At 42.9% G+C, this 288,358-nt stretch overlaps 1 protein-coding gene across 1 annotated transcript; it reads right to left on the reverse strand.

The window, feature by feature from the left end:
• Positions 1 to 61,399: 61,399 nt before the first annotated feature.
• LOC124619999 lies at positions 61,400 to 214,999 on the reverse strand. The gene is made up of 5 exons (XM_047146664.1): positions 214,973 to 214,999; positions 212,186 to 212,331; positions 83,429 to 83,539; positions 67,460 to 67,583; positions 61,400 to 61,432 (listed from the first exon to the last, which is right to left on the reverse strand). Exons 1-5 carry the CDS (start codon positions 214,997 to 214,999, stop codon positions 61,400 to 61,402), a joined length of 441 nt encoding a protein of 146 aa, XP_047002620.1.
• Between the last annotated feature and the right edge of the window lie 73,359 nt (positions 215,000 to 288,358).

A 288,358-nucleotide genomic window follows, 5' to 3' on the forward strand; every position in this document is an offset into this window, starting at 1 on the left:
AATAACGTTTCTGATTTGTCGAAATTACAATCTGGGAACAATAGAAATAACGAGAGTGGTGTAACAATAGTTTTATTGATTGTTTTACTATTGAAAACTAATAAGCTTATTGTTTGTTAGTGCAGAACAAATAAATAAAATTGCGTTTCACGTGCGATTCTTGTTACCAGAGGCAAGGAGTTACCGTATTGGAAAAAACGAATTGAAGAACCGATCCGTATTTGTAGCTACCATCAAATGTAGTCAGTGTATGAAGAGGCTCCTTTACCTGGGTGGAATGTTATCTGCAACAAGGAACGGCGCAGGAAGAACCACATGGGCTAACCCTCAGACAAGTGAGTGAAAAGTCTGCTAAGGGAAAACGAGGTCAGAAAATTTCTAGAATTTCTTATCTGGAAGACTTAATTTTCATGCCATTCTGTTCCTCTAAGGTCACTGGCTATGTTTCATAATGTGTGCACATGTAAAAGCATAAATGCCTTTAGTATCCTGTTCTGTGTGAACGAAAGTGGTGGGGCTCATGGCCCAAGTGACACCACCGTCCTCCACTGGGATTCGCGCCTGGACAGATGTTGGATCAATGGCTGACACCACAGCTAGGAGAGGCCAGTGTATATCCGTCCACACACTGGACGAGTTAGCTAACGTTGACATGCACTTGTGACGTCACTTCCTGTTTTTTGCGTTGAGGAGCCATTGGCTCGCGTGAAACACAAAATAATTTCTGTTACATTTCTGCAACGAGCTATGAGTATTTGAACCAATAACAGGCAAGTGCGCTCTTTAAGTCCCAATTTGTCGCTTTCAGCTGAAGCCCATATTTCGTTGGTTTCATAACTTACAACCTTGAAATACTTGCTACTAGCTTGGGTACCCAGATTCACTCAGGGAGTTGATGCGAGACTTTTGGTAGCTGGAATGAAAGGATAACCTTTAAAGTATAAGAGGTAAATTTTTTTTATTGAAAACATATTCTGACTTTTTGCAATACTTGTTTATAAACAGCTTTTTCTATTTTGTCATCCCAGGTGCATATGTACAGTTTTTTTCGCATTTCCTACTGGAGACCAAACTACATACAATTGACCATAAGAGAAGCAGGAGACTTCTGAGATTGATGCTGCAGTGTTTTAAAGTTTGTTCTTCCTATTTATTAATTGTAAAACTGTAGGCTAATTTGATAGGATATTTCAGTCTCTTAAATTGGAATAGTAGTTCAGTAAGAGATCAGTGGTATTCCGGGGATAAATAAAATTGTGTATTTTTACTTTCGAGTCAAAAGTTCGGCTTTGATTACGTTATTCGACAACTGTTCGACGATCGTCAATGGCCCATTACATAGTTTTGGTGAGCTGAGCATTCTTAGTAGTATGATATCTAATTTTATGTCGAAGGCATTGTAATGGCATTCCTGGTACTTGCAAAGAGTTTAGAAATTCTGTAGAGAAGTCTACACTTTCCTCAATGTCTACCATCGTGTAGATAGATTCGTATATTCTCACTTCACCGGAAATTTGCTTTTGAATATTAAAGTAGATTTCGTCAACAGTATTACTTTTAGCTGCCGAAAATGTCCTTTTAAATTGCGAGTCCGGATTGATATAGTTGTGAATAATGTTTGGATAAATTTGCTCGATGAATTCGTTTTCCGCATTGCCTGTTGCAGAAATCACTGTTGAATTTAATGAGGCCTGTCGTCTGGTCAATAGGATGTGTGCCTTCGCGTGTTTGTACAAGCTGTTAAGCAATATGTGTTGTTTTTCTACAGTTCAACTCTCATATTTTTTGTTAGTCACAGTACTTGTATTGTGGGCAGAGATGAGATTTTTTAAACATGCATTGATCTAGTCTGCTGATGTTAACTTGGGGATAACAGGAAGTGTTTGTCGAAAATCTCCTGTGAGTGTGAGTAGAGCTCCACCCATCACTTTAGAGTTTCCTTGCAAGTCTTGTAATGTTCTGTCCATGGCTTCAAGTGATTTTTTGTATATCATTGTGCATTCGTCCCAGAAGATAATTGTAGCTTGCTTTAGAAGTGCACCCTGCCCAGATGCTCTTGACATTATAGCCACCAGGAATTTTTCTTCGGCTATATTCAGCGGCAGTTTTAGGGCGGAATGGGCAGTTCGTCCTCCTTCCACAATTGCGGCTGCAATGCCGGAAGATGCAAGTGTAAGTGTGATGTATTGTTTAGCAGTATTCTCGCAAGCAATAAATTCACTACAAACGTTTTCCCAGTGCTACCTGGTGCGTCCAAGTAAATAATTCCTCCAATGTTGATGTCAATCCGGTCCATGATAACGTTGCGAATTTCTTTTTGGCTGTCTTTGAGGAGTGTTTTGTTGTGAGCAGTGTAGTAAAGTAGTTCGTTGATGTTGTCGCTCTTTTCCTTTATAATTCATTCCGCTGCTTGTGTCCCAAGTTGTACGAAGATCTGGTTGTATATTGCTAAACATTTTTCTTCTAGGCCAATGAATGTATCATTGAAGATGTCGTCGTTGTTGAATCTATGGTCAGTTCAGGATGAACTTGTCGGATCTGGTATATTATGTAACCCCTCATACTCTATTTGAAGGAGTCCAATAGCTGTTTTGGATTCGATGGATTACTCCCTGTTAAAATTATGGCGAATGAGTCTCTCATTTGTTCAGCTGAGGATGTGAGTGTTGATTCCCAGTGGCTGTCGATTTACAGTAGCCCTAAGCGATGGAATGCTTCTCTGTACATCCGGCATAGGTAACCGTCAACAGTCTTGAGATATGTGAAATTTATTGGTTCCCGCGTTTCGTGTAGCAATGACCGGAGATAGAAACATTCGCCATTGTTCGAATGTATAGTGTATACTCGGCCTGTTGCGCCATTTTTCATGATTCCTGAAGGATCGGCTAACGTCGACGTGTAGTAATGTCTTTGCGAAGTTGTCCGTTTGGCACACGTGGTAAAAAGCTCTTAATGTTATGTTCTGAGGTGGTTCTCTTGCAAATTCTGCTGGCCGTGTCTTTTGTCAAGTAAACTATCTGTCCATATCCACATGTACTGCCAGATGTTGCACAGCTAGTTCGCGGTCGTGAATGGGAAACCCGAAAATCTGCCACGCTGTTTCGTTACTGTTGATGTATCTTCCCATCTGATACATGAGGATCTCGTCGTTTCTGTTTTGTTGTTCACTGTCTTTGGTTATTTGAAATGCTGCCATGTCATTGCCTTCACTCACATAGTTACAAACATACGTAATGTTTTTCACTGAACTGCAGTATTCTACAATTTTTTGTGCTTGGAACATTTTAGAAGGGAGTGTGTTATATGGCTTACCTACTGATTATCTATTTCCAGTCAGTCGCTGCCTCGTATTCGTATTTTGCTATGAAGCCTCTGTTTTTGGGTGATCGTCTCCTGTATTTGGGATACCTATCATCTCTGGTTTGTGTGTAGTCCAAGTAAGGATTTTCGGGACTTTCTTTTGTACTTATTCCATCACTCATACATGGCGCAATGGGGTTTAATGGCCCGTATGGTCCATGAGGTTTGATTTCACTAATATATCGTACAGTTCTAGATATTTTTGTGGATTGAGAGAGTGAGCTTAGAAGATTTTTTCGATATCCGTGGGATAAATTATGTCATGTAGCCCTATGAGATTGTGTGAGTTAGGCAATCGACGTTTTTGCTATTCGATTGTGCGCATCCAGCACCTAATGGTTCCTGAGATGTGCTGTTTTGTTACGACTTCAAAAATTGTCATTCGTTTTTGTCGGAAAACTCGAGCGATTATGTCATGTCGATGCATGGGTGCTTGTCCGTATCTTAGTTATTCTTTGATTTCTGGCCACGAGGAGTTGCATGTGAATGATGTCAAATCGTCCATATTTTCTTTAGTAGGTCATGGCATCTTGAGTATATTCGTGCACATGTCTCGGACTTCCTATGTATGATGAGGATAAGATTACCAGTGTTCCAATGTCATCAATGTTTTCGTTAGTTGTGACTGCATCTCGAAGGTGGATGTATTCTTCCGTGTGTAGTTTCTTCTGATTCAGTCTTATGGAAATCTTACGTTCAACTTCTATTTTTGTTTACGTATCTACCAGGAACTGGAATAAACGACGAATGCTGTAAAGCTTTACGTCCACTTCTATTTTTGCTTACGTATCTACCAGGAATTGGAATAAACGACGAGTGTTGAGAATGTGATTGTATATTTCATTGTCTCTGATCACAAAGCGGTAACCACAGAACTCCTCGGAAGTGACTTTTATGTTTGTTTCTACGCCTGTTTCAGGTTGGATTTGTTTTTGGCCCGAATTATAACTTTACAATCATCAGAAATCATTCCGTTAGTGCTATTTTGAATATTTGGCACAGCTGTTAGCTTCCGTGTAAGATCCTCTGTACATCTCGAACTACTTCTCGTCTCAATCCACTGTTATTTTTGCATTGTTGGTCAATTTCTGTTTCTTCATTTCCGCCGAGATATACTTGCAGAAATTAGTGTTCTTCATCGGTTAGTTGTAGTAATGATCCCATGTTGTCATACATTGTCATTGGATGGAAGAAGCGTAATCAATTTCGTGTCTATCAGTACTGATCGAAGTGACACCGAAAGAGGACATTTGGAAGCAGGCGTTCCACGATTTTAAATTTTGAGGAAAGTGTTTTGATTCGGAGTATCACAGGTCATGTATCCTAAAAATTCCTGCGAATGTGCTTCCAGTGGCAGAAACCGATTATATCCATTCATGCAACAGAATTCTGGTGTCTCTCTACTGAAATTTTCGCCTTGCAAAATTGTCAGATGTTATCCATTTTTCCGATTATGACTTCTTTGCGTTTTCTATCCTATTTTGCCGCGTCGTAGTGGTATGCTCCATATGTAAGTCTGTAATGTTTATTTGTCCTCGTCCGCGCCTCTCAAAGGATGTTATTTTTGTGGCTGACTTGATTTCTCAGTCTCTTATTATAAGATTGGGTAGGATTTCTTTGCTCTCAATCCATTCATTTCGTTGTTCTTGGGTTTCTCAGCTCCGAACGGTGCTCATTCTCGTTCGTTGGGAACTTAAACGTGCTTCGCGCTATTCGTCTGTATTGTTTTTCGCTGGTCTTTCAGTTTTCGCTGTTTGCTTCAGAACTGGCTGGCTCTCCTCCTGCATTTTGTTTGGGTGTTTTCTAAAATATAAACCAAATCAATTTTTTATAAACAAATAAACTACGTACACTTTAAATAATTTTCACGCTTTGTCTTAGATTTCCATTCAGTCACTGTATCACTAGGACTACTGACACATCACTGTTTGTTTTTATTCACTCACTGCACTACTTCTTTGGTTCCTCCCATTCTCACTGATAAGAAACTGACGTTCGAACCAGAGACGGGTCCTGCTATATATACCACTACCAAATAATAGAACTACCGGAACGCACCAAAAGCGATTTCGTATTGTCCACAATGTTCCAGAACATTCCATAGAATTCGTTTGTTCTCGAATGTGCCATAATAATCTGGGATGTTCAGGATGTTTCCGAACACTCTGGAATCTAACCGAATGTTCCGGTCTACTCCAGAACATTTCAGAACATCTTGAATTATTTTCGAACTTTCCGAAATATTCTGGTATGTTGTGAGATGCTCTAGAATACTCTCGAATGTTCTGTAATGTTCCCGAATACTCTCTAATGTTCAGGAATGTTCTAGAAATCTCTAGAGGGCGAACATTTCCGTCTTTCAGGTAAAAACGCGGACCTTTTCCAAGGATGGGGGAGAGAGGGCTATCACATCATGTAAGTCCCTTGATCGCACCAGGAGTTCTCACTTTTAGCCGCACGCACGTTGTAAACTTACTTTTGTAATATACAGGGTGAGTCACCTAACGTTACCGCTGGATATATTTAGTAAACCACATCAAATACTGACGAACCGATTCTACAGACCAAACGTGAGGAGAGGGTCTAGTGTAATTGTTTAATACAAACCATACAACAATGCACGGAAGTACGTTTTTTAACATAAACCTACCTTTTTTAAAATGGAACCACGTTAGTTTCGCTAGCACATCTGAACATATAAACAAATACCTAATCAGTGCCGTTTGTTTCATTGCAAAATGTTAATTACATCCGAAGATATTGTAACCTAAAGTTGACGCTTGAGTACCACTCCTCCGCTGTTCGATCGTGTGTATCGGACAGCACTGCAACATACATCGCGTTTCTACAGAATGATCTGCCAATGTTGCTCGAAAATGTCACACTGGAAACGCGTCGACGTATGTGGTATCAGCATGATGGTGCACCTGCACATCACGCAATTAACACTAGGCTGACCCTTGACAAGATGTTCAACGGGCGTTTCATAGGACGTGGAGGACGCACAAATTGGCCAGCCCGTTCTCCTGATCTTACACCTCTGGACTTCTTTCTGTGGGGCACGTTAGAGGAGAATGTGTACCGTGATGTGCCTACTACCCCAGAGGATATGAAACAACCTATTGTGGCAGCCTGTGACGACATTACACCAGATGTACTGCGGTGTGTACGACATTCATTACGCCAGAGATTGCAATTGTGTGCAGCTAATGATGGCCACCACATTGAACATCTATTGGCCTGACATGTCGGGACACGCTCTATTCCACTCCGTCATTGAAAACGGAAACCACGTGTGTACGTGTACCTCACCCCTCATGCTAATGTACATGTGCGTCAGTGAAAAAGACCAATAAAAAGGTGTTAGCATGTGGACGTAATGTGCTGTTCCAGTCTCTTCTTTACCTAAGGTCCATCACCGTTCTCTTTTGATCCCTACGTAATTAGGTGCTCTCCGATACACACGCTCGAACAGCGGAGGAGTGGTACTCAAGCGTCATCTTTAGGTTACATTATCTCCGGATGTAATTAACATTTTACAATGCAACAAACGGCACTGATTACGTATTTGTTTATATGTTCAGATGTGCTAACAAAACTAACGGGGTTCCATTTAAAAAAACGTAGGTTTATGTTAAAAAGCATACTTCAGTGCACCATTTTATGGTTTGTATTAACCAATTACAGTAGCCCCTCTCCTCACGTTCGGTCTGTGGAATCGATTCGTCAGTATTTGATGTGGCTTACGAAATATATCCAGCGGTAACGTTAGGTGACTCACCCTGTATATTGAATTCTAAGCACCAGCACATTCAGGATCTCTAGAAACACGGCTTTACTGGCACGACTTGTTGTAGTAAAATTACGGAAGAGTCAAATATGGGTATTAAAAAAATTTTCATATTTAGTGTTTCCCTGTCATAATTCACGTGATAAGAATGTATCAGGTGGCTATAATTGAAGAGCAGCTACTCACGGCTGTCCAGCGTGCGCTGTAATTATCCTATGGCAGCGAAACTTAGCAGATATGCTTATTCGTTAATGTGTAATCGATTTACACTAGGGAAAATAAATTCCAGTAGTGCCCACCAGATGGAAATCTGGCGCTGTGACTGGAGGAAACACGTATAGGGATGTTTTCATGTGTAATGGATTAGGAACCGGACGTGGGCAGAAAGGACAAACAAGTGAGAAGGACGTACTGTTGATTTTACTGTCGACTGCCGCTTGCACACAGTTTGCTCACGTTAGGTATATGTACACGGTAGGAAATGTACATTTTAACTGAGCTAACGTAGGAATTTTACGCGCGTCCATTTCCGTAAACAATCTGTGTGGTTAGAGAGCCAGATACAGCCGACAGTTACGGTTGGTGAGTGCTACATTCGCAAATCACGTTAACCTGCATGACCCATGTGACACTGGCGCTGTCTCTCGTGAGGCTGGATTTCCTGTCTGCGACCACGTCAACTATAGCTGCCTCGCTCCGTGTGAGAACGGTTTAAGGTGTTGTGTGTCACCGGCCTGTGCTTAGTGAGTACCGAGCACGAACACGTAGACGTAGAGTAAAGCAATGCCCTCTGCAACGACCGACCACAACGTTGTCCGCACATTTGCGAGCTAGGACTATGAGGTCCTTCCTTAGTACGTAGGGAGTTCTTATTTTTAATTTTAACTCTACTTTATCTGTCACTACAGTCTGCCTGCTTAGCTGACTGGTAACGTGCTTGCCTCCCACACAGCGGGCCCGGGTTCTATTCCCCGCCAGGTTGGAGATATTCTCCGGTCGTGGACTGGATGTTGTGTTGTCCTCATCATCATTTCATCCTCATCACCGGCATGTGAGTCGCCCGATGTGGTGTCGACTGATATGAGACTCGCACTCGGTAGGCGAACTTCCGCAGATTGGTCCTTCCGGCCAGCATTGACATACGATCATTTCATTTAATTTCTATCTATATACTGTATTTACTAAGATGGTATCTGTTCTTTCGGACCATGTCCGAAAGAACAGATACCATCGGTGACCAAGGAAATTACAATGAAATGAACACCCTTAGCTGCTTACAGGCGTTGACATACGTCAACGGGGACAGATGAAAATATGTGCCCCTACCGGGACTCGAACCCGAGATCTCCTGCTTACATGGCAGACACTCTATCCACTTTTTTTTTTAATCTCATTTTGTTCGTTTTAGTTCGTTGTATCTGATCGGGGCGGACGTCGCAAGACACCCGTTTCAGTTCATCGTTGATCCATTAACTCAGTTTTTTTATTACAGAGGGCAGCGAACCCCCAGAACGATCACGCTGAGTTACGTGCCGGCACCCATCTGAGCCACCGAGGAAACAGAGGATAGCGCGACTGCAGGGAGTTATCTCTGGCACGCCTCGCGAAACCCACATTGTCAGCGTGTTGTCCCGCACTACATTCGTAGTGCCCCCGCCCATTACACTCATTACTCGCGGCGCGTTGCCGATTCTCGTAAGAGTTATGTCCGAAAGAAGAGATACCATCTTAGTAAATATATAGTTAAGGCTCACCGGCCACTTCACCATCTTCTTCTTCTGTGCGAATGCACGAAGAGTGCCCGAACTCTTACGGGAATCGGCTACGCGGCGCGAGTAATGAGTATAGTGGGCGGGGGCACTACGAATGTAGGGCAGGACAATACGTTGAGAATGTGGGTTTCGCGGGAGGCGTGCCAGAGATAAATCCCTGCAGTCACTCTTTCCTCTTTGTCCTCGGTGGCTCAGATGGACTTGCCGGCACGGTAACTCAGCGTGTTCGCTCAGGGGGTTCGTTGCCCTCTGTAATAAAAACACTGAGCCAATGGATCAACGACGAACTGAAAAGGATGTTCTGCGACGTCCGCCACGAGCAGATACAACGAACAAAAACGAACAAAATGAGATTAAAAAACGAAAAAGGTGGATAGAGCGTCTGCCATGTAAGCAGGAGATCCCGGGATCGAGACCCGGTCGGGGCACACATTTTCATCTGTCCCCGTTGACGTATGTCAACGCCTGTAAGCAGCTAATGGTGTTCATTTCATTGTAATTTCTATCTCTATAGTGCCGCAACGAAAGATACATTCAGGCGCTGTGGCGGAACATGTGATTCCCTTAAAAAGATTCCAACATTTGCTCGAACGCTCACACATATGACACAGTCATAAGACTGGTTTTCGAGAGAACGTCGGTTTAATGTCGGACCAGACAGCCTGATTAACGTCCTCCGTGATTTCGCTGTTCCCGTTATGGCTAATATCGGAGCTCCAAAGTAGTTAAATTGCTTCACTTCTCTATTACAAGTGTGACAAGTGTGACGTTAAATACGTCTATAGCCTCTTCTCTCCTCAGTACTGTCGTCTCTCTTCGCTTTACAAATCAGTATTCTGTTACCACAGAGTCATTCAACAGATCAAGTGTTTCTTCTTCGCTTTAACGGCAGCGTCTTGAGCGAAGCTTCTAGTTGATATAAATTTCAATCCAACTGTTGAAATTTGCAGTTACTCATTTTCATAATGTTTCTACTGTACATTATTTATTTCATTGCTCCTCGATATACATGTTGAACAGTAGAGTTTAAAATATTCATGTGTGTCTTACGCACTTACACTCGTTTCGGTCCAAATCTCTCTTCGTCTTCCATTAATTTTGGTCTCTCTAGGTTCATGAATATATTTTTCATTATCCGTCTTTCCATTTACCATATAATTTTCTTGTCTGAGTATTTCAAACAAATTACCCACTATACTTTGTCGAAGCTCTTTTACGTCGGTAAATCTTACGAAGGTATCTTGGTTTTATTATTATTTACGTCTATTTATTTATATTAGTTCTTGCTTCCATTATCAAGCACAACGCCTGAATAGCCCCATGAATGCTTTTATCTTTCGTAAAGGTGAGCTGATAGTCATCTAGCGAATTTTCAGTTTTCTTCTTCGCTCTTCTGCAGGAATTATCCTCGGAAGCAATTTCGATGGATTATCCTTCAAACAGAAAATGCGATAGCCCCTGATGTCTTCTCTTGCAGCCATCGGTATATTGTGTATGATACCCTTCAGGATATTCTGTGGAGTTTCTCCAGATTCTACACAGTAATTAGAAAATCATTTAGTTGTCACCTACCAAATTTTTTTACGCATAGCTGAAGAGCATTACCTTGTTTGACCTTATTGAGAAATCCTGTTGGCACACTTTCACTCCTTTCCTCGGAAAATTCATCTCCCCACCTACATGCAGTTCTAGCTTACTCAGCGTTGTTAAATAAAATCACGCAGTACTCAAATTTTAGTTGTAAAAATGGAACTGGAAAGGATAAAGGACTCTAAAATAAAGCTAAGCTATTTGAATACAGCAAAAATTTGACCGATATACGTGAAATAAGAGGCTCGGTAAAAAACGAATGCTTCCGATGTTTTTTATTTGTCAAGAATTTCAAATGAGACTACGTAGGTTGAACACATGTATGCTTCACATAGTCTCCGGCTAATCTTTGGTTACGAATTTATATCACCACAATGAGTACCACAATATGCAGTTCAGTTGAGGAGAAGTGGACGTCCCTACAAATAGCAATTACAGTAGTTGGACAGACAAATATATGTACAAGTAAGAGAATGGCGAACAAAGATTGGGAGATTGCAGAAAGAAAGGAGTATAGAAGTTTTCAGGAAAAGACAACAATGCAGTAACATAAATCACGTATAATGTAAGTAGGCTGTTTAGGTTTTTTTATTGGTAACGCCACCCCTGTATGAAAATCACTGGCTGTGCTGTGTGCAGTCTGTGGCTGCTTTGCATTGTTGTAATACTCGCCATTGTAGTGTTAGGCAGCTGGCTGTGAACAGCGCGTAGCGTTGCGCAGTTGGAGGTGAGCCGCCAGCAGTGGTGGATGTGGGGAGAGAGATGGCGGAGTTTTGAAATTTGTCATGAACTGCTATATTTATATATGATGATATCAAGGTAAATACATTGTTTGTTCTCTATTAATATCTTTCATTTGCTAACTATCCCTATCAGTAGTTAGTGCCTTCCGTAGTTAGAATCTTTTATTTAGCTGGCAGTAGTGGCGCTCGCTGTATTGCAGTAGCTTGAGCAGCGAAGATTTTTGTGAGGTAAGTGATTTGTGAAAGGTATAGTTTAATGTTAGTCAGGGCCATTCTTTTGTAGGGAATTTTGAAAGTCAGATTGCGTTGCGCTAAAAATATTGTGTGTCAGGTTAAGCACAGTCCCGTGTATAATTGTTCAAAGGGGACGTTTCAATAAGTCAAAGCAATTATTTCAGGGAAGCCACGGCGAAATACCTGCAGGAGAAATAGGATTAAAGCGTAAAAGAAATGGTGAAAGGTTGATTCACCATACAGTAAACTGAAAATAACCGTGAATTAAAGTAGAGGCGCCAACGCTAAGACAGCAAGAGGAAGGCCACTATAAAACGCAGATGAGAGAGCGGATAGGTGGAAAAGATAAGTACACTGAAGGCCTCTACGAGGAGATGAACTGTTTGAGGGAGTGACGGAAGAACAAATGGGAGTCGACCTGGAACACGTAGTGGATACAATGTTGAACAAACATTTGGAAGAACTGCGATTAAGTAGTGGGAGAAAGAGACAAAACTATTGCGGGAAGCAATAAGTACATATTTCTTCAAAATTGTTTGCAAAATCTTTGAGTGTAGAGATGTACCACCTGAATTTTGGAGAAATATCTTCCAGAGACTCCCAAAGATCGAAGGATGATAATTGCGATCATTATCGCATAGTCAGTTAAAGGGCTCATGCATCCAAGCTGCTGACGCGGATAACATACAATGATTGGAAAAGAGCATTCAGTATGTCTTAGATGACGATTAGTTTGGGTTTATTGAATGTAGATGCACCAGAAAAGCTGTTCTGACATTCCACTTGAGAATGGAAGCACGATTCAAGAAACACTAATGCATGTTCGTTAGATCTATTGACCTTGAAAAAGCGTTCGACATCATAAAATCGTACATGATGTTATAAATTCTCGGGAAAGATGACTGTAAGCTATAATGAAAGATTGCTAATATACAATATGCAACGTAACCAAGGAGAATATAGGTACGGAAGGTCCCATTTATACACGGAAGAATCTATGAGGGAAATGAAAGGAAGATTCAGGACTGGAATTGAAACTGTAGAAAAGGACGTCAATGGTATGATTTTCTGCAACTTTGCTGTCTTCAGTGAAAGTCAGAAGAATTGAAGGATGGAATGAACAGTCTAACGGGCACACACTATGAGCTGAGAGTAAACTAAAGAAACAAAAGTAATGAGGAGTTGGAGAAATGTGCTCAGCGATAAACCCAGAATTGAAAACAATAAAGTAGACGAAGTGAACAATCGTGCTGCCTTGGAAGCAAAATAGCACATGGTGAAAAAGCGAGGAGGGCAGAAACAGCTGACTAGCATAGTCAAAGAGGATATTCTAATACTATCAGATATCGGCCTCAATTTGAGACACGAGTTTCTGAGAATGTTTGGCACACATCGTTGGATGTAAGTGAATCATGGCCTGCGGGAAAACAGGGAAAGGAGGAAATCGAAGCCTTAGAGAAGTGGCTACTGAAAATTGGACTGAAACGATGACGTTCACTGTAGGGGAAGACCGAGAATGGAATATATGCAACAAATATCTGAGGTTCATTGAGTGCAGGTCTAGCTCTGAGGTGATGACATTGGCACTGGATGGGAATTCGTAGCAAAGCGAATCAATCTTAACTCATGAGGCTACTTTTCTGTGACGAGTACAAAGAGGACAGATCTCTGGGACCACTGTGTTTCAACCGATGTGCTAATCATTGAAATTTTTGATATTAATTATATAAAATTTGTTTTTAAAATTATTGAAGTGCCGTTTGATTACTTTTTGTTGAATTTATTGCACTTAATATAGCAAACGGTATTTTAATTTTATCGCACGAAATCACATACTTCTGCGCTGTTTCTTAAATAGTACATATAAACGAACTGTTGGAGAACGGAATTTTACGTTCCGAAAAATTATACACACATAAAACAAATTTCCAGTGTTTAAAATTGCATATAAAAATTTCCCTATAAAATTTACATTCATTTCTGGGATCTACATTTTTATCATCACACAAAGCACATGGTTTGAGTTTAATTAACACTTTAAATAGTTTATTGGAGAAACAGAAAAGTCCACATCACAGGTGTCCTAAAGCTCTTCCTCTAATTGATACTGAAATGTCCCCTTAGAAAATTTATTGAAATACTGTGCTGATAAATCTCTTACATTATTTGATTTTCAAACAGCTGAGCAAAACTGAACGTACTCAGACATTTCGCTCTTTACCTTTTCTGATCAACACTAAACTGACACACAATGTTTTTAGCGCAACGCAATCTGACTTTCAATAATCCCTACAAAAGAATGGCCCTGACTAACATTAAACTATACCTTTCACGAATCACTTACCTCACAAAAAACTTCATTACTCGAACTACTGCAATAGAGCGAGCGCCACTACTGCCAGCTAAATAAAAGATTCAAACTACTGAAGGCAGTAACTACCGATAGGCATAGTTATCCAATGAAAGATTTTGATAGAGAACAAAGAATGTATTTACCTTAATAGTGTTCAAAGGTCATAATATATATAGCAGTTTATGACATCCATTCTTACAAATGTACTGTTTCTGATGGACACACGTCCAGATCATCCGCTCTACAAAATCCGCCATCTCACTTCCCCACATCTACCACTGCTGGCGGGTCACCTCCTACTGCGCAACGCTACGCGCTGTTCACATCCAACTGCCCACTACAATAGCAAATTCCAACAATGCCACCCAGCCACAGACTGCACACAGCACAGCCAGTGATTTTCATACAGAGCGCTACGTGGCGTTACCAATAAAAAAATCTAAACAGCCTACTTACATAGCCCCCATGCTCCCCACAAAAAATTTTACAAATTGTTTTGGGCACTGGCCAATACATATTTGTTAAAATTTATTCACAATTACAATAACAAAGTAATCAAATGCACACACGTATTGATACAATGTTGGTCAAAAGCAAAAATTTTCTCACAGCCCATAAAGACAGTCCTGATCATTCATCACAGTATTAATTACAATTTTATGCACAAAGTCTGAGCAGTAAAAGGAAATGCACACGGAAGTAGTGGATTGTAAAAGGAAATGCACACGGAAGTAATGGATTTCTATGCAGTCTTGAAGAAGTGGGGTTGTCCTTCCAACGGAAAGACAGTGCTGACTCTTGACATGCAGACAGGTAATGGGCCACAACAGAACAAACCCACAGCAGAGTTTGTCGAATATTTGAAGAATATTGGTAGGTAGGTCATCACAGAGTAGACCCACTGTAGTCCTGGTAGAGGTTAGGGTATTGTTGGGCCACCAGAGGTGCAGACCCAGAGCAATCCTTGTAGAAATAATGGTATTGGTGTGCCATCAAAGATGCAGACCCGCTGTAGTACTTGTAGAGGCGGCCAGCAGCCATCTGTTGCGACTGTACAGGTGCACAATCACCATCGAAGAGACTTGCGGAGAATATAGCATGTCCATAAACCACCACCTGTGCATGCACAAAGTTTTTGGAATTGTCCTTAGGACCAGCAATGCTGTTAACCAGTCCCTTGCTGAATTATCAACACCCATGCAAACACTAACGGTCCAAACTTCGCACATACTGTGCAAACATTATGACCAACAAAAACGTAAACGTCGTAGCTTTCTGCAATAATTTCAAACCCTAAAAAATATTCTCTGCTCATTTCAGCAGTGTCATCTAACTAAAACGTACTTTATAAATCATGATCTCATACAAATACATCATTCAAAGCTCTCATGGAATCACAATGGTTCTGAAAAAATATGAAGATTTCACAAAATACAGTTTCATAAGTGTGAACTTATCCAACTGTGTAATTGCGTAAACATCTGTCACTGACGTAGTAAAAAAAAAAAAAAAAAAAATGTTTGTTTCTCTGTTAAATAATCAGATAGCTGTGTAATTCTGTGTTAGAGAAATATGGTACCGATGTGTAAAGTTGTATAAGCAAATACCATATTACCTAGGGCTCCTTGTGCTTGCCAAACACATGGTACACAAATTAAGATGGTTCAAATGGCTCTGAGCACTATGGGACTTAACTGCTGAAGTCATCAGTCCCCTAGAACTTAGAACTACTTAAACCTAACTAACCTAAGGACATCACACACATCCATGCCTGAGGCAGGATTCGAACCTGCGGCCGTATCGGTCGCGCGGTTCCAGACTGTAGCGCCTAGAACCGCTCGGCCATTCCGGCCGGCCACAAAGTAAGAGTGCACCCCCATGAGGATTAATGTAATTATACCCCCAGGTGTTACAGATTACAGCAATGGAATGAAATGTATCATGGAAAACTTTCTTTGTAATTCAAAAATCTTTAAAAATAAATTATTTAAGTACAAAATTAATCACTCAGATGCGTGTCCTGTAGCGCTAAATGCGTGTCTTGCCGTAAAATAATTCAGTGGAAGTGTCGTAGTTATCGTCCTCTGTAAGCAAAGCTCTGCTGAAGTCAATGTACTCACCTCATCATAAACAAAAGTGAAATGCTTTGCGTATAGGTATTTTCGTTATCATGCTTATTGCCATGATGAAGAAAGTGCTGTACTGTAACGTATTGTTGTGCTAGGGGAAAGGCTGTCTCATTGTAGCTATACCACAAAAGTTACTTCTACAACATGTTTTACTTTCCAGAAGAATTCAGAAAATCTGTGCAGATATACAACAGATGCAGCACAAAAGCAATAATATAAATTGTGTCACTCATTAGTAGCATCGTGATATAATTGTGTAGCTGTCAAATAAACTAACCACTGTGTCATCTGGTATCTCTCAGAAAGAACTTTAAATCCATAATGTATTTTCAAGTAAACCAAAATGTTGCAGTAAAATCTCATTAGCAGTACCTGTATATGTTCTAAGTATGTAAGCCTTATAGTCGTTATGTAATCGTGCAACTAACAAGCAAGAATTTACACACACAATAACACTGTGTCCTCTGTTCACTATCACAATGCAGTGGTAATTACTGTCTAAATATGTTCCCTAAGTTCTAGACTTGGTAGTTAACTTCAAAACATTGTTTGCATGATAACAGTTTCTAAGTACGACAACGTGTAATAGCGTGAAGTGAAAAATTTTATGGCAAAGACTAAGTTAAAAAGCAGATTACCGACAATAAATAGTTTTACATGTGAAATGTGGTGCAATCCTTTACTGTTCATAGTACTCAGAGTTTCAACTTAAACGCAATTATCATGCGGTATACGTCGGTAAAAAATACTCAAATTTTTCTCAAGGTTAGCGTCTATGTTATTTTTCTCTGAGCCATCCGGCGCACGTGGCTGCCTACGGTGCGAGTCATTGTCTGCTATCTCTTTGTTGGCGCACGTCGTTATTAGGATTTGGAGACCTAACTTCTACAAATTCTCCTTGTCGAGAGGTCCCTGACCTGTTTGAATCCCGCCAGTTCTGATGCAATTCAGGTCTGTCGTTACGATTATATCGTCTGTCGTCATGTCGGTAGTGTACATAGTTTCCTTTTTGTCGGTCATGTGGTGGGGAATTTCTCCCGGAATCCTAACTGCGCGGTGGACCGTTGCGTCTGGAGTTATTCTGTCTCCCTTGATAATAATTGTTTTGGCTCCCATATTGTCTGTTTCTGTGGTTATCTCGGTCACATTCATTACAACGGAAATGCGATCCTTCTCTGTAACTATTACTGTGCCAGTGGTTGTCATACGGGTGGTGTCTGTTTTGGTCACGATTTACGTTGTAAGAATAGCCTTGTCGTGTCCAGTTATAATTTCTGTCATCGCGGAACTGTGAAGGATGTGAGCAGAAATTGTTGTGCTCTTGTTTCAACGTTCCACGATTATCAGTGTCAATTTCCAATTCTTGTAACAGTCCCTGAAAAGCTTCAATGTCGTCTTTGCGACGTCCTGCCAAAATAATATGTCGTAAATCTTCAGGCAATTTGATTAAGCAAATGCGGATGAGTTCTGAGGGGCTGTAAGGGTGTGACAGGTACTGATTCTTGTGCAACATGTCTTCAAAATATTTCACAAGACTGGAAAATTCAGATTGTTCGAAATATTTCACCATTATGATGCTATGTTTTACTCAGTCTCGTGTGGCTTCAGACCAATACTGAGAGGAAGGTATGGTAAAGTTCTCCTTCACTGTGGCAATCGTGAATGACCGATTGCATTCTTACAGCTGGTTCATTCTCTAAGTAGCCACACATATATTCTAATCTGTGCTCTAATGACCAGTTGGGAGGAAAACAATGAAAGAATTGTGGATGAATGTCGTTGCCGGAATCCTTAGATGTTTTGAATTTACGTGTAGTAATAAACAGCTTATAGTCAAAATCATCATGTCGGCGAGTGGCATGTCGGTCATTGTTACGTCGTTTCGGCGGTTCCGTCTCAAAATTCGGTGTACCTTGCCAATTTCTTTCATAATTTCCGAAGTGCCCTGTGTTATTATTTGGTGGCTGTTCCGTGTTTCTATGTCCCTCTTCCGGTATCGGAGCGCGAGTGCCCTCTGAAATATGTAATTCTTGTATTACCTGTGTCAACTGATCTTGTACTTCCCGGATTTCTCTTTGGTGTTGCGTATTAATTTGATTCTGATTTTGTTTCAATTTTCTAATTTGTTCGTACTCTTCTGTGTCAGTGAACGCTACAGGTCTTGTGTCATTTAGATCATCATCCACCTTTGTAGATAAGTTAGTGAACTGATCCGAAAGTTCGGCTACTTTCTCTGTTAGTGAACTTATTTCCTCAGTGTGTTTTTCCGAACCATGTTTCAGAGTGTCCATTTGTGTTGAAATCGTATCTACTGTGTCCTTTAAGTTTTCCTGAGCTTTTGCAAGTTGCGTAACCGAGTCGGTAGATGCAACCGAGTCAATCTTAGTTTCCAAGGTCTCATGATTTTCATGAACAATAGTTTGCAGTTCTTTTATGGCTGCTTCGTGATTCTGTAGTGTACTTTCATGCCGCGAAAAAATAGGTTGGAAATGCTCACAAATTTGTGTTTTTACATCATTACAGACTTTTTGACATTTCGATTCGATTTTATGTAACTCAGTAGTTAAATCTTCAAGTGTTTGTTCAAGCGTGGTGTCTAACCTTTTAAGATTTTCTTCCATTGTGTCTAACTTTTGAAAATTTTGTTCTATTGTGTCTAACTTTTGAAGATTTTGTTCCTTTGTGTCTAACGTTCGATGATTTTGTTCCATTGTGTCTAACTTTTGAAGCTTTTGCTGTGTTTGTCCCATTTGTTGTATTAATTGTAATAACAATGCACTGGTTTCTGAAACATGTTCTTCAGTGCTTTTCGGCAGTGAATTTGCACCGGCAACATTCACATTTTGACAAGCAGAAAATGTGTCTTCACTTGATTTGAGAAAACAGTGAGGACCCAAAACCAGAATCTACAGTATTTGCGAAATTGTGTCCTGTCATTTCGATTCATGAGGCGAGCTGTTGCCGACCGATCGATAGATAATGCTTCCCTGTTCACTAATTCTTTCACTGTCTACGCCATTACTTGCCGCCTGCTCCATTTCCCTATGCACAATTACCAAATTACCACTTTGAATGTCTGTGTATTCATTACACAGTGGTGCTGATAAGCTACGCTCGTCGTTACTATTATTTCTCAATTAACTTTGGAGCCTAGTGTTACGTTTTTCACACCCCATTATTGTCACAATATTTCACACGATAACACAGAAAAGCACAATTTGAAGAGTAAAATAAGAAAACACCTTAACATAGCACTGAAAATAATTCCTATTTAATAGCAAGCGCAGTTGCGAAATACTTGGTGCAAATCTACATGCATGCCACAACTGTTTTACTGTACAACAATGAAAAATTACAATCACAAATGAAATTCTCTCTATAATTACGCGCTAGCAATAAACAATAACTACACTAATTACACAAAATACAACAAAAGAATCAGAAGATTCCAGTGAGGTATCCCCTCAGAAAAATTATGGACTTACTGCGCTGATAAATCGCTTACACTATTTGATTTTGAAACAGCTGAGCAAAACTGAACGTACTCAGACATTTCGCTCTTTACCTATTCTGATCAACACTAAACTGACAAACAATATTTTTAGCGCAACGCAATCTGACTTTCAATATTCAATACAAAAGAATGGCCCTGACTATCATTAACCTATACCTTTCACGAATCACTTACCTCACAAAAAACATCATTACTCGAACTACTGCAAAACAGCGAGCGCCACTACTGCCATCTAAATAAAAGATTCAAACTACTAAAGGCACTAACTACCGGTCGGCATAGCTAGCAATTGAAAGATTTTGATAGAGAACAAAGAATGTATTTACCTTAATAGTGTTCAAAAGTCATAATATATATAGCAGTTCATGACATCCATTCTTACAAATATACTGTTTCTGATGGACACACGTCCAGATCATTCGCTTTCAAAAATCCGCGATCTCACTTCCCCACATCCATCACTGCTGGCCGCTCACCTCCAACTGCGCAACTCTACGCGCTGTTCACATCTAACTGCCCACTACAATAGCAAATTCCAACAATGCCACCCAGCCACAGACTGCACACAGCACAGCCAGTGATTTTCATACAGAGCGCTACGTCGCGTTACCAATAAGCCTACTTACTATACTTCGCTAGCAGAACTGTAATCACTGGCTTTTTTCTAAATCATCGCTTTTTTCGACTATTTCTTGATCTACATCATTGACTTCATCAAACATCCACAGACCAACAACTTCTTTAAAGAGAGGATCGTTAAAAGTCACAAATCTCTGCAAGCACAGTTTGCACTATAGTTAAGAAAGCAGGTACGTAATTTACAAGACTCTGTCTAGTAGCCCCAGCTACTGTCGATACCATTTGCCTTCAACAAACACAGAAGGGGATGATGCCACCGACAGCAAAACATTGCAGTGTTTGCGAGTTAAGAAGGGTAGAGGGGATATAGGAGCATTCCGCCAGAACCGGCTCTGGAGTGCGAGTTCTAAATTTTTCTCGTGATATGAGTGACAGCACCTCTTGAGTTAACGGTCAAAGAAGTCAGGGAAAAGACACCCCCTTCCCATCGAAGAAAAGGAATGATCAGAGCGACTGCATAACGTGAAGCACCATAGAACGTCACCCCACTATAACAAACACTTTGTTACGTCCCCAAAAATGTTGCAAGTTTAATGAACATTATACATTCAGCTGCAAGTCTAGGTATCCGGCTTCTTTCACTTTTACACTACAGTTTTCTCCTACTTCGATTTTCGTATGAATAACGCGGGCAATAGCTGTTACGAAATAATTGATGTCAGAAAACTTCGTTCATGTCCTTCTCTTTCACCAGTTCCTATCACTCACTTTACCCCGGTTCTTTTATGTGGTTCACTTTTTGTCTCCCCCTTCTGTCTGTGTCTTTTCCCTACACACACACACACACACAGAGAGAGAGAGAGAGAGAGAGAGAGAGAGAGAGAGAGAGAGAGAGGTTGTCACGTAGCAAGCAGTTCGTGTAGGGATCGCAGACGGCCACACGATCAGGATGTTGGTCGGTTGCGCGCACCGTCTCATCGCGCATGAGTGCTCCGCTCGCGGCTAGCTGCCTGAATGACGTCGGAGCAGTGGAGCGTGCACTGCTGCCTGATTGGTCGCGGCAGGAGGACGTCACATCCAGCCGCCAGAAGCTGTGCGTGAAGAGGGAACCTGACGGGGAGCACAGTGTACGAATATACGATATTGCTGTGCCTGTGTCGTTCTGATCACGATTCCAAAGGTACAGGCACTGTGGCGACTACAGCCGTTATACATACATTAAATGTATTCGCAATTTCGGATAAGGACAACAATCAGCTGTAAAATGGAACGACGGAAATGATCATTTGTCCCGGACCAGGACAAATTTTCACTGTCGTCATTCCATTCTACAACTGATGGTTGTCCTTATCCTAAACTTTGAATACATTTAATGAGCATCTGCTTATCGTTGACACCAAACGAGCCGAGTATGACGAAGAGACAAGACAACAAATGTTCAGATGAACTGGTTGAATCTTTATCAGTTTAACACATCCCGATTAACACTGAGATGACAAACGTTATGCCAGCCGCGGTGGCCGAGCGGTTGTAGGCGCTTCAGTCCGGAACCGTGCGACTGCTGCGGTCGCAGGTTCGAATCCTGCATCGGGCGTGGATGTGTGTTATGTCCTCAGGTTTGTTAGGTTTAAGTAGTTCTAGGTTCTAGGGGACTGCTGACCTAAGATGTTAACTCCCATAGTGCTCAGAGTAATTTGAACCATTTTGAACCATTTGAACAAAAGTTATGCGATATCGATAAGCATATATAAACAGGTGGCTGTAGCATCGCCTATGCAAAGTATGTAAGAGCAGCGCATTGGCGGAGCTGTTATCTTTACATAGGTGATTCGTCTGAAAAGGTTTCCGGCGTTATTATGGCCACACGGCATGAATTAAGACTTTGAACTCGGAGTAGTAGCTGGAATTAGACACATAGGACATTCCATTTCGCAAATCGTTGGGGAATTCAGTGTTCCGCGATCCAGTGTCAAGAGGTTGCCAAGAACACCAAACTTCAGGCATTACCTCTCACCAAGGACAACGCCGTGGCCAACGGCCTTCACTTATCCATCGAGAACAACGGCTTTTGCGTAGTATTATCAGTGCTGATAAATAAGCTACATAGTGTGGGATGTACAGTGAACGTAACCTTAGGAGAGTGCGGCCAAAGACGAGTGACTCGAATGCCTTAGCTAACAGCATGACATCGACTGCAGGCCTCTCACGGGCCCGTGATGATACCTTTTGGATCCTTAACGACTTGAGAAACATGGCCCGGTCATATGAGTCCCCAGTTTAGTTGCTGATGGTACAGTTCGAGTATGGCGCAGTCCCAACAAGCCTTAGACCCAGATTGTCAACAAGGCACTGTGCAAGATCATGGGGTCTCCATATTGGAGTGGGCTGTGTTTACTTCGAATGGACTGGGTCCTCTGGTAAAACTCAACCAATCATTGACTAGAAAGAATTATTTATGGCTACTTGGAGACCATATGCAACCATTCACGGATTTCATGTTGCTAAACAAAGATCATTTTTTTAACGACAATGCATCATATCAGCGAACCACAATCTACATCTACATCTACATCTACATCCATACTCCGCAAGCCACCTGACGGTGTGTGGCGGAGGGTACCTTGAGTAACTCTATCGGTTCTCCCTTCTATTCCAGTCTCGTATTGTTCGTGGAAAGAAGGATTGTCGGTATGCCTCTGTGTGGGCTCTAATCTCTCTGATTTTATCCTCATGGTCTCTTCGCGAGATATACGTAGGAGGGAGCAATATATTGCTTGACTCTTCGGTGAAGGTATGTTCTCGAAACTTTGACAAAAGCCCTTACCGAGCTACTGAGCGTCTCTCCTGCAGAGTCTTCCACTGGAGTTTATCTATCATCTCCGTAACGCTTTCGCGATTACTAAATGATCCTGTAACGAAGCGCGCTGCTCTCCGTTGGATCTTCTCTACATCTTCTATCAACCCTACCTGGTACGGATCCCACACTGCTGAGCAGTATTCAAGCAGTGGGCGAACAAGCGTACTGTAACCTACTTCCTTTGTTTTCGGATTGCATTTCCTTAGGATTCTTCCAATGAATCTCAGTCTGGCATCTGCTTTACCGACGATCAACAGTATATGATCATTCCATTTTAAATTACTCCTAATGCGTACTCCCAGATAATTTATGGTATTAACTGCTTCCAGTTGCTGACCTGCTATTTTGTAGCTAAATGATAAAGGATCTATCTTTCTGTGTATTCGCAGCACATTACACTTGTCTACATTGAGATTCAATTGCCAATCCCTGCACCATGCGTCAATTCGCTGCAGATCCTCCTGCATTTCAGTACAATTTTCCATTGTTACAACCTCTCGATATACCACAGCATCATCCGCAAAAAGCCTCAGTGAAATTCCGATGTCATCTTCGAGGTCATTTATGTATATTGTGAATAGCAACGATCCTATGACACTCCCCTGCGGCACACCTGAAATCACTCTTACTTCGGAATTCTCTCCATTGAGAACGACATGCTGCGTTCTGTTATCTAGGAACTCCTCAATCCAATCATACAATTGGTCTGATAGTCCATATGCTCTTACTTTGTTCATTAAACGACTGTGGGGAACTGTATCGAACGCCTTGCGGAAGTCAAGAAACGCGGCATCTACCTGTGAACCCGTATCTATGGCCCTCTGAGTCTCGTTCGCATTGGTTTGAAGAACTTTCTGGAAAATTCGAGCTAGTGATTGGGCCATGCAGTCGCCCAGTATGAATCGCATCGAACATTTGTGGGACATAATTGAGGGGTCAGCTCTTGCACAAAATCCTGTACCGGCAACACTTTCACTATTACGGGCTTTTCTACAGGCGGCATTACTCCATATTTCCTTCGGGGTCTTCCAAGGTTTGTTGAGTCCATGCCACGTCGAGTTGCTGCAGTATGCGTGGCACGAGGATATCAGACACGGAATTAGGATACTCTCCAGTCTCTGTCTTCTTCTAAGTTTTTACCCTCTACAGCTCCCACCAGCACCACAGAATTACTTCCCGGACGTCTTAACTGTTGCCTTGTCATTCTTGTCATTGTTTTCCACTATTCCTTCCCTCTTAGACTCTGCGTAGGACTTCCCCATTCCTTACCTTATCAGTCCACCTGATTTTCAACATTCGTCTGTAGCACCTCATCTATAATGTTTTGATTATTTTCGGTTCCGTGTTTCCCACAGTCCATGTTTCACTACCATGCAATGCAGTGTTCCACGTTCATTCTCAGAAATTTCTTCCTCTAATTATGGCCTATATTTGATACTTTCTTATTCCCCAGGAAAACCGTTCTTGCCAGTGCTAGTCTGCTATTGATGTCCTACTTGCTCCGTCCATCGTTGGATATTTTGCTGCCTAAGTAGGAGATTCTTGAACAACTTGGCGACTATCACTACTGATGCTAAGTTTCTCATTATTCTCACTTTTGCTTCTTGTCATTACCTTCGTCTTTCTTCGATTTACTCTCAATCCATATTCAGTACTCATCAGATTGTTCATTCCATTCAGCAGATCATGTAATTTTTCTTCACGTTCACTGGGAGTAGCAATGTCATCACCGAATCGTACCATTGGTATCCTTTCACTTCAATTGTAATCCCACTCTTGAACCATTCTTTGCTTCTTCTATGTATGGATTGAACAGTAGTGGCGAAGTACTACATACCCTTACCATTTTTAATCCTTGCACTTCGTTCTAGATATTCCTTTCTTATTATTCCCTCTTGACTCTTGCACACGTTGTATATTACCCAACTCTCCCTATAGCTTACTTCTATTTTCCTCAAAATTCCATATATCTTGCAGCATTTAACATTGTCGAGCGCTTTTTCTAAATCGACAAATCCTGTGGGCGTGTCTTGATTTTTCTTTAGTTGCTTCCGTCATCAACTGCAACATCAGAATTGATTCTGTGGTGCCTTTACCTTTCCTAAAGCCAAACTGATCGTCATCTAACACATCCTCAGTATTCTTAACATTCCTCTATGTAGTATTCTGGTCAGCTACTTGCATGCATGAGCCGTTAAGTTGATTGAAGAATAGTTCTCACACTTTTCAGCTCTTACAGGCTTCCGAATTGTGTACGATATGCGAAAGTCAGATAGTACATCATCAGACTCATAAATTCTACACACCGACATGAAGAGTCCTTTTGTGATTGAATGTTATCTATTACTTTTGCCTTACTGATCTTAAGTCTTCCGAAGCTCTTAAATTCTGATTCTATTACTGGGTCTCCTATCTCTTCTCAATCGACTTTTGTTTCTTCTAAGATCACATCACGCAAATCGTCCCCTCACAGCGTGTCCCCGTGGACTCTTTCTACGTATCTGCTCTCTTCTCTGAATTTAATAGTGGAAGTTGCATTGCTCACTTAATTTTGACTTCCTTTCTTTCAATTTCACTTGGAAGAATTCTATGGAAATGCACTCCGAAAACAAAGGAAGTAGGTTGCAGTACAGTTGTTCGCCCACTGCTTAAATGCTGCTCACCATTGTGGGATCCGTACCAGAAAGGGTTGATAGAAGAGTGAGAAGATCCAACGGAGAGCAGCGCGGTTCGTTACAGGATCATTTAGTACTGATAGATAAACTCCAGTGGAAGACTCTAGAAGATTAGCTCGGTACGGGCTTTTGTTGAAGTTTCGAGAACATACCTTCACCGAGGAGTCAAGCAGTATATTGCTCCCTCCTACGTATATCTCGCGAAGAGAAAAAAAAATGGTTCAAATGGCTCTGAGCACTATGGGACTTAATATCTGTGGTAATCAGTCCCCTAGAACTTAGAACTACTTAAACATAACTAACCTAAGGACATCACACACATCCACGCCCGAGGCAGTATTCGAACCTGCGACCGTAGCAGTCGCTCGGTTCCGGATAGGCGCCTAGAACCGCCCGGCCACCGCGGCCGGCTCGCGAAGAGACAATGAGGATAAAATCAGAGAGATCAGAGCCCACACATAGGCATACCGACAATCTTTCTTTCCACGAACAATACGAGACTGGAGTAGAAGGGAGAACCGATGAGGTACTCCAAGTACCCTCCGCCACACACCGTCAGGTGGCTTGCGGAGTATGGATGTAGATGTAGATGTTGAAGTTTGTTGTGTATTGCCTATATCAGGAGTCATTATTTTTCGTTTTCTGCACATTTTTCATACATCTTCCATTACTTTGAACGTTATCCCTGCGGTGACATTGCAATCTTTTCTCATAATCAATTCCCCCTAGTAATCCCCATCCGGAGATCCGAGTGGCGGACTATTCCGGAATCTTTTGCCAATGGAAAATGGAAATGAGCGTTTGGCGTCATTGGCCGGGAGGCCCCTCGCGGGGCAGGTCCGGCCGCCATATCGCAGGTCTTATTACATTCGGCGCCACATTGGGCGACCTGCATGCCGGATGGGGATGAAATGATGATGAACACAACACAACACCCAGTCCCTGAGCGGAGAAAATCTCCGACCCAGCCGGGAATCGAACCCGGGCCCAGAGGACGGCAATCCGTCACGCTGACCACTCAGCTACTGGGGCGGACTTTTGCCAATGAGAGATCATAATGACATTTTTTTTAAGTACAGGCCGTGTTTCCCGCCGATACACATTATGTGTCTTTAATGCAGTGGTTTCCATTGCCTTCTGCATCCTGATGCCGTCGACCACTGCTTATTCGTCCGCCATTTCTGGTAGTGTCAAACCTCAACAGTAAGAGAATGCGATGAACCTCTGCCCGCTCCTCCACTCTCTTTAACAAGGTCGTTGGCAGAATGAGGGTGATTTCTTATGCTGGAAGTCTTCGGCCGCCATTACCTCAGTGTATATCAATACTGAAATAATATCGCATAATCTTTCAGCTGTACAATCTAGGTATCAGTATCTCTTCTTTGGATGTTTCCCCTGATTACCCTACAGCAATCTTCAAGGTTATCAAACGAAATATCGGAGAAAAAATATTGGTATAAACATAGTACGCCCGAAAGATGATGGGATATTACGTCTGAATACTGAAAGAATTTTAGAGTTATGAGAGATTTTTTTACGTGCGTCAGAAAGGAAGTCACTGTCACAGGCAAATAGATTTTTATCATCTTCTGCAGAGATAGTTACATAATAATGGAGAAAGACATCATCTAATAAGTCTGTTGCATCTATATCTACGTCTGTATTCCACGAACCACCTTCAGGCAGAGGGTACATTTAACCACTGCGACTTACGTCTTGTTCCGAAGCAAATGCGAATGCTATGCGATAGGAACCTTTGAATGAGTTCGAATTAATCTGATGTTAAGTCGTGATCATATCCGGAATTACATGTCAGTCACATGTTTGTTGCCTCTTCCTGTGACGTAGGCTTTCAGAAAACCAACCATAAAACCCTCCGCAGCCGGCTACGCCTCTCCTCCTGCGCCTGATCGCTATGTTCTATGAAATTCCCGGCGTTTTCCCACACATTCTGTGACGAAAAGTGCTATTCGTGGGTGATTGTTGATCATCTCCTGTATCATATTTCTCGGTAAGAGCCCCTCATTAACGAACACTATCCAAGAACCAATAGAATTTCTGATTGCCTGTCGCTCTAGCATTGTGGACGCGGACACATTTCGCAGTCGCGACAGCAGAGATGGCAGCATACATATCACCTGGTGGGGAACGTAGGTCTGCGACATGAATTTAATATCCGGCCCGGCGACTGCATCGGTAGTTCGCAGCGTTTCCTCTGCAAGACCCACAGATCACATCCACTGCATATCAACAATACTATCAGCGAAACCGACGCAGAAAATTTCACTACAGTGGAACATTCCTCAGACCTTACCCACATTGCACTGGCCAACGAGCACTCGGCGACTCATTCACGGCAGAATAAGTCCAGTTCCACCCCCAGACGGAGGGACAGAACTGGTGACAAATTAGATGCTCTAACAACTGCGGTACATCGCTATAGTGAATATTTCAGGCGGATTCAATGCGCTTCAGAGAAATGGAGTCCTCCAGCAAGAAGGTAAGCACGCAGAGGTCGTGGCATTTTTCCAACGTGATAAGGGGCCATGATCCTTCAAGGATAACCACCCCACGTGTTTCCTTACCAATTATTTGAGCGGCTGTACCTAAGAGAATGCAATGACACATCCAGAATGAGCAGGTTCTGCTCGAAGAACAGTTCGGATTCCGTTACCCATTCGACGAGTATCAACGGAAGCAAGTTGCAGAAAACACCGCCCCAAGTGAATTCTGCCATTCGTGGAACACAAACAGCGCATTTGGAGTGGTACTGCTATCAGGAAGCTTCTACTGATGATTAATGGTGCCTCCTAGGATGATCATCATATGCGAATATGGTGGAAACTTGGGGAGCGGTGTCCCGTTTTGAAAATGCGCGCCCGCATCTCGTGGTCGTGCGGTAGCGTTCTCGCTTCCCACGCCCGGGTTCCCGGGTTCGATTCCCGGCGGGGTCAGGGATTTTCTCTGCCTCGTGATGGCTGGGTGTTGCGTGCTGTCCTTAGGTTAGTTAGGTTTAAGTAGTTCTAAGTTCTAGGGGACTGATGACCATAGATGTTAAGTCCCATAGTGCTCAGAGCCATTTTTTTGAAAATGCGCAGAAGGGCATAGTGAGATATGGTGTGGAGTGCCATCGGGTATGACTTAATGTGACTGTTAGCAATCACTGAAGGAATTTTCTTATTTTGAGAATGCCCAGATCCATCTGTTTTATTTGTAAAAATCCATTCAACAACCAATATCGCGTAAAGCATTTCTTTATTTAAGACAACTGATTTCAACAGTCTTTGTGTCATCTTAGGTGCTAATATATCCATTTTATGCTAAACCTCACATACAAGACGTCAAATGAGTAAAACTCAGCACATAATAAAAGGTTTGCTATCGCTAAAGCATTTAAATATTTTTATAAAGTGCCTTATGCCAAAGGCTATCGGTATGAACATATTTCTCGCAGACGCTTCTTACCTCATACAAACACGGTGCACAATAGCACATCTGTTTACATACGCTGAAGGAATGTGACACTGAAACGGTACGTCAATGTCATCCTGCCGTCTCACGTGTTATCTTCCAAGTGACAGTACGTAGTGCCATTTTGCTACAGGACCATGCTTGTCCACATACGTCACACATCTGTCTGAACTTTCTGCGTGATGAGGAGGTACGCCCACGGCCAGCAAGTTCCCCACATCTGTCCCTGATAGAACATCCTTGTCACCAGCTCCGACGTCAACTCCGTCCCAGTGCCATATCCAGAATATCGAACACCAGTTACAATGGTTGTTAAGTATTATTACTGCCTTCCCAACCGAATCAATGAGTGCATCCAGGCCGGAGGGGATACAACATCATACTGATATGTGGGCTCACTTTGCCAAAATCTTTCTAAGTTTAACTTGATATTGTAATTACTGAAATAGCATCGCCTGCCGAGTCAACCGGTAACGTTTCGTTTCTTCCTCCACTTTTGGTTGCTTCACGTTTCTTTCAGGCAGTATATACTGCAGTGCTCTTATCTGTTACAGAACATTTTTGTATTCCCTTTTTTCGTTGAACAACTGAAGTATTTCTTCCGTTACTCAAGGTTTCCTCGAAATTGTACATTTATTTATCTGTGTAAGTTTTATTACTTACAGTTTTTGGGACATTCATTCTTATTTAGCTAAACTGCCTCCTGTTGAATTTGTTGTCGCAGTATCTACAGCCTTAGAGGACTTCAGTCGTACATAATGTTTCTTCAATACTCATTAGGTCACCTATCCTCATATTCTTCTTGACAATTCTCTTAAACATCAGGCTGTTCTTATTCGTTTTCAAAATGGGATCTGAGCCCGTATCTGCTCCTGGGGGCACCTTACAGTCCAATACCGTACTTCGAAATTTCTGTCTAAGTATGATCTAACCCAGCTACAGTCTTTCCATGCCTCCAGACTCTTAGGAAGTAAACGTCCTCCTCTTGTTATGCTTGAACAGTTTCTTTTCTGTTAGTACTTGAAATTTATTGGAGAACTGAAGAAGACATTCGCCTTGCACATCTCTACTTCGTAACCTATATTCTGTCGTTCATCTATTTCTGACCCCAGTACAGCGTTCAAGCTCTCCACTAAATCTGACATCAATCATATGTTGTATGGAACTCACGTTGTGCGAGGTTTTCGTAGTATGTAACTCAGTTGCTACCGCAAAAAAGCCGGCCGGAGTGGCCGAGCGGTTCTAGGCGCTACAGTCTGGAACCGCAAGAGCGCTACGGTCGTAGGTTCGAATCCTGCCTCGGGCATGGATGTGTGTGATGTCCTTAGGTTAGTTAGGTTTAAGTAGTTCTAAGTTCAAGGGGACTGATGACCTCAGCAGTAAAGTCCCATAGTGCTCAGAGCCATATGAACCATTTGAAACGCAAAAGAATCTGTGACTGAAGTCGGTTCAAATGGCTCTGAGCACCATGGGACTTTACATTTAAGGTCATCAGTCCCCTAGAACTTAGAACTACTTAAACCTAACTAACCTAAGGGTATCTCACACATCCATGCCCGGGGCAGGATTCGAACCTGCGACCGTAGCGGTCGCATGGTTCCAGAGCGAAGCGCCTAGAAGCGCTCGGCTACACCGGACGGCACTTAAGTCGGTAAACTTAACTAAGGCATTAGGCTTTTATTATACTGTATATCAGCAGTGGCTCAACTGTTTCTCCAAGTAAGTTCTTCTCCTGACAAAATAACTATTTACATAAATTATTGTCCTTCCGTGAACAAAGCTGTTAGTCCGAAAAAGAGATATTGGTTAAAGTTTAAGTATAGTGACAAGCAGTAGTTAGTATATCCCGTCGTTCGAACGATACTTACGCGGGGCGATTGTAATTCGCACTAAACGTTTTTGAATTATCAGAACATTAATCTGGATTGATTAGTTATCGAAAAATATAACTTATGATACTATGGAAAGATGTAAGCAAGTTATATCCGATTTTTCGCATTTCTATCATGAACGTCTTAGATAATCCATGTAACAAAAATTTATTTGAGCATCCTCATGTCGGTTTGGGTGTACTGTTTTAGTTACTCGTAGTTACAATTCCAGCCTTCTAGTCACTATCAACTGGAAATTAAGTTCGTCAGCAAATATAAAAGGTAAACAAATGTCTTTATGTGAATACAAACATACAAACTTGTTGTTTTCAATTGCATAAAGGCCTTTTTTTATTTTTTTTTTACACGTAAGGTGCACTTTATTGCCACTACAGAATTGCCCAAAGGCCTAAATGGGAGTTGCTAATAAATGAAATACTGCGCTCAAGGCAGATAACATGATACCGTAAACAAAGTCCTGGTTTATTGAATGCCCGAAAGATACGCAGATATTTGTTTCCTTATTTACTTCAGAAGCACGCGGAAACCTCTTTGCAAATTAATCTGTCATTAAGTCTGAATTCTATTTATTTTACATTGACTGACACTTATATGCACGCAGAACCATATCGAGGGTGTGGCGAGATAGGACCCCGCCACATGTGCAGACACAGAGAGGCCGCGAAATCCGAAGAAAAGAAACGGAGTTTAAAAATGAACTAGCAGAGGTACATCGGTCCTCCTAGCCCTTGTGTCCCTGTCTTCTGCCAACGATAAGAACCTTCTTCCTCGGTCGTTGTCAGTAAAAGTATGCTGTAGTCATAATGTCTTCCTACAGTGCGATTTCGTCCACGCAGCATGGTGAAGAAAGTACTACTACCGATCAGACGTCCATTGGCAACGTGGATAAAATTTGGCAACTCAGCGCTTGTTTCACGCAGCTGCCGCCTACACAGTTTGCTCGTGTTCAACAACTGAGCTCTTGCTACCACTTCGATACAGTATTAGAGGACCTCAAACGTTGGTGAAGTAGATATGCTGTGAGACTGAAGAAATGCGATTTCGTTTTAGCTGCAAAGTTTTAAAGTATTTAGCAGAATATTAAGTGCAATGGGAAAAAGATCTTACACTCTTCAAAACATCTGAAGCTGATTTCCTGTCACGACCTCCTTAAAAGAAGGCCTGTGTCTTACCTCGAAGAAGGTGCTGTTGATTTTGGTGCCAAATATAGCAGGAGATACTGATACATCATAGCTACTTGAAGTAAGAGCCGGTTTTAAGTTTTAGGTGATAGAGTACAGTAAAACAATTGAAACGGATTCTCATGTAGATACTCTGAAGGGTTTTCAAAGAATGCGTTAAGAGACTCTTATTCAAATCGAAATAACTTTGCCAGAGACTGCAGTATCTTAGTTGAAAGCAGACTTTTAACTCAAACTTGAGCCCAATGCTCAATGATTTTTCTGCACTTAAAACAAAGAAATGCAGAGGAATTTTATAGCAGAAGCACAGTTCTTGGAAGGGATATTGTCTCAACTCTTCATTAGGCCCCTTTTGTACACTTTAGTAAGTAACGTTTAACACCATCCATAATTTATAAATAATGAATAAAATATGTTATTATTATTAGTATATTAATAATAATAATTATTATTATTTATGTATGAGCCCTGTTGGAAAACACAGTGTTGTGAGATTCGTTTTCCCATTCTTCCATACAGCTCTCACTCTGATCCATATGCTATTTTTGTTTCTCCACCTCACTTGGATCTGGCTTTTTCGGAACCTCATTTTTCTCAACAGTTTATCTTTTGACTGAACATATTCTTGTGTGCTACTTCCATTGCTTCTGTCTGGTTTTTCTCAAGATCCTCGTTATATTATTAATTTTTCCAATGTGTGCCATAACCTTGTGTTTAAACCTTGTTGTTGGCAGTCTTGGAACACGTCTACAAAATTAAAAAGCTCTATTTCCGATGTCTGTGGCCAACTTTGACAATTTCTCTCTCTCTTTACGGGATTAATCTTTCTTTAGGTTCTCCGTTTTGCACAGGCTAAGGTTTTTCCTTACAGTTCGTGATTCTTTGTTCGGGCTCGCTTACAGAGCTTCACTGTACTGTCTGATCTTGGCTGTGCACTTTTAGGTCGTAGAAATTATGCGTTCCCCTGCACGCTCTATTGAGCTTTTGTAATAGAGCTCACAGTGCTTCCTTCACTAGCCTCGTTTGTTCTATGATCTCACCGACATACTTGAAGTACTATTTGACCCTTGACGTTTTTGATTTCGCGTATTCCGTGTGTAATTTCTGAATGTAATGTTTAGCATACGTCCACAGATGCTTTCTTCTCTTTCTTTCCTTCCTTCAAAGAGACATGCAGGTCATCCTTTCCATTGCATTAGTTGGGGAATTCAGTCTTATTGCTGTGATTTCACTGTGCACTAGTGTCGCTAAACTGTCTGCAAAAGCTAAGCAATAGACATTTTCATCTGTGTTCGTCCTAGCAGAGCAGGTTACCCAGAGATTTGGAGCTTTTAATTCTTTTCCGTAATCCATAAGGACTTTATCTAACATGAGACAGAAATATGTTGTAACAGTCTGTCTCCTTGGCGAACATCTGTTTTAGTTCCAAACGGTTCTGATATTTTGCACCCTTAAAAGTTATCTACGTGAGTCTTTGGCAAATGAGGCTTAATGTATTTCGGTCTAGTCCCTACCAATCTAGGATATCAAAAGCGACTATCCGTCAGTCAATTCATGTCTTCTCGAGGTCGACGAAACTGTAAATGACTGAGCTGTTTCATCTTGCCTTATTATTTCAATATTGTTTTCGGGTTGAAGATTTCCTCCTCTCACGACCACCTGAGTAGAATACTCAGTAGGTAGTCACCGACCTTATATTCACGCTGTGCTTAATTTTCTGTGAAGCTAACATGGCGAGAATACGTTGCATGTGACTTGAAGGAGGAGTATCACTTGTTAGTTATTTACGGCTGTGCGGTAACTTTTCTTATGGAGAGGATGGATGAGAGTCGTGAACTATTCTTCTGGAATTATTACTCTGTTTGCCTAATACCCGTTTTGATTTGTGAAAGCATCTCAACAATGCTTCGTTACCTCTGCAAAGATGCTATCTGTCTCAGATGTCCGGTTACGTTTGAACCTAAGGATAGATATTTAAGGATTTCATCTTTGATGGGTTGTTGAGCTTCTGTGTGTGCGTGTGCAGGTGTCTCCCTGGGAAATCTTGTAGGTAGTTATGGGGAGTTTTGTAGCACAATGAAGTATAGGAATAGCTCCAAGCAGTTGTCGTGATTTGTCAGAGCGGATTTACCGTCCCGCTCTCTGAAACCTAGCTTCTGTTGCGTATATCCACGGATTTTCTCACTGACGTCCTGTAAACGTCAGGCGTGTTTTGTACCCCAAGGTTATTTTCAATAAATTATTATTGTTCTCTCATGAATCTACTCTTTGTCTGCATGATTAATAGTTCCGTCTGCTTTCCGATCTCCGAGAGGTGTTGTTCACTCTCAGTGATTTTTTTTTTTTTTTACCGTTATGTTTATGGAAGCCACTCTTTCGAAGTGTCTTCACATTTTTAGTCCCACTAGGTTTGTTTCATATTCGTCTTCTGCGATTTAGTTTATCGGCTTTCTACGTAGAGAACGAGGAAGATATTAACGTTCAACATCGTCGAGATCATTAGAGACGGAGCACAAGCTCGGATTAGGGAAGGATGGAGAAGCAAAGCAGCCCTGTCCTTTCGAGGGAATCATCCCAGTATTTGCCTTAAGCGATTTACGGAAATCATGGAAAATCTGCTTTCTATATAGTCCCCTGTGTAGTATGTAACTGTTCCGAGGTGCCTGTCTCTTCTTTATCCCATTCCTCTTTATAATTAATTCCTTTGATATTTTTTGTGTCAAATTTCTGAAGGTGTGTGGACCTGCAGCGCCCTCTTTTTGGGTATATTTAACTTCGATGCGGACAAGACAGTGATCTTAGTCGAAGCGTTCACCTATGAAAATTTGTACATCGTGAATTTCTTTCTGAGAATGATATGTGATAGCAGTGTGATGGATTTGATACTCATGAAGCAGTACAATGAGTAATTTCGAGTCTTTTCCTATCGCAAATTTTTCTCCAGGAATGTCGACGCTGCTTTAAATTTCTGTTCATGACAAAACGCAATGAACCTGTCTCCATTCCTAGTGAATTTATGTGCTGGGACATTGCTAATGGTTTGTTAGTATACTTTATTCCGCCAAGTTGTGCTATGGTATCGCCTAGTAAGAATTATATATCGAGTCTTTATTAAGCATCATAGTAAAACCAGTGAACAGTAGCTCCACAAACAACACAATACCGTTTTACTTTAATTTATTTTAAAAAGTTTGTAGTAGTTGCCATTTATTTACTACAATCGTAACTTCAATCGGTTATGTGCATTATTGTATACAAATATAGTTTGATGGAATAAATGAAAACAACTGAAGTTATGTAGAAACATGCAGAAATGTAGTTCTAGGGGGCTGGGAGGGGGGCATAGATATGGCAGTTCCGCCAAGGGAGCATAGCTGGCTCAGGACGGCTCTGTATGCACGTTGCGTGCTGTACGTACATAATACGTAGCCAGCAAGTGCTGGCACTTAAATAAATACTGTGTTGCCTTTACTTAAAGTCCAATAACAATATAAATTGTCTTAGGACTACTCATTAATGCACATCAATCTTTAATCAGCGTACGTCCCTAAACCTAAATGTGATAAGCTGTTTATCGGAACTTGTAGCCTCAGAGCTTAATATCTTGTAGTGTTACGAAAGTTCGTAAGACATAGGAGAAAAAGTACGAGTGTGGAAATAGAATCTTGTTAAACAGCAAATGTCTAACTACTTCACTGTCGAATGAGATCTGATTGCTGTATGAGTGTTGACTTAGAATGTTGTTAAACAGCAAGTGCGTAACTACTTTAATGTCGAATTAAATCTGATTGCTAATGACATTCTTCCAAATATCAATATTTCCTTACTTAAGAAGCTTTTTCGTATGTAATATTTAAGAAATACAGACCTGAAAAGTAATGTACATTAAAATACATCGCTTTTAATCATTTTTCTCAGTGGTCTAACACAACTACACATAATGTCTTAAATGCAAAAATGTTGTCTCTCAACATCTTCCAATGAAATAAACATTTTTATTCTGTTTACTATGTATAGGAAATCACGCAATAAAAGAGCGAAACTTGTAAAATGTGTGAGATAAACTGTTAGGAATATCCATGTGAACGGCGTATCGGCTGTAAGAAACTAAATAATGACACATTATCGTATTTTTGGTGAAATATTTAAGCGGAGCGAAAACAAGACTCCATACAACATGCGATAATGGATGTTTGTTCGAACATTCATAGCCAAATCAAGACTCGGAAAAGTGCAAACAGGGTGACGTCTGGTTCTGCAAATAATGGTATAACTGTTCGAAAGTAATCAGGTTACTTACGAAAACTTTGACTCCACATGCATGCGTCACAACACACTCACCCATAGCGCACAGTCGATTCCATCATCACACGTCTGATTCGAAATGATTGTGATTAATTAGTTTCCTGAAACCAGCGTTGCAAAATGGATTTTCACTTGTTATTTGCCCGCAACAGCCGAGATCCTGCTAGGAAACTCCCGTTTCAGTACGTAAATTACGAGTAAGTCCGTTAGGGACAAAATTCTTTCTCCTTACTCTGCACACAATATGTCTAAAGTGAGACATAGCTTCGTGCTTTCTCGGCGTTTTCTTTTTCCTTATCTCAGTTACACACACCAACCATATTAAAGGTTTTTAGGTGTACAAAAGTCTTAATTACTTTGATGTCTGGTAAACGCAGAGAGACGCAGTTGAAACAGGCTTGAGATACTCGTTACGTCGACAGAATTTCCGGCGTTGCGCGCCTGGTTGCCTACATTAGCGGAGTGCTGTTCCATGCGCAACGAACTGCAGCGTTGACGTCCTCTTCAGTAGCTGCCCGCGCTACTGGGTGCTGGCAGACATTGTCAAGGGAGAGTCGCTGCAATGTCTCACACTCCAGTTCCGGCACACGTGTCGCAGCTGCGGTATTCGTTAGTGCTTCACCACTCTATCATCAGACAACGCTTCCGACCACAGAAACTCGTACTACCGACAGAGTGCTGTTTTCGGACTATTTTGCTTTACGTCTACCTTTGTCTGGTACTGACGAATCTGCGCTACGCAAACAAAGGCCTTTTACTGAACGCACAACCCAGTGCGGAAATTGAATGGTGGGTCCCTTTATGTGGAGTTCCAAACCAGATGTCGTTGAAAGGTGCAAGTGAAACTAGAGTGCTGCACCAAGCATACTACAACAGTGGTATAACTTTGTTTTAGACCTCCTGTCGATTCTCTTCAAGTGATGCAATACCTGCAGTTATTACCTCGAGGACAGAGTAACTGGGTAGCTAATTTCTTTGTATCCACTACCCTCTCAATGTTCTTGTTTTGAGATGTTGTCGACGTACTTTCATTTTAGCAGAAACTAGCGTGTCATTGACATATATCTCAACATAAGAACTAAAGTAATCCACTGAACTTACGATATATAACGCCCGCCACTAACAGTATGAAACTAAACCAAAATGCATTACTCTGTCCCATATGGTGGTTTCTAAATTTTATGAATACTTATTGGCCGATTAGATATATATCAGAAGAATGGAATGAAGCCCTGACATAATCAACAAACAGTGAAGTTGTTAAGTCACCATGATAAAGTACAAAGTATTGTAATTCCTGTTACGAAATACACGCCTAATTCAAATAAAAGCTTAACTGCTGGTTTCGATATACAAGTTTCTGATTCCCGGAAACAATAAACGTGTTTAATTTACTCATTTGCAAAGCATTTGTCGACCACAGGATGGCATTAGCCACCGTATTTTAAGGAGTATTAGAAAACAAGAATCTCTTCAAACACTAACTAAGAAGTCATGTAAGGGTATTCACTTCCCCACAACGTTCCAATGTGTACGATTACACGGATACAAGGTCTAGGCTAAAACATAAAACGGTACTTTTATTGTTGACTGTGTAAATTTTACAACTCTACAGTTTGCTGAAAACCACATTATAATAGGCAATGCTCCCACAGACAACGGAATATACACTTTCCGGGTTGATGCTCACGTAGTATGACAATTTCCACAAGAAATATGGAAGTGGTAGAATTTGAAATATTAGAACGAGCAAAAAAAAAATTTAGTAATTGAAAAATAATCGATTATGTGAATGAATTGAAACATCGTACAGCATCTGCTGATAATGAAATAAAGCTCCAACGTGTTAAGCATTTTCGTGGTTCGATGCAAAGAACAGTGAAACGTAGCATTGTAAGCTAAGTTTTTACTGGAACCACCGTTTTTCTACGACTGCGAATGACAGGCCCTACATTCTGACCGAACGAGACCAGCTTTATTGTCCAAAATGAGGTTTCTCCGATATGTAGCAGGATATTCGCTCCTATATCACAAGAAACTATTGGCGTTACACAAGAATAAGATGTGGCCTAATAAATAATAAAGAACAAACAGGACGAATTATGTGCAACGTTTGTAAGAAATAGAACCACTGAATCGCTTTGTAAAAACGTCTCGCTCAAAAACGAAATATTAGCTACCATTTAAAGAACATGGTGTGAATAGCTATGATATGGAACAGGCCAGTAGCTCTAAGCCATGAAGCTGATGATGATGATGCTTTAATAAAAGATCGTAAAGGGGAAAAGTGGCCCCACATTGCAGAGTTCAGATTTCAAGCTGATCTCAAAAGTTGAGATTAGGAGAGATAAATTACAATGTGTGAGCTGGTTGTAGCAAAGCAGCCATATATTCTTCCAGAAGGCAATCACACAATCATCCGCCAATATTCCTGTATCGATATCAGTTGAGACTCAAGACTTTCTGAATCTACGTTAAATCAAAAACATTCGCTTATTTCCTCACTTTCTGATACATGTTTTCAGTGTGCGATTATAGTTTACCATTCCTGTAGCATGAGATTTATATGTCTGCGACCCTATGTAAACTGAATATTGTGCGTTTTTTCCCACGCCTAGGGAAAGGACGTCCCCTAAGGACAAGAAAAAGTTTTATTAGAGCTGCCCACACATTTTCTAACGTCGGCGGACCTGTCTGCAATGATCAATGTGTGAGTTACTGCCACATGAAGAGTTCGAATGGTAAGCATCCACGTCCTCACATCCAACCTCGGCGAGGCGTCAGACAAAGAAGACTACTCAAGGCCACAATGGAGTAACAGCTCCTTTAATTTTGCCTGGTGGTGGGGCGGGGGGGGGGGGGGGGTAGCGACTACATGTTCAGCCACTCAATGAACATTTGTATTACGCAACTACATTCAGGAGCCTTTGTTTCTTTCAACAATACATTTCCCATCCAGGTGAAGTGCTCTGAGATGTATTCATAGAAAACGCGAACTAATGATTGGTTTTTTAAATTCTGGTGGGACCCTGAAAGCCGTTTACCTTTATGTAATCTGTTCGCAATGTGATCATTGTTTGCTTCAGTGGTCTAGCGCTCAGAAATCATAAAAACTGTTGACAGGGCAGGAGAGTACTACGAAACATGTCATCCAAAGTCGGCCCAGCTACACAGTTTATAAACGGTAACTCTCCACAACGTATTGCAGTAGGCGAAGTCGATACGAAGAGTATGATTTAAAATACGTACTTGCAATCTATCAAGAGGGGAAACAACCACAAATTGGCTTGCAAAAGCCACATAACCTGCAGCACATGAGGTTCACCTGAGATCTCGTCCTTGCATACGTAGAGGTAAAATTCGTTTCTGGATGTTTGTATAAATGTTACCTAATAGCTTTGTTATTTTTAACGACGTACAACCTGAAAATTAAATCTTTTCTTTATCTGACCTTCTTAACGCGAGACAACGGTGCTTGTAAGGTTTAAGTATAGACCGAATTCGAAACGTATTTTGAAACGTGCAGGTGTTCTCCGTATGCTGGGCCATTTAAGGCCAATATTGCCAGGATATTGCAGAAGAACATTGCTGACGCAGTGGCGAGTATGAACGCAGATCTTTGCTCTGTTTCTCGATGGGCACAGAACCTAGGTCTGAAACTAAACCCCAAGAAATCCCAGGTCATACTTATATCTCATCCAAAGTTAATCAGCCGGTACTTTCGCGAAACAGTCCCTCAAATACTCCTCAATGGTACCCAACTACCATACCAAAAAACAGTAAAAGACCTTGGAATGATCTTGGACGAACACCTAAACTGGGAAGAACAAACAGTCACAGCTTGCCGGAAATCGCTCTCCTCCCTACATGCAATTCAAAAATGTAGAAAAATATTTCCAAACCATGTTAAACAACAATTAGTTTAAACACTAGTCTTGCCTAATCTTTACTACTGTGATGTAGTTCAACATGGCACAAATTGTGAAAATTCGAGATGCTTCGAGTTAGTGATGAATGCTTGCGTTAAATACGTATGCAATATACGGTTGTATGATCATATCAGTCCTTCATACTCCCAGCTAGGTTGGATACGCTCACATAAGGCACGCGACCTCCACACGATGTACTTACTTCATCGATTTCTTAGCCACTGGTGCCCCCAATACTTATATTCTCACATTAAACACCTATCATCATTCCACAACCGCAAAACCAGATCGGATACGTCTAGCATCTTGGCTGTACCTTTACATACCACAAAATCTTTCTCCGTGTCGTTCTCCATCTGAGCCATACGACTATGGAAAGCGCTCCCCTGTGATCTGCGTCTTACCCAGAACCACTCAACATTCAAGAGGGAACTCAAGACTTACATATTAGGGACGGTATAGCCACCATTGTTGTGCCCCTCTCATCTCTTTCACTCTCCTCTCCATCATAGCTTCGAATTTTACCATTCTATTTCTCTTCCTCTTACCTATCTACCTCTTCTATATCTCTTTCACCCTATTCTATCGTCTTATGTCTCTGCTCGATGAGAATAACTCACAAGCTGCAAGAATATAACGAGAAAATTCCCAACTAGCAATAGGACTGACATTCATAATTGAAAAATGTGTTTACTTTCATATACATAGTCATTACTATTATTATTATTCTTGGTTGTTATAATTATTTTTTCATTGTTATAATTATCATTGTACTACTTATATAATCTCTATTTCTTTTCCTTTAACACTAATACTGTATAGCATGCTATATGTCCTTAATGTTCTGTAGAAACTGAAATCTGTTCAATCTGAGTTGTGCCTGGTTAGGTGTAAGAGAGGGTCTGAAGGCCCTAATCTTGCCAGGTAAAATAAATGCGTAAATAAATAAACAAATAAAACCTTTCTCCGCTAATCGGCTGAAATAAAAAAATATGCTTCGCTCGATGAAAGACAAAGTAGGTTTATCGGCACTTGGAGTGTACAGCATTAGTTCCGTAATGTGGCAAGAAATATATTGGTTAGAACCAGCTGCGAGTTCCGAAACGCCGCTCAGAATATATGAGAAGCATTAGCCAGAAGGACAAATTTGCAGTGGCAGAGCATATCTCCAGTGAAGATCAGATAGTGGTGTTGTGCCGCATGAACGATTGTCAAACATTCAGTGGAAATATGGGTCCATGATGATCTTGTCAGCTGGGATAGAGGTTCCAACTGAGCACCGCATCGGATGTAGCGCTAACAAGAAAACCTAAAGAGCACACTGGTGTTAAAGCGGCGATAGCTGTGGATGGAATAGACAGGAAATATCACGAAGCGACGCCAGGAGTCCCCAACACACCGAGAGTCTCCATCCCTCTCAACACATTCCATGATTCCTCCCCACCACCGGCCGCGAAATCCCACCAGAGGTGTGCGATTGGCCCAGCCGTTGCAGATGAGACAGAGGAGCCTGTGGTCCAGCGTATGACATATATCCGACACCTCGCCTGAAAAAGAAAACTATGGAAACGTTGACGCATATTTAGTTTTTATACCGTGTTCAAAGGTGTTTTCTTCGTGTTATCCTCACAAGAAGCGTTGTCTCACAAGTTTTAACGATAGAATTTATCATGATAATGAGAGGGGATTCTAAAATTCTGACGTGCTGTGCAGGAGCTGTAGATTAAGTAGCTTCTGTAGGCTAATTTGAATCATCTCCCGGCTTGATAACCATAAGACTCTGCAGCAAATGGGTTGCCGCCTCATACACCGCCGTGGTATATTATAAATGGTTATCATTTACACCCTTTATGGCCGCTACATAATTGACGCCCAACATGGTACTAGCGCAATATAATATCACGACATAATTTAACGGTCAGTGTGGAGTCCAGCAAATTAATTGCTACAACATGATCATCACACACAGACACGAACACACACACACACACACACGAACACACACACACACACACACACACACACGAAAACACAGACACACAAACACACACACACACACACACACACACACACACACACACACACACACACACACACACACACACACACAAACACACACACACATAAAGCCTGTTCATTTTTCTACATAGTAAGCGATAATACGATGTACATGGCCTATCGTGATAATTCAGTAACATTTAATAACAAACTGAACCTCAAGAGAATCGTCAGAAAGAAACAATAAAGAAAGAAATGGGTTACGGGACTTATAATTAACGATGATGTGCGTTTGAATTTCTCTCAACATGGGATTTATATATCAACATGGGATTAATCTTTTATAAAATTTATGGCGTACGTTTATTTATTACAAGTAGGACAAATAAATGACAGTTAAACCTGAACTGATGGCAGTACAGCTTTGCAACAAACAGTTAGTAATCCCCTGGGTGGCTGCCAGTTAACAAAGTCTGGCTTTCTCATTGATGTATTTAGTCTGCCTCAAAATATGCATAACGCAACCTGAAATAATCTAACACTGGATAGACTTCGATGGATTTATTCTACACGGAAGTTACAAGCTGGAACAGCAATGCAATATCCGTTTCCTTGATGTGTGGTGCTGACTCAGGTGAAGGTGATGATTTAAGCGTCTGCAGATCTGCAATGTGCGGCGCTTGTAATTCGCTATTCTAGGCACGAAATATGCAAAGAAGTGGCAGGCAATCTGTTACATGGATCGCAATTACTCTCTGATGGAGCCCTGAAATCTCGGCGGATTTCAGCATGAGACGCTCCTGTTCGCCGGACATTTTCGCCAGTCATACCATGGCCCACTTTGACTCACTTATGCAGCAGTGCACTAAAGTCTATCAAACTCCAAGGCTGCAGACCTGTCTCGAATACAACTGCCCTCGGCACTGCAAGTTGTCCGAGATGACTAAGGTCTAAACGGTCGGTACAGCTAAGTCCTCCCTACAGGCTCCCCAGTCAAGAGCAGTGCCAGTGCGAAGTCACACTCAAGATGAGTGTCCCAAGTGCAACCCACTCATATCAAAAGTCAAGACCAGAATCTACTCCAGACTGGAGTATGAATCTGAAGCCACAGCGTTTTCCTCTCCTCACTTTCCATCAAACTTCTGTTAACTCCACAAAAGCATACCCACAACTGGCCCTACCGGGGTTTCATGCGAACCATAAGACTCCCGAGCTCCATGTCTCATCTATTACACATCTGATCTACTCCTCGGCCAATCCTAATCAAAGTTAAAATATTCGTCTTATCTCAGGAGAAGCAGATAATCCCTGACTCGCTAATTACTGCACAGATAGGAGACGTGCTCCACACTTGTTTCTTCCCACCGCCATACTAGCGTGATTTGAGTTTCCATGTTGCTGTAAAGTGAAAGACATATTTGTCATGGACACGATTATCTCCAGGCCTGTGCATTACCTCGTGGCCGGCCATGTGCTCTGTATAAAGAAAGAGAAGTCCCTTTCCGTGTCAACATAGATCATTCCAGAGCCGCAATTAATGCTGCTCCTTCTGCAGTTGTTTGAGGACCTGAGGCTTCTCAAAAAACTCAGGAATCAGAGGGAAAAGAACACCTTATAGCTCCCTCGATTGTGTCCAATCCATAGTGAACATGGAAACTCGCGAATTTGTGTGGCCGCCATTCCTCTTCACAAAGGGCGTTTATGGTACTGTCGTAACATGTTGGTCGGGCAATAATATTTCTCTCACACTCCTGCCGCTGCTAAAATAAGAGTCGCCAGACAGGTAGATCCAAGTACGCAGTTTTACTGCCTCATTGGCCGAACGCTTTGTCAGCACACCAGAGCGAGAAACTCTTGAGCCCAGTATTCTGTCACCGGCAGGTGATTTGAAAAGTTCCTTTCCCTAATAGCTGCACGCGGCTTTCGAGCCTGAAAAATCTACTGCAACATTTACTGTTAATTGACCATATTGTCCGCCTGTTCTCAACTCCAGAAATTTCAAAGGAGAGCCGCCTTAAAGATCTCGCATGCATTGACACTGTACATGCTCCCGTCAATGCCTGCTCATGCTGAAAACTTCCTGTCGACTCACAAAAAGGATTTCCTGGGTGTCAAATAAACATTAATTTGTAATCTTGAATATGGAGAATAGTAAGGGTGTCGCTCATCCTCTCTCAATACTAGCAATCTCTCTACTTTCAAGGTATTTGCTGTGATTAACCAGTAATAGACACTTCGCTCTTCGAATGGGAACAGGTAGCAGAAATTCTCTCCCACTAAGAGTTTGGCTTCAAGTTTCTATCAATGATAACAGCTGTACATAGGCACTCCTGAGTTTTCGTCTCCACTACAAAATTAAGCTGGGTGAGATAATCCTGGTCTTCCTTACAAAAGTTTTGGATCAATTCCTGTTGGCCTCTAGGTCCAACAGATTCCGCGTGATCTGCGTCTCACGTTTATTCATCCCCTTGCAGATCCTCATCTTTTTAGAAAGCGTTTACTTCACTGTCTCATAGTACCGGTTTACAAATTTCAGAGTACAGTCTACTGTCTCCTGCTGTGGCTGACACAGGGACACGGTGGTCATCCGAAAGAGTGGCTGTCGCCCAAAGCATACCTATCAACGACTCTGCCTTTTAATAATATGTTTCAAAACCCTTTTGCTATCCTACCCCTGCGGACATTGCATTCTCACAGACAGGCAACAGGTTTCGCTCATGGAAAAATTACACATATATTTCACCACCACACAGAAATGAAGTACTTATTCAATTCACTGTCACTGGAGTTTGTTTCAATCCCTTGCACACTTCCATGCTACGCTTGTAATTTGAAAAGAGTTGGTAGTCTAATATAAATACTGTTCCATATAGATATATATGTAAACCTCTAAGCCATTCCAGAATGTTACACACATTTAGTGAAAGGATGCCTTCTTTTAATTTGGTTAATCATGGTAAAATCTGGTGACCAAAAAACAAGAAATCAATTAATTTTTCCAGTATCCCCACCTCATCATTCGTCGTATTTTAGCATATAAGGTGGACTCAGTATCCCTCGATTTACATTTTTGGCACCCAGTTTGATGTCCATGCCATTCTAGTTACTACAGGAGGAATATACGCTATGTATTCTAAGTGCCTCGACACAGACACTTTCCGAGTATTTTGGTGTAAGGGGTCCATGGTCTGGCAGCTCGTTACAGAGTTATTGTACTTCGCTTGGTTTTTTTTTCCTCTTACCTTTGTATGTCTAGTGCAGTGAAAATAATGCACAACAGCGCAAATGAAGCCGCTATCTCTGCTTCTTTGGCGTTTTTGATCAGTTCTGAAGCTGCAAATGCACGTAGTGCACAGAAACAGTAAGGAGTATGCAATGGAGTGCAGTCTCAGGGCTGATTACAAACGCCAAACAGGTGGCATTAAGAGCTGTCCACTGCAGTGGACAAATGTACCCCAGTGTTAACTCATTGCGTTGAAGTTCGACCTAAGGAATGCACGTTCTGTCTAGGGTATTGTTTTCTGGCAGTGTTTGTTGTTCATTGACAGCGATACAGAAAAGTACTATAGAAAGGTTTACTGATGAAAAGTAGCCCAATATGAACCTCATGTAGGGGTTCACAGAATCCCGTGGAACGGAGGCTCTCCCCTTAGTGAGGCTAAAAACGTCAGCTGTATATAGTATTGGAGCTTAAATACACTGATCAGCAACAACATTATCACTGCCGACCTCCTATTAATATAAACCCGTCCACGCGGTAGCAGCGTCACATGGCGAGGAACGAGCACCCCTGAGACACTCGCTCGGTCCACGTATTATCAGTTAGCGCACAGTCCGTGTCTACAAAGGGGAAGTTGCGCGATCTATCTGAGTTTCATAAGGTGAGATTGTCATGGCCCGCAGGCTCAGCACGAGCATTTCTGAAACTGCACGAGTAGTCAGGTGTTCGAGGAGTGCTGTGGTGAGTGTCGTAAACACGTGGAGAAATCAAGGTTAAGGGACTCCGGAAAGGCTCAAAATCGTGAAAAGTTCAATTTTTACTTTTTTGCGTTTTCTGAATCTGCAGACTATTACCTTTTAATAGATATATAATTTATTCAATTCCGAAGACTACAACTATTTTTACATTTTTTTTTAAATGTGTTCTACATGGGGCGTGACCCACTGTTGCGCTGTTAAACTGCTGTCAAATGGTGTTATTATTAACGTCCGTGTTCATCAGGTACATTTTAGTGATGTGAGATAAAGTATGTGTTGTGGCTAACCTGTGATGGTTCAATATATATCGCTGGTGTGATTGTCGATTGTTTCATGTTTATTTACTCTGTCGTTATCTCGAAAATATTCGTAATTAATTCTGTTTCTTGAGTCTCTGTTTTGTTGAAGTATAATAATGAGTAAAAGTAAAGTTATTAGAAATCCTCTGAAGGCTTTTAAGAAAAGGAGAAATGTTGGAAAGCCAAAAGTATGTGTTATTACTGTAAACAATAAAGACGATAACCAAGTGAGTGAACCTAATCTCTCAAGTACACCTGCCCATAGCAGTCAAAGTGGGAAAGAAAATACTTCACAGAAGAAGCTTGGTTCAATGAGTGAAAACTATGAATGTTTTATGGGCGAATCGGATGTGAATGAAATATTTGATATGTCGGTTCTCTAAGGAATTTTTTCAAACTGTGTAAGATGTATTCATTGTAGTGAAGTTGGTCTAGAACTCTCCATAACAAAGCACGTAGGACTTGCTAGTGAAATACAACTGAAATGTGATAAGTGTTCATACATGACCACCTTTTGGAACAGTGTTGCAGTAACTGCAACTGAAGAAAATGGTAGCAAAATCTACGAACACAACAACGAGCGATGCTTGCTCTAGACAAGGAACGCCTTCGGGCTGCAGACAGGGCTGTAAAGAGTCTAGAAATACAAGCAAGAGTAAACAGGAGGAGGAACAAAAGGAAGCTGGAGGAGGAGTTTGCAGAGGATGAAGATAATCCACCCTATGAACCTGGAATGCACTAAATAGTTAATCCAATCTTTGTAGCTCGATTCCCAAAACTTTTATTTTCTCATACTAATTACATGTTTTCTAAGGATCTTCCAAACATATTTGTTTCAAACTTTCAGTAAATGTTACCCAGTACCTTCTGCATAATTAAACACAGCCTTTTTCTAAAAAACTGTATATTTTTGAATATATAAATAAAAAATTGCAAAAAAATGTTGTGAATTTTCATTACAATTGAAAAAAATCATCTTTAATAACTGAACTAAAATTTTGTAAAATCCCTGTGTTAAGTTGTAGCCCATATTCCAATAAATAATCTGTAAAAAGTTCAGCTTCCTACCTCAAATACTTTGTGAGGAAAGGTGTAATTTATAAGCGTTATTTTAACATTGCAAGTATAGGGCGTTCCGGAGCCCCTTAAAGTACTTCCAGACATCGTGCGGTTGGGCGGCAGCCACTCATTACAGATGTCGGTCGTCGTAGGCTCGGCGGACTGGTAAAATCGGACAGGCAGCGAACTGTGCCACAACTAACATCTGACTTGATTGCTGGTCAGAGTAAAAGTGCTTCTGAACGCACAGTGCACCAAACACTCCTAACGATGGGCGTCCACAGCTGACGACCCATGCATGTGCCAATATTAACATCAGGAATCGGTAATTACGACTGAAATGGGTACGTGACCATAGGCACTGGACTTGGTGCAGTGGCAGAGTATTGTATGGTTTGATGAATCCTGATACCTTCTTCATCAAGCCGATGGGACGGCGTGAATCCTTTGTCTTCCAAGGGAACAGCTCCTTGACACCTGCACTGCGGGAGAGATACGAACTGGCAGCGGGTCCATTACTCTCTGGGGAACATTCACGTGGGTATCCATGGGGCAAGTCGGGCTCGTACAAGGCACCATGACGGCCGAGAAGTATCGTACGCGGTTGCAGACTATGTACACCCTTTCTTGACGATTGTGTTTCCCGACCGCTGTAGCATTTCCAACAAGATAATGGGCCATGTCACAAAACCTGGAGAGTGTTGAAGAGGTTCGAAGAACACAGTGGCCTGTTGCAACTGATGTTCTGGCCGCCCGAGTCCCCAGATCTGATGCTAATCGATCTGTGATGTGACTGAACGTGGCGTCTGAGTTCATCGAACCCCTCCTCTCAATTTACGGGAATTAGGTGATTTGCGTGTGCAGATGTGATTCTAACTCCCATAGACGACTTGACAGAGCCTCACTGCTTCCTTGCCGCGATGCGTCGCCGCTGTTATGGTGCCAACGGTGTACATATCAGCTGTTGGGTAGGTGGGCGTATCGTTCTGGCGGAGCAATGTTTGTGGCACTATTTTTCACTGTTTGTAAATATTTTCTCAAAATGGTAACAACTGAACAACATAATTACCTTACTACTTCGCAAAGAGAGGATAGATACATGGGTCCCTTATACCAGAATAGTCATCAACCACTGCTGAACAACTTCTGAAAGTGTGTCCCTGTAGGTCTGGTTCATATTTGCATTTTTTTTTGGCTTTTTATTTATGAATTTAGTCAGCTATCGACCAATAAAACTTATGACTTATGGTGTCTCTTTTTCTTACTTTCTTCCCAGTACTTCTTCATTTTCCCTTCAACTGCTCGTCTCCGATCCCCTGTCCACACTCTCTGGTCGGTGTTTGCTTTATCTTGTTCATAGGTTGCGCTTTCTAACAGTAACGTGAAGCGATTCCTGTCACGCATTGTTTTATTTTAACACGTGTTTTGTTTGAATTTTCGTCACTGCTTCTACCCATCCTACAGTTTTCTTCAGTTTATTTACACAATTAAGAGATTTCTTTGTTATCCGCGTTTCTTCCATTCTTTTTAAATGTATATACACTTTTAGTCGTCTCTTTCTCATTATGTGTTGCTTGTGTACTAATAATTGGTTACAATGTCTGATCTTCACTTGAACGGATATTAATTTCTTATTTTATTAGTTTTGTATTAATTTCTATATAAATTATAACTTCTACATTCTTTCTTTATTTGTGGTGTTATACAGTCCGTTGGCTTGGATCCATTGTGTTTGTGAACTACATACTCGTTTCTTTCATTAGACAATTTTAGCGCAGTCTTTTTTGCGATCTCGTGTAACAGATCAAGCATAACACTGGCGTGTGTTTGGTTTTCAGTTATCAAAGTTATAACATCTGTAAAGGCCAAATATTTTACTTCAAAATTATACCTTTTAATCTCTGTTTCCAAATGTGTTTTCCAATGTTGTTACTCTTTTACCTAAAACCAGGTTAAAGAGAATCGGGGACAGTCCGTCTCCTTGTGGAACTCCTGCTTTGATTTTGGACTTTAAGAAATTTCATCTTGGAACTTAATCCTTGGTGTCATACCCGTGAGCGTTTGTTCAACAACTGTTCAGGTATTTTCGTCTGTTCCTCATTCGTAAGGTATCAGAAATAGTATAAATTATCTGAAGTTGTATCTATCAGTCGAATGAGTCGTAAGCCTTCGTGAACTCTACAAAAGTATCTACTGTGTTATTATTTTGTATAACATTCAGTCTCAAAATGGTTTTTAAATTAAGAATCTACTCTGCACATGATCTACGTTTCCTAAATCCTGCTCGGTACTCTTCTACACTCCTGGAAATTGAAGTAAGAACACCGTGAATTCATTGTCCCAGGAAGGGGAAACTTTATTGACACATTCCTGGGGTCAGATACATCACATGATCACACTGACAGAACCACAGGCACATAGACACAGGCAACAGAGCATGCACAATGTCGGCACTAGTACAGTGTATATCCACCTTTCGCAGCAATGCAGGCTGCTATTCTCCCATGGAGACGATCGTAGAGATGCTGGATGTAGCCCTGTGGAACGGCTTGCCATGCCATTTCCACCTGGCGCCTCAGTTGGACCAGCGTACGTGCTGGACGTGCAGACCGCGTGAGACGACGCTTCATCCAGTCCCAAACATGCTTAATGGGGGACAGATCCGGAGATCTTGCTGGCCAGGGTAGTTGACTTACACCTTCTAGAGCACGTTGGGTGGCACGGGATACATGCGGACGTGCACTGTCCTGTTGGAACAGCAAGTTCCCTTGCCGGTCTAGGAATGGTAGAACGATGGGTTCGATGACGGTTTGGATGTACCGTGCACTATTCAGTGTCCCCTCGACGATCACCAGTGGTGTACGGCCAGTGTAGGAGATCGCTCCCCACACCATGATGCCGGGTGTTGGCCGTGTGTGCCTCGGTCGTATGCAGTCCTGATTGTGGCGCTCACCTGCACGGCGCCAAACACGCATACGACCATCATTGGCACCAAGGCAGAAGCGACTCTCATCGCTGAAGACGACACGTCTCCATTCGTCCCTCCATTTACACCTGTCGCGACACCACTGGAGGCGGGCTGCACGATGTTGGGGCGTGAGCGGAAGACGGCCTAACGGTGTGCGGGACCGTAGCCCAGCTTCATGGAGACGGTTGCGAGTGGTCCTCGCCGATACCCCAGGAGCAACAGTGTCCCTAATTTGCTGGGAAGTGGCGGTGCGGTCCCCTACGGCACTGCGTAGGATCCTACGGTCTTGGCGTGCATCCGTGCGTCGCTGCGGTCCGGTCCCAGGTCGACGGGCACGTGCACCTTCCGCCGACCACTGGCGACAACATCGATGTACTGTGGAGACCTCACGCCCCACGTGTTGAGCAATTCGGCGGTACGTCCACCCGGCCTCCCGCATGCCCACTATACGCCCTCGCTCAAAGTCCGTCAACTGCACATACGGTTCACGTCCACGCTGTCGCGGCATGCTACCAGTGTTAAAGACTGCGATGGAGCTCCGTATGCCACGGCAAACTGGCTGACACTGACGGCGGCGGTGCACAAATGCTGCGCAGCTAGCGCCATTCGACGGCCAACACCGCGGTTCCTGGTGTGTCCGCTGTGCCGTGCTTGTGATCATTGCTTGTACAGCTCTCTCGCAGTGTCCGGAGCAAGTATGGTGGGTCTGACACACCGGTGTCAAAGTGTTCTTTTTTTCCATTTCCAGGAGTGTATATTAGATCGTATTTGTTTCTCTATTCTACTGAGAAGTTTTTTGTACAATATTTACTGGTAACAATGAGATACCCCTGTAGTGGTTGAGATCTGCTTAAACTCCTTTTTTGGGGAGTCGATGGATCAGTCATCGTTTCTAGTCTCTGGGTATGATTACTTTGTCCAAATGTCTTTAATTACCTTGTGAATTTTCTGCCAAGCGGATAAGCCCCATGCTTGCCACATTTGTGCTAGTATCCCAGCTTATCCTGTGGCCATGTTATTCGTCAGCGACTTGATAATCTTCTCAGTTTCTTCTACTGTAAGCGGTTCTGATGGTGGAGTTTCATGTTGTCGTTCTTGAAATTGCAATTTGTTGATAGTGTCTTCAGAATTTAGTAGATTTTCAAAGTATTCAGCTAAAAGTTGGCAGTTCTCGTTACTGCTTAAAACCATGTTTCCATTGTTATCTTTAAATATATACTTTGTGACTGGAATCCTGTTAAAACCCCTATGAAAGGCTCATAGAAGCCCTAGTGTTGTTCCTTTTAAAGTCTGAATCTATTGCTTCTAGTCTGTCTTTGTCGTATTTTTTCTTCATTGATTCGATGATTTTTTCCTTTTTTCTCTTTCTTTCTTAAGCTTTTCCCAATAATCAAGTTTCTTACCACTGTTCGTTTTTTTCCCATGTCTTCAGTCGAGTGTCAATTTGTTCATCACATAAGTCGTTTCACCATCTGTTTCTTCGTATTTTTCCAGATTGTCCCATTTTTTAACTGACTCTATCATTCTTTCTCTAATTTCTTCCAAATCTCTCACTTTTCGTGTGTATATCACAGAATTTATCCCGATTTTGTATGATAAATTTTGAGTTTGCTCTTGGAAATCTTTTAGGATTCGGTTTAGGTCTAATCGGTTGAAACTTGGTCTTTATTTCTGTTAGATAATGGTCTGAGTCTATGTCTAGGCCCTATCTCACTCTGACATCCAAGATTCTCATTGTGGTTACTAGTATTTAATGTCACGCTATAGATTTGTCATTCACCATTAACCTTGATTCGGATTAGGAGATATCCAAGTTTTTTTCTGTCTGCAAATTTCCGCCGGCCGGGTTGGCCGAGCAGTTCTACGCGCTACAGTCTCAAACCGCGCTACCGCTACGGTCGCAGGTTCGAATCCTTCCTCAGGCATGGATGTGTGTGTCGTCTTTAGGTTAGTTAGGTTTAAGTAGTTCCTAGTTCTAGCGCACTGATGACCTCAGAAGTTAAGTCCCTTAGTGTTCAGAGCCATTTGAACCATTTTTGCTAATTTCCTGAAAAATATTGTCATTAATTTAAGGTTAAGTAGTTTATAAAGGTGTATGAGCACTTCCGCATTTCTATTTGTTCCTTCATGTGCTGGATAGTGTACTCATTTAAATTTTCTTTCTTTAGTCCCCTCTAAAATATTGATTTGTTCTTTTTGTAGTCTGGATGTTTTTTAATTTAGCATTTCCCAAAAATCTTCCACTTTTTCAACGTTCGATCTGTTGTGTTGGTTGATAGGTGCATGTGCATTTATAATCATGTAACATATATCGCCCGATTTAAAAGTGAAATATGAAATTCGTTGTGGCAGGGACATAAAATTAGCTATTGATTCAGTAAGTTGCTGTTTGACCATAAATGCTGTCCCTAACTTAGTCATATTATTGGAATTTCTAATGGCTGGTTTTCCAATGTAAATTCGGTATACACCTGACTCAATAGCATTATCATCCATTTCCTTGCTTCTTGAAGTACTAATATAAGAATGTTGCGTTTATTATGGATGCAAGTTAGTTAGTTTAGTTTACCAACATTCATAAGCTTATTAGTTTTGAATGCATTACGGGAACAGCAGTGATCAATGTCTTGTAAATAATTACTATTAAAAGCAGTCTTGATCACGATTTATTTAACAAGGTGACCGGTTTCGACCACTACTGTGGTCATCTTCAGACCTACAAGATGTATACAAAGCACTAATTAGAGGGCTACATGCATTAATGAAAATACATAGAGTTATACGGCTATAAAGCTATAAAACGTTGAATTACCATTGAGTAGGAACCCCTTTCTGTTGGAGAATCACAACTGGAGAAACCAGTGCACGTCTTACTTTATATAATGGAGGCTCCACCCACTTCTGACTGCATGATGTCATTATTAACCAATGAGTTATAAGTCGAATTACAATTTAAAATTTCTTAGTTAAAAGAACATTGTCAAGAATTAGAAATAAATATACACTAAACTTAGCTTATTAAACATCTATTGTCAATTAAAAAGCGTTAAAAATATTTAAATATGTAGGAAAATGAGCTTCGGTTTGGCAGTACGTGGGTTGCCCTCTCGTGGCCTGTCAGTGAACCATTTGGAACCACTGGTTGCTATGGTGAAGTTAGACGCCGTTGCAAAGATGAAGGAGCAAGCTTTTTCCACTGAAGTTGTTGTAGAGTCGATAGTTGAACTAGTGGTTGTCATGGTGAGGACAAACGCCGATGCAAAGATGTGGCAGCAGGCTTCTTTCCAACGAAGTTGTTGCGAAGTGAAATGGAAAAGACTGTGGCGTCAGACGATGTATTATTGAGCAGCAACTTATCTTTATTGAAACGAAAAGAGTAAGCTACAATCATCTGTAGCTGATATATATACTACATGCTGCACAAATACGCTATGAAGTAGTTGACCGTATATATGAAATATTATCTATGAAGTTAGTATGTAGATTACAAGTGCAATTTCTTCTTTTTTTTTTTAATAAGGCATTGCTATTCCTCTAGTTACATACCAGTCATATAAGCAAATAAAATGGAAAGAATTTAAAATTTAAAATTATTAAATTATGAGCCATTGTCAATAATAAAATAAAACGATGTGAATTAGTAGTCTAAAAGCATAAAAGCAATAATTCTGAAACAGATAGTCAATCATAAAATAATGTTTGGTGAAATACAATTACAATGTAAAGATAAAATATTTACTAAAAGTCTTAATAATTTGAAAGACCTTTTTTTAAAACAAATACAGAAGAGTAGACATTCTAAAGCAGATCATCGAAAAGCTCAAAGAAATGTTTGTCTTTGAACTGAAGTTGTTCGTTTAAAACAGATAATGGATTACTTTTGTGAAGTGTAAAAATTTCAATTTCTTCTAAGGTATTTAGCGGTGGTCCTTTGGCACAATATGTAATATTTTCAAATTGCTAGAAATGCAACCCTCAGAATGATTGTATTCATCAAGATGTTGACCGAATATTGATTTGATACGTGCAGCACCAGTAGTATGTTCTCTGAAACGTGTCAAAAAGTTTCGGCCAGTTTGGCCAATATACTGTTTCTCACAGTCATTACATATTATTTTATAAACACCTGACTTTTGGTATCTATTTGAGTCTCCAGTTGTGTGTTTCAGTTTCATCTGTAGGGGGTTATTAGTTTTAAATGCTATTGCCACGCTTGTGTTCTTAAATAATTCATTTATTTTATCTGAGATAGGTCCCATGTATGTCATTTGTGTAAATCTCTTCTTGGAATTTATAATGGCATCATTCTTTTCTTGCAATTTTTTATATAACAGATCAACCTGATAGGAATTATAATTGTTAGCAACTGCTATCTGTATCAATTTCCTTTTGGATTGCATCATGTTGGAGAGGTAATTTCAGTATCCTATGTATCATAGTTTTAAAAAATGCCATTTTGTATCTTAATGGATGGCATGATGTAGCATTTATTATTACGTCGGTTGATGTGGGTTTTCTATAAATAGAAATATTATGTCTTCCATTCTGTTTTGTAATTGTGAGGTCAAGGAAATTAATACTATTTTTACTTTCATGTTCTACTGTAAATACAAGTTTTGGATGTAAATTATTTAAGTTGTTAGCGAAAGCGTCAATTTCTTCCTTAGAGCCGTTATATAATAGCAGTGTTCCGTCAACATATCTTTTGTAGTATATAATTTTATTTGTTATTTCTGGATTATTTTTCAAAAATTGGATTTCAACATAGTTGACGAAGATATCTGCTACAGTGCTAGCCAGGGAATTTCCCATTGCAAGTCCATCTTCTTGTATGTATGTTTTATTATTAAATGAAAAATAATTAAAATCTAGAGTAATTCTTAACAGTTCGATGAATTCTACTATTTCTTTGGGGCTCATGATTTTGTGATGCGTTAAGTTATCATTAATAATAGAGATAGTCTCTTGAATAGGTATATTCGTGTAAAGATTTGTGATGTCCAACGATGCAAACCTTGCGTTTTTTGGAATATCCACATCATAAATTAACTTAGTTAATTCGAAACTGTTTTTAATACTATAATTTTCTTCATAAACATAAGATGACCACAGTAGTGGTCGAAACCGGTCACCTTGTTAAATAAATCGTGATCAAGACTGTTTTTAATAGTAATTATTCATAAGTGTGTTGATGTTCAGAGTGCCCAGTAGGTGTCTTTCTTGGGTCCTGTCTTTGAAGAAGTTCTAGGAAGCTCCGACTCTCCCTTACATAATGTTCTAGGGCTATGGTTGATAGATGGCTCTGTATGTGTCAGAATACGTAAATGAAAACACTTGTCATGCACACGATCCTCTGACGTTGGTATAAAGATGCCGGGTTCACGGTTTTCCCTCCTCCCTCTCCCGTGCTCCCCTTCTGTGTCTCGGCACTCCCTCCTGTCTTGTCTTCCTTATTCATCTCCAGCCCTGCCCGTTTCCTGCATCTGGGTGCGCCCCTTCTCCCCTCTTTTCCCTCGTCTCTGACCTCCAGTCGCTCGGCAGATCCCTACAAGTGTTTCTTTTCTTTTTTCTTTGTGAGTGTTCCGTTGTTTCCAGTGTGTTTTTAAGTGTCTCGCTCTGTGAGATTTTTGTTCTGGGTCCACCTTCTGACTTGTGTTTGATTGACTCCTGTGATTTTAAGTGCGCAACGAATTGCCAGCAGTGTTCTTTTAACTTTGTCGCCTTTTTAACTCTCCCCCTGTGCGTGTCCCCGTATTAGTGTGATGGACTGTGCAGCTGCTAGCAATACAGAAAAAAAGCCTTTTCTTCCTTTGGCGTCTGCATCGTTCGCCATGACTGTCTCAATGCACGATCGCGCTCTGCTTGAAAAGCTGTATTACAAGAATGATGACTGTGCACAAGTAGCTCTGCAGAAGTTCCGGGCACTGAAAGGAATGAAAAAAAAAATGCATTAGTCCGATGACTGCTGTGGGTATGGAGAAAATGATTTAGAAATTCGAGAAGACGGTCTCTTTTGGTATGGAACCTGGTAGAGGGAGTAAATGAATTGATTCGACGTCAGTGGAAGCAGTGGCCAGAGCACTGCAGGAGGAGATGAGTGGTGGTGTGCAATCGTGTAGTGCACGGAGAATTGCCCGAACATTGGGCGTAACAGTGAGCATGGTGGGTTAAATGCTAAAAAAAAAAATCTTATTTTGCTATCTACTCAAAATTACCCACGTGCACGATTGCTTCCCGTTGAGTTGCCAGCAAGGGAGGCCTAGGCGTTCGAATTTCTTGCTCTCATGGATATGGACAATGATTGGCCGTGGAAGATTTTGTGGACAGATGAAGCCCACTTCCATCTGACAGGATACGTCAATACACAGAACTGTCGAATATGAGCAACGGAAAATCCACACGCTAACCAATCAGTACCTCTTCATCCTGAGAGGGTCACTGTGTGGTGAAGGTTTATGGTATCGTTTATCATAGGGTCACATTTTTTCGAAGAGACAGGTGCTTCCCGTCCTGTTATCTCTATCGTCACTGGTAAGCGTTCTGACTGTCTTTTGAGCAACCACGTCATTCCAGCTCTCCAACAGCGTGGATAGGAACATTTTTATGCAAGATGGTGCACCTCCGCACATTGCAAATCCAGTTAAGCAGGTGCTGAAGCGCCATTTCGGAAATGTTAGAATTATCAGCCGCCATTTCCCTACAGCCTGGCCCTCCCGATAAGCTGATCTTAATCCGCGTGGCTTCAGGCTGTGGGGCTCCCTGAAAGATGTTGTGTTCAGTGTTCCGATTGCAGACTTAACTGGATTGAAGGCATGCATTGGGCAACGCAATCTGAACGTGATCCCGGAAACACTACGACCAGTTGTGAAACATACAGTTTATCAATTTAAAGTTGTTTCAGAAAACAGTGGACAGCATATTGGATATGTTTTGTGCCAGTCACAGGGAAATTCATAATCCCATTTTATTTTGGTTCATGGTTTTTATGCTGTTTTTGGCCTCAGGAGAAATTAGATGTGAGTGATGCTTTTATGCGTTGTTTGGCCTCAGGACAGTTAAAAATCGATTTTTCGCATCCAATGCGAAATGACCTTTTCGTGGCGGATGGCGTAAGTAACTAACAGTAGCACACCTGCACACACTTGCACACTGGGTAGTACAGTCAGTTTAACGTCAAACGTACACCTCAGGCATTGCTGTATGATTCATATATCATTTTCAGTCGTCCACTGTTAAATTATGATGCCTACAGCGCCATCTATTGCTGCATTTTGTAACTATTTAGTTTTCTTCTGCCATACGTTTTCCCCCTTCTCCAATAATATTCCGTTGCAATTTGACGTCATTCTGACCAGCGGTGTTATTTCGAAAGCGGTTTGAATGTTAAACTTCAATTATAACCACAGCGTATAACCTGCAAGATAAATAAAACGACGTACAACGAAGGAGCAAATTGATCACCAATTGATAGGCATAGAGTTATCGCAAAAAATGTAAAATTGTAAGGTGTGGCTGGCGATGGATGAATCTGTGTCACTGCAGCTCAATTTCGAGGCACATTCGGTACCAAGGCATACAGTCTTTGAGGATCTCATTTCGCTTACTCAGGTGGACAGAAACTATGCCTCGTGGACAGGCGAGTGAACAATATATGCACATAGCAACTGAAAGGACATGTAGTGCGGCTCAGAGATGCTCGCTAAAGCAAGCCGTGAATCTATCGGCATTTTAGTAGTTTCAGTTTCACAATTCGTCAATTTTTGGAGGAATGGTTAAGCAGCTGCGAAAACAGCATCAAGAAGGAGGCGGTCGACCTTGAGATACGAGAGAGTGTGTGTACCGACCAACCGTGAGAGAGGCACTCATAGTCCCAGATTCATCACTGTCATCGATCCGACATGCAGCTGGTGCCTCAGTGACCATAAGGACCAATAATAGTCGGCTCACAGAAAGGGGAATCAGGTCCTGGTGCCCCTAGCATCGAGTATCACTGACATCTGTGTACCAACAAGACCGTTTGCAATGGTATCCGGCATTCGAACGAGTCCCGAGGGCCAAGAGACTTGGCAGGAGACATTCAGGACAGCGGTGGGATTCCAATTTGACTGTCGGCTGCCACACGATCCGACAATCAGGAGTCGTGTTCTAGGGTGCCATTTCAGTTCATGGTAGAATCTCTTGTGGTTGTCATCCGTGGCCCCTTACAGCACAGCAGTACGTCGACGGTGTTCCACGCACCTTTCTGTTGTTCTTCAGGGCAAGCCATAAAGGGCTTGTATTTCGGCAATATAATGCTCGCCGAAACACGGCGATAGTCTCTACTCCTTGTCTTCGTTGCATATCTATTCCCAGCTTAAAACGGTTGAGCATTATGGTCAGGGCCCTCCATCCATCTCGGGAATTTGACGATTCAAATTGGCAATTGGGCGTAATTCCGCTCGATGTCCCTCCGGAGGACATCAAACAACAGTGTCAATAAATACGAAGCCGAAAAACTGCTTTCAAAAGGTCAAGATGTGGATCGACGGGTTGTTGGTAATTATGTCTGTCCCTAGATGTACATCACACCTACCGAATTCCGTCCTAATCGGATAATTGCTTCTTTTTTTTTTTTTTAAAAAAAAAAAAGAGAGGGGGAGAGAGGAAATACTTGATAATTGAACTGAGTCACCTTAGTTTCGCAGAAGGAATAGAATGTAAAATAAGAAAACACTATGTGCACTCACATTAAATCAATGAAACGAAAGAATCTATTCGGCAAATGTTAGTCTTTAAACGGCGAATGGGTTCATTGAGCATAGCACTTATAACATTTTTATCTAGAGAGACATCGAAGAAACATGAACCTGAATCGGACCAGCGCACAGTTTGTAACTGTTTTATTTTATTACTGTTTGTTTGTGTGCTGGTAGCTATTTCCAGACTGCTCAGCAGCGTGAACATACGCAGCTCTCTCATTTACTCCTCACTGAGTGCTCCAATGGCAAAGACTCTTCTACTGGCAACACCAAAGATCACATTCCTTGTACTTAGAACTTTTGCGGCGTAACATATCGACTGTTGGAGCCCCTGTTCGAAAAAACGGCAGTAAACTGATATTGAGTGTGACGCACATGAGTAGGATCGCTGTATTCTAACTTTTGTAAAGATTTGAAGCAAAGCGCTGAAAGTCTCTGTCATGCGCCACGTTTGTATCCACCGCCGAGTATTCATTTTCTTACACTATGTTCACTTAGCAGTGTATTGCGGTCTGCTAGTATTCTTCGGCCTTACAATTCGCACGTTTTGGTCGCTGTTCTTGAATCGCTACCAGGTAAAACTTAAACTCGTTTTACAATCTGCTGAATGTCGCGAAAGGAACCTTTGCACTACAAAATAGTTGTTCTAGTATTTCCATAGCTAAACTGGTTAGCCCTACAACCCGGCAGCAAATGGTTCACCACTCTGCGTTTAGAGAAAAAATTGTTTCCTAAATCTGAATCTGTTTTAGAATTATCAGAGCTATAACCGTTGTTTGGAAACCCTATAAACAGGAGAACAAATATTTTAAATTAGAAATGTCCTGCATGGCTTATCCCGAAATTGTGACTGTTACACCGTGCGTTCCGGCAGAAAGTTCCTGGTCTGTAATTTCGCTTATGCCTCAACATTCCCCGATTTTTCACTTCACTTCCTGCAAAGCCAGAATGCTTTATGAGCTTTCGATTTTCGGTTGCCCCGTTACTCACAATTAATACTGAATAATGTTGCTAAAATTTATTATTGCTGTCAGCAACAGGAATGGATTAAGTAATGGATTCAGATTACAGTAGTATATAACGATTAAGCTTCCAGAAGGTATAACGATAGTGGCAACTAAAAACTTTAAGTCGTTCAGAGGCCAGAGTGGTTCCAAAGAAATTCAGGTCCGCGATAGTGTTTATTACGCAATACTTCTCTTTCTTGCGTTAACAGCTGCCATTGTCTGAACGTACCTCAAAGAACTCAGGTCACCGAAGAACTTCAGTATTGAATTTGAAGATAATTCAAAAACTTGGAAATTTGCCCTAAGATATATGAAGTGTTTCTGTTTGATGGTGGTATCAGCTCTTCAAGCTATTCACTAGAATCGATTTCAGAATTTAGAAATAACCATGGAGATGAGTACACCGAGGTGTATACAATTGAGATGTCATCTCAAGTAGTGGAACTGCACATATTTAAGTGGAGCTTAACAAACAACGTTAAGTGGGTTCCGGAAATAGAGCTTTTAGGAAAGCGTGCAAACATTTCATATGTTAAAATTTTCAGTCAAGAATAACAATTTTGATTAAGATATGAATGGATGTGAGTTATTAGGAAATATGAGTCTATTTCACTATAATAAGCTGATGCTTGTAGCCGCTATAAACTGTCTGGAGTTGTAAGAATTGTTTAGTTGGTATGTAATATACCTCTCTACATTTACCAGTTAGTGAGGAATAAAGGCTTTAGAGGTTATAAATGAGATGGAAATCACAAAAAACATAATTGCAAAACTTAACAAAGCATGAAATCTTACATGCTGTTAGAAGTGGTGAAGCAAATAAACGAAAGGAATGCAATGGAAGCGTACCGACTATTTGCGACAATACGAAGACAATGATTAATAAGTTTGTGGAGTTAACACTTGCTAGTTTCATTCCGTTCTTATTATAGTAGAAAATCATCAACGCTAAATGTTCTGTCTTGCTTTTACGATTCATTAGTCTTCTAGACACTCGATATTTACGAAGCCCTACAACACCCAATTATTTCTTAATCAAGTATTTTATTAATCGACAAAGTGAACTCCTTACAGCTATTTGAACACCGATGGCAGGTGAACATATTCATCCAAATGAATAATTTATGAAGCCGATCTTGGTGTTTGTGACTGAGAGTTATCACTTACGGTAGCGTTGCTGTAGTGACTAACCATTCCACATGTGAACAAACCTGTTTGGTGTCAAAAAGCAGGAATCATAAATAATAGATGCACGGACAAAAAGTGTAATACATAAAACAGGAAATCACCAGTACATATTTCTTTAATACACCTTTGACTTAAAACACAAGAACTGACTTACAATAAGTGATTTTGAGGTGCAGCAACAGAACTTCAGGGTAATTTTAAAAACACTCTCGCTCTGAACCTCCAGTACGAGGATGAAGACTACATTTGATATTACACTGGTGTACAAAACATGAGGAGAGTAACTTTCACATGATGTGACCCTGCCAAGAAACGAAGCTTGACGGAACTTCTGCCGTACACAGAAAGAACAGTTACAGTACAGCATTATACAGCATAGCGTAGTATAGCACAGAAGGTAAGTGTGAGAAATACACAGTGAGACCCATAGAAATAACACTTATTTTCTTAGACAGCGATTACAATGAAGTTGTCGCGGTTTATCATGGTCCTCTGAAAATTGCAAAAGGTGAGATATGGTTCTTAATAGGGTGTGGGATCAGGATGGATAGCAATGCATCCTCTACAATGTGCTCCCAAGCTTGCCACCAGAATAATAAGGATTTCTTTTTATAGGGCGTTCCGTTCCTGCACCAAAGCGATTGACTAATGCCGGTTGACGTAGTGAAATATGTCTGCCCACTGCATCCCTCACATGCTCGAGGGATTTAGGCCTGGGGAACGGGCAGCCCCGTTGAATTGTGCTGGAGCTCCTTAAAGTACAGACTACATACTTCTTCTTAATTGTAGGGTCACATCTTCTAGTAGGTCTTTGAGAGTTTCTGAATAAGTCTCTGGAGACAGCACCTGTAAGACAATCTATGATCCTACCAGTCACCTAAAATTGAAACCAACACATTACTCTTAAACTGATGGTTACGTATAGCCTGTATTGTACTGCGATTGACCCATATATGTTGGTTATGGATATTTGTTACTCCATACCTTCCAAACGTTGCCTCACCTGTGAACAAAACTGAAGAGAGAAACAACGGATTGGCAAGTTGTGCAACAACGCATTGGCAAAAGTTATCCCGTGGTGCATGATATGCAGGCTAAGGCTCTGTTCACATTGAAGATAATACTGATACATGAGTTGCTCGTAAAGTATCCTTCATGCTGAACTTGGAGATGTACCACACTAGAGTGCCACTTGTCTTGCCCTGACACTTCTTTTTCGACGCCCCGTAGAAAGTGCTCATCCTGGCGAGGTCTACAAGCAACACGCGGTCTTCCTGGATTAATACTGATGCGAAAATTTGGATTGTAGTGGAATGGGGCTCAGGAGAATAATAACATAAAATAAATTTTACTCAAGAAAAAGAATGTTGAAATCAACTTCGTCCTAGCAAATTGATTGGGGTCGATTGTAATTTACAATAATAGCTGAGAATGGCTGGCCTCGGTCGACAATTAGCAATTAATTACTTTCTGACGTTAATCACAGGACAACCACTAGAACACATTTCTGTTATATAATTAAGACTACCTGCGTTAGCTCTCATTTAAGTGTACGTCTACGACCACTCCCATCAACAACTATTTACAGAAGCAGAGCTACAGTCAGCCATCTAGGGGTCTACCTAAACAAATTTCTTAATATAATGTTCTGTACAATACGAGATAAAACAGATCACTCTAATATGTAACACAATAAGGTAATTTTCGATACAATGACGTGAATAAAATCAGTCATAATAAAACGATCACTTGCTGTACAATCAATACATTTAAAGGAAGAGTGTTCGTTAGTAATTCGTGCGAATCTTTAGTTTTATTCCCATCTTGATAACATTTTGCACACTTCACCTTCAAGACCAAAAATAATATCACTGTCCACATAAGATTTCGTGATCTGATTGAAAAATGTCTGTATGTAATATATAAAGGGGAGAGGCTGTTGCCAAAAATCTTTGTTGAGAAAATCTACACACTTGCATGAAACAACGAAGGAAATTAATGAAAAATTAAATGCCCAACAAGCGAAATATATCGTGGTAAAGTAACTGTATTTCTAACGGCGAGAATAAATTACAGCAACAATACCCATCTTGAATATAGTGTCATGGGACGACACTAGATCGGGGTACGAGCGAATGCTCGAGAATTAGACATAAACATGATAACAGACACGTAGTTGTTTATTAGTTGCCGGTGTTACATGTGACGCATACCCTAGGAACGTAGAAGATGCTGTGGCTCGTATTTCACAATTATATTTATTATTAAAATCCACAGTCCAATACAAACGCTAAGACAACTTGTGGATATAGTACAAACCAAAGTCACTACATCCTGAGCTGGTTAACAGATTGAACAGAACCCGCGATTTCCGGAACTGTGACGTAAACTTCTCGAACTGTTCGTTTCGTGCTCAAGCACAATCCTATTTTTTGTAGAAGACCGATGGAGCGATCTGTTTTACTTGCTAAAAGCATTCAACGTCCTAGACCGCATAAGTATTTATTTGTTTAAGACAACCGGTTTCTACAGATTTTGTCTGTTATTTTCGGTCTTAAAATATCTTTTTGCTATTAAAAATGTTCATTTCACGTTGGACCTCAACCCAAATGTTGATCTTTATCCACATGACAGCTTGGCATGAGGTCCAACATAAAATGAACACGTTTCGTAAGAAAAAGTTTATTTTAAGACCTGGAGATGACATCAACGTCTGTCGAAGCCTGTTGTCTTGAATTAAGAAATATTTATATGATCTAGGCTACTGAACGTTTTTACCTACCTGAAATAATGAGAACTGGGCTGAAACTATATTAGACGATTTTTTTCTAAAACCCAATGAAATACTTATAGCAAAATGTAACAACAGATGACACACCTTATCATCTTTTGGTACAGGGAAACTAAAGCCTGCAAAAATTTTCTTCAAGAAATGAATTTTGAACGTTAACAGAAACAATCAGTTACTGTCGAATTGTAACAGAAGCATCGAAATTTTTTATCGAAGTTCTGTTTATCGAAAACTGGTAACAAAATACAATACAATTTCCACTAGAAGCGAAAGTTTGAATGTCGTTTACATCGCCATCTCTTATGTGACTGTGCTAATTTTAGTACTTTAAAGTTCTATCTTGTTCTATCTAGAACTAGAAGACAATAAGTTTACTTAAGGTAGATATCAGTTCATACCTAATGAAGCGCCGCCAAGGAAAAGGAAGTTTATTTGTCAGAAAAGCGCTGCAGCTAAGAGACAAAATGCCATCCGGGCGTCGAAAACAACCGAACAACGGAGCTTCTTCTACACCGTGAGCGTTCGAGAACTTCTACAACTACAGCAAGGGAAACTTTGGAGCGAACAGAGCTTCGTCTACAGCAGATTCCCATGCAACTTCATTCGCTATCAGTATCAACAAGGCACAGGCCATTCACTTTGTGTGGCAGATATGAAATATCCCGGGCAACGCCGGGCACTGCAGCTAGTGGCACGTATAAATCATTCAAGCTCACAGCGTACAAATAACGAAATCAATATTGCTCTCACAAAGAGGGAACATCAGCACGCCCAACGTGTCACCACATACTACTGTTACCATTGCATTTTGCCAAGGACCGACCACGCCTGATATTAATGATCAAACGATACTCACATGCACACCCTCTAGTCTCCACTGTACACAATGTGACACCACTCGACCAATCTAAAGAGTGACTGTATTTTAATCGGGAAGCCCCGGACAGCGTCTGCACTGCAATCGGTGTCCTCTCGCCAGGCAAAAGATACCAACAGTCCCAGTGTGTTTTATGCGTCCGAAAATGAGCTTATTCTCCACGGTCATCATTAGCCTCGTGGATAGCTCCTCGTATACAAGCTTGGAGAAAGCTTCTCGCCCTTGGTTCTGAACGAGTTCACCGCATATTCCACCACCCTCTGCGCGAGCGAACACCAGACTGCCTGGACGGCCTTGCCCATGGCACGCTACGTTATCACGAACCGCCGCTGCCCTCCAGAAGACAATTCCGGGTTGCTGTCTCTTGCCCTCGATGGAAAGAAGGCCATTTCGTGCCAACGCTAGCAACCCAAAGTCCAACTACTCTGTCTCGCTCACCCACTGGTCAACCCAAGGCCCCTATAAGCCCAAGACCTTTGCACCAGTCTCGCGCTGCAGCTTCAAGTCTCATAGCGGCACAAATTCACGGCACAAACAGAAAGAACGAAAGAAGTTGCACTGAACTTTGGCACAACATGTGAAACTGTCAGGAAAGTTTTTCTTTAGGACTTTGGAAAGTAGTTCATTTGCAAGTCACAATGGCCTTCATGGCAGCTACATCGTGAAAACATTGACCATACAGTGAATTTCTCCAGTTCGTCGTTTTGTCAAGCTTCATGTTGTCGACACTAAGCCCTGTCACCCTTCATCATTTTTTTCAGACAAGATCAGTCAAGTCTCCGGGCACGTGTGCCCAAATCGTTGTTTTCGTTCGGGAGACCAGGTGTGTTGGACAAACTTCGCACACAATTTTTCTCAAAATTTAGAGATGTTGTTTCATTGCGAGTTGCGACTTGATAACATTGACACATTACGGGCGCACGTCCTCTATTTAACACTGCCTGGTTATAACTGGCTAGTCGAATTCGTACCTGTTGTTTACAGTTGTTAATTCAAGCTACCTCTGTAGTTACTGCACCGACGTTGCTTATACACTGGGAATGAGGTCAGTCTCGGAACTCTGTTGTCGGAAGGTGTCAATCTGACGAGGTAGTTCCCTATGTTTGTATTATTCTGAGGAGTACAAAAGTAAGTAATTTTATTTGAAAAGAGAGTAGTTTACGTTGTTACAAGCACCCAAGACAAATGTAAATTATTATTTTCCAAGCAGTAGTACGCTTTCGACCTGCGTATACTTCAGAATTATGGACAGTGAATAAGATGAAACGACAACTAATCATATTGTGTAGCTATTTTTAGTTTAGCAGCGAAATTCTGTGATCGGTTTAAACCGTGAACGATGTACAGAGACAGTTGCAGTATTCTCAACAATACTAATGAGCACTCGGAAGTGGCTTGCAACAAAGTTGTTCGTTGGGTATCTTAGCTAAATTACCGTTGATACTGTACTGCACTGAAGACGTTGAGACGAATGTATAAATGAGTGAAACACCAAATGTATTCAGTAATTGAAAGGAAAAAGTTTTAATTGACTTACAGTAATCACTGTTGACAACGCAGATAATTATGAGACTGTATCCAAGCGTTGTCTCTCAAATTCTTCTGCCAACGTGTTTGGTGAAGATGCTGGACGTCTCTCTCCACGATGTAGATCACACGCAGTGCAGGGTTATTTCATTACCATTCGCATTAGCAACCTATCTTTGTGAGCACACGGCTGTCCAGCTTTCAATTACGAGATGCTGTGAATGCCATTAGCCTATGGAGTCGGTCTGGTTCGAAAACTGTTGTAATGTAGCGTTTATTATTTACATTACCAACCTCTCTTAGTATTTCACAACTGTGAAAACAGCACTATTGTTAACATTGCACTGTTATAACTGCTGCTGGCTGTATGGTGTCCGTTATTTTGTGTTTTTATCTTATATTGAGATATGATTGTACGTCGAACTCTTTTTATTGTTCTATTGTGGAAAATGCAGTTATGTAAACATGGAACTTCTGTAACTCCTGTTGGCTGCATGGCCTTTGCTGCCCCACAACAATATATATATATATATATATATATATATATATATATATATATATATATGGGGGGCAGCAAAGGCCCTTCATCAGGAGATTGGGGCTCACTCGGGGCTGCACTACGTACGGGTAGAACGTACACCTGGAGGGTACTCACATCCACGTACTCCTGTTTGGCGCCATAGGAGACGTGCTTACGGCCCAGGTCCTGCAGCAGTGTCAGCAGCTTCTCTTCAGGTTCGTACAGTCGCGCCACAGCCTTCTGCACGAACGCCATCACCCTGGAGTAAGAAACACGTGTCTCTGTTAGTCACTACCGAAATTTCTATAACGAAAAATAAATAAGAGCTGCCGAGGGTAAACATTATGTCAGATTTACATCTTAAAGTTTTATTTTCAGGAAAAGAAAAGAATATTTCCTGAGGAACGATATCATGCTTAATACATTGTTTTCAAATTTCATGAGTTATGAGCTGTCCAAATGTATTATTCTGGATACGAGAAACATACACCAATAAGCCTAAACATTGCGATCACTTATTATTTGTTTATAATTTCTGCTACCAGTCACTTTTATTTCAAAAATGTTCAAATGTATGTGAAATCTTATGGGACTTAACTTCTAATGTCATCAGTCCCTAAGCTTACACACTACTTAACCTAAATTATCCGAAGGACAAACACACACACCCATGCCCGAGGAAGGACTCGAACCTCCATCGGGACCAGCCTCACAGTCCATGACTGCAGCGCCTGAGACAGCTCGGCTAGTAACGCGCGGCTTCACTTTTATTTGTTTATGTGTAATCTAAGGTAATACAACGCGTTTAAAACATGTTCTGTTCATCATCAGGGATTTACACATACATACATAGATACAGAGAAATGTTATTTAAAACTAAATTATTTTAAACTAAATTAACCTAGAACTTTTTGTCCATTGTTCGTTACAGTAGTGGCTGGTCTGGCATTTGAGTGAGAGGATGGTTGGGGGGGGGGGGGGTAGTGGATGGTCATAATTCGATGTCAATGATGTCTTCAGCAGGTTTTTGTTGTTGTTGGTTATGTATGACATCACAGCCTGTACAGGATGCAGATAGATTAGCACCAGTTGTGTGTTGCGGAAATCGTGTGCAAGGCTTTTATATGACAGTTGATCACTTACGATTTTATCCCCTTGTAGCTTCACTTGCATCACTGGTGTAATGGCGGAACTGTTGAGTAACATTAAACTATTGATCTTTGTATTTTGTCACTGTATAAATGCACGATGATGAACAGAAGATGTTCGAACCGTGTTGTATTATGTTAGATTAAGCACTAAATAATTAAAAGTAACTGGTAGCAGAAATTACAAAAAAATAATTATCCCACACAGTCATGGTTCACAAACGTAACCATTATGCCCGAAAATAATTATGACCACTGCCCACCGTAACGTTGGATGTCGCCTGGTGGCGTTGCGGACACGTGACACGGATGGGGGATCACCCTAACAAAATTATGGCTGCAAATGGGGAAATTCATTGAGATACGTGCTTTAACACAGGTCAGATTATTATTACGCAGAGCGTGTGAATGAATATCTCGAAAATGGCAAAGTTGGTAGAATGTTCACGTGGTAGTGTCTTGAGAATCTGCGGAAAATGGTAGAAGGACAGGGAGCTTCTAATAGGCTCTAAGCCGGCCGGAGTAGCCGAGCGGTTCTAGGCGCTACAGTGCGGAACCGCGCGACCGCTACAATCACAGGTTCCAATCCTGTCTCGGACATGGACGTGTGTGATGTCCTTAAGTTAGTTAGGTTTAAGTAGTTCTAAGTTCTAGGGGACTGATGACTTCAGAAGTTATGTCCCATAGTGCTCAGAGCCACTTGAACTACTTTTAATAGGCTCTAAATAGCTGGACGTTGCAGTTCACAGGACGAGGGTCGGGGGCTTGTCTGCTTTGTAAAACAGGATGGATGTGAAGTGTGTCAACTACGCCGAAAAAGCACAATAATGGTGACTGCACAAGTGTTTCGGAGCACACCGTTCATCGAATATTGTTGAACATGAAGCTCATACAGTAATGTGTCGTTAGTGGATACTGCGTGGTACAATAAGTTTTCTCATATATGAAACTGCTTGGTGTGCAGAGGTCATGTACACTGCAGCGCCAAGGAAACTGGTATACGCATGCGTATTCAAATAAAGAGACATGTAAACAGGCAGAATACGGCGCTGCGGTCAGCAACGCCTAAATAAGAAAACAAGTTTCTGAGGCAGTTGTTAGATCTGTTACTGTTACTACAATGGGAGGTTATCAAGAAATAAGTGAGTTTGAACGTGGTGTTATAGTTGACGCCCGAGCGATTGAACACAGCATCTCCGACGTAGCGATGAAGTAGATATTTTCCTGTACCAACATTTCACGAGTGTACCGTGAATATCAGGAATCCTCTAAAACATCAAATCTGTGACAATGCTGCGGCGGGAAAGGGATCTTGCAAGAAAGGGACCAACGACGACAGATGAGAATCGTTCAACGTGACAAAAGTGCAGTGCTTCCGAAAACTGCTCCATATTTCATTGTTAGGCCTCCAACAAGTGTCAGCGTGCGAACCATTCAACGAAACAGCATTTATATGGGCTTTCGGAGCCGAAGGCTCACTCGTGAACCCTTAGTGAGTGCAAAACACAAAGCTTCCGGTCTCATCTGGGACTGTCAACACCGCCATGTGACTGTTCATGACTGCCATTATGTTGCCTGGTCTGACGAGTTCCGTATCTATTTGTATTTGTATCGAGCGAATCTATTTGTAACGAGTGGATGGACGTATACGGTTATGGAAATATCCTCATGCATGTCAGCAGGGAACAGTTTAAGGTGGTGGAGACCCTGTAATGGTGTGGAGCGTGTGCAGTTGGAATAATACGCGACCCCTCATATGCCTAGATACGTCACGTACATTGCCATCCTCTCTGATCACTTGTATCTATCCATGTCAATTGTGCATTCCAACAGACTTGGGGAATGCCGGCCGGAGTGGCAGAGCGGTTAAAGGCGCTACAGTCTGGAACCGCACGACCGCTACGGTCGCAGGTTCGAATCCTGCCTCGGGCATGGATGTGTGTGATGTCCTTAGGTTAGTTAGGTTTAAGTAGTTCTAAGTTATAGGGGACTTATGACCACAGCAGTTGAGTCCCATAGTCCTCAGAGCCATTTGAACCATTTAGACTTGGGAAATTCCAGCAGCACAACGTGACATCCCATACGTCCAGAATTGCTACAGAGTGGCTCCAGGAACACTCTTTTGAGCTTAGACCCTTCATCTGGCCACAAACTCCCCAGAAATGAACATTATTGAGCACTTATGGGATACATTGCAACCTGCTGTTCAGAAGAAATCTCCATCCCCTTGTACTCTTACGGATTTATGGGGAGCCCTGGAGGATTCATGGTGTCAGTTCCCTCCAGCACTACTTCAGATATTCTTCGAGTCCATGCCACTTCATGTTGCGGCACTTCTGCGTGCTCACGGAGACCGTACACAATATTAGGCATTTGTACCACTCTCTTTGACTCTTCAGTACAGCTCTATGAAACAGTCCATGCGTATAAAGAACTAATGCAGCACACTGCGTAACAAAATTAAGGGCTCACTTTTTGAAACTCCTTAATTGTCTCCCATGCCGACTAATAAGTTGAAAACTTGGCTCAAAGGTGCCTACAACCTTCCTCCGTGACGGCGCAAAAGTGTCAGTCCCGGAGACTTCAGTCTCGGGCCCAGTGACGCTTCAAACAGTGGGATGTTGCCACATGGGGAAAAGAAGGCCACAGCTGAGAATTTGATATTCGGGTAGCGTTAGAATGGATATCTTATGTCACACTGGCACCATATTTCGCCAAATTTCTCTTCAAGGCCAGCGTGGATTTGTCACTCGGTGGAAAGGTCGTCACACCGTCTTTTAACCACATTTCTCCTTTTTCTTTGGCGCTCTGCTGTGGAGGTCAGATCTGCGACGCCCAGCGTTGAAATCGCGGGGTTTTCTTACGAGTGGCCGACGAAAATATTTCAGGCACACATACACACACACACAAACACACACGCTCATTTCGCTCGGAAACGATAGTTCGCAGTGCGATGGGCAAGAAGACGACACTGACAAACTTTGACACTGTGACACCTCCTGGGAGGTTCAATCCTTATGTAAAGACATCGTGTGATAGTATATAGAGTGAACGTGGTCCCACCCCTTAGAGTGCAGTGCGATCGCAGTTTTTCTTTGGTGTTCATGGTGAACCACTAAGGGCCGTTAAAAACCATTCCACGAAATTTTAATATGATCAGAAGTAGCTCCTCTTTCACGTCCTGCTGTTGCATGATGACAGAGGAATGGAGCACTGGCGCATTCATCGAAACAACGGGAAATTTCGTCGAAAGGTTGTGAACAAATGCGGTTGATAACAAACGATGTCCTTTCAGGATTGAAATGTCAGAGAGGTGTCAGCAGCCTCAAAGAGTGTCTGGAACATCTTTCTGTAGCTCGTTGGAAACTGTCACTTTCAACTGGGCAATATGCGGGAATCAACGTCCCGAAGAAAGGGATAGTTTCATCGATGCCCTTTATGCCATCCTCTGAGGCCTTTTTGTGTCGATTCTGAATGGTGATGTGTCTGAAATGCATATTCGACCATCCATACGTAAGCCCTTGATTTCAACGCTAGGCACCATGGTTCTGATCTGCATTGTAGAGACGTCAAAAGAAGGAGGGGAATGTGGAGAAGAGGGGCTGTGGCAACCTCCCCGTCGTTTGACACGTACACTACGATGCAACTGGGTAGAGCTGCTGTGTCATTTGGTGACAACGTGTCGTCATTAACCCATCTTACACGTAACTTGAACTTCTGACCTCTGGCCTCTTTTTTCGCATGTGTCGACATCTTGTTGTTTGAAGCGTTCTCGAGCCGGACGTTGAGATCGAACGGACCCGCGTTGTTGGTTCAGAGGACGTTTCTAGGCACCTCTGAGCCAATTTGAAACTTATGCATCGGCATGGGAGACAGACACAGTGATCCTTTAAATCTGTTATGAAGTGTGTATTGTAGGAGGCAACTGGAAGAAATACACAATAACTACAATGAAGTCCCTGCGATTCATGATGGATCGCTGGATATTTAAAACGGCTGGAGATCGTTATTAATGAATACATTTTAATACATGCCTGCACTTATCACGACATGATGGTACGTCGAGCACGGTCGAACGTCATACTTTTGGTTGTCCAGCTGTTATGCTATGGAGAGATGTCACGCTGCATGGTCGTAATGACCCCAAAACCTTTGACTCACTGGTGTGTGGCAGTGTACTCCATCCCCATGTGTGTCCTATCGGGTGTGCACTCGGGTCTGTCTTCAATTTTATGGACGACAATGCTCGACCGTAACGAACATGGCAGCTGGTGGAGCTCTTGGAACTAGAGGGTATTCGGTGAATGAGGTGGTCTGACAGTTCCCCCTACAAATTCCAACGATCACGTGTGGTGTGCGTTGGGGAGTCGCACTGCAGCACGTCCACGTGCACCGGCGAACGTCCAGCAGTTGTTAACAATGCTAGTGGAGGGACGGAGGGCCTTACGGCAAGAACTCCTTACCAACCTCGTACGTATCACTGGAGCTCGTTGCAGAGCATAGGTGGTGATCACACGCTCTGTCAAGAACGATCCAAAGCCTTTTTTTTAATGTTGAAAGGAGCATCATGAATCGTGGTTACATCAATGTAATTATTGTGTTTGAATAAATTTCTCTTCGTCGCATTGCATACTTCTTTAAGTTACGATCTGTTTTATACTGTACTGTACTGTACTGTGGTAAGTCTTTCTACGTATGGTCAAAGTTTCATCCACCTATAGTAAAAAAATGATCGTATGGCACTGCTGGCCGGGAGGCCTCATCCGGGGAAGTTCGACCGACAAATTCGAGTCTTATTTCAGTCGACGCCACATCGGACGAATCGCGTGCCGGCGGTGAGAATCAAATGATGATGAGGACAACACGACAACCAGTCCACGAGCGGAGAAAATCTCCAAGCCGGCCAGTAATTGAACACGGGCCCGTTGCAAGGGAGGCAAGCATGTTACCATCCAGCTAAGCAGGCGGACGCGACCTATGGTACTTGGTAGTAACATCATTTGAAAGTTCGATTCGTCCTCCAGATTCGCACACCTGTGTATGCAATCAGCACCATCATCAGCAAGAGCAATATCTGTTATCAACGCTGGATATTGTCCCATTTTGGGACTCCACGAACAGTTGAAGGACGATATGGTTTTCCTCATTCGCGTCTTCGTTGCGGTTGTATGCATCAACCCATTGCAGCCATATTGTAATATGCGGATATCATTTAGTTTGTTATATTTGGACATAATGTGCCATTTCTTCTACACGCCGTTGTTTCTTATACTTTCACTTTTAAATCTCATCCTCAAAAGTCCGGAGATCGTTATTAACGAGAACGTGAAAATCATATCACTATGCATTTATACTGCCCTTATCAGTTCCGGGAAGAGACCATCACTCATTTTCGTAAACGATATATGGTTTTGATTTGACTTAATACTGTATGATTTTCGTACCTCAGTAGGTAAAGATGATCACGCTGTTGCCTTTCTTTCCGACTGTTAAAAACCCCGTTTCTCAGAAATGGGTAGACGTATTAAGTTGAAATATATGACACCCACCTAAGCCTACGGTTCCTTGACGGTTTAAAAAATTAAGCCGTACAAGTCAATTCAGCCAAAAGATGCGACCATTTATGACAAATATTTTGATACTCACCAACTCAATCATCAAAACGTGTAAGTTTTCCCGTTGACCTGGAATGATGACATTAGTCAAGGAGCTAAGTTTCACAGTAAAACTAAAGGAAACATCCGAAAATTGTTAGGTTGTAATTGTCTCACAAGAAAAAATTGTTTCTTAGCATTTGTTATTCAACTGTCTCTCCCTCTGTCTGTGACGACTCCTTTATCTCAGGAAGGGATAACAGTATCATGTAGAAATTTGTGATACAGCCTAAGCTCTATAGTCCCTTGGCGTTGTAAAACTTAGAAACTTCTGTCAGTGCAACCAAAAGGTACAGAAATTTATATGACATACTTTGATACTCTCAGACTTACTTATCAAGACCCTAATGGTACTTCCCTTTGACCTAGAATCATGAATTTCGACAAAATCCAGCCGCGCGGGATTAGCCGAACGGTCTCAAGCACTGCAGTCATGGACTGTGTGGCTGGTCCCGGCGGAGGTTCGAGTCCTCCCTCGGGCATGGGTGTGTGTGTTCGTCCTTAGTTTAATTTAGGTGCAGTAGTTTGTAAGCTTAGGGACTGATGACATTAGCAGTTAAGTCCCATAAGATTTCCCACACATTTTTTGACAAAATCCAATGTTTCACAGTACAAGTGGAGTAAAAAATCCTAAAGGTGTTAAACTGATATTAAATCACATAAAAATATCTTTTTGCCGTCAAGACTTACACTGCATTCGACATCCCTCAAAAGCCTAACAGAAAAGTATTAGTGCAGGGAAACATAAAACGGAAGTTGTAATCGCTTAGGAGTAACTAAATAAAAAATATTTTATCAACTCTCTTTATGCATATGTAAACTGAAGTCCCTTGCTCACTTCTGTTTGTATGTCTCAGGAACTACCACAGGGATTTTGATGCGCTCTTGGAATTCCTGGGACCGATCTCTTGCCAGCATCGATATCGATGACAGGCAAAATTCGTCGAGATTTATCTATACAAATAATTAAGTTAGTACGGAACCCTCAGTGCGAGTCATACTCACGAGTCCTACTCGTGCTTCGCCAATTTTAAATATAGCATTTGAGTTATTTTGCTTTGTTTATCTCTATGTCTATTTAGTTCGCTAATTGCGAAACGTTTGTATCAAAATTTACAGTGTTCGCCACAGCTAATATTGAAAACTAAGACCAAATTAGACGCACGACAGTAGATTCAAAATGTTCTAGGAGACTTGGGTCCACAAACGATCTGTGGGTGACAGAACTGCGGATTTTGGGTAAGCGCCCACAGTGACTTCTGTATGAAATATTGTGCATATCAGTGGAAATATATCTGAAATATGGTTAACTCTCTGACTGAGATCAAATTTCTCCCATGGCATGTGACTGAGAATTGGGCAGCGGCACATTTTGCTGCTGATGTACTCGTAATAAGGTATCTAACGCGCCAATAAAGCCATTTCTTAATGGACTGAGCAGAGCCTGCATTTCGACGTCCATGATAATGAGACATGAATCCTGGAGAATATGGAGTCTGGTGTCGTCCCTAAAGTGTACATCTCTCTCGTGGATATGGTGGAAGACATGGAGCCGCCAATTGCACATTCTTCTCAAACCTTACTAGGTGATCCACACAAATTTTAAGGCATTCGCCACTGACTGCAGTGACGAGTGCATGACTCGTCCTTAAAGAAGTCCACGGAAACAATGAATAATAATTGAATAATGATCTACGTTAGAAGGAATTGAAGATACACGTAATCACTGAGCAGTAGAGCAGGTACGATTACGAAAAGAGGGCCACACAGATTAAAAATATCATGTTGAGTTTCGTGTGTTTTCGATTGCTGCCAACTTAAACTACCAGTCAGCTCTGGCTCATTCGAAGTTTGCGAAATATTGCGTTGTGTGAGTCAATTGAAAAATAAATAATGTACCGTGTGTGTTTAAACATGAATGGCCTTATAATCCGCTTTTGCGAGCCCTTGTTACTTCCATGCCCTATTTATACGATAGCTGCTGAGCGGCACGAGGTGAGCGCATCCGTGGATTGCCAATACTGACCAACGAAACAATAAACATTCACTCTCTGACGACCCATCTGGAATCGTAGGATATGCCTTTCTTTGTGCGTCACTCGTATTCTGTTGAGCCAAACCGTTTTCGTTCCATAGATGCGTGAACAGGAAAAAGACTGTATGTCGACACTAGTATCGATTACTGCACGAGAACCTATCGAAATATGTCGGCCAGAGAAATGGAACTGTTGGTAGTACTTCGCGAGATAAATATTTATAACAGTGACCTCTGACGAAATATACTCGACACTTAGGCTTTCAGTAAGGGATACGGGTGGATTAAAAATGTTTTCTGTAATACGGAAGATCCCAGGAAATACGAGAGCGTTGGTCACTCTGCTCGTAACCACATATTCACAGTTATCTCGCAAACAGCACGTTTGCAGACTCACGTTTGGTGAAACTTTTGTTCTTCCATTATAGTATGTTTTCATCGGTGTCAGTTTACAGTAATAATTGTGAGACATTCTATACACAGGGTGAACTAGAACTCCAGTGACAAATTGTATGAGGTTAATCAAGGATGCCTTTTGAACCTTATATAACGAACTCACGGTCTCCATCGGGTCGTTACAGAGCTACTGTATTTCGTTTGGTCTCCTTTCCCAAATAGTTTTATGTCTGAATGCATTGGAAAGAGTGCACATTAGTGCAAATGTCGACAATATGTAATGTGTGTCACGGTAACTGCTTCTGACAACAGTTATGCCTTCGTTATACTCAATTTTAAAAACCGTACTGAAGTACAGTTTGGACGACACTGTACTGGTCGCTGTGGTCCTGTTCCATTGCCATCTCAAGCATCAGACAATGCAACGATGGACTTCTTCTGGGGGTATGTGGAGAGCCTAGTTTACGAGACTTCAGTAGATACTCTCATGGACCTGGTTGCTAGGATTGTTGCACCCGCGGAAGATGTGCGCCAGCCTCCTGGAATTCTTGAGCATTTAAGACAGTAGAGCGTCGCCGTACACTTTGCCGTGACCTGTTACATGTTGTGCTGTAGACTGACAGAACAGATTTCTTACACCGTGATAAAAGGGCCCGTGTCCCGCCTTAGGCTTGTTTCATTACTTTGGGCCTTGCCTTGTAAGTTTTGGGTATGGCACATTAAAAGTTTCTTCACTGTTGTGGAGGTATTTTCTGATAAGTACGGGTGACTTCCGTAACGAACGTGTCGCTGTACACCATGAGTCCCTTATACCAAAACAATCAGAAGGTATCACCGAACAATTTCTGAAAGTTTCACAAAATTCATAACACAAAGCTGTATTCGTTTCTTTTATTGTGCTACCGGGTTCGGTAACAAACCATCATCTGAAAGCTTGTCGGTGGAGCTCTGGTTCACCCTGTACAATGTCTCTTACCTGTTCTGCTAATATTTATTGGTGACTAAATGTTTACTCTTTAAAAGCTTGTTAGCAGTTAGAACCTATATCTTTCTTGGAGGCTGAGCAGTTTTCCTCTTGCAAGATACAGGTATTTTGATACGAAATTTCCTACACTCGTTTCTCGTGTCCGAAGGATAATAGAAACGTTATGACATTTTTCTCTTAATGCTATATCCGAAATTAAAGCTATTAAAAGCTGGATAGTTACAATTGGGTATCACCAAACACCACTGTGATCAAAGAACAACAACATTTTAGAAAAATGTGATATGAAAGAATTTAATTATCATGTCTAATTTTTCGCAAAGGTAGGAATGAATGTCTTTAGATATCCAAACGGATCACCCAGAGTAGAATTTCAGGAAAATAGCGAAAACTGTGTTTGGTGATCTGCCATCACAGGCCCACATTGTGTACATATAGAGGAAAGTCAAGTGGAAGTTTCTTCAATCGTCTCTCGGTCTGTCAACTCGCGGTTGTCGATTGCGAAGGCAAATACTGTGACTGACGCACTAGAGCCGGGCTGTGCGAGATACTAAATACAGACACAGATTTTATCCCTCTTTTTTAGCGGATAGCAGACTGATGCGGAAAACGCTATAGTTTCCCTGCTGCGGAAGCATTGCACCAACATTGAGGGCGACGTTAAGAAATTAGTAGTACTAAATATCAAATCCGCAAATGACTGTTTGGCGTCACAGTGACATATTTTCGTCGGAATTACCATTTTTTATTTGTGAATACAATTCAGTTTAAAATAATATGCAGGTTCTATTTGCTTCCCTACTGAAAGTACTTGGTATGAATTTTCGGCTAGCTTTCTCTCGTCCCTTTGTACTGTTTATTTCGTATGTACTTTCATGCATTTCCGATTAATTTTAAATTAAATATCAAGATATTCATCAAGTCAGAACATTAAGTACTGTAAAAGCCTTAGCCGGAACTTTCACGCTGGTATAGAAGGCGTTGCTGTTCGTAGAGTGCTGTACATTTGTATATTATGAACAATCCCGTGACTGGTAAGCTAATGTATCCGGCGTAGTGTCATAAACTAGGCTGAAAAAACGCTCCTAGCACGTGTGGCCAATTATTACGTTGTTTTCCAGTTTAATGGCGTTCTACGTGGGAGTAAGAACAGCAAAACAACGCTTCACTATGAAGCGACTGCACGAGAATTTCTACTGCAGTGAGTGGTGTACTCGTACAATGTCCATCGGAATGTAAGCACATAGCATTTTCTGCGACTTTAGTGCATAATATGTTGATAAAATCTACAAAAAAAAAAAGTTTCCTCCATCGTTTACGACCTTTCGACGCAACTGCAAAGAGCAAAAAAGTGAAGCACGAAAAGAACCACAGCTCAGTTTCACATTATGTCATTCCGTAGTATACTTTTTGCTAAATACGTTGATCCATAATAGTCTCTCAATTCCTAATAACGGTTATTCATGAGACATTCTGTACAAATAACGCTGAACGCAAAATATTTTCCAAAATTTATATAAGAAAATTCTTTAATGATCATTATGTATCCCACCCTCAAAGGATTGGACTAAAACAGATCATAATCAATACAAAATGAAGCAGTGGAAGAATTTTTTTCACTAGGAATAAAATTACTAAGAAAACGTCATGCTAGAAGGGAAAGAACCGGTATGGGAGGAAAGCTGTAGCACAATAAATGTTAGGAAAAGCAATACTGATTTTCGGGATTGCGGTTTGAATATATTTAGATGTAGTGAGGTCACAGAAAGTCAGAACATTATCACAGAAAGACCATAATGTGAGTTCGTTATTGATATGAAATCGCGAACTTCATTAGTACCAGGATCTGTAATTACAATTCATATAATTTATAGTTCAACAGGAGACTGTTGGCACAGAGTACGATACTGATATTTACAAAAAGCCGTACACTCCCGCGCAACGCTAATATACAGGCAACTGGAATCACAAAGTTGTCGCAATAACAAGCTGTTCCAATATGATATCCTACTGCACGTCTGCTACGTATTGTATCTCCATGTTACGTGGTGGCGATACAGTTCGTTTGTGGTTGGCATTTTGGCAATGATCCGCCATTTCATTTATTTATCTCCACTTGTAAATAACGAGTAGACAATCACGTTAGTTACAGTCCCGATGGTAGAACACTATTCATGATATCAGCAACAGCATCTGGCAGCAGTCTCTGACTTGATGAAGCACATATTGATTAACCGTCAATGCTGACTATTCATATGGCACAAGCGGTGGTACAAAGACGGTATCAGCTCAGTACGTGCTAATTCTATGTTTCATCGTGCTCACAGCACTTTACCAAGGGTCATGGACATGAAACATTACAGGTAGTTTCGAAGAGTAGTAGAAAGTATCATCATTTTGTTTGATTTAAAACATCACACAGTATCAAGTAATAACTAACCATTTGGCGATCTAAATGAGTATGGACATGAGTGTTCAAAAAGGAGAACGCGTTTATGTGTCTAGATGTATTTCAAACGCACTGAAATTTGCAATATACTTCTTCTTTTCTCTAATAAAATGTTATTGAACTTTACAAACAAATAACATGCAATCGTTATAAAATCCATATTTCATTTGTACAATGAGAATTGTTTCGACATTAGTTGTGCTTCAGTAAGACTACAATGCCAGCGAAGATATTTTTGATGGACGAGTGATGTCACACATCTATAGAACTGGTCCATTCACTGTCTGAGAGATGTTTTTTCTTATTTCATTTATTGGGATCATGAGTCGTGTGTCAACCTTTTCACCGGGAGTAGCACTTAATATCTGTCTTACCTTACTATTTTAGATCTCCGCGTCTCCATCGAATAACATGAAATTGTTCCTTGGGATTAAAACTCAAAATGAAAGGATATCAATGATAAGTTTCGCCAATGACGTTTCTATCCTCAGTGAAGAGGAATTACAGAAACTATTGAATAGAATGAACAATCAAATGAGTGCAAAATATTAGTTGAGAGTAAACTGAAGAAACACAGAAATAATAAGGAAGGGGAAAGGAGAATAGACGTAGGCGAAGAGAAATGATTCATGATGGACGGAACAAGGAGAACATAAAAATCAGATCAGCGCTAGCAAAAAGGTTGTTTCTGGCCAAGAGAAGTCTATGTAGGACTTAATCTGAGGAATAGTTCTATGATAAAGTACTTTTGCAGCACAGTATTATATAGTAGTGGAATACTGACTGTGGGAAATCCGGAACAGAAGAGAATAGAGGCATTTGAGATGTGATGCTACTGAAGTATGTTGAAAATTATGTAGACTGCTAATATATCGTACGGGGGGGGGGGGGGGGGGGGGTTCTCCGCAGAATCTGGGAGGAATGAAATACATGGGAAACGCTGACAATAAGAAGGGACGGGATAACAGAAGTATGTTAAGACGTCAGGGAATAACTTCCATGTACTGTAGAGGTTAAGAACTGTAGAGTGAGTGTGAGATTCGAATACATCCAACAAATATTTCAGAACGTAGGCTGAAATTGCAATTTGCAAGTTTGTCACAGGAGAGAGACAACTATACATTACTGAAGTCTCACAACGTTGGAGAAAGACGTGTTGTGTTACTGTCCAGTCTCAAAAAAAAAAAAAAAAAAAAAAAAAAAAAAAAAAAAAAAAAAAAAAAAAAAAAAAACAAGAACGAAATACTGCTTTGGACAGTTTTAAAGTTGTAGAAAACAGTGCATTTCGAAGTAAACTAGAACAATTAGAAATTGGGAAGTGTAAACAATGGGAACAGTTTTCTACTTGTTAACATGTTTAAACAGCTCCATATATTTTCAAGATATCTAAATTGAGAATGAGATTTTCACTCTGTAGCGGAGTGTGCGCTGATATGAAACTTCCTGCCAGATTAAAATTGCGTTCCAGACCGAGACTTGAACTCGGGACCTTTGCCTTTCGCAGGCAAGTGCTCTATCAACTGGGCTACCCAAGCACGACTCACGATCCGTCCTCACAGCTTTACTTCTGCCAGTACCTCGTCTCCCACCTTCCAAACTTTACAGAAGCTCTCCTGCGAACCATGCAGAACTAGCACTCCTGAAAGAAAGGATATTGCGGAGACATGGCTTAGCCACAGCCTGGGGGATGTTTCCAGAATGAGATTTTCACTCTGCAGCGGAGTGTGCGCTGCCAGGAAGTTTCATATCAGCGCACACTCCGCTGCAGAGTGAAAATATCATTCTGGAAACATCCCCCAGGCTGTTCCTAAGCCATGTCTCCGCAGTATCCTTTCTTTCAGGAGTGGTAGTTCTGCATGGTTCGCAGGAGAGCTTCTGTAAAGTTTGGAAGGTGGGAGACGAGGTACTGGCAGAAGTAAAGCTGTGAGGACGGGTCGTGAGTCGTGCTTGGGTAGCTCAGTTGGTAGAGCACTTGCCCGCGAAAGACAAAGGTCCCGAGTTCGAGTCTCGGTCCGGCACACAGTTTTAATCTGGCAGGAAGTTTCATATCAGCGCACACTCCGCTGCAGAGTGATAATCTCATTCTGGAAACATCCCCCAGGCTGTGGTTAAGCCATGTCTCCGCAATATCCTTTCTTTCAGGAGTGCTAGTTCTGCATGTTTCGCAGGAGAGCTTCTGTAAAATTTGGAAGGTGGGAGACGAGGTACTGGCAGAAGTAAAGCTGTGAGGACGGGTCGTGAGTCGTGCTTGGGTAGCTCAGTTGGTAGAGCACTTGCCCGCGAAAGGCAAAGGTCCCGAGTTCGAGTCTCGGTCCGGCACACAGTTTTAATCTGCCAGGAAGTTTCATATTAGCGCACACTTTGCTGCAGAGTGAAAATCTCACTCTGGAAACATCCCCCAGGTTGTGGCTAAGCCATGTCTCCGCAATATCCTTTCTTTCAGGAGTGCTAGTTCTGCATGGTTCGCAGGAGAGCTTCTGTAAAGTTTGGAAGGTGGGAGACGAGGTACTGGCAAAAGTAAAGCTGTGAGGACGGGTCGTGAGTCGTGCTTGGGTAGCTCAGTTGGTAGAGCACTTGCCCGCGATAGGCTAAGGTCCCTAGTTCGAGTCTCGGTCCGGCACACAGTTTTAATCTGCCAGGAAGTTTCAAATCTAAATTGGTTTTTAAGATGGCCGCACAAGACTTACGCATTAGTATAAGGTGGAACAAATTTTTCTCCATCTATGATCACAAAACGTTTGGTCCTTCGATGGAAGTAAAAGAAAGATTGTACACACTTTTAAGTTTACTGTTTTATTCGCGTGTGTGTCGCAGCTTGTACTAATATGTATAAGTTTGTACAAGTTGAAGCTTACTGTTGCTGTTAACTGCAGTTCCACGGATGTCCACACATTCCTTTACAACGTGTTCCTATCAGTAATAAAGTGCTAGTTCAGGAAATTATTTACTATCATAGGGACAACAGACTCAGTTTGTTTTCCCTTAAATCATTAAACCACACTGCAATATATTTTCGTAGCTTTCTAGTCCTTAACTTATTGATTTCCTCTTCATCCACGAATTGCCTTCCTGAATGCTGCCAAATATAGCGAAAAAACACAAGTTTTCTAGCTCAGTTGGGAAAACTTCGTTTACTTAGTATTTTTAAAACTTTTGACAGTTTGTTTCCTGATCCTGTTACTTTAGTCATTTCAGAATTCTTGGCAACCCCTGCACATTCCCGTTATAGAAATAAGTCTTATTCCCTTCAACTGAATATGACACTGGGACCAAAACATTTCGCAGAGCATTCCGAGAGCAGAGTACACAAGACATAATTAATAATACAATTAAATCTATTGATTATTTTGTATACAGTTGGTGTCTGTAATGTTGTTTGATTCATAGGTCAATGACACGTATGGGTTTCGATTTTGCAAGTGATAATGTAAACATACCTTAGCGCGTGAGCCCTTAGTTGCTTGCTGTGCTTCAGATCCTCTATGGCGATTCCGTTGAAAGGCATGAAGACCTGTTGCACATCTGGATGTGTCTCGAACAAGCTGTAAGAGAAAATTGAAAATTTATGTAGCCATCCAGAAAGTGAGATTTATTTCCTTCGGACCAGCGAAAAGTAATTCCAATTCATTTACAGCTGAGATATTACACGAAGAAATTAAATATCCAATTACCAAAAATTATGACGTGTAAACAGAACTTGTCAAACAATCAATTTGAACTGCAATGTTTTTTCCTAAGCGTGAATAGTGTATGCACATGTATTCGTCTATTCTGAGAACCATTCCACATTTGGGCAAATTGAGGAAAAAAAAAACATCGATCGACAGATGGAAAGTAAGGATATCTTAGAGAAACTTTGGTCGTGGATAACTCCCTACCGACAATTATATAAAGTAATTTTTTTTAATAATTCGAGAGGAAAACGACAGTGTTCCCGTATTGATCGAAATGAAGTTTAATTGCTGCGTTTGGACAGTCTGTAAATTAATACTGTGGTTGCTCGTTGGGTGGAAATTCTAAGGAAATTCCGACACAGAGTGAAACGCATGTACCACTTGGTGACCGATCTGTAAAATGCTTTCGGCAGTCTCCAGCGCCTTCAAGTATTATCTACCCAGTTGGTCTTTCAGCACGTCTACCATCAGCCGACCCACCCCTCCAATTGATGCCACATACAAGGTGACGTCACGCTGTGAATTAACCAGACTTTTCGGGGATTATTCGTATGTAACCCATAACAGGGACATATATACAGATAACAGTAGGTTGACGAAAAACTTAATTCGACTTAAGAAAATTTCGTTCACGCTGTATTGCTCGGATTTCGGTTGTGACTATATTTGTGCTTTAATATAGTATTCGGCTGGGATGGCTACAGTAGTCTTATTTACTGAAATGTTCCGTAGAAATTCATCCTGTGAGAGTAAATGTTAAAAGTAAAGCATAATATTGGTAGAGTTTTAGTTACTTTCGTTACTGACCAGTACTGATGGTAAAGCAATAACTCTCATCTTCGTGTTACTTTCTCTTTTGTGCCTACAGATCCACATTCGCCGCATATGAAAGTGATGCTGTTACATAAAGTTCCTAAGCGAGATCATAGAATCAAAACAAACTTTACTATGTCTAATCTAAATCTTATCCGAGAAACCACGAAGAAGTAGACTTTTACCCAGTAGCGTAGCGATGAAAGGGGTTCGCTTTCCCAATGTTTTTCATTAGTTTGCATCCACGTCAAAACATTTCCTCAATATTGGATGACGCCACATGCGAAAGTTTTCAAAAAACAATCGTATGGTTTTCTGGGCAAAAGCTTCTGCTACGGCATACACTTAAATCGTGTCTACAGTATCCTGCAAACAGATGTGTTCTATCTTCAGCAACCATCCACGAATTGCAGGGGTAGGCGGAAGAATGTGCTAATTCACAAGAGATTTGTTTGACATATTACGTAATCGGTTCAGTTCAAAGATGGGAAATTAAGTTCAGTTAGAGCAAACATTTTATAAATCATACAGTGTCCTCCAGTGGTAAATTTGGAACAATGATTTGTTAGCGTGTTGTGCAATCGAAACCACAACAGAAAATGTGATCAACCTCATTATTTCTAAATTTAGGATTAGCACATTCTTCCGTTTGCCCCGTATATAGTGAACGGAAGGAAGCGGAACGGACACTTCACAGCCGACTATGTATAGTCTTCCCAGAGACCAATACCAGTTTTGATGCAGCACGCAGATTTTTCAATTTTTTTGTCATATGTATTTTATAGACACAAACTTACGACCGAAACATTTTCTTCCTTTTCTTACTTTAACTGACTTAGAAGTGGCTTCTCTTTGATCGGCTGTACACTTTGTGGAATAAAATCGTATGATTACATCAATTCTCAAAATCACGTAATTCATGCAAAATTTGTCAATGACATTTATTATTTAAGAGAGGTAGTTTGCATACAAGAGGGCTAGTTTACTCAATCTCAAAACTTTGTCAGTGCTAATAACCACTTTTAGATAAAATTTAACTTGGGACTACCCCTCCCTACAACCACTTCTCCTCGCCCCGCTACCGTTCCTGTCACATTCAACCTCTCACCGCCTCCCCTTTCCCACTCACTTTCCCCCTCTCCAACGCTCTGCTTCTTCGCTCAACATCTCCCCGCTACTCATCCCTTACCGACCACTCCCCATCCAAGCTTCCTAAGCTATGTCCATTATTTTTTTCCTTGGAAACAGGCTGATCATAAATTTCTTGTACTAAATTTTCTGCACATATTCGGCCCTCCCAACAGCAGCTAAGTATTTCAATGCCATAAAACCGAAACAGTTGACCACATTTCACAACTCCATCCTGAGTGATACCCCTCTATTCGAAATAAGCAAATCAAGGAGCTTCTAATCCTCATATTTTACTGCTATAAAAGCAAAACAGCCCGTTAGATGGTAAGGAGGGGTGGGACGTAGGTTCTTTCTCATCCACTGGTGTTTGCACTTGGGAAAGATATGAAGTCCGCAAATGTATGAATACTTTTCCAGGAACTGTCCACCATGCACTTTGGAGCAGTTATGTAGTTCACTTGTCTGAGTACAGCATAGTTTTTAAACGTGCTTTCTCTTACAAAAGAAGACATTACAAAGAAGGATAACTCTTGCTTTAAAGAACATATTATAACTGCTTTATACTTAGACAGTAATACCGTGAGCTAAATTTCTGTTACGTGACAGGTTAGTAAGAAAATGATAGAAGAAGGCTTCCTAAGTTCGGACAGCCGGCAATACCCAATCATCCGGAAGTACCAACATCCCCCAGCCAGAAAGCGTAAATATTTCATTAACTTCACTCAGTCAGGAAGACAGCAACATCAACACTCTTGAACGAGACAGAGCGGGAATAGCAGAAAGTAGAAGAGGACGGACCGAATTGCCTTCATAAAGTTATAGGAGAGATACTAGGTTGGACGCAACTTCGTCTAGCAGGGGTTTGACTAAGCAGTAACGTTAGTGTAAGAACTCGGTTAAGGTAATGTAGCGGAATTGGAGATCACCGACGACCCTAGAACAGCAAAATCGATTCGGTCATTACGAATAACCCCCACTAGCCTATAAGATCCGATCAGTGGAATCGATGCCGTTCATATCGTTCGCACTCGATCCCCTGGTTCTGGTACGGTAACGCCTTGTCTATGCAATATTTCTTGTATTGGTCTTACATCTGCTATCTTACGAGAAGATCGGCAATCTGTAGCCACTGGCGAAAAAAAAAAAAAGCCGAGCAATCAGTATTAAAGTCAGCACAGTTGCCAGCACTGATGGCTAGTGCAGGGATCTACCTACACATCTCCACTCCAGGGTAGAAGCTCCTGTAAGGCGTGAGCGTCGCTCGAATTTGACAGACTACCTTAATGGCGGGCCAGGTTCAGCACGACATCATCGCATGTGACACCATGGTCCGCCTGTTGGGACAGCGAGGGTTTGAGCACTCACAGAAACGCTATGTGAATTAAATACACACGTCTCGGTCACCTCCATCTCCAATTAGGGCTACCTACGAGGCGTGCCTACCTGACCAACGGACGTCACACCACCGCACCACTCCTCAAATCCTATTTGATGCAGGGCCCCAGTAACCTTGAGTCTGCTGTTACATTCAGCGCATTCGTCTCCGGATTACGTAGTCACCAGCCGTCGCAGAGGACACGGGAACAACTTGTACTCTAAGTAATAAATGGTCTAATCTTGAATTTTGTTTTGCGACACAGGTCTTCGTCTGCATCGTGAAAAAATGGTAGTGGTTCCCAACACAACAGTGGGCGACCCCTGCGTGTCTCATTAACGTACCTATGAAGATGAACAAGTTTTGCAAATATTTTGTTTCTTAACGATGAGACGTGTGCCCAGATATTTGAGAAAACACAGTAAATACACTCAAATCAAGTAATAAATAAATAAAATAAAAAATAAACGATGCGTCATGAAGGAAATCGAGAGAACTACGTCTACATCCATACTCCGCAAGCCACCTGACGCTGTGTGATTCAAATGGTTCAAATGGCTCTGAGCACTATGGGACTCAATTTGTGAGGTCATCAGTCCCCTAGAACTTAGAACTACTCAAACCTAACTAAACTAAGGACATCACACACATCCATGCGCGAGGCAGGATTCGAACCTGCGACCGTAGTGGTCTCGCAGTTCCAGACTGTAGCGCCTAGAACCGCACCGCCACTCCGGCCGGCTTACGGTGTGTGGCTAGTGGGGGTTGAGTATTAATATCGTCGAGGAGAGACTCTGCTCTATGGCGTCATTCGTAATGACCGAATCGGTTTTGCTCTTCTAGAGTCGTGGATGCTCTCCAGTTCCGCTACATTTCCTTAACGAATGTCTTACACGGACGTTACTGCTTAGTCAAATCCCTGCTAGGCGATGTTGCGTCCAACCTAGTACCTCTTCTATAACGTTATGAAGGCAGTTCGGTCAGATGTGGTGTGGTGTACACGTACAGACAAACAAGTAACAATTTCAGAAAAATTTGATGATTTGTTCAAGAGGAGGAGCTTTACAAACTAAGCAAGGCCGAAACGCGTCGGTCTACCTCTGGCGCTTACGCAAGTAGTTATTCGGCTTCGAATTGATTGATAGATTTATTCGATGTTCTCCTGATGGTTATTGTGCCAAACACTGTGCAACTGGCGGGTTACATCGTCAAAATCCCAAGCTCGGTGGAGGGACAGGCCATTAAACTCCAAACTTTGTCAACTGGGGAGAGTTCCAGCGACATTGATGGTCAAAGTAAGGTTTTGCAAGTACGAAAAAAGGCAGTAGAAAGCGGGCGTAATGTTACTGAAATGTAAACGCAGGGCTGGCTTCACACGAAGGGCAAGGAAACAGGTAGTGGAAAATAGTCGACTTACTGCTGTGTTGTAAAGGTGCCGCGGATGAAATCCCACGGTAACCTACTTTGAAAAGATGTGGCGCCCCGGACCATGACTACAGGTTGTCTAGCAGCATAGCGCGTAACAATCAGGTTGGTACCCCTCCGATGCCTAAGGTGTTCTGAATTGTCTTCAGTTATTCGTTTTGGACTCAGAAAACCAGCGAAGTTGTGTCTGGAGACGTCCCCGACAGCAATGGGATAACAATCATACTGCCCGACAACCAGGAGTGGTGGCCTGGGGTGACATTCCGTTTCATAGCAGGACCTCTCTCGTTGTAATACGCGGCACTCGTACAGCACGGAGATACGTCGTCGGTATTCTACGCCACGTTGTGTGGCCTTCATGGGTAGCCATCCTGGGATTACGTATCAGGAAGATTATGTCGGCCCACAAACGGCGAGAGTTTCTACTGCATGTCTCTGTGCTTTCCAAGCCCCAACTGCTCCATCAGTGCTGCCGAATCTCTCCTCAATTGAGAAATTGTGTAGCAGTAAGGGCAGAGCTCTCCAAACAGCTCGGGATTTTGACTATCGCATTATTTGAACAGAATTGGGTACGATTTCCCCCAGGAGACTTCCATCAATCAATGCCAAGCGAGATAATTGGATTCGTCAGGGTGGACCAACGCGTTACTGAATTGCTAGTTTCGTGGAGCTCCTTCTCTTGAATGAATCATCGAAATTTTCAGAAATTGTAATCTTTTTTTTTTTTTTTTTTTTTTTTTTTTTGGTTGTACATGTAGGTAACATCAACCAATTCTCGTCCCATGCTGATTATTCTTTCGTGATGTGTCATTCTTATTCTTTTTTCTCTTTGTCTGTGTCTTAGTGTGTATACCTGTCAGCGCCTACAGTGTTCAGTTCCCTGAGCATTAGTGGATAGTTATAGGGAGAAAATTGATGTGAAGGTCATTAGTTTGAAGTCCTCTTGTTTACGGACGCATGCGAGGAGGAGGTTTGGAAGGGACAACATGTATGTAGCATCAGGAGGACTGTGCTATGCATGTATGCCTAGCCAGCAACGTCTTAGACGAGACTTTTTGAAATTTTCAAACATGCACATGGCTTACTTTTCATATTACTGAACTGTGGGCTGTAAGTGTTTCAGATTGCTGCAATAACGGGACAGGTATGTACTAGTGGACTCCCACGAACAGTTAGAAAGGGGACGGCCTGCAATGTTGAAGAAGGAAACGTGTAAATGTGTGGTTTATTCTACTGTAATCTATGTGGTAGTTTCTCAGTGGTGAACTTCCTGGGATAATGCAGTAACCCTGTGTAGCCGATTACTACCACATGGATCCAGATATAACGCAAGGTTTTGTTGAGGTTTGAAACAAAATGCAGATTTGTGAATATCTAGTATTAAACCATGACTTCCGAGTGCAAGAAGACTACCGATGACACAAGAATATTATTGTGAACAACGAAAAAACAGTTAGATAGATAATATTAAATAATGAGCTCAAATTGTAAGATAAAGTTTAGAGAATGAATACATGGTCCAAATAGGTTTCAAATTGTTTATTAGCTGTGGAATCAACCAGTTTCAACCATGAGTCATTTTCACGCTCCTGTAATAGATTAATAAAACGGTGACATTCGTTTATACGTTAACTGCCTACAAGCTCTCGTGTATACTTCAAAACCCAGATTGCTTGCATATTTTAAGCTTCACGCTTCATTTCACTGTTTACTACATAGCTGGTAAATGTGGACAGATTTAATGATATTTCTGTGCGTATGTGATATATAAACAATACAATAGCGTACGTGTTGACAAGCATTAGCCGACACATACAGAAAGCTGTCATATCGTCGTATAGGCGTAGCTGTTATGATGTGACCAAAGAAGTTTAGAATCCCATCTATGGAAGCTTGGTAACATTAACTAAGCTACTGGCGCAATATTCATTGGCATATCATGTTCTTTGTTATCTCATTATCACCTTGTTAAAAGTAGAATATCGACACCCACAATACATACTTCATGCAACATGTAGTATTAAAGTTACAGTAGAAAGTACGGAGATTATGTCGGTCTCTAAAAAACGCGTGCTAGTCAGCAGTCAGACTACAAAATAAATTATTAGTAAGGGACAAGCAACTTATATATATATATATATATGTATATATATATATATATATATATATATTCCAAGCGCAGTTTCACTATATAGAATGTTAAAATAAAAATTGAAATCAAGGATGAATTACACCATGACACTACAGTATAGATGTTGGAAACTACATGTGTTATTTGAAGGTGAAGGGACCCATCCTGGATTGCCTGTGTGGCCCATCTAAATTACTATACAATCTGAAGCGATACAGAAAGAATAGCTAAATTTTTGAGGAAAACAAACTGATTTGGAGCTCAAAATTTTTAAGTCTTCTAGTACTAGCGGAATCGGAGCTCACATACCACGTATTATGCTATACTTCCGATTGTAGCGTTCACTGTGACGTTAAAAAATTATAAGTATGCCGATCTTCCTGGTGTACAACTTGATACGATCTAAAAATAGTAGCTATACTTACGATGAAAACAGCCTTATTCACAGTCCATACGTTTTACGTCTTACAGTACTAGCAGATTCAGAGGTCATACGTCATGTAACACGTTACACAGAATTAAGGTACTCTATATTCCAATTTTATACATCAAATAACAAGACCTGGCGTGAACTTTGATGCAGGTAACCATTTCATCGACTCTATAAATTGCCATGATATGTGCCTATAAGAAACTTCTATGACTTCTTTGGCCAAAGTAGTTGGTTTTACCAGAGTGGAAGCTACAATTTGCATCTACATAATGGATGGTGTTTTGAACCTGTAAGGGAGTGCCTAAGAGTATGAAACGCCAAGAAACTTATTTACCTGTAAACTATTTGCAATTTGTTAACACAGACACCATGAGGACTACATGTTTTACATTAAAGCAGAGGAAAATTATTTTTCTCAGCTGAGGTCAGTCTCCTCCACAGTACAGTCGAATATACACTCCTGGATATTGAAATAAGAACACCGTGAATTCATTGTCCCAGGAAGGGGAAACTTTATTGACACATTCCTGGGGTCAGATACATCACATGATCACACTGACAGAACCACAGGCACATAGACACAGGCAACAGAGCATGCACAATGTCTTCACTAGTACAGTGTATATCCACCTTTCGCAGCAATGCAGGCTGCTATTGCCCATGGAGACGATCGTAGAGATGCTGGATGTAGTCCTGTGGAACGGCTTGCCATGCCATTTCCACCTGGCGCCTCAGTTGGACCAGCGTTCTAGCTGGACGTGCAGACAGCGTGAGACGACGCTTCATCCAGTCCCAAACATGCTCAATGGGGGACAGATCCGGAGATCTTGCTGGCCAGGGTAGTTGACTTACACCTGCTAGAGCACGTTGGGTGGCACGGGATACATGCGGACGTGCATTGTGCTGTTGGAACAGCAAGTTCCCTTGCCGGTCTACGAACGGTAGAACGATGGGTTCGATGACGGTTTGGATGTACCGTGCACTACTTAGTGTCCCCTCGACGATCACCAGTGGTGTACGGCCAGTGTAGGAGATCGCTCCCCACACCATGATGCCGGGTGTTGGCCCTGTGTGCCTCGGTCGTATGCAGTCTTGATTGTGGCGCTCACCTGCACGGCGCCAAACACGCATACGACCATCATTGGCACCAAGGCAGAAGCGACTCTCATCGCTGAAGACGACACGTCTCCATTCGTCCCTCCATTCACGCCTGTCGCGACACCACTGGAGGCGGGCTGCACGATGTTGGGGCGTGAGCGGAAGACGGCCTAACGGTGTGCGGGACCGTAGCCCAGCTTCATGGAGACGGTTGCGAATGGTCCTCGCCGATACCCCAGGAGCAACAGTGTCCCTAATTTGCTGGGAAGTGGCGGTGCGGTCCCCTACGGCACTGCGTAGGATCCTACGGTCTTGGCGTGCATCCGTGCGTCGCTGCGGTCCGGTCCCAGGTCGACGGGCACATGCACCTTCCGCCGACCACTGGCGACACCATCGATGTACTGTGGAGACCTCACGCCCCACGTGTTGAGCAATTCGGCGGTACGTCCACCCGGCCTCCCGCATGCCCACTATACGCCCTCGCTCAAAGTCCGTCAACTGCACATACGGTTCACGTCCACGCTGTCGCGGCATGCTACCAGTGTTAAAGACTGCGATGGAGCTCCGTATGCCACGGCAAACTGGCTGACACTGACGGCGGCGGTGCACAAATGCTGCGCAGCTAGCGCCATTCGACGGCCAACACCGTGGTTCCTGGTGTGTCCGCTGTGCCGTGCGTGTGATCATTGCTTGTACAGCCCTCTCGCAGTGTCCGGAGCAAGTATGGTGGGTCTGACACACCAGTGTCAATGTGTTCTTTTTTCCATTTCCAGGAGTGTAGTAGCAAAGCCCCACAGAAAACGTTAGTTCCTTTTCCAAAAATAATGAACAAATTCCTGACACTGTAATTTCTCCTACTAATTTTACCCGTAATCAGGCGATAGATTACGGTAATGCGGTCGCCGCTGATCTGCACATGGCTGATATGCACAATTCAAAACTTGATTGTTTAACGAATGAGGTCAGTGTCTTACCTACTGTTCACACTATTAATCGGACTGCCAACAGTATGTCAGTGGAAACAATAGTGGGTAGCACTGAGACAGTTCTAAGAAACCCATCATATTTTATGAACGGTAATGATGCGGGTAATGCAACAAACGAGACGTTCATGGTTGTAGATGATGTCTCCACGCCACAAAAGAGACGATACAAGTGACACCCGACGTATCACTTGAAAAGAATACGGAAGCGACGCTTGAAAATCTCATGGGAATGACGGTTAACCTCAATAATGAGTTACGACAAGAATTACGAGAAATACAAGTTGACACCACGAATCAGTTTCGACAGGAAATATGAGAAATACAGAGCGATACCACCACTCACTTCAACGAACGGTTTAATAAAAATTATGAATCATTTTTCATCATACGTTACGAGCTTAAATCGTCACAGAAACGACTGATAACCGTTTCAAAAAGGTAGATACAGACATTAAGGACAGTGAAAACGTTTTTGCGATAAAATTGAAGATATAGCCAGGCAATGCGAAGACAGTACCAAACCTTTAAGAGATGACATTAATGCTTTCAGATATCTATGTTATGAAACATATAAAAAGCTGTCTCACGAAATCCGATCAGTTAATGACAGAATAGATGAACAAGACACCCGACTGGGTGCACGTCTTAAGGCTCACACTGAGACCTCAGAAAAGCAATACAAAGAGTTTATCCGTAAACACACATAGGAAAAGAATCAGTTGTTACAGTCATTGGCAGTACAAACACAGGAAGTAGAACAGCAGTTGTTCACTAGTCATACAACCCATTCTGACGCTGGTATAAACTGTGTTGCACAAGAGGTTAATAGAGTAAAAAAATCACAGAACCAAATACAGACAGATGTAACTGATTTAAATACCACTGTTAACACACGAATATGAGCTATCGGAAATATTAGTAACACTTGAAAATCATACGACACAGCTACCATTCCGGTCTCTGAATCTCAAGAATATCATTACATGCAGCAAACGTTAAACCAGCCTGGTGCACATAGGAAAGTTATCAGTTTGCATCAGGAAGTGGACAATGTCAAAAAAATTTCTCATTGTAATTAGTTTCAAACTAACGTGCAAGAGCAACAGTCACCTATTTTTCAACCTCACAATAATATGAGCACACTACAAAGAGTGTGTGACTTCGATACAAGCCATTCATCTCAAAATCAGTTCTTTTACGTCGCTGAACCCTCTCAGAATCTGCAACACGAATGATTCGATTATAAACATTTCCTATCTCTAAAGAAATTAAAGGTATTTAGTGCTAAGCCCAAAGATCTGCACCCCCCTTGATTGGGAGCACCAATTTTCATTTTCGCTGCCACCAAACTGGCTTCAATTTATCTGCAGCTTTTCAGAGGGTGAATTTTCGATGCGTATGAGACCTATAGCAAGGCAATGCCAATCCGTCGAAGAGTTCCAAAATGCATTTCTGTCTGCGTATTGGTCGGAAACGACTTCTCATTATGAGTTTCCCTTCTCACCGCACAACAAAAGGAAACCATTTCAGCTTTCAGGGACCTATTGCAATTATTACAAATTCAGCAAACGGATTACTCATTTGTCAATAAAAACCTTATTAACAGCATTCAAGGTAACAACTCATTCGGTTACACCGAGCAATCCCGCCCATCCCATAACAAGAGAAATAAATTATTTGGTTCCGATGACGTTTTTCATGAACATTTTAATAAGAGACAATATTTTGACAACCTGTATTTCAGCAGCAGCAACTATATTACAGTTTCGACGCCAACAATCACAGTTTCCAGCCGCAATTCTTGCCGCAGCCGTAGCAGTCCGGAAATATCCCACAACAACCCAGCCCAAGGTCCATGTGCCACCGCCCAGCTTTGCCAGTACAGCCAAGTCCAATAATTTTACGCAACCGCAAGGAAAAGACTTCTCTCACAGTCATCTCAAAACGATCAAGAGCAAAGAAATTTTCGCCACAAGCATGAAGGGAATAATCAACCATTTAGAGATAATTATGGCAACAGCAACTTTCAGCATAATGAGCCCCACCAGTCTCAGTTCATTCTTAATCAAGATAATGTTCGTTTCCATCCACAGCGGCATTCTGCAGACCAAAACAAGCGTACAGTACAAATAACTGAACCAACACAGCAACCTTCTGCCACCAATTAGCCCACAAGTAACGCATAACTAGAAACTACCGACGCTGTTCAATCGGAAAACGTGCAGTGCAATTCTTCTACTCATAATACCGTTCAGCAAAACGTTGTAACCTTCGACGACATTAGGGACACATCATTACAAGAGAGACGCCAAACTCAAAAGAATATTTCTCATCCCATAACTGAAATGAAAATAGGTTTTTATTTCTTTTCAGCAGTGATCGACTCTGGTTCGCTAGTAACTGTGATAAATGAAACAGCACGTTTTATGCTAATTCCTCGATCGTTCCGCTGTTAACAACCGACATCATTCTAGGTGTCGATTTCTTTGTCGAACATGATGCTGTTATCAACTTTAAGAAGTCATTGCTTATACTGAAATCCGAGGCGCAACAACTATCTGTCACTTTTCAGAGTACTTTGTCAGCTGAGAAGCAAGACATTAACAGAGTAGGTGTCATTTCAGCATCTAAGAATACTAATTTGCTTACAATATTCTTTACAGACACCTACTTCCATAGTAACAATATCCCGGAGGCAGTAGATTATGACATTATGCAGACGATCAACAGTAAGGTGAATGAATGTAAGACTGACGAAGAGCGCCAACACTTGCAGTACACACTTTTACAGCAATCTGAAGTGTTTAACAATGTACCTGCAACCATGTCCCATTTTGTTTACGAATTTCAAGTAAAACCGCATGAAACATTCTAGGTAAAACATTATTCCTTTCCGTTCATCTATTGAGATCAAGAAAAGCAACAACTTCAGGCTATGTTAGACCAAGGTACCATTAAACCAGCCATTAATCAATATATTAACCCATTTCACTTTGTTAAGAAAGATGCCTCACTTCATCTTGTGTTGGATCCACCTCAGATCAATGAAATCATCATTACCGAAACCGATCGTCAGCAAACGCTGGAAGAGCTCTTGTAAAAATTTCTCGTAATCTCACTCTATTTTACTTGGACCTAAAACTGGATTCTGGCAAATTAAACTGCATCCTAATTGCGGAAAATACACTGCTTTCCTTTGTTTCGGTAACGGCTACCAATTTTGTAAATTGCCTTTTGGTTTAACAGTTAGCTCCGTCCAGCCGTGCGATCAATACTATTCTTCCAAATGAATTAAATGACAGAATCACCATTTTCGTTGGCGAAACTCTAATTGCAGAACCTTCTTGGTCGGAACATAATTCTGAGCTTCGCATGCTATTGCAAACTTTTCTTACAGAAGGTGTTACCGTGAACCTCAGTAAATCTCATTTTGGCAACACTTCCATTAAATTTCTAGGTCACATAATTTCGCCCAACAGCACTACGCCCGATCTCGACAAACTACAAGCCATCTGTGACATTACAATTCCGTCAGAACATACTTCGCAGCTTCCTCGGTTTGATCAATTTTTTTTGTCGTTTCATACACCAATTTGCACTACATACCCCTAGATTGTGTCATCTTATTGGTTAAACTGATATCTGGTTGTGGGACGACCAAGCACAGTCCTAGATCCTTAGTCTAAAAAAGGCTTTACTGAACACTCCACTTTTTTCACATCCTGGCCCGACAGAGAATTTTGCGATTGCTACAGACAGTTCCAAGACTGCTCTTGAGGCCCTTGTATTTCAGGAAATAGAGGAAAATGGTACAACTGTTAAGAAGAACATCGCGTTTGCTGGTCGCATCCCCACATCGTCTGAAGGAAATTATTCTATCACGGAACTCGAAACATTAAGTGTTCTTAGGACCTTCACTAAATTTTGTCACTTTCTGTACGGCAGACACAAAACAGTATACACAGATCACAGACCTATTCAATTTCGTTTATTAGCTAAATTCACAAATGACCGACTTAGTCGTTGGAAACTTTATTTGCAGGAATTAAATTTTACGATTTTCCACATCCCAGGAACCCAGAATACAGTAGCAAGTGCGCTTTATCGCTCACTGGGCAATAACCGGCTACAAATCGTCGCTAATTTCTGTCAAACTAATTTCAACCTTCTTTGCATTAAACAAGTAGCTTTTGAAAATTTTATTTAAGCATCGTTAAAAGATATCGCCAGAGGGCAGAGCAAAGACGACGTCTGGAAAGAGATCAAACTTCTCTGGCGTGACACGACACAGACAACAATCAGAAATGACTACACTGTGCACAATGATATTCTGTTTCGCCGCGCTCACTCTGACAGCGGTAATTGGACTCTCTGCATACCTGAAGAACTTGTCAGTAAATTAATCTGGGATACACACTAGAGATACGCCCCTTATGGTGCTCTCATATGCTTTTTGATACTACGACAGAACTGTTATTTCACAAACATGGAAAAGCCTATTCGACGAGTCTTAGCAACTTGCAAAAGTTGTCAGAAACCTAAATCCTCTACAATATCTCACACTGCCCCTCTGCAACCCTGAAATTAAGACATATGACAGCTGTAGATCTATTTGGACCTATTTCTAGACTTACTAGAGGCTTCTGTTACATAATCGTTTCCGAACAACTGACTTCGGAATTTGTATCTTTCACTCCGTTACGAAAAGTCACTGCTACAACTACTTCTAACGCTTTTACTAAACATTTTTTCCCTCATGTTGCACATATTCATAAGGTAATCTCCGACAATGGACAGCAATATGAAAACGCACACTGAAAGCTAGAAATATTACTCCCATTTCTATTTCTAGATACCATGCTTCTTCCAACCCGTAAGCGAGCATCACGAAAGAAATAGAAAAACTTTGTCGCATCTACTGTCCCAAAAAACATATTGATTGGGACAAGCACATTTAAGATTTTCAGGACGTCATCAGTTCAATACCAAATGGCTTCACCATGCTTTCACCGCATCTTGTGTTGAAAACTATAGACCCACCAAATAAAATTCGTGAAATCGTTTCTTTTCCTACTACAAGAAGATTACGTCACCATAAAATAATAGACATTGCACTTAAGAATATAAAGCGGGCAGCAGAAGGCCGCAAATGTCAACAAAAGTAGGTGAGTAACCTCTAGGAAATTCACATAGGAAAGATAGTGTTGGTACGTACGCACTACCTATCCAACACAGGAAAACTGCGTCGCAGTAAATTTGAAATTTTATATTCAGGTCATTTTGGATACATAATATTACCCAACCCAGTGTTGTTCACATTGAATCTTTACAAACGAGGAAATCGCGAGTCAGCTGTCACATCAGCAAAGTCAAGCTCTTCATAGAGAAAAATTTTGCTTCGGTTAATTTCACGTAGGTATATAGAATTTTTGATGATAACATGCCACAAATCTTATTTTCTCCCTTTTCAGCTTTGTACACTTTTATTTTGATATTTTTCAGAAACTACGCTAATTCTCAAGTTTTTTACAGATTGGCGTATCTATATTGGCAGCTTGTATGTATGGTTATTCTGATTTACATATGAGTGTCCTTGATGTGACACAACACAGGGGCTGTGACAAGGGGGGGAGGGGTTGAGGGCTATAGCCCCCCCCCCTTCCATGGAATATCATATTAAACTGGATAAAATAAATTCAGAAATCAGCGATAATATTACTCGAACAGATTCAATCATTTTTTATAATTATATAGCAATATAGGTTGCAATGTATTGCAAACACATTTGAACAGAAGAAAAAGAGCGGCAAATAGCTTACCACCTAAACCAATAAATATGATTTAACTTAAAATAGGAGTCTTATTATTTATTAATACACACATTTTATCCTGAACTCCAAAACAGTTACCAAAAACTACTTTAAGCAACACCAAATTTTATTACCAGTTTGTCGGTGGGGCACCCCATCTTTCCTTTTGTTAAGATATATTCCATTCCGCCCAACCCCCCCCCCCCCCCTCCCGCCCCACATTACCTCACTCCTTGACGACTTCTAGAATCGCCCCTGTACCTGCTGGATTTCCCATGCCTACACAAATTCTATTGGTACCTTGTGTCTACGCTTCCTTGATTATTCAGCATATTATGAGGTGGCGATATGCCCGGAAGAGAGAATCTTGCAAGTCGATTCTCACCATGAGCTAAGGCCGAGCACCTTTTTCTGTTTTCATATGGGTGATCACGAAAACAACAATTGAAAGATACAACGTTTATTTTGACGTGTGTCCAGCAGATCACATCCCTTGGGTGGTCTGAACGCTGCAAGCTGTATTTCAATGATTTGTTTTCATTATAAGAATTTGTGTCCTTTTGTATATTGACTCTATGTATCTTATGTGCATTTTGTCTTTACTGATACCGTGTAATGTGCTACTTTTGTGACACTATGCTGAAATTTACACTATTGTCTAATGAATTGTCATTGTATTTTTTTTTAGTTTCGTCACTCTTTGTACTTTATAATGTTCCCATGTATTATTTATGCTGAGTATTGTGCTCTAATTTGCGCTATATATCTCTTGTACTTGATGATGTCACTAGTTTACATTCTTTCACCTATGAAGATTTAATAAATCAATGTACCCTATAACACATGTCCACAACATGAACTCATCCTTTTTGTATATTTTGCAAAACCAGTGTACCAAAATCTCATTTTTTTTCAAACGAGACATCAAGCTCATAAACAGAAGCACATGAAAGGGCAGAAAATGCAATACATACACACTGGCCATTAAAATTGCTACACCAAGAAGAGATGCCGATGATAAACAGGTATTCATTGGACAAATATATTATACTAGAACTTACTTGTGATTACATTTTCACGCAATTTGGGTGCACCGATCCTGAGAAATCAGTACCGAGAACAACCACCTCTGGCCATGATAACGGCCTTGATACTCCTGGGCATTGAGGCAAACAGAGCTTTGATGGCGGGTACAGGTACAGCTGCCCATGCAGCTTCAATACGATAGCACAGTTCATCAAGAGTAGTGACTGGCGTATTGTGACGAGCCAGCTGCTCGGCCACCATTGACCAGACGCTTTCAATTGGTGAGAGATCTGGAGAATGTGCTGGCCCGGGCCACAGTCGAACTTTTTCTGTATCCAGAAAAGCCAGTACAGGACCTGCAACATGCGGTCGTGGATTATCCTGCTGAAATGTAGGGTTTCGCAGGGATCGAATGAAGGGTAGAGCCACGTGTCGTAACACATCTGAAATATAACGTCCACTGTTCAAAGTGCCGTCAATGCGCCAGCATGGCGATGACGAATACACGCTTCCAATGTGCGTTCATCGCGACGTTGCCAAACACGGATGCGACCTTCAGGATGCTGTAAACAGAACCTGGATTCATCCGAAAAAATGACGTTTTGCCATTCGTGCACCCTGGTTCGTCGTTGAGTACACCATCACAGGCGCTCCTGTCTGTGATGCTGTGTCAAGGGTAACTGCAGCCATGGTCTCCGAGCTGATAGTCCATGCTGCTGCAAACGTCATCGAACTGTTCGTGCAGATGGTTGTTGTCTTGCAAACGTCCCAATCTGTTGACTCAGGGATCGAGTCGTAGTGTTTTTGGGAGAAACTGTCACAGAAGTTTTACACCCAATAACATTTTTTCCAACGTTCCTTTAAGATTGATTATGATAATGCCCTCTTATGTTAGCATGCCTGACTGCCTTTTTTTTTTCAGGTTAATAATCATATTTCCAGGTTCCACAATTTATGCATTTCACCCTCATCTTTTTATATCTATCTCTTGATTTCTGGCAATATGTTACATTTATCTAGTCACTAAGATATATTGGTGTTAGTACTCCTGCATTGATGCTTGCATATACTATAATCAATTTTTTTTTCTTTACTTTGGCCATAGCAGTTCTTGGCTCAACACGAATGATGATTAACTGTTAATCATTTTTTTTTTTACATTTTAAGTGCACTGCCGTTGTCAATCATTCCCTTATCCTTTCTTGTATATATGTGCATTGTTAGAGATATGGATCATTTAATAGATAGTTTTATGAGGCCCAGAGTGTGCTACACAACATATAAATATTGTGTCTTTGCCCATACAATGCCATACTTTGATTTTATGGCGCTATTTGTCTAATATGTACTCGTACAGGCAATAAAGAGTCGTACTTTTATATAATACTGCCATTTATGCACTTTGTTCTTGTAAAAGCCATCTCGCGTTATGTTTTCTCATTATGAATTATTCTTACGACTCTGAGTGATATATAAAACTATACGTAAATGATACATTGTGATACTTTCTCAGCCACCTTGAGCAAGAAAAAAGGTTCTCTTTCACATCTGCTATTAAGATCAGCATTTATTTCATGTAAAACCAGACCACTGTGTGCCTCAAAGAACATTTTGTCACCTTTTAATTATTAAGGTCAGCAATTATTTATTTGTAAAACTTGGCCACAAATATGATGCCCGTAACATTATGTAGCTTCTAAGATCAGCATTATGTATGTAGAAATACCTCTTGTCGCCTCTGATTGACTTTTTTCAATTCAGTTGTTTTAGTTATTTAGATCTGCGTGTATTCTAAGTACAAGGCCACCTGGAGCCATTCAGTTCATGAATGTATTTCTACATTCCTTATGTAATTACAGCACAATATTGCGTATACAAGGCAACTGAGAGCCGCGGTATTATGTTATGAACCAGTGATGTTCTGTGTAATGTTAGTTTATTCTATGTCTAATTGGCAACCTGATGCCACAGTTATTGATGTTATCTCATTCAGAGTTCACTTTCCCTTTTGCCTATTCACTCTGATAGAAAGCATTGTTGCTTCATACATTTCATTAGGATACTGTACTTATTCCGTTCAGAAAGATTACTCGATGTTGACATAGGTAGACATGGTCATGTTCAACTACCTTACCTTTGCTACTTATTTTGTACCTTCCACTGTCCAGTCTCCTTCCTCTGTTCATGGTATTGGAGCTATTTACTACTGCTATTCACACTTCAATATAAGCGACTATATATTATTTGGATGTCATAAGAATCTCTACTATGAAGGGCAGTGACGATGATGGTCATCGCGTTACTGATCTTATGGTAGTCGCCAACTACCGTTATTGGCCATCTGCTGCTGGGTACCTCTTATACTTCTGCACATGACTGAAGAAAATAGTACAGAGTTTAGATGTCTTGGGTTACTGAATGCAATCCCAATGGATAACTACACTCCTGGAAATTGAAATAAGAACACCGTGAATTCATTGTCCCAGGAAGGGGAAACTTTATTGACACATTTCTGGGGTCAGATACATCACATGATCACACTGACAGAACCACAGGCACATAGACACAGGCAACAGAGCATGCACAATGTCGGCACTAGTACAGTGTATATCCACCTTTCGCAGCAATGCAAGCTGCTATTCTCCCATGGAGACGATCGTAGAGATGCTGGATGTAGTCCTGTGGAACGGCTTGCCATGCCATTTCCACCTGGCGCCTCAGTTGGACCAGCGTTCGTGCTGGACGTGCAGACCGCGTGAGACGACGCTTCATCCAGTCCCGAACATGCTAAATGGGGGACAGATCCGGAGATCTTGCTGGCCAGGGTAGTTGACTTACACCTTCTAGAGCACGTTGGGTGGCCCGGGATACATGCGGACGTGCATTGTCCTGTTGGAACAGCAAGTTCCCTTGCCGGTCTAGGAATGGTAGAACGATGGGTTCGATGACGGTTTGGATGTACCGTGCACTATTCAGTTGCCCCTCGACGATCACCAGTGGTGTACGGCCAGTGTAGGAGATCGCTCCCCACACCATGATGCCGGGTGTTGGCCCTGTGTGCCTCGGTCGTATGCAGTCCTGATTGTGGCGCTCACCTGCACGGCGCCAAACACGCATACGACCATCATTGGCACCAAGGCAGAAGCGACTCTCATCGCTGAAGACGACACGTCTCCATTCGTCCCTCCATTCACGCCTGTCGCGACACCACTGGAGGCGGGCTGCACGATGTTGGGGCGTGAGCGGAAGACGGCCTAACGGTGTGCGGGACCGTAGCCCAGCTTCATGGAGACGGTTGCGAATGGTCCTCGCCGATACCCCAGGAGCAACAGTGTCCCTAATTTGCTGGGAAGTGGCGGTGCGGTCCCATACGGCACTGCGTAGGATCCTACGGTCTTGGCGTGCATCCGTGCGTCGCTGCGGTCCGGTCCCAGGTCGACGGGCACGTACACCTTCCGCCGATCACTGGCGACAACATCGATGTACTGTGGAGACCTCACGCCCCACGTGTTGAGCAATTCGGCGGTACGTCCACCCGGCCTCCCGCATGCCCACTATACGCCCTCGCTCGAAGTCCGTCAACTGCACATACGGTTCACGTCCACGCTGTCGCGGCATGCTACCAGTGTTAAAGACTGCGATGGAGCTCCGTATGCCTCGGCAAACTGGCTGACACTGACGGCGGCGGTGCACAAATGCTGCGCAACTAGCGCCATTCGACGGCCAACACCGTGGTTCCTGGTGTGTCCGCTGTGCCGTGCGTATGATCATTGCTTGTACAGCCCTCTCGCAGTGTCCGGAGCAAGTATGGTGGGTCTGACACACCGGTGTCAAAGTGTTCTTTTTTCCATTTCCAGGAGTGTATTAGTTGCTGAACCTACACAAAACAAGAACATATGGACTTTATGTAGTCACTTCAACATGCTCCTAGGCTTCAGCCATGACTCTTCCTTTCCCTTGTCCAATCCTATACCATTATCTTGACAATTAGGATTGTTTACTGATTCTGCTTTACATGATTTATTTGCCAGCAACCTTGTTTATGATATAATCTACTCATATTATAACCAGATTATGATTTATACTAGAGCACCTGAGCACTATCAATTCTTTTGAGTTTAAAGATGTTCTAGAGTTAGATAAATTTACCCCACAATTGTTGGTTGGTTATTTGGTTTGGGGAAGGAGACCAGACAGCGTGGTCATCGGTCTCATCGGATTAGGGAAGGATGGGGAAGGAAGTCGGCCGTGCCCTTTCAGAGGAACCATCCCGGCATTTGCCTGGAGTGATTTAGGGAAATCACGGAAAACCTAAATCAGGATGGCCGGACGCGGGATCCCACAATTGTTGTATAAGGTACTCTCAAATATGTGCAAAATTTCTTAAACCCTGCTGGAGGGTTAAGAAAGGAGTATACTGGTTCACACCTGTATGTGGCACCAGAATAAGATTAGAATGTTAATAAATAAAAATGAAACTAGTGTACTATAAGCAATGATTGTCTTTGATAGGCTCGATAATTTGGATCAGTGACTGTGCGTAACCACAGAGAAAAAGATACTGTACTGTGTTGTTGAAGTAAGAGAGCGCTGACGCTCAGTTGTATGTAGCTGTCTGTGAGGGAAGGACCATGGGGTAGGCAGCTTATGTGGTGCGCAGTGTGAAGCCACAAAGATTTAGATTAATGTATGTATGTTAATATTATTGAACCTGGAAGCAGAATTTTTCGCGCAAATAAGGTAAATGTTAAAATAATAATGATTCCTGTTTTTACCAGCGCGTTACTATGGATAAAAGTTGGCTGATAACTTGTAATTGTTGAGTCAACCCAGAATGTATGTAAACGGTTTTGATGAAAAGTCTAGTTAAATTTTTCAATTTTGTAGTGTTTTTAACATTTGTTAACAGAGCTATGTGTAATTTACTGATATCCATTTATGTTGGATTAATGAAGTTAGATAATACTTGCTGTTTGGATCTCATTTTTTTTAATCATTTGTGAATAATGGTAGTTCAATTGTCAGACGTTTTTGAAAAGACAGACTTAAGTTGCAATATAATTTTGCTAAAAATGTGGGTGTTAGTACTTCACCACAATCGGTACCGTCTTGCAGTCTAGCTCATTTATTTTTTAAAGGAAGTCGTATTTTCTTAAACGTTCTCGTTTATCAGTCAAAAGATTTTCAAGTGCATTTCAAGCATTATGGCCAGCATTGCATACTGCTGAGCCTGAATTTTTTTTTATTTTTTTTTTGGTCATCAGTCTACTGACTGGTTTGATGCGGCCCGCCGCGAATTCCTTTCCTGTTCTAACCTCTTTATCTCAGAGTAGCACTTGCAACCTACGTCTTCAATTATTTGCTTGACGTACTCCAATCTCTGTCTCCCTCTACAGTTTTTGCCCTCTACAGCTCCCTCTAGTACCATGGAAGTCATTCCCTCATGTCTTAGCATATGTCCTATCATCCTGTCCCTTCTCCTTATCAGTGTTTTCCACATATTCCTTTCCTTTCGGATTCTGCGTAGAGCCTCCTCATTCCTTACCTTATCAGTCCACGTAATTTTCAAAATTCGTCTATAGCACCACATCTCAAATGCTTCGATTCTCTTCTCTTCCGGTTTTTCCACAGTCCCCGTTTCACTACCATACAATGCTGTACTCCAGACATACATCCACAGAAATTTCTTCCTCAAATTAAGACCGGTATTTGATATTAGTAGGCTTCTAATGGCCAGAAATGCCTTTTTTGCCATAGCGAGTCTGCTTTTGATGTCCTCCTTGCTCCGTCCGTCATTGGTTATTATACTGCCTAGGTAGCAGAATTCCTTAATTTCATTGACTTCGTGACCACCAATCCTGATGTTAAGTTTCTCGCTGTTCTCATTTCTACTACTTCTCATTACCTTCGTCTTTCGACGATTTGCTCTCAAACCATACTGCGTACTCATTAGACTGTTCATTCCATTCAGCAGATCATTTAATTCTTCTTCACTTTCACTCAGGATAGCAATGTCATCAGCGAATCGTATCATTGATATCCTTTCACCTTGTATTTTAATTCCACTCCTCAACCTTTCTTTTATTTCCATCATTGCTTCCTCGATGTACAGATTGAAGAGTAGAGGCGAAAGGGTACAGCCTTGTCTTACACTCTTCTTAATACGAGCACTTCGTTCATGATCGTCCACTCTTATTATTCACTCTTGGTTGTTGTACATACTGTATATGACCCGTCTCTCCCTATAGCTTACCCCTACTTTTTTCAGAATCTCGAACAGCTTGCACCATTTTATATTATCGAACGCTTTTTCCAGGTCGACAAATCCTATGAAAGTGTCTTGATTTTTCTTTAGCCTTGCTTCCATTATTAGCCGTAACGTCAGAATTGCCTCTCTCGTCCCTTAACTTTTCCTAAAGCCAAACCGATCGTCACCTAGCGTATTCTCAATTTTCTTTTCCGTTCTTCTGTATATTATTCTTGTAAGCAGCTTCGATGCATGAGCTGTTAAGCTGATTGTGCGATAATTCTCGCAATTGTCAGCTTTTGCCGTCTTCGGAATTGTGTGGATGATGCTTTTCCGAAAGTCAGATGGTATATCGCCAGACTCATATACTCTACACACCAACGTGAACAGTCGTTTTGATGCCACTTCCCCCAATGATTTTAGAAATTCTGATGGAATGTTATCTATTCCTTCTGCCGTATATGACCGTAAGTCCTCCAAAGCTCTTATAAATTCCGATTCTAATACTGGATCCCAAATCTCATCTAAATCGACTCCTGTTTCTTCTTCTATCACATCAGACAAATCTTCACCCTCAATGTATTCTTTCCACCTATCTGCTCTCTCCTCTGCATTTAACAATGTAATTCCCGTTGCACTCTTAATGTTACCACCGTTGCTTTTAATGTCACCAAAGGTTGTTTTGACTTTCCTGTATGCTGAGTCTGTCCTTCCGACAATCATATCGCTTTCCATGTCTTCACATTTTTCCTGCAGCCATTTCACCTTAGCTTCCCTGCACATCCTATTTATGTCATTCCTCAGCGACTTCTGTTTCTGTATTCCTGATTTTCCCGGAACATGTTTGTACTTCCTCCTTTCATCAATGAACTGAAGTATTTCTTCTGTTACCCATGGTTTCTTCGCAGCTACCTTCTTCGTACCTATGTTTTCCTTCCCAACTTCTGTGATGGCCCTTTTTAGATATGTCCATTCCTCTTCAACTGTACTGCCTACTGCGCTATTCCTTATTGCTGTATCTATAACGTTAGAGAACTTCATTATTGCTGTATCTATAACGTTAGAGAACTTCAAACGTATCTCGTCATTCCTTAGTACTTCCGTATCCCACTTCTTTGCGTATTGATTCTTCCTGACTAATGTCTTGAACTTCAGCCTACTCTTCATGACTACTATATTGTGATCTGAGTCTATATCTCCTCCTGGGTACGCCTTACAATCCAGTATCTGATTTCGGAATCTCTGTCTGACCATGATGTCATCTAATTGAATTCTTCCCGTATCTCCCGGCCTTTTCCAAGAATACCTCTTCCTCTTGTGATTCTTGAACAGGATATTCGCTATTACTAGCTGAAACTTGTTACAGAACTCAATTAGTCTTTCTCCCCTTTCATTCTTTGTCCCAAGCCCATATTCTCCTGTAACCTTTTCTTCTACTCCTTCCCCTACAACTGCATTCCAGTCGCCCGAGACTACTAGATTTTTGTCCCCCTTTACATACTGCATTACCCTTTCAACATCCTCATACACTTTCTCTATCTGTTCATCTTCAGCTTGCGACGTAGCATGTATACCTGAACTATCGTTGTCGGTGTTGGTCTGCTGTCGATTCTGATTATAACAAGCCAGTCACTGAACTGTTCACAGTAACACACCCTCTGCCCTACCTTCCTATTCATAACGAATCCTACACCTGTTATACCATTTTCTGCTGCTGTTGATATTACCCGATACTCATCTGACCAGAAATCCTTGTCTTCCTTCCACTTCACTTCACTGACGCCTACTATATTTAGATTGAGCCTTTGCATTTCCCTTTTCAGATTTTCTAGTTTCCCTACCACGTTCAAGCTTCTGACATTCCACGCCCCGACTCGTAGAACGTTACCCTTTCGTAGATTATTCAATCTTTTTCTCATGGTAACCTCCCCCTTGGTAGTCCCCTCCCGGAGATCCAAATGGGGGACTATTCCGGAATCTTTTGCCAATGGAGAGATCATCATGACACTTCTTCAATTACCGGCCACATGTCCTGTGGATACACGTTACGTGTCTTTAATGCAGTGGTTTCCATTACCTTCTGCATCCTCATGTCGTTGATCATTGCTGATTTTTCCGCCTTTAGGGGCAATTTCCCACCCCTAGGACAAGAGAGTGCCCTGAACCTCTGTCCACTTCTCCGCCCTCTTTGACAAGGCCGTTGGCAGAATGAGACTGACTTCTTATGCCGGAAGTCTTCGGCCGCCAATGCTGATTATTTATCAAAATTTAGGCAGTGGCGGGGATCGAACCCGGGACCGAAGACGTTTTGATTATGAATCAAAGACGCTACCCCTGTATTCAGCATGTACATATTTTTTATGAGAGATCAGAATATATCGTATTACTTTGTTGCTGCGGTTAGAGGTAAGACAATTTAATTTATTTGTAATGTGAACAGGCCTTGCGACTCAGTGCTTAAGGGGCTGAATGTATTTTGCAGTCACTATATTTCTCTATTGGTATTGGGAGTTGCATTACCCAATCGACTCGTAAAGTTTTGCTAACAATAAGGCAGAGTACACAAACCATTTGTTCTTATAACACCCAACACGACAATTCGAGTTCAGTACTCATTCCACAGCCACAATTCATCTAACGTAATCGTAAAAATATGTTTTAGATAATAAAGAACTTTTCACTCATCTCTACTACTGTGCTGGCGAAAACAGAATCCATAATTATTGAACATCTTTACCTTATTCGCCGGAAGACTTCTGCTTCCAGGTTCTACAATATTGACATACCTACATTAATCTAACTCAGCACACTACAGAAACTGCCTACTCCATCGTCTTTCCCTCACACACAGCTACCTACAACTGTGCGCCCAGCGCTCTCTTACTCCAAAAATGCAGTACAGTATCTTTGGCTCTGCGGTCGCGCACAGTCAGCGATCCACACTATCGAGCCTATCAGTGACATACAATGTTTCTAGTATACTAGCTTCATTTTAATTTATTGGTATTCTTACCTTATTTGGCGCCATATACAAGAGTGCTCCAGTACACTCCTTTAAAATGTTTATATCATTTTTGTGGCAACTGAGCAGTGATTGAGAGACCTAAAAATGTGTAACATAACGTGCTTAAAACTTCTCTGTCTGGGCTGTTTCCAAGAAAGGACTTTGGTTACGATGCTGCTGAGAAATGTGGAAAGCTGTCTCGTTTTTATGGCTGTGAAATGCTGAGCTGTTGGCGGGTTGACTGGGGAGGGAGAGGGTGCTGGTGAGGGTGCGTGTGGGAGGGGAAAGGGAGCGATGAATGGAGAGAGGAAGGGGGGAGCGAATGGGGGGGGGGGGGGGAGGGCGGTGGCCGGGCTTAGTCTGGAAGGGTGTGGGGAGGGGAAATTCTAGGTCTAATTCTATCAAGAAACTGCTTTACATTCTTATCTTTATTCCCTTTATATCTAAATTAGTTACCTTGGGACACACAATGTTCCTTACATAAAACAAAAAATTAGACTAGCCTATTATGTTTTCTGACATTGTGTAAATAAGTTTTCATAACTCATTAAATATGCTTCATGTTAGTTCAGCGAATTCCATAACCGAATATGCGGGAAGCAGAAACCACTATTTATTCCAAAAGACTTGCAAGTAATATCGGACGGTATGACGCGTTAGCTTCATTTGAATGTGGTATTTGAATAGTTTTATTAGGGCAGCTACAATTATTGTACAAAAAAAAAAAGAAATGGAAAGAGAAGAACGAAACTAATTGCTGCAGTGAGCACTCGATAGTTGACTAGCACACCGTGTGAATTAGTGCCCTCAGTTCCGCAGGCTAGCGAGTCAAATAAATTGAGTGTTAATTGTAATGCCTTTGGCAACATACATAGACTTATTTTGTTTGTATTCCAACCAGAAATGGGACGAGAGCAAAATTTAACAAGGACAGCAGAGCATGAAAACTAATAAACTGTGATATAGAAGCTGAAAACCTTATCTTCCTTTTTACTGGATTGAGCGTCCATAAAGACTGTAGAGGAAAAGTATAGTAGCATCCAGATGGTTGAGACAGGAAATGCGAAATACGCAGTGTAAGAGAATATATTGCGGGATATATGAGGTTAAGGTATTCCAGGCTAGTGGAAGAATCACATTGATCACATTTCGAGTCAGCCGCAGTGGTCGAGCGGTTCTAGGCGCTGCAATCCGGAACCGCACGACTGCTAGGGTCGCAGGTTCGAATCCTATATCGGGCATATTTGTTTGTGATGTCCTTAGGTTAATTAGGTTTAAGTAGTTTTACGTTCTAGGGGACTGATGACCTCAGATATTTGGTCGTCTATAACATCAAGGGGGCAGGGAGGCCAGGTTTATTGCGTATGCTTTAACTTCCAGAGAAATTCAGTACAATCCCGCACTGTCACCCACTGAACTACGTCATACAGTACCGAGGAAATATTGGGGTTGGATTAGTGGTTTCCTAGCAACAAAAACATAGTATGTCCTTGTGAAAGGAGATTGACGCTCAGAATTAAAAGTAGCTCGCACGTGCTATAGGACCTTTACATTCACAGTATAGATAATTGATAACATCGAAAGCTCCAAAAGGGAGTTCGTATGGCGTGCTGGTGTGCTTATAGAAGTCACAGTACAAAACTGTAGTGAAATGCAGGAAAGGCTGCAGGGGACCAACACTTGGTACAAGGATTCTTTTAGGCTGCACATAAACATGTGTAGCATATTACTAATAAACAGGAGAAGATTCCCGTAATTGTTTCATTACAAGATCGCCAAAAGCTCAGCACATAAAGCTGAATGTAGGAAAAAGATTCGTTGAGAGAATTCTCACGAAGTGTAGTCAGTTCATGATGGACGTAGCTCTCAAAACACTCTTGTTGCTGATGCACACTGATTAACACAACATTATAACCACCCACTTAATAGACAGTATGTCCGTATTTGACACGGATAACGGTGGCGTCACATCATGGAATGGCAGCAGTGAGGCCTTGGTAGGCCGCTGGAAGGAGTTGGCACTACATACGCGTACACAAGTCACCTTTAAATTCCGGAGAGGAGGTGCAACGGTCATTCACATATTCATATCCCAGATGTGCTAGCTCGGGCTCAGATTTGAAAGCTGGGGGGGGGGGGGGGGCTGGACCGGGACATCAATTGATAGGAATTCGTCCGAACTCCTGGCTTTATGGCACAGAGCATTGTCTTGCTGAAAAATGCCATTTCCGTCGGGAAATGTGATCGTCATGAAGGGGTGTACTTAGTCTGAAACCGGTGTACAATACTCCTTGATCGTCATGGTGCCTTACACGTGCTCCACTGGCCCATGGATGACCACATGAATGTTCCCCTTAGTATAATGGAGACTACTCCAGTTTGTCTCCGACACGCAGTACAGGTGTCAAGAAGCTGCTCGCCTAGAAGACGACGGATTGGCGCCCTCTCATTGGCATGATGAAGAAAGTACCGGGCCTCATCAGAGCACTCAAAGCTCTGCACTGCGCTAACGTCCAGTACCGATAGTCATGTGCCTATTTCTGTCTTAGTTGCTGGTGTAGTGTTGCTAATATTGGCCTCTACCCAGCATTAAAGTCTTGTGTTAGCTAAGTTACAGCCAGCCATCTGTCTGCCCAGCCTGCAACGTCCGAAATCTGTAATGAAGGGTGGCCGCATAACCCCATCACGCTTGGATGTGGTTGCACCTCGGTTCTCCACGTGATGAAAACACTCACCACAGCACTTCTTGATTACCAGACAAGTCGTGCAATCTCTGAAATGCTCGTGTCCAGCCTCCAGGCCACCACAAACTTCCCCATTGTACACATGAACAGCACGTTCGCTGATGCTACACGCTCCGTTCATGTCTAACAATGATTTGTCTGAACAAATTTGTATGGATTGTAGTTCAGTGGCAATAATGTTGTCGGCGATCAGCGTGTGTTTATGCTGCTCTGTCTCTACAGATAAGGGGTCAGAGAGGCCAGCTGCCATATGGGGAACCCGGATTCGAAGCCCGATATCGCCAGGGATTAGTCATTCGTGGGAGGATTGATACAGGGTGTTCTCAGGCTCGTGAGGCCAGCTGACGACTACTCGATTGAATTTTAGTGGTTTCTCGCTCAAGAAACCCGACAAAGACTGGGAAAGGGATGTACTGATCAAATGCTCTTCAATTCCTCATCGGAAGACGCCATTAGCGGAGGACGACACGGCTGTCGGTGTAGCCCGATATGTGCGTCAGGGCCATGACACGGACCTTACCTTAAATACTTACCTCTGTCTGATGCTGTTATCATGTTAGACCGGCAGCTGAAACAATAAAAATCTAGTAAAGAGTGATACGTTTCCACTCGGTGTGGTTTCGTAGCTCGAAGACGTTACTGAGAGATCATCCAACTCCAGTTGCAGAATCTACAAAGGTGGCGTTGTGCATCACGGTGTTGTTTGTTATTTAAGGTCAGCCGGTGTTGCCGAGCGGTTCTAGGTGCTTCAGTCCGGAACCGCGCTACCGCTAAGGTCGTAGGTTCGAATCCTGCCTCGGGCATGGATGTGTGTGACGTCAGTAGGTTTGTTAAGTTTATGTAGTTCTAAGTTCTAGGGGACTGATGATCTCAGAAGTTAAGTCCCATAGTGCTCAGAGCCATTTGAATCAATTTTCACTCATGACCTCAGATGTTAAGTCCCATAGTGCTCAGAGCCGTTTGAACCATTTTTGTTATTTAAGTTACGAAAGCGTACGGGCCTAGGTGGGTCAGCCTATCTATTGCTAGCCCCTACACGTGTCCCATGAAAAAAACCGTGAAGTTGATGTTAGAGGGATCTGTGGTGATCCAGAGAAAAGCTAACAGTCGTCCTTCCCGCGAATCATTCACGCCTGGGAAAGGGAAGTTCGGATGCTACAGCCAGTCTCGCTGAACTATGTACTTGCTTCCATTAACGGCGTCGCTACATACGCGAGATAGGCTGCAAGAACACCGTATTGGGCTAGAAACTCGCTCTCCTTCGCCATGTCACGTCATTCGACGTGATCCCACGTCTCAAGTGCTATTCAGGTATTCATTCTACTTGCTACAACATAAGTGCTACCTGCCGTGTTATTGACGAATTCCTTCCTTTTTTTTTCCTTTCGTGTTTCCCGCGATTTCTGATGGCAGAACAACGTACATGTTCCCAACTAGTAACTATTATCGATTCGCTAAAAGAACTCCCTGACAGCCAGCGGCTATATTTCCAGTGCTACTACGCGCCTGTTTACCGTTGCGCCGTGTCGGTCGATATCCCAGCTGACAATTTTACGTCTGCTGTAATGCCGTACCACTGTAGCGCAAAAAAACACTAATAACATCAGGGGTTCTAAACACACTTTCTTCCTAATTAAGAAGAGGGGTTTTGAGAAAACTTTACGAAAGTAGTATTTTACTAGACATTTTAATGCATAGATACCTGTCTGAACTGCGTTTTACGGAAGATGGTAGATTACACAGCTTTTCTTTTTAATCTACGTCTCCTATGTCCCTGCCACTATTATTACAATTCCCGCTACTGCTCTCATCCTCTATCCTTATTATTAGCTTTTCCATACTTTCTTCCAATGCACCTTCTCATTGCCATGCCTTCCAAGACGTGCCACGTACGTTTCAAATTACTGTACCATTTTCTGGGAGTAATACCCAAACAATACGACGTCATTTAATTTAAACCTTCCATTTCTGTCTGCAAAATACAATAGCCCATACCAGTTGGCAATTTTTTCAATCTCGTAAGTGATATTATGTGATTGTGCTCTTTCACGCTTGCCAGCATTTCTGTCTTTCTCATTTCCCTATCAAAGGCACATACGGTGTTTAGAAAGGATAGATTGCATGCCGGCCGAAGTGGCCGAGCGGTTCTAGGCGCTTCAGTCTGGAGCCGCGCCCTGTCTCGGACATGGATGTGTGTGATGTCCTTAGGTGAGTTAGGTTTAAGTAGTTCTAAGTTCTAGGGGACTGATGATCCAAGATGTTAAGTACCATAGTGCTCAGAGCCATTTGAACCATTTTTTTGATAGATTGCATGCAACCGGTGGTGGCGTGTTTGTCGCTGTTAGTCGTAGTTTATCCTTTAGTAAAGTAGAAGTGGATAGTTCCTGTGAATTATTATGGATTGAGGTTACACTCAACAGCCGAGCTAGGTAAATAATTGGCTCATTTTACCGACCTCCCGACTCAGCAGCATTAGTGGCAGAACAACTGAGAGAAAATCTGGAAAACATTTCACATAAATTTTCTCAACATGTTATAGTCTTAGGTGGAGATTTCAATTTACCGGATATAGACTGGGACACTCAGATGTTTATGACGGGTGGTAGGGACAGAGCATCGAGTGACATTATACTGAGTGCACTATCCGAAAATTACCTCAAGCAATTAAACAGAGAACCGACTCGTGGGGATAACATCTAGGACCTACTGATAACAAACAGACCCGAACTTTTCGACTCTGTAAGGAATCAGTGATCATGAGGCCGTTGCAGCATCCCTGAATATGGAAGTAAATAGGAATATAAAAAAAGGGAGGAAGGTTTATCTGTTTAACAACAGTAATAAAAGGCAGATTTCAGACTACCTAACAGATCAAAACGAAAATTACTGTTCCGACACTAACAATGTTGAGTGTTTATGGAAAAAGTTCAAGGCAATCTTAAAATGCGTTTTAGATAGGTACGTGCCGAGTAAAAGTGTGAGGGACTGGAAAATCCCACCGTGGTTCAACAACAAAGTTAGGAAACTATTGCGAAAGCAAAGAGAACTTCACCGCGAGTTTAAACGCAGCCAAAACCTCTCAGACAAACAGAAGCTAAACAATGTCAAAGTTAGCGTAAGGAGGGCCATGCGTGTAGCGTTCAGCGAATTCGAAAGTAAAATTCTATGTACCAGCTTGACAGAAAATCGTTGGAAGTTCTGGTCTTACGCTGAATCAGTAAGTGGCTCGAAACAGCATATCCGGACACTCCGGGATGCTGATGGCATTGAAACAGAGGATGACACGCGTAAAGCTGAAATACTAAACACCTATTTGCAAAGCTGTTTTACAGAGGAAGACCGCACTGCAGTTCCTTCTCTAAATCCTCGCACAAACGAAAAAATGGCTGACATCGAAATAAGTGTCCAAGGAATAGAAAAGCAAATGGAGTCACTCAACAGACGAAAGTCCGCTGGACCTGACGGGATACCAATTCAATTCTACACAGAGTATGAGAAAGAACTTGCACAGCCGTGTACTGCATGTCTCCAGAGGAACGGAAGGTTCCAAACGATTGGAAAAGAGCACAGGGTCGTTGAGCAGATGCGCAAAACTATAGACCCATATGTCTGACTTCGATCTGTTGTAGAATTTTAGAACACGTATTTTGCTCGCGTATCATGTCGTTTCTGGAAACCCAGAATCTACTCTGTGGGAATCAATATGGATTCCGGAAACAGCGATCCTGTGAGACTCAACTCGCTTTATTTGTTCATGAGACCCAGAAAACATTAGATACAGGCTCCCAGGTAGATGCTATTTTCCTTGACTTCCGCAATACGTTCGATACAGTTCCGCACAGTCGCCTGATAAACAAAGTAAGTGCCTACGGAATATCAGACCAGCTGTGTGGCTGGATTGAAGAATTTTTAGCAAACAGAGCACAGCATGCTGTTGTCAATGGAAGACGTCTACAGACGTTAAAGTAACCTCTGGCGTGCCACAGGGGAGTGTTATGGGACCATTGCTTTTCACAGTATATATAAATCACCTAGTAGATAGTGTCGGAAGTTCCATGCGGCTTTTCGCGGATGATGCTGTAGTATACAGAGAAGTTGCAGCATTAGAAGATTGTAGCGAAATGCAGGAAGATCTGCAGCGGATACGCACTTGGTGCAGGGAGTGGCAACTGACCCTTAACATAGACAAATGTAATGCATTTCGAATACATAGAAAGAAGGATCCTTTATTGTATGATTATATGATAGCGGAACAAACACTGGTAGCAGTTACTTCTGTAAAATATCTGGGAGTATGCGTGCGGAACGATTTGAAGTGGAATGATCATATAAAATTAATTGTTGGTAAGGCGGGTACCAGGTGGAGATTCATTGGGAGAGTCCTTAGAAAATGTAGTCCATCAACAAAGGAGGTGGCTTAAAAAACACTCGTTCGACCTATACTTGAGTACTGCACATCAGTGTGGGATCATGACCAGATCGGGTTCACGGAGGAGTTAGAAAAGATCCAAAGAAGAGCGGCGCGTTTCGCCACAGGGTTATTTGGTAAGCGTGATAGCGTCACGGAGATGTTTAGCAAACTCAAGTGGCCGGCTCTGCAAGAGACGCGCTCTGCATCGCGGTGTAGCTTGCTGTCCACGTTTGGAAAGGGTGCGTTTCTGGATGAGGTATCGAATATATTGCTTCCCCCTACTTATACCTTAAGAGGAGATCACGAATGTAGAATTAGAGAGATTCGAGCGCACACAGACGCTTTCCGGCAGTCGTTCTTCCCGCGAACCATACGCGACTGGAACAAGAAAGGGAGGTAATGACAGTGGCATGTAAAGTGCCCTCCGCCACACACAGTTGGGTGCTTTAGGAGTATAAATGTAGATGTAGATGTGGAAACGAATGTACGCCGTTCTTCTGTAGCCTGTACACTATGTCACTCTCCCTGCTGCTGCGTGTAGCGGCTTTGTTTAACCGAACAGAGTGATATGGTGTATTATCCACTTTTATAGTGGAGTTCCTTTATATGTTCGGAAGCAAAAAGTGTACTTTCAACTTTTTAAATTTCGTTGCTGTCATTTCTTAGAGGAAGTCCACAAATGTTTTTGATGTAAACAGCAACAAAGTAATTGGTACAAACTCACCCAACGCTCCAGGTTGTAAAAGCGTGAGCCGACTGCCTCCCTAACTGAAGCTCTTATTTTCCCTTGTGCTGTGTCTTTTGGCCACGTTAGCGGTCTGGAATGCGCAGCATTTACCCATGTTTCGTGAAACTAAACGATTTCGTGAGGTTTGCGCTCAGATATTTCCTCCAGAAAACGCCCTCTCCAGACGACGATACCCTTTCGTTCAAGCACAACTCATCTTCCCGAAAAAAGGTTTCCATCGAAACACTATTTCTACAGTACATCTGAAATACTGGTTTTTCCTCCGTAAAACATCTCACCATCTCGCGGTGAGAGAAGCAGGTTCTTCCGGATCGGATATTAGTCATGAATATGTCGCCGATTTGCGTCCTCTCGAAAATTATCCAGTTCTGTCGTTTCAGCAGAAAGCATTATATTTTTCCTTGAAATCGAAACAGCATCAGTTGGGGGCTGTAGATCTCCGGCGTACTTGACCCTGCTACATTCTTCAAATATGCCGCCCCAATTTACAGAACAGCAGCTATTCGTTCAACTACTTTGGACAACGGTATAAATAGTATCGTACATTGTATACGAGCTCACGCTTTTGTCCGTTTAAGGTAGAGCCCCTGCCTAATTTCCGATGGGTAGAGGGAGAGGCCATACCAAATAAATTTGAAATTAGCGACACTTTACACTCCATCGTTAACATGAACTAAGTCGGTAACTCATACGACAAACAATGAACACGCGATACATGCTTTGCAACCACTATGAAAACATGGCACCATGCCTCACCGTGACTGATAGGAGTGGCAACACGGCACTATCCTCACAGCAACGCTTAAGAATTCCAGAGCTCGGATTGACGCTATAGTTCCCCTTCCCAAAATGCGGTCAGCCTGCTGGAAGTGTGAGAAACGATTTTTTAGCTGACTGACTATTGTGTTTTTGTTCGAAGAAAGCGAAGGAGCGCCGGCCTGTGTAGCCGAGCGGTTCTAGGCGCTACAGTCTGGAACCGCGCGGCCACTACGGTCGCAGGTTCAAATCCTGCCTTAAGTTAGTTAGGTTTAAGTAGTTCTAAGTTCGAGGGGACTGATGACCTCAGAGGTTAAGTCCCATAGAGCTCAGAGCCATTTGAACCATTTGAAAGCGAAGGAGCGCAGTTTCCACCATCCGAAAAAAAATCTTTTCAAGTGTTTTTGGATGGTATCGGAGCTAATGAGGTCAGTGTCTTGTACGACGGACAACTGAAAATTGTTTACAGTACATAGTGGTTCTAAAACACCCCCGCGGCGTGTCTCTCATGTTACAGACAGCTTGGCGCCAGTAATCGTCCCTCGTCCATACATTTCGCGAGCAGCTGAAGCGGCTCCGCGAAACCTGAAGTCTGAAACGGATCCACGCCCTCTCACTCCCCCGCTAGTGCGCCTTGCGATTTTCTATTCTTCTGCGCAAAAGAGACCTCAAAGGTAATCATTACACCTCAGACGATGAGGTTAAGGCAGCTTTGAAGTTCTGAATTCGAGAAAAGTCGAGAGATATTTTCACCCTGACGTAATGGAAAAACGTTTCACACATTGGCATAAATGTGTTAGTCTCAACGGTGAATATGTTTGAATAAAATATGATATTGAAGCTTAAGAATTGTAGTTCAGCGTAATTTGACCTGATCTTCGTCACTGTTTTTGTTCATTTCCTATAAGTATGTACTACTTCTCAGCCTACCCTCGTACTTATCAAGACAGAGTTCACGAAAGACGTAAAAATTTGTAGACCTTTCAGTACTCTCTTCGTGACTTGTAAGATATCGACTAAAGGCACGTAAAAAGCACTGGATTTTAACTATGTGCACATCCTGTGCATGTAGCACTTTAGATAACTAGTAAGAAATCATAGAACGGAACAAATAATATGAATACTCCCTTTTCCATGGTTTCGTAGTAGCATTTGATTCACCTACAAAAAGCTTTGTACTAACTGATCTGGACAAACAACTCGTTTCCTCGCCCTATGTGTATCCAACACTACAAGTGTGAGTTATGTAACATATCAGGATATCGAAATAATATTCTCGGAAAATGCTAACATGCAAAGGGACACTTATATTTGTTACGTGGTCAGAGCTTGAAATGTTTTATCAGTCGAAATATTGAAGGACTACCTAAATCTTAATTCTTTTTTCTTTTGCTTGTGCCGTTATTCCCACGGATACGTAGGGTCGGCATGGTTAATCGGATGTGGCAATGTTAGTTGAAGGGGTGGCCGGATGCCCATCCTGCCGCCATCTCATAACCCCCCTCCCCCCTCGGGAAGGAATTAGTGTATCCCAACATTCTGAGACTAGTGTAATCCATGGAATAGTGCGAAAGTGTTCAGATGTCTGCGAGCCGTGTAAATGAGGCGGGACGTGGTGACCAGCCCGGTATTCGCCGAGGGGAATGTGGAAAACCGCCTAAAAACCACATCCAGGCTGGCCGGCACACCGACCCTCGTCGTTAATCCGACGGACGGATTCGATCCGGGGCCAGCGCGTCTACCCGAGTGCAGGAAGCAGCGCGTTAGCGCGCTCGTCTAACCTGGCGGGTGACTACCTAAATCTTAAAACGGGGGTATAATTGTATTTACGGAAATCGAAAGATCTTCAGTGGAGAGTTACAGACAGAAAATGCTTGTGAAAGTGGGGGTGGAACCGCTCCGTGGAAGTATCCGAGTAACGTTCTGTAACCGATAGGAGAAGCTGTTGGGCTGTAAATACGTTCAGTTTCACGGCTCCCCATAACGACTGAGTCTTCACTAAATGTTGAGCAAAACATGGGTGGATATAGAATATCGCCTGGATATGCTTCGGGCAACGAAACGAGCATAGCTCTTAACCGTGTGTACACAAAAACCTGAAAACCTGAATACTTCACCTTCCCTTCAAGGTAAAATATATGTATATATGTGCCATATTTTCTACCTTATGTATGTTTGTGAGCAGGGAAAAACTTCTGGGACCCTGTATAATTTTCCTAGCAACGCCTGATTAAACGCAATAACATCGTATTTCGTACAATGAACTTCGGATCCCTTGGCGTTTGTGGCAGAATTACATGGACGAACCCGTAAATATGTATAATTTGTCCCTGAACTTTAATTCCCATTCCACGTTTGTCCATGGTAATCTTTACTACTCCGTGCACAGACTGAGGATATCTACAAACTCGTCTCAGTCCCTTATCAACCACTGCTTCGCTTTCATATCCTTCGACCCATAGAATAGCAGTCCGCTTTCTGTAAGATCTGTAGACAACTATTCGCTCGCTGAATTTTATACCTTGAGAATTACAAAGAGAGTATTACAGTATACATAGGTGCTTTCTGTAAGTATCAAAATGCTATAAACTGTGCCGGTGCTCTATCGATTAACAAAGATTAAGGCCGCCCTCCGGGCGGTGCTTATGAGGGAATCCCGTGGCCCGGCTTATGGCTAGGGAGGGCGCGCAAAGTGCCTCACGAGGCGAGTGCCTGGTGAACGGGCGGCTGAGCCGATACTGCCTGGTCCGGCTAGTGAGGGCTTGTTGACTTCGTTACAGGGAAGAGCTAGTGTGGGTCTCTGTGACTTGATGCTATTTAATGGACTCGCAGTTGCAGTTTGTATTGGAAAGAGCCGGCTGTGCGAGCTGTAGAGTTTTTTGGCGAATACAGCCGCACGCTACTGATGCTAATTGGACGCCTGAATAGTGCAACGGACGGAACTTACAGGCTCTTCATCGATTATTTGCCTGGCGGTTGATTGTGATACATGGGTGATAAGGTTTAATGTTGGAAATTTATTAGTACTTCAATACATGGAATAGTGAGCATGGTGTCCACTTGTAAAGCGTTTTCAGTTGGCTTTGAACAATGCCTCACTAGTCCTACTGAAACTACGGCAGATTTCGCACATCTGGAGGGCTAAAGGCACCCTCTTGTTGAGAAAACTTGTTTAGAGATTAATCTGTTTCTTTGGTGCAGTATTTTGCTTGTTTTTATGTTGGCTCACTTTCTTGGTTAATGGCAGCTTATTCGGTAATAATGCTTGTAGAGCAATTTGTTTCGCTGGTTTCCATTCAGGGTTTTGAATAATCCAAGAACGAGAGCCTTTCTTTCTTTCTTCCGTTCTTTTTTCTCTTTTTTAAAAAAATTCTGTATAGCTCTAGTCCTAAGGTTTATGTGAAGAAAGCTCCCTTACAATTTTTCTGGTTAATAATTTTAAGATTGAACTTTTCTAGCCGCTAATAAATATATATATTTCTATTAGTCACTGTTGAGTTGAATTGACTCAAGTTTCTTTTTAATTACGGACTAGTTTACGAATGATTTATTTCGTTGAAATTTTACTCGTCAAATACTTTAATATTTTTAAAAAGAGGTAGAGCTGCTCTAGTCGCTGTCCTCTGAAATACTACTAAATTCAAGTTCTTAAGTACAGCAACACTAGCCGACTAAACCCGGTTTTCGTCAACTGCTGTCTCTTGTGTTGTAATATGTATGTTTTAGATTTTCCCTGACCTTTGTTTGTCAATGTGTGGCAAATTCCACGGAGCATATAAGGCGCTATAGGCCATCCGTGGTACTGCCTACACCACTGTAACGTAAATAACATTTTTAATGTCTAATCCAGAATGTAATGTTTGCTGTTAAAACTTTGATTGTTGTGACTCTTGTTTAAATTAATATGTATTATTTTGCCAGCTGCTGTGGCAGAGCGGTTCTAGGCGCTTCAGTCCGGAACCGTGCTGCTGCTGCTACCGCAGGTTCGAATCCCGCTTCGGGCATGGATGTATGTGATGTCCTTAGGTTTAAGTAGTTCTAAGTCTAGGGGGCTGACGACCTCAGATGTGAAGTCCCATAGTGCTCAGAGCTATTTGGAACATATGTATTATTTACTACAGCTCTTCTTGGTTTGTGTTTACAATCCTTCCACGGCCGAATTCAGATTGGCAAACTTGGTTATTTGTTATTTACTAGTTAAACACCTGATACATCTTGGGTCAGTATTACCTCGCGTCTTCCCAATTTTCCCGTAACCTTACCTGACCTTCCTCATAGTAGATTTCTAGTAGGCTCCCCATTATTTTGTAAGTAATTTGTGCCACTAACTTGCAGTCACGACTTCTTATTAAACTGGCGATTCTGAAATACTTGCACTTGTGAGCACCTGCCTTCTTTGAAATTAGAAATTTTACATTCTTTTTTCGTCCTTTCATGTACCTTGCATACCATGCGGAATAGTTTGGTCCTGGTACCTTGTCCCAAGGACCTGAATAAATGTGAAGGATTCTCGTCTATACCAGTTGCATTATTCGGGTTAGATCTTTCAGTAGTGTGCCAAATTGTTTTCACAATGTCTCATCCTCATCTTCATCTTTTGCCTCTTGTCTTCATTTCCCTTGTATAGTGCTTCTATACTGTCATTCCACGATTCAGCTTTACCTTGTTTCTACACTCCTGGAAATGGAATAAAGAACACATTGACACCGGTGTGTCAGACCCACCATACTTGCTCCGGACACTGCAAGAGGGCTGTACAAGCAATGATCACACGCACGGCACAGCGGACACACCAGGAACCGCGGTGTTGGCCGTCGAATGGCGCTAGCTGCGCAGCATTTGTGCAGCGCCGCCGTCAGTGTCAGCCAGTTTGCCGTGGCATACGGAGCTCCATCGCAGTCTTTAACACTGGTAGCATGCTGCGACAGCGTGGACGTGAACCGTATGTGCAGTTGACGGACTTTGAGCGAGGGCGTATAGTGCCGGCCGAAGTGGCCGTGCGGTTAAAGGCGCTGCAGTCTGGAACCGCAAGACCGCTACGGTCGCAGGTTCGACTCCTGCCTCGGGCATGGATGTTTGTGATGTCCTTAGGTTAGTTAGGTTTAACTAGTTCTAAGTTCTAGGGGACTAATGACCTCAGCAGTTGAGTCCCATAGTGCTCAGAGCCATTTGAACCATTTTTGAGCGTATAGTGGGCATGCGGGAGGCCGGGTGGACGTACCGCCGAATTGCTCAACACGTGGGGCGTGAGGTCTCCACAGTACATCGATGTTGTCGCCAGTGGTCGGCGGAAGGTGCACGTGCCCGTCGACCTGGGACCGGACCGCAGCGACGCACGGATGCACGCCAAGACCGTAGGATCCTACGCAGTGCCGTAGGGGACCGCACCGCCACTTCCCAGCAAATTAGGGACACTGTTGCTCCTGGGGTATCGGCGAGGACCATTCGCAACCGTCTCCATGAAGCTGGGCTACGGTCCCGCACACCGTTAGGCCGTCTTCCGCTCACGCCCCAACATCGTGCAGCCCGCCTCCAGTGGTGTCGCGACAGGCGTGAATGGAGGGACGAATGGAGACGTGTCGTCTTCAGCGATGAGAGTCGCTTCTGCCTTGGTGCCAATGATGGTCGTATGCGTGTTTGGCGCCGTGCAGGTGAGCGCCACAATCAGGACTGCATGCGACCGAGGCACATAGGGCCAACACCCGGCATCATGGTGTGGGGAGCGATCTCCTACACTGGCCGTACACCACTGGTGATCGTCGAGGGGACACTGAATAGTGCACGGTACATCCAAACCGTCATCGAACCCATCGTTGTACCATTCCTTGTCCGGCAAGGGAACTTGCTATTCCAACAGGACAATGCACGTCCGCATGTATCCCGTGCCACCCAATGTTCTCTAGAAGGTGTAAGTCAACTACCCTGGCCAGCAAGATCTCCGGATCTGTCCCCCATTGAGCATGTTTGGGACTGGATGAAGCGTCGTCTCACGCGGTCTGCACGTCCAGCACGAACGCTGGTCCAACTGAGGCGCCAGGTGGAAATGGCATGGCAAGCCGTTCCACAGGACAACATCCAGCATCCAACATCCAGAATAGCAGCCTACATTGCTGCGAAAGGTGGATATACACTGTACTAGTGCCGACATTGTGCATGCTCTGTTGCCTGCGTCTATGTGCCTGTGGTTCTGTCAGTGTGATCATGTGATGTATCTGACCCCAGGAATGTGTCAATAAAGTTTCCCCTTCCTGGGACAATGAATTCACGGTGTTCTTATTTCAATTTCCAGGAGTGTATAATACTAGTTTGCCACCTGAGATATTGTTATTCATACAGGCTCTTCTGTCCAACGGTCTCTTTCCTTTTCCTAGGTGGCATCTACTCTTCTATCGTGCTTTGAAAATAAGTTGCGATATTTAACAGCTCAGTACGGAGCGAGTGGAAGGAAGCGGAATTGCCTACTTGGCACGGAACCAGTCAGACTCGGACTGCATGGACAGAAAGGCGTGTAAGTCGGCCGATCTGAGATCTTTCTCAAACGATTTCAAAGAAGCTGTTAGGAAATAACTCTCATTCCAGCACATATTATACTTTAATCCAAATGGCTCTATGCACATGGGTGTGTGTGTTTGTCCTTAGGATAATTTAGGTTAAGTAGTGTGTAAGCTTAGGGACTGATGACCTGATCAGGAAGTCCCATAATATTTCACACACGTTTGAAACATTTTAGAAACTTAACATCTGAGTTCATCAGTCTCCTAGACTTAGAAGTACTTAAACCTAACTAACCTAAGGACATTACTCACATCCATGCCCGCGGCAGGATTCGAACCTGCGGTTGTAGCAGCAGCGGCGTTCCGAACTGAAGGGCCTAGAACCGCTCGGCCACAGTGGCCGGCATTCTTTAATTCGTCGGCTTCATGATCAACAGCCTATCATTTCGTTAATGGTCATAGTTATTGTGATAGTCTGATGTAGGTAAACTACTGCAAGAAATTCTTAGTTTCCAGTGAAAAATATGTATCACTATGGATTGGTGTTTGGTGCGTGTTAGGTTACATTACGCTACTATTAACTGTAGACAATCTATTGAATTATTGTTTAAACTTCGAAGGATATCGCTGTCATTTTCCAAACTCCAGAAAATAAAAGGAATGTAAAGCGCACAGTCACGAACTCATATATCTGAAAAAACAGAAATGAAATACCAGAATGACATTTTAACTCTGCAGCATAGCGTGCGCCGATATGAAACTTCCTGGCAGATTAAATCTGTGTGCTGGACCAAGACTTGACATCGGGACCTTTGCCTTTCGCGGACAAGTGCCTTTAGAATGAAATATTTATAAGTTACTCGTACCTCACAATGGTAGATATCGGAACCAGAGTTTGGCAAATGATTGTGTGAAAAGAAGAGAGTATTTTGAATGTTGTTAATATTTGAAACTTCCATATTTACTGCGATATTCAAGCGACTTAAGATTTTTTAATGAAATAATGTAATTGTTGAGCGTCATCGATATTTGTTGAAACTAGAACTGCTGTGGGCTTTGAGACAATTTAAGTATGGAAGCTACTAGTTCAATTTTATACTGAGGATTGGCTGTTTCATTAACTATCGACATGCCTTGCAATAAGTTGTTAGTTTAATAATACACTATTTCAGGACTCTGTCGCCATTTTAACTGCATTAGAATGTTAGTGACATGAAATTTCTATACTCTGCTGTGTTTCAGCAACAGAAGCAGATTTCAACACGGCAACAAGAGAAGTTACATGTTTCTCAAATCTCGTCACAGTCCTTCATGGATCAGTATCTCCTCAACTACCTGCTTCGTATGGCTGGCTAGTCCTATCCTGTCGTGTAACGTTTGCAGTGGCTGCTTTTGTCAAAATTTCAACCTCAGTGAACGTTACGTTCTTGTTGATTTTTTGCCACATCACTTTTCATCTAGGTCCACATAATCTGTCGGACTTAAAGGAGCATGATATGGAGATAGCATGATTAAACTATTCCCTTAATCGTTAGCCAGTTCAGAGACTTGGTACTGTGGAGTTCTTGGTTTGTACAGCACTACAATGTCATAACTTTTGCCTTAGACAACTTTATCCCATGGAAAATTTCTTTGTACCCACAGCAAAATATCCGCATTCCTCCACTGCGCTGTTGCAGCTTTATACTTCTTAACAGACTGGTATGCCGTTTTATCCATTACTATCATCGTATAGTAATGGACAAAATGTTTTGCAACAGAACGTTTGATTCCAAGCCGGTGAATGTGTTCTTGGACAACACTTTTATTCCAGATCTGGTATCCAGATGTACTTCACTGTTGTTAATAATGCAACGAGAACACTAAACACTTGTTCACAATACCTGACGATTACAAAACACTTCGGCGCCGGAAAATACGTGGTTACAGCGAGAGGTGAGGAACGTTGATGCATCTAAGGCGTCAAACCACGAGGTTATGTTTATTTACAGTGTCAACAGTCGCTCTTTACCAGCGGAACCTCGTGCGCCCTTGTAGGGAAAGCCTGCTCGCCGTTAGTGCTACCAGGGCAACGGCGTCGTGCACTCCTCCGACCAGCCAAACGTCAAAAGCCGCTACTATTTTTAAACCCACTATAGTCATTCGAATATTGCCCCTTTTCAGTTTCTATGAACGTAAAATTTTATATGTTGTAAGTCTCCCTTTCGTTCTGCAGTTTCATTTTATCCCACTATTTTGCTCCTGGTATATCTTCCCCGAATTATTTTCCTTAAACGAAGTCTTTCCTATGTTAGCTGTACGTCATACAGTACAGTCCTGCTACGCTACCATATTACCTTAACTTGTAGATTCCAATAAGGATCCATGAATATTCTTATGCTTCAAAGGCCAGTCACAGAAATAACTTTGTAACTACAAAACATTAGAAGTATGTATTCTCCTTTAACATTAAACTTAGTGACATATGCTGAAATGTTGCAGCTATCAGCGCTTACAGAATGCGCTGTGAAGTAATCTGGCACCTTATGAGATATTAGAGTGAAACAAGAACGAACTCCCAAATACACTATGTGATCAGAAGTATCCGGACACCCCCAAAAACATATGTTTTTCATCTTAGGTGCATTGTGCTGCCACCTACTGCCAGCTACTCCATGTCAGCGACCCCAGCAATCATTAGACATAGTGAGAGAGCAGAATGGGGCGCTCCGCGGAACTCACGGAATTCGAACATGGGCAGGTGATTGGGTGTCACTTGTGTCATTCATCTGTACGCGAAGTTTCCACTTCCTAACCATCTCTAGGTCCACTGTTTCCAATGTGATAGTGAAGTGGAAACGTGAAGGGACACGAACAGCACAAATGCGTATAGGCCAACCTTGTCTGTTGACTGACAGAGAACACCGACAGTTGAAGAGGATCTATCCAGACCATCACACAAACATTCCAAATTGCCTGAGGATCCACTGCAAGTGCTATGACAGTTAGGCGGGAGGTGAGAAAACCTGGATATCATGGCCGAGCGGCTGCTCATAAGCCACAAATAACGCCGGTAAATGCCAAACGACGCCTCGCTTGGTGTAAGGAGCGTAAAAATTGGACGATTGAAAAGTGGAAAAACGTTGTGTGGAATGACGAATCACGGTACACAATGTGGCGATCCGATGGCAAGGTATGGGTGTGGCGCATGCCAGGTGAACGTCATCTGCCAGCGTGCGTAGTGCCAACAGTAAAATTCTGAGGCAGTGGCGATGTGGTGCGGTCGTGTTTTTCATGGAGGGGCTAATACCCCTTGTCGTTTTGCGCGGCACTATCACAGCACAGTCCTACATTGATGTTTTAAGCACCTTCTTGCTTCCCACTGTTGAAGAGAAATTCGAGGATGGCGACTGCGTCTTTCAACACGATCGAGCACCTGTTTCTAATGCACGGCCTTTGGCGGAGTGGTTACACGACAATAACATCCCTGTAATGGACTGGCCTGCACAGCGTCCTGACCTGAATCCTATAGAACACCTTTGGTCTGTTTTGGAAAGACGACTTCGTGCCAGACTTCATTTATAGTAGCTTTTCCGCTTTCCGTTTTATTATGTATTTGTATTAGATCTACTCCTGCAGTCTCCCAATTTTAATTTATCAATCAGCACTCACCTGACATCAAGTCATGTTTTTCCTGTAACCACAGTTCGCTGACGCCCTCTGCTTGATTCCTGACGTTTTCTCGCCGTAGTTTTCTGTGACGTGACGAGATTGCATTCGGATCATGTTGATTTCTTGCCACAATATTTCGGCTGGCAACCTAAATCTTCAGGTGAGTGTCTGCCACTGCACGCACATACCTGAAGCTGGCCAGATAGTTGCCACCTGAAATATTGTGGCAAGAAGTCAACACGATCCCGCTGCAGTCCCGGAACCTTATAGAATAACTCCCTCTATGTTTAAGCAGTAACGTATCCATTTCCATTTTTAAATTCTTTAATCTACCTATCCGATTAAAGGATCTATCTTCCCACGGTCAACACGTGGAAGTTTTCTTATTTCTGATGACAACATATTCCTGACTTAACGCCACTCAGGGATTCAAATAAGGGAATGTTCAGCTCCGGAATACTTCACCCAAGAGGACGCTTTCATCATTTAGTCATACAAAACAGCCGTTTTTCCCTAGGGAAATAAAACTATTACGGCGTCCCCTTGCATTCTGGCGTTCGTAGTATCAACATAGCGAAGACACGTTTCCTGATGCTACAGGTCTAGATCAGTCAACTACCCAGAAAAGCTACTGCCTCCCTTTAGAGAGCAAAGATTGATCTCGTCTCTCCACATACCTGTCCGTTGTAGTTGCAACAGTGTATACGTATGATTACAACACGAAAGGAACCCTCTTTACCGAGGTGCACAGTTCATAGATTTCTCACATACTTTTGCGAAATATTTGTACATCAGCGCGCTTAACACTACTATATTAGAATTTTCATGCGCTTTCAAATGATTATAACAAAAGTTTTCCACTGAATAAATACAGATAAATAAACATGATTGTTTCTGTATCGAGCCTGGTACAAGAGTTATGATTATTCAACACGTAACAAAACTAAATGCCTGTGTACGTAGTAGTGAAAGCAAAAAGTCTTATTTACACACCAATAACCATGCACGATGTAAATGGGTTTCTTAATTTACGCGAGTTTCCGAAAAGATTATAGAGTCGTAAGGCATTATTGGCAGAGACACCCCTAGGGGTAGATTATGTCGTCGAATGGGAAAGAATTTTCTTCCTCTGTACACATAGGCCCATTTTCTGGCAGTCTGTAGATGTTTTGGTTGAACCGAATTTCAAAAATGGCTCTGAGCACTATGGGACTCAACTGCTGAGGTCATTAGTCCCCTAGAACTTAGAACTAGTTAAACCTAACTAACCTAAGGACATCACAAACATCCATGCCCGAGGCAGGATTCGAACCTGCGACCGTAGCGGGCTTGCGGTTCCAGACTGCAGCGCCTTTAACCGCACGGACACTTCGGCCGGCTGAACCGAATTTGTTGAGTTTATGAAGATGTAATGGTTGTGTGCACCACCCAGGTACGATTTTTATTGCACTTGGCCTCTTGTGGCCGTTATCCCAAAAACGCGGTGACATCACAGTAAACAGGAAGTGACTAAGGGAAAAGCATAGCAATCTCAATGCTTCCAGTTGAGTTGTCCTCTGTGTCAAGTGGATCAGCCTGGCCTTCTGACATAATGTCAGCAGTGTAGTGCTGTGTTATCTACAATTATGAATATGCCTGAGAGTGGAAAACAGAGGAACATGTCGCGAAAGTGGACGTATTCTGGGTAAAAGGAACTTATATTCAGAGGTGTACAATTTTACCAGGAAGAAAAAAGCAAAATACTTAATGATACCTCTGCAAAAAGAAAATTAGCAGGCGGAAAAAGTGTTAGGCAAGTCGGAAAGAACAGTAAAATATATTTCGAAATACTTTAAGAAGGAGAAATAAACTTGAGAGGAAACTGAAATTTCCTAGAAAACGAACGCCGTCTAGAAAGGTTATTTTTTTAGATAACTGCTATGAAGCACTTATTCGAAGAAAATTTTTGGAGGATTATGAGCAGAAGAAGCAAATCCCAACGTTGAGAAAGCTACTTATAGTTTCAGAAACACTGATAAATGTACAGGGAGGAAGGGAAACACTTCGGAAAATTTCAAAGTAGGCGGGAATTAGTTTTCATAAAATGTAAAAAACAAGACAACCATCCTAACAGAACTTTCAGACATTGTTGCAAAGTGTGCAGTCAGAAAAAATTGACAAGGAGCCCAGTAAATCAATGGTATTCAAGGTCGAAATTTGGGGGCTGTACGCATTATTCCATGAAAAAGATTTAATACCAGTGCAGTCAAAGAGCTGCTTTTGACCAATCTGAAAGAGCAATGGGTCTCATAGACGGAGCGGAATTAATTTACTTCTTGAAATCTCAATCCAAAGACTATCTCAATGATGTGAATGGGGATAATTAGCACAGATATTTCGAAGAGAAACTTGTTTCTAATATCCCAGCTGGTAGGTAGTATTATTCTTGGAGACGCACGTGTCATACTGTTCAGCCCAATAAAACCCCAGTACTACAACTCATAAGAAAAACGTAACTGAATGGCTCATTCAGAACAAAATTAGTTTTGAATCTGGCTTAATACGCAATGGGCCATTAAAATTCAAGTGTTGCAATAAAGTAAAGCCTCTTTATAAAGCAGGTACAGTTTTAAAGAGTAAGGGATGTATTGAGGCTTCCACCATTGTGACCTAAGCCCTATAGAGCTAAACTGCAATATAACTCAACAAATTACTGTAGAAAAAACGTTGCTTCCATTAAACTAACTCCCCTTAAACAAATAACGAAAGAGTCTTCATCAAAAATTACCCAAAGCATTTGGTTAAAAGCTTGCGAACATGCAAAAGGAATTGAAAATGAAAAGGGATAGGTTAATGGAACAAGCAGTGGAGAGTATAATAATCAGCGCTGGTCGGAAGAATGGATGTAGATATGCAGCACACGAAGAAGACGATAATGACATGGAAAATGAAACGGCGGATGAAACTGGAACAGATTCCAATGAAACAGATGCAACAGACGAAGAACTTGGCGCCTACCACTTGGTTGATGGCTCATCTACTTCACAACTATAATCATCCATTTTAACACACATTTCGTTGCATAATTTTAGTTATACTTTAGTTCCTTCACTTTCCAACCCAGATTACGTGCTGACTCACGACACTGAGACTGAAGCGCCCTCAATCCGTAGTGTAATAATGGTTGAAATGGCTCTGAGCACTATGCGACTTAACTTCTGAGGTCATCAGTCGCCTAGAACTTAGAACTAATTAAACGTAGCTAACCTAAGGACATCACACACATCCATGCCCGAGGCAGGATTCTAACCTGCGACCGGAGGGGTCGCTCGGCTCCAGACTGTAGCGCCTAGAACCGCACGGCCACTCCGGCTGGCTAGTGTAATAAAATTGTGATCGGCTAATACATTGTGGTCTCATGTTGTTGCGGTATGATGATATGAGAAGGGGTAGCGTGAAACACGATACTGTTGCCTTGAACAGCACTAAGGACGAATTACCAACAGCAGTGTCACAGATATATACTCCATCAGACACTGCGCAGAGTTTCGAAATTTGATCCGGTGCACTACGGCAAAGCATGGTGATCAGTCTCTTACATGACAAACTCTCCTACAGCTACTGGCCAATATCTGGACCTCAATATTTCTTGACCACCGGGCTTCGAGCTAGCTACCGCCACATCGGGCGTCACGGTACAGCCGAGCAACAGCCATCTCCCATCTACGAAGGCGGATATTTCCCTGCAGGTACGTCAATGGTAACAGCTCCCATTATAACATAGCAGGATAGTGAGAAATTCACAACTGAATGGTTAAGGTAAGGAAATTTCGTATAATAAAAACTATTCTCAGTACAAATTCATAATCTCGGGTAATAAAGGAGAAACAGGTGATAATCGAACATTAGTTGTACCAAATTCTCCACTTTGGTTCTAGTACCGATAAACTGCATCAACGGAAGTGCGAACTAAGGAGCTACTGCCGCGCGGGCTTACCGCGTGGTCTTAGGCGCCTTGGTAACGGTTCGTGTGGCTCACCCCGTCGGAGGTTCGAGTCCATAGCGTAAGTTAGTTTAAGATAGATCAAGTAGTGTGTAGGCTTAGAAACCGATGACCTCAACAGTTTGGTCCCATGAGACATAACCACAAATTTTCAAATTTGAGGAACTATTTTGGAAGATGGCTTGAAAATCATTTATAGTGAGACGGATGTATAACCAACACGTCGAAGGAACATAGCAGAAATTAACAATGGAGTCGGTCGTTTTGACTGATGTTGCACTCAGTGCTGGTCTATCAGGTACAAGCTTGTCTATCTCCTCGTAACTATCACGTAACCTAACTACATCCATGAGAACCTGCTTAATGTATTTATAGCTAGAACTCCCGTTACAGTTTCTAGATTCTTTGAACTAGTCAATGAGTTTCATATTTAAGGCAGCTGTAGACGACACGACAGCGAAGAAATAAATAGGGACAAATTGTCATTTGTGTGTGTGTGTCTTTAATAGAGTTGTCAAATTAAAGTTTTCAAGTGCCTGAAACGGGAAGTTTTCAATCATTGAGCAATACCACTTTTTTCTCTTTACAATGCCATACGGACTTCTAACGAGAACATCATTAGGAACTTACGATTGGTCGGACAGCAATGGTGTTAATAAGAAAGATAGGACAGCAAAAATACGCGTCAGTGATCAAACTGAAGTGATTGATATAATTATGACTGTAATGGAATAGAGTTTATTACTGAAGATCTTTAGAAGAAATAAATGATACCTAATAGACTGTTGGTACATGACATTAGAAAACATGCAGGGGCGTCAGTGATTAGGTTCCGTACCTGTACTACACGGAAGAGTTTAGAGCAGCCTTTATACACTTGTGAATTATAAGTATTGGCTGTAAAAGACTTTCTGAAACAAAATAATACGTGCAGTGCATTTCAACGCGAGATCCAGCGCTGGGCATAGATGTTTATAGAGAAACAACTTTCAAAACGGAAGCAGACGCACAAGGATTCTGGATAGTGACGAAGTCTGGAGAACAAAGGCTGAATCTCACTAGGAGAGACGTGTGGTGGGTAAGTGTAACTTCATTATAACTTAGGATTACCGCACGTAATGCGTTTAATGTTCAGCTGCGTCGCAGAGGCACAGATTTGCACCTACCGCCGCCCCCCCCACACACACACACAGACACACTCACAATGGAGAGGTGGGCAGGGGAGGAGGGATCAATCACGTACGGAGACGCAATTTTAAGCTCACCAAATGCCGAACGGCCTTACAGAAACTTGAAGTTGTGACATGAGGTTGGTCAAGTCGTGTTTAACAACCAGAGCATGCTCCAATTCCCTTATATATTACTCAGTCGACAAGAAGCAAAGACACCCCAATTTGACAGGACAAGAAAGATATGAAAACTTTTGTGTCCGCAATGAGGAAAGAAATAAACACATATCGACATCTGCTTCGCTGTGAAGGGAAGAACTGTTAGTGATTAAGACGTACTCGTCGTTATTCTAGTTTGTAAACTTACGCATTTAAAGAAGTCACCCTAGCTGAATTATTACAAAATTAAATAGAATATCTTTTTATGACTTTAGTGATGGTTTTCCAGACGCTCTGGCCCCTAAGTCACTTTAGCTGACTGAGTATTAGCTTATGAGCAATTGTGTTTTGCTGCAGGTATGAGGTAGTTTACGCTGTGGATACATTTGTTGACATATCACACCATGTTTCGGCCTCCCATTACCGAAAGGATGTTTTCCTCGTTCTGTCCTTTTCTTCTTCATCTCTTCAGGTATTAGGCGAAATTATTTGTTACGGTACCAATTGTTTACAGGGTCTCCCTGTATCTGTTCTTCGTTGGCATTTACATGTTCTAGCCCTTAAAGCGAGTTTGTCACTCTCCATTCTTTCTATGTCTTCGTTCCACTTTTTCCTACACTCTACAACTTTATCAATGTGCCTGAATGTGGCTTTCTTGATTTTTGCTAACCACCCGTGTCTAGCTTCCTTAAAGCAGTGTGAGGATTGCAACTGTGTTGTTGAATTTAGTTTGATTATCTTTCCTTGTTTCGTTTTTACGCTTTCTTTTAATTGTTCCACATATATGGCAAAATAAACGAAGCTTAATTTCCATATCTTTGCTGTAGGCGTATGTAACTTCACGTCCTAGGTAAATAAAGTGGTTTACTTGCTCTAAAATCTTTTGATCTACCACTATATTGATTCTAATGTGTCGTGTCCCCATGAGGGTCACGATCTTAGCTTTACCTGTTCATATCTCCACGACAAGTCTCGCATTATTTGTGCCACAGAGTAAATTCCTTTCTGAAGGTCCTCTTCATTATCTGCCAGAATCACTGCTGTCCAAGTATGTACCTTTTTGGAATTCTTTTTTCCATATGTGCATTGTTTCTGTATGTAGATATTAAAGGAAGATGGGGATATACAGCAGACTTGTCGTTCGCCTTTGCTAGTTGGTATCTCATTAGTCGTTTTAGAGTGATATTTGTGTTCTGATACACACTTTTCAACACATTTATTAGATTTTTTGGATATCGATGATTTGTAATTAACTTCCAAAGTTTTTGTCCATTGATACTATCAAAAGTTTTTTTTTAAATAATGTCGATTACAGCAAGGTGTGTTTCTTTATTACATTCTCTGAAATTTTGTATTATCTGTTGTAAGGCAAAAACCTTATCTATCGTAGAGTGTCCTTTCCTAAGACTCATTTGTTCCTTATGTAGTATTGCTTCCGCTGTGCCTTTAAGTCTTGTGTTTAAAATCTTAGCACGTGCCCTGTATGCTGAGAATATAAACCCATTCCTCTGTAGCTGCTGATAGGCATTTGTCTTCCTTTTTAAAAATTGGTATCATTCTAGCAATCTTCCAGTCCTTAGGGATACTTTTTCTCTTCCAACATTCGTTTAAGAGACATAACAGTTGCTGATGTAGCGGCATTCCTCTATATTTTGCCAACTGAACATTGATACCAACTCATCCTGTAGCTTCTCTGTTCTTAAGTGACGTTAAGGCAGATTTCATCAGGCTGTATTTCATCTAGTCCCTTCTCATCCGTTGTTTCAATTTCAGTTTCATGTGCTAAACCAGTATAACATAATTCTTCGCAATTATTTACGCATTGCTCTTTAAAAATGGCTCTGAGCACTATGGGACTTAACATCTGAGGTTATCAGCCCCTAGAACTTAGAACCAATTAAACGTAACTAACCTAAGGACATCACACACATCCATGCCCGTGGCAGGATTCGAAACTGCCACCGTAGCCATTGTTTTTCAATATTGTTTATTTTTATCTTCTCTTTTTACCTACTCAGTCCCCTTTATAGGAGGACCAGGGTTTTCTTTCGGAGCTATTTGATTTAGCCGAGATGTTCTATTTATTTAAAGGCGCCGGAATACCTCGCCTTTCGACCTCTCCCGTTGACTACATAACGTACAGCTACGGTATGCCACGAATCGAACAGAGGTGACGCGACTCACGTCTTCTTGGACGTGGGAGTAGAGTTTATTGGCAGAGATTCCTTGAATTCTTCAAGGTCTGATTCATCCATCAAATTACAATGGATGTTCCTCAGAGTTTGGTTCTGAGCAGGCATGGACAGCCAGAACAGACACTGAGATCCTTTTCCAACCTTTAGCCTTTAGAGGTAGAAGAGGAAAAAGAAAATGAGAGACAGCCTCACGCCTCGAAACCTACTACCGTAGAGATCGAAAAACAAAAAGGATTGGCCAAAGGAGGCAGACACAAAAGAAAAAGAAATCCTGACAGAAGTAAGAGGAAGTTACGTCAGACTTACCTAAAAGCCCATGTGGATGCCACCAACATACTCCCAAGAAGGGAGCCTCCTAGGGGGAGTAAAATTTGTCTGGAACCTCAGCAGCTAACTGGTCTGGGATGGGTGACCCTGTCAGGAGCGTTGCTCCTGCCAGCATAGCTCAGTCGATCATTGTAAACATATAAATCAACTGCTGTTGGAACTGACGCAATCTTGTCTAGTGGTACTTATTTTCAAATAGACTGGCAAATTTACGTTACAAAGAAATTGACTTGTTTACTATTGTTTTTTGATACAAAAAGAGGGGATGATAAAAGTCCGTTACCATTTAGATCTAATAAATGAAACCACGTAACTACCCATAAGAAACTTTGAAGTTCAGAACGCCATAACAACATGTTCCTCCTGAAATTATATTCCAGGAAAAGTTACGATAAACACTGGCATCTTGATTCACTAACACTCTCTATGCGAGTCTGTAAGATTCTATTACTTGATCCAAAATATCTACCACTTTGATCCTTAACACAACAGTTGTTGATGATAGGAGTCTTAGTGATGTTGTTGCTTGCTTTGCACCACCCAGGGGCACGTATAGTAAGTATATTTTACGGTCGTAGCTACGGTTGTTAAGCAACAGAAATGTGTGCATGACGTGCAAATTACTTGAGGGGCTGCGTTATAAAAAAATATGCATCGACATACTGGAAATACTCTTGTTGAACAGGCTAGACTCTGACCACCGTAGATGTGTGGTGCAAGTACAATCACTGAAAGCTTGCATAAAAGCTGACATCCAGACAAAATTAAAGATCTGTCCACAACAGGTGGTACTGTGAGGAGGCACCGTGTTTTCTGTCGGCTGCTTCGTGTAATACCCTGTAGAAAAATAGCACAGTTTCTTAGCAATATGGTGACCGATGGACTGTTTAAGGTAATTATAGACAATGCTACTAGTGATCATAAGATCTTTAACAATGGACTGTCTCAAGGCTCAGTGCCATCTCCGCTACTGCAGTTCAGATAAGACAGCCTCTTAGTCAAGGAAGTGCTAATGATGACGAATTGTTGATAAAAACATAGCACAAATAAATCGAGGTCACTAAAGGTATATTAAGAAAAGACCTAAATATAAAGGCACGATATTTCGTAAATTGAGATTTCAGCCGAACCCTAACAAAACTAAATCCACTTGTTTTCGTCCTAGTATTATCGTAGGCAACGGTGAACTGGACATATTTTTCGAGAATAATTGCTGGCTCATAACAAATATCCACGATACCTTGAAGTTATGCTCGACAGTATGCTGTCATTTAAACGGCGTGTAAGAAAGATTACGGTTAAACTAATGATTCTGCAAGAATTATATGGTACAATGTATGGTTCTGCAACTTTCATCTTACGGTCAACAGCCTCTGGCTTTGTCTACTGAGCGGCAGAATATTACAGCACTGTCTGGATAAACAACCGCCACAGGAAGACGGTAGATACGCAGCTACATCAGACAATGCGGATTGTTACTGGTACAATGCAGTCGACTCCAGTATTCTGTCTACCTGCCCTGAACCGCATTATACCACCCAACCCGAGCAGAAATAGCATCCTTCTGAAGGAATGTAAGAAAACCATTAACAATTCATTAGGATATACCTGCCACAGGAATCAACAGATTCCGCTAGAGACATCCCCAGGTCATAACAGTTAGCAACCTGGTGAACCAAAGCTTCAGTCTCTGAGATGCGTGGACGCAAGGCTAATATAACAGATAGCCAAGCAGGTATCCATAGCTATCTCCAAGACAGTAACAAACCATAGGATCTTGATCTGCTGCAGAGGACATGTAGTACACATTAATGGATCCGTATTAGCCACGGGAGAGTGGGAAAGACTATCACTGCGTTGTGCAATTGTGACAGTCCGAAACAGACTTTCAGATAAAGTGATGTGAAATTACAATGCGATTAATAACAGCTCTTGTAACTGTTTCTTGACTTTTTGTAAAGTGCATAACTGCTGCTTATCAAAATACTATTGTTTATGTCTTTAAGTGTAAAAGTAAATAATCCGTTAATTTTATTACAGTTCTTACCCGAACCTAAATGGACAAGACGTTAGTAACCCATTTTTTCGTACAAAAGCTTATTTTTCCAGCTGAGTCTGGTAATGCGACTGTATTCTTGATAGTGTATATAGGCAATATATGAAGGACGGCTGGAGAACGTATTAAAGAGCACGAACTTCAGACACGGTTAATACGAAGTGTAAAATCTACGGTAGTGCAAAATCAAGAGGACAATGTAAGTGTGCTAGCCAATGGAATCGATTTCAACAGCTGAGACACAACATGGCGATAAGTCGAGAGTAAGGGTTCACTTTGCAGTCCATGAATTGTGGTCCCTTGAGATGAGGGTGTTAATGTTATATTCCCTGACCGTAATAGTTGGAAGACAGGGAGGAACACAATTCCTACGGCATAGAACTTCACTGAGTTACATATGTGTCACGTGTAGTACACAGTCTCCTCCTGCCCTCTCTCTTTGTCCATTGATTCCTCTCAACCCCCCCCCCCCCCCCTCACCTTCTGTCCACCATCTCACCCGTCTCTCTACCCGTATCCTCGGACCCCCATTTCATATATGTATTCCACATTTCTTTGTGTATCTCCTCCTTACCCTCTTTTTCTCTTTCTCTAGGGGATGGCACTAGACGTAGAAAGACGGGGTGTAGAAATTCCGTCACGGTATGTGACTCGAGAAACAGAAAGGGAGAAGCGTTATAACTGTTCTGCCGGCTGATGACGATTGTTTCCTGTGACCATCGGCTGATGACGATTGCTTTCTGCTATCACGCACAATAATCATGACTGACTATCTGGAAAAATGTAAATTATATTGTAAGTAGGCTGTTTATGTTTTCTTATTGGTAACGCCACGTAGCGCTCTATATGAAAAATCACTGGCTGTGCTGTGTGCAGTCTGTGGCTAGTTTGCATTGTTGTCTGCTATTGTAGTGTTGGGCAGTGGCAGCTGGATGTGAACAGCGCCTAGCGTTGCGCAGTTGGAGGTGAGCCGCCAGCAGTGGTGGATGTGGGGAGAGAGATGGCGGAGTTTTGTAATTTGTCATGAACTGCTACATATATTATGACTATTAAGGTAAATACATTGTTTGTTCTCTATTATTATCTTTCATTTGCTAACTATCCCTATCAGTAGTTAGTGCCTTCCGTAGTTTGAATCTTTTATTTAGCTGGCAGTAGTGGCGCTCGCTGTATTGCAGTAGTTCGAGTAATGAAGATTTTTGTGAGGTAAGTGATTTCTGAAAGGTATAGTTTAATGTTAGTCAGGGCCATTCTTTTGTAGGGATTTTTGAAAGTCAGATTGCGTTGCGCTAAAAATATTGTATGTCAGTTTAAGCACAGTCTTGTATAATTGTTCAAAGGGGACGTTTCAAAATATATTGTATGTCAAGCCCCGTCGTTGCTGGACATTCTGTGTTGGTAATTGAAATAGTTCTTGGGATATTCTCGGAATATATTACCCTGGCTCCAGGACAACTGGTCCTGTTGCCAGAACTATATAAAGACGGAAGTGCAAGGAGCGTAAACAATAGACCAGTAACATACAGCAGTTTTAAATAAATCAAAGAGTATTGTTTGTAGTAAACAGAAGATTTTCGAGATAGTCTTCCACACAACATGGACGAAATGAACTCACAATTTTGGATTAATGCTGTTGCAATCGTCTTGCTCTACGACTGTAAAAATATATCGTGAAAGAATAAGAAACAACGATAAATCGTCAAATCCTTAGACAGTTGCATTTGAGGAATTTAAATGAACTCTTGGCGATAAATAACGAGGAAGAAAGTGGTGAGCCATGAGGAATTACCGATACGAACGCAAAGACACTGCTAATGTTAGCCCATCAGCACTGATGAAATCGTGGTCCAGTATGCTCGCATCGCAAGCGGCGAAATCGCGCCATAGACGTGACAGAAGTAACTATAGGTAATCTGTCGCGAAGCGTCTGACTAACTAAAAGTGACTGGCTACACACAGGTGCCGGAAACTAACTGATGTACAATAAAGTGGCGACAGCTCTCGCACTAATTTCTCCAACCGAATGAGGGACCGTCAGAGGCAAGCAAAGGAATGGGGGTTAGGGGAGCGTCTCTCTGTGGTTTTTCTGCAAACTCGGACGCAGAAGAGTAGTGTGCCTCCTATTTACGAAAAGTCTCATATAGCAGACTTTACTGTGGATGGATGTATAGAAGGATTGTGCTGATTCCAGCCGGTGGGGAGGCCTTCTTGACTGTTAAGTTGGATAACCTGTTGTGGTACCAGGTCAACGAGCGTGGGAGAAATTAGTGTCCGTGTGCAACGACATGTCTGCAAAAATTTGAACTTAGGGGCCCTAAACCCCCTGATTTTCGTCGGCCGGAGTGGCAGAGCGGTTCTAGAGGCTACAATCTGGACATGCGCGACGGCTACGGTCGCAGGTTCGAATCCTGTCTCGGGCACGCATGTGTGTGATGTCCTTAGGTTAGTTAGGTTTAAGTAGTTCTAAGTTCTAGGGGACTGATGACCAAAGTAGCTTAGTGCTCGGAGCCCAGCCCCCTAATTTTCGCCACCCTGTGGTCTAGGGGTAGCGTCATCTATTAGTAATCAAAAGGTCTTTGATCCCGGGCTCGAAACCCGACACCGCTTAAATTTTGATTAATGATGAGCGTTGGTGGCCGAAGACTTCCGGCGTAAGAAGTCACCCTCATTCTGCCAACGGGCTTGTGAAACAGGGCGGAGGAGCGGACAGAGGTTCAGAGCACTCTCTGGTCATTGGGGTGCGAAACTGCCCTTAAAGGCGTAAGAAATAAACGGCATGAGGATGCAGAAGACAATGGAAGCAACTGCTTTAATCACTCATGCCGTGTGGCCTGCAATTGAAAAAGGGCCCTGATGATCTCTCCATTGGCGAAGGATTCCTGGAAATCCCCATTCGGCTCAGCACGAGCGTACTGCCTAAGGGGAGTTGACCATGAGGGAAAGACAGAATAACCAAATCAACATTCTATGAGTCGGGGCGTGGAATGTAAGAACCTTAAAAGTAGTAGGGAAACTAAAAAACAACACGGAAATGCACAGGCTCGGTCTAGATATAGCACGGGTCAGAGAAGTGAAACAGAAAGAAGACAAGGATTTCTGGTCAGATGAGTATAGCGTAATATCAACACCAGCAGGAAACGGTAGAACGGGAGTACGATCCGTTGTGAATAGCAAGGTAACACACATAGAGTGTTACTGGAACAGTCCAGTGATATGGTTGTTCTTATCAGACAGCAAACCAACACCGAAAACGATAGTTTAGGGACATATGCCGACATCGCAAGCTGCAGATGAAGAGACAGAGGAAGTATGAAGATACTGAAAGGGTATTACAGTACGTAAAGGGAGATGAAAATCTAATAGTCATGGGGGACTTGAATGTTCTTGTAGGAGGAAGGAGCGGAAGAAAAGGTTATACCAGAATGTGGACTTTGGACAAGGGATGAGAGAGGAGAAAGAGTAATGGAGTTCTGTAATAAACTTCAGCTAGTAGTAGCGAATACTCTTTTCGAGAATCACAAGAGGGGGGGTTTACTTGGAAAAGGCAGGGAAGATTTCAGTTAGGGTACATCACGGTCAGGTAGAGATTTTGAAAACAGATACTGGATTTAGGCGCACCCAGGAACAGACACAGACTCAGACGACAATGTAGTAGTGATGAAGAGAAGGCTGAGGAATCAATTCGCAAAAAAGTAGGATACGAAAGTACTAAGAAATGACGAGATGCGCTGGAAGTTCTCTGAGGCTATAGATAGTGCAATAAAGAATATCTCAGTAGGCGGTACAGTTGAACAGGAGTTCCTCTTTTAAATCCAGAGGAAACAGCGCATAGGTGGGAAAAGTACATTGAAGGCCCCTATGAGGAGGGGCCAGGGGAGAATTCTGTCGGTGATTAAGAAGAAACACGAGTCGATTTAGAAGAAAGAGGAAATCCAGTGTTACAACCAGAATTCAAGGGAGCTTTGGAGTACGTAAGATGAAGTAAGGCAGAAAGTATAGATAACATTCCATCAAAATTTCTAAAATCATTAGGGGAAGTGGCAACAAAACGAGTAATCACATTGTTGTGTAGAACGTATGAGTCTGGTGACATACCTTCTGACTTTCGGAAAAGTACCATCCACACAATTCCGAAGACTGCAAGAGCTGACAAGCGCGAGAAATATCGCACAATCAGCTTAACAGCTCATGCATCCAAGTTTCTTACAAGAATAATATATAGATGAATGGAAAAGAAAGTTGAGGACGTGTTAGATGACGTTAAGTTTGGCTTTAGATAAGGTAAAGGAACCTGAGAGGTAATTGTGAAGCTGCGGTCGATAAAGGAAGCAAGACTAAAGAAAAAACAAGACACTTTCATATTTTTTGTCGACGTAGGAAAGGAGTTCTACAAGATGTTATAATTTCTTTGAAAAACTGGGGTAAGCTGTATGAAGAGACTGGTAATGTACAGTATGTACAAGAGCCAATACGGAATAATAAGAGTGGACGAACAAGAACGAAGTGCTAGGATTAAAGATGGTGTAAGAAAGGGATGTAGTCTTTCGGCCCTACTGTTCAATCTGAATATCGAAGAAGCAATGATGGGAACAAAAGAACGGTTCAGGAAGGGAATTAAAATTCACAGTGACAGTGTGTCAATGATACGGTTCGCTGAAGACATTGCTAACCTGAGTGAAAGTGAAGAAGAATTACATGACCTGCTGAATGGAATGGACTGTCTAATGAATACAGAATATGAATTCAGGACAAATCGGAGAAAGACAAATGTAATGAGGTGTAGAACAGTGAGGAACTTAACTTCGGGAAGCTAAGGAATTCCACGACCTAGGCAGCAAAATAACCATTGACGGACGGAGCAAGCTGGATATCAGAATCAGACTATCACTAGCAATAAGGGCATTACTATCCAAGAGACGTCTACTAGTATCAGACATAGGTGTTATAGGTCTTAATTTGAGGAAGAACTCCCTGAGGATGTAAGTATGGAGCACAGCATTGTATGGTAGTGAAACATGGATTGCGGAAAAACCGGAGGTGAAAGGAATGGAAGCACTTGAGATGTGGTGCTATTGACGTATGTTGAAAATTATGTGGACTGATAAGGTAAGGAATAAGGAGGTTCTGTGCGGAATCGGAGAGGAAAGAAATACGTGGAAAACACAAAGCGAAGGGACAGGATGATGGGACATCTGTTGTGACATCAGGGACTGACTTCCATGGCAGTAGTGGGATCTATAGCGGGTAGAAATTGTAGATGAAGACAGGGAATGGAATACATCCAGCAAATAATTGAGGACATTGGTTGTAAGTGCTACTCTAAGATGAAGACGTTGTCACAGGACAGTAATTCACGGCGGACAGCGTCAAATCACTCAGAAGACTGATGACTCCATAATTTTGTTTTTCTAATTTAACTGAGCAATAGGCGTGTAAAGTGATCTGCAGCAACCCTAGATAGGTAACCCACCGGTGGATATTATTGCCTCTTTCATCAACGAAGCAATGGTAGCATGTTTGTTATCGTTGAATTAGCGATTAGGTATGCAGTTTGCGTGATTAAAATGTTTGATTAAAATCATTTTGTTTGTGTGGAAGTGGAAGCGACAGCTGGCAGCTCATGACCTGGTTCACATGTCTCAGAAAAGTCTCAGAGCTACACCCAGATGTCGCTATTCCTCCCTACCTCCTCCCCCCTCCCCCCTTCCAGAACGGAAATCTGTCACCGTCTAGTTTCATTCCTTGGTGAATGTGTGAGAATGTTTCCTAATTGTCCTCGAATCCTCTAACTGAGTTGCAACACGTGAACCGTCCCGGCGTTCACCTACTCTGGTGTGATAAACTGTCTACAAATCACATCCAGGTTGACCGCCACACCGGCTCCCGTCGTTAATCCGCCATACTGATTCGAACTGGGTTCGTCACGCCTCCCCGAATCCCGACCATCCAGTGGTGTCAAGACAGAGGCCGGAATAAATCTAACTAATCTAGAACATAATATGTATTCATAGATAATGACACGGTATCTCACCTGTATGTTCGTTACAATGTCACTCATAGTGCTTTTATTGCTACGAATACGTAACACAACAGAGTTAAACTTGTTACGAATTAAAATTCCGTGTATTCATAAATAACTCTCTGCCACAGTAAAATGTTATTACACTTCTAGGCACTGAAACGCTGCTTATAACAAATGGCTGTATTACAATACTGCTAATGATGGCACTTTTTGCGAGAGTCGAGCAATTAATTTTTCACATCAGTCGATAATGTATTTCATGTAATTTTGAACTTAAAGATTTGCAAGTCAATTCCAGCGACAGTTTCGTGGCGTGTACTAAAAACTGCTGCTCTCGTGGAAACCTCGCTGCTCACCACTCATAACGGTTACAGCAGCGCTTAATGCTTCTGTAATGTGTTTCCTGACCTACTCGACATTTATGTTTACCGCATAATCAATATACACCTTCCATTTTTACTATGCAACGATAGTTTGCATGAACTGCATTTTCTCATAAATATTATACGATGTGAATTGGTGGCACAAAGGTAATAAATAAATCAGGTGCGTTACCGAAAACTATAGTTAAAATTGTGGTTTAAGAAAACAATTTTATATAAACATGCCGAAACATTCTCATATTCAGTATTTTCTCTTCCCAGAAGGTGCTGAAATTAGATTTACTGTTTCGAACGAACGACATATTTTCTGCGCGGTGACTGTTTTATCTTTTAATGTAACTCTAGAAGCCATTACACAATTTGGTATATTATAGAAGTTAGTCTGTTTGTCAGTTCACAGATAACGGAGTTCGGTTGGACAATCTTCATTATCGCATAGCAACATTTTGGGAAACTAAATAAAACTGCCTCAAGATGAGAATAATACTGAGCCTGCATGTGATATGCTTCTGCTTCCTCTATCTTTATAGCAAAAACTACGTCAAGTGAAAGTATTTACCGCCATTCTAGACATCCGTAAGATTTCAGTGATACGTAGGGATAATAAGTGCTCGTATTACTCAAGGAGATTCCAAAACATACATGGAAAACGGAAGAAAAAAATCAGCAATGATTTTGTCTATGCACATAAGAAATTCAATAGGCACAATACTATTCAGAAAATTACTATACCCCCATATGAACACATGTGGGCAAAACCTTGATAGATGAAACGTGTTTGAGAACATTCAGTATTAGCTCTTGTGTGGAATATATCATGGTAAACAGAAATAAACATGCAATTAAAACTTTGGGAGGTAACACTACTATCGTACTGACTTTCAACAAATTAATCTGTTTTTGTTGGTGAAAAAATTACAAAAGACACAATTAAGTTCTTTTAGGATGATCGGTAATTCTACAGCGAAACTGACGACGACATAATAACAACATATTGTCATGAAGATATCTGATAGAGTAACAGAGGTTTACTGCAACGTACGAAGACATACGCTATCTGACGAAAAGTAACAGGACAGCTATTAGTAGACATTAATATGGGGTGTGTCCACCTTTCACCTTTATGACAGCCTGAATTTTGATGGGAACACTTTCGCTGGGGTGTGGATATGTTTGTGGAGGAATGGGAGCCCATTCTTTCTCAAGAACCGAAACTACAGAAGATACTGTTGTCGAACTTGTACCTGGGACAAAGCCGATCATCTAAGCCATTATACAGGAGTTCCAGTGAATTTAGAGCAGGACTCCGGGCAGACTGTTCTATATCAGATATTTGTCCAGAGACAAAAAACGCTGTTTTGTGACAGGGTGCATTGTCGTGCTGAAAGGAACAGTCATCTTCAACCATATGTCCATGAGGCTATTTCATTTCAAGAATTTGTCCACAAAAAATGCCTCATATATGCTGTTTTATGACAGGGTGTAATGATGTGCTGAAAGAAGCAATCATCTTCACCTATACATTCCTGAGGCTGTTTCATTTCAGGAATTTGTCCATAAATAACTGCCTCATATGTGCTGTTTTATGACAGGGTGCATTGTCAGAGAATGAGATTTTCACTCCACAGCAGAGTGTATGCTGATATGAAACTTCATGGCAAATTAAAACTGTGTACAGACCGAGACTCGAATTACCGAGTTCGAGTCTCGGTCCACACACAGTTTTAATCTGCCGGGAAGTTTCAGAGTGCATTGTCATGCTGAAAGAAACAATCATCTTCATCTTCAAGTTCAAAATGATTCAAATGGCTGTAAGCACTATAGGACTTAACATCTGAGGTCGTCAGTCCACTAGACTTAGAACTCCTTAAACCTAGCTAACCTAACGACAACACACACATCCATGCCCAAGGCAGAATTCTAACCCGCAACCATAGCAGCAGCACAGTCCAGACTAAAACGCCTATTACCTCTCGGCCACAGCGGCCGGCACCTACATGTTCCTAAGGGTGTTTCATTTCAGGAATTTGTCCATAAACAACAGCCCCATATATGCTGTTTTATGTCAGGGTGCATTGTCGTGCTGAAAGAAGCAATCATCTTCACCCATATGTTCCTGTATTATAAGTAGTACACAATGCTGTAAAATGTGCTCACATCCTTCGACATTCAGCGTTTCCTTAAGCGCAATAAAGGTCCATACCCCAACAACAAAAAATTTCTCCATAGTGTAGAATTTCTCCGCACATCACGGTTGGCACTACACTTGATGTCAGGTAACGAGCTCCAAGTATTCGCCAAGCCAAACCCTTCCATGAGATTGCCACGGGGTATGGTGTTCATAACTCCAAATCACTTGTTTCCAGTCATCCATGTCTAGTGACGTCGCTCTTGACGCTACCTGAAGCATAGCTTACTGTTGATACAAAAATGAGTGACTTATGAGTAGCTCCCTGACTACTCTAATCAGATCTTTTTAACTTCGTACTCATAATCATTGTGCCAGCAAGATTGCTGGTAACACGTTGAAGGTCATAAGTAATTTCTCCTGATATTTTCATGCGATTCCTTACAACTAGCCTGTGCAACTCCCAGCTGTCTCTGTCCGTCAGCCGGCCGCGGTGGTCTAGTGGTTCTAGGCGCTCAGTCCGGAGCGGCGCGACTGCTATGGTCGCAGGTTCGAATCCCGCCTCGGGCATGGATGTGTGCGATGTCCTTAGGTTAGTTAGGTTTAAGTAGTTCTAAGTTCTAGGGGACTGATGACCATAGATGTTAAGTCCCATAGTGCTCAGAGCCATTTGAACCAAGAGCCATCTGTCCGTCAGCATATGCGTGGTCTCGGTTTAGCTGTGGGCATTCCTTCGCGTTTCCACTTGTCATCCCGATAACCGGGAATCAACTTGGCCAGCTTAAGGAGCACTGAAATGTCCCTGATGGATTTGTCACACAAGTTACGTCACTGATTAATCCTGCTGTTACAGCGCCATGTGCTGCTATTGTTTCTCTACTGACAATCATGACCACCTTCTTTTATCCTAGCTGGTCCACACGTCGTGAGATCTAGTTCCTAATTCTGCATTACACAGGGTAGTGAGGAGTCTTCTGGTCAGATACTGTAGATCTCTGGCTCTGTCGCTAAGCTAGCGCAAGTGAGGGACAAAGAGCAGGTTGCATATGCAGTGGGGTGAAAAATTTGTTGTTAAGCAGAAAGCTCTCTATTCTACACACAGCTATTTTTCCAGTGTTTATATTATATGATATAACTCTGTTAAATGCGAAAAATCCATTATATGATAATTATGACAAAAATAATCTACAAAGAATTAATGGAAGCGCGTAATCCCTCAGTAAATCCAGTTTAATATTTTCCATCGCTCGTAATACATTACCTGGATTAAATGTGATGCCAAATAACTTATCGTTTTTGCTCATCACATATGAAAATATCTCTACACCTAGCTCTACCAGGGCGCAATCATCCATTGGAAAACGAAACAAAAATTCTATTTCCGCGGACTGTCATTGTATTCCTCCCATTCCACCAACGTATCACATTCGTGTGACCTCTTACTGCACCAAAGAGAAAGATACCGCGCCCCAGACGTACGATTCAAATCCGTTTCTCGATAATAAATTCTAGATTTTTCGGATGATTTGTGAAGTGAATCGTTAAGGGATCAGTTGATAGCACATTGCGTAGAGAGCGTCCGAAAACAGAAATATCCAAACCTGAACATTTTTGTTGTGCAAAATAAATTACTTGTCTTGAAAGATTGGGTACTACCCTAAAGAAAACTTACACAGACACAATGATGTTGGCTCTGCGAAGCAAATTATGAGTATGTTGGCACGAGAGAGACACACTCTTGACAGTGCCAGCTGCAACCATATTGCACGACGATGCGTGTCTTCTTGACATACATGCAGTTGCTTCTCTTTTCTCCCTAGATATACTTAATATTTCTAAAGGGGGCATCAGGCTTTCCCCTATCTATGCAGGTTTTATAGCTTTACATGTGCTGTCAATCGACTCGTGCTTAGTCATTTGGTACTTTCTCTCAGTATAGTTTTTTAGGAGTCTGCATTTCCCTTCACCTGCTCAATTTTTATAATTTATACTTTCTTCAAGTAAATTCAACTACTCCTGAGTTATCCAATGATTTGTTCTAGCCCTTATCTTTCTACCTATTTGATCCTCTCCTACCTTCACTGTTTCATCTCTCAAAGCTACTGACTCGTTTTTTGTTATATTCCTGTCCCCTGTGCCAGTTCCACTTTGCGAAATGCTCCCCGTGAAACCCTCAAAAGCCTTTGGCTCGTTCAGTTTATCCAGATCCCATTTACTTATTTCCCAGGCTTTCTGCAATTTATTCTGTTTTAGTCTACACTTGCTAACTAATAAATTATTGTCAGAGGCCATATATGCACCTGGAAAAGTCTTACGGTTTAAAATCTGTTTTCGAAATCTCTGTCATAGCGTCATATAATCAATCTGAAATCTTCCACTATCCCTAGGTCTTTTCCACGCATAAGTTTGCGACCGTCTTTCATGGTACTTAAGTCAAGTTATTGCTAAAATTAAAGATGATACCGTGTGAAATTCTCTCAAGAGGATTGTTATTTCATTCCCTTCACCTAGTTCACGTTCTCCTGCTTCATTTCTTTTAATTCCTTTCACTGATACCGACTTCCAGTTACCCAACACTATCAGATTTTCATCTTCGGTTAGCTGTTTAAATAATCGTTATCTCATCATACATTCTTTCAATCTCTTCGTCAACTGCGGATCGAGTTGATTCATAGATTTGTGCTACTGTTATAGGTTTTCATTTCGTATCTGTCTTGTCTATAATTATAAGTTCACTATTGTCTTCATAGTAGCTTACCCGCATTCCTATTTTCATTTCCATTGTTAGGCCTACTCCTGCAGCACCCCACTGTATTATGTGTTGATAATCCTGTAATGACCAGACCAGAAGTGCTGTTCTCCAGGCCATCGCACTTCACCTTTCTCACTGTATCGTTCTTCAACTTATACTTTTCTCACTCCAGACTCTCTAACCTACCCGACCGATTAAGGAAACTACCATCCCACGTCCCGACCCACAGAATATCAGTTTCGCTATAACTGAGGACGACATCTTCCTAAGCAGCTCCAGCCAGGAGATCTTAATTGGGGACTATTCTATGCCGGAATACTTCCCCTGATCGTACCAACATCATTAAGCCATAGAGTGGAGCTGCATGCCACCAGGAAAAGAAGTATGGTTTAGTTTTCTCTAGCTTTCATTCTTTCGCAGGACCAGCACAGCAAGGTCTTGCTGGTTAAGTTACGAGGCAATATCATTGAATCATCCAGACTGTTACCCCTGAAACCATTGGAAAGACGGCTACTCCTCTCCAGAAAACTTTGCGTTGGTCAAGCCTTTCTATAATTACATCCCGCACGACACTTGCAACTTTCATCCACAATTATTTTCTGTATCTAGTCCAGTCTCCGTCTACCTCTACAGTTTTTACTCTCTACAGCTCCCTCTACTACCATGGAAGTCATTTGCTTATGTCTTAATACATGTTTTGCCATTATGTCCTTCTTGTCAGCGTTTCCCATATGCTCCTTTCTTCGCCAAGTCTTTGGTGAACACCCTGATTCCGTACCTAATCAATCCATCTACACTCCTGGAAATGGAAAAAAGAACACATTGACACCGGTGTGTCAGACCCACCATACTTGCTCCGGACACTGCGAGAGGGCTGTACAAGCGATGATCACACGCACGGCACAGCGGACACACCAGGAACCGCGGTGTTGGCCGTCGAATGGCGCTAGCTGCGCAGCATTTGTGCACCGCCGCCGTCAGTGTCAGCCAGTTTGCCGTGGCATACGAAGCTCCATCGCAGTCTTTAACACTGGTAGCATGCCGCGACAGCGTGGACGTGAACCGTATGTGCAGGTGACGGACTTTGACCGAGGGCGTATAGTGGGCATGCGGGAGGCCGGGTGGACGTACCGCCGAATTGCTCAACACGTGGGGCGTGAGGTCTCCACAGTACATCGATGTTGTCGCCAGTGGTCGGCGGAAGGTGCACGTGCCCGTCGACCTGGGACCGGACCGCAGCGACGCACGGATGCACGCCAAGACCGTAGGATCCTACGCAGTGCCGTAGGGGACCGCACCGCCACTTCCCAGCAAATTAGGGACACTGTTGCTCCTGGGGTATCGGCGAGGACCATTCGCAACCGTCTCCATGAAGCTGGGCTACGGTCCCGCACACCGTTAGGCCGTCTTCCGCTCACGCCCCAACATCGTGCAGCCCGCCTCCAGTGGTGTCGCGACAGGCGTGAATGGAGGGACGAAAGGAGACGTGTCGTCTTCAGCGATGAGAGTCGCTTCTGCCTTGGTGCCAATGATGGTCGTATGCGTGTTTGGCGCCGTGCAGGTGAGCGCCACAATCAGGACTGCATACGACCGAGGCACACAGGGCCAACACCCGGCATCATGGTGTGGGGAGCGATCTTCTACACTGGCCGTAGACCACTGGTGATCGTCGAGGGGACACTGAATAGTGCACGGTACATCCAAACCGTCATCGAACCCATCGTTCTACCATTCCTAGACCGGCAAGGGAACTTGCTGTTCCAACAGGACAATGCACGTCCGCATGTATCCCGTGCCACCCAACGTGCTCTAGAAGTAAGTCAACTACCCTGGCCAGCAAGATCTCCGGATCTGTCCCCCATTGAGCATGTTTGGGACTGGATGAAGCGTCGTCTCACGCGGTCTGCACGTCCAGCACGAACGCTGGTCCAACTGAGGCGCCAGGTGGAAATGACATGGCAAGCCGTTCCACAGGACTACATCCAGCATCCCTACGATCGTCTCCATGGGAGAATAGCAGCCTGCATTGCTGCGAAAGGTGGATATACACTGTACTAGTGCCGACATTGTGCATGCTCTGTTGCCTGTGTCTATGTGCCTGTGGCTCTGTCAGTGTGATCATGTGATGTATCTGACCCCAGGAATGTGTCAATAAAGTTTCCCCTTCCTGGGACAATGAATTCACGGTGTTCTTATTTCAATTTCCAGGAGTGTAATTTCCAACATTTTTATGTAACTTGGAATTGTGAAATAAAGTCACGCAAGAAGAATGCATGGTACTACATATGAATAAGAGTACTCCACAACAGCTGTATTGGTCATTAATAAGGTGTCACCAACAGATAAACCAAAGATTTTGTTTAACACGTCCGGATAGAATCCACCATCAGATTCAACTAGGAATACGTAATAAATAACAGAAAATGTAATTATACGAAGAATATGAAACTATAAGCAATGCGCAAAATTACACAGCTGAAATACACCACTTGAACAACTTGGCGAAAAGATGGGTAAAGACAGTCTATAACAAGGGAAACTGTCATTGCAGACTTAGTAACTGGCTATAACGCAATAACCAGGAAGACAATTTAAGCCACCAGACAGCGGTGATCAATACAATAGTAGCGTCAAGAAGTGGCAAACGCAGAACTATTTTCGCCTTTTTCATAGAAAATACAGAATACAAAATTAAACATCTGTAAAAGTTTTCAAATTGTAAATAAACACAATGAACGCAGAATAGAATTTTAAGGTTGTATAAAATTGCTATGTACAAAAAATATGTTCATGTAAACTGACAGACTAACAGAACAAAAATTCCAGAACAGTTACATAAATTCAAAGAATCATAGAAAATTACATAAATAAAAAGCAAATGATGGAAAACAACTAGAAAGGTATAAAAAAAATAAAAAACAGAAATGACGAAAGTAATCATAAGACAGGGCACGGACTCAAACTTTCGCAAGATTAAACGGAGGAGATCATCCAAGTAAAACTCGTTGAAAGATGAAATACATAATGTTGTAACAAATGACCATAGGAACACAAAGGAAATGAAAAGACGTAAAATAACTTCCCAAAGCACAAGAGCAAGTAGTAACAACATTCTGTTCAGTATGTGAGCATTAGTTTTTATGCTTTTAGATATCATGGATGCTGGGGACTTGAACCCTTAAGAAACACTTATAACAAATGCGGTAATTATGGGAAACACCTGAACGGAGGTAGAGATACAAGGAATGGGATAATATATGCAGAAATGCTAGAAATTACTCACCCAGATTTCACTGAACGTTTTAAAGAAACACTTGCGTCAAGAAGACAACTGCTCGTTCAAAATTCAAGATGGGTAACGCAATTGGGGTATAAGGATTTGTAATTCCCTTAATATACCCTGCTCACGTCTTTTTAGTTCATTATGGAGTATCTGTAGGTTTCTATAAATGGGTAATTTGAGGTGGCTCTCTTGCGATAAATGGCAACTAAGTGAAAAATTATGTCTGTAAGAGTGTTCATGAAACCTAGTGACAAAGTTTTTACCTGATTGACCTGTGTAAATTGAATCACAAGAACCACATATAATTTTGTACACAGCGAGATCAGGTCTCGAGACCCTGGCATCCTAGGCGTCTAATAATATATGCCCAAGTATCGAAATGGCTGTCATTACTGCTTAGCCTAGTGCATATGGTCATTATTTTACGTCCTTTATTTTCTATTCTGTTCGTATGGTCTTTTCTTATTAATTTATCTTTCAACGAGTTTTACTTACACGATCTCCCTCACCTCATGTTATGAAGGTTTGAGATCTTGCCAAATCGTACGATTACTTTTGTTATTTTTATTTTATTCCAGATTTTTAAACTGTTCTCTTTCAGCTGTGGTAGTTATGCGATTTTGTCTGAAACTCTGAATTTATGTAACTGTTCTGGAATGTTTACTCTGTTCATCTGTCAGTTTACATATCTGTCTCCTTTGTCGATAGTATTTTTTATATAACTGTAAACTCCAATTCTTCGTTCATTTTATTTATTTCACTTTGGAAACTACCGTAAATGTTTACTTGTGTGTACCACAGTTCTTACGAAACAGAGAAAAACAATTCTGCTACTCTCGCTACGTTGCGCTACATTTCTATTCCTCACCACCCTACAAGTCGTACATTTAAATATGTGTATGATAAACTGAGAATAACTGGGTCGTTAACGCATCAGAAACATATCTGGCAAAGGAAAGTTATTAACGAGGAAGCGGAAATTGGTACTCTTGCCACTGTGGTTCGAGATTCTTGTGTCAACGGAATCGGGCACGAGTCAGAGTAGTGTTGTTCGTGTTCTCCATCGCCATAAATACCATCCTGATCATATCAGTTTTCACCAAGAATTAACTGGTACGGATTGTATGCGTCACATTGAATTCTGCCGATGGGCTCAACTTCAGGTTTAGAGGGGTGACACACTTATTAATTTGATTTTATTTACTGACGAGGCTACATTCACGAACCATGGAAATGTTAATTTACATAACATGCGTTATTGGGCAACTGAAAATCCATGTTGGCTGCGGCAAGTTGCACACCAAAAATCGTAGTCGGTGAATGTAATGTGTGTTATTCTGGAAGACACAATTATAGGCCCCTATTTCATCGCAGGAAATCTTAATGATAGGAATTACACAACATTCCTGCAAGAAACATTAGGTCTGTTATTGAAAGAAATACCTTTAGGAACAAGGAACTGAATGTGGTATCAACGCGATGGGTGTCCGACACATATTTCGCTGACGGCTAGATATGAGTTGTAGAGACAATTCCCATATCGTAGGATTGGCCGCGGCGGAGATGTGTCGTGGCAGGCTCGTTCGCCAGACTTGACGTCTCTGGATTTATTCTTGTGGGGATTCATAAAAGACATTGTTTATAAAGTGGTTCCTACCACACCTGAAGATATGCGATAGAGAATTGTCGGAGAATGTGCTTCAATAAGTGCCGATGTGATACGGGATACAAATCAATCCATGATATGTAGATTGTAGCACTGCATTGAAACAAATGGTCATCACTTCGAACACCTTCCGTAAAAGGAAGTGCATGCCACCTTTGTGACCTTCGTTGATCTTCAAAGACCTTAATGTTCCACATCACTTGATTCGTCTCGATAGCTGCTATCAGAAAATGAGTACCAAAATACAGCATCCCATTTAAAAAGCTGACCTTGATATCTCTGAGGCGATCCCACTCAGCAACAAGAAACCAACGTCATATTATGGCCCCCGTTTTTCCATGCAACATGTGTCCCAGAAATTTCTCAGCTACTGTCATACTTCCGGAATTATTCTAGGTGGCAATAGATAGTGACCCACCCTATCTGATGATCAAGATTTTCATGGTGTGTATTTCAGCTGTTTCATTTTGACGATACTTGGGGTTTCATACTCTTGCATTTTCTTTATATTATTATGTTTTCTGTTATTTGCTACGTATATCTGATTTACGGAGAATCTGATGACGGATACTACCGGAAACGCAGAAATAAAATTACTGTTATATCATGCAGCGGCTTCTTATTTAGTGACGAATTGTGCCAATACCACTTGTGCCTACGTATTTTGAGTACTTTCTCTGTTTACTTCATGAAGACAGATATGATTGCTAACTTTCCAGTCTATGTGCGTTATGACATTGCTTATAGCAGTTGTTAGCTTACCATTATGAACGTTTCTCGCAAGATATACACTTTTCTGGATTTAGATCAATCTGAAGGTGATCACAACGGTCGAAACCGGTAACTGAAGAAACGAATATTCGCGACCAGTGATTGTTGTAGCTTACTGATTTTCAATGTCTGTGTTCGTGTATGTCACAGTGTATGTGTGGGGCGTGTATCGGTCGAGCTTAAAAGAATATTTTTTCGACTTCAATTTTAAAGGGTTTATAAATTTTATTCACATTCACTGTGGAAGGAATTAGTAATAGCGCTAATAGTCGCTATGTTCGGAAGTCTTAAATCAGCATTACCCTACACATCCGATATTTAATAAAAAAATTATTTGATTCCTGACGGTCACTTACTATGTAGTCTTAAACACTGCAGAAAATTATCAGTCGGCTCGCAATATTGACGAGTAGAATAAAAAATGACTTAACAGAATTACAAAGAAAACATCACAACCAACATTTTTCTCGAATGTTTTTTATAAAACGCAAGTGGCTGATCTGTGAAGCTGTGACAACGTTACCTGGCGGGTAACTTTCTTATTTCTTCATTGAGATGTTTCGCAGAGAAAGCGACGTTTCTGTATTTACTTCAAATTGAAGATGTTCAAAACGGACGTAGCCAGTAACTGAATAAACGAATAGTCGTGTACAGTAATGGTTCCAGAAAAGTGTATATCTTGCAAAAAAGGTTCATAACGGTAAGCTAACAACTGCTATTCAATTTCTATATTCACGTATGTGTATCAATAATTAAGCTCGAAAGGCGATGATTTTCTCCTTCGCTGACTGCTATTTGCCTTTAGTGCCAGAAAATCAGTACATCCGATGAATACCGGTGGTACAGTCGCAACCAAGCAGTGGTGCGAATGCTATAGACGTGCTGTTAAAAACTATAATTGCTTTGGAATTCTTAATTAATGCTACAGAAGAGCACGTGTAATTTCGATGCAGCGTGTAATCCGTGCATAGTAATTCTTTCGAATTAACTAACACCGGTTTGGAGTTGAAAAACAATAGCTTGTTGTAATTAAATGCTTAACGCCCATGGAATCGCGTAGCACTGATCGAACATCCAAGCGAGGGAATTACGGACCGCATTTTGCGCACGTTGGTCTGCGAAACAACGCAGATAGCGACAACGGCTATTACTCACCTGTGTTAACAACGCTATCACACAAACAGCGATAAATTACGCACGACAGCGCTTGTACTCTAGGTAAGATAGGAAGAGGTAATCCGTCAGAAATATGTAATTACGGTCGCGATGCAGTACCATGGCCAAAGGCTTCATTTACGGCGTGGTAACCAGCGTCGGTAGTACCTCATCCGCAAACTAGTCGACCGCCCAGGGCAGTGAAATTTAGCGAGTTTTAAACTTTGGGCGGTAGTCCTGAAAATTACGATAAGCTGAATTTCTGCTTGTTTAACTTGCTAGTGGAATTTACTGCTGGCCAATACAATATAACACTAGCCACGTAAGAACAATGGCGTTTGTGGGATAAATGTTTCGTAAAAGCAACTAGTACGTCACCGTTACGGCAAAGATAGCGTTTTTAAAATATTTAATGTTGGCAGTGCTGCACACCACCAGTTCATCTGAAAAAAGGTGTCGCAGAAAGAGCAGAAAATTTTGTAACGAGTATTTATTCACAGACAGCTACCTTGAGCGCAGATTTCGAAAGTAACCATGGGCCACCGACAAGTAAAACCGCTAGATGAAACTTGGACCATACACAGAAAGAACTGCTGCAATATTGTACAGAACATAACTTAAAGAAATAGAGAATGAGACAAACAGATATGTCACTTTTATTAGCGAACAATAACTGCAATGAAGTTTCAGGGATTTATACTGCTTCTCTAAGCATTATACATTGAAGAGCCACTGGTATAGGCATGCGTATTCCAATACAGAGATATGTAAACAGTAAGAATAGGGAGCTGCGGTCTTCAATGCCTACATAAGACAACAAGTGTCTTGAGCAGCTGTTAGATTGTTTACTGCTACTACAATGGCAGGTTTTCAAGATTTAAGTGAGTTCGAACGTGGTGTTATAGTCGGCCCACGAGAGACCGGAGAGACCGGAAACAGCACCTCCGAGGTAGCGATGAAATAGGAATTTCCCCGTAAAAACATTTCACGAGTGTACCGTGAATATCAGGGATCCTCCAAAACGTTAGATCTCCGGCATCGCTGCGGCCAGTAAAAGATCCTGCAAGAACGGGACCAACGACGACTGAAGAGAATCGTTGAACGTGACAGAGGTTGCAACACTCCCGCAAATTGCTGCAGATTTCAATGCTGGGCCATCAATAAGTGTCAGCGTGCGAACTAATAAACGAAACACCATTGATGTTGGCTGTCGGAGCCGAAGACCCAGTCGTGTACCTTGATGACTGCACGACACAAAACTTAACGCCTCGCCTTGGCCCACAAACACCGACATTGATCTGTTGGTGATGTTGCCTGGTAGGACGAGTCTCGCTTCAGATTGTAACGAGCTAATGGACGCGTACAGTTATGGAGACACCTCATGAATCTATGGACCCTGCATGTCAGCAGGGGACTGTGAAGCTGGTGGAGGCTCTGCAATAGTGTGGGGTGTGTGAATTTGGCTCGATAATGTACCCCTGATACGTCTAGATACGACTCTGACAGGTGACACTGACGCAAGCATCCTCTCTGATCATCTACATCCATTCATCTCCATTGCGCACACCGATGGACTTTTGCAAGTCCAGCAGGTCAGTGCGATACCTCACATGTCCATAATTGCTACGGAGTAGCTTCAGGACCAGTCTTCTGAGTTTAAACACTTCCGCTGACCACCACACCCTCCAGATATAACATTATTGAGCACATGTGGAATGCTTTGCAACGTGCTATTCAGATGAGATCTCCGCCCCCTCGTACTCTTACGAATTTATGGAGAGCCCTGCAGGATTCGTGGCGTCAGTTCCCTTCATCACAACTTCAGATATTAGTCGAGCCCATGCCATGTCCTATTGCGGCACTTTTGCGTACTCGCGGGTGCCCTACGCGATTATTGATAAATGTACCAGTTTTTTTGGCTCCTCATTTAAAAGAGGAACATGGTTTTTAATAGGGGGTGTGAAACCACGGACGTCAGTGCGTGATCCTCAAAGTGATTCCACTGTGGCCAGAAAGTTGGTAAGGATTTGTTGTGGTAGGACGTTCCATTCTTCCACCAGTGCAGTTGACAACTGCTGGATGGTTGGTGCATGTGACCGTGGAGCAGTACCTCTCTCCAATGTATCCAAAGTGTGCTCGATGGGAATTAAGCCGGAAAGAGGGCCGGTCATCGCCGAATATCCCCTTATTCCAAGAGCTCCTCCACTCGTAGTACTGAGCGAGGTGGCGCAGCGGTTAGCACACTAGACTCACATTCGTGAGGACGACGATTCAATCCCGAGTCCGGCCATCCTGATTTATTTTTTCCGTGATTTCCCTAAATCATTTCAGCCAAATGCCGGGATGGTATCTTTGAAAGGGCACGGCCGACTTCCTTCCCCATCATTCCCTAATCCAATGAGACCGATGACCTCGCTGTTTAGTCTCTTCCCCAAACAACCCAACCGCACCACCAACCGCACTGTTTGACTCGGTAGGCACTGTCCCCCATAGAAAAGAAGTGAGCGCCGAATGCATCTCTGAAAAGAGTCACATGGGGATAGAGTTAAATGTCACAAGAACGTTGACCCATGAGTGTACGGGGTTCAATGATTAGGCGGTCACTAAGCCCACGCAACGTTGTACGTCCTCATACCGTAACACTTGTGCCAACAAAACGGTAATATTTTACAGTGCTAGACTTACCCTTATATGTCGAGGGATTAGAATACTTAATGCACACCGGAAAATTGTCGGTTGATATCGTTGGTGTTCCAGATGTCGTGATGTGGGGAAGCATAAAGTTGCATTCTTGCACTGACCTCCAAATCCTTAAACACAGTACACTCAACTTTCAACGTTATTCTTGACATTGTATTCCTTCATAATGTGTGCCTTTTCAAGGATGCATTTAGACTAGGGTGCTGCAACGCTCAATCTTTGACCGGTCACGGCTCGCCTGTTGACGGGGGGACCGAGCCGCTCGTGTCCGGCCGCACACGACTCGCTTCGGTCACGTACTCGCCCCATATCTGTTGTCCGGATTCCGGACACGCGGATATAACGGAGCATGACCGGTCACCGCTGACGTCTCACCTCGCCTCGCCCCGGCTCGCTGCACTCTACTGTGCAAATCCAACGCCTCTCTCTCCCTCTCTCTCTCTCTCTCTCTCTCTCTCTCTCACACACACACACACACACAATATATTTATCTCTGTCTCTATTTCTCTTTTAATGCAAAAGTAACGTTTCCAAGAACGGGTACGTAACACAGGTAAATTCATAGAGCACTTTCTTTTATAGTATTTACTCCCGTCTTCTTAACGTCCGGGAATTTTGTTGTAAGTAAAACATTGTTCACAAGAGACCAATCTGTGCTAATGTAATGTGTTGTAAGCGTCAAATAGTGCACCTGATTATGCGAATCTGCCCACATATCAACTGTCGCAGCACATGTTTTATTAATAACTTCCGCAATAACAGAAGGCAGTATGCTGTTTCGTACTGCATCAGCATGTTTTTTAACATGTCTGCTTATAGTAGAGGGATGTGGCATGACATCTGCCACGTTAACTCCTCCATAATGCCCACCTAGATGTATTAATTCTTGGCCTAGTTCTCTGCAACCTTCACCGGAAACAGCATTAAAAGGTCTCATATCTTTAGCACACATTGCAACACACTTTGCCGTAATACTATTTTTTATTACTGCTGTTATTCCTGAAGAACTGTATCTTTGTGAGATTTCTTGCAACTGTGTTTCTTTAAATGAATGGTTCCCGATTGGAAACACAATAATGTGGAGCAGTTTATGCACCATACGTACCCAGTAGACGCACTGTTTTCGTCTACAACCAACAAAAATGTGCTCCATACTTAGCTTTTTAGACCTTCCCGTCTCTTCAGTGTGTAAACATTGGTTTCAATCTTACGTCTTACTGCATGATTACAGAGAGAGAGACACACCACAAATGAGAAGCCCGTACTGGCTGCAGTCTTACACGGATAATGACACGTGTAATGTGTTTGAAGTTACGTGCTACGTATTCGGTCACGGCATCTATGCTCGGTCACTAGAACTAGTGCGGGCAGCCTATCTAGTTAGGATGTGCTCGCTTACTCGGTCATGCAGGACTCTAATTTAGACCATATTTCATTTATGGCTGACAATGCTCGACCACATGGAACAGGGTTTGGAACGAGAGGATTTTCGGCGAATGGCTGGCCTCTCCGTTCCACCTGATTAACTACCACTGACATCGAGTCGAATGCGTTGGAGAGACGTATTGCACAGCGACCACATGCATTAACGACCATTCAGCTGTTTTCGGCCACGCTGGTGGAGGTATCGGCCAGTTAAGCACAAGAACTGCTTACCAACCCTGCGGCCAACGTGGAAGCACGTAGCACAGGCTTCCGTTGCCGTGCGTAGCGATCATACTGTCCGTTGAGAATCATGTCCTACCTTCTTCTAAAGGCCAGGGGACCACCGTGAATTGTGGTGGCTTCAATGAGATTATTGTCTTTGAATGAATTTCTGTTCGCCTCATTACGTATCTCTTTCAATTACGTTGTGTACTACACTGTAGCAGTTCTTTAAGTGTATGCTAAATGTTCCATCGAACAGTGTTAAATGGAAATGATATCATGTGAAAGTTACTTCTGTCAGTTTACTTTCATTTTTAAGGTTTGGACACGCGTATAATTTTCGAAAAAATTACGCAATGGGTTCACACTAAATCAAGTTTAAGGAAGGGCCATTGGCGTCTAATACAAACGTGTTTAGTGGCAACATCTTTCGCAGTGACGTGTTTGTCATTTTGTACATACTTCACCAGTTCCTAAGTGTAAGAAACGACACTCCATTGCACTGCTACACATACACTCTGGCCAACATCGTACAATATCGAACCTTTAGTACGGATTGCCGTAATTGCTTCGTTTCTGCTGGGCGCTATTCGTATCAGAATTGTGAAACAATATGTTGGGTACATTCGTGTTTTACGAGGTCGTGAATCATAATGCATCATATGGTCAATTTCTGCCACTGCAGCTTTCTTTACTGGCTTTTCAACCAGTTTCCGGAGGCTACCACCTAATATCAGGCGCCTAAAGAATAATAAGAAGCACAGTAGCTATGTAATGTTATCATTAATTCCATACACTACTGTAAGCATCCTGCAAGGTTCTCAACATGGGTTACCTGTGGAAGTGAGTCTGAATATGTCCTGAACTGAAACAAATTCACTCTGATATAGAATGCTTGGCTCCATGTAGCACACTAGGACTGCAGTCTGCTTATTCCAGAGAATATTACCTGGAGAGCGAACAACTGCTTTGCGCAAAGATTTCCAGTGAGCACAGCAAAGGATCACTGAATTTCCATGAACCTGAACAGCTGTAACAAAAATCTCACTTTGCATGATAATGAGTAAGCAGCGTGGCTCTTAACCTCATGCAATACTGTGGGTATATGGATACAGACTGCGTTATTTCCTCAGAATTACAACATATCAGATAATCACAATTTATATACAATGAAATATCGCCACTTCGACTCGAACACTTAACTTTTCTGCTAAAATATCAAGCACTGACATGCTAAGTACTCCATTCACATAGTTGACATGTCATTTGCAGTGAGAACACCATTAAAACTCTACTAATTAAGTGACTGTATGCTGATTGCCACATATGAGTCGGGAAAAAAAGCTCGTCTAAATAGTAAAGTCCTGGTCAACTTAAATTACTTAGAAAGGACGTTTAGGTACAGATCCATATGATTGCCACGAAAGTCAGTAAACCCATATATCACCTACAAGATCAATGTTCAGAAAAAACGTGTCACACAATATTCCAACATAGGGGAAAGTAGAAAAAGGCAGAATCAATAAAATTAGCAAAAATTTACCAATTTTCATTGATAATGAATGTGACGAAATTAAATATTCTACCATTCGGATGAAATGCAAACGAACATATTCTGCTCCTCACATAAGGACAATGAGTAGTTCAGCACATAAGATACGTCATCCCAAGCTACGATAGTTTCAGTGACAGACACTCTTTCCAGTTTAGCAGTACGAAGGAGGAAAATCATTAGGCATGAAGTAAACAGTTTCCGTGAACAAATAGCAGACTCATATAACAAATGCATTAATGCACTCCGTCACAGTACAACGAACTACACAGAAAAACTATGAGCGTGAACCTGTATTGCGCCCAGAAGAATACCAACTGATTGCTTTAAGCAGGTGACCGTGAATTCACCGCTAGAAGGGCCGTAATATGATTTGTCGTCTCATCTGGAACTTAGAGGATTCTTCTTGGACATCTAGGAACAGACTGAAGACCAACTTTGCTGACGATAACTAGGGTCAGAATTGTATATTTACAGAAGTCTTGCGTTAACCAGTATGTGAAACTGTAGAACTGTGAGAGTTCCTCATGAAATAGCGAAATTTGCAAATATAACACACAGCTTTCGGTATTAAGCACAGTAAGGAAATGAAGACTTAGTTAATAACCAAACAAGTTCCACAATGTAGAATAAAGGTGTACCTTCCGTGGAATAACCGAATACGTGATTTACGAGAAAATGTCTTTAGTCCAAGAACATCGTCTACAAACTACAACAGAAGCTACAAAAATTTATTAATATGAAGATCCCTTTGGAGGTAAGGATAATGAGAGCGAAATTGCCTCGTTTACTCAGCAGACCGCGAGAGCACAAATGTAGGGTAATATTTTCTCTGGAAGCACTACCATTTAAACAATACATGGTTAAGCAAAGCCTCTAAATCCGAGGTGCATTTAATATACATTCGCAGAGATTGAGAGTCCGAAACACCATCTACTAATAAAGGAGAGACAGATGTTTGCTCAAACCAAAAGCACACCAGGAAAAGAAAGTCACATCACAAAAGCGTAAAGGAAATTTTGCTTTGATTCGATACTCAGATGTGAGCCCTGGAGCAGATATGTATACAGCGGAAAACAAAATGCACAAACCGGTCAATGACCATTACCGGGAATGCAAGATTGCACCGAAGCTTTATTGCGGAGTTCAGATATCCGTGATATTATCTAATACTTGCAGGAATAAAACGTTCATATGACTCCAGCAACTAATGCACGAACTAATCATTTGAATGAACTGTCACTGGTAGTCTTGCACCTCTTAGGTGCAAACATTAAGGTTTGCTTATAATGAAGAAGTTGGTACTCATATTCCTGTTCGTATCACAGTAGAATATCACAGTGCCACCCTCTGCAGAATAACATAGTCCAGCGTCTCATAGCCGTTATGCAATACTTACGTTAGAAACGCATCATGGAATACTATATTCACATTCGCAATTACTGTACAAAATACATAGGTGCACAAAACTTAAGGACTGCCAGGAACATGGTCCGATTAAATTTGGACCAACCATAGGAAACACTTTGTAGTATAGAACAGAAGGTAAGTAAAACAGACGAACGGAAGTGACACTTTTATTCAATGAAAATAATTACACTGAAGTCATCGTGATTCGTGATTGTCTCCAGCACAGTAAAAAATTCGAGACATGTTCCTTAATTGGATGTGTGATGATCATAGACGCACTGCGTGGTGTGCAACATGCCCCCTTGGTACCCAAAGGATTAGTAAGGATTTCTTGTGGTAGGGCGTTCCAGCCCTCCAACAACACGGTTCACAAGTGCAGTCTAGGAACCCACCATATGCGGTATCCTCCGTGGGTATAGAACAGTCGAGCGGAGGTGCAGTGCACCAGTTCGCTTGTGAGGCATTATTCAGTTAGCACACACCTATTTCCGAGAATTTCTACATCCACTCTGTCTTCTTCCCAGTGCTGACGGTGACTAGGCCTCACTGGAGAAAGGTGCAGGGTAGCACGTCCGCATCTGGGTCGGAATCTGCTAGTGCAATCCCTAGTGTTGCGTGAAGTCAGTGCTGAGGCCACGTCGCAGAACGATCCTGCCGCGTCGCTACAGCCAGGCGTGGCTGTGGAGGTCACACATACCCGCTTGCCCCTGTTGTCAGTTGTCGAGATGGTGTGTGCATGGGAAACCCAAAAAGTAACACAGAAGACAGCCCAAGAAGCAGTCCCAGCATACAACCGGTAAGGCAACACTCGCACCGCCCAGTAATGCCTGAACAGGCGCCCTGCTACCAAGATGTACATATTTCTTAGACGGTAAGGTCGGTTCTCCCTCCATGGAAGTTCGTCGCAGCCCTCAACTTCAGGTAGTCACATGTGTGACTGGCAAGAAAGCAGCTAGCAGAGTTTTGAGTTCCCTCCAGATCCAGACGTTTGCAGTCTTGTAGCAATGGACTCCAAGCTGATGGCGGCTGCAGATACTTCGTTCCATTCACCAATCCGTCCTGCAACTATTAGAGCTGACCTTCCATCGATATCGGGGTTGGAGACGGAGTGTCCAACTCTGAGAGTGAGTTGAAGGAAGGCAAGGGCCCTATAGCAGTAACGACCGAGTTCCCCAAGTACTGTTAACCGAATACACTCCAATTTATTGAGTCTTGGCTAGCCTAATGTTCAACTGCAGGGTTTCAGAGGTTTCCTTTATGGAACATTTGCAGCCTGAAGTTACTACATGTAGCCCAATTACAAAAGTCATGTTCCTGCTCTGCACTATTGTGTAAGTGCTGACGCACATATTCCTTACATCCTCTCTCACACACTTTGCGACAGTCATCTCCAATTTTTTTTGTACCTTTGTTCCTCGAAGTGTTAACAGTGGTTACGGCATGGTTGCTTTCTCAGCAAATGTGCTCCAGTTAGCATCGTCATGTTGGTTTCAACAAAATTTTATTCCTGCACTTAATTAATATTCTTCTGTACTACATTCGCCAATGGTCATAAATCTGGTCCCAAAATTTTGCGTATCACTAACTGGTATACACTTACTATTAATTAAACCTTTGTGGACTGTCTCTGTTTCAAAATTGAAGGCTATTTCATAAATCTTAAATTATTACACTGTATCCTAATCAGTTCTTTACTCTTACTCCCTAGTGCTTAGGTTTGTGATTCGACTGTAACTACTGCACAATATTTTCTGGCTTGCTGATGAACCAGGCAACAGGTAAATGGTACAGAAATGATTCCGAGTGTTGTGCAAATGTACGTTACACAAATGGTGACCCAAATTGATATATTACTGGTAACTGAAATGTTTATGTTCAAAATTTGTGTATACTGCTTCTTATTCTACTGTTGAAAGTCTTGGAACATCTGTTCTGTAGAAATACACTCCTTTACATAATGAGTGAATCCACGTTTAAGGTATCGTTTAGAGATGTTAGGATTTGGAGTGGCTGTATATCTGACGGCTTCTCTAACCAAAACAGCAAACAGTGTCACAATTCGATGATTCTTATAGCCGTATTGTGACCGGTCGGCGAGATGTTGTCCCAGCTATATCTCATTTATTACGATTCAACTGATTTTAGCTCCATCTTGGACATATTCTGTGACTTTAATCCAAAATATAATATCTGGAAAGTGTATCAAATATACCCCTGCATGACCATGCTTTGGAATTGTGAACAGGGATTTAACACTTCCCTCTGACACTCTGTTGCTTAAAACTTCCCCAGGATCTATTAAATCTCAGATGCCTGTTTGGGCAAACCATGATACACTCCTGATGGCAACCCTGTAGCTCATTCTTTGACATTAGTGGATAAGTTTCCCAGGTCTATGAGATTATTAGTGCTTCACTAGTGGGTAATTGTACTCATTTCTCTTTGTGCTACATTTTACTGGATAATGGTGTACAATAAAACATTGATACTGCGTATTTCAGCCTGTTACCAGAAAACATATTGGGACATGTAGTCTTAGTCCATCTACCTTCCCATTGACTGCTGATATTTGGGAAAACAAGTATAAATTGCACTCATTTTGTTCTGCTATGTGCCATAACTCAATCATAAAATCCTTCTGTGCTTCTTGTAGACTAGACAGAACTTGCTGTGGTGGCAGTAATGTAGCGTCTGGTTGTCCGTGTAGAGTATGGAAGACAGATTCCTATATGTTAGCATTTCGAATCTTGTGGCATTGATATTACCTGTCAACATTCATAACAGTCTAGCTACAGCTATGTGCCAATCTATCGCACTCAACTAATACTGTACCATTTTAAGATTATCATTTACAGTCTGCTTGGTGCTTTGTATATATTGCATGAATTCCACTGCCAATTGACTTAGTCATATTGTGTTGTTCAGTACAACCTGTCTACTGTTCACTAATTTGGTGATGTGTTGTTCTACCTTACCCTTTGTAGTATCTGCTAACACTTATATCTGGCCTAATGTGATGTTCAGATTCTAAATATCTTCGTCATATACGCTGTCCCGAACACTGTCTTCAGCAGTAGGCCATCTGTGTTTATGTGGCCTCTCTTTCTCTGAATGAGAGTTCTCACCAGCAGATTGATCGCCTCTTTCATCTGCTTCCTCAGTTTCTCATAAGAGAATTTTATTCCTCAGTACTCTTTGTGAGCTTCCGCCAGAATTCTCTCCTTCTCCACTTCCTTCTGCAGTTCTCCAAAGGCGTCTTCTGAGCTGTGAACTTAATTTCTCATCGTCCATACATTTGCAGTATATCCAAGCATCCACTGATGATCTCTTAAAAGGACGTCAGTTTTCCTTAAGAACACTGCACAAGATGTAAGAGGCTGGTTCTGTAATTCACTCCCTTCCCCCTCCACCATCCCCCCTCTGGATGAGGTTTAGGCACAGCAGTATTATTATATTCATCCTGGCTGCCTGTACAGTCACACATCACCTCACCAAAAACTGTTAATGTGTAATAAAATACTACTGAATGTACAATGTGAACCCATTAGCATACCTAGCGTAAAAATGAAATAAACGCTAAAACAAAGCAACGTCAACCTCAATAGTTCAGAAACGAAAAAATGTACACAATGAACTAAAGGAAACTATACATATGGTCTTAGTGCATATGGCATGCTACCTGAATTCTGCACATTTTTAGCTATTGACTTCTTCGCCATTTCGTTCTGTACCATCTTTGGGCTGGAACATCTGGTAAAGCATTTACCACTGCACAGAAGAGTGGGGTATGGCTTATATGACTAAATGATATCTTTGTTGGAAGCTGCACATTCACATTTATAGCGACGTCATCTCTATAACTTGATATGGACCCTGCTACATAGTTTGAAAGCTTTAGAGCTCCAATTTGGTGCTAAGGTTCTTTACCAAAGGCCACTGACTCAATATGGCAGCAACTACCCCATATGTTGCCTCATCTATTCCTGAAGTTTGAGTATCTCTGTAACTGTTTGTTTGACTTTCTGTCAAACTTCTCTTAACCGTTTCGTGAATGTTTTCACTGACTCCTAAATAATATCTAACTTAAAGGAGGTGGCATCTTCCTACTGTTACACCTACAAAAGTGTGTGAAGTACAATTATCCATTTAGGCAACGTATTGAAGATCCTTGCCCAGATATTATGCTGACATCTATAAAACAACTCACCATTTTCGAAATTATGCAATGAACGCTTTCGGTATGCCCATTCACTTGTGGGATGGAAAGGACTAGTATAACAGTTTAGGACACAGAACAGGTAAGAAACCTGCTTCAAGAGCTCCAGCATAAAATGTATACCCTGATCTGCAATTATACTACCAGTAACACCAAATTGTTAGTATCCAGTTAACAAGTATTGCAGTTGCGAATGTGTTTGCATGCTGGTCCAGAATTGATATCACTGCTATAAACACAGAAAAAGGATCTATTGTTATAATTATAATCTTATTGCAGCCAAATAGCCACACAAATTAAAAGTACAATGATAATAATAATGGAAATTAGAACTTATAGATATTGTGGTTTGCATAGTCACTTATTGACGTGTCCTTTTGGTACAGAGTTCTACATGGTAACGTTTGTATATTTGATGACACAATTTACACTCACGCATTGCGTATGGTGCATGATATGACGTGTTGCTGCAAATAAGGTGGTGGAAACCATGGGCCATTTGTGTAGCATCCCCACAAACTCCCAGTAACAATTACCGAGGCCTACAAACGACTGTAACTTCTTTGTGGTCTGTGACAGTTCAAAATTATGAACCGATGATATCAGCTAAGGACAAGTCTTTACTCGTTACTGGCTGATTACAAGTCACATATAGTTTTCGTTTGATCAAAATGGCACCTATCGGCACTGAGTATTAGCCATCCTGAATGTTGCATGTGGATGTGCAGCAGTACATATTCCCAACACATCCTACACATTTTCGGAGGGACTCAAGTAGGGGGGAATGGGCCAGTCAGCCATTCACCGAATATCCTCTCATTCTAGGATATAGGAGGTGCAGACCAGTGCTGTTTGATGTGGTTGTGCATTGTCATCTATGGCAATGAAGCCATTGGTCAAATGCACACTTGAAGAGACCCATATTGGGAAGGAGTACACTACCACAATGTCGTTCACCGATGAGTGCACTGTGTTCAAAGATTAGGATGTTAGTTAAACAATAACATCAAGAACATTGGATGTATCCTCATATGGCAAGAGATGCGAACACCTAATGTACCAAGGGCCATTACGAAGCATGATCGTTTTGGTGGAGAAGGTATTATGATGTGGGGAGTCATAATGTTGCGTGGTTGTATAGATCTCCAAATCTTTGAACATGGTACTATCACCAATCAACATTATTTTGCCATTGTACTCTTGGAGCAAGAGGAGGTTCATTAAATGGTGTGGTCTGTCCGTTGCTCCAGGGGATGCTCTGGAGAGACGTATTGGAGCACGTCCGCATTCGCTAAAGACCATCTTGCTGTTGTCAACCGTGTTGGTGGAGAATGGTTCTCCCTACCGCAAGAACATCTTACTAACCTTGTGGCCAGCATGGGAATACGTTCCAGAGAGTGCTCTGTCGTCTACTGCCACCGCACAATCTGTTAATAATCATGTACTGCCGTTTCTAACGTCCAGTGGACCATCATGACTTATGATTGACTTCATCACAACTACTGCCTCTAAATAAAAATGGGATTTCAGTTTGTCTTATTGCGTACGTCATTCAGTTGCCTTCTGTACTATTCTATAGCAGTTCAGTTTCATTGAGCTATGTTACTTGGTAGTGACACATCATGCAAAAGTTCCTTTCGTCCTTATGTAGTGACAGTACTTTGGTAAAAAGGAAGTGCATTAGAGAAATAAACAATGACGGATTGAAAACTGGCATCCCTCACGCGACTGTGCTTACTGTAAAACTGCTGGAAGTATCATTTTTGTATGTCTGCTAGTTATTGTTCAGTGCAGTATGAAGTAGAACATTGTGTCACACAGTTTGCGTATTTCTGGATGGCAGAGAACGAGGAGAAACACGTCTGCATAAAATTTTGCTTGAAACTCAAGAAAATCTTTACAGAGACGCACCCAATAATGCAAAAAGCCTACTGTGATAAGTGCTTAAGCTGTACTTGGTGTTATGAATGGTTCACACCGTTTAAAAATGGTCGGACAGAAGTTAAAGGTGAGCGTCGTTCAGGACGCGTTTCGACGTCTACCGGCGATGCTTATGTCAGGTCCATCAACGAAATCGTGCCTACCAATCAAAGACTGACTGTCCGTAAGAATAAAGAAGCACGTAATCGTAACATTTCTGTTAGACCACGTCTTGAAAATCTGACACAGCATCTTGGAATGCGTAGTGTTGCACCAAGATCGTCCCACGGGACATGAGTCAAGACCAGAAGTACCTTCGCCTCACAATCTATGACGATCTTTTGGATCACGCAAATGAGAACGAGATGTTCCTTAAGTGAATCATAACTGGTGATGAGACGTGAGTTTACGATCTTGAGACCAAGGTTCAGTCTCCACAATGGGTCGGGAAAGGTACTCCAAGACTATGAATCCTCGTCAGGTTAGGTCAAATATCAAAGCCGTGCTTATAGTTCTTATTTTTGTTACTCTCAAGGTTTAGTTCATCATGGAAATAAAATGGAAATGTCGTGAGGCTAGGGCCTCCCGTGGGGTAGATTGTTCGCCTGGTGCAACTCATTTGAGTAGACGCCACTTTGGCGACTTTCGTGTCGATGGGGATGAAATGATGATAAGGATCACACAACTCCCAGTCCCTGAGCGGAGGAAAATCTCCGACCCAATCGGGAATTCAACCCGGGCCGTTACATATGACATTCCGTCACGCTGACCGCTCAGCTGCCACGGACGGACAGTTTATCAAGAATTCGTGCCACAGGATAAGCTGTTAATCGATGGTACCATCGGGACGTGCTGCGGCGCCTATGAGGAGTGGTGACAGACAATTCATGGTTCTCGCATCACGACACCGCACAAGCACATTCATCACTGTTTGTGAGTGACTATTGCTCAGAAAACGAATCCATTGTGCTGCCTCATGCTCCATACTCTCCAGTCCTTGCCCCTGCGCACTTCCCTTTATTTCCAAAGTTGGAAATTCCGTTCAAAGGACGAAGACTTGCAACGACAGACGAGATAAAAGAAAATTCGCTGACGGCGCTTCGCGCGATCTAGCAACAGGCGTACCAAGACTGCTTCCTGAAGTGGGAATGTCGTTGGGAGCTGTGTATCAATTGATGAGGAGAGAATTTCGAAGGATACCATGCACAATAAGTAAAAGGTAAGTGTAGAAAAATTTTTTGAACAATGTCCCGGAATTTTTTTAACAGACCTCGTGCATGTGCCTGCACTGAACCAAATGTTACGTTAGGCCTTTCCGTTATTTCCTTGGTTACTTTCAACGGTTAGCCGCCTCCTATTTCTTTAGGAGTCGAGGCAGCAGACCTGTGCTTGAGGAGCTGTGTGGCGCCTTTGAGGGAGCGGCCGTGCGGCCCGCTTCGTCAGCCGTGTCCACAGGTTGGCCAGCGCTAATTGCCGCGCCCTCAGGGCCGCCGCCGTCGCCGCCGCCCAGCCCAGACCAGATTGCCGGCCGGCTCCCTGCGGTGTCCTGCGGCCTCTACGTGTCCCTCGTCTAATTTGTCTTCCCTTCGAGTCGAGGGCCAAACCCGGAACAATTCCTCACGCCGTCTGACGATCGTGTACGGCACATGGCCTACTTATTCGATCCGGAAGAACGTTATTTTAATACGATGAGCACCAGAAAGGGTCCGAACATGGTTCTGTAATACAGATGATACAGAACATATATAGAAAATATGTTTGATTTCAAAGTAATACTCACTGAGCGCAACAGTCTTTTATCATTCATCGTGAAACTGTTAGAAACTTTAAACAGTTTGCCAATTTGTAATCACTTGGTATCACACTTTTCTCTGATTTACGTCGAAATTTCACGTAAATGATCATTACTGCGAACGCGATGTTTGCCTGACAGACTCTAAAACGAACAGGTTGCGCTCCCACTCTTGGTAAAGGCAGTTTTCAGGAATATCTTGTCATTCAGATGAGCAGTTTCCCTCCTGGTAGCCTTCTCCTTGTCTTTGGCTTAATCCATACTAGCTGAGAAATCTGACATTGCCCCAGTATACATTTTGCCAATTTTCTATTAGAAATGAAAACCAAAAACGAATTGTGTACTGTAATATCGAAAGAATACATTTCCATGTATTCGTGAAAACACCTTTGAAATTATGACACAGGCTCTCTACGTTGAGTGCTGCTGCTACCCATGTCTACGGCGCGATTTTGTATGTCTCTATAGCAACGAGTCTTAACGGCTCTATATGTGGCTATTCTCGTCTACAGCCATTTCCGCTACGCAGTTGACAGTTGTCAAAGGCATTGCCAGGTGTCACGGATTTCCTTGTCTAGATTACAGACTTGTCTTAGTAGTAAACAATAAATGTATTAAAACTTCATTGATTGTGCGTCTAGGGACAGATGACCTTAGCAGTTAAGTCCCATAAGATTTCACACACATTTGAACATTTTCGATTATGCGTCGTTTTTTCGTGAAAGTCAGTGTTTATGATGCCATATCTCCTAATCTATGTGTCACAGTGTTAGAATTCAACGGGTATGTTAATACTGGTTGAAAATGTGTTGTGAATACAGTTACTAGCAGAGAAGTAATAAATTTAGAATTCATGAATGATGAGGCAGTTCTTCATGCATTTAACTGTCGCATCTCCTATACTAAGGTTCAAATGGCTCTGAGCACTATGGGACTTAACAATCTGAGGTCATCAGTCCCCTAGAACTTAGAACTACTTAAACCTAACTAACCTAAGGCCATCACCAACATCCATGCCCCCGGCAGGATTCGAACCTGCGTCCGTAGCAGTTGCGCGGTTCCGGACTGAAGCGCCTAGAACCGCCCGGCCACCGCGGCCGGCCTAAACTAAGGTCTTATGGGGCCAAACTGCTGAGGTCATCGGTCCCTAAGCCTACATACTACTTAATCTAACTTGAACAAACTTATTGTTTTTTGGTCATCAGTCTACTGACTGGTTTGATGCGGCCCGCCACGAATTCCTTTCCTGCGCTAACCTCTTCATCTCGGAGTAGCACTTGCAACCTACGTCCTCAATTATTTGCTTGACGTATTCCAATCTCTGCCATCCTCTACAGTTTTTGCCCTCTACAGCTCCTTCTAGTACCATGGAAGTCATTCCCTCATGTCTTAGCAGATATCCTATCATCCTGTCCCTTCTCGTTATCAGTGTTTTCCACATATTCCTTTCCTCTCCGATTCTGCGTAGAATCTCCTCTTTCCTTACCTTATCAGTCCACCTAATATTCAACATTCGTCTATAGCACCACACTCAAATGCTTCGATTCTCTTCTGTTCCGGTTTTCCCACAGTCCATGTTTCATTACCTTATAATGCTGTACTCCAGACGTACATCCTCAGAAATTTCTTCCTCAAATTAAGGCCGGTATTTGATATTAGTAGACTTCTCTTGGCCAGAAATGCCTTTTTTGCCATAGCGAGTCTGCTTTTGATGTTCTCCTTGCTCCGTCCGTCATTGGTTATTTTACTGCCTAGGTAGCAGAATTCCATAGCTTCATTGACTTCGTGACCATCAATCCTGTTGTTAAGTTTCTCGCTGTTCTCATTTCCACTACTTCCCATTACCTTCGTCTTTCTCCGATTTACTCTCAAACCATACTGTGTACTCATTAGACTGTTCATTCCATTCAGCAGATCATTTAATTCTTTTTCACTCAGGATAGCAATGTCATCAGCGAAATATCATTGATATCCTTTCACCTTGTATTTTAATTCCACTCTTGAACCTTTCTTTTATTTCCATCATTGCTTCCTCGATGTACATATTGAAGAGTAGGGAGAAAAGGCTACAGCCTTGTCTTACACCCTTCTTAATACGAGCACTTCGTTCTTGATCGTCCACTCTTATTATTCCCTCTTGGTTGTTGTACATATTGTACATGACCCGTCTCTCCCTATAGCTTACCCCTACTTTTTTCAGAATCTCGAACAGCTTGCACCATTTTATGTTGTCGACCGCTTTTTCCAGGTCGACAAATCCTATGGAAGTGTCTTGATTTTTCTTTAGCCTTGCTTCCATTATTAGCCGTAACGTCAGAATTGCCTCTCTCGTCCCTTTACTTTTCTTAAAGACAAACTGATCGTCACCTAGCGTATTATCAATTATCTATTCCATTCTTCTGTATATTATTCTTGTAAGCAGCTTCGATGCATGAGCTGTTAAGCTGACTGTGCGATAATTCTCGCACTTGTCAGCTCTTGCCGTCTTCGGAATTGTGTGGATGATGCTTTTCCGAAAGTCAGATGATAAGTCGCCAGACTCATATATTCTACACACCAACGTGAATAGTCGTCTTGTTACCACTTCCCCCAATGATTTTAGAAATTCTGATGGAATGTTATGTATTCCTTCTGCCTTATATGACCGTAAGTACTCCAAAGCTCTTTTAAATTCCGATTCTAGTACTGGATCCCCTATCTCTTTTAAATCGACTCCTGTTTCTTCTTCTATCACATCAGACAAATCTTCACCCTCATAGATGCTTTCAATGTATTCTTTCCACCTATCTGCTGTATCCCCTGCATTTAACAGTGGAATTCCCGTTGCACTCTTAATGTTACCACCGTTGCTTTTAGTGTCACCAAAGGTGGTTTTGACTTTCCTGTATGCTGAGGTTGTCCTTCCGGCAATCATATATTTTTCGATGTCTTCACGTTTTTCCTGCAGCCATTTCGTCTTAGCTTCCCTGCACTTCCTATTTATTTCATTCCTCAGCGACTTGTATTTCTGTATTCCTGATTATCCCGGAACATGTTTGTACTTCCTCCTTTCATCAATCAACTGAAGTATTTCTTCTGTTACCCATGGTTTCTTCGCAGCTACCTTCTTTGTACCTATGTTTTCCTTCCCAACTTCTGTGATGGCCGTTTCCAGAGATGTCCATTCCTCTTCAACTGTACTGCCTACTGCGCTATTCCTTATTGCTGTATCTATAGCGTTAGAGAACTTCAAACGTATCTCGTCATTTCTTAGTACTTCCGTATCCCACTTCTTTGCGTATTGATTCTTCCTAACTAATGTCTTGAACTTCAGCCTACTCTTCATCACTACTATATTGCGATCTGAGTCTATATCTCCACCTGGGTACGCCTTACAATCCAGTATCTGATTTCGGAATCTCTGTCTGACCATGATGCCATCTAATTGAATTCTTCCCATATCTCCCGGCCTTTTCCAAGTATACCTCTTCCTCTTGTGATTATATAACAGGATATTCGCTATTACTAGCTGAAACTTGTTACAGAACTCAATTAGTCTTTCTCCCCTTTCATTCTTCGTCCCAAGCCCATATTCTCCTGTAACCTTTTCTTCTACTCCTTCGCCTACAACTGCATTCCAGTCGCCCATGACTATTAGATTTTCGTCCCCCTTCACGTACTGCCTTACCCTTTCAATATCCTCATACACTTTCTCTATCTGTTCATCTTCAGCTTGCGACGTCGGCACGTGCACCTGAACTATCGTTGTCGGTGTTGGTCTGCTGTCGATTCTGATTAGAACAACCCAGTCACTGAACTGTTCACAGTAACACACCCTCTGCCCTACCTTCCAATTCATAACGAATCCTACAAGTGTTACACCATTTTCTGCTGCTGTTGATATTACCCGATACTCATCTGACCAGAAATCCTTGTCTTCCATCCACTTCACTTCACTGAACCCTACTGTATCTAGATTGAGCCTTTGCATTTCCGTTTTCAGATTTTCTAGTTTCCCAACCACGTTCAAGCTTCTGACATTCTACGCTCCGACTCGTAGAACCTTATCCTTTCGTTGATTATTCAATCTTTTTCTCATGGTAACCTCCCCCTTGGCAGTCTCCTCCCGGAGATCCGAATGTGGGGCTATTCCGGAATCTTTTGCCAATGGAGAGATCATCATGACACTTCTTCAATTACAGGCCACATGTCCTGTGGATACACGTTACGTGTCTTAAATCCAGTGGTTTCCATTGCCTTCTGCATCCTCATGTCGTTGATCATTGCTGATTCTTCCGCCTTTAAGGGGAGTTGGAATGCCCTATCTCGCCAATGTTAAATTTGCTAACTTTGTGTACCTTTTTCTTTGGAACTATTATCTTCAGAACTTTGAAATTCTGGCAGAGGTTTTCAGCATATATTGTGAGCCCACTGAACTAGAACCAATGTTTTCTTTTTGTTGGTATAGTATTTATGAATTTTTTACCATTAAGCCATTTTTTATTGGAAAAAGTATAACATAAACTTCCCTAGTTCAGAGAATAAGCCAGTTCTTGTCATGATTCTAGTTCAGTGGCCTCTTTGAACTGTTTTGCAGCATTTCTGAAAATTTGAATGTTGTTGGTTGAGTGGTTTATGAGATAAAGGTACATGTAACACTAAAAATGTCAAATGCCAGAAAATGCGATTAAAGTAATTTATTATGAAAATTCACAAATACCTTTTATTCTATTATCAAAAGTGTCCAGCAGAGTAATCAGGGTCATCTTCTAGTTCTTCTTCTTCACCTAGAAGCTTTCTTCTCCTTGCTGCCCTTGCTTTTTTTGTATTAAATTCAGCTGCATACTGAGCCTTCCTTACTCGCACGCTGTCCAGAAGCTGAAGACCTCTGATGGTGTTGATACCAGGAGCAATGCCGAGCCTTGCCATGACCTTTAGCCTACCCATATGACCATCATTGAATGAAATAACAGCATCACTGACTCCCCATTTCAATGTTTTTATCCCAACAAATACATTCTTAGGTACACGAGTCCAAATGAGGTTGTTGAACGACTCGTTTTGATTCTGGGTACAACCATGAAGACATTTTCGCAGAAGATCAGGATGCCCCAAGTCTCTATATATTGGTTTAATTACTTCCATAACAGCCAATGGAATATAATTTTTATGGTGATAAGGATCCCCAGTAGCTTGAGATTTTCTATAATTGCACCATGACTGAGGACCATCTGGACAAGCAAAATGTTGAGGATTATCATCAGTTGATGATCGATGTAAATATGTGGCCCATACAGCTTGTCTCATTTCCTGCAAATTATTTGCATTATTTCTTATTGCCATACCATAGTATTGTTGTAATTCATTTATAATTTTATCTGACAGGCGACCTCTAATGGTTTTACCATCTGACAAAATTTTGTCCTTCAGATTCTGTTTCAGTTTCCTTAGACGAGTGCCCATTCGTTTCTGAACATGACCGACACATTCTAGTTTAGTTATTGTCTTATTGACATATGGCATGGATTCTGTAACACTTTTGTATGCCTTGGAGTCCCCATCTCCAAGGAATTTTGTGTAAAATACTCCCCGTTCTTTTTCTGATCTGCTAAACATTTTCACAGCAGCGGCAGCCTCCATGCCTCCACTCGTACCTTCATAATTCTTGCTACATATGTGAGCTGCTTCTATCTTACCAGATGCACAATGGTAACAATGTTTAGTGAGCACTTCATAGTCCAAAACTTTACCGCTGTCCACACTAGTAACAGTAGCAACAGCATTTTTGGATGTGTGACCCCTTTTCTGCCAGGTTCCATCAAAAGCAACAGGGATATCTGGGTTTCCTTCATTTATATATTTTGCTTCACTGGCAGCAGCTTTCATTGATAAATCTGCTACAGACTGAACAGCATCTCCTATCACTTCAGTGTAATTGTCAATTTTAGCAGGTGGAGGTGGAAGATTCATTATGGCACAAAATGTTTGAGCAGCAGTATGTCCTTTACCAATTGCTCTCATTGCATACATTAGCCTGATATTACTCTCAAACAAATTGCTACTGCATGTTTTAGAGCTCCAAAAACAGGTCTCATTTTCACAACTGGCACAAACTATAGCAATTTTGCAGGAAAGTCCTATAGATTTTGTTATGTTCATATCAAAAGAACCTCCACAAAGATTACAACACAAACATTTCTTCATAAACTCAGTAAAAACAGGAAAGTCGACTAAAACATATTGTTCATTAGAAGCTTCATCTGTAATTTCACTTGCACAGTTTGATAACTTCTTTTTTGATGCACTGGTGGGCGTGTCTCCTTCACACATCTCAGCTGTACAAACGTCAGAACTTTCACCAGCATCAACAGGTGCTGAAGCAGAATCACTTGAACAAACGTTATTTGTAAATCTATTACCGCGAAACTTTCGCTTTTTAAATAATGATGCACTCCTAGGCATCGTAGAAACTACGCACTCACCACTGAAAGTCAAAACAAGACAGATAACAAACTCCAAATGAGCGACAAACTAAACTCGAGGCTCAAAACAAACACTCACAGATCAAAAACTGAACAATAAACACAGCTAGTCGTAAAAACAATGGTACCTATGGAAGGATCAAAGATTCTACAACTGAAGAGTGAAATCCACAGCCTTCTATATGTAATGTTTTCGGAAATGCGAAGATTTAAATGTGTACAAATCACAAGATGGGTAACTTTGCTGGGCGCACATGTAATTTTGAAAAATTAAATAAAAATACTTCCAATTGGAATTTCTTAACAAATTTTGCACCATTTTAAGCAGAAAATTTCAAATTAAGTTATAAGGTTAAAAACTGAAAATGTGAATTTTTTCCATTTTCCGGCATTCCAACTCCCCTTAAGGGAAATTTCCCATCCCTAGGACAAGAGAGTGTCCTGAACCTCTATCCGCTTCTCCGCCCTCTTTGACAAGGCCGTTGGCAGAATGAGGCTGACTTCTTAGGCCGGAAGTCTTCGGCCGCCAATGCTGATTATTTATCGAAATTTAGGCAGTGGCGAGGATCGAACCCGGGACCGAAGACGTTTTGATTATGAATCAAAGACGCTACCCCTAGATCACGCTAACTTACGCTATGGATAACACACACACCCATACCCAAGGAGGTCTTGAACCTCCGACGGGGGTGCCGCACGGACCGTGACAAGGCGCCTCAGATCGCGCGGAGGAGATGTGGAACACACACACACACACACACACACACACAGACACACACACACACACATATATTTTTACAATGCATATGGATTTCACTGTAGAAGAGCGTATTTCGACAAGTGTGAAATCAACTCTGAAGCAACACTTGTTATCTGGCGTGTTCACACAAAGCATTCTGAGAACACTCTACAAACATGAAAATTCATTAACATCATACCCCAATATTTAAAAGAAAGAATAAACACGAAGTCAAGATATTAAATCTAAATACAATCACCGTGCAACTTGCGATCTTCTGCACCTTCATCCACCACAACACACAAACACCATCAGCTACTACATCACTCTCTACGACCCCCTTCCCCCCCATGTGTTAAAGATATCTGCGATTAAACTTGACATGTCGTCCGGGTAGCGAGACATCTGATGTTGCTGTTTTGGAGTCGTCAGTTGTAGAACTAGATGTCCGTGGCGGTTATCGGCGGCATGTGGAAAGGTAGAGGATGGTACAGAAGAGTCCATAGGTGGTGTGCTGGCTGATTTGTGTGCGCCATTATCAGCAGCGCTAAAGGAGGGTTTTAGGCGGTCGATGGAAACTGTTCTTCGCATTCCCATGAAGTCTGAATATTTTATCCTCCCTGCTGAGTTGGCTATATTGCCCACAGGACGGTGGTTGTAGAGGTTTATGCACCGTGTCGTGCCGAATGAACACTTGTTTGCGACAAATCGACTAAGACAAATTGGCGGTCAGTCATTTGCTTTCATGCTGAAATACGTCGAAGTTCTTGCATCTGTGCGCTTAGCGTGTCGACGAAACCCGTCGCATCGATGATATTGTTCAAATGGTTCAAATGGCTCTAAGCACTATGGGACTTAACATCTGAGGTCATCAGTCACCTCGGCTTAGAACTACTTAAACCTAACTAACTAAGGACATCACACACATCCATTCCCGAGACAGGATTCGAACCTGTGACAGTAGCAGCCGCGTGGTTCCGGGCTGATGCGCCTAGAAACGCTCGGTCACAGCGGCCGGCGATGATAGTGTCCAGAATGCTACACAGAACTCTAATTGGCTGTCCATAGGCCAGCTCAGCTGCGGATGTGCTCAGATCGTCTTCGATGGCTGCCCGGAGGCCAATCAGTAAGATCGGCAGTGTCTCAGCCAAACGCTTTAACTCGTGACACCGAAGGGATGCTGCGAGCTCACAGTGTGTGCATTCTATCAAACCATTCGCTGCTTGGTGGCAATCTGTTTTCCGGATGCGTTTACTACCGAACAGGGTGGCGTGTGCCTTGCAGAGGTCAGATTTGAATTGTGTGCCTGGTCGGTAGTGATGCATAATAGTATGCCAAAAATGGCAGTCTATCCCCGGAGAAAAGTAGTGGCGACGTCTCGGAGGTGTATCGGACATTAGGAATACCTCCAGCCAGCATCCCTCTGAAGCCGGCAACGGCCCACCGATGTCATTGGGAGCTTGTTCGAGCCGTTGATTAGATGGAACGAACATGCAGAGGGCGGCACTAACATGATGAGAGTTATGCTCTCAGGCAATTCACTGGTAGAAAGAGGTCTTACAGTGCCTGTCATTGTTAGGCCACAAAAAAGATCTTCTCACCAACTGCGACGCAGCACGATCATCAGGATGAGACAAGTCGTGTTGTGAAGCAATTGCTTGTTATCGAAAACCTCGAATCACCAAGGGTCGTGACGTTGACGCAGAGCCTTTAACATACAAAATCACGTTTTGGGGGGGACACTTGATTAAGAAGCAACTGATGGACAGATGTCCGAGTCAAGAAATCTCGCATTTCGTCGCCGAACTTTTGTGCTACATCTAGCGCCTCGTGATTGATAGCCTTTGAGGCCACTCAGCGAGAGAGAGAGAGAGAGACTGCTGGGATACTAAGTTCTCTCTCAGTGTGGACAATATTTGATGTAAACTTTCCTATCAAGTCCAGATGACGAAGATGGTGTGGCGCTGCTTTGTCGGGGCACTGATAAAATGCATTTGTCAACGGTTTGCGGCCCGTGACGAGAGTGAGTGTATGCCTTCGATCACGTGAAGGAGAAAGGTTTTTGCTACAAAATGTCAAAGGTTGTCACTGATCGTTCATCTATGTGGCCGCTACTGCCCCTACTGCCATCACTGACGCATTAGCTATTAAGGTGGGTAGCGCTTGATGGATAGGGTGTGCCAACAGGGCAGCCTACGCGACAGGAGACTGTCGCATTCACCATTCTGTCACCATATTTTATTTATTTATTTATTTACTTTTTTTTTTTTTATTCTGACTGGTTTCATGCGACCCACCACGAATTTCTCTACTGTGCCAATCTCCTCCTGTCATAGTACCACTTACAACCTACGTCCTAAATTATTTTCGATGTATTCCAATCTCTTCCTTTACAGTTTTTGCCCTCTACAGCTCCCTCTAGCACCATGGAAGTCAGTAATTCCCTGATTTCTTAACAGACGTCCTATCATCCTGCCCCTTCACTTTGTCAGTGTTTTCCTCATATTCCTTTCCTCACCGTTTCTGCGCTGAACCTCCTCATTCGTTACCTTCTCAGTCCACCAATTTTCAACATTCGTGTGTAGCATCACATCTCAAATGCTTCGATTCTCTCTCTGTCCCGGTTGTCCCACAGTCCATATTGCACCACCACACAATTCTGGGCTCCAAACGTACATTCTCAGAAACTTCTTCCTCAAATTAATGCGTATGTATGATACTAGTAGAATTCTCTTGGCCAGAAATGCCGTTTTCGCCAGTGATAGTTTCCTTTAATTGTCAATTCATCACTGGTCATTTTGCTGCCTAGGCAGTTGAATTCTTTAACTTCATCTACTTCGTATCCATCAGTACAGACGTTAACTTTCTCGATGTTTTCATTTCTACGTCTTCTCATAACTGTCACCTTTCTTCGATTTACTCTCCTGTACTCATTATATTGTTGATTTTACTTAGCATATCGTGTAATTATTCTTCAATTTCACTCAGGATAGCAATTTCATCAGTGAGTCATATCATTGATATCTACTCACCTTGCATTACAATTCCACTCCTGAATCTGTATTTTATTTCCGTCATTGCAGATTGAACAGTAGGGGCGAAAGATTACATCCCTGTCTTAGACACTTTTTATCTGAGTCCTTTGTTCTTAGTCGTCCTCTCTTGCTATTCTCTCTTGGCTCTTGTACGTATTGTATATCACCCAGCATTCTTCATAGATTACCCCTATTTTTCTCAGAATTTCGAACATCTTGCACCATTTTACATTGTCGAACACTTTTTCCAGGTCGACAGATTCCATGAACGTGTCCTGATTTTCCTTTAGTTTTTCTTTTATTATCAACTGAATCGTCAGAATTGCCTCTCTGGTGCCTTTACATTTCCTGAAGTCATACAGATCGTCATCTAGCATAACTTCTATTTTCTTTTCCATTCTTCTCTATATTATTCTTGTCTGCACCTTGGCTGCATGAGCTGTTAAGCTGATTATGTGATAATTCTCGCACTTGTCAGCTCTTGCAGTCATCGTAAATGTGTGGATGATATTTTTTCGAAAGTCTATGGTATGTCGCCAGACTCATACATCCTATATTCAATCGTTAATAGTCGTTTTGTTGCCACCTCCCCAAGCACTTTAGAGATTCTGACGATGCGTTATCTATCCCTTCTGCCTTCTTTGATCTTAATTCCTCCAGAATTCTCTTAAATTCTGCTTCTAATATTAGTTCCCTATCTCTTCTCAATCGATTCTTGTTTCTTCGTCTATCACATCATACAAATTTTACTCCTCACAAAGGCCTTCAGTGTACTCTTTCCACCTTTCTTCTCTCTTCTCCGTGTTTAAGTGTGGAATTACGATTGCACTCTTAATGTTATCGCTCTTGCCTGTCATTTCACCGAAGCCTGTTTTTACGTAACAATTTGCTGAGTCTGTCCTACCAACAAAGATTTCTTTTCCAATTTGTTCATATTTTTATGCAACCATTTCGTCTTAGTTTCCCTACACTTCCTATTTAATTCATTCTTCATCGACTTGTATTTCTGTATGCCTGAATTTTCCTGAACGCTTGCGTATTGCCTTCTTTCACCGATCAGCTTAATTATTTCTTCTTTTACCCATGGCCCCTTCGCAGTTACCTTCTTTTTAACCATGTTTTTCTTTTCAATAACCATGATTTCCCTTTTTTAGAGATGTCCATTCCTCTCCACCTGTACTCCCTACTGAGCTGTTCCTCTTTGTTGTATCAATACCCTTATAGAACTTCAAATGTATCTCGTCATTCCTTAGTACTACTATTTGTATTGATACTTTCTGACTAATCTCTTAAACTTCAGCCTACTCTTCACCACTACTACATTGTGAACTCAGTCTATACGCTTCCCTTGATACGACTTACAATCCAGTATTTGATTTCGGAATCGCAGTCTGACCATGATGAAATTTAACTAAAATTTTACGGCTTTTTCGGAGTATACCTCCTCATCTTGTGATTCTAGAACAGAGTATCCGATATTACTAGCCGAAATTTGTTACATAAATCAGTTAGTCTTTTCCGTCTTTCATTCCTTGTCCCAAGCTCATTCTCCAGTAACCTTTTCTTCTACTCCTGCATTCCAGTCCCCCATGACTATGAGATTTTCATCTCCCTTTACGTACTGTGTTATCCTTTCAATATCCTCATATACTTTCGCTGTCTCCTCGTCTTCAGATTGAGACGTAGGCATGTGGACCTGAACTATCATTGTCAGCGTTAATTTGCTGTCGATTCTGATTGGAACATCCCTATCGCTGAATTGTTTACAGTAACACACTATATGCCCTATCTTCCTATTCACAACGAATCTACTCCCGCTAACCGTTTTCTATTGCTGTTGATATTACTCTATACTCATCTGACCAGATATCTTTTCTTCTTTTTATTTCGTTTCACTGACCCGTGCCACGTGTAGTCTGAGGCTTTTCATTTTCTTTTTCAGATTTCATAGTATCCCTACCAGGTTCAAGCTTCTGACCTTCCATGCTCCGACCCGTAGAAAGTATTCCTTTCGTTGATTATTTACGCTTTCTCTCATCATCGCCGCCCCCCGCCCCCCTCCCCACCCAGGGGCATTCACCCCCATAGATCCAAACTGGGATATTCCGGAATCTTCTGGCAATGGAGAGGTCATCATGTAATTTTTTTAATTACAGGCCACATGTCCTGTGGATAAACGTTATGTGGGTTTGATGAAGAGGTTTCCATTGCCTTCTGCATCCTCATGCCGTTGGTCATTGCCGATTCTTCCGCCTTTGGAGGCAGTGTCCCACCATGAGGACAAAAAAGTGGCCTGAACATCTGTATGCTCCTCAGACTTCTTTGACAACGCCTTTAGCCGAACGAGAATGACTTATTATGTCGCAAGTCTTCGGCCGCCAATACTGACTGGCAGCCAGAATTTAAGCAGGGCGCGGTAGGGGGGAAAGGGGGTCGTTTGAACCCAGGTCTGAAGACGTTTCGACTGCTAATCAAAGACTACCATTAGACCATGGGTGCACTTCGTATGTTACCTAGTCAGTGCGAAACGTGTAGGAGACCGTTCAGCAGGGGGAAAGGGGGGGGGGGGGGTAGCAATAACGCCTAGTTCCGCACACAACGACGATACAAGTTCCTGACGCCTAGAGATTACCGCAATTCACGAATGGATTGTGCACCCCAGAAAGTGAACTTCCGAAGCTACAAAGACACATTTAGAGAGGTTGACAAGAAGTGCATGTGAACGAAGGCGTTTGAATACTGGCATAGATGTTCCAGATGCTCGGCTTTGGAGCTGGACATAACTAATACATCATCATTGTACACATAACAGAAGTTCAAGTCACTCGTCACTTCGTCTATGAAACGCAGGAATGTTTGTGCAGCATTAAACAACTTGAATGGCATTCTTGTAAGCCCTAAGAGGCCAGACGGGGTGGGGACAGCAGTTTTAGTTATATCGTCTGAGTCCATTGGTACTTGATAATATGAGTAAACAATGTCCAAGGCATACTGTAGAGGTTAAACATGAAGTCCTCAAAGTATGGTTCAGGGTATCGAGCCGGAATTTTTCCTGTACTTAGCTGAACATAAACACCGCACGTACTCCATCTACTGTACTTCTAATGCAAGACATGCAACGGTGACGCCCAGCTGCCACTTGACGGTTTTCAGAGGCCTAGCGCAAGCGTAGAAGAGAACTCTAGCTTAGCTACTCTCCGCTTCTCAGGTGTCGAGCGGGTTGGCAGGGCATGGATCGGCGGTTCGGCAGTTGTGAGGATGTATGCACTGTCTGATGGCGTATAGATGTTAGGGTCGGTAGTTGTCTGGTGATCTCTTGAATCTGTTTGAGATGTTCGACGTAGGGCGATTCACCAATGATCATTCGAACGGAAGTACCATCTGTACAACGTACTCTAACTCTACTGGACAGATTGGTACTGGTATCGAGTAGTCGACCATGTCTGAGATTGGGTAATAGGCCAGCAAACGACGGAAAATTGGGTTCTGTTGTGTAATGTCTCACATTCGCTACGATAAATAGCCATTCGAACTTTTGGACGTAGGCCTAGGTTTAGCGTGCATGTCACTCGAGCGTTAGCAGCGAAGAGGTAAGAACCATCACAGTTACGCCCAGGTAGACGAGCGGATGGATAGACAGATTGTAAGAGGTATGCGATATATGCGCTGCCTGCAATAGGCAAAGCGTAGGAGAGTCTCTGACCAGAGAGTAGTATGTAGTTAGCTGTTGCTTGTCGCTAGTCGGCTTTAGTCTGCGTGAGTCGGCTATTAGTCTTCAGTAGTCTGCGTGAGTGCGCAGTAGTCTGCGTGAGTCGGCAGTAGTCGGAGGTTGTCGGCGCGTGTCTGTGGTTGTGTGCAGTCTGCTCTGGTCGGGACTCTGGCGGATGAGTATAATTGTAGAAGGTAAAGAAGCAGCCTTGCGGATATCCAGTAATGTATGTTAAGTGTCATCCAATTTCTTTTAAAATATGCCCCAATAATAATTTTTATAATACAAAGTATTTTTTTAAAAAAAAGCATTCATTTCAATTTAAAGAATATATCCAATGCATGATCATTCCTTTCACGAATCACAAAGCATACGCCAGCATTGCACGGAGCTGTGCCGAAATTTTTTTATGTAAGAGCAGATATATTCGCAGATTATATTGAGGTAAGTTTCTTTGCTTTTTTTATTCAGAGTACAGGGCCGTGGCGCAGCGCTGCTGTCGTCATAAAATTTAGCAGGTTACTGAATTTTCTTTTTTTATTATTTCTGGGTTTAGGAATTGAATTTTGTGGGTACATCAAATGTGAATGCATTTCTGCACACAGATCATAAATGGGAACAAATTTTATTCAGAGGTTACAATATTTAAAATTCATTTAAATACTTATTTCCGTGGGAGCATACACATGGTTCATAATTTAATTAATATTTTTGTGGGTAGGTTACACTATGGTTCATTTTATTATTTCTGTGGGGAGGTTACAAGATACGTCAGAAGCGGTATCCACCGAAAACTGGAGTTTGGTGTGGTGATCTCTAACTAACAATCGACGAATGCAGTTGGGAAAGCCAGTCGCCGCCATCACTGAACTCCTGTCAGGTTTCCCACCTCACATCGCGGTGTGCATGTCAGTGCTTTACGCCCCAACCTTCTGTGGTACCAACAGATCTTAGATGGGGGCGATCAGTTACGTTTTTCCGGTGAAAACGACGACGCTGTCGCAGTACAGCGAGTTGCATGGCAAAGTTCGTAATCTGCGCCTGTAATGAAGATAGACCCGAATCCGGTGGTGAACTGACAATTGCTACTGTTCGAGGCAGGTGCACTTCCATATCTCAAGCGCATGCTGTGAGGATCTTCCCATTCGTCTAGGGGGAGACACGACAGCCAGATATTCCTCAGCATATCTTCACTGACGGCATTGCTCGCTAGTGTTCGTAACCGGCGCAGCCATTGCTGAGGAGTGCGGTCTCCTAACTCCCGTGTTCGCAGTAAATTTTCAAGTCATTTTGCTTCAGATTGCTATATTTGCAATATCAGAGCGTTATTGGGAGCTGTATATCGGTCAGTGCTCGGCAGTAAGACCAAAATACCCTGTATCTCGACAGGAACGACTTCATTGAGTGTGGCTACGCCGTAACTGTACTTGGTTTCGTCCGCTCAGAAATTGGCGATCACGGATTGCCTTCCGAGTAGCGCGAACCATAAGATGGGGTTTGCACCCAAAAACGAGGTGATTTGACAGCGACAGTAACGACTCGAGCGCTCGGGGACACGTCGACGGGTAGAGCCAAGTCCGACACTGCTATATTGCTCCATGTGGACGGCGCGCGGTGCGGTCGACGGAGTAGACCGGCTCTTGACGTTCGAAGGACGTCTATGATGTACTACGAGGATGTTGGCGCGGTTACTTTGAGCTTGATGTACGACATGGCGAGTTTAAAATGTTAGTTGCCACCGGAATGCCAGGCATGGTCACCAAAAATGTAACGACCAGTGTGATATTAACTTTGAAACAACACCTGTTGTATAAAAGTCTGAATGAACAGATACCATCTGTTGTGGATTGGCAGGAGCCAACCCACGGAGTTTGGAGGAAGCCGAAAGGCACGCGTTTAAGCTCACGCAGGCTGGCGTGAGGTCTGGAACAGGACAAGGAATGTAGACTTCAGAAAAAAGGTGGTACTCGGTGGAATACTTAACTTTAATCCATTATTGTGGAACGTAGCTCTAGTCTGTACATTATTTACAATATCAATAGTAACTGAATAATGGCGCCTTGCTAGGTCGTAGCAAATGACGTAGCTGAAGGCTATGCTAACTATCGTCTCGGCAAATGAGAGCGTATTTTGTCAGTGAACCATTGCTAGCAAAGTCGCCTGTACAACTGGGGTGAGTGCTAGGAAGTCTCTCTAGACCTGCCGTGTGGCGGCGCTCGGTCTGGAATCACTGATAGTGGCGACACGCGGGTCCGACGTATACTAACGGACCGCGGCCGATTTAAAGGCTACCACCTAGCAAGTGGGGTGTCTGGCGGTGACATCACACCATCGGAGACGATGCAACTCATTAGAATGAAATTACAATGAAGTGAATACTACTCGCTGCATACAGTCGTTGATATAAGTCAACGGGGACAGTTGAAAATGTGTGTCTCGACCAGGACCCGAACCCGGGATCTCCTGCTTACATGGCAGACGCTCTATCCATCATTTTTTTTCTTTTTGCATTTTGTTCGTTGTTGATCGTTGTGTTTAGTCGTTGCGGACGTCACATGACATCCGTTCAAGTTCGTATTGTTGATCTTTCCGCTCAGTTTTTTGTTACGTAGTCCAACCAGCTCTCTGACCGAACACGCTGAGCTACAATGCCGGCACGACTGCAGGGACTTATCTCTGGCACGCCTCCCCGTGAGAACCACATTCGCAACTTATTGTCCCGCACTATATTCATAATTCCCCTGCCCATTATAGTCATTACTCGCGGCTTTACCGCCGATTCCCGTAAGAGTTCGGGAACTGTTTGTGCATCAGCACAGAAGAAGGAGTCTAGCGGTCTATCAATCACAAGTTTTTAGAAATGAGTGGGAATGGTAGGAAAGAGTGATGAGAGTTCTCAGTATTTATTATGCGGTCGCTTAATAGATACCTGCTATGAAACGACATTACCATTCCATCCAGAAAGAAGGTTTAGTTGACAATAGAGACGCAAAATATTACAAAGATCTAAATACGTCTTTCTTTGCTCTATACATCAAGAAGCACTTCGTGGTAAATAGGCAGCCGTGGAGCACATGAAGGAATAATTCGTGGTTGATCAATGAAAGATCTGTCGTCATACGCATTATTCAACAGTCAGTTACAAAAGTTTTCGATAGAACTGAACGAAGAGTATGGAGATTTTATATATTACAGCAACAGTATGTTGGTTAAGTCAAGGGGTATGCCTGGAACGACTTTTCGATTTATCCCGGTATAGTAGAATTTATGAAGGAAACAGGAGTGCAAGAACGGAAATTAGAACATCTGGAATAGATTAACATCCATCGCTTTTTAAGTGGACTTCACTGCTCGCTGCACAAGGCAATACATTGCAAGGCGACAAACAACATATTTTTACTTTGATAGGGATGCATTTAAAAAGAAAATCACATTGTAAAAGTGACAAATTCCGACCAATTTCATAGTTTCAAAGATGGAACTCGCCATGGACGTCGGGGGTGAAGTTCCGCATCATGCAGACTATTGCGCACAGTTTGAGTCGTAACATTACGTACTATGGCTGCATGGAAAGCATTATTCAACATGGTGGTGTTGCTGCCAGGGTTCCTCCGAACCATAATCTGTAGGTAGTGGTACCCACTGCAGTAGTACCCCTTGGGCGGTCTAAATGACGCTTGTCACTGACAGTTTCTGTCTCTCTGTATCTCTTCCATGTCCGAACAACATCGCTTTTGTTCACTCCGAGACGCCTGGACAATTCCCTTGTTGAGATCCCTTCCTGGCGCAAAGTACCGATGCGGACGCGATATAACAGCGATATTGACCGTTTACGCATGGTTGAACTAGAGACAAAATGAGCCGTGTACCTCCTTCCTGGACAATGACTGGAACTGATCAGCTTTTGGACTCCCTCTATCTAATAGGCGCTGCTCGTACATGGTTGTGTACATCTTTGGGCGGGTTTAGTGATATCTCTGAACAGTCAAATGGATTATTGAAATGGTTCAAATGGCTCTGAGCACTATGGGAGTTAACATCTGAGGTCACCAGTCCTCTAGAACTTAGAACTACTTAAACCTAACTAACCTAAAAACATCACACACATCCGTGCCCGAGGCGGGATTCGAACCAGTGACCGTAGCGGTCGCGAGGTTCCAGACTGAAGCGTCTAGAACCGCTGACCCACACCGGCCGGCAAATGGACTGTGTCTGTGATAAAATATACGCCGTCAGCGCCTATCTTCGGGATTTCTGGGAACCGGAGTAATGCAAAACTTTTTTTTTTATGTACGTGTTTAGCGAACAACATCAGTCCTGACACACTTCCTCCGGGAACACCTGAAGATTTAGACGCGTCTTGCATTGGATTTAAAAACTGTGACAGAAACGAACAACTTTGACAGTGTTATGATTTACACAAAAAGAAGTCAGAGTGGGCACTAACCACTTCTAGTATTTACTTACTTCTACGATTATGGACACAATTTGCAGACTATGGCTGTGAAGCGTATAAACGGGGTGTATATTCTTTCTTCCAGGTGCTCCACCTACATTGCTCTAAGGTACTTCATGGGGGCCGGCCTGTGTGGCCGAGCGGTTCTAGGCGCTTCCACTACTTTTACGCCGTGAAAAGATATTGCTAACAAATGTTACTGGCTTGGTACAAAAACCAGAATTATCGAATACGACTTAGATTATGATCCTAAAGACATGTTTTCCTTTTTGTATTAGTGTTTTACCTCCAAATGATTACTTCCGTTTTTTATTTTCAGAAAATATTTTAGCTTCTATCTGCTACTAAAATTAGACGTTTATATGAGCAGTTGAAAATGACACGAATACACAAGCAACCTCTAGCGGCGCCAAATGTTATCATGTTCTCTAGTACCTTTCGCTAAGTCTCAATTCAGCGGCGCTTTTGCATCAGTGATGTGCTGCGTGTGATTTGCGATATGGGACTTGGCACCAAGCACTAAATGGCTCCAGGCACTACGGGACTTAACATCGGAGGTCATCAGTCCCCTAGACTAAGAACTACTGAAACCTAACCAACCTAAGGACATCACACACATCCATGCCCGAGGCAGGATTCGAACCTGCGACAATAGCAGCAGCGCGGTTCCGGACCGAAGGGCCTAGAACCGCTCAGCCACAGAGGCCGGCCATGCACTTGGTGAAACATTTTGTAAGTACTTGTTATAACTTTGAACGTATTGTATATACTGGTTTTAAATGCCTGTGAATTTTACGTCAACCACCCGTCTAATTAAGATATAGAGTACATTTAGGTCTCAAATTCGCCACTGTACTGAGGTATATGTTATAATAACTAAGTATATGTGTTTTACTAATGACATGTAAGCCGGTTTTCATAATGTAATATGTTTATCTACACTGTTCATAGATCAGAAGATGGTAACTCTGTTCACTGAAACTGGTAATCGTAAATAAAGCTTTTACAACTGCGATCGCGACTGAGACGTTTTCTTTCTTCAATTTCACAATCCCTCAGTGATGCAAAAGCCCGTAACAGGGAAAGGTGGTGCCGATGCCACAAAATCTGGACTACGGAACAATGGAGGAATAGAACAATGTCATTTGCTCGGGTGAGTGTTGTTTCACACTGTTTACAGGTTCTGGCAGAGTTTAGGACCCGAGAGTGAAACATGGAGCGGTTCATTGCTGGTTTGGGCAAACATATAGAGAGCGCACGGTTACTCTACAAAGTTATATTACTCCTAATAATTATGTGAACATTTAGGCTAATCAGGTACATTCCATGATATAGTTTTTGTTCCCCAGTGGTGAGTGGTAATGATATGTTCCAAGAAGACACGCCGCTGTTCACAGAGCTCACATCATTCAGGACTAGTTTTGTGAGCTTATGGACAAATTGTCACGTCTGTCCTGGCCACCACAGATCTCAATATTGTTGAAGCTATGTGGTGTAATTTGGAGAGAAGTTTGCGCGATCGCTATCTACCTCTATCACTGATACCGGAACTTGTCACTATTTTGAACCATGAATGGTATTAGATTCCCCTGTAAACCCAGGACCTGTTTCATCCATTCCGAAACGACTGAAAGCTGTTTTGAATGCCAACCATTTCCTACATGGTATTGGGCGTAGGTATGTGTTCTCTTTGTGGGGTAGTAGTACTTTTGTCCGCCACCTGTAGAAATTTTGCCTCGTCGGAGAACGAAAGCTGAGAAGTTTGGAATCGGGTGTGGGTAGAAATATAAACGCTCTTAGTTGAATTTGCGTATGTATGTATGTATGTGTTTGTGTGTGTGTGTGTGTGTGTGTGTGTGTGTGTGTGTGTTTTAGAGAGAGAGAGAAAGAGAGAAAGGAGTGAGAGAGAGGGATGGAGGGATGGAGTGAGAAAGAGGGAGAGGAGTGAGTGTTGGACGGGGTGGTAAGAGGTCTTACGAACGCCGTGACACGCCTCTCGTGTCTGTTTGGTGACCAATTCCCAACTGATTATCACCTGCGCAGAGACTAAAGCGTGGATAGTAGACCACAGTAACAGATAGATTGTAATCCCCCCTCCCCCCCCCCCCCCCACCCGTAAGCGCGGTTTTTGATTACACCTCTGGGCGGTGAATGCGAGAAGTATAACTGTTTTAGTTTGTCTCTGATGCCGTCTGTGAATGGTGATAAGAGTAGATGCCGTAGTTTCGCACAGTATATACAGGGTGGTCAGAAAATGTCAGAAACGCTTCCGTGATGTTGTAGGGTAGATTGTATTGAGACAAGAATGTTAAGAAACAAATGCGATACGTAGCGCCGTTTCCGAGTTATTTAGCATTGAAGTTAGCCAATAAGGTCGTTGCGCGCCCGAATTCAAGTTTCTGCTACCCAAACAAAGCACTCGTTACGTAACACCGTCCCTGGCGGGCCGCTTAAATGTGAGCGCGCGACGCCCCGATTGGCTACATTCAGTGATAAACAACTCGGAAACGGTCCGCCCCCGGTAGCTGAGTGGTCAGCGCGACAGACTGTCAATCCTAAGGGCCGGGGTTCGATTCCCGACTGGGTCGGAGATTTCCTCCGCTCACGGACTGGGTGTTGAGTGGTCCTAATCATCATCATTTCATCCCCATCGACGCGCAAGTCGCCGAAGTGGCGTCAAATCGAACGACTTGGAGCAGGCGAGCGGTCTACCAGACGGGGGGCCCTCGTCACACGCCATTATTATTAACATGGAAACGGTGAAACGTATCGCATTTTTTCTTAACGTTTATGTCTCAGTACAATCTACACAGTCCGGCTTTCGCCGCCGTGCAGTGTGGACGTGTTGTTATTTCCGCCTGCGGAGCGCGCGCGCTCGTTGTTGTTTACATTTCAGCGGCCGTCACTTACGTGTCGCTTACGTGCACTAGAATCATGGCCAACCGTTTTCGAAAATCAGCTTTACGTTTCAACTTCTGCAACGACTACGCACGACCAAAGGCCTTGGAAGTGGAACGCTTCCTACGCGACGTTGCTAAAATCCCAGCTTCTGACATCTTGGGCATCCATTTGTCCATATTAAGCAGTACTGTGTACGTCAACGTCGTCAATGACGCGGTACGTGAAAGAATACTTCGTGATACCAACCATGGACTACGCTTCTGCCACGCCGACGGCAATGTCGGAGCGGTCACTGTCGACCATGCCGGCTTAGGAATGCGCACCATACGAGTTTTCGAACTCCCGTTCGAGCTCCCAGGCCACATGGCCACACTGCCGAATGTTGGGCGCAATTCCAAACGTACCCTGTTCTTAACGGTGTACGGCAGATCACCATCGACTTCCATCGCCACGTGCCATCTTACCCGCAAATTAGCGGGTGCCGCGCGGTTGTCATATACGACGGCCAACCCAAGACCTGTTCCGGGTGCGGCAAAGAAGGCCACCTCAGATCTGAGTGTCTTCAGAGACGAATCACCCAACTGCCAGCCGCTACCGTGGCACCTCCGGCACCGACGACGGTTTTACCGATCACCTACGCATCGGCGCTCTCTTCTCCTCCCACCGGCCGCCGCCCATCGGACCATGCACCGCTGACCCTTCCAGCTGCTACGGATACCGCTGGGGCCGACGCGTCGCGCTCAAAGTCTGACGCTACTCCGGCGCCACTACCAACAGCGACGACTTCCGACACCCCCCCGCCTGAACATATGGACGCCCCTTCATTGGAAGTTCCCGCGACGGCCTTCCTCTCAGAGCGACGCGACTCCCTCCCGTCTTCCGACACGGAGGGACGAACCCGCAAACAACGTTCACCTAAGAGGCGCAAGAGGAGGCGCCGTACGGTCTCGGAACGAGACGGATCACCACTCCCCGATGCTCCAGCGGCCGTCCGACACGACGAGGCCTCGGAGAACCTGCACGACGATACGAATGACGACAACATGACGCCGACTGTGGATACGTCGATGCCTACTCTACTGGCTCGCTCAGGTGCTCCTGAACCAATGGACTCCACAGATGCGACTGCCGCCGAGACGTCCTCTGCCCCTACGACCGAAGTGGAACGTACGACCATCACTACGACAACGCCTTCAGTGGTGTGGAGTGAGGACGTCGATGAGGACCCGGACCACACGCTGGGGACAGAGTTACCCCAGACGGAAGCATCGTTACGCCGCTGATAATGCCGTCGGGTGGCGTACGGCACGACTCACCGTTGCCTCGTCCCTCTTCATCCTCCGCCGGTGGAGTTCCCCTCCACGGCGGGGTACGGCTCCAAACCTACCGAATAGCGACGATCAACACTAACACCATTAGCTCACCCGTGAAACTTCAACTGCTGCGAGAGATGATATGGGCGTCGGACGTCGATATCGCACTACTACAGGAAGTACACCTGGCCACACTTCCAGACGTCGCGGGATATAACACTTATCCTTCTCCTGGTGATCACCTGGGACGCGGCGTAGCCATCTACGCCAGAGAAGGTATTCCAGTGGCCGATATCACATACCTTCCATCTGCCAGAGGCATGGCCGTCACCGTCATGGGGACGCGTATCGTCAACATTTACGCTCCGTCAGGCTCCACCCGCAGACGCGACAGGGCACTCTTCTATTCAGAAGACATCGCTCCTTTGTTTCTTGGACGCTGCGACCATTACTTGCTTGGGGGTGATTTTAATTGTGTCTTGCACCCTAAAGATCAAGTGCCCCACTACAACACCTGTCAAGAACTGCGTCTGGTCGTCCGAGATCTGTTGCTCCGCGACACTTGGGAAGTTCGGCACGGCGACGCGCCAGGACATACTTACCAGACGAGTCACTCCGCGAGCCGCCTTGATAGAATTTACGTCTCTCGGGAACTCACACCTGCAGTCCAAGGTGCAGAACTTTGGACCCTGGCCTTTTCGGACCACTGTGCCTACATCTGCAACATCTTCCCCAAGCAAGTGGTCTGGCGTAGTCGTGCACCCTGGAAGCTAAACACCTCCCATCTTCATGATCCCGAATGTCTTCAACGTGTTACCGAGACATGGGCCACCTGTGAACGTCGCTTACCTCAATACTGCACGACCTTGACCTGGTGGCTAGAATGTGCCAAACCTGCCATTCGACGTACTTTGATTCAGTATGGAAAGGAAGTTGCTATGTGGCGCCGGCACACTACCGACTATTTCTACGCCGCTCTCCGCGACCTGGACGCCCAACCGCCCACCCCCGACACCCAGAGGGAACGCAGCAGGATTAAGGCGCAAATTGTAACTTTGACACGCCGTAGACTGCAGGGGGCTATGGTGCGAACCCGACGTCAAGATTCGGCGGAACAAGAACATCCGACCATGCATCATATCGGCTCCGATAGGAAACATCGACGACGACAACTCATCACCGAGATCACCACCTGTCGCGGCCAGCACGTCACTTGCCAGGCCGAAATCGTCAGTGCCTTTGTCGACCACTACCGCACAATGTACCAGGAGGAGACTACCAACAACCACGCTGAGGAGTCTGTGTTACCACACGTAACTCGCACCCTCACCAGCGACGAAGCGGACGAGCTGATGGAGCCCATTACGCGTGACGAAACCCACGATGCAATCAAAAAAGGTGCTCTGAATAAGTCACCTGGTGTCGACGGATTGCCGATAGAATTTTATCGCGCTTTCTTCACACTAATGGCGTCACGGTGGACAACGATGTTTAATGAACTGCTGACGATGGGGAACGCCGTACCGCCGTCCTTCGTCACGGGAATTATTATACCCATCCACAAACCGACACCAGGTGTGACGACAGCACATTACCGTCCCCTGACTCTGCTTAACGCAGACTGTAAAATTTTTACACGCCTACTGGCAACGCGATGCCGCAAAATCCTGCGTAGCATTCTATCCCCGGAACAGACAACTCCGGGCGGCTCAGTTAATATACAAACGGCCACAGGAGAATGTCGCGATTTAATTGCACTGGCAGCGGCGTGCAGACTCCGCGCCGCAGTGGTTGCCATCGATTTTGACAGCGCATTCGACAAATTGCGGCATCTTTTTCTGTTCTCAGTGATGAACCGCATGGGTTTTCCACCAGCCTTTATCGACGTGATCCGGCGCCTGTACGGCACCGCCGAATCTCTGATTCAGGTTAACGGCCGTGTGGCGGGACCAGTGGCGATCCGGCGTTCCGTACGGCAAGGCTGCCCACTTTCGACCCTACTGTATGCCATAAGCCTGGAGCCACTCATCGGGAGTCTGACGAGCCACCTTTCTGGTCTCACTTTGGGACAGCACAGTTTTCGATGTCGTGCGTATGCGGACGACCTCCTCCTCTTGATCCGCTCACGGAGTGAAACACACACGGTACTTGATTTGATATCAACGTACGGCATTGCAGCGGGCAGTAACATGAATGTGGCTAAATCCGCGGCGATGCCCATTGGACGCGGCCTCTCACACGAAGACCTAGCACCTCTCCCGTGTGTACAACAACTACGATATCTTGGTATCATTTTCACCTCCACCGTGCGCCGCTCCGCTGCCATCAATTTTCGGCGTGCACTCCAAACTATCCGCACGACGGTGCGACAAAATCTTCTCCGACGACTCGATTCTTTACAACGTGTCCAATACCTCAATCAACATGTGGCGGCCAGAATGGTCCACATCGCACAGGTCCTCCCGCTGCCATCAACTATTGGACGCAGCCTCCAGGCTGCCCTCGGATACTTCCTTACGGCCGGTACGATCTTTAAGGTCCGCTGCGACACGCTCACCCTTCCCCCGCGAGCAGGAGGCCTCGGCCTTGTCAATGTGCGACTCCGAGCGGCATCCTTGTACATGTCCACCATGCACAAGCAGTGGCACGGGGGCACCTCCCTTACGCGCAGCTTGCTGGAAATTCTTGTGCCCGCGACCATGACACCACCAGTACCAGTCGGACACATCAAGCATCATTTGACGCACATTTCTGATTTCATCGTCGACTTCAGTTATGCTCACACACACTTACCGACCACGCGTTCCCCTCGACCTAAAGATTTTTACACCCCACTCCTTCGTTCCATATCCAGCAACAATATCGAACTCAGACATCCGTCCAAGCGGTGGCCCACGGTTTGGCGTCATATCCACCAGCCTTTTCTTCCCTCCAACGTCCGGGCAACATGGTACCAAGTCGCAAATGAAAATTTCGCCACAAACCATCGCCTTCACGCCATCGGACTACAGGACTCTCCACTTTGTTCCATTTGCCACCTCGTGGATGACGATGTCCATCAACTGACTTGTACTGCCACCAGTGACGTCTAGAAACTTGCCCGACAGTTCGTTGCCTGTTACCTCCGCGTTCCGCCGGACTCGATTGACCCACGGACTTTTATCCATCCTGAGAATACTTATTTCCCCGCCTCCAAAAATCATGCGATTGTATGGGTCAAGGGATGGACGATCAACTACATGTATAATGGTGGCGACAAATCACGTCTTGATTTCTGGCAGTACTTACAAACCGCCCACAGTGAAGTCGAACAGCGACCGCGCTACCGCGCCTTCTTCGCCAATTACCTACATGCGATCTTTACTTCACCCCCGCTCAGTTGGATGGTGCCACACGCCGACAGCACTCCCGCCCCCCCTGCTGACATCTGAGACTCCCCGCGCTACTTTCTACATTGTAACCCACAGTGGAGTAGGCGCATGGACACGCGGCTCCTTTCTTTAATGCACTACCCCAGACAACACTGGTCTTTCCCTCACTCCACTGTATATTGCTTCACACCTCTTAGATTACATCAGAAATATTATTCTTTTTTCTCTACACCTTGTTCATAAAAAAAAAAACAAATTCCTCGCCTTGTACGAGTATATTGTCTTGTGTTATTTTCACCGGTAGGATGGCATTTCTGTTGTATTTAAGTTTGTACCAATAAAGAGCTTTTTTTCATTTACCCTTTTCCTGGTAAAAAAAAAAAAAAAGGCGTATGATTCCTGCTTTGGGTGCAGGAGGTCCCGGGTTCAAATCCCGGACGAGCCCTTGCGTTTTGTGCAACGGTGTGGTAACAAATCGCATGGCGGCGGCTGTTTCGCACAGTAACAACAAATAAAATTTTAAAAAAAGTGGTCAGCGCGACAGACTGTCAATCCTAAGGGCCGGGGTTCGATTTCCGGCTGGGACGGAGATTTTCTCTGCTCACGGACTGGGTGTTGTGTGGTCCTAATCATCATCATTTCATCCCCATCGACGCGCAAGTCGCCGAAGTGGCGTCAAATCGAACGACTTGGACCAGGCGAGCGGTCTACCAGACGGGGGGCCCTCGTCACACGCCATTATTATTAACATGGAAACGGTGAAACGTATCGCATTTTTTCTTAACGTTTATGTCTCAGTACAATCTGCCCTACAGCACCCTTACGAGCGTCTTGAGACATTTTCCGACCACCCTGTATATGTTATTTCCGACTGATGCACTGGAGTTTTCGGACACTTCTGACAGTGGGAGCGGATCTTCTAAAATTGATAATGTAAAGTAAAATAATCAGATCTCTACAGTATAATCTAAGGAGCCAGTGTTCAGAAGACATTAAAATATGAATGCGTGTCCCCCAAAACCATTGGAACAATAGTAAGGCTAAACGTATTGAAAACTGTAGTCGGTATGAGGTCTGGGGTGTAAACGATAACTGTTAACTTGCCATACGAAATGGCGAAAGGACCAACTTCATACAGAACTCTTGTGCTCTATCAAGTTGGTAAACAGCCTCAAATCGTCGCACAAAGGCCATCTAAGCTAGAGCGCAATCACCACGCGAGATTCTGAATATCGCCTTATTTTCTATGCCAGTTGCATCGTCGATCTTAATTGTTTTAGCACATTTACTTTCTCGTAAAAGTGATTCCCCAATATTAGACACTTTTGTTATTAGTCTTATAAAATCCAAAAGTGACCCTTTTAGTGTAAATTTTACCTCAAAATTTACGTAATTTTGGCAGCGTACAATTAATAATTAAATTGTTTTGTATGATACTGCAGTGCCTGTATTGGCAAGAAGAAAGATGCAATATTCCTTCGGACAGGATTGCATTCTCTAAGCAACATTGCATTGTTGTATAAACAGTACAACATCGCAATTATTTGCCGATAGCAGGCAGCGACTGTCAATTAAATTATCCTCCCTGTCCTGGAATTACTTAATGTATGTACGAGTGCAGGTTCTGCTCTACGAACGACGTCGGATGGAAGGTAATGTCGGGCCGTGAGTCGTGCGCGAGTAGCCAAAGCGATTTAGGCGACAGCTCGCGTAAAGTAAGAAATTCGGATTCAAGTCCCGGTTTGGCATAGATTTTCATTGTCTTCATTCGCTTGTACACCAGATGGTTATTGGTATTCGCAACTGCAAATACAACTCATGTAAATCCTTTGTCTCCCTGCCCTCACTACGAGGCTACCGTGCTCTAACGGGTTAAATTTAGATAGAATTGTAAACGTAATTAGTTTTTTCTCTCATTACCCTAACGGGAAAGTTTAAATTATTATTATGAACGACGCAGATATTGTCAAAACCCTGACGGACTAAGCTGGAGGCGTAAGAGGGTGAAAGACTATTCAAAGTGTAGCGCGGATCACACGTGCCGAGAGTAAGTGGCTATCGTCATCATCATCATCATCATCATCATTTCCTTCCAACGTTTAGGTGTCGTAATCACCTGTTCTTGCGTCTGGCACCCATCTATCCGTCTCTTACGAGCGCTGCCTAGATCTCTCTTTCCAATCGGCAAACAATTCATTATCTTTTTTAGCCATCTGTTTTCTCTCAGACTGTCAAAGTGATCCTCCATTTCATTCTATTTTATCCTGTCATTAACTGAAAATATTTTTAAATCTAATCTCATTATTTCATTCCTTATTTTTTCCAGTTTATTGTGTACCCCATCAACTTCTTTTCTCCTGCTTGTATGTTGTTGTTGTTGTTGTCTTCAGTCCTGAGACTGGTTTGATGCAGCTCTCCATTCTCCTCTATCCTGTGCAAGCTTCTTCATCTCCCAGTACTTATTACAACCTACATCCTTCTGAATCTGCTTAGTGTATTCATCTCTTGGTCTCCCTCTACGATTTTTACCCTCCACGCTGCCCTCCAATGCTAAATTTGTGATCCCTTAATGCCTCAGAACATGTCTTACCAACCGGCCCCTTCTTCTCGTCAAGTTGTGCCACAAACTCCTCTTCTCCCCAATTCTATTCAATACCTCCTCATTAGTTATGTGATGTAATCTAATCTTCAGCATTCTTCTGTAGCACCACATTTCGAAAGCTTCTATTCTCTTCTTGTTCACACTATTTATCGTCCACGTTTCACTTCCATACATGGCTACACTCCATACAAATACTTTCAGAAACGACTTCCTGACATTTAAATCTATACTCGATGTTAACCAATTTTTCTTCTTCAGAATCGCTTTCCTTGCCATTGCCAGTCTACATTTTATATCCTCTCTACTTCGACCATCATCCGTTATTTTGCTCCCCAAACAGCAAAACTCCTTTGAAACTTTACGTGTCTCATTTCCTAATTTAATTCCCTCAGCATCACCCGACTTAATTCAACTCCATTCTATTTGCTTTTTTTGATGTTCATCCTATATCCTCCTTTCAAGACACTGTCCTTTCCGTTCAACTACTCTTCCAAGTCCTTTGCTGTCTCTGACAGAATTACAATGTCATCGGCGAACCTCAACGTTTTTATATCTTCTCCATGAACTTTAATACCCACTCCGAATTTTTCTTTTGTTTTCTTTACTGCTTCCTCAATATACAGATTGAATAACATCGGGGATAGGCTACAACCCTGTCTCACTCCATTTCCAACCGCTGCATCCCTTTCATGCCCCTCTACTCTTATAGCTGCCATCTGGTTTCTGTACACATTGTAAATAGCCTTTGGCTCCCTTTATTTTTACCCCTGCCACCTTTACAATTTGAAAGAGAGTGTTGCAGTCAACATTGTCTAAAGCTTTCTCTAAGTCTACAAATGCTAGAAATGTAGGTTTGCCTTTCCTTAATCTACCTTCTAATGTGAGTCGTGGGGTCAGTATTGCCTCACGTGTTCCAACATTTCTGCGGAATCCAAACTGATCTTCGCCGAGGTCGGCTTCTACCAGTTTTTCCAATCGTCTGCAAAGAAATCGCGTCAGTATCTTGCAGCTGTGATCCATTAAACTGATGGTTCGGTAATTTTCACATCTGTCAACACCTGCTTTCTTTGGGATTGGAATTATTATATTATTCTTGAAGTCTGCGGGTATTTCGCCTGTCCCATACATCTTGCTCACCAGATGGTAGAGTTTTGTCAGGACTGGCTCTCCCAAGGCCGTCAGTAGTTCCAATGGAATGTTGTCTACTCCCGGGGCCTTGTTTCGACTCAGGTCTTTCAGTGCTCTGTCAAACTCTTCACGCAGTATCGTATCTCCCATTTCATCTTTATCTACATCCTCTTCCATTTCCATAATATTGTCCTCAAGTACATCGCCCTTGTATAGACCCTCTATATACTCCTTCCACCTTTCTGCTTTCCCTTCTTTGCTTAGAACTGGGTTTCCATCTGAGCTCTTGATATTCATACAAGTGGCTCTCTTTTCTGCAAAGGTCTCGTTACTTTTCCTGTAGGCAGTATCTATCTTACCCCTAGTGAGATAAGCCTCTACATCCTTACGTTTGTCCTCTAGCCATTCCTGCTCAGCCATTTTGCACTTCCTGTCGATCTCATTTTTCATACGTTTGTATTCCCTTTTGCCTGCTTCATTTACTGCGTTTTTATATTTTCTCCTTTCATCAATTAAATTCAATATTTCTTCTCTCACCCAAGGGTTTCTGGTAGCCCTTGTGTTATTACCTACTTGATCCTCAGCTGCCGTCACTACTTCATCCCTCAGAGCTACCCATTCTTCTTCTACTGTATTTCCTTCCCCCATTCCTGTCAATTGTTTCCTTATGCTCTTCCTGAAACTTTGTACAGCCTCTGGTTTAGTCAGTTTATCCAGCTCCCATCTCCTTAAATTCCCACCTTTTTGCAGTTTTAATCTACAGTTCATAACCAATAGATTGTGATGAGAGTCCACATCTACCCTGGAAATGTCTTACAATTTAAGACCTGGTTCCTAAATCTCTATCTTACCATTATATAATCTATCTGATACCTTTTAATATCTCCAGGATTCTTCCATGTATACAGCCTTCTTTTATGATTCTTGAACCAAGTTATGCTCTGTGCAAAATTCTACCAGGCGGCTTCCTCTTTCATTTCCCTCCCCCAATCCATATTCACCCACTATGTTTCCTTCTCTCCCTTTTCCTACTTTCGAATTCCAGTCACCCATGACTATTCAATTTTCGTCTCCCTTCACTACCTAATAATTTATTTTATCTCATCATAAATTTCATCAATTTCTTCATCATCTGCAGAGGTAGTTGGCACATTAACTTGTACTACTGTAGTAGGCATGGGCTTCATGTCTTTCTTGGTCACAATAATGCGTTCACTATGGTGTTGACAGTAGCTTACCCGCTCTCCAATTTTTTTATTCATTATTAAACCCCTATTTGATTTTGTATTTATTACCCTGTATTCACCTGACCAAAAGTCTTGTTCCTCCTGCCACTGAACTTCACTAATTCCCACTATATCTATCTTCAACTTATCCATTTCCATTTTAAATTTCTACATCTACATCTACATTGATACTCCGCAAGCCACCCAACGGTGTGTGGCGGAGGGCACTTTACGTGCCACTGTCATTACCTCCCTTTCCTGTTCCAGTCGCGTATGGTTCGCGGGAAGAACGACTGTCTGAAAGCCTCCGTGCGCGCTCTAATCTCTCTAATTTTACATTCGTGATCTCCTCGGGAAGTATAAGTAGGGGGAAGCAATATATTCGATACCTCATCCAGAAACGCACCCTCTCGAAACCTGGCGAGCAAGCTACACCGCGATGCAGAGCGCCTCTCTTGCAGAGTCTGCCACTTGAGTTTATTAAACATCTCCGTAACGCTGTCACGGTTACCAAATAACCCAGTGACGAAACGCGCCGCTCTTCTTTGGATCTTCTCTATCTCCTCCGTCAACCCGACCTGGTACGGATCCCACACTGATGAGCAATACTCAAGTATAGGTCGAACGAGTGTTTTGTAAGCCACCTCCTTTGTTGATGGACTACATTTTCTAAGCACTCTCCCAATGAATCTCAACCTGGTACCCGCCTTACCAACAATTAGTTTTATATGATCATTCCACTTCAAATCGTTCCGTACGCATACTCCCAGATATTTTACAGAAGTAACTGCTACCAGTGTTTGTTCCGCTATCATATAATCATACAATAAAGGATCCTTCTTTCTATGTATTCGCAATACATTACATTTGTCTATGTTAAGGGTCAGTTGCCACTCCCTGCACCAAGTGCCTATCCGCTGCAGATCTTCCTGTATTTCGCTACAATTTTCTAATGCAGCAACTTCTCTGTATACTACAGCATCATCCGCGAAAAGCCGCATGGAACTTCCGACACTATCTACTAGGTCATTTATATATATTGTGAAAAGCAATGGTCCCATAACACTCCCCTGTGGCACGCCAGAGGTTACTTTAATGTCTGTAGATGTCTCTCCATTGATAACAACATGCTGTGTTCTGTTTGCTAAAAACTCTTCAATCCAGCCACACAGCTGGTCTGATATTCCGTAGGCTCTTACTTTGTTTATCAGGCGACAGTGCGGAACTGTATCGAACGCCTTCCGGAAGTCAAGAAAAATAGCATCTACTTGGGAGCCTGTATCTAATATTTTCTGGGTCTCATGAACAAATAAGGCGAGTTGGGTCTCACACGATCGCTGTTTCCGGAATCCATGTTGATTCCTACATAGTAGATTCTGGGTTTCCAGAAATGACATGATACGCGAGCAAAAAACATGTTCTAAAATTCTACAAGAGATCGACGTAAGAGATATAGGTCTATAGTTTTGCGCATCTGCTCGACGACCCTTCTTGAAGACTGGGACTATCTGTGCTCTTTTCCAATCATTTGGAACCCTCCGTTCCTCTAGAGACTTGCGGTACACGGCTGTTAGAAGAGGGGCAAGTTCTTTCGCGTACTCTGTGTAGAATCGAATTGGTATCCCGTCAGGTCCAGTGGACTTTCCTCTGTTGAGTGATTCCAGTTGCTTTTCTATTCCTTGGACACTTATTTCGATGTCAGCCATTTTTTCGTTTGTGCGAGGATTTAGAGAAGGAACTGCAGTGCGGTCTTCCTCTGTGAAACAGCTTTGGAAAAAGGTGTTTAGTATTTCAGCTTTACGCGTGTCATCCTCTGTTTCAATGCCATCATCATCCCGTAGTGTCTGGATATGCTGTTTCGAGCCACTTACTGATTTAACGTAAGACCAGAACTTCCTAGGATTTTCTGTCAAGTCGGTACATAGAATTTTACTTTCGAATTCAATGAACGCTTCACGCATAGCCCTCCTTACGCTAACTTTGACATCGGTTAGCTTCTGTTTGTCTGAGAGGTTTTGGCTGCGTTTAAACTTGGAGTGGAGCTCCCTTTGCTTTCGCAGTAGTTTCCTAACTTTGTTGTTGTACCACGGTGGGTTTTTCCCGTCCCTCACAGTTTTACTCGGCACGTACCTGTCTAAAACGCATTTTACGATTGCCTTGAACTTTTTCCATAAACACTCAACATTGTCAGTGTCGGAACAGAAATTTTCGTTTTGATCTGTTAGGTAGTCTGAAATCTGCCTTCTATTACTCTTGCTAAACAGATAAACCTTCCTCCCTTTTTTTATATTCCTATTAACTTCCATATTCAGGGATGCTGCAACGGCCTTATGATCACTGATTCCCTGTTCTGTACATACAGATTCGAAAAGTTCGGGTCTGTTTGTTATCAGTAGGTCCAATATGTTATCGCCACGAGTCGGTTCTCTGTTTAATTGCTCGAGGTAATTTTCGGATAGTGCACTCAGTATAATGTCACTCGATGCTCTGTCCCTACCACCCGTCCTAAACATCTGAGTGTCCCAGTCTATATCTGGTAAATTGAAATCTCCACCTAAGACTATAACATGCTGAGAAAATTTATGTGAAATGTATTCCAAATTTTCTCTCAGTTGTTCTGCCACTAATGCTGCTGAGTCGGGAGGTCGGTAAAAGGAGCCAACTATTAACCTAGTTCGGTTGTTTAGTGTAACCTCCACCCATAATAATTCACAGGAACTATCCACTTCTACTTCACTACAGGATAAACTACTACTAACAGCGATGAACACTCCACCACCGGTTACATGCAATCTATCCTTTCTAAACACCGTCTGTACCTTTGTAAAAATTTCGGCAGAATTTATCTCTGGCTTAAGCCAGCTTTCTGTACCTATAACGATTTCAGCTTCGGTGCTTTCTATCAGCGCTTGAAGTTCCGGTACTTTACCAACGCAGCTTCGACAGTTGACAATTACAATACCGATTGCTGCTTGGTCCCCGCATGTCCTGACTTTGCCCCGCACCCGTTGAGGCTGTTGCCCTTTCTGTACTTGCCCAAGGCCATCTAACCTAAAAAACCGCCCAGCCCACGCCACACAACCCCTGCTACCCGTGTAGCCGCTTGTTGCGTGTAGTGGACTCCTGACCTATCCAGCGGAACCCGAAACCCCACCACCCTATGGCGCAAGTCGAGGAATCTGCAGCCCACACGGTCGCAGAACCGTCTCAGCCTCTGATTCAGACCCTCCACTCGGCTCTGTACCAAAGGTCCGCAGTCAGTCCTGTCGACGATGCTGCAGATGGTGAGCTCTGCTTTCATCCCGCTAGCGAGACTGGCAGTCTTCACCAAATCAGATAGCCGCCGGAAGCCAGAGAGGATTTCCTCCGATCCATAGCGACACACATCATTGGTGCCGACATGAGCGACCACCTGCAGATGAGTGCACCCTGTACCCTTCATGGCATCCGGAAGGACCCTTTCCACATCTGGAATGACTCCCCCCGGTATGCACACGGAGTGCACATTGGTTTTCTTCCCCTCTCTTGCTGCCATTTCCCTAAGGGGCCCCATTACGCGCATTTCTAACCTACCTGTCCGATTAAGGGATCTGACATTCCACGCTCCGATCCGTAGAACGCCAGTTTTCGTTCTCCTGATAACGACGTCCTCTTGAGTAGTCCCCGCCCGGAGATCCGAATGGGGGACTATTTTACCTCCGGAATATTTTACCCAAGAGGACGCCATCATCATTTAACCATATAGTAAAGCTGCATGCACTCGGGAAAAATTATGGCTGTAGTTTCCCCTTACTTTCAGCCGTTCGCAGTACCAGCACAGCCAGGCCCTTTTGGTTAGTGTTGCAAGGCCAGATCAGTCAATCATCCAGACTGTTGCCCCTGCAACTACTGAAAAGGCTGCTGCCCCTCTTCAGGAACCACACGTTTGTCTGGCCTCTCAACAGATACCCCTCCGTTGTGGTTGCAGCTACTGTACGGCCATCTGTATCGCTGAGGCACGCAAGCCTCCCCACCAACGGCATGGTCCATGGTTCGTGGGGATTGTATACGTGACCTTTTTCTATGTTACTGTCCACAATTCGGATTCCTACACAAGTGTGGGTGCAGTCATAACTATATAAAATTTCATTTGTATTTCTTTCTTTGTTTCTCTTCCCACATTTCTTCCAGTTGTTCCCAGATAGTTTAATATTTATTACCCTTCTTATCAATGTCTTTGTCATACTCGAAACTAATCTCACATCCTGCATTACTGAAACGGTATACGTGTTCCAAAGCTTATTCATTTTATATTATTTTCGGTCTGACTGGATTCTTTCCTTTGAAATCCATTATTGTTGTCTTATTTGCATATGTAGTTAAGCTGTAATAGATGGCATATACGTTCAATCCAAATATTGATCTTTCTAAATTACATTCTGTTTTCTATACAGTTTTCTAGTTATCAGCACATTAGATTATTTAGAGGTACGCTGGACCCTGTTTTAATTCCTAAGAGTAATTCAAGCCTAGGTCGTCAGTATATAAATTACGGAAATTGGGTGATAGACTGCACCCTTGTCGAACACCTGCATTAACTAAAATTTCATCTGACATTTCCGAACCCGAACCTCCAAATATTTTAGTATTTACGTATAGATACTAGTACGTTGTCTAGGAGAACCTTTTATGTCTAATATTTTCCACATAAGGTGTCCTTTTCTCTTATCAGAGACTTTCTCAACATCATTAACTGGCTTTTGTAGGCTGATTCGAGATTCTTTCCATGCTTGATAGACAACAAGCATCCTATATTAAATTGTTCGTCTCAACTTCCCCTATGACTACCTGGTACATAGTAAATAGTTACTGTTTACACCATGCATATGCTGGACCTGTGGGGCGGGCACTATGGAAGAAAATTTGTATTATCTAATGTGTACCAAGAACATTTTAGAACTGTTTCTTACTTAAAGGTCCATAATGCCGCTCTAAGATTTACTATTTAGTTGTATAAAATTTCACAACCAAGTTTATGGACTGACGAGACAAAGAATTAAAAGTTTTCATTTCAGTCAGGTATTGTATATGTTTTATTGAGACTGCTATGAAAATCCACAGTTTAAAGAAAAAAGACAGAGAGAAAGGAATATAAACTTGAGATTCATATCAATCCATAGATCAGTGTTTTGAATTTAAAATAATTTGTTGTAAGTGTAAGCAAACATATTTTAATTACATGCCAGATAAAGAATGAAATTTAGAAAACAAGCATTTTTTAAATACATTTGAAGTATCGATGATTTAGCACAGAAGCTCGTCTGCGAATAAAGTTACTGGAAATAACTATCCACAGCTTCAAGACTTAATAATGTGCATAAAGTGACAGAATTAAAAAGAAATAAACAAAACAAAATACGACTCCTGGTTTGGATGAAATGAGAGAAGGTAGAAATCGCCTTTCCGCGAAATTAATTTCACTTCAGCCTGTAAGGTTTCCTACATCCATTCTTTCATAAGTCTTACTGAATTACCAAAACGACGTTATATGGGCTTGTCCACTGAACAATTCAGCTAAATAAGCCCGGACTAAATATTAACAGACATATTTCACAATAATAAAACAACGAGCACAACTTTATTAAAGCGGAAACCTTTTATTTTAAAATTTTGTGGTACGGACCCCTTTTCGATGCAGGTAGATAGGCTGCGTCCTACACAGCCAACATCTAAATGCCTCCCTATGCGGGTGGTTTCACACTGTGGAGCATTGCTGTCTACAAGAACTTGCACAGACGTATGTAATATGTGGTGTAGCAGGTTGTACTTTCTAGAAGGCAGAGAGAGTGTAAGAAGAGAAGTTTGGCAACAAGCGTGAACTAACTATCAGATATTCATTCTTGAGACAGAATCGTAAAGAAACTAAATCAATTACAAGAAAAGGCATTCAGTCATAATACGTGATTTTTATTTCAATATAGCTGCAGCTGCTTTGTCATTTCACTTCACTTTTCGTATATAGGTTGCTACTGATCTGTTTCCAATACTGGTTACGTAGTTTTTGAGGACAGTATGAGTAGACATGTTTATGTAAACAGACAACTTTTCGTTTCACATCATAATTATGTACGATACTGAAACGACCACTTTAAATAAAATTCAAACTGCCAATGTAGTTTAATTTTTTTTCAGAAATTTCCTGTGAGACTAAAGTGAGTATATATACGAGTATATAGATATGCCTACAGCCACCATGCTTAATAAATTCGCAGATACCACTGGAAACACGCCGTTGGTAACCAACATTCAAAAAATTGTTTAAGCTGATCAGTCAGTTGAAGAGGAGCCCCTAGGGCTCGAAATGTACAAAATATTGGAATAAAAACATCGATTTGTGACTGTGGGACTGTTTGTTATTTATTTTACGAAAAGCAACACTGACAGCAGTGAATAAAATCAAGAAACTAAGTACTTTAAGTCGCAGGCAGGTGGCCTAAATACCAGATACAAAAATTTTCACGCAATGGAGTTTGTGGATACAAAACGTTTTGGTCACGATTCATTGCTGAGCACCCGCCAAGTTACCGTGAAATCACACTTCGCAAAACACAATATGGAGAGTACTGGCGAAGTAGCAGTTTACAGCCCCATCCTAAAGAACACGTCCAAGCTAAAGGGTCAAATCCTTTTCAACTCAGAGGTCTCTTCTGCAGTGTATAATGGTGCATGGAGACTGCAAAAAGGACGCTGACTAGTCGATGTCAGTGTGCAACGGTTTATTTTGTCTCTTGCATGTCACCGAAAACGAGCAGAGTAGGACATCGTCGTACCCTTCCATCGTAACAGGTCTCATCGGCGCCGCTGGCGAAAAGCCCTCCATTCTGCAGGAAAGTATGCCACTGAACTCGTTTGCGTCGTATTGTGGTATGGACTGCTATTGTATTGTATGGCGCTTCATATCGTGATTGTGCGTGTGTACTCCTGAACCTGAGGAAACCTCGGAATGGAGACCTACTTTGTCCTGCAAAGACAAAATGAACTTCGCCCCATACCTTCACATCTGCGTCCTGTAGCGTTACAGATGCACGTATAATACTACATAAAGCATGTGTAACAGCAGCAGCAAGAACTGAACGCAAGATAAGGCCGCCACTGAGGTTCAAACACAGAATAAATTCCAGACATTCGGAAATTGCTTCAATTAACTCTGGCCGTGCGGAGTGATCACGTGGTTTAAGGTGCCATGTCACGGATTGCGCGGCCTCTCCCGTAGGAGGCATGAGTGTGTGTGTTATTCTTAGCATAAGTTATTTTAAGTTAGTTTAAGCAGTGTGCAAGTACAGGGAACGATGGCCTCAGCAGTTTGCTCCCTTCGGAACTCACACACATTTGAACATTTAATTAAATCTGATTGCTAGTGCTGAGGCTGAGCTGAAAAACTTTGCATATTTTAATACAGAATACTCCACCTGTTTGCTAGGCCAACAGAAAAATGGTTCAAATGGATCTGAGGACTATGGGACCAACATCTGAGGTCATCAGTGCCATAGACTCAGAACTACATAAACTAACTAACCTAAGGACATCACGCACATCCATGCCCGAGGCAGGATTCGAACCTGCGACCGCAGCAGCAGCGCCAAGAACCACTCAGCCACAGCGGCCGGCAGACCAGCAGACCATGTGTCTTTACGAGTGCGACAAAACGCGTACTTAATGCAAGATGAGCTCCTCCTCATTTCGGTGTTATTACTTGTATGCTTCTAAATAACAGATTCTGTGGCTGATGGATGGGTAGAAGCCGACAAGTGCCTTGGTCTCTACTCCCTCTGGGTAAATTAGATACTCTCCTAGGCATAGAGTTGGTGCAATGGATGTTTTACAACTGTACTCCTTTTTATGTGTTTTGCAGGTCCACGTGGTGTCGTCTTCTATCATCATAAATGGTTTTCATTATACTGATGGCACGCATGCATAGTAATATCAATTTTCTAAACTTGGGTAATCTAATACTTACGTACTTCCTATAGTGATGTATGTGTTTGTACACTATGACTAATTCTCTTTGTAAAGGATTTACCTTCGCACATTGTAGATCCGTTGATGGCAGCAAGATTATGTTGATACCGGTCATTGTAAAGTAAAATAAAAATACTAAGTGATCTTGGCTGCAGAAAATTTTTCCACTCACTAACAACAGATCGCTCCCTACGAACATGTTCAACTAGAATTTTATTTATGGGGTGCATCTGAAAGCTCTTGCGTAGAGGAACGCCGCTACAAGATGCACAGTCTTCGCGCAGGTATTGTGAAAGGCTGTGAAACAAAATGGAATTCTCCCGGGATACATTAACGCAATATGGATTCAACACTATGGCAAGTTGGCGCATGTATCCTTGCTAACGGAGGGCATTTTGAATATTTCATATAGGGCAGTGTTTCATACTCTGCTGATTCCTTCCTTTCCTATGTGTTTCCCATCATTAATGCGATGAGCGTTTGTAGAAGCTGAGCTACAACATACGAGGAATAAAGCATTTCCGGACCCATGTCCATGTAACATACGCTGACGGAAAGAAAATCGTGAAATAGACACGGAGTCGAGCGACGTATACGGATGTTGGTGTCTACCCCAATTTTGTACCAGTCGCATAAGAGTGGTGCTAATAGCGCCATTAAGAGGATGAAAATCAGGTTTGCTTTAAATACACTCTGGAACAATCGTGAGTGTTAGTTACCTATGAAAATGGACGTCGTGAGTTGATGTTAGCCAAGGCGACGAAGACATCCTTATGGACACCTCACAGAGTTTGAAAGAGGTTGTGAAATATGGCTACGAAAAGCCGCATATTGTTTCTGCGATACTGCAGGGACACTTGTCATGAATGTAGTCAATAGCCGTGACTGCTGGTGGCGGTGGTCAAGAGAATGTACCGTCGCAAGAAGACCGGGCTCGAGGAACGTGATACTAACGAGAGGGAAGACCATGGTGTTCTGGCGAATTGGACTGCATCTGCAGCAGTAATTTTAGCAGCAGTTGGTACCATAGTAAGACAACGAACTGGTAAAATTCCTTTACTTCAAGGACAGCTCCGAGCCAAACGCCCTGTACCGTGCATTCCACTGGCCCCAAACAATCACTTTAGTGGTGTCAAGCGAGAGCTAATTGGTCGGCAGAGTGTTTTTTGATAAAAGTCGGTTATGCCCCTCGGTTTGGAAGGGTGATGCATACAATGAGGCAAGTAGACGGTCTGCAGCGTACTTGTCGCGTGCTAGACACAATGGACCTACTCCTCAAGTTGTGGTCTACGATGCGAATTACTATGACAGCAGGAGCACTCTAGTGGTTATCCCACGCACCCTGACTGCAAATTTGGACATCACCCTGGTGATTCGGCGTGTTTTGCTGGCATTCATGAACAACATTCGAAGAGGTGCTTTGCAACACGATAACGCTTGCCCACATACTGCAGTTGTAGCCTAACATGCTCTACACAGTTTTAACACGTTGCGTTTGCCTGCTCGATCACCAGATCTGTTTTCAATCGAGCAAATATGGGACACCACCGGACGATAACTACAGCGTCATCCCTAACAAGCATTAATCATCCCTCTATTGACCAACCAAGTGCTACAGGGATAGGCTTTTCTTCTCACAAACTAATATCCGGCACTTGTACAAAACAATGCAAAATTCTGGCGATTACACCAGTTGTTAATGTAGCCGCATTTCGCATTGGCAATGGGTTATCTCGCGCCTTCGTTAATCACTTAAATATGTTACCAAGACAGATACATACCCGAGATTTCGTTACTCTACAATAATCATTTCTTCGTACACCGATTTCTTTTCTGTTACTGAATATTCTTCCTGTAAGTGCTAGGAATGTTCCCAGTAAGTTTGTTCATACCTTATTATTTACACCCTCTGCGGTCTGTTCCATTCCACGCCTGCGATCAGAACAGGAATCCTGGATATGCGACAAAAGCTTCGCCTGTCGGGCAAGCAGGCTGCTGCAGCGGCCGCCTCACCTGATGAACGTGATGACACCCACGCTGGCGATGTCGTCCTCGAGCGTCTTCCAGGCGTCGGTGAGCAGCTGCTTCTGGTGCTCCGAGATCTCCGGCGGCGGTGGGGGCGGCGGCGGCGAGGATGGCGATAACAGCGAGGAGGCGCGCTGCGAAAAGCGGCGCCCGCTGCCGCCCACGCTGCCGCCCCCACCTCCACCTCCTCCGGCGGCCGCTTCTGCGCCACCGCCTTTCAGCGTGGATCCCGAGCCTCCCATGCCGTTACGGACCCGGCATCATGCAGCGTTTCCGCACCTGTCAGCACGTATACGTCACGTCACAGTTTCGTACATACTGTAGAGGACAATGTGTTATAACTAGGAAATATGATGCGAAATTGTGATTTAGAGTGTTTCAGTGCACGATGCACCAGCCTCACGGCAGACGGCGGACGAAGGCTGGCCGGCACGTTATGCAGGTGCAACAGTTTTGCAACGAGCGTCAGTATGAGTGTACGTGCGCGGCAGCCACCAACAGCCAGAATGCAGAATTAGCAGAATTACAGAGGCGCGGGCCACGTGTGGCGAGGTTGCGTTAGCCAACTCATCGAGAACATTCCAATAAACACAGCGCCGCGTAACCAGCGGATTCAGCAGCGGTCTGCACTATTTAAGGGCATCAGAGGTGGGCGTCGGCATCAGTTCGACCGATTGGGCGTTCGGCCGCTGTTACGTCGTCTTCATCAGTAACGCTGTCCCCGAGGACCGGCCGGCGGAGGGCGTTGCCCGCTGCTGCACCAGCAACTCCTGGCGTCGTCACGAGCTGCAGCGTCTGCAGGAGGCGAGCTAGGCCGGGCCTCGTGCTGCTAACCTCCTACCACCTGTGCAGCCACTGACTGAGCTCGGCGGAGCGTTCCCCGGGCTGCACACATCAGCACGTCTCCACCACGACACGAGCGGTGGGGCTGAGCTACCGGAAAATGCATTGGAAGAACCAACAATAAAGAGGAAGATTGCTAAAAACAGCCACCTTCTTCCACCCAGCCACGCCCTACAACCCCGACCCAGTCACCCGCTCCGGTCATCCTATTACAATACTGAGGAAGTACACACATCAATAAATGTCTTGAACTACCCCTCTTGAAATAACCCTTTATTTTGAAATTGAAGACACATAAAATAAAAAGGAATAAGAAGTAGTGGATCTCAGAGCCGCGAGAAACTTAACATCTGAATTGGTTATTACGATGTAGATGAAGGTAAGGATTTCCGTTACCTAGGCAGCAAAATAACCCATGATAGAGCAAGGAGGAAATAAAAAGCTGACTAGCACTGGCAATTAGGGAATTTCTGCCTAAGACAAGTCTGCTAGTACCAAATAAATGCCTTAATTTGAGGAAGAAATTTCTGAGAATCTACGTTTGAAGCACTGCAGAATATGGTAGTGAAACCTGGATTGTGGGAGAACCGAAATATAATCGAAGCATCTGAGATGCGGTGCTACAAAATAATGTTGAAAATTATGTGAACTGATAATGTAAGGAATGAAGACATTCTCCTCTGAAACGCGAGAAAAGAAATGTATGGAAAACACTGACATTAAAAAGGGACAGGTGTTGCGACATACACAGAGACATCATTGATTAACTTCCTTGATACTAGAGGGAGCTGTAGATGGTAAAAACTGTAGAGGAAGTCAGAGACTGAAATATGTCCAGAAAATAATTGAGCATGAAGATAGCAAGTGATTGTCAGATGAAAAGAATGGTACAAGAGAGGAATTTATGGCAGACTACCTCAAACCACTCAGAAAACTGATGACCCAAACCAAATAAATAGAATTTAGCTCTGAGGTATGCATATACATTTATTTGTAATGTAATTACGTAACCAAACGAAAAAAATAACATTTCTGTAACGACGAAACATAGGTTTCCAGTGAGAAGGGTTTACAGCGCCGCTGAATAACGTAAACACGTGGTGGGACGTCACATATCACGGTATACCGTTTGTGAGATCGTCAAACGAGCACTGGTACAAATGATATCGTGGCGATTCTGTCTACGTCGTGCAGAGTAAATGGTCCTTGCCGACAGGAAAACACACATCGTTTGGATCGATCCCACATATAGTCGATTGTCTTCATGTCCAGGGAGCAAGGAGGAAACCATTCTGGTGACCCTAACATGCTGGGAGAACGTGTTAACGTGTGCAACGCGATAAGCACGAGAGTTCCACACATCAAAATGCTGGTGATGCGGTCCCGCTAATGAATGCAGAATGTCATACCTGCGCCGAAGAGCAGAGGTACGGCCTCAGGATCCACGAGAGGTTTACGATGGCCACTTGTAATGCCACCTCAGAACATCACTCCATCACCACCTTGTTGCAAATGTGGTAGCAGAGGTTTGCAGGCGTTTGGTGTTACCGAATTATCTCCACACACGCTGTGTGCGATTATCAGAGTACACGCAGATCTGAGTTTCGTCAGTAAACAACATCCGATGCTAATCGTCAGGCGTCTGTTCTGTGTGGTTGCTTGCCATCTGTAATCGCGTACACGGTGTTATGGTGTGCCACGTGGTGCCCGCGATGGTCTTCGGGAATGGAAATTCGCGTCAAGCAATCGTTTCCTAACAGTCTGAAGCGATACGTGGCGCCCTGTAGCCTCTTCTAAAGCGTAGTTCCCTTCTGGAGCACTCAGTCCACGGTACCTTTACACAAATATCTTAGATTTCGAACGTCCTGAGCTCCTGTCGAACGTGAGCGGCTTGTGCAGTGCAGATCTGCAGCAACAGACAGGTTTACATACCTCGGACAGTGACTGGTACCCAATCATTCCGAAAGAATAGCATCTCTAGTAAACAAGATAGAAAAGTGCATGTCGACTGCCCAAGAGAACAGAACGGCACTTAGAGAGACTAAAGACCGAAAATCTCTGACTAGAAAGCTTAATCATGTGAGGTTCCAGGACAAACTACCATGATGAGACGATAGAGAGGAATGGATAACTCAGTGATAAAGTGCGGCCGGACGGGGTGGCCGAGCGGTTCTACGCGCCACAGTCTGGAACCGTGCGACCACTACTGTCGTAGGTTCGATTCCTGCCTCGGGCATGGATGTGTGTGAAGGCACTAGGTTAGTTAGGTTTTAGTAGTTCTAAGCTCTAGGGGACTGATGACCTTAGCAGTTAAGTCCCATAATGCTCAGAGACATGTGAACCATTTTTGATAAAGTGCGAAAATAGTGGGCGATCATCAAAAGCCACTGCAAATGCAATAGCTGTATGACGTGGTCGTGAACCATTTTTGATAAAGTGCGAAAATAGTGGGCGATCATCAAAAGCCACTGCAAATGCAATAGCTGTATGACGTGGTCTTTGACTGGCCTATCTGAAACAAAGAAGCGATTCTCTCAGATGAAACGGTGTACAGTGAGAAGATAGCACATAGAGATCGAATTGGGGAAAGATGATTATACATTGCGGCTTACAAAAATGACATAACTAAGGAATAAAAACAGCCCGATTTTGGAAGATGTGTAAGCATAATAGCAACGAGTTACCACGAATGAAGGCGAGTGGAACATGGGGAAACGTGGCACCCAGAAAGGTTGCTGTTGCATCAATCTCTATGGAGCCACACACGAATTAGGTAGTGACTGTAATTGCCAAAAGGAACAATATTGTCTTGTAAGAGAGTCTTGACACTAATGAAACGAATATACAGGACGTATACATTTGAATGATATCTGTTATGTTCAAAATGGTTCAAATGGCTCTGAGCACTATGCGACATAACTTGGGAGGTCATCAGACGCCTAGAACTTAGAATTTATTAAACATAACTAACCTAAGGACATCACACACATCCATGCCCGAGGCAGGATTCGCACCTGCGACCGTTGGGGTCGCTCCGCTCCAGACTGTAGCGCGTAGAACCGCACGTCCACTCCGGCCGGCATCTGTTATGTCAGACAGCCTCAATTTCATATGAATCTACAGGGGTTGGACGAAAATATAGACACACCCCGAGATCGCATGCTTGAACATAAATGCTGATGCTAGCCAAGCCCGAGGATTGCTCTGCTGCATTTCACCAAGAATTGCAACTGTGCAATGGCATAAATAGTTTGCAAGCGTCAATAGTGGTCAGAATAATGTCATCTACCGTTATGAGCACATTCCGTCGAAGTATATATTGTAGGTATATTGTAGGGCATGTTGTAGGTGCTTCAGTAACAAAGTTAACTGAAGTTTTGGTGTTTTCAAGAGGCACCTTGCCAGAGACTTATACCACACATAGAGAAGGCGCAAAAACATCATCCGATAAGTGATAACGTAGACGAGAGGGGGGCTGTGAGGGGAGAAATTTCATCTATTGGTTGAGGATGCTTGTAGGTGTGGGAAGGCGGATGCGGAAGGGGACCTAGGGTACTTAGATTTCTATAACGTTTGGAGTGGTAAAATTTTGGGGATGCGGAGATGCGTGTTATGTTTGTAAAAGCGAGTATGCGATTAATAGTGCTTTTGTAGGCGTGCTTTGTCCGGCACGTTAGTAATTTTTGCAATTTTAGTCTGTTGTGGGCCTTCTGTTGCATGATTATTCGACTAGAAAGTTATGTTAGTTTCCCAGCAATGGTTAGACCAAGATATTTCAGTGTTTTAGTACGATTAACAGGACTGTTACTGATGATAAGATGGCAGCCGATTTTTAATTTCTATATGTGTTGTTTGTTTGGTGGAGGAGACCGGACAGCGAGATCATCGTTCTCATCGAATTAGGCAAGGACGGGGAAGGAAGTCGGCCGTGCCCTTTCAAAGGAACCATCCCAGCATTTGTCTGGAGTGATTTAGGGAAATAACGGAAAACATGAATCAGGATAGCCGGACGCGGGACTGAACGGTCGTCCTCCCGAATGCGCTCATTCTGTATGTGTGTAATGGCCGTTAGAGTGACGTTACTGTCACTAAATACTTCTCCCTTCATGAAAGCTCCAGATGCCTCATTGTTAGAAATAATTCCCGATTAGTTGTGGCGAGGAGTGTGCAACCCCTCCTTACAGCAAGGTGGGAGTTTCTCTTGGATACTTTCTTGGCCTGTACGCTCGACTAACATATTCGCTATCAGTCATGAAAGAGACTTTCCATTGTACAGTGACTGATTCTGTCACATGCGTGCTTCGTAACATACTTGCGTCTAAAGAACATGTACAGATCTTTAATCGTAAACATTCTATGCAATCATGCATTTAGTTTATGGTGTAAGGTCTGTATCAGCCACATTATATGTAAGAATTCATGCCTCCAGGTGACAGACTTACGACGGTCTTTATTGTTTATTATAAACTTTAATCGTCTTATTCGCGATATAATGTAATGATAACTACAATAACAACAATTTTAATTTTCCAGTTTTTATTACATTATATTGTGACCAATGTCTTTAAAATTTATAATAACCACATTACGTTCTATACTACACTGTCAAGTGACATTAACGTAGCCACCTGTCAAAGGCCTGATTAACCACCTTCTGCAGCGCGGACCGCTGCGACACGTGAGGGGAGAGTGTCAGTAAGAACGTGATTTTCACTCTGCAGCGGAATGTGCGCTGGTATGAAAATTCCTGGTAGATTAATAGTGTATGCCGGGCCGAGACTCGAACTCGGGATCTTTGCCTTTCTCGGGCACGTTCTCTACCATCTGAGCTACCCAAGCACGACTCACGACCAGTCCTCACACCTTCAATTCTGCCAGCCCGTCTCCTACCTTCCGAACTTCACAGACGCTCTCCTGGCAAAACTAGCACTCCTGGAAGAAAGGATATTGCGGAGACATGGCTGCCGGTCACGGTGGCCGAGCGGTTCTAGGCGCTTCAGTTCGGAACCGCGCTGCTGCTACGGTCGCAGTTCGAATCCTGCGTAGGGCGTGGATGTGTGTGATGTCCTTAGGTTAGTTAGGTTTAGGTAGGTCTACGTCTAGGGGATTGATGACCTCAGATGTTAAATCCCGTAGAGCTTAGAGCCATTTGAACCATTTTTGAGACATGGCTCAGCCACAGCGTGGGGGATGTTTCCAGAATGAGATTTTCACTCTGCAGTGTTGTGTGCACTGATATGAAATTTTCTGGCACATTAAAACTGTGTGCCGGACCGAGACTCGAACTCGGGACCTACGCCTTACCTGTACCATTTGAGCTGCCCAAGCACAACTCACGTCCCGTCCTCGCAACTTCAATTCTGCCAGTACCTAGTCTCCTATCTTCCAAACTTCACAGAAGCTCTCCTGCGAACGCCGGCCGCTGTGGCCGATGGTTCTAGGCGCTTCAGTCCATTAGCGCGCTGCTGCTACGGTCGTAGGTTCGAATCCTGCCCCAGGCAAGGATGTGTGTGATGCCCTTAGGTTAGTTAGGCTTAAGTTGTTCTAAGTCTAGGGGACTGATGACCTCAGATGTTAAGCCCCATAGTTCTCAGAGCCATTTGAACCATTTCTCTTGCGAACCTTCCAGAACTAGCACTCCTGGAAGAAAGGATATTGCGGAGACATGGCTTAGCCTCAGCCTGGGGGAAGTTTCCAGAATGAGATTTTCACTTTGCCGAGGAGTGTGCGCTGATATATAACTTCCTGCAAAAGACCCGAGTTCGAGTTTTGGTCCGCCACACAGTTTTAATCTGCCAGGAAGTTTCAGTGTTAGTGACGTTCCGGAAGGTACTGACAGGGATGTGGAGCCATGCCGATCTCAGTGCTACACGAAATTTCTCGGTTGAGCTTCAATGGCCTGAGGCGCCCCATCGAGGTGGTCCCATAGAGTCTCGATTGAGTTCAAATCCGCGAAGTTTGCTGGCCAGGAAGGTATGGTGAATTTATACTGGCACTCTTCCAACCACGCACATACACTGACAGCTGTGTGACAAATCGCATTGTCCTCCTGGTAGATTCCATCGTGCTGTGATGAAAGAACTGCATGTAGGGCTGGACAAGCTCCACGAGGTCAGACGCATACCTTTGTTGATCCACTGTGCCTTCGAGAATGACAAGATCACCGGGAAATGCCACAAGAATATTCCCCAGACCATAACGTTCTCTCCTCCAGCTTGGACTCCTTGCGACGATTGTTGGAGGGTATTTACTATCAGTCCGATAGAGCATAAAGCATGATTCATCTGAAAATGTCACCCGTCGCCACTCAGTGGACGTCGACATGAGGTAGGACACGCAGATTTCAGTCTTTGTCACCGATGAACAGTCAGCATCGACGCATGAACCAGGCGCCTCCTGCTAAAACCCATTTGAGTTACAGCAGGTGAGGAGACACTGTTGGTAACTCCTCGGTTCACCTGGCCGGTCGGTCGCTCAACAGTTGCACGTCTGTTCCTCCGCACACATCTCCGCAGCCGTCTTCGGGCCGTAGTGCACCACAGTTACCTCGATGCCAACATTGGTTATCGCCATATTGCCGCGCACGGTATATATAACCACGACGGCACTCGAACAGTTTACAAACTTACCTGTTTTAAAAACGCTTACACCCTTGGCGGGAAAAACAATGATCCGTTTCCTCAGTAGACTGCACGTTTTCTGCGTCCACTGACACACTTTATATAACCTCCACTGCTCGTACTGCAACATGCCGTCTATGTGTACCACGTCGATCGTAGACGGTGGTCATATTAATGTAACTATACCATGGATGTAAATTTTACCCAATTCTCAGACACGAGGTGACAATTAATGTACAAAAAAGAAGAAAGATTCAGAGTTCCACCACACTGTAAATTAGTCTTAACAGGACAAGTTTCATGAGCCAGATGTCTCATCATCAGGTTGCTGACACGTGTATGTATTTTAATGATTAGTAAATGAAGTGTTAGCATCGGGTTATTGACCCCCTGGTGTTAGTCTATTTGACGCCACTTCGACGAATTGGGCCTCTTTGTGAGAACGATGAAATGAAATAATTAGGGCTACATCAACATACAGTCTGCGAGTGAAGAAAATCTCCGTCTTAGTCGAGAACCGGACACAGGACCACGTGAAACAGAGGCAGCGATGCTAACTTCCAGACCACCACTTGCGCACTGTGATTAACAAATGTCATGGAAGGTGAAGATGTGTGAGTAACTTGGCTGCAACATGAACTAACCTGGTCACGTGGATAGGTAGAGTCATGTTCCATTTCGAAGCAGCATGTCTAGTTAGCTCACAGTGCGGGCGTGAAAAGTGACTGTGGAAAATGATATGATGCGAACCCCGTGAACTTGCTGTCAATGTCATTACCCTTACTGCAAATGAGGACGAAAATGATGTGAAAAAGCATACAGGGAAGCCGACGTAATCTCCAAAAATTTTGACAGAAAAGTTAAGTAAGGAGAGGCAATGCCGAGCAAAGCAGGATCCAAGTATCAGCACTGAAGCAGAACAAGCAAACTTCGCACAATAAATTTTTTATTTCTCTTATTATAGTTAAAAGTGATATTAGATAGCAAGTTCTGCGATGCTTTGAACAGTAAAGTACTATCATGTTCTCAAATACTTCACAACTTTTCTCTTCTTTATACGGACCTAAAATATAGAAAAGAAACTCTCAGAACTGCTCCATGTATGGAATTTGTTTTTAGAAGGTCCCAGAATGAAGAAATCCATATGTGCGAACTTAAAAGCACCAGAATTAAACCGGCTAGTGGTTTACTCAGACGAAACAGGGATTCACGAACACTGCAATCTAAACAACTGATGCATTGTGACAGTGTGTGTAGAGAATTCTCATAGAACAGCGCCAGGCAGCGTTTGATTGCTGTGAGAGCAATTCACTGTTAACTACTCCTTTATGTCTGCAATAGGAAAACTTCGGATTATCACGTATAAATGGAGAGAATAATTCAAAAATACGTAGACACTAGGAAAACAGAACTTTTGGTATTAATTAAGGGACACCAACTATCTCCTCTTTATTCAATTCACAAAATTTTACGAAAGGTTAGTTCCCTGACTACTGCTCCCATAGCTTATAGAACTGGTATGAAATCTTACATTAATTACAATCCGTTGTCCTAATACGTCTACCATCCAAGCAAAAAAATATGGGCTAATGCCTTTCCCGCTTCTAGATAACCGTCGCGTCTTACCTATCATCAAGCAAGCCGCCTGATGTAACGGGACTTCAGCGAATATAGCGTCAATTTTGTTGATTTTATTTTCTGCCTGCCACTCATTTGACTACAGAAGACTGAGTGAGCCATCCTTTCAGATCTTTTCCACGAGATAATAATTTGAGTTGATCACTGGGAATCAAAACTCGTTAACCAATAGTCCATTGAATGACTTTGCATTATTCCTGCACCGTTAAGGTATTAGTGTTACGACGCTAGACGATTATAAAGGCCGTGTGGCGGACGAGGAAACTGAAAATAGGCATAATAAAATCGGTCGTCATGGAGAGACTGAACCATCCCCCTTGACTGAACCAGCAGACGATGAAACAGCAAGACACTGGCTTAGAAATTATTGAAGTCACTCTGAACGCAGTTTAACATGCCTTTCACACTGAGACGATGCTACAAGCGTTAAGACACGTTGTCATAAAGGTCGCAACGCTTGTAAGTGCAACAAATGATTTCCGGATGATACGATATGCGATACAAAACGCAATGCGACTCGCCGAACGACAAACAAGGCAATGTTTCAGGTTTCAATTGCAATCAGTGAATGGGACGGTCTTGTGGCCTATCATTATTTAAAGTTCAGACAGCTGAAGAAGAAAACGAAGTACTGGCTACAAAATTGATCAAAAGTATCCAGACACCTGGCTGAAAATGACCTACAATTTCGTGACGGCCACCATCGTTAATGCTAGAATTCAGTATGGTGTTCGTCCACCCTTAGCCTTGATGACAGCTTCCACTCTCCCAGGCATACGTTCAATCAGGTGCTGGAAGGTTTCTTGGGGCATGGCAGCCCATTCTTCAAGGAGTGCTGCACAGAGGAGAGGTATCGATGTCGGTTGGTCAGGCATGGCTGAAGTCGGCGTTCCAAAACGTCCCAGAGTTGTTCAATAGGATTCAGATCAGGAGTCCGTGCAGGCCAGCAGATAACAGCGATGTTATTGTTGTGTAATCTCTCCGACACAGGCCGTGTATTATAAACAGTCGCTCGATCGTGTTGAAAGATGCAATCGCCATCCCCGAATTGCTCTTCAACAGTGGGAAGAAAGAAAGTGCTTAAAACGTCAGTGTAGAGCTGTGCTGTGACAGTGCCACGGAAAACAACAAAGGGTGCAAGTCCCCTCCATTAGTTAGTTAGTTGGTTAATTACGTGTTTCATTGATGAATAGCACAGAAAACCGTTATGATATGGAACGTGTCAAATGCACAAGAAATGCGCACAGGAAACAAGTTCTTTTTCTTAAAAAAAAAAAAAAGACACGACCACGCAATAACACCACCGCTTCCTAATTTTACTGTTAGCACTATACACGCTTGCAGAGGACGTTCACCGGGCATTCGCCATACCCACACCCTGCCACCGGACCTCCACATTGTGTACCGTCATTCGTCACTCCACACAACGTTTTTCCACTCTTTAATCGTCCAATGTTTTACTCTGCTTACACCAAGCGAGGCATCGTTTGGCATTTACCGGTGTGATGTGTAGCGTATGAGCCACTCGACCATGAAATCAAGGTTTTCTCGCCTCCTGCCTAATTGTCATAGTACTTGCAGTGCATCCGGATGCAGTCTTGAATTCCTGTGTGATGGTCTGGATAGATGTCTGCCTATTACACATTACGACCCTCTTCAGCTGTCGGCGGTCTCTGTCAGTCAACAGATGAGTTGGGCACGTTTTCTTTTGTGCTGTACGCGTCCCTTCACGTTTCCACTTCACTATCACATCGGAAACACTGGACCTAGGGATGTTTAGGAGTGTGTAAATCTCGCGTATAGACGTATGACACACGTGACCCCCAATCACCTGACCACGTTCGAAATCCGTGAGTTCCACGGAGCGCCCCATTCTGCTCTCTCACGACGTCTAATGACTACTGAGGTCGCTGATATGGAGTACCTGGCAATAGGTGGCAGCACAATGCACCTAATATGAAAACCGTATGTTTTTTTTGGGTGTCCTGATATTTTTGATCATGTAACGTATAAATATCAATCATTTCTCGTGAGATACCTCACCCTGAAAAATTTCACGAATTCTACAGGTTGAGCGGAGACAGTTTTCCATTTTTGGAGCAACTAGTATCAGCTACTCTGACAAAGCAAGACGCAGATTTTCAATTATCATTTTCTCCTGCTTAGGAGATAGTCATTACAATAAGATAAGATTGTGAAAGTATGCGAATGATGTTACTGATTCCACCATCAAGTTCGAAATTTTGTAAGTCCACCTACTGTGGTACTGTATTCAGTGTAACACGTGCGTAAATAATGGTTACTAATTGATAAACCTATAAACCTAGGACAGTATTTCTACAAATATTCAGCTTCCCAAAGTGAACCGTTGCGCCTTCTCTTCGTCTCCGGTGTCAATCGTGTGTCGGCTCTTCGCCTTAGCTTGCTTTGCTGTGACGTGATTGGCAACGTGAATTTTAAAAGGAGCGTTCGAAGACGGACTGACAGGTCGGTATCCGGGGAGGCTGGAGGGAGTTAGGCTGCTGTCATAGTGGCTCATACACTCCTGGAAATGGAAAAAAGAACACATTGACACCGGTGTGTCAGACCCACCATACTTGCTCCGGACACTGCGAGAGGGCTGTACAAGCAATGATCACACGCACGGCACAGCGGACACACCAGGAACCGCGGTGTTGGCCGTCGAATGGCGCTAGCTGCGCAGCATTTGTGCACCGCCGCCGTCAGTGTCAGCCAGTTTGCCGTGGCATACGGAGCTCCATCGCAGTCTTTAACACTGGTAGCATGCCGCGACAGCGTGGACGTGAACCGTATGTGCAGTTGACGGACTTTGAGCGAGGGCGTATAGTGGGCATGCGGGAGGCCGGGTGAACGTACCGCCGAATTGCTCAACACGTGGGGCGTGGGGTCTCCACAGTACATCGATGTTGTCGCCAGTGGTCGGCGGAAGGTGCACGTGCCCGTCGACCTGGGACCGGACCGCAGCGACGCACGGATGCACGCCAAGACCGTAGGATCCTACGCAGTGCCGTAGGGGACCGCACCGCCACTTCCCAGCAAATTAGGGACACTGTTGCTCCAGGGGTATCGGCGAGGACCATTCGCAACCGTCTCCATGAAGCTGGGCTACGGTCCCGCACACCGTTAGGCCGTCTTCCGCTAACGCCCCAACATCGTGCAGCCCGCCTCCAGTGGTGTCGCGACAGGCGTGGATGGAGGGACGAATGGAGACGTGTCGTCTTCAGCGATGAGAGTCGCTTCTGCCTTGGTGCCAATGATGGTCGTATGCGTGTTTGGCGCCGTGCAGGTGAGCGCCACAATCAGGACTGCATACGACCGAGGCACACAGGGCCAACACCCGGCATCATGGTGTGGGGAGCGATCTCCTACACTGGCCGTACACCACTGGTTATCGTCGAGGGGACACTGAATAGTGCACGGTACATCCAAACCGTCATCGAACCCATCGTTCTACCATTCCTAGACCGGCAAGGGAACTTGCTGTTCCAACAGGACAATGCACGTCCGCATGTATCCCGTGCCACCCAACGTGCTCTAGAAGGTGTAAGTCAACTACCCTGGCCAGCAAGATCTCCGGATCTGTCCCCCATTGAGCATGTTTGGAACTGGATGAAGCGTCGTCTCACGCGGTCTGCACGTCCAGCACGAACGCTGGTCCAACTGAGGCGCCAGGTGGAAATGGCATGGCAAGCCGTTCCACAGGACTACATCCAGCATCTCTACGATCGTCTCCATGGGAGAATAGCAGCCTGCATTGCTGCGAAAGGTGGATATACACTGTACTAGTGCCGACATTGTGCATGCTCTGTTGTCTGTGTCTATGTGCCTGTGGTTCTGTCAGTGTGATCATGTGATGTATCTGACCCCAGGAATGTGTCAATAAAGTTTCCCCTTCCTGGGACAATGAATTCACGGTGTTCTTATTTCAATTTCCAGGAGTGTATATCGGTGAATTCCTCCGACTTCCGACCTCGCCCGGAGACGGCCGATCTTTTCAAATCAGTACGCCACGACGTGCGCGGTTGCACTACAGCCGATCCTATCTCACGAGCATACAGACTTCGGACGTCAAACGGTGAATATCAAATCAGTTTGTTTTCTTCGGTCACATTGGCCAATGTTATTGCACACGAAATCTGGAGCTTGAGAAATTGATAAGTTTAGTCCAAGAGAGATTGAGTTTATGGCATCCTGAGGATGAAAATATCAAAATAGTTCGGAATTTATGGAGTCAAATCACAGGTTCATCCGAAACCTCATATAGGCAAAATCTTTACCCGAAATTTGAGGCATAGATTATAAATTGTAAAATTAATTTGTTCTAATGAAGCGGTTGGTGTATCTTACAAGCTTACAGCTACTGTACAGGATCTTTTTGTGGTAAGTTGTCATTAGTTTTCTACAAATTATTACTACTGATTACCGGCGTTTTAAGCCAGTAAGATACAGATATTGTTAATATGAAGTGATTTGCAAATGTGGTGTACGTATGCATAGTGCTTTGGGTGTTCAGAGAATCTTACGCTATACTTTATGTCTGTCTTTCACACATATGCTGAATGACAGACATTGATGGTTATTTTACATATGCCTGCACAACGATAAATAAATTCAGCAAAACAGGTTTCGAGTAGGCCCCTATTTGTAGAGGTGTGATTCGAGGTCTGTTTAAAAGTCCAGTTCTCACATAAAGATACATTGACACTTTGATATTTCATATATGTCGATTACATCTTTCCAATAATTTGGCCTGTACCACTGTTTGATACGTATAGTTTCAAAGTTTTTGTGTGATATGTTAGACGTTATTTACAATCTGATTGTCTAAATATTCAGGCAGTACTGTATTAATTTTCACCACTTTTACGATAAAGTGAGGTGCTGTGAAACCACAAATCTATCGATCATTAATTACATAATACTTGCTTCCTTACGCACAAATTTTAATGATCTGTCATATTCGATGAAGACGCAAAGAAACTGGTACAAACATGCGTATTCAAATACAGAGATGCGTAAACAGGTAGAATACGTAGCTAAGGTCGGCAACGCCAATATAAGGATACTGTCTGGTGCAGTTGTTAGATCGGTTACTGCTGCTGCAGTGGTAGGTTATCAAGATTTACGTGAGTTTGAACGTGGTGTTATATTCGGTGCACCAGCGATGGGACACAGCATCTACGAGGTAGAAGAGATAAACTGGGGATATTCGGTACGACCATGTCACGAGTGTACCGTGAATTTCAGGAGTTCGGTAAAACATCAAATCTCCGACATCGCTGCTGCCTGAGAAAGATGGTGCAATAACGGAACCAACGACGACTAAAGAGGATCGTTCAGCGTGACAGAAGTGCCATCCTTTCGCAGATTGCTGCCGATTTAGATGATGGGTCAGTCAGCGTGCGAACCATTCAACGAAACATCATCGATATGGGCTTTCGGAGCCGATGGTCCATTCGTGTACCCTTAATGACCGCCCGACATTGGACTGTTGATGACTGGAAACATGTTGCCTGGTTGGGTGAGTCTCGTTTGAAACTATTGAGCGGATGGGTGTGTACGGGTATTGAGAACCTCTGCATGTCAGCAGGGGCTGTTGAAGGCTCTGTAATGGGATAGGGCGAGTGCAGTTGCAGTGATATGGGACGCCGGATACGTCTAGACACGACTCTGTCAGGTGACACGTACGTAAACATCCTGTCTGATTACCTGTGTCCATTCTTGTCCTTTGTGCATTCCTACGGACATGGGCAATTCCAGCAGGACAATGCGACATCCCACATATCCAAATTTGCTACATTGTGGCTCCAGGAACTCTTTTGAGTTTAAAGGTGTTGTGGGACCAAACTGCTGAGGTCATCGGTCCCTAAGCTTACACACTACTTAATCTTACGCTAAGGACAACACACACACCCATCCCCGAGTGAGGACTCTAACCTCCGCACGCACCGTGACAAGGCTCTCTGACCGCGCGGTTACCACGGGGCACTTCTGTGTGATCGTTGGGGCCCTACACGATATTAGGCAGGTTTACCAGTTCCATTGGCTCTTCAGTATAATAGAAACATGTATTTTTAACACGTAGATTAACCATTATGTGCTGATAACCTCACTGGAAAAACTTTACAGACCGAAGTCACACGTCCTGCCACTGTAGCATAATAAATCACACTCTGAACAACGTGTTTTGTAGATATCATTAGTACAGTGTATCACATTACCGTAATACACCCGTTTTAATACGAAAAACATCAATTACGGCCTGTTAGTATCTAAAGTTTTCGTCCTTTTTGACGCTAATCGCTATTGAGAGAAGGAAAGTGGCGTCACAAAGTTCGAAGGGTGGTGTTTTTCCCTTCGTCACGTATATTCGTCAGACTTGTCTGGTAATTGCAGTAATTGACGACAGAGTGTACAGTACTTTCCACGTCCGTTTCGAGACAGATACAGCTCATTTACATCTCATAATAGCAAGAGCCGCAATGCAGCATTCGTCTCCAAGCACAGAGGCGTCCCGCGTAATGGTGTGCATCCGTCATTGGAGGTTAAAATATAGCGCACTTCACAAATAATTAGATGGTAACTTAACCTCCTAGAACTACAGTACTGGCCATTATATTTGCTACACCACGAAGTTGACTTGCTACAGACCGAAATTTAACCGACATGAAGAAGATGCTCTGATATGCAAATGATTAGCTTCTCAGAGCATTCACACAAGGTTGGCGCCGGTGGCGACACCTACAACGTGCTGACATGAGGAAAGTTGCCAATCGATTTCTCATACACAAACAGCAGTTGACCAGCGTTGCCTGGTAAAACGATGTTGTGATGCCTCGTGTGAGGAAGAAAAATGCGTACCATCACGTTCCCGACTTTGATAAAGGTCGGATTGTAGTCTATCGCGATTGCAGTTTCGCGACATTGCTGCTCGCGTTGGTCGAGATCCAATGACTGTTAGCAGAAGGGTAATACGGTACGCCGTTCTGGACCCCAACGGCCTCGATCACTAGCAGTCGACAGGCATCTTATCCGCATGGCTGTAACGTGCAGCCACGTGTCGATCCCTGAGTCAACAGATGGGGACGTTTGCAAGACAACAACCATCTGCACGAACAGTTCGACGACGTTTGCAGCAGCATGGACTATCAGCTCGGAGACCATGGCTGCGGTTACCCTTGACGCTGCATCACAGACAGGAGCGTCTGCGATGGTTTACTCAACGACGAACCACGGTGCACGAATGGCAAAACGTCATTTTTTCGGATGTATCCAGGTTCTGTTTACAGCATCATGATGGTCATATCCGTGTTTGTCGACATCACGGTGAACACATATTTGAAGCGTGTATTCGTCATCACCATACTGGCGTATCACCCGGCGTGAAGGTATAGGGTGTCATTGGTTACACGTCTCGGTCACCTCTTGTTCGCATTGACGTCACATTGAACAGTGGACGTTACATTTCAGAGGTGTTACGACCCGTGGCTGTATCCTTCATTCGATCCCTGCGAAACCCTACATTTCAGCAGGATAATGCATGAGCGCATGTTGCAGGACCTGTACGGGCCTTTCTGGATACAGAAAATGTTCGACTGCTGCCCTGGGCAGCACATTCTCCAGATCTCTCAACAACTGAAAACGTCTGGTCAGTGGTGGCAGAGCAACTGGCCCGTCACAATAAGCCAGTCACTACTCTTGATGAACTGTGGCATCGTGTGGAATCTGCATGGGCAGCTGTACCTGTACATGGCATCCAAGCTCTGTTTGACTCAATGCCCAGGCGTGTCAAGGCCGTTATTACGGCTCGAGGTGGTTGTTCTGGGTACTGATTTCTCAGGATCTTTGCACCCAAATTGAGTGAAAATGTAATCACACGTCAGTTCTAGTATAATATATTTGTCCAATGAATACCCGTTTATCAACTGCATTTCTTTTTGGTGTAGCAATTTTAATGCCCAGTAGTGTAGTAAAAAACTGTCGAATGAGATCGGACGCACTGTGACCAAGCTGTCGGACGATGTTATCTTATCGCGAGACCTCTGGCGACGGCCTCTGACAACCGTTGTCGGTGCCACTTTCATCTCAAGTTATCGAGCACGTTCCGGAGAGGGCAGTACACTCATGTACCGAGCATGGTACGGCTACGACGGTATCAGCGAGCAGCAGTCCTTGGAGCAGTGCGAGACCACTGTTGGTTAGGTGTGACGCAGAGGAGCAACACGGCTCAGAGAGTTGGTACGGCGGGCCGACGTTGGCGTAGCGGAACTCGCGTTAGCAGCGTCCGCAGTGGAAGCCGTTGCTGTCAGTCGGCGGCGAGGTCAGGATGCGGCTGTGTCCTGTCCTGTGGCAACACGCAGTATCCTCAACCCTCATGCTGCTGTTACAGACGACGTCCTCTATAGAGGTTGAGCCGCTTTGAGTACTGTGTTCCGGAATACCAAGCTGTTGGATACCGTGTCATGTTGTAATTGCACTACTTTATTTCCTTGTTTAACACTGCCCGAATCCTGTCCCTTCTATGCTCCTATGTATATTGAAATAGGTTTGTCGTGCATTTAAAATAAGTGTTCTGCGATCGTACCATTTAAAATGTCTTAACCTAAAACCAATGAAGAACGCTAAGCTCCTGTAATTCTCTTAGTTAAACTACATTCAGCCTGGGAGGTGTCGTTATAGACACTCTAAATATCAAATTTGCATGCTGAGCGTTACTGATATTCCGTTTTACTTACGTTAGTTAAGCCTCTTAATCGGTCTCTGCTTCTGTATGTTGAGTTGTGTATTTAAACACTAATGTGCTGTCCAATGGGTTACGTAAAGAGCTAAGATAGAAGCCGACTAGTCATAACTAGTTATGTCCTTGTCTGAAAGTTTGTATGAGCCACAATATCAGCTGAGTCGTATTTACCGAAACTACTGGTCCCTCTGATCGGGTCATTCAGTGTTTGCTGTCTTAGTGCTTAGTAAAAGGCTGACAACTTTGCAGGAGTCGCAACGCTTGGCTGTAAATTTATTGGTTTTTACATATGTTGTAGAGTGCAACTTGTTTGTCTGTCGTTTCCGAGACTGCCTCAGGTGTTACTACCGTCGGGCGCTGACGATGGGGCCTACGCTCTCTCAAGTGCCGTAGTGCAAGGACACGGCGTTGATGTGAAAGAAAAAATTTAGATGTAAATCATGCTGTTATAAGTAAGAGGAAATAGAAGGGTTTGCTACTACTGGGTCCATCAGGCTCCAGAATAGACAAACTGAAACTGACATTTGAAGGATTTTGTTTTTTCTAATTTTCTCTGAGATGAGATGGTGTAAATGCTGTGAAACTGTGTCGTGCTGAAAGTCTATTTGACAAGTGACTCGTTGTATCTCCGTGATGATTAATCTTCTTATGCAGTTACGATTTTTTTAAGCTGAAATTTAAATTTAGTTATATAATTTCACTATCCGTACCTATTTGTTCACGTTACAAGAGCGATTTCATTTTACCCATGCATAAATATCCCATTTTTCGTAAGACTTTACGCTTTTAAATATTGTGTGTCGTATTTTATGGTTTAATCACTGGTGGCACCTAACTATAGATTCAATACATTATCAGATTCAGTGTAACGTCCTTTTTTAAAAAAAAATAATCATTTGATTACAATGAATGAGTGCCTAAGCTGAAGAATGGACACATAATTGAAGTTATCGTGTAGCGTGTTGTAACTGCAAGTGGTATGCTTATTCTGTGTCATATTTAGCAAACACTTTATACGAATTGATTGGGCAATGCAGCTCCAATACCATTGAAGAAATAGTCACTGCAAAATACATCAATCACACTAGGCACTGCCGGCCGCTGTGCCCGAGAGGTTCTAGGCGCTTCAGTCTGGAACCGCGCGACCGCTACGGCCGCAGGTTCGAATCCTGCCTCCGGCATTGATGTGTGTGATGTCCTTAGGTTAGTTAGGTTTAAGTAGTTATAAGTTCTAGGGGACTGTTGACCTCAGATGTTAAGTCCCATAGTGCTCAGAGCCATTTGAACCATTTTGAACCATTAGGCTCTGATTCCTCCGGCGCAGTTCAAAACTGATAACTTTGGTCCTTGTATACATAACAGACAACACTGACTTACCTCTAAAGCTGCAACGGTGGAACGCAATATATTCTGGTCTCTCATTTAAAAAATAAAAATATGCTACCTACAGGCTCAGGGGTGAGCAATTCTGGCCGTAATACTTTTGAAATGTACATGAAATTTTTTGGGTGACAAATGAAAACAATTAAGAAAAATCCAACGTCTTTGAAAAACATATGACCTGGGAAGGGAGGCGGCACTGATTGTGGTGAATTACTGCCACTGATTTTTTTTAGTGAATTATATTCCAAGTGAAGGTGGCTTTCCAAAAAATCTGTCAACTGAAATTACATTACTCAGAAAAATTAATCCTTTTTGTTAATTAATTGACAAACAATGAGATTTTACAGCATGTTTTATCTAATATCACTAAAAAGCACAAATAAAAATCATCAAATTATATATACCTGTGTTAACAAATCTTAGAAACATTGCAAAAGGGGAATATCTAACTGTCTTTTTCATCAAATCATTTTACGTACATTCTGGAGTTACTCAACTATTAAAAATTATCAGCCAATTCATCTGCACTAGCTTGCTGGCAAAACGAGAGTCATAAATTTTTAACATCTTTACCTTGCATGCGAGAAGACAGACATGCATCGTTGACAATATAATAGTTTCATTGTAGTTTGCCTCGCGGGATTTACCGAGCCGTCTAAGGCGCTGCAGTCATGGACTGTGCGGCTGGTCCCAGCGGAGGTTCGAGTCCTCCCTCGGGCATGGGTGTGTGTGTTTGTCCTTAGGATGGTTTAGGTTAAGTAGTGTGTCAGGTTATGGACTGATGACCTTAGCAGTTAAATCCCATATTTGGACTTTTTTTTTCATTTTAGTTTACATTAATATTATTATCATATTCGGGTGCTACATACAAGTGTGGCCAATTACACTCCTTTCATCAGTTTTTCATTTTACTTAAAAAAATTTACCGGCTAAGAACCGAATATTTTAGGTTCAATATTGATGCTGATATTGCCGTGCCGTGCTGTTATGTTATTATCTTATGGTAAATAAAGGAAATTAAAAGAGTATTGTTAAATAGTGTCCTCAAATGGGTCCTTCTACTCCCGCAGCCATGTTCTCTGCAATGAGCTATCACAAAGTGGTACATGATTAATCTTGAGGAGTATTCAGAAAAATCGTTGCTGGATTTGAAGTGAGGGCAGTCAGCAGCGATTTGTGTAGCAGCGGGTGGGGAACTCTGTGTAAGAATAGAAAATGTGATGAAAGAAATGGAAGAAGCCCACTGTGATTAAATTCCTGACGTGTCCTACTCGGCATAGTCCTGATGTTCATTTAGAAGTAACCGCTAATTTAAGTTCCCTTTTACGCATGTCACAAAGTGTCCTGAAATCACGAAGTATAAACTGAAAAACGACTGGTTTACATCCTCAGTTGATCGCTTCAGATGTCTTTTCTTTTAGGTTTTTTTTCCGTTTCCAGTTTCAGCTTTTACCGGCAGCCTACGGAAAAGAAAAGCACGAGGCAGCTCCACAATCGGCATAGCAGGTCCAAGCAGGCGGTAATAGTATCGCGTATGGTGCGTAGTTGCCAACCTTATTGTGGATAACCTCCAATATACAGCGTGCAACAAAAATGTACGGCACAAAATGCAGGACATGCTCCTCACACGTTGACGAAGATATTATGTTACATGAATATGAGTCTGGACACACATTTTTTCCAACTTATTAACCATGGGAACCCCATACGAACAGAACGCACCAGTATAGCGCATGAAACTCTTTCTCACAGATGTTCAATACGCCTTCCGTAGACACTGATACACGCATCAACTCGACATCGTACTGAATCTCGGATGCGCTGATGTATCCTTTGATTCCATAATGCGCGCACGGTGACTGAATATCTCATGCTGGGGTTCCATACAAAAGAGCTATCAAATGCCCCCTAGAAATAAAAGTCCAGTGGGCTTGGGTCTAGAACACGTGGAGGCTTGGCAAACAGTTTATCTCTACCTATCAATCCGTCACCGAATCTGTCATTTAGAAACCGACGAGATTGACACAAATGACGACGAGGTGTCCATCGTGCATTAAGTCCACGTTTTGTCGCAAAGCCAAAGGCACATCTCCTAGCAGATCCGACAGAACATTCTCTACGAAATTATAATGACTCTGTCCGTGGAGCCTCGGAGGAAGAAAGTGAAGCCCTACCAAACAGGCACCAACAACGCCGCCTCAAACATTCAGAGAAAATCTTTGTTGACGACTTGTTTCAACGGTTGCGCCCATACATGCCGATTGTGAAAAACCTGCGCGTAACACAATAAGAAATGATAAATCGCCGTTGGTATAAATTTGCGATATTTTCAGTAAAGTCCACATTCAGGGATCCAGTTCGCCCTGCCGAGTGATATAGTACAATATTATTATTACATATTGTTTCTGTACTACGAGTATTACTTGCTGAAACACGTTAGAAATCTCGTAGATAAGTGGATTGCAGACAATAGACAAAAACGATCATTTTGCTTGAAATTAGGGTACTGCTATCGGGCGGAAAACTACTTTCAAAACAATCAGTCACTGTAGTCCCCAGCTAAACTAAAGGAGGAGGGGATTAGTGTTTAACGTCCCGTCGACTCCGAGATGGAGTACATCTTCGATTAGGGAATGATGTGGAAGGAAACCGGCCGTGCAATTTCGAAGAAAACATCCTGGCACCTGCCTAAAGCCAATTAGGAAAATCAAGGAAAACCTAAATCAGGATGGCCGGTTGCGGGTTTGAACCACTGGACTCTCCGATAGCTGCTTGGTCAGCGTGACGGGTTGCCATCCTATGGACCCGGGTTCGGGGATTTTCTCTGCTCGGGGTCTGGGTGTTGTGTTATCTTCTTCACCATTTCATCCCCATCCGGCGCGCAGATCGCCCAATGTGGCGTCGAATGTAATAAGACCTACACCAAGGTGGCATGACCTGCCCCGTAAGGGGCCTCCCGGCCAATGACGCGAAACGCTCATTTCCATTTTACCACTGGCCGCGCATCCGGGTAAATGATGGTTCAAAAGAAATTACATAGACATAACCAAGGACTGCTCCAGAAATAAGGCTAGCCTTACAACTACAGTACACTGAAACGAGCATAGAGAAAGGAAATGTAACACAGGACTCAGATGAAGGTTTTCCGTGACTTCCCTAAATCGCTCCAGGCAAATGCCGAATGATTCCTTCGCAGGACACTGTCAGTTTCCTTCCCATCCCCGCATCAATCCGAACTTGTGCTCCGAACTATTCGTCAATGTGATGTTAAACCGTAACGTTGCAAAAAAAGAGAAAACAGTCTCTGTTACAAATGGTTTATTGGTAGTGAGGGGCTTCGCTCAGTTAGGGCACCTTAAGATTGTCTATCGTTAGGTCTGATGCCGATCAATGGGATAGCTAAGCTGAAGGTCAGAAGGAATTCACTTATGCCTTGAACAGCGGAGATCCATTCATTTGGGTTGACATTTCGGTCCATTTTCATAGTTGGCTTTGTTCAGTATTTATTTTATTTCAGCCTCTTTTCACTATTAGCGCAGCTAATTGGCTCTTTCACCAAATTTTGTTCTCAAGTTAATCCACTATGCAGCCCACCCGCTTCAGCATATACATTGTCTAGAGCACTATTTTTTTACCACTCTGATTCATGGCTGTGATCGCTAACCCATCTTCGCACCGCATGTTTCGTGGGTTGGTAAGTTTCTTTTTGGTTCCTAATCCTGTGCTCACTCAAATTTTATTCTTATTAATGTTGTAATTTTACGCTTTTGATTCAGAAGTTTTCACTTGTTGTTTCTGGCCTTCCTGTGTTTGTATTCGACGATTGCGGCCTTCTCTTTAATACCACCATATCAATTGCTTTTAAACATGGCTAATGCGGACCACGCTGTTCAACGGAAGTGAATCACATTCTTATGTAAATTGAAGGCAGAAGGAGAACATGAGAAAGGGAAGAGGAGGAAATAATGATATGAGCTGCATTGGGGCTTTATGCGGCATCAGAGCGACGAGTGAAAATGTGTGCCTGACCGGGACTCGAACCTGGGATCTGCTTGCTAGACAGTTGCGTTTACCACTGCTCCAAACGCACACTCTTCGTAGTAAATGCGCGGACTATCTCTGCACGCACCCCAGACGACCCATGTTCCCACCTAGCGCCATCAACCCGCATGTTCACTCGTCATCGCTGATTCTGCATTAGGTCTCGATGCACTTGATGTCATTAGTTCTTTCCTTTTCCTTCTCCCCCGTCTGCCCTCTATTTACATAGGACCCACATCTTCCGTACATGTCCGAAGGAACAGTCACTACGCATTCATATAAGTGAATTACATTACTTCTCACCTTTAGCTCTGCTATCCCACTAATGGCTGCTGGATAGGTTCGCGAATAAACTGTTATGTAAGAAATACCTGTTGGTATTTACAGATAACCTATGAGTACGCTAACTGCACGAAACGCGTCATTACTAATAAAACACGCCCAACAGAGACTGTCCCCAGTGTTTGTAACATTGAGCCGATGTTGCTGCATCAGGCCAAAATGGCGTGGAGTGATGTGTGAAAAAACCCTAATGTTCCTTCCCTCCTCCTTTTCCCCAACTTGCTTTCGTAAACCCGCAGTATCCTCCGTCATGCCGGAATCGCCGGTGCGCGATGCAGCAGAAATGAACACACAACCCTCGCGGTGCAGAAAGGTGCGGCGCGTTGTCCACACACGAGTTTGGGCGAGCGCAGCGCAGATAACAGTCTCGTGGAATCACACAAAGGCCGCGGCCGCAGCGCCAGCGAGCGGCCAAAACAAATGCCGAACAATAACCACGAGTGGCTGTCGCGGGCCGGCCGGCGGCACGTGAAAATCGGCGAGCCAGCCGACGCGACAGCCACTCGTGGGGCGCGACGGCCGTCTGGAACAGGCACAGCCGAAAGGGTACGTCACTTTCTCTCAACGAGTGCGGTTCAGCCGTTACTGGGTGTCAGTCGCAGCGTTGTGCGGAATAAAAGAGCTGGAGAACGTTCCGTTTACGGTCGCCAATTCAGCGCATTGAAAATATTAGTCCTGCCACCGTCCCCACACTCCGCTATTACCGCGTTGGGAATTTCATTACGACCTGCTAATATCCCACTGGCCATTAATACTGCCCTCAGGAATGCGGCAGTTTTTAAATTCTGATGAGGCTTTTAGTAAATGTCGCGACCGACATAACTGAACGTTAATATTTATCAGTGCAAACATTATTGCCACACCATTGTACAATCTCTCATTGCGTCTGATTAAGCAACGATAGAAGCCACTTAATCGAAAACTTTTGCTCGCCTACTAGCCTAAGCTCAAAATCACATCCCGGTTCTCGCTGAAAGATATATAAATACCTTGGAGAACGAGAAATGGAGATAGCATTTTCGATATTAAAACTCCCGAAACTATTTTGGTAAGTATTTCAGGAGGTAAACAATGGAGAATAATACTCGACGGGAGCTGTAGCACTAAAGTATAGCCTTTTGTAGTGCTTCCTGCATTGATCAGTGCGAATTATATGGAAATATTTCCATTTAAGCCGGCTGGGGTGTCCGAGCGGTACAAGGCACTACAGTCAGGAATCATGCGACCGCTACGGTCGCAGTTTCGAATCCTGCCTCGGGCATGGATGTGTGTGATGTGCTTATGTTAGTTCGGTTTAAGTAGTTCTAAGTTCTAGGGGACTGATGACCTCAGAAGTTAAGTCCCATAGTGCTCACAGCCATTCCTTTTTTTTTTTTTTTTTTTTTTTCATTTAAGCTTCCTCATACCGTCTATAAAAATAATGGCTTTTGTTCAATCAGATATCACTGCTTAATAAGAAATTCTAACCTTGGTAGTTAATCTTATACGATTTATCCTCATATTCAATATTGAAATTGGCATGAAAAGATTCTGAAACGAAACTTTCTCAAAGTTAGGAAGGATAAATGAGATCGCATCTCCGGATTTAAAGATCGTCCACCTAATTAGAAATGGAAATATGGAGTAGTAGATTTAACTGCAAAACAATTAAAACGAGATCTTCTCTGACTTCAAATTAAAAATTCTGTTGTGAGAAAATACCCGATAGTATATTTCCAGATCAGAGCACAAATATTTTCCACAAAATGTGGTCTGTGAGAAATGATGGCGCACGGATGGGAAATTTGCGTACAAGTGACATTTGTCTATTTTGAGATGTTAAGGTTTCGATGATAATAAATGCGAGATGCATACGAGACACCGAAATCCTCTCTCGCTCCATTTCAATTCATTGGCTTTCTGAACGTGCGAATACAGCCATCTCAGTATTGGAAAAGGCATATTACAGTTTTTTCCAACAGTTTAGGGTAGACCTTAGTTTAACATATACCCTGTTACAAAATTACGTAGGCATAACCAATGACTGCTCCAGAAATAAAGCTAGCTTTACAACTATAGTATACAGAAACGAGTAAAGAGAAAGAAAATGTAACTCAGGATTCAAAGAGGTAGTATGCTATAAAAGTCCTTCTCGTAACACAATAAGAAATGATAAATCGGTACTGATACACGTTTGGGAAATTCCCAATGCAGTCCACATTTATGACTATGTCTCTGAATTTAAAATTACCAAAATTCTTTTGGGGTTTCATCAGTCTTTATACAGTGACGGAATAAAAAATCGCAACACCAAATAATTATTTATTTAGAATAATGATATATTGAGAGTACATTTGCCAGTATAACATACGTTAAGCGATTAGCATTACAAGATCACAGATCAACACAACAGGGCGGTTCATCAGACTGGCGTACAAATCTGCAGTAAGGGCACTTGGGATAACCGCGAGGCTGCTCCTACTGTCATCCGAAATCGTATCCCACACTATAACTACAGATGTAGGTCCAGTGTGTCTAGCACGCTGACAGGTTGTTTGCAGGTCCAAAACTGGCCTTCTTGTAACCAACAAGCGGTCATCATTGGCACCGAGGGATAACCTGCTATTTTCAGAAAAAAAAGACTTCCACCATGTCGTCCAATAGCTCTCTCTTGACACCAATGAAGTCGCAAATGGTGATGGTTTGGAGTCAGTGGAATGCATGCTACAGGGCGTCTGGTTCGGAGCTATCTTTGAAGTAACCGAGTTATTGCGGTTAGTTGTGTCAGTATGGTATCAACTGCTGCTGAAATTGCTGCAGCAGATGCAGTACGATGTGGCAGAGCCATACGCCGAAACGATGGTATTCCCTTTCAATACGGCCGGACGGTGTGGCCGTGCTGTTCTAGGCGCGTCAGTTTGGAACCGCGTGACCGCTACGGTCGCAGGTTCGAATCCAGCCTCGGGCATGGATGTGAGTGATGTCCTTAGGTTAGTTAGGTTTAAGTAGTTCTAAGTTCTAGGGGACTGATGACCACAGTTGTTGAGTCCCATTGTGCTCAGAGCCATTTGAACCATTTTTTCCCTTTCAATACTGCTACGTGGCTGTCGGGAGTCCGGTCTTGTTGCGACCGTACCTCGTCGTGGACACCGCTGCCAGCAATAATGTGCAGTGGTTACGTTTCTGCCGTGTCTTTCTGCAGTATCGTAGAAGGAACACGCAGCTTCTCGTAGAACAATTGCAAGACCTCGTTCAAACTCAGTTAGTTGTTGATAATGCCGTCTTTGTCGTTTCAAGGCGTTCTTGACTAACATCAGCTCACCACCTCCAGTCTCTATGGTACGTAACTGTCACGGCCGTTACAGAGCGTATTTAAGGCAGACCTGATTAGCGTTCTCAAAGTACACTTTCCATTCTTATGCGACTGGCGTGTAATTTTAACAGACATCATCTTTCAGATTTCGTGAAACACCCTTTTATCGTTTCGATTTTTTTCCGTCAGTTTGTGTATAGTTTTGAATGTTTTACCTTATCTGAAGTTCGTTCCAAATCAGTTTCTACTTTCTAGTTAACTTATTATCTCTATATGTCCAGCACAATCGACTTTTTCAGTTAACTGCTTCCGGTGTCTTGTTAACAATCATTCCCAATGATTCCATAAGTGTAAATTCAAACATCTAAATTTCATTAGATCAGACCTGATATTTCTGTGTAGTTTTCTTGAAAGTCTTGGAGAGTTTCCTGCAGACTGCAGCATATTTCATTGGATTTGCAGCAGCTCTTCACTTAATCAGGTAATGGTGTTAAGTTATTTAGTTTTTGCATACACCAACCTTAGTCTAGCTCATTATACTACAAAAAAAGAATTTTGTCAAATTGCAATACATTTTCGTGTAGGTATGGGGCCACACTTGACCGTTGTACATGAAACTGCAGACGTGACGCCACGTATACCACAACAGCACTTGTGGTGGAACAGTTGGATTGTCTGAAAGAAGTTTATGAGATGTTCATTGTGGAGACATGAGAAACTGATTGTTTAAAAAATACTTGTAGAGGGGGATAAATGAATCTAAACTACCGTAAAAAGATTAGTGGTCAGTTTTAGAGGTTTACAGTGCACTCAAGATTTAGTGTTGTAACAGTACTCTTGGAATACATGAGATGATTACATTTACATATTAATAACAAAAGCGGCTCTGAGGTACCAGATATCGAAACATGTTGAAACACACATGTTGGTACTTGGGGCAACCTCCACAGGGGACAATGCAGGCACTGACTCTGGCATCCAGTCGATAGTACAGGTGACGTATACTATCCTGGCTTACACTATACCAACCTGCTTGATCTGTTCAACTTGTTCCGCAAAAGTTGCTGATTGGCGAGTCTCACGAGTTACTTTTCATCCCATCATTTCCCACACATGCTCGATTGGAGACACTACCGGAGATGATGCTGGCGTGGAACGTTGCTGTACGTCTTGCAGAGCACGTTGGGCTTCACGCTGAGTGAGTGGGCTGAGCATTATCCTGTTGGATCAGCACATCACCTTCCCGCACCAAGAACGCCAAATGGACGGGTATAAAAAAACATGTTGCATGTACAAGTGCTGGTTAGCTTCCCCTGCACAAATGTAATGTATTGCGAATACATAGAAAGAAGGATCCCTTATTGTATGATTATATGATAGCGGAACAAACACTGGTAGCAGTTACTTCTGTAAAATATCTGGGAGTATGCGTACGGAACGATTTGAAGTGGAATGATCATATAAAACTAATTGTTGGTAAGGCGGGTACCAGGGTGAGATTCATTGGGAGAGTGCTTAGAAAATGTAGTCCATCAACAAAGGAGGTGGCTTACAAAACACTCGTTCGACCTATACTTGAGTATTGCTCATCAGTGTGGGATCCGTACCAGGTCGGGTTGACGGAGGAAATAGAGAAGATCCAAAGAAGAGCGGCGCGTTTCGTCACTGGGTTATTTGGTAACCGTGATAGCGTTACGGAGATGTTTAATAAACTCAAGTGGCAGACTCTGCAAGAGAGGCGCTCTGCATCGCGGTGTAGCTTGCTCGCCAGGTTTCGAGAGGGTGCGTTTCTGGATGAGGTATCGAATATATTGCTTCCCCCTACTTATACTTCCCGAGGAGATCACGAATGTAAAATTAGAGAGATTAGAGCGCGCACGGAGGCTTTCAGACAGTCGTTCTTCCCGCGAACCATACGCGACTGGAACAGGAAAGGGAGGTAATGACAGTGGCACGTAAAGTGCCCTCCGCCACACACCGTTGGGTGGCTTGCGGAGTATCGATGTAGATGTAGATGTAGACAGAGGTGAACGAGAGTTGTACCTTATCGTCTGCTGTCTATGACAGCTCTCAGCATGTCTGCGTCGTACGCGCAAATGGCCATCACTTGTGTGCGGGCAGAATCTGCTCTCATCGCTGATTACAACGGAGTGCCACTCCATATTCCAACTCATAATCTGACGGCACCAGTCAATCCGTGAATGTCGATGCTGTGGCATGAGAGGCGGGCTAGAGGTGTGGGTGTCCGTAGTTCCACTGAAAATAACCGATTGGCAACAGTTCGTCTGGGCTCACAAGCCCTCTTACCGGTGCTGTGGTAGCTGCACGACCTGCCACTCTCGGCACGGCGGGGTCGGTCGTCTGCGTTTTTGTTACTACGCTATCGTTCAGTCCACTTACCTCGATAGGATTCTTTCTGATTTCCCTTCACTCAGTGGTAGCAGATACGTGCTAGACAGTGTAAAGCAGCGTTGATGAAACCACCACCTAATACCTACCACACAGAGGCCACGTAATTCTAGAAAGTCAGTCCCTTAAAGTTCATGATTAAAACTGGCTCGGTTCAAATGGCTCTAAGCACTATGGGACTTAAACATCTGAGATCATCAGTCCCCTAGACTTGGAACTACTTAAACCTAAGGACATCACACACATCCATGCCCCAGGCAGGATTCGAAACTGCAACCGCAGCAGCAGCGCGGTTCCGGGCTGAAGCGCCTAGAACCGCTCGGCCACAGCGGACGACCGTGATTAAAAATTGGACGTTCGGGATCTTCAGTCTACTTGCAGAAAAGCGTTTAAAATTAGATTACTCTGCTTTTTATTCACATTGAAACACATGAGTTGGCTATTCAGTCCGTATTTAATACGATAAAACGTTATCATTCAAAGTTCACTGTCTGTATAACAAATATTCACTTGAAAAGCAGCCAGAATTTTAGTAAGTCCAATCCAACTAACTTTGACGTTCTACCACTCCCAGACCTACAACTATTCGCGAGTTAAGCATTCGGTCGTTTCAGTGGTCTTCTTCATAAGATTTGCTCGCCAAAATATCCCGTACAGAGCGCGAAACATGTGTTGTCACCGTCAGACACCACACTTGTTAGGTGGAAGCCTTTAAATCCGCCGCGGTCCGTTAGTATACGTCGGAACCGCGTGTCGCCACTATCAGTGATTGCAGACCGAGCGCCGCAACACGGCAGGTCTAGAGAGACTTCCTAGTACTCGCCCCAGTTGTACAGCCGACTTCGCTAGCGATGGTTCACTGACAAAATACGCTCTCATTTGCCGAGACGAGCCGGCCGGTGTGGCCGGGCGGTTCTAGGCGCTTCAGTCTGGAACCGTGCGACCGCTACGGTCGCAGGTTCGAATCCTGCCTCGGGCATTGATGTGTGTGATGTCCTTAGGTTAGTTAGGTTTAAGTAGTTCAAAGTTCTAGGGGACTGATGGCCTCAGATGTTAAGTCATTTTAAAAAGAGAATTCTATTTAATTGATTTTTATGCACTGATAACTTTGGAATGGCATCAAATGATAATGAAATTCAATCTGTTATTGTTCCTAACTTGGTTTTTTTAAACAAAAGTGCAAGTTTTAAGAATTTTAGGTAATTCTCTTTATCTCCAAAACTATAATAAATAAAAATCTGAAATATTGACAGCCTCATTCCATTAATAACAAATAGCTGTGTACCAAATAAAAGCAAAATCGGATATAAAATAATATTGGTTATTTACATCCATAAAGGGTATGAATCTTCGAATCCACTGAATGTTACACTATGCAGTTCTCACGTCAGGCAGCATCAACTATGCTGTGAAGAAAGTATAAAAGAAAAGTCTCACACACATAGCCATCCTGTAGCTACCGTACTAGATGGCTGCGTGCCTTACTGCAACGAATGTCATCTCGTGATAACTTGCTGCTTTACACACTGCCGCCCTTATAGTAAGACGATCCTGGCAGACGTCTGTGCTGCGCGGTTGACCAGAATCTCATCTACGAGTGTGAGAATCTTCACGAGACCACTGCTACCAGCATCGTTGCACCACTGACGCAGCACATACACCTTGTGTGACATTTCTCCGGAAAGACCATCCCGCCATTCGGAAGGCCACAATATGACCTCTTCTGAACTCCCTCACTTGGCTGCAGGAAGCACGAGTGCGTCTCCGCCGTGGCATGGTTGCCTGCTTGCTTCACACGTTCGCACTACACCGAGGCTTCTCTTTGTAGGCATTCCCTGTTTATGGGTGGACACTGATGGCGCTGTGTTACCTATGCCACTACGCTATCTGTTGGCTGACTACGTCAAAACCATTATCAGCACGTCAACTAACCTACAGGTGGCATATGCCGTCATCGGATCAAAATCGACGGCTTCTTTCCAGGCGTACAAATTATTTTTCCAGCAGCGTAGAAAGCCAGGCGTAGCGCATGGACTTCAACGCGTTGGAGGAACTAGTAGAATATTGGTGGAGTAGATACTCTAATAACTTTGAAATTGTAAAGACTTTGTAGAAATACTGGATGGTGGGGAGAGATGCTAGAGAAATACTCGACCAGTTAGTAGTTTGGAGAACGTCGCATCAAAACACCTTTCAGCTATCTTCATTTCCAATACTTATTTCATTGAGGAACCAGTTTCGGCGATATATTACGCCATCTTCATGCCCCACGGCAGAGATGTAGGAAGGTTCCCACCTCTGGTCCAGTCATAATAACGATGAACATTCAATAACTGGTGTTCGTAGATTTTCGGCAGTCATCCCTCGGATAGTGAAATGTAATATTTTAGACACGTTATGATAGAAGATAATTTTAAAACTAAGGCACAACAGAAGAACTAGTGGTACATGATTGCTTGACACTTCATATAGCGAACAGATTCTTTTTAACACAGGTGTTAAAACTATTTAAGAAAACCGAAATGAAACTCCTATGGTCCGCTGTAGCTCTTGAGGTCACTTATAAACCCACACCCGGTTACGCAACTTTTGAGGTGCGTCTACTGGTACAAATATCTACACAAAATAGTTTTTAAGAGTTAATTCATTTATCTGAGATATCATAAAATACTGAATAACTACACAAACTTAAGAAAAAATATTACGTATCAAGCTAGAAAACTGGTGTTGATCACATACTCCCCGGAAGAACGGGATTATGTATATGTAGGTTGGAATTTAAATAGTGGCAACACTGCTGTGGAGACACGCTGCAATTCGATCTACTGCTGTCGATGAAAGCACACGTTTTTGACATACCTACCTCACTTCCGAGCAAATGTACTCGCCCGTCCCATGTCACCGGTGTGCGCACAACCGAGGGAAACACAGTCACTTGTGAGCGAGCGGACTAACGTAACGACGTCACTATGTTTTCGAAACAGGAACAACGGAGACCATGACAGACCGTCGATACACAGTATTATTGTTCGTTTCTGAAGAATCACTAGTGACCAACTTTGAAAGATGCGGCGACGCTTTCTGCACAACCCACCCATCATTTTGCACGACAATGCGCGTGCGCATAAGTCGGCCGCTGTGGCTGAGCGGTTCTAGGTGCTTCAGTCCGGAGCCGCGCGACTGCTACGGTCGCAGGTTCGAATCCTGCCTCGGGCATCGATGTGTGTGATGTACTTATGTTATTTAGGTTTAAGTAGTCCTAAGTTCTAGCAGACTGATGACCTCAGATGTTAAGTCCCATAGTGCTCAGACCCATTTGAGCCATTTTTTTGTGGGCGCATACAGCGCAAGCTGTGGCTGCTTTGTTCGGTCCATGGTTCTGGGAAGTACTGTAGTATCCACCATACTCCCCGAACTTAGGTCTTTGTGACTTTGATTTGATTCCGAAGGTGAAGGAACCACTTCGTGTCATTGGCTTCAGAACTGTTCCAGAGATTCGACACGCAGTAGACCGCTCCATTCGCACCATCAACAGAACAGGCTCTGCTAGCGGTATACTACGCCTTCCACATGGCTGGCAACGGGTTCTACACAACACTGGTGACTACTTTGAAGGACAGTAACAGGTGCAAATATGTAACTCTTTTATATCGGTAGTGAATAAATAGTTGACACTACTTAAGTTCCCACCCTCGTTTATGTACAGGGTGGTCCACTGATCGTGACCGGGCCAAATATCTCACGAAATAAGCGTCAAACGAAAAAAACTACAAAGAATGAAACTTGTCTAGCTTCAAGGGGAAAAGCAGATGGCGCTATGGGTGGCGCGCTAGATGGCGCTGCCACAGGTCAAACGGATATTAACTGCGTTTTCTAAATTACGAACCCCCATTTTTTAATTACATATTCGTGTATAACGTAACGAAATATGAATGTTTTAATTAGACTACTTTGTTCGCTATGTGATAGATGGTGCTGTAATAGTCACAAACATATGGCTCACAATTTTAGACGAACAGTTGGTAACATATAAGTTTCCTAAATAAAATACAGATCGTAGGTACTCTTCAGCATTTTATTTTGGTTGTTCCAATGTGATACACGTACCTTTGTGAACTTATCATTTCTGAGAACGCATGCCGTTACAGCGTGATTACCTGTAAATACCACATTAATGCAATAAATGTTCAAAATGATGTCCGTCAACCTCAATGCATTTGGTAATACGTGTAACGTAATTCCTCTCAACAGCGAGTAGTTCGCCTTCCGTAATGTTCGCATATGCATTGACAATGCGTTGACGCACGTTGTCAGGCGTTGTCGGTGGATCACGATAGCAAATATCCTCCAGCTTTCCCCACAGAAAGAAATCCGGGGACGTCAGATCGAGTGAACGTGCGGGCCATGGTATGGTGCTTCGACGACCTGTCATGAAACATGCTATTCAATACCGCTTCAACCGCACGCGAGCTGTGTGCCCTACATTCATCTTGTTGGAAGTACATCACCACTCTGTCATACAGTGAAACATCTTGTGGTAACACCGGTAGAACATTACGTAGGAAATCAGCATACATTGCACTATTAAGAATGCCATCGATAAAATGAGGGTCAATTACCCTTCCTCCCATAATGCCGCACCCTACATTAACCCGCCAAGGTCGCTGATGTTCCACTTGTCGCAGCCATTGTGGATTTTTCGTTGCCCAATAGTGCATATTATGCCGGTTTACGTTACAGCTGTTGGTGAATGACGCTTCATCGCTAAATATAAAGCGTGCAAAGAACCTGCTATCGTCCCGTAACTTCTCTTGTGCTCAGTGGCAGAACTGTACACGACGTTTAAAGTCGTCGCCATGCAATTCCTGCTTCATAGAAATATGGTACGCGTTCAATCGATGTTGATGTAGCTTTCTCAACTCAGACATTTTGAGATTCCCGATTGTCGCGCAATTTGTCTGCTACTGATGTCCGGATTAGCTGCAACAGCAGCTAGAACACCTGCTTGGGCATCATAATTTTATGCAGGTCGTGGTTGACGTTTCACATGTGGCTGAACACATCCTGTTTCCTTAAATAACGTAACTATCCGGCGAACGGTCCGGACACTTGGATGATGTCGTCCACGATACCGAGCAGCATACATAGCACACGCCCGTTCGTCATTTTGATCACAATAGCCATACATCAACACGACGTCGACCTTTTCCACAATTGGTAAACGGTCCATTTTAACACGGGTAATGTATCACGAAGCAAATACCGTCCGCACTGGCGGAATGTTACGTGATACCACGTACTTATACGTTTGTGACCATTACAGCGCCATCTATCACAAAGCGAAAAAAGTGGTCCAACTAAAACATTCATATTTCTTTACATACTATACGAATATGCAACAAAAATGAGGGTTCCTGTTTAAAAAAACGCATTTGATATCCGTTTGACCTATGGCAGCGCCATCTTGCGGGACAACCATAGCGCCATCTGGTTTCCTCCTACAAGCTAGACGACTTTCGTTGTTTGTAGTTTTTTCGTTTGATGCTTATTTCGTGAGATATTGGGCTCGGTCACTATCAATGGACCACCCTATATATATATATATATATATATATATATATATATATATATATATATATATATATATATATGTGTGTGTGTGTGTGTGTGTGTGTGTGTAACTTTTAAGTTCATACCAAAAGGAAGTACTCACAAATGCTATGTCAGAGATAAAGCCTCTGTGAAACAACTGACATGGTTAGGTAATGATTTCAGGACTTCTCAGTTTGTAAAAAGCCAATGTGACCATTACAGCGCCATCTATCACAAAGCGAAAAAAGTGGTCCAACTAAAACATTCATATTTCTTTACATACTACACGAAAATGCAACAAAAATGAGGGTTCCTGTTTAAAAAAACGCATTTGATATCCGTTTGACCTATGGCAGCGCCATCTTGCGGGACAACCATAGCGCCATCTGGTTTCCTCCTCCAAGCTAGACGACTTTCGTTGTTTGTAGTTTTTTCGTTTGATGCTTATTTCGTGAGATATTGGGCTCGGTCACTATCAATGGACCACCCTATATATATATATGCAACTTTTAAGTTCATACCAAAAGGAAGTACTCGCAAATGCTATGTCAGAGATTATAGAAAGCCTCTGTGAAACAACTGACATGGTTAGGTAATGATTTCAGGACTTCTCAGTTTGTAAAAAGCCAATGGTAAATAATACCTTCCTCAATTATGAAAATCATTTCTAAATCGCAAGAATAGAATTAGGTATCAGATCAGATTCTTCCTTAAGGAAGAAAAGGAAGATAAACTAACTCAAATGAAAAAGATCCTCGCCATGTGATGCGGATCAGTTACCAAATCGAGACTGAGTATTTCTTCGGGAACTGTGAACATTACGACTAAAATACGCTCTTGCCCGGCTAAGGCGAGTAATAAAATGCCACTCATGGACGTCATTCGGGGAAGTACTAGTAATTTTAATCCACTAAAATCTACTGAAAATTATTTTAGCTGTTGTTGGGGCGCCGACATTTACCGAAAGGAGGAAGCGTATGCTGCCGATCAAACTTACCGAAAGTGACACGCTCATGTGAATTTTCCACCAACACAGCAGGTGACGCCAGCCACGGTGGTCGAGCGGTTCTAAGCGCTTCAGTCCGGAACCGCGCTTCTGCTACAGTCGCAGGTTCGAATCCTGCCTCGGGCATGGATGTGTGTGATGTCCTTAGGTTGGTTAGGCTTAAGTAGTTCTAGGTTTCGGGGACTGATGACTTCATATGTTAAGTCCCATGGTGCTCAGAGACATTTGAACCATTTTTTAACCAGCAGCTGACAACATAAGCAACGAGCGTCCCGTGTGTTGTCGAAGTGTGTGCTGTGGCTGCTGTCCCAGTACTGAGACGGTGACGGAAACTGATTAACTCGGGCAACACGCAAAATTAAAAGCACAACTACAGTGCTCTGTTGTCGACTTACGTTCACCACGTAAAATATTAGACGCGGCTCTCTGTGCTACATTAAGTTGAGTCTGAATTATACTACATATAATAATGTTGCTAAGATGAACTACTTATTTCAAACGAGTAAAAGTTACTTCTGAATTATTATAAAAGTGTTGACATTAAATGGAGGAGATGACTAAGTGGACGGAAAAGAAACTGTTCACTATACGAAGTCTCTTGCGTTGATCGAAGGGATCACAGTGTAAAAAATATACGGATACTAGCCATTGAAATGTGGCCCTTGTTTTGACTGGAGCAAAGGTGGGAATCTTCGAACAAATCTATCATGGGACCTCAAAATGGCATAATATATCCACGAAACGCGTTGCTCACTAAAATAACTGGTTGGAAATTTATACTGGTGAAAGTTGTTTTGATTCGACATTCTGTGATCCCACAACCATCTGAATGAAGATGGACATACAGAGTTTGTAATTTTCGTTTGTTGTAGGCTTTCTGTCAAATGACTGGGTTGCCTGTAGAGACAGTTTTGCTGCGATACGAATCACAAACGCATGACAGCGTGCGAGTGACATGGCGCAACAAGTGGTAACGTATTCGAAAGTAATGGGACAGTACGATTCTTACGTGCAAGACGTCTAAACTACACTAATATTCATCACGAAATTCATGCTATTTGTGGACCAGATGCGTTGTCGTATCCAGCTAAGGCAAAATGGTGACAAAAATTTGACCAACGCCGCACAGATGTAGGTTATGCTGATCTGGAAGGAAGGTATCCGACATAGAACACAGACGAAATTGTCCAGGAAGTCAATGAAGAACAGCTCAAGGGAAAGTGATTTTCCGACGTTGAGAACCTTCACACATAGGTCCTCGAATGACTGCTTGACAGAGGAGGAATTATTTACACTGACTTGCTGAGAATTATGAGAAATAGTATCACATGCCAGTGTCACTTTGAAGTGTAATGCTACTATCGATAAAATCTTCCGTTATTAGCTGTTATTTTGCTTTCTGAAGTCACCTCTTACTTACCTTAATTGATGATAGTAAGAAATAAAAGACCTAATAGAAGCGATTGACCCAACAATTATTACTATAATAGCACAAGTTAAGAAGGGAGCGCACAGTGGAGATTACCGGAAGCAAAGGGTTATAAAAATGCTATCATTTATAAGCTGTAGGATCGATTTATGGGAGTGTAGTTAGGTCCTTCTTTTTGTGTTAATGTCAGGCGCACCCTGAAGATGTTTGCTCTAAAATTCGTGTGACCGAAGCAACACTTCTCCACTGCAGAGTGTAACAATCAAAGAGTATGTTGAAACGCGAAAGTAAGAGGGGAAATGCAATATCAGTGTCGTCACGCCTACCATGCAATCTATGGCGAAGTTGGGTAGGGTACTGCAGATAGCGTCCACGTCGCATCAAACACTGTGTGTGGTCCGTTTCATCGCAATTTCGAACAGCAGTCTCGTTCTGCCAGTTCCATAGGCAGTTGGCGTATACAGCCGCAGTAACTGCGTTTGGAGTCACGGCCCGCTTTTATTGCGTTCGCAGCTCCGGCCACCGCGAGGTAGTGCCACACAGGTTCATGCGCCTGCTTATTGCCACCATATATCAGCCGACGAAATCGCTGTTTGCTGCGCAGAACACTACAATATCTGCTCTGCCAAGCAAATTGCAAGAGCCTCTCAAGCTGCCTATTCTGCATCCTGGTGAAGGCAGAGTCGGCAAACAATGCCTCACTGCGACTAGCACAGTATCACGGACTCCGTGTGTTCACACACACACACACACACACACACACACACACACATACACATACACAAACGTATACATAGGCAGGGCGGTCAGTTGTAGTCTGGAAAGAAGGTAGCGGTATTGTAGGGGAGGTTGTGCTGCGAAATAAATCTTATCAAAAAAAATTTTATCCGTGGCACCGATTCCGAATTATTTAGCATTGAAGTTAGCCAGTCAGGTCATCGCACTCACAAGTTCAAGCACAAGCACGAGCTAAAATGCGTTAATGTACGGACATCTGTACGTCCGGGAGATGCCACTTTTCCAAATGCTCGTTACCAGTTAAACTCTGCTTTTTTAGAAGCGAAAATTAAATTTAGGAAACCAGCAAATAACACGTTTGCCATTACTGTCTCTGGCAGGCTGCTTGAATTTGCGCTCACAACGACCAGATTGGCTAGCTCTAATGTTAATTATATCAGAAACAGCACAGTATACCAACTTTTTTCTTAACAATTGTTCCTCAGCAAATCCTATCCTATGACATCCTTACAATATTTTCAGGCTGTTTCTGATCATCCTTTATATATACAGTCTGTAGTGGATATAAGTACATATATTTCTTTTAGTGACTGAGGATGGTGGATGAACAACATGAGATCAGTATTTACGTCATTTCCAGACTAATATTTATAGCTACTACAAGTCATATGTTTTTAGGTTGGTTGGTACCTCCAAGTATTTGGGACAAGAGCAAGTCTTTATTGCTTATTTCCCAGTCAACAGCAGGTCATGTGTCGAACCATGGACACATCGATGCAAAACAGTTAGTCTGTACTGATTGGTGTGGTCCACTTAGTGGAGCAGTTACGACCATGCAGAAAACATAATGTCGTAAAGTGCGATAGTTGTTCGTGGGGTTACAGTTCGACAGGAAAAAACAACCATCACATTGATATGTCTATATATTAAGGTACCACAAATAAAATTATGTGCACTTGAATCTCGAACTCCCTGTGCAGTGCAGATATTTTTATACGTCGTACCTTAAAATGTAGACCCATCAGTGTATTGCGCTTTTTATTTTTTTGTCTGCTTCGAACAATCATCCATCAAATCCGTCACAAACCTCCCGACCTGATATTTTCTGCACAGTCTTACTGCACCACTAGGTGGATATGGCTCTCAGTATAGACTCTCCATTTTGTGTCCACATGTCCACCGTCCAATACCTGACATGCTGCTCAGAGGAAAATAAACATTATTGGCTTACTCTTGCCAGAGGCATATACACTCCTGGAAATGGAAAAAAGAACACATTGACACCGGTGTGTCAGACCCACCATACTTGCTCCGGACACTGCGAGAGGGCTGTACAAGCAATGATCACACGCACGGCACAGCGGACACACCAGGAACCGCGGTGTTGGCCGTCGAATGGCGCTAGCTGCGCAGCATTTGTGCACCGCCGCCGTCAGTGTCACCCAGTTTGCCGTGGCATACGGAGCTCCATCGCAGTCTTTAACACTGGTAGCATGCCCCGACAGCGTGGACGTGAACCGTATGTGCAATTGACGGACTTTGAGCGAGGGCGTATAGTGGGCATGCGGGAGGCCGGGTGGACGTACCGCCGAATTGCTCTACACGTGGGGCGTGAGGTCTCCACAGTACACCGATGCCAGTGGTCGGCGGAAGGTGCACGTGCCCGTCGACCTGGGACCGGACCGCAGCGACGCACGGATGCACGCCAAGACCGTAGGATCCTACGCAGTGCCGTAGGGGACCGCACCACCACTTCCCAGCAAATTAGGGACACTGTTGCTCCTGGGGTATCGGCGAGGACCATTCGCAACCGTCTCCATGAAGCTGGGCTACGGTCCCGCACACCGTTAGGCCGTCTTCCGCTCACGCCCCAACATCGTGCAGCCCGCCTCCAGTGGTGTCGCGACAGGCGTGAATGGAGGGACGAATGGAGACGTGTCGTCTTCAGCGATGAGAGTCGCTTCTGCCTTGGTGCCAATGATGGTCGTATGCGTGTTTGGCGCCGTGCAGGTGAGCGCCACAGTCAGGACTGCGAATGGTCCTCGCCGATACCCCAGGAGCAACAGTGTCCCTAATTTGCTGGGAAGTGGCGGTGCGGTCCCCTACGGCACTGCGTAGGATCCTACGGTCTTGGCGTGCATCCGTGCGTCGCTGCGGTCCGGTCCCAGGTCGACGGGCACGTGCACCTTCCGCCGACCACTGGCGACAACATCGATGTACTGTGGAGACCTCACGCCCCACGTGTTGAGCAATTCGGCGGTACGTCCACCCGGACTCCCGCATGCCCACTATACGCCCTCGCTCAAAGTCCGTCAACTGCACATACGGATCACGTCCACGCTGTCGCGGCATGCTACCAGTGTTAAAGACTGCGATGGAGCTCCGTATGCCACGGCAAACTGGCTGACACTGACGGCGGCGGTGCACAAATGCTGCGCAGCTAGCGCCATTCGACGGCCAACACCGTGGTTCCTGGTGTGTCCGCTGTGCCGTGCGTGTGATCATTGCTTGTAGAGCCCTCTCGCAGTGTCCGGAGCAAGTATGGTGGGTCTGACACACCGGTGTCAATGTGTTCTTTTTTTCCATTTCCAGGAGTGTACACACAGTCGCCGGTGCCTTTAACTTCGACACTCTAATGTGGTAGGGTGACATATGCGGACACTGGCTCCCATCCTCATTTTATTCCTCAAGACACTTTCTACATCCTCTCGAAGTTTAGCGGAGTATTTAAATTTTGGAACATCCTGTATTTTGTCGGAATTTTCGGCAAATATTGACAATAGTTATTTTGCAATGTGTAGCTGGAATCAGCGGAAACAAACAATGCTCATCATATCATTCATGACGCCCAGCGTCGATGGGAAGCGTCTCTTTGGTATCAGTTACAAAATAACTTTGAAACCGGATAGAGTGGTTTCAAATTAGTCAGGTGAGATTTTCGTTTTATCAATATGTATTAACAGGAACATTAAAAGACGAAGAATTAGCAGTATTACAGCAGAGACTGAGCAGCAGTTCTGCTTGATGGTAACAGCTCAGGCAAGAGCGATGCTGTCGCTGCTATGGCATCGATTATTCTCCGCATTCTCATCCGCTACTCCACTCCTAGTTGGTCGAGTACCCACGCTGTTGGCCCAATCGCTCGTGCCGCTGATCAGCAGATGTCCATGGGACACAATGTATTGGTCATCGGAAAAAGAGGTCACACCTAAGCAGTCGCTGTACCAGTGAAGAGCGTCAAACTGTGTGCCTAAACCAATTTAAAGTTGTTTGCAATTGTACCCACTGGTTGATACAATTTTTTCTTTTTGCCTATGGTACTATGCAGCGGTCAACTGAAGCGATCACCTTGAGAGATTGCAGGGCACTCTCACTTCTTTAGCCATTTTTGTTTTGTGATGTTAAGAAAGAATAAATCTATTGTTATTTAGACCATAACTCCTCCCATTGTTCTGATTAATATTACATTTGCCATTTTTATTAAAGTCTTGATTGTAATTGATAGAGCAGAATCTTGCAATCTGATGCTAGTGTGACCGTCATCGATCGCCTCCTCTTCTTCGGACAGCAGTTCTTGTAGTTCAGAACGCTCACCATGCTCCTGGGCTGCGCTAATCGCACGTTATCCCTCTTACAGTTACCTGATGGATACTCCTTGTGTCAAGTGATCCAAATATCTCTGGACCAAGTTGGAATGAACAACACCACGACAGAAAAGAGCAACTGCCCGCTGATTGACAAACATTTTTTCTCATTCCTTCAGCTGTTTCGTCTGTTGGGGAAAACAGTCGTGCTACAATAGGGAGAGTTGTGTTTCACATGACTGACGTTTACGGAACCTGTGTTGGTTGGCACGGAAGAGACCATTCTCTCACAATGTAGTCGTCTGCCGGCTGATCCCAATGTAGAGCTTCTATAATACTTACAATGATCAGCTACGACATTATGACTACCGACCTGCTATCGCGATTGCAGCGTTTCCTGGCGAGGAATACATGCCAGTCAGACACACGCACGATGCATGTAGTATCAGTGAGCGTCCTGTCCGTGTGCCAAATGGGAAAGGCGCACTATCTATCAGAGTATCTTCAACACGTGTCGAAACCATGGCGAATCCACATCTAGACGTCGTGGAATTGGCCGACCACTCTTATTTACAAATATTGGATGCCGTAGGCTGGGCCGTCTGGTAAAACAAGAGAGATTGCGAACTATGGAGGAACTAACATCAGACTGTAACCGCTACGGTCGCAGGTTCGAATCCTGCCTCGGGCATGGATGTGTGTGATGTCCTTGGGTTAGTTAGGTTTAATTAGTTCTAAGTTCTACGCCACTGATGACCTCAGAAGTTAAGTCGCATAGTGCTCAGAGCCATTTTGAACCTACGATTCATACATGTGCCAATGTTAGCATGAGCGTCGGCAATGGACGTTGGCGCAGTGGCAGAGCGCTGCATGGTTTGATGAATCCCGATAGCTTCTTCATTATGCCGGTGGAAGGGCGTGAATCCGTCGTCTTTCAGGGCAACAACTCCTTCACAACTCTAATGTGGGACGGAGACAAGCTGGTAGGGACCCCATTGTGGCCTGGGAAACATTCAAATGGGCATCCATGGGTCAATTGGAGCTCATGCAAGGTACCATGATAGCCAAGGAGTGTCGTGCACCGGTTACACACCTCGTACAACCTTTCATGGCGACATGTGGCAGTGACAGTTTTCAGCAAGATAATGCGCCATGTCACAAGGCCAGGAGTGTGATGGAGTGGCTCGAGAATACAGTAGCGACATCCAGTGGCTCTGCTGGCCCCACAACTCGCCAGATCTTAACCTGATGGAACACATCTAGTATGTGATTGAACGTGGTGTCAGGGGCTCATCGCCACCATCCCAGGAATTTACGGGAATTAGGTTACATGTGTGTGTAGATGTGGTGTCAACTCCATACAGCGACCTAACAAGGCTTCAATACAAAGACGCGCCACCGCTGTTATCGATTTGTACATAGCTTGCAACATGTCCTCATGTCGTTTCGTCGTTACTGTCGAAAATGTAATGATATGAGCTGGTTGTAACAGGCAGATATTTCACACAGGTTTTGCAGACGGACACTGTAGACGTGGCGAATGTTGTATCCACGAGTCACTAGATGGATCCCTTACGCAGTAGAAATCTTAAACTGCGGTCCGTTGGTAGCATTCACCTTGACTGCAATGAGCGTCATTATAAATGAGGAATAGGCTGCCTTGCTGCTGGCAGTAATTAATTAGACGTCATTATGACACTTTCGTCGAATCCCTACCACTAGTATTCACATCATTTTGAAGAAAAGATAAGGCGACAATTTTTTAACAGTCATTATAACCAAAATTTGACCATTATTTTAGGGAGGTCTACGCGAGATTTACTCAAAGAAAACTGCAGCTGCTCAACTACATTTCATTTTCATTGAGCGGCTGGCAGTAGACATATAAATATCAAAATAAATGGCATACATAACTTGCTTTTATTCTATTGTGTCATAGAATATTATAATTTGCGTTAACTCCACAAACCGAGAGAGGGTTTCCAGAATGCGAAAGCGTGTAGTAAGACTCATTTGTGGAGAAAATTCAAGAACAGCATATCATAACCTAGTCATAGAATTAGATATACAAACTACTTTTTCTAGCATATCCATTCCTTAATGGATGTGTTTTTTAAGTAATACGTGCTACATATTCATTTCCGCTGCGAGAGCACATCGTGAAAGCTGATTCACTTTACTAAACGGAAAAAAGTCTACAAAAATCGGAACATTTCGTTTAGACTATCCTCTGTTTTCGATTGCTGCTAACTTAAGCGATTAAGCAGTATTGGTTCTTTTGAAGCGATGTGGATTGCTGTTTTGTCGTGTGAGTAAATGAGGAAATGAATGATGTAATGAGTGCGTTTAAACATGAACTTCCCTCACTGTGGCAGACGTAATCGGCTCAATACAATCAGCAACTGCACTGACAATCAATACAGTTCTCATTTATTCTTCAGTCTAATTCGCACATCTGTAATTTCACGATGTATTTCGGTCACTTAGGATCATCTGTTTATATCTAAATAGTTACGTCAGCGATCCGTCTTGTCTGTTTCAGAACCTACCATCAGAGTGCAGTACGTATTGTCCTAGTCAATCAGAGGCCAGTTATCCCTAGCAATGCCAAGTAGCAGTGCATTTTCCATAATGCATACTACCAATGCCAGAGGGGGGTGTGGGGTGTACTCTGTGCCCACCACAAAGAAAGGAAAAAAACGATTTCTTTATATGCTGTTAACGTTTGTTAACACGAAGAGGAGGGGTACTTCATGGCCAATAAAAAAAAATTAAAAAATACAGATTTCGATAATTCTTGCTGATTTTTATTCACAACAAACTTTTTAAATGTATGTACATGTGTAATAATGGTGCTGAACATGAAAAATGAATATGACGTTTGTTTCGGAAAGTCACATTCACTTCTAAGACTTTTTTGGCTTGTGATACTGAAAAATTCAAAATAACAGCGGAATTTGCTATAAGAGATCATTAAAGACAATAAATGTTTTCTGTCGGAACCTTAAAATATCAGAAACCTCACTTTATTACAATATTTTCAAATGGAGGGCATAATGTACCCCGCTCATTCCAACCATTGATTATATCGAGGGCTAAGGCAACAATTTCTTATAAATACGTTCTTTGGATAGTCCTTGGGAAGAGAGTAACTTATTTATCAGTCGTTTCACCGGTTCGGCCTTGCGCCCAGTGCCTGATGATGAAACATCAGGTGGCATACAGTTGTACTTATCCTCCCGTGCCCATTATTACAGTTACCATATGCAGCATCATTTAGATGGGACGACTGTTTCCCAATACAGGAAAATGGTGTGTCATATTTTGTAGGTCCCAGCAAAAGCTTAGTTAGCCGAAAATGTTACAATCTAATGCTAGCCAATGTACTAATGGTTAATTCTGATGTACAGATTTAATTATTAAAGGACGAAATTGTCTGTGGCACTAGTACTTTTTTATAATGTTCGTGGTATTATTAGTTTGATTTGATTTCGATGCTGCTATCTATCTGGTCCAGACATCAGATTTCGGCAGAAGCTGGCTCTGGATATTCGAACAGTCTGTGGCGTTGCTAGTGTGCAACTTGTTCGAAGAGAAAACCGCAACACGGCAGAAAGACGAGTCGATACGGTCGCGAGTGGGGAACTGAGACTGGAGTTGCAGATCTGACGTGCCATTCCGCGTTCCAGCCCGACCGCAGCAGTAGTTCGCTGAGGGGACTTGGCAGCGGGGCAAGTGTCTCGCCGGCTCAACTCGTGGTAACTTCTGTGGCTCTGTTCTGTGTCGCTGCCTGGGAGTTTCTGTCGGCATATATACTATGAAAAAGTGACATCTACTCCTAAAGTTCCGTGACGTACTAACCGTTCTTCTCACGTTTACCTGTGATAGCAGAGTGATTTATTTCCTCTTCCTCCTTAGTAGCTCATAGCGAAGAAGTCAAATGACTTTTTTCTCTTATCTCACCATTTCAGTTTCCTTTTGTGTTATATAAGATTTTTGACAACAGGAAGAACCTAAATGAGTAATAAGAGCGGTTGCTCGAATCTGACCTTACTGTCTCGTAAGGCACCGCTGTGCCTATGTTTACTTCAAAATTAATTACACTGAGTCGGATCTAGGCGCTTCAGTCTGGAACCGCCCGACCGCTTTGGTCGCAGGTTCGAATCCTACCTTTGGCACGGATATGAATGAGATCCTTAGGTCAGTTACGTTTAAGTAGTTCTAAGTTCCAGGGGGACGTATGTTATGTCCCGTAGTGCTCAGAGCCATTTGAACCGTTTGAAAGTACGCTGGGAACGTCGCCAAGAGAAAAAATAAGAAACAGAACAGTGACATTTTTCGGCTGTGAACGAGTAATGTTGCTCTAATCTTGAATCTTTACCGGACGACTTGTTTCACTTAGAGTGCCACAGAGTTCACATTTCTATTAAGCCGTCATGTTGCGTGGTTGGAGCTGCTATTATTTCATCGTCGGTAAATAACTGCTTCATTGTAAACAGAATACGCATTGTAGTTCTCTCTATGAATAAACTGAGTTACACTGACACAATAATCCATGTATATATTCAGCTTATATAAATATAGGGTGAATCACCTATAACTTACACAGCAAATAATACTGAAATATTGAGTTGCGATTTTCACAGAATGGATTGGTAGTTAGGCGCTCGTACTCTTACCCAACAAAAACATTGTAATAATACTGACAAAGTATTTTTCGTGCAAACTTATTCTTCTTAAAAAAAGAACATTCTCCATTAGCATTAACCAACTCAAAGTAGGCAAAATTAGAAGAGAGGGAGTGAGCGACGGAGAAAGAGAGTGAGAGAGAGAGAAAGAGAGAGAGAGAGAGAGAGAGAGAGAGAGAGAGAGAGAGAGAGCACGATAAAACAAAGAAATTATTGATGGGGTTGCTAGCTTAGCGTCTGCTGCTCCGTGACCGTAAACTATATGGTGTGCACCTGCATACCTGCTAAGGTTTACTTTTCCTTTAATCGAATTTGTATGTTGGCACGTCCATTGCAGCCAGTCGTTGGATAGTTAAAGTGTTCTAGCGGGTTTCGTTTAAATACATACAGCAAGTTAAAAAAAAAGAAAGAGATAAATCAGATAAGTTGTTCTATAGCGCCAGTCTAACAACCGAACGCCGCGCGGTTTAGGGCGGCTTGCCACGGTTCGCGCGGCTCCTCCCAGTGGAGGTTCGGGTCGTCCCTCGGACATGGGAGTGTGTGTTGTCGTTAGCGTAGATTAGTTTAAGTTAGATTAAGTAGTGTGTAAGCCTATGGACCGATAACCTCAGCCATTTGTTCCCGTACGACCTTACCACAAATTTCCAATTTTTTACAACCGATGCTAAATTCTCTCATCTCAAATTGATATTCTTGCACGTGGAATCGAACATTAGCGTGGTATCTTTTTAATCGTAAGTAAAGATTAGTTTGCGTGCTAATCACAACAAAAATTATTTTATAAACCCATATTAGGCCTTCTGAAAATTTAATGTATTGATTATTCGTATCATTTTCTGTGCACTTCTGACAAAGCCGACTTGCGGTGATGACTGTTAAATAGCTTTCTCTCATTTAGTTCACAAACTGCAAAACCTTCAAAATTTTCACGCTGATTGAGGCCATAGGAATTTAGTCTTTCCGTACGTACCTATGACAAAAAAGCGATGACTTATATAAATATTTTCACCCTCTATTTCAGGCCCCTCAGGAGCTTAATTTCCAAAAACACGGAAACAAGTATTTTTTATTTCTAATCGAGATGTTAGTTTCCCATTTTCATAGATGCAGCTGTAAAAGTTCTTAGCAGTTCTTCAATAATGTACTACGTACAAGAACACTTCCTTTTCAAAAAATTATGAAACGTGTAATTTTTTTAATTCGGGCCGACAAACCAAACACCAGATATCGTAGTTCCAGCTTCAAAATCCCCTTGATAGCGACATACTTTTGAAACACCTTTCATCCCCTGTTTCACCCCTATAGCCGCGAAATTTCGAGACCCGCATTCTCACACGATACCTACAGTATAAGATCGACACCCTACACAAATTTCAAGTTTTTATCCTTACAGCTTTGTTCTGGGTGATGATCAGTTAGTGAATCAATCAGGTATTTCCTTTTACTTACAGAGAGAACTGTTTAGTTAAACTATGGATGGTACTGTACTATTACTTTGTTTTGGTTGCAGTGATACTGTTATCTTTTTGGTCGAAAGTCTAGTTTACACTTGTCGGGATTTCCTTTCATCATCATATCGTGGTAATGTTTGACGAAATGCGTGAGAGCGCGCCTTATTTGTTGGTGTGTGGCTCCATATCCCACATACCATTAGTGAAGTGGTCGGTCACAGTTCTTTCTTGTTTGCCGATACAGAACATGAATTCCCATTTTACTAGGGTATTTAGCTCCTCTTTTCTTTCTTCCGTGTTTGCGATTCAAAAACTAGGTGGTTTTGGAAATCAGCCTTATGTAAACACAATCAGTTTATTTTTATACTTACCCAGACATGTTCCGTCACCAATGTGTTATCTTCTGTGGGTCAAATTTTTATTTCAGTAAAGTACACTATCACATTTGTAATACTTTAACCGCTTTAGGCCCAAGAAATACAACATTTGCAATTAGCTGCGTTTTGTTTGGACGCTCATCTTACAATTACATCGTTAACTGAGTTGTATTATTATACATCGAGTTTAGCGCTCCTTTTCGTCGATTTTTTGATAGCATGTCATCTCCAAACTAGCCATGAAGAAAATTATTGCGTATTTGTGGAGAGCTGTTTCGAGGGTAGACGTTATGTACGTTTCTGTACTTATATTTTCCGTCCAGTTTCGTGTCCCTGATTGGAGTCTCAATCAGCTGCTGTTTAGTGCATTGTTTTTACTCAGTTTACCACAAAATTTCCGCTCACTACTTCACCTCACATGCAGACCATCTAATACAAGAAAACCACCACCCAAAAAACATGGAGACTGATCTGAAGAACTACAGAGAAAGAAACAGTATGTACCAAAAACTCACAATAGAGGAGTTATACGACATACAAAAAGCAATAATAAAGGGAATGAGAGTCCTGAATGAAAATACAACGCTGTGCAACAAAACACTTTTTGGAACACTCAATGAGTTGTACAAAAATGACTCCCCAAAAAATACATAAAAAACTTCTGTTTTCTTGGTTCTCAGCCCTCCTCTTTTCCCATCTCTCTCTCTCTCTCACTCTCTCTTTCTCTCTTCTCTCTCTCTCTCTCTCTCTCTCTCTCTCTCTCTCTCTCTCACACACACACACACACAAACACACACACACACACACACACACACACACGCACACACACACACATTCAAAATCAGTGCCATAACAAACACAAAACCAAAGATGAACAAGTGAGCAATGACAATGACATGACACCTCTCATTCAGTGTGTTGTCAGAAGTGTCTGTGCAGATCACATTTCGCCACATTTTGTGTAAGTGCATGTGAGGTGAAGTAGTGAGCGGAAATTTTGTGATAAACTGAGTGAAAACGATGCATAAAACAGCAGCTGATTGAGACACCAGCCAGGGACACGAAAGAAGACGGAAAATGTAAGTACAGAAACGTACACAACCTTTACCCTAAAAACAGCGCTCCGCAAATACGCAATAATTTTCTTAATGACTAGTTTCCAGATGACATTCCGTCAAAAAATCGACGAAAACGAGCAATAAAATCGATGTATAATAATAATACAGTTCAGTTAGCGATGTTATTTTAAGGTGAGTGTCCAAACAAAATGAAGCAAATTACAAGTATAGTATTTCTTAGGCCTACAGCAGCTTAATTATTAAAAATGTGAAATTGTAATTTACAGGAATGAATGTTTGACTCACAGAAGATGACACATTGGTGGCGAAACATGTCTGGGTAAATATATATATAAACTAATTGTGTTTGCGTAAGGCTGATTTTCAAAATCACCCAGGTTTCAGAACATGAAGGTATGATATTTTCCTTTACCGTCTCACGGAATGTTTATTAAGAGAACAGTGCTCCGTCGTACTCTTCTAGCAAGTGGACGTGAACTGCATCTGACTGGAAAATTTCTGTGATTTTGAGGAATTTTCTCAAGCCGTAAAGGGAAGGTTGGTCTTGAATTGGCCATGTCCTATTTCAGAATGATCTTCAACGGTGTTAGACGCTCTGGAACAGGAAACAATGTTGATATACTGGGAGAAGTGAAGCTGTGAGGATGGGTCGCGAGTCGTGCTTTGGTAGCTCAGGCGGTGCCGGAACGGTAACTCAGCATGTTCGGTCAGAGGGTTATCTACCCTGTGTAAAAAAAAAAGACGGTAGAGCACTTTCCCATGAAAGGCAAAGGTGCTGGGTTCGAGTCTCGGTTCGGCACACAGTTTTAATCTGCCAGGAAGTTTCATATCAGCGCACACTCCAGTGTAGAGTGAAAATCTCATTCTGTAAATAATTTTCTGTGCTTGAAAGCTCGATTTTAGACTGAATTTTTATGGGAATGGGAAATAAAGTAACCTGCTGATAATGGCAATAAAACTTAATACGAAAGTTGTGATCAAATTTCCCAGCTCTTGTCTGAATCCTGGTATTCATTTTCTTAAGATATTGCTAGCCACAGCGTCCAATAGAGCTGGAAAACTCTGAAAGAACGAGCATTTCACGGAATGTAAGTAGAGAATCTGAAAAACTAAATAGCAGCTGGGAGCTTAGTAGGCGTGCTGAGTCAAGCTATGTTATAAATAGCAGCGCGAGACTAACAACACAGTCTGATTGGAGTCCGGGCAGCGAGTACGTACAATAGCACATTCGCAGCATCCGATGAAAGCAGCTCCCTCCGTTTTCGAAATATTGGCCATAAAGCTGAAATGACAACTTCACTGAACAGCTGGAAGCACGTCATGAGCGTGAAACTAGCTAATTCATTCATAAAACGATAACATTCCAAATATTTCATGTATCATCTAAACGAAGCTATTTCTTCTTTCTGTAGAGAAGAAAGTCCAAAGGATCATAACCTTAGAAACTTTGATAGACCTCCAGGCTTGGCTTGAAGTGCTACATGGTGAATATTATTGAATAAACGGTGCAACCACAGCACATCAACATAATAAATCAAGTAGTTACCCACGCAGTTGCTTGTTCCGATAACCTCGGTCTTGCTGCCTGCTTCGGCCACAAGGGAATTCCAAAGGATGTTCCGATGAATACTTAGCTCTTAATTGCAGACTACTTCATTGGCACAATAATAAACATCGAAGAGGTATTTTCGTGCTCAATTTATCTACACTTTCTGCAGGCGAAATTCCTATAGACATCGAAAAACCCTGTATACAGCAAAATTTCGCCCGAGTATAGCATTAAAAAAAACTGCGATTATAAGTAGCCGCACAAGGCAGCATGAACGAGCGAATAGAGGAATACTGTATTCCGGAACATCCTTGCCGACGGGAAGAAACGGAGGCATCTAGTAACACCTATTACTTACAATGCTTTCAACATCAACATCAACATTTATACTCTGCAAACCACTGTGAAGTGCATAGCAGAAGTTACGTCCCTTTGTATCAGTTGCGCGGGCCCTTCTCCGTTCCCTTCAGGTATGGAGCATGGGAAGAATGACTAAATGCTTTCGTGGGCGCTGTAGTTAAAATTTGGACCTCGCGATCCATCCGTGAACGACACATATTACTTAGGAGGACTGGAAAGTAATGTCGTTTTCCTACTGTATGTTCAAACAGATAATTTGTTGGCTAGCTTTTATTATTAATCAGTGTTGTAATCAACCCCGCTATCAGTAACATTTTGCAGCTAAAATTTGAGATGTCGGAACGATACAAAAAATGGTTTTTGAGAAAAATATCTGGATATCAAACAAAGTTCACCTTTTTTCCACTTAGAAAATGTTGTAGCCAACGGAATAAATGGAAATCCGATGGCGGAATAGCCCCCACCCGAATTCATAAATTTTTTCAGTGGTTCATCTTGCGCCGTGCGGTCTTGCATCATCGTGCTGAAGAACAACGCCTTTTCTACTGACGATCCCTTCGCAGCTTCCAATTAAAGATTGATTTACTCGATCCAGTTGCTCACAGTAAAGATCTGCATGCACAGTTTGTCCTGGTTTCAGCACTTCAAAATTAACAACCCCGCAAATACTCCACCAAACACACAAAAATACCTTTTTTAGGGTGTAAATCTAGCTTAGCTGTACTTCGTGGCCTTTCATTCGGAGAGAGCTACTATCTTGAGTTTTGGGTTATAGCAGAGGTTCCATTTCTCATCTGCAGTGATCATGCGATCAAAAAACTATTCTGTATTGCGCTGCCGATGCAATAAGTGGCACGTGATGCATCGGTTAGCTTTGTTTGTCTTGACCAATCTCGTGCAAATGTTTATTGGACTGTCGCACAAGGTTAGTTAGAAGTGTCTGACAGTGTCCGACATGTATTTTTTTTCACTTCTGACTTGAATATGTCATTTTCTCAGGTTTTTGGTCGCCCTGATCGATAAGAGTCGGAAAGATAGAAATTACCAGGTCCAAACTTAGACAACCACCTTTTCCATTTACGGGCGTCTAACACACTTGAATAAACATCTAAAATGTTTTTTTGGTAGCAACTGTTATGTTACTACACTTGTGGAACACGAAAGTCATACAGTGCCGGATATGTGTATATCTCTTCTGGTATTTCGTTGGACATCTCACCATACGTTGCAAAAACAGAATTAAGATTTAATTATTTACGAGTAAATAAGTCACTCTAACGTTAAAACCCCTTGGGACGATTTTGAAGAACACAAAGTGCTGATAAATGGAAGAGAGAGGAAACGACATTACCTCTACGGTCCACCTAATATATTCCTACAGCTCTTGAAACCTTGTAACAAGGTTCTCTCGGGATAGTTTTCGTCTGTCTTTGATATTCTGCTAGTTCAGTCTGTGCACTATCAATGTGACACTCTCCCATTCTTGCAGCCCTACTCTGTATACGTTCAATGTCTCCTGTTAGTGTCGGCCGCGGAGGTCTCGCGGTTCTAGGCGCTCAGTCCGGAACCGTGCGACTGCTACGGTCGCAGGTTCGAATCCTGCGTCGGGCATGGATGTGTGTGATGTCCTTAGGTTAGTTAGGTTTAAGTAGTTCTAAGTTCTAGGGGACTGATGACCACAGCTGTTAAGTCCCATAGTGCTCAGTGCCATTTGAACCATTTCTCCTGTTAGTCCTATTTGGTAAGTGTCCCAAACGTTTCAACAGCGTTCTAATATGGGTGCATGCAGCCTCCCCTTATTTGGCAGTATCTACTTGCTTCGTAACTATCCTCGACAGATACGACATTCGATGTGTCTTTCGACCCCAAGGATTTTGTTGCGACCAGTAAAAGACAAACTTAACCTTCGGAATCAAGGCATATTCAACATTCCGTGTGAGTGTCGTATATCGTATATTAATGAGGCACGTCGTACAATGTGAGACCGAAGATTTGAACACCGTCGTCATACACGCCACGGCAGAAATGTCTTCAACATAGAGCATTGCCTCAGGATGATGTACGAAAAGCCGAAGACTGTATCCTTTTTTTACGCCCTTCTAGGGCTATTTGGCAAAGGAGGCAACGCTTTTTTACACGATGGAAAACCTTATAAATAGGGACTAACGATTACAGCCAAATTCAGACTGGAATCCCACTGCCGTTAGAAATAGAAAAGAACAGTAAGTTCCAACAACAGCACCACTGATACATTGTGTTATTGACAATGCTTCCCGTAGCCTGGCTGCCGGCTCCCCCATCGTACCGTGAACATTTTTTTGCCTAATGCTCAGTTCATACTCGAGCTGATCCCGTTTTAGAAGCGAAATACCGGGACACTGACGTGGATCCATGGTGCGGCTATGGACAAAAGAGAATAATTAGACAATGTCCCGAAATAATAAAGTACAAAATTTAAACTTAAGGAGGTTGGGTGCAATGAAAATCGTGTCCAACCCCCCCTCCCCCCAAGCCCCACCCACCCCCCACCCCGCTAACTAGTCGAAAACCACGCTCTGTTACCCCAATGATACGTGGTACTTACTGTACGTACTGGAATTTAGGAAAACTTGGAACGGAGGACACACCAATATAACTTTCTTTTCACTCAATCTAAATAATTATCAATATATAGCCTGTGTTTTACACATAATCGAAGCATTTAATCATAAAATTTTCTTTAACAAAAAGAACAAATTTGCAAAATACTTTTGAACTTAAATCTTAAGTTGAATAAGCTTTTAACCTATGCAAAATAAATCTGAAGTGCTGTATTGTAAAACAGCGAACAATACGACAATGATTACAAGACGGCCGGACCTGTAACATGCCCGTTATCGGGTGAAACTGCTGTGTGTACTATCGCACTGGACACACTCTCCCTTATTAAACACCCTTCTGCAACACATGAAAACTATGTAAGCACCATTGATGACCAGATTGATTCGATTACTCAAAACAGGTGACTTAACTTTTAATTCGAAAGCTGTATGTCAAAAGGTACGGAGTTAAGATACGCACCTGTGCTTAAAGGTTAAACAGATTAGCAAACAATATGACAATGATAAGGCTTACTTCAAAGCAATCAACCTCTTAACTTTATTTGGCAACAAAATTGCGACTTGATACCAACCCGTCCCTTCTGACAATTTTATTTTGACTAAAGCCCTGGTGACTGTTGGCTGTTAATATTTTCAAAGTTAAAGTGACTGTTAGTTATTAGGACCACTCTGAATGAACGTCTTGAAACATTAATTGTGGACACTTATTACAAGAGAACTCAATCGTTGGAACCACAAGAGCCAGCAACAAAACATCAAAAATGACTCGGACTGTTTAACACATAAATGAACAGCGTAGTACAACAGGTTGTTCAGATTGTAACTAATGGCTGAGAAATGCAATTACAATCAAAGAATTAAATCGATTAACTGCTAAATCTAACCATAAGAACCCTCTATTGCTTAACGGCAACCTGTGTCTTAGTACAATTGTTCCGGCTGTATTTACGACCAAGAGCGGATTAACTAGAACATTAATGATCGTGTACAAATCTGAAAGGAAAGGCAATGTAATAGCGGGACAAATTTTCAAACGACAACTAGTGTCTTCGTACAATACTACTGCCTATATCTACGACCAAAGAGCCGACCGAGTAAAACTGTGAGGGTCGGGTACAAACTAGAAAATAATAAGGAGGGCAGGTAGACAATGAAACAGATCACCACGTTGATTACAGAATGTTCCTCCCCTTTATCGTCAAGCAGTTCCATGGATCCACGGTCCATCGCAGTCGTTACTGAGTGGTGCCCATGAAAGCCAGCTGGAAGAGGGCAGCCAGGCCATGAGCGGTCGCCGACACGAATGTTGCCAACCAACCGACGGATTCTAGGCCTGCTGCTTGTAGTCGACGCAGACCCCGGTGAAGTACTCCGGTATCATTCTTCTGCGCAGGTCCTCCTTGCGCAGCTCGTGGCTTCGGCCGCTCGGACCCCGTGACCACCTCTTGTCGCGACGCAACCGCCAATCACCAAATTTCGTGCCTCCCTCTCGAGCCAGTGAAACCCGTGTTTACATCGGGAAGCAAAGGCCTTCAAAGGACACAACCCACAAATACCAACTATTTCTCATAGGTATAGGCAATGGGGCTGCAAGAGGGGTCGATACTACATCTGAGCCAGTGGCGCCAGACAGAACAGTGTGTCAACGCAGTGGCGCCACGGCTCAAGCCATGCAGGTACTAATGCAAGGATAGGATAGTGTATCGCAGGACCTGTTAGTATATATGTCGATCTGTACCATACACATAATCATTTGGGCGACAGATGGGAAACAGTACTTGTGAACTTAATGGCATCATTAATCTTATATAAAAATAAAACTCATATAGAGACGCAACAGCGTGTATTTGCGTAAGAGTAATTAAAATATGTGTTTTCTGCCATTTCATTACATAAGGTGTGATTAATTTATTTTGTATTCGGGAACCCAAAGTAATAACCAATAAACACTGTATGCTAGTGAAATCTTATACAGGCTAAAGATAATAACGTGAAAAATCCTGTTACATTAATTACTTACAGTGTTCAGCCGTAGCATTATTTCCACCGACCTACTATCGATATACACCCGTCCAGGCTACAGCAGTTGCTAGTCAGACACACGCACCACAATGTACGTCGTATCAGTAAGAGTGCTGTCCAGGTGTGTAGAATGGAGAAGGCGATCGTTTAACCAAGGGCAGACTGCAATGGCGCTGATGCTCAGCATTTCGAAAACTGCGCGACTTTTCGGGCGTTCGAGCAGTGCTGTGGTAAGCATCTTCAACATGAGGCGAAATCAAGGTGTAACCACGTCTAGACGTAGTGGGTTTGGCCGGCCACCTCTCATTACAGATGTCGGACGTAGTAGGCTGGGCAGACTGGAAAAACAGGGTAGGCTGCTGTGACGAAACTGACATCAGTCTTAAATTCTGGGCGGAGTACAAGTGTGTGTGAACACACAGTGCACCGACCGCTTCTAACGATGGGCCTTTTCGCGGATGATGCTGTAGTATACAGAGAAGTTGCAGCATTAGAAAATTGTAGCGAAATGCAGGAAGATCTGCAGCAGATAGGCACTTGGTGCAGGGAGTGGCAACTGACCCTTAACATAGACAAATGTAATGTATTGCGAATACATAGAAAGAAGGATCCTTTATTGTATGATTATATGATAGCGGAACAAACACTGGTAGCAGTTACTTCTGTAAAATATCTGGGAGTATGCGTGCGGAACGATTTGAAGTGGAATGATCATATAAAATTAATTGTTGGTAAGGCGGGTACCAGGTTGAGATTCATTGGGAGAGTGCTTAGAAAATGTAGTCCATCAACAAAGGAGGTGGCTTACAAAACACTCGTTCGACCTATACTTGAGTATTGCTCATCAGTGTGGGATCCGTACCAGATCGGTCTGACGGAGGAGATAGAGAAGATCCAAAGAAGAGCGGCGCGTTTCGTCACAGGGTTATTTGGTAACCGTGATAGCGTTACGGAGATGTTTAATAAACTCAAGTGGCAGACTCTGCAAGAGAGGCGCTCTGCATCGCGGTGTAGCTTGCTCGCCAGGTTTCGTGAGGGTGCGTTTTTGGATGAGGTATCGAATATATTGCTTCCCCCTACTTATACCTCCCGAGGAGATCACGAATGTAAAATTAGAGAGATTAGAGCGCGCACGGAGGCTTTCAGACAGTCGTTCTTCCCGCGAACCATACGCGATTGGAACAGGAAAGGGAGGTAATGACAGTGGCACGTAAAGTGCCCTCCGCCACACACCGTTGGGTGGCTTGCGGAGTATCAATGTAGATGTAGATGTAGATGTAGCATACTACTCACGTGTGTGCCAATGTTAACGCCCCGACATTTTCAACTACGACTTGCTGCACTTCTCGCAGTAGCAGAGCGTTGCATGGTCTGATGAATCGCTATATCTTCTTCATCAAGCCGGTGGGACGGCGAGAATCCGTCGTCTTCCAGCGAAAGAGCTCGTCGACACCTGTACTGCGGGACGGAGACAAGACGCCCCATCACACTCCGCATAACATTCACGTGGGCGTCCTGGGCATCTATGGGTGCTGTGGAGCTCGTGGAAGGCACTATGAGGCCAAGCAGTATCGTACACTGGTTGCAGACCACGTACATCCCTTCATGACGATCATGTTTCCCGACTGAGCTGGTGCGCCGCTGGCGCCAGTCTCCATCGATTCTCATGACGATCATCTGAGTCGATTTTCGATGCCTGATTGGCTTCGTATCTTTGGCGCATGGCTATTTAACTGCGGCGCGCGCGCTCTCTGGGTCTTAAGGTCGGGTAACAACTGTGTCAGCGACAGTCACGTCTGGCGTTGTGCTTGTATGCAGCGTGGCGAGTGGCCGAGTCGGTTCGTCGAAGGAGCTTGGGTCGCTGCTGCGGCGTTTTTAGCCGTTCTAATGCAGATGCGCTGCCGACGGTGATTGGGATTTCTTGGATATGTGAAAGACAGATATCCATCGTGTCTCTTGCATGTGATTCAAAGTCAATGAACTGGAGTCGTCGAAGTGTTCATCGATGGGTTCTGTTCGTGATAATTGAATACCCTTATACACTGTAAACTATCTTGGCTGCTTCAGTTACCTTTGATCTTGCTGCCTGATATGTTGACAGCATTTAAGGGAGTGGTAGTGACGCACAACCAGTAGACATGAAGCCATGTTTAATCCATACGAAGCAGTGCGTAAATTTGTGCCTGGTGTTCAGAGGTGGACCGAAAAATTTTCCCTCATCCCTTTTCTATTTTATTATTTTATTTGTTGTTTTAGAGGTTGTCTAATCAAATCTCAAGACCCACTATCACGCACGTTTAGTATGCTCAAGGTTCATTTGTGCAGCGTAGAACTAAAGGTTTGATGATAACTGGTTGGGTTAATATCCTTGTGTATGTGTTGCGTCAGAATGGTGTCTGCCGCTAAAGTGTTTATGTTTCAGATAATTGGCGGTGGTCGACCGGAGCAAGCTCCGATCGGTGGAAGAGTGAAACTTAAGGACCTGGATCGGTGTCTATGGTTACGTTGTTAACGTGCTGTAATTCCATCTTGCTGGCGGAGTGCTGTGGTTTTCCGCAAGCTTACTTGTAAATCAAAGATGGGTATATTTTATTTCACCTTGTGGCCTATGCATCTCCTGTATCTGTTAGAAATTTTCGGTTTGTTTGCGTCCATCACAAATTTATCGAAAAGTTGAGGCGGTCCCATGTTAAGACGATTTAATATGTAATTATTATACTGAATGTGTTGCAATCCTGTTAATTTGTCAGAAATTTTAAGACCAATTGTCGAAAGATCTGAGCTTGTTAGACTTAAGTGGATTAATGTACTTAGCCGGGTCCTGAGTTACATGAAAAGAAAGTTTCTATGTTAGTAGAAGCATGTTTGGGATTTCATTAATTGTTGTTTTATGAATATTGTTTAATTAATGGAAGTTGGTTAAGCAAATTTTGAAAGGTTAGACAAATTTTTGAAGTTCTGAGTTTGTTAGAGTTAATGCATTCTTTACATGTTGGAAGTAGTCAGAGTTACGATGTCAGTCATTTGAAAAACAGTTCCATCTCAGTCATGAAATTTGTGTGATTTAGTTCAAATGGTTCAAATGGCTCTGAGAACTATGGGACTCAACTGCTGAAGTCGTTAGTCCCCTAGAACTTAGAACTAGTTAAACCTAACTAACCTAAGGGCATCACAAACATCCACGCCCGAGGCAGCATTCGAACCTGCTACCGTAGCGGTCTTGCGGTTCCAGACTGCAGCGCCTTTAACCGCACGGCCACTTCGGCCGGCTGTGATTTAGTTGACACAGCCTTATTTGATTAATTAATGCTATTATGAACATCGGTTTAATCAATTAAAATTGTTTCAGACAATTTTGAAAAATATGTGGTTATATAAGGCAAGCCTCTTTCTATGATCGTTGCTACTGTTAATTTGATAAGAGCAATTTGTTTGTAATAAAGAAGTGTGTGGCAACTGCAAATTGGTTATGTGTTTAATTTCGATGTGTCGAAAGAGTTCCACCATCACCGATGGCAGTGGAATTTTTCAGCAACGTAATTCGCCATGTCACAAGCCCAAGTGTGGTTCGAGGAAAACAGTGGCGATTTCAAGTTGATGTGCTCGCCCCCCAACTGCCAGATCTGAACCAGATCGAATACATCCGGGATGCGATGGAACGTGGAATCAGAGCTCATCGTCCCCCTCACGATAATGTACGTGAACTAGCTGACTTGGGCGTGCATGTGAAGTACCAACTCCTTCATCGACCTAACCAGGTCTCATCGCTTCCACCCCAAGACGCGTCCCCCAAGTTATCCGCGCCAAAGCTGGACATAGTGGCTATTAGGTGGGTTGTCACAATCTTCTTGCTCATTAGTTTACATGATTACTAGATATTAGAATCCGGGCTACTCACAATGGGGCTGTTTTACAAATACCGCTCAAACTACAGGGACCTCCTCTCTTAAGACGATGAATGAAGTAGTACACTACACAGATGCTAGATGGCAGTTGTGGTCACTGTGTATAGTGAAAGGACAGTGCTTGTTTGTTGCTACGGACAAGAAGGAAGGTGACTGTCATTGATAAAATTGTACAGCGTAGTTTCTGTGGAAGAAAGGGTCAAAATATTGATAAACATTTAACTGCGGTTTGTGGTCAGGAAGCACTTTCATAAAAGACTGTTCACTACTGGATCGTATGTTTCACAAGCGGAACGGTATCTGCAAGCAGTAATGTGAGTACTCGTCGTCTGTCATCAAATTTGGATTCCTATCACATTCGGATAGACAGGTCGTTAGTGCTGGGCGCGATGTGGATATTTTCCAGCATGCAACGACTGCTCTAGCAGTTTGGCGACCTTCGGCATAAACGACATTCACTATATCGACTTTTAAACGTTCCAATAGCCTTAGGAGCAAGTTGTTTCTTTGCTACAACTGCAGAAGACAAAATGGTGGGGTTCAAGCGCATAAATAAACCAAGGGCGATACCTGATTTACGTGTGTGCTTACAGTTTGTATAGTAGGACAGAGGTTTGTGGAATCTCTTCTCCTGGAGGCGGAGCAATGATTTGCGTGTGGTTTTTTTTTTTTTTTTTATACTGCTTGATTTGGTCTGATACATGTTAAGTCGTTAAAGTTGACTAACAAGGTAAATGAAACAACAAGGTTACTGTTACCGGTCACTGTTCATTTATCTCCACGACGCGTTTCAAAAGTTTAAACCTCCACCATCAGGTGGATTTATATTTGTTAGAATGACAAGTGTCTGTGTTTTGTATTACGATTTTTCGGAGGAACTTGTGACACTGTCTGCAGCGGTGACCGGTTCCTTTCCCGACGCCAAATTTGTTTGCAAAGTATTACAGTATTCATGTGACGTGTTAGGATAGTGAAAGGAACCTTAGCCACTGGAGACAGTGCCACATGTTCCTCCAAAAAGTCGTAACACAACACACAGAGACATGTCATACTAACAAATGTAAATCCACCTATTGATGGAGATTTAAACCTTCGAAACGCATCGTGGAGATAAATAAACGGTGACTGGGATCAGTAAACTTGTTGGTTCATTTAATGTCAATAACAGTCACGGTAAAGCCTAACCAAAAACGTTCGCATTGTCTAAGAAGCTTCTTTCAAATTCCATAGAAAAAAGTAGGCCCCTATATTAGTTCCATTAGCTGAAACATCTTTGTCGTTATTTGGTGTCTATAAACGATAAAAAGTTACTTTCGACCATCAGAAAATTTGCAGTAATGGCGTAAACCCAATCTCGGTGTATTTATTTGTTATAGATGTATTTAGGATGGCCTCACTTAACTGTCTCTGCCTGTATAAGGCCCAGAAAGCAAATGGATGAGGTAGTACCATGTTTGACACTAAACAGTCCAGGACCTGTGACAGTCTGGGACAGTGCTTCTGCAAAAACATTTTCAGGCTCAGGATTCTGAGTGGAGAAAAAGAGCCCTCGAATATATAAATTTGGGGCTTGAAGATTCCCTGTAATAACTAAAAACCAGTTCACTTCAGCGAGTGAAGCCATTGTGAACTTGGAATTTTAGCTTTACCAGCAAGAGAACACTACATTTAAAAAAAAAAAAAAATTATTCTCTTGTGTAAAATTAAGTGAGAGCTTTAAGAGCTCAACAGACATTTGTGAATTTGCACAGATTTTGAACTTTCACTGATTTCAGGCGCAGTGAACAGACTTGAGTGATTATCTGTTACGTCCAAGCTAGGTGTTTGGTGGCGATGTAGGACCTTCTTCTGTTCTCGTTTCTACGGCATGTATGTCCTCTCAACTGTGGAATAGTTAAGACATGTAGATTTTCAGTAAACGAATATTAAATTTTATACTATCCTGGGCGCCCGCATCTCGTGGTCGTGCGGTAGCGTTCTCGCTTCCCACGCCCGGGTTCCCGGGTTCGATTCCCGGCGGGGTCAGGGATTTTCTCTGCCTCGTGATGGCTGGGTGTTATGTGCTGTCCTTAGGTTAGTTAGGTTTAAGTAGTTCTAAGTTCTAGGGGACTGATGACCATAGATGTTAAGTCCCATAGTGCTCAGAGCCATTTGAACCATTTGAACCATCCTGGGTCACCAACCATCATTTGGCTAAGAACCTTCAGCCTTACAAAAGTAATTTCTCCAGAGAACTGCAGGGAGTAACACTTCGGAGGTTAGAGATGTAGTTCGCTGAGTGGGGTCCTCCTTAGACAGATAGCGAGCGCCATTGATGACAAATTCTGCGGGTGTCAGATTACGCGTATGTAGGCAAGTTATTGGGTCAGCCTAGAATGGCACGAATTGAGGTGAATTTGTTTGTGCAGCTGAACGCTAGCCGATGGCCCCAGGGCCAGCAAAGCGATAGTTATGGCTTTGCCGAGATACAAAGACTTTCAAATGGGAAAATCTCCGGTGCAGGGAATTTCCTGGCTTACCTGAAGAACAGCTGATGTACCAGAAATCACGGAGTATTAGACATTTTGAAATATGGTTGCTTACAACTCTAAGATTTTTCTGTTTACATATTAAAGCAAATCTTTGAAATTACATACAGTTACACAACAACATAAATCCGAATACATTGGCGATCTCAGAAAAATGAGGCGCATACAGTGAAGCAGGTGTTCAATATCTTAAAAACTACAAAATTTAATAATTTGCTGTGGCTGATTACTATCACCACTTCCTGGGTAGAAATGATGTCCACAATCCGCCGCGTATATCTTTATTTTGATTTTAATATACAACTCGATTCTGTTAACAGATACTACTTCGAATTTTTAATCCTGTGTGACGCTAATGCAGCTATTATCTGAAGTAGTTTAATATTTATTCACCCACGTTCTCACATCAGATATACGTACTTTCTATTGTGTTCGACTCAGTCGCTTCCAGTGCCTCAGAGTTCTACGCGTCTATACAGCGCCAAAGTATTCGTTCGTCTTCGAGTTTGGTCTTTGCTCATGATTTTGTGTCAATGTTTCCCAGATTTTTGTTTTTTGACGAGTCCATTGTAATTAACAAAATTTTCGGACATTTGTTCATTCACAGTCCATTTTGGTCTTGCGGATGTCTGGACTGTATTCTCATTTTCCTCATCGGCGATGTTTCTGGCCTCACGTATTGTAGTAACGTCGTTTGATGTTTCTGCAGTAGCCGGTATTTTGTCAGTTTTTGAGACAAGTGGTTTGTTCCTTTCCATATCTGTTAGTGAGGAGTTACTTTTTAGGGACGACCTGTTGTTCCGGATAATTCGCTAGCGTGGCGGGTGTATGCAAATGCACACACATATGTTGGATTGTTTGTTGAGATTTCTAGTTCCGCATCTAGATGCAAGCGAAAGTTTTTGCTCGTGCTGTTGACTTTTGCTTATGTTGAGTGTAAGTGCTGGATGGATCCAGAAGTGGTGTAAGTGCTTTGTTATCCTTCATATATTACCAAGGTTTTAAATCTATGAACGGATGAATATGACGGGGTACATTTCCGTAAATCAGATACAGCACTTTTTACACTGTCATCTTCTTACTGACGGTCCATTTTTAGTAGGTTATTTACAGAACCATTCGGTAACAAGCAAGTGCCTTCCGACATTAGTCCAGTGTTACTTCAAACCGAACAATGAAAATTCTGACTGCCGTAATTCCCAAACCTGCATAACTGGTAGCTACCTAATTGAGCTCTCCGTATATACGCAACAAGTTCGTAGTTTCTTGGCTTTCATAGATATTCTAATACATGTCTTGTCGTCGCAAATTTGAATGTACATCGCACTTGACACAAAACTGTACTGGAAACCTTTCATTTTATTACAATCAATTTTATTGTGAAATCACTCATTCAATCAGGATTCCTTTGGCCGATCAGTACCCCAATGGAATGCAAGTTCCAAGTTACATTTGCGAACATTGGATTCCCTGTTTGTGTGTGTCTCTGTCCTCACAATAACGGTTCTGCTCTGCTGCAGACTCCGCAGACGCGTACTGCGAGTTAGAGATTTTGACGATTTTACGCGACAGTTGAAACGAATTTGGCACGATATTCCTCACGAGGACATCCAGCAACTCTATCAATCGATTCCAAGCAGAAGAACTGTCTGCATAAATGCCATAGATGGACCAAAGCGTAATTTACTTGCTCAATTTGTGAGATTCTTTCCCTTGAATGAATCACCCATTTCTCCTGAAATTGTAATCATTTGTTTGTTTGTACATGTAAATCACATTTACCCCGTCCTATTCGGAGAGGTGCATTTCGATTGGTATTTGATTTGTCTTAGAGAGCGTTCCTGGTTCTAGATACTGATGCTGTTGACAAGATTCTTACTTAGAGTGCGCCAAAAAAACAGAATTTTATCCAAGTGAAACGGACACACTTTCTAAAAGAAACCTGGTGTGACGTACATATAGCAGTATTACCCGCTTAGGTAAATTTCGAAATGGACGAGTACTAAAAGGAACAGACAACGGAAACTACGGAGCCGAAACGAGTTATCAGTTTTTGTACAACCCTCCTACAATGTCTGTGGATAGTTAAAATTCCGGGGAACGATCGGCTGTGAGAATGGTTTGTAGTGGTTGTTGAGTGTATCTAAAAGGTGAGTAAGGTCTTTAAACAGACAGTGACAGCAGAGCTGAGCCCGGAACGCCAATCGAATTATGTATCTAAAGGGCCGAACCACTCCCGCTAGCTGTTGGTCTTCGATAGTTCGATACTAAACAATGTGTGAGCCTGAGGAATAGTACTTAAGATTGCACTTGGTATGTAGTTTGCACATCTCGGAGCCGGCCGGGGTGGGCGAGCGGTTCTGGGCGCTACAGTCTGGAACCGCACGACCGCTACGTTCGCAGCTTCGAATCCTGCCCCGTTCATGGATGTGTGTGATGTCCTTAGGTTAGTTAGGTTTAATTAGTTCTAAGTTCTAGGGGACTGATGACATTAGAAGCTAAGTCCCATAGTGCTCAGAGCCAATTTGCAGATCTCGGAGAGACATCAAGCGGTATGTGCGCTGATATGAAACTTCCTGCTAATTTCTAAGTTAGTCGATGAGGACTCCAACCTGCGACCTTTGCCTTCCAAGGGAACTTACTGTAGTGACTGAGCTATCCCAGCAGGGATCAACACTTGCTCTCGCAGTCCATACTGTGTGTAACAGGATAGAGAGAGACAGATAGCTGGAAGTAAACCTGTGAAGGCAAATTTTGAGTCATGCTTGGATAGCTCAGCAGATAGTTCCATCGTGGCCGTGGTTGGAGGACCCTGCACATAATGCTCCAATCCCTCTCATTTTGGGAGAGATCCGGCGTCTTTTCTGGGCAAAAGAAGATTTAGCAAACACGAATTATCTTGCTGTAACTTAAGAACAGGGTGGTTTGCTATGAAGGGCAACAAAATGGGGCGTAGAATATCGACGACTTACCGCTATATAGTAAGGGCGCCACAGATGGCAAGTAAAGGGGTTCTGAAGGGAACAGAAGTGACACCATAGAGCGTCACATGAGTTTGTAGGGCTGTATGGCGGGCCACAGTCAGGTTGATTTTTGTATGTCCATCCTTGTGATCGGATGCCTTGGGAACTTCAGCCGTTCATTATTGTAAGAAAATGAAACACTAGCAGCCTTATATAGGATGTCATTTATTGTATGGCTACCAGTACCGGTGCTTCAGCGCACCATATTCAGGCCTTAGCTGATACTAAGGGGCTTAACATCATCCGTATACACGTTGCATCAGTAGCCAACGCAACTGGTTTATACAGACTATCTGCGACTGTGATGTTACAGCACCACTGATGCATCGTGTATACGGATGGTCAGCTATGGTCTGAAGATGGTGCATTGTAGCGCCGAAACTGATAGTTATACAATAAATGTCATAAGGACGGCTTTTCTTACATTCTGTCATGTTGGTATCCCCCCGCTGTCCGGAGCGTTTCCAGGGACTCGTCGTTGAAGGCTCCAGCCAATGATATTCCACTCCGAAGACGTGTGTGGAGACGCCCCGGAAGACGGGACTGATCACTGAAGACAATTATACTCCCGCCAATGAGATTCTCGGCCGTAGACGTGTCTGCAGACGTCCCAGACAGCGGTTGGATGACTGTCACCGGCCATAATCGCTGAGATCCAGGGGTGACGCAGTGACGTGCAATTTCTTTTCATAATACCACCCCTTTGGTTGTCATCCTCCGCACGTCCCGTTTTGTTGATCTTCCTGGAAAGCAAGATAATTCCCGCCCACATACAGCGAGAATTTCTGGTGTATGTCTTCGTGCTTACTAAACCCTACTTTGGCATCAAGATCGCCGGATCTCTCGCCAGCTGAGCACTGTGGGTATGGGCTTCAAACCACATCGAGATTTTGACGATCTAATGCGCCAATTGGACATAACTCGGCACAATATCCCTCAAGAGAATATCCAATAACTCTGCCATTCAATACCAAGCCGAATAACTGCTTGCGTAACGGCTAGATGCGGACCAACACGTTATTAATCGCTCAATTTGTGAAGCTCTTTCTCTTGAATATGATATTGTAATCATTTCTTTGTCTGTACATGTACATCAGATCTACCGGTTTCTATCCGATTCTGATAATTTATTCGTGGTGCGACGTTTCTATTGTCTTAGAGTGTACTCGTTTGCTATAGTAGTCCTTCTTTTCACCTTCACCAATCTACTGCTGACATCGTGTTGTTTCTACTCTGCAGATCACAATTAAGTGCTTCACAAAAGGCCCAGGGAACTACTTTCAGACTGTTTCCCGACAGTTCCACTCCCGAATAGAACGTGGAAAAAATGAACATCAAAATCGTTCCAAGCGAGCTCTGATTTATCAGAAATGGTTCAAATGGCTCTGTGCACTGTGGGACTTAACTTCTGAGGTCATCAGAACTACTTAAACCTACCTAACCTAAGGATATCACACACGTCCATGCCCGAGGCAGGATTCGAACCTGCGACCGTTGCGGTCGCGCTGTTTCAGACTGTAGCGTCTAGAACCGCCCGGCCACCCAGGCCGGCTCTGATTTATCTCATTTTATTACGATGGTCATTTCATCCCTAAGTAAGTGACAGTCAACAAAACATTTACGCATTCCGGGAAGAAGAAGAAAGTTGGGGATTGAAATATTGTGAAATGATATTACCATATCAAGGAGCCCTATGTGTTAATGATTGCCACTCCTGCCCGCGTGCCATATCCGTGACACTGCTCTATTTCGTGCCATTCCTTAAGGTCTTTCGATCAGTGTTACATTAGGATCCCCCATGGCGCACCAACACTAGCAAAGGACGGACAAGCGTGTTGTAGGCAGTCTCTTTAGTAGATTTGTTGCACTTTCTGTTATGCCAACGAAACGCAGTCTTTGGCTCTCGTTCCCCGTAATGATTCTTGTAAGTATTTTGTTGAATCGACAACATTTAAATTTATCGTATTTACCGTGAAACTGAAATTTAATTATTCTTTTTAGTACCCATGTGGAGGGCCTCGCACTCTTTATTTAAAAATCTTGAACTATTTATTGTTCATGATCATTTGGCACTTTTCGCGCCATGCAGATCCCTCGTTCTTAAAAATTTTTTGATTCCTATTGATCGTCTGATTATTTGAATGGCTTGTAAACGACAGCGACATCATCAAACTATCTGAGAAGGCTATTGACAGTGTCTCCCAAACCATTTATGGTGAGTAAAAACAGCAGAAGGCCTACATCACTTCCTCAGGAATGCTAGATTCCACGTCCGTCTCACTTCGGAAGTTCTCAATTTTGATGTTACACCAAAACACTAATCCCTTTTACCCTACTCTACAGCACTCCCATTTTTAACCATGCGTATCCTTAAGCCACTGTAGCAGCTACTTACTTCTCTTTATACGAGCCAAGGCCTGATATACGTCTGCTATACGAGCCTCATCCGTTGCCTCCTGTCGAGTGCACTGTTTGTGGACTTGGTGCTGTTCGTCTTCGCTTTATCCACCCGGATTTTATCTCGCCTCCTAAGCCTGGGTCTTCCTCCCGTTGTTCTGCAGAAAGTTATTCTTGGCAGTATATTCTCTATCATTCTTACTGAAAGGTCAACTCATTTTAACCACCTCCTCTTTTAGACTTCGATGATAATTACAGTGTTTTTATCCTCGATTACATGATATTTCCATCAAACATGGGTCTAAAAATTTTCATTTCTATTTCTCTATCAGGTACTAACACTTTTTCTTCATCTTTCATGCTAAATGTTAGTGTTTAGCATCCATATAACGCTACCGGGAAAACAGTCGATTGATACAAATCGATTTTGAAGTCAATGATAGGTGCTCTTTTCCTTTAAAGATAAAGTATGTTTTCTTAGCTGTTGCTTGACGGATATATATTTCTAAATCCGTTGTAATTTTGTTACTAATAGTTCTCCATCAGTACTTGAAGCGGTATGTCTTGAAAGTGAATCTATCTGCAGCAAAAGATATTCTGTCTTTTCTTCGTTAACATATAACCCTGTCTTCTGAGCTATTTTGAATCATTCTGATTGATTCTGTTTTTTAACTACTTATTAACGGGTAAGCAAGTCTAGTAGTTTTCACCTCCTGCAGTTAGATCCGTTGTGGATTATTTTCAGCAAATTTTCCACTGATCTTCTCTAAGGCAAGGTTAAATAAACCAGGTGAAATGGCGTCCTCCTGTCTCAGTCCAGTGTATAGTCAGTTAAATATGGCATATCATTTAAATCTTTCCCCCTGTAACATATAGGGATTCTGTTGAAATTATTTATTGTAATATTTTTCGGCGAGGTGTTTAGGTACTTTAATATACAGGGTGGTCCACTGATCGTGACCGGGCCAAATATCTCACGAAATAAGCGTCAAACGAAAAAACTACAAAGAACGAAACTTTTCTAGCTTGAAAGGGGAAACCAGATGGCGCTATTTTTGGCCCGCTAGATGTCGCTACCATAGGTCAAACAGATATCAACTGCGCTTTTTTAAATAGGAACCCCCATATTTTATTACATATACGTGTAGCACGTAAAGATATATGAATGTTTTAGTTGGACCACTGTTTTCACTTTGTGATAGATGGCGCTGTAATAGTCACAAACATATGACTCACAATTTTAAACGAATAGTTGGTAACAGGTAGTTCTTTTAAATCAAAACACAGAACGTAGGTACTTTTGAAAAATTTATTTCGGTTGTTCCAATGTGATACATGTACTTTTGTGAACTTATCATTTCTGAGAATGCATGATCTCACAGCTTAATTACCTGTAAATACAACATTAATGCAATAAATGCTCAAAATGATGTTCGTCATCCTCAATACATTTGGCAATACGTGTAACGACATTCTTCTCACCAGCGAGTAGTTCGCCTTCCGTAATGTTAGCACATGCATTGACAATGCGATGACGCATGTTGTCAGGCGTTGTCGGTGGATCACGATAGCACATATCCTTCAGCTTTTCCCACAGAAAGAAATCCGGGACGTCGGATCCGGTGAACGTGCGGGCCATGGTATGGTGCTTCGACGACCAATCCACCTGTCATGAAATATGCTACTCAATACCGTTTCAACCGCACGCGAGCTATGTGCCGGACATCCATCATGTTGGAAGTACATCGCCATTTTGTCATGCAGTGAAACATCTTGTAGTAACATCGGTAGAACATTACGTAGGAAATCAGCATACATTGCACCATTTACATTGCCATCGATAAAATGAGGGCTAATTATCCTTCCACCCATAATGCCACACCACAAATTAACCCGCCAATGTCGCTGATGTTCCACTTGTCGCAGCCATCGTGGATTTTCCGTTTCCCATTAGTGGATATTATCCCGGTTTACGTTACCGCTGTTGATGAATGACGATTCATCGCTAAATAGAAAGCGTGCAAAAAATCCGTCACCGTCCGGTAACTTCTCTTGTGCCCATTATCAGAACTGTAAACGACGTTAAAAGTCGTCAACATGCAATTCCTGGTGCATAAAAATATGGTACGGGTGCAGTCGATGTTGATGTAGCATTCTCAACACCAAAGTTTTTGAGATTCTCGATTCTCGCGCAATTTGTCTGCTTCTGATGTCCGGATTAGCCGCGACAGCAGCTAAAACACCTACTATGGCATGATCATTTGTTGCAGGTCGTGGTTGACGTTTCACATGTGGCTGAACACTTCCTGTTTCCTTAAATAACGTAACTATCCGGCGAACGGTCCGAACACTTGGATGATGTCGTCCAGAATACCGAACAGCATACATACCACACGCTCGTTGGGCATTTTGACCACAATAGCCGTACATCAACACGATATTGACCTTTTCCGCAATTGGTGAACGGTCCGTTTTAACACGGGTAATGTATCGCGAAGCAAATACCGTCCGCACTGGCGGAATGTTAGGTGATACCACGTAGTCATACGTTTGTGACTATTACAGCGCCATCCATCACAAAGCGAAGAAAGTGGTCCAAATAAAACATTCATATCTCTTTACGTACTACACGAATATGTAATAAAAATGAAGGTTCCTGTTTAAAAAAACGCAGTTGATATCCGTTTGAGCTTGGCAGCGCCATCTAGCGGGCCAACGAAAGCGCCATGTGGTTTCTCCCTTCAAACCAGACGAGTTTCTTTCTTTTTAGTTTTTTCGTTTGATGCTTATTTCGTGAGATATTTGGCAGGTCACTATCAATGGACTACCCTGTATAACCACAACTTTTAGGGGTTCTCCAGCAGTGTTGGAAACTTAATATACTGAATCCAGGAACGGTATCATTGCGCTGAACACTGGATGTGTCTCGGCTGTTGATATCAGTGTGCAGACCTAAGCTACTTCTTCTCTTGTGGTGTAAATATTGCACCCGCATCACGGGCGGTGTTCTGGCGAGCAGTGTCTCGCCTATTGCGCGTGTCTCGCTAGATGATGCTTTCGCTGTCTTACAACCGTTACCATCAGCTGGCACAAGCTTCAACGTTCTCGTGACAGAGAAAGAGACTGATACAATGCCGACGGCACTCAGTATGAATGCCGTGTTGAGTGATGCAAGTCACAAAGTTTGCACTGCAAGATCAGTGAAATGTTAGTTATGAACATACCGTTTCCTGAATAACAGAATCTAATTTTCTCTTGAAACGTGGGTATTTTGAGCCACTACCGGTAGGAAATAGATTTGCACTTTTTTTTAACTTATGACCATGTCTTCAACGTTTACCAAAGTTAACACGTGAACAGTGCCGTCTGGTAAAAACCGCGGATGTACCACACAGAGGAGCATCATAAAACATGTGGTTTACTGTAGTAGTGTTTGATTTCTTAAAATAGATCTAATTTCAATTTATTCATCCAGAATGACATATGTCAAAGATTTTTCTTGATACGCATTTTGTACTGTGACTGCTAGAGGCTACGCTATTTGATGTAGGTAATCAAATTGAAACTCAGATAAAATATTGCTATTTATACTCTCCCACATATTTTTATGTTGCCTTTCTAAACCCCGCCCCCCGATCCCGCTCTCCCCCTTTTTCTCTCTCTATCTCTATCTCTCTCTCTCTCTCTCTCTTTCTCTCTCTATCTCTCTCTCTCTCTTTCTGTGCCAACAGAAATACTAAATTTTGAAATAAGTAAACTCAACATTGGAACAGTATTTAGGAGAGCTAACTGGTTGAGCGGCCAAACACGAAACATGCAGAGAGAGTAATGTCAACCGTGCGAATTTATACATGAGTATAAAAAACTATTTACAATTTCTTAATAGAATGTACTCTACCTTCTTTTGCTTCAGTACAGTTCTAGATTCGCTTACGGTAGTATAAGCTTCAATATGTTTACAGACTCGCGAACAGTGTTGGCTGCTGTTTTTTCACACAATCGTGACGAAAGATCTGCGAAGTGTACACCACGTCATGTTTGAGTAAAAGGTGGCTATTTTTACCAGCAGCTTTCACGTCGTTAAATGGCCACAACGGGAAAGTCACAGAAAGTCGAGGTGACGAAAAATATCATTGCCTCTCGCTATTTTCTTGTACATTCGCTGATGGAACAAAACAAAAGTGGGAGGACTGGAGAGTTATAGTAATCCATTTGCATTACAGCGTACTCGTTGTTCTGAATGAGACCGTTAACGGAGGACTATACTAGGGTCACATTAGCAATTGCCTTTTTCTTCCCTTTTTCATTTTATTTGTTCCATGTCATTCCCCTTACTCTCTTTCTCCTCCTCCCTTTCTGCATCTACAATCAAATTATTTCCCCTGAGAAATACAGGTTCTAAGAATGATTATTTTACGGCATTAACGAAGGAGGCCGTTGTTGTACCCTTAGATCTAGCTGGATGTAGGGTAAGTTATGCATATCCTTTTTCTTACAAAACATTTAAAAGCTATCCTCTGACTGGAAGTTCGTTATGAGAAAGATAAATAACGAACAGTTTGCTGACGACGCAGTTTTTTCAACGGATACTGCTGCATCTATGGCAAAAATGATCCCCTAATGAAACTGATACAGCCTATTAAAAAAAAAAATAAAGGAATGAAAAAAGTCTAGAACTCAAGTTTATTGTTCTCACGGCTAGGGTCGCACGCAGTTATTGAAATTAAAACCACCCTTCCATGCAAAGAAGCGCTTGACTGCAGATGCATTTCAAAATATATTTTCCATTTTTACAAAACTATCTCGTTATGGTAACAGTAGGACACATGAACTGGCATGTTTTGCTTGTACAGGAAATACTTGCAGCAGATACTACTGAAATTTGTGCGGTATTATTCGCAACTCTCCATTTATGGTATAATGTCTATTTTCAGCCTTAAATCTGCTTTAAGCGGCAACTTAAGGGCTCCTCGACCCATTCGCAGGGATTATCTCGCTCTGTGTTCGAGATTAAACACCAACTGAATCTCATAAATGGACCTCTGTGCTTCGAAAATGCAGTTTGTTTGGGTGAATGGGATCACTGGGCAGTAGACGTAACTTTTAGAACGTGTAATTGTCCAGAATCGTTTCTATATTTTCTCCCGCAAATTTAATGGGCAATAAACTGTAACCGCCAGTATAATCCGAGAGATAAACGTTTGGTAGGTTGTAATCACACGAAAAAACTATCCTCTGATATAGGATTCCATCCCGTATGGCAAACTAGTTAACTGCCTATTGACTCATGTGTGATCAACGCCTATCACACTGAAACCGAATAAAAACGATTTATGTCATCAAAGTTAGCACAGCAAACAGTCATAAAACTTGGGACGACGACACTTACTCCACGAATGATGAGAACGGGTCAGGTCTACAGAATGTGTTTCAATGACAAAAAGTAACAAATGCAACAACAGAAACAACACTAACAACAGTGATACCGGTGGATGGTGAAACCGTGTCTCAAACATCAGTTGTTACCGACGTGTGTTTCAATATCTCCACAGTATCTGTCTAGAATTCTGCTACCCAATTTTGGCGTGTTTTCACGAAAGAGACTGGTGCTCGTATATCTGACGCATTAGCAACTCATCAGCATTCTCCAGGTTACTGAAAAAGAGTTTAAAAATATTTCTTGTTTTGGATAAACTCAGATATTATTTGTATTTTACATTAACCTAATCGCCGGCCACTGTGGCCGAGCGGTTCTAGGTGCTTCAGTCCGGAACCGCGCTGCAGCTACGGTCGCAGGTTCGAATCCTGCCTCGGGCATGGATGTATGTGATGTCGTTAGGTTTTTAAGGTTTAAGTAGTTCTAAATTCTAGGGGACTGATGACGTCAGATGTTATGTCTCATAGTGCTCGGAGCCATTTGAACCCCCTGGCGACATCGTATCCTTGCAACATTATACGAGTGGCGTCTGCGATATTTATCCAGAATTCCCTGTCACTTCGTACTTTCTTCGTCCAAGTTGGTGTCTCCCGTAGTTCCCCCACATTCCCACGAGATTGGGGTCCCGCAGGGCTCTGTATTGAGTGTATCTCTATTTTTAGTGGCCATTAACTGTCCAGCAGCAGCTGTAGGGCCGTCCGGGTCACCCGCTCTCGAAACAGACTACTTCTGCATTTCGTACTGCTCCACCAGTACTGGTGTTCCTGAGCGGCGCCTACAGGGAGCCATTCACATGTCGCAGTCATGGGATCTAGCCCATGGCTTCCAGTTTTCAGCCACAACGTCATGTGTTACACACTTCTGTCGGCGTCGTACCGTGCATCCGGAACCAGAACTTTACCTTACTGACGAACCCCTCACTGTAGTATCGATTTTTAGGACACCCGATTGACTTGGCTTCCTCGCCTTCATCAGCTTAAGCGGAAGTGCTGACAGCACCTCAACGCCCTCCGCTGCCTGAGCAACACCAACTGGGGTGCAGATCGCTCTACGCTGCTACATCTCTACAGCTCTGCCTTGACTATGGCAGTCTGGTTTATGGTTCGGCGGCGCCATCAGCATGGCGTTTACTCGACCCAGTTCGCCACTGTGACGTTTGAATGGCGACAGGAGCTTTTAAGATGAGTTCGGAGTCCCTCCACAGCAGGTCAGGCGTGCGCAACTGCTCGCCAGTTACGTTGCACAGGTTCGTACTTCTCCTGCACACCCGAATTCCGTCTCTCTTTCCCACCCACAGCGTTTCACCTCCCGCATTGTCGACCCAGTTCAGGGCTTACAGTTCGCGTCCGATCCCTTCTATCTGAACTGTAGTCCTTGCCTTTACCACCTATACTTGAGGTCCATTCGCGTACATCTCCGTAGTGTACACGTAGGCCGCGGCTTCGCCTGGACCTTTCACATGGCCCAAAGGACTCAGTTCACCCCGCGGCTCTCCGCTGTCACTTTCTCTCGATTCTTCATATGTATAGAGGCCATGAAATGGTTTACACAGACTGCTTGGTGGCTGATGGTCACGTCGGCTTCGCTTATGTACATGGAGGACGTATTGAACAGCATTCCTTGCCCGATGGCTGCAGTGTTTTCAGTGCAGAGTTGATGGCTGTATCTCGTGCTCTTGAGCACATCCGCTCATGCCCTGGGGAGTTATTTCTTCTGTTTACTGGCTCCTTGAGCAGCCTAAAAGCTGTTGACCAATGCTCCCCTCGTCATCCTATGGTACAGACCATCCAAGTGTCCATCTATGCCCTGGAACTGTCTGGTCGGTCAGTGGTGTTTGTGTGAACCCCAGGACACGTCGGAATCCCAGGCAACGAACTTCCTAACAGGTTGTCTGCACACGAAAACCGCTTGTGGAGATCGGCATTCCAATAACTGACTTGCTTTCGTTTTTACGCCACCAGGTTTTTCGACTTTAGGAGACGGAATGGCGTAGTCTCAGTACGCCCAACGAACTGCGCGCCATTACGGAGACTACGAATATGTGTCAGTCCTCCATGCAGGCCTCTCGCAGGGACTCTGTGGTTCTCTGCCGGCTCCGCATTGGCCACGCTTGGGCGATCCTCGGCTACCTCCTGCGCCATGAAGACCTCAGCCTCAGTGTCAATGCGGCGCCCGGTTGACAGTGACCCACATTCTTGTGCACTGTCTCACTTTGACTGCCCTGCAACGAAAGCTTCTGTTACCGGACTCGTTGCCGCTAATTTTATCTGACAACGCCTCATCGTCTGATGTAGTTTTACGTTTTATTCGTGAGGGTGGGTTTCACCATTTGATCCAAGTTTTAACGCTTATCCTCTGTCCCTCTGTGTCTTCCATTCTCGTGCTTTTAGGTTGCCGGTTGAAATATGTTGCAGAGTGATTGGCTTCTCCTTTTCATTCTGATGGACAGCCAGCCATGGTTGTTTTAATCTCTTCTACCTGTTTCTTGCGTTTCTGTGGCTTTCTTCTCCTCTTTTTTCCATTTAAGTGTTTGTTGCCCTTCCGTCGTTCTTGCGTTTTTTCCTTTCTCTCCGTTTTGTGTCGTCAATCTCGCTTGTTTAATTCTCACCCTTGTGGCATAGTTTTATTCGGAACAAGGACCGATGACCTAGCAGTTTGGTCCCTTCCCCCTTCTTTTAAACTAAACAGGTAACTCGTATAAAATTGTAGGATTCTTTCATTCACGCTGGAAAAACCAAATAAATGCCTAATACAGCACAAATTGAAACTGCTCTGCTCTGTTTTGATCAATACGTTACCGATCGACATTTAAGTATGTTTCATACTTTCTCCACAAAACTTGAAAATAAAAAATTGAGAATATGTCAAATGTTTTATGAATTTTTTTTCTAAAACTCATATTTTTTCACCCAATCCAGTGCTGCAGGCGTAAGTTAGCGGATTTCTTTCTAAAAGCGAGTGTTTATACATTCGAAGACTATCTGGGAGATTATTAGTTCTTTGGCTTCACACGTTCCACATGAAGGATTTTCAGCCATTCGCCGCTGAAACAGGGATTTACTGCATA

The sequence above is a fragment of the Schistocerca americana genome, chromosome 6 (genome assembly GCF_021461395.2).
Source record: "Schistocerca americana isolate TAMUIC-IGC-003095 chromosome 6, iqSchAmer2.1, whole genome shotgun sequence".
NCBI lineage: Eukaryota > Metazoa > Arthropoda > Insecta > Orthoptera > Acrididae > Schistocerca > Schistocerca americana.

Coding starts and splice junctions, on each gene's coding strand:
- LOC124619999 (XM_047146664.1), bottom strand. CDS start 214,999: ATGATTGGGTACCAGTCACTGTCCGAG. Junction 212,332..214,972: donor GGTACCAGTCACTGTCCGAG/GTATGTAAACCT, acceptor CGCTTTTCGCAG/CGCGCCTCCTCGCTGTTATC. Junction 67,584..83,428: donor CTAAGGGCTCACGCGCTAAG/GTATGTTTACAT, acceptor TTCTTACTCCAG/GGTGATGGCGTTCGTGCAGA.